Below are 288358 nucleotides of genomic sequence, written 5' to 3' on the forward strand. Positions count from 1 at the left end.
AGGGCCGGTGTCCTGAAACTTTTCCTTGTGTGCCTGTTGCAACACACCTGAATACAATTAGGTCATTCACAAGACTATGAAACTGCATGCTGAGGTGCCATTTCAGCCATTTGATTCATGTTACAGCAGCTCATGAGTGAATGAACATGGTGCAAAAAAATGTACTTTTAGAAGTACTTTTTTTTCAAAACCCTTATTTAAATTTACTTGAGTTGAGTTAGGGGCTGCCACCTCAGCATGCAGTCAAGTTCTAGAGTCTTACTAATGACCTACTGATTTTACTCAGGTGTGTTGGAACAGGGACAAATAGAAGCTCAAGGACTGGAGTTTGAGACCCCATTTTGGACCATTACCATTTAGAGAGGAATCCTCTAACAGCGTCCTGAAATTTTACAGCAAAATCTGTCAGGGAAAAAGATTTCCCTTGAGATAGAGAGAGAGAGAAATAGATATATATATATATATATATATATATATATATATATATATATATATATATATATATATATATATATATATATATATATATATATATATATATATATATATATATATTTTTTTTTTCCATCAGATTCAATTGGTGATTCTGTTTGTTTATATCCTGGTCACCACAGAAATTAGTGAGTTTAGATACAGCTTTAAAGTAAATCCCCAGCTACGTGCCCAGAGGTGTTTTTAAAAATGGATGCCAAGCTGTAAAACCTGCTTCTTTGTCTGAACCATGCATTGATTATGACATGTGCCAAAAATGTATCTTTGATCAAGTGAGCAAGTTCAGTCTACGAAACATTTTAGTTTGAATATTTTAATCAGCTTTTCTGGCTCAACTTCAATGCAGGATGAGGCAGTAGACCAGTGGTTCCTCAAACTGGAAGACATAGGATTATTGCTGGTGGGGTGTAGATAACCAGGGGGAAATATACAGATTGAAAATAAACTGAATAAATAATTTTTGTAGGGCAAATAACTTATTTGCTCTGAAACTCTTGGCTTTTGAACAGAGTCATTATAGTTCTGTTTTCTACTTATTTTGTTTGGAGTTTTCTTTTTTCCTGGTTTAGTTTGAACTTTCAGTGTTATGAGCTATAAGGAGGGTATTTCTCAAATCTAGTAAAATCAGCACCATTTCACAACATAAGGATTTTCTCCAGCTACTCCAGTTTCCTTCCACAGTCTAAAGCCATGCTTGTTAGCTTATTTGACCTTAGGTGTGAATAGTCATCTGGGTTAGCTATGCAATAGACTGGCGACCTGCCCTCAGCGTACCCTTTCCTCCGATGACAAGCTCCGGAGTAAGTTTAATAAAAAGGTGATGTACGAAGGTCATACTCAATGAGTCATACTATTCAGTGAGCCCTTGTGTGCTATGAGTGGGAGCACAGTCATCCTGGAAGAGACCATCAGGACAGAAATGTTTCATCATAAGGTAAAAATGATGACTCAGTAGTGATTGACATTGACAAGATGATCCAAACTATGACAGCAAAATTTCCCACACAGAACCACTGGATCCCTTCACCGTAGCAGGAAAGGCTCCAGGTTAATCAGCCAAAAAGCTTTGCATTTAATCCCATGGCAAGAAGAACAACAGACGCATTTCATAAAAGATCCAACTCTCAAACTAGAGACACCTTTTCAAGTAAAAGATCCAGGCCTTGATTTAACAATATATAATTTATTTACAACAATTTTCGGATTGAATTACTATACATACCTTTCTGAAATGTCATAGATAGATATATATATACATAAGGCCAAGTAAATACTTGAAAGCACTTAGAAACGAATTTCCAAAATTCTACCCACAAATCCATATCATTGTCCAAAAAAGTACAGAAAATCTCCCTTAGCAGAAGTTTTTCCATCGCCACAAAAGTTTCGACAACAATTTACATTAACGATAGGGAACACAAAAAAAGGTTAAAAACAAAGGAACATAAAGGAGGATTATACAATTGCATAAGCGCTGTGGCATGTAATAAATACAGCATTTTTGACTTGCAGAAAGGCAAGGAACATTGAATCAAGGAACTAAAGAGAAAAAACCATTCACAAGTACAGAAGGCTATTGTTCTTACTTCAAAAAGAAAACAGTTTAGTAAGAGTGACGGGGAGGTATGCACACACCCAATCTCTCTCACACACACACTCAAATACATCCTTGACACTGAATAGTAATGAGTGACACAAAAAGTACAGTGCTGAGATGTTACATTTCTCCCCATAACACAGGGGTGAACTGACAGTATAAACCCTTGAACAAAGCTTGTATGTTACTTACACAGAATTATCAGGCCTGGGTTTTCTCTCAAACTGTATTCATCGCACACACACTGAGTCATAGCAGAATTGTTAGATTTGTCGGATGAGCTAGATGTGAAGATAAGATGCTCAACATCCTGGCGGCTGGTGAATTACATTACTGAAATGTGCTTAGGCAACATATCCAAGACGATGACGGAGGGGGATGAAGAAACACACACGTGCTCTGACTGTACAGCTGCCGTGGCTCATCTAAACGTGCCTAACCGACGCCCTCACTCTCCAATTAGCCGCGCGGTGACTCGTTAAGCACAAGTGACAGTTTCCACCTTGGATTTTTAAATGCTTAGTTACAGAAATCATCAGGTGCGCAGAGTTAAGGACGAACAAAACGTCGACAGAAAGCTTTCCTGTGAAACAGTCTCGAAACCCTTAACACTGCAAATAGTCTGCTAGATCGCCAAACAACAGTATATAGGCAAACACGTCACGGTTTTAGACTTGACAAATGCTGCGCCAGTTAAGTGTCTTTTTTGGCTTCATATTAAAATATAATTTACATTTGTTTACAAAGTGATAAGGTGACACAGAGTACTGCGTAAACAAACTGCATTGAGATGCCTTAAAATGAGGGAAAAAGGAAAGACAATGAAAGAGACAACTACTCTAGAAAACAGTGGATTCGTGGACACAGCGTGAGGATGCGGTGGCCCTCGAAATGATATTCAGAAAACTTTGGTTAACAATTCTGCTGATATACAGTATGCAAAGTGACAGCACACGGCTGGTATAGAAAAGTATTTACAAATTATGCACTGCGATCTGATTCAACGTGAAAAGATTTTGAGTTTCTGATCATTTTCACGGCATCTTTATATAAACTGGTAACGGGACTCTGAGGGGAGATGTGGTTTAACGAGATGGGTTAAACGAGCAAGGCGATGGGCGACGGTATAAAAAGAAAGTCAAACTTTCTGCCTGCTACAAGGAAACTAATGTACATTCCAAAAAATCTGACAATCATTTCATCTTAAAGGTTAAAAACCATTCGAGCCCGCAGGATTGGGCCGTCCTCGCTGTTTGAATGAAAAGGGGCGGGGTTTTCATTATAGCTTTGAACAGACAACTTCACATGCAACCCTGAGGCAGACATAGAGAGAACCTATGGCTAGTTTGGGACTGCTCACACCTCACCGAAGGAAAATTGCTAAACGAGAAATTTTTGTGTTTGTTTGACAGATTCGTTACGAGAAAAAGAAAAATACTGTTAGTGAAATACGACAGAATGCAAATGCGCCGCTGCAGTTTATGGATTTTTGCATGAATCTATTGGATAATTGTTGCTGTCTGGATACAGATAGCCAAAAAAAAAATTCCTTTCAAAGCATCTATTTGTGAGCAGAGGGGGTGACATTAAGAAAAAGCTGCTCTTTATTTTATCTGAGAGATGGGCTTCTCTCTGATGTGGAAATACTGTTTGCCACACAGCAAATGCAGAATTCCCACCAACATTGCTTTATGAATAATACAAACAAAGCTGCACAATTACCCTTTCAACATGAGTAATCTTGTGATGATTTTGAAGAATTTGTTGTCAGATTTTTCTGAGGGAAAGTGCTCTACATAATTCATATGGAATAATAACCCTTCGGGCCATGTTTTTAGACTACAAAAATCAATGTAATCAAGAGGAAAATGTCATTTTAGAAATGAGCTTTGACGACATTCAGCGTTTGCACACGTGCAGTCGGCGTGCCTCTCGGCCCTATGGCCTCTTCATTAAGCTGTGGACTTTAAAACAGAGAAACGCCACGATGAACGATTGGGGTAATATAAAATGTGGAAACCTTATGGATCAAAATCAGAAGGCTTTAAATAGAAATTTCCTTTAAAATATGACTTTAAGTCAAGATATTAATCACTTCAAAAAAAAAAAAAAAGAAAAAAAGGGATCCAGAGAACTCAAACCTCACATATTAAAAGGAGGAAAAGCTCCAAAGCGTCTCACTGGATCAAGATGTTAGATTCACAATAGTGATACCGGCTGGACTACAACACACACAAACGCACACACAAACTACATGAGATGGGTTTTTGGGGGGCTCAGACACACAATCTGTTTTTAAACCAGCAAGTCCAGAATCTGCTACAAGCCGTCTGTGTGTTAAACAGATTATGTGACTCACACACGCACACAGTCTCACTAGGTTGCTTTAAAATAAAATAAAAAAGGTAAAGAAAAAAAAAAAAGTGGGCTAATCTTCTGAGTTGATGTCATGTGACGAACCTGCCAATTGCATATGTTGCTGGTTCTCTTTAACCTGAAATGACCTGCACCCTTTTTTGCCACCTTCCTTTTAACTGACTGTTTAAAAACACACGGTTTTTGAATCCAAGTTCAAAAATTAACGACTGAATTTGCAATATTGGCCATTACTAATAGCGTTACATTTGCATATTGCTCCTTGTTAAGCCGTACGCGGCCTGTTTAGAAGAGTTAATTTGATGTTACCTTTGCAGCAGAACTAGGGTATGGACTAATTTAACTTGGGTCTTTGATGGGAAATAAAAGGTACTTTCTCTACTGAGTCTGTGAATACGTTTTCCCCAAACACACACACACCCAAACTCTACCCCCTTGTTCCTCATTTGGTCTGTCATTTAAAGATTTTTACTGTGTTTCATGGGAAATAGGGACTCAATCCTACATAAACACTTTCTTATCTTCTAAAGTGAAGAAAAGGAACGCTGGGACAGCTCTGTTCTTCGATTCCCGCTGCAGTTATTGTTTTTTTATGTGTGTAAGAATGCGTATTAGTGTATCACGTTGTGTACTTTTCCTCGGCACCAGTCTGTCCCTCTTTTCTAGGTTAGCACTCGCCATCGGAGACCAGGAATATCATGGCTTCCTGTTTGCCGATGTCGGCCATGACCGTGGCCAGCTGGTTGATGTTGCCGCTGTGGAAATGTTGCGCCTCCCATAGGTCCAGGATCACAGAGGTTGGGCTTGCTTTGGATGCAAAGAAACTCATGTGTCTGCGGGGTGAGAGAGAGCAGAGAACACAGAAAATTAATTAAATCAAGCAACGCGCACACATCAGAAAGCAGAGCCTCTCATTTTCTCTCCACCTAAAGAGTGTCAGGAAAACCTTTCACCGGGTATTTTATTGTGCTGCCTCTTCTTCTAACTCTGTCAATGTCAGGTTTTATTGTGGGTTATATTGCTACATCCTGATATCTAGTGTCGGCGCACTAAGTAAAAAAATGATAAAAGCTACAAGAACAGTCGGAGCTCTCGAAACTGCCGTTACGTACAGACTCTCTAACAATTCTCATTTGAAGCTTAACTCCACAACCCTCATTCCCTCTTTATTTGATGTTGAAATTGGCCCCAAAATCCCATATAGTAAATCCTATATAGACTTTCACAGTTAAGTCGGAAGTGACCTTTTCTATTTTGGGAGCAGAACCTTTACGATCAAACCCAATCAATGACAACAAAGCAGTGGCCCGAGTCAGCTGGATATTTGATGTTGAGTGGGACCTTATCCCCGCGGTAGCCGAAGATGCTTGTTTGATTAAATGGCATTTCTCTGTTTTTCCAAATGTCCGGGGCTTTAACTCTTATGTAGAACCCACATGACATTAAAAAGGAGAACGATGTAAAGCACAAAGAATCACCGTGCCGTGTGGGTGTTTCGGTGAGGGGGGAAAGGGGAGACAGGAAAATGCCACCGAGCCTTTTTCACCTTGAGAAAGGTCAGACGGAGTCAGACTTCCTCGTGTGTTTCTGTTTGTCTGGTGAAGCATTATGTGGAGGTTATAAACACGTGAGTGCAGCGGTAGGGCACAAGCACCGGGAACACATCGTCACCGTGCTATTTTAAGTCAATTGGATTTTATAGAACGTGAACGGCTCTGGCTCTGCATCAGGACAACGCAACAAAGAGGAGCGTTGGTCAAAAAAAAAAAATCTTTTGGGAATGAACCTCTGTGTCATTATTAAAGTTTAAAAAAAAGAAACAAATGTGTCAACCCTGCTTATTCACCTCGCCGCGTGAAACAAGAGCTTATCTTGTATGGCTCAGACGCAGCCGCTCGTACCGTCCTGGGAAAGAAAGATCAAATAAAAGGTTCTTGGCATTTTAAGTTTTATTGATTGGTCCCGTTCCGCTCGGTCTGAACACTTTACACGCGCAGAAACAAACACAGAAATGCAGCATGACAGAATGCCAAGGAGCTGCAGCCTTTTGAGGAAAACACGTTGTTAAGGACAGATCAAACAACGGAGCAGTTGTTCCTTCCTGAGGTCTAAATGAGAATTGATTATGTTGAGCAAAACATTGCTAATTAAACCTGTAGTGCATCAATTCAATTTGTGATTAATTGGGGTAAATAAAAGTTGATTGGACAAATTAAGTGTACCTATTTGATTTCATTACCAGGTAGAAATTAAATTGGAGGATAAGAGATCAATGCCCGACTACGCTCTTGTTACAGGTGCTTTGGTGATAGAGTACAGTAGCTGTGAGAACGAAGTGGTCGGCACAGATCCAAACCTATTCCAACTTTATCCCCCCCCCCCTCCCCTCCCTGCCGCTGATGGGCAGCTAGCTCGCTGCATTTCCAATTACAGCTGTTAAGCAGAATGTAGCAGGTAGAAGTTTAGCTGCAGACTTTAAGCTTCTTACCTGTTTCTGAGGGAGAAATGAAGAAGGGGGTCATGTTTTCTTGCAGAAATGATAGCTGTATCCATCAAGTCCGCATTAATCCTATAATACTAGCTGTGTCAAAAGAGGATTAGCTTGCTAAAGCATTACTCTGTTTACCTGAACTTTAGGAAAAACACTCCGCTGAGGTGAATCACTCCACACCGATTGTGCTTGATTACTGAAATTTCACTGTTTTTCTGCCAACATCTGTATTAGTACACCTCTTTACTATCATTATTTTGAGTGAGCTGTATTCACATATTGTGCATAACTCTGCTGTGAAACCTCACTTCCAAGAGGTTTGGATAAATAAGGCTCATCAGAATTTCTTCAGAGCTTTCAAAGCTAAGCCGCCGGCTCCGACATGCCTTGACAACGATCAGATCAGCAATCAGATAAGGCGTTATTGTAAAGCTGATCTTTACCTCTCGAGTTTAAGTCTTTGTGCTAGCATTCTCCAGTCGGCTCCGTTGGGACAGGGGGCGTCCAGGCTGCTGCAGATCTTCTGCCTGATGAGGTACGGGATCTGAAAGGCGCTGGGTCCCGCCAGAGCTGTGGCGTTACTGTCCATTAACAGAAACTCAGAGTCCAACGCTCGAGTGTCCTGGAAAGGGGGGACAAAAAGCCACACAGGTTTTCTGAGCTCAGCAGAAAAATCATCTCCTTTACAAATACCCAAAATGATAAATAGTAGCTGCGGCATAATCAACCGCAGCTTTTAAGTGAGCAGAACGAACGTTACCTTGGCAATGTTAAAGTCCAGGCTAAAGCTCTGTCCCTCCCCCTCCACCTGCCACACACACAGCTGGCAGGTGAGCTCGCAGGTGCTGAGGCTGAGCCGCTCCAGAGTGAACGTGCAGTGCAGGTACCGCTGGGAACCGTTCCAGATGTGGTAGAACGGGATCTCCTGCAGTAGAAGAAGAAGGAAAAAAAGAAGCACATGCAGCAGCACAGTCAGAACTGCATGTCTGAAACGCGCCACAACACGACCGCCTGCCTAGAATACACTGAGATTATCATTAATTACACTGACATAAGCTGTCATCATTATGGCTAAGTATATCTGAGGCAGCGGAATGACAACGTTCAATTAAGTTAAAGGGAATAAATGCGCTGTTACTGACAAATAGAATCTTTAATAGGAGTTAAGAGCTGCCAGCCCGACTCTGCTGATAACAGAAGAAATCAAACTTTGGATTTTAATAGATTACACGCGCAATCTGTCACGCTGGCAATGGAAGCATTTTTTTTTTCCTTTTCATCTATTTTCATTAACTTGCTTTAGCTTTGTACTAACTTTCAGGCAGATATATAAATGGTGGCGTTAGTGTAAATGCTGAAATATCACACCACTACTTTAAAGCTAAAGCACATCACGCGGCGAATGCATAAGCATACTCAATAGCTGCTGTATCGGCTTCAGCTTCCGTCTAGCAAACGGATACCAGGGAGTCTTTGGGAGAATGCATTTGAGGCTGCAATTTCTACCCCCTCTCTCGTCTGCTGCATATTCATGACTTGTTTGCATAACCCAGGAGAAGCACTGTTGTAATGCTGGAGAAAGAGGGGGGGAAAAAAGTGCACGCTAACTCCTCGCTTTACCAGAGTTCAACGGCTACCAGGGTTCTCAGTCGAAAAGAAGTGTGGCCTGCAGCACATCCTACTAACCAAATGGGGGCACTGTTACCCAGGCAGACTGGCAACAGAGCAGCCGAGTGAAACACACAGAAGTCTTCATGGGCCCCAGGGAGACTAAAGGCCTTTTTGACTGCACTGCTGAGAAGGGAATAACACTTCCAAATGAACAGGCACAGTCCAGAGGAATAAGCCTCTGTTCTGGGTGCATTGTTGCCGCCTTGCTTGCTTGGCACAGTCTGCATGCTCTCATTGGGGACCCGGTACTCAATGCTCACATAGTTACAGCCAGAACATTTTCTAGTCCTGGAACATCCCTTGTGTGTGCATACGTCGGGCTGCAGTGTAACTGGCCACGCGCAGGTGCGGGGAGTGCAGTAAGGTGGAGCCGATCCAAAATTCAGGTTGCAAAGTTCGAGATATTTACATACTGCTCTATATTTCATACGAGCCCCCTTTGAGAGAGCGACAGCTAGTATAATCAATCAGCTTGCAGCCCTGAGTTAGTGCACGCAATTCAGCTCCTCTATGCACATGTATACACTACGTGCACACTCGCGGTCTAGGCACAGGGGTGCACACACCCCCCCCAAAAAAAGTAAAAAGGTTCCCTCTACTCTGACAAATGACTAAGTTCCAAAGTGTGCCAAGAACAGAAAAGGTTATTGGACAGCAGAGTCCTGCAGTAACAGACTTAGAAACACTCCTTTGTGTGAATCTTTAAAGTGATCAACTGAAGCCAAACCAAAACATGCTTAATTAACAAGTCTGGCCCAACTCTAATGAAAAACAACTTTCCAGAGACATTAGGAGACCACGAAGCCTCATTAACAATAAAAAAAGTTTCTCCCAAATAGCTTCTGAATAGTCAGTAACTTTTTAACTTTTGTTAACATGCGTTCAATTCATTTTTTACTTTTCTGGATGGCTAATTTAAACTAACAAACGGCATAGATTTTAAATTGAGCTCATAAACAAACACATTTGACGGCCTTATTACTGCCGGTAAACAAATTTAACAGATTCGGCCAGGCACTTGTATTAAATCTCCTTACTCCCGCACTGATCCAGAGCGACTCCCTGCCCCTGCAGCCCCTCAAGGGCAGCCCAACGCACCTGGTAGCCGGCTAGCAGCTTGCTCCTCCAGTGCGCCTGGGGCATGTCATGGATGGACAGGCGCAGGTTGTGGTAACTGTCTTTGAAAAGCAGGACGTGAGGCTCGTCAATCAGCCGACCCCCGAGCTGCCGCTCCATCTGCATCACCTCCTGATCAAAGAGAAAGAGGCGAGAAAAGGTGTCAGGGCTCGGGGATGAGAGGGGGAGGTACATTTACCAACACACTCGCAGAGGTAAGTGAAAACGTGTAAAAACAATCCATAACTGTTTGCTGTTTACACTTTGTCTGGTGCATCACTCACGCACACAAAACGGTACCGCTTTGGAATAAAAATGTATCAGCGCGCACACACACACACACACACACACACACACACACACACACACACACACACACACACACACACACACACACACACACACACACACACAAAATGAATTGTAAAAGCACAGCATGAGCATGAGGCAGGGGTACAGTACATCTGAGGAAAAGAAGATAGTGTCTCTGCGTGCGGCCACAAAGGACTGGACCGACTCGTCTCCACGGTGCTTTAATGTCATCGCAAGGTTGATCCTCTGCCTCGGTTTGTATATGCCAGTGTTTTCTGCATCTGCATTAGCATGCAGGAACTGCAGCCATTCCCAGCCTACTGGCTACCTGGGCTGTGATGAAGTAAGTGAACGAGCCATTAGTCAACTGCTCATTGTTCTCGCATGGCGAATCTCCTTAATTTCATTTTTGTTTTTGTGCCAGTAGAGATTTGTAAATGCATGCTTAATATTTTAATCTCTGTGGGACTTGCTCAGTGGACCATTTGTTGCCATCCAAATGACCATCTGGAATGGGATGATAATATCCGGCACATTTGCCTCTGATTTATCAATTCGCTTTGAGCTGGATGCTTTGTGCTGAACATGTCCTCAGAAATCCAGCGCTTTGGTTGCCATTCACATGTGCTGCCTCATACTCCAATCACAGGAGCATACTACAACAGAGAAAACAGGCCTCTGAAATTAGTGGTGTGAAAAGACCTCCAAAATAAGACATGTTCTTTTAATCTGTCTGAGGAGGGGAAACAAGATGGCAGCAGAAGGAAAACAGTCAGCCCGGGCGCTCCTCGGAGTCGTACCTCAAAGACAACAGCTCCGAGAGGGCGAAGTGCGTATAGATGGCTGCCATATGTTGAACGCTGCATGCCAGCATGGTTGCCCATGGTATGAGTTCAGCAAAGACATCCAATTAAGGTGGAGAATGGTGGTAATTTCTATCTGCACAACACTGATTCAATTTTCTGCCCTCTTTCCCAGGAACAGGCTAGACTGATTCCAATTATAATGGAAAGAAAGCTGTTAATTATCCATTTGGAATCTCTACCTGCGTTATTTCATGTGCGCTCCCCTTTGACGAATGAGCAATTTTTGGTTCAGGCCGACAATTGAATTTCACTGTTTGTTCGCCGCATTGTTAATTTCCATGTTTGCTTTGTGCTTATCTTCTTGTTAACATGATTATTATGCCCCTTGTGATTATCTAGATTGATTCCTGAATTTGCATCGGTTTACCTTTTTTTTTATTTTAAACCATTAAAAAAAAAAAAAAATCTAAAATGATCTGAATGTATGCATCTAGCTGGAATATACTCCTCCATGCTCTGCCAGACAAGAGTCTTGTGATGTTACCCAGTCCACTTACTCAGAGAGGGAAGGTCAGACAATGGCGCTGAATCAAAGCGTCGAGGTCTAATGAGTTAATAACAGAGGGCAGCGCGTTCTCCACAGAAAAGCCCTCTGCTATTATGTCTCTTACAGATACAAAAGCCACATTATGTGGGCTTCCAGAGAGGTTCATTTAAACAGTTCTTAAGCACAATTATTTGTTGGGCGGCGATTAGCATTGCAAATTGGGTGTTGGACTTTGATCAGGTTTTGACCTATAGAACAGATCTATAGCCCCGCTAGCAGCAGAACGAGTGCAGAATGCCAATTATCCTATTATCAAATGTGGCGACTAGAATGAATACTAACTCGAGCCGCCTAGCAGCACGTCAGGTTCAAGGCCGGCACACTTGATTACAATCAAAACAGGGTCTGGGACATGATTCTCTTGCTACCTGACAGGGACACTGAGGGGGAGGGGGGGGGGGGGGGGTTGAACAACACGGGATGATGCATTTGCTCCTTTAAAGTGTGCTCATGTCCTCGCTTTCAAAATGACACCGTCTCGCCCGCATGTTGTTTGTGTGCGTCCGAGTGGCTGTGACTGTGTGTATTGCAGAGTGGCTTTTTTCTGCAGGATTTCAGCATATGTTCTGGACTGAGAGAATAATGGCCCTCTTTACGCCCCATTATCCTGTTAACAAATGACAGTGTGAGCGAGCTAATAGATGAGAAGCTAAATTTGACCGTATTATTTACTCTTTCTGGGAGGAAAACAATGCAAGGTTTGGAATTAGTTTATCAAATCACATATTAATCATGATTGCACCAGCTCAGTTTTGTTTCCCCCAATTCAGGGGAATATAATAAGAGCTGTTTTCTCCTAAGGCGCCCTGAACCTGTACAGCTATGGGAACATTAAGATGCATGAGATGGGCAAGAAGTTCAAGTACCGCAGGAGAAAAACCCCTTTTGTTCTGACGGAATTCGAGATAGCCTGGGGTGTGTGTGAAGACTGTGAATTTAGAGTCAGGCAAAGCCAAGACCACCCCCTGACATTCAATGAGGCTGGCTAAAGAGAGTGAGATAGAGCAGGGAGGAGTGAAAAGAGCAGGAACAGGAGAGGAGAGAGACAGAGGCAGCTTAACATTTGTGTCTCCAGGTCACTAGAGTGGCCAGCTTTAGCAAGAGAGATAACAGGATTACTGCAATCATGGCCACAGTTTTCTATGACTTCAACCCCCTTTATACGCTCACTCATGTCCCCCCACCCCACTCTCCACCCATCCCTTCGGCATGGACCAGAGCTGGGACTGTAATGGACTGGGGGCCGGGCTCCACCAGGAAACAAGAGACACTCATACAGCTAATCTCTCCGGGCTGGTGATGACAGAAAGAGGTTAGTGGCTGCACCGAACGCTCTCCTGCGACAGAAAAGAACAGCCAGCCTTGGATGCCGGGTGGAAACACAAACGAAACAAATCAAAGTATTAGCAGAGGCGTATATATTAAGAACCGGACTGGCACGAAGCTGCAGACTTTCCCCTCACAGCAAGGCCAAGCTGCTTCTTGTGGCCTTGTGTTGTGCCGGCTTTGTGTGTAGCAAACTGATTAACACAACCAGCTCTAATGGAGATTATGAGTAGCCTTTGATCAGTTAATTAGTCAAGCTACATGTCATCCGAAACATGGAGCTATACATGCACACGGGCGGTAAGATCCTCATAAACTCGTCCTCAGCCCCTCACTCTCGGCGACACGGTGTCATCGTGTTTAAAAATGTGCATTCATAGTGAATATCCATTTTCAGAGCTGCTCTTTTCAGGCAAATGCATTTGTTTATAGAGAGTAGCCTGGCTATGTGGGCTCCATAAATCTGTGTATTTGTCAGCAGGATGTGACAGGCTTTTCCTCTCTGACTGAGAGTCTATCGGTCTGAGCTCCAGTGACCGTGCCCGCTACAGTCAACTCTGATTAATAACTACAAATAGAAGGGACTTGTCTGCTCAGTTATAAATGGGGACTGTGTTTGCAAGGGAAAAGATGCGCATTCTGCTTAATAAATCACAGAGCAGGACGGGAGAAAAAAAGCACACAGGAACACAGAAATATAATATGGAAACAATTTCTCAGCTGGGCTCAGTGATAAAGCTGACTGTCTTGTTTAACTTAATGCCAGCAATTACTGGGCTATGCTCTTCTGTTTTTCTTCTAGAATTTGTTGCCAGTAACTTTTGTAATGGAGGGATCAGAAAAAAAAAACAGTTTGTATTTCACTCCGTACATGCTGCTTTTCTCTTCTCTGTTACAGAAAAGCTAAAAAGTTTCCGCTCAAACATGGCTCGCTGCTCAGCAGCTAGCAAGGAAACGTCATAGTGGGAGCACATAAACAGTTTATGAGCCCTTTTTAACGCAAATAAGAATCATTGCTCGAGGTCAAACACTGTACAAAAAGAATCCAGGGGCCACTATTTAACCAGCAAGACATCAATTAAACACCCATTTAAATCCTGGAACATACATTTCTACAACAGGGAGACAGAGAAGCTAAATGTATTGGACTCGTAAGGTGTTACTGATGAGGGAGTAAGCCACACAAGATAAGCCACCCCTTGTATCTTGGCAACCGTGCCCTTTTATTGCCAGGCAGCCATTCCTTTTGGCACCAGTTTTAATGGCTGCTACATCTAAGCAAATTTATCCGAGTCAAAAAGTATTTATGATGCTTTGTTTTTTAAGATGATCTTTTATGTTGGTGATCTGTCAACTATTTACTTCAATTATATTTGCACGGTGCCAACAACAGTTGCCTCAAGGCACTTTATATTGTAAGGTTAAGAGAAAACCCCAATAGTCAGATGACCCCCTTTGAGCAAGCACTTGGTGAAAGTGGGAAGTAAAAACTCCCTTTTAACAGGAATAAACCTCCAGCAGAACCAGGCTCATGGAAGGGGAAGTCATCTTCTGTAAACAGTTAGGGGTGACACGCTGTGGACGAGAGCCAGAGATTAATAATTACTAATGATTAAAGTGGTGTATAAACACAGAGTGTGAAAAGAGATAAGAGAAGAAGAGATGCTTAGTGCATCATGTGAATTGCCTAGCAGCATAGGCCTATTATAACAGGCAATTACTACAAAACAATGCAAACTGTTAAGCTCAATATCAGTCTGAATTGATAGCGGTTATGGGAAAAAGTAAGCATCATGCCAGGAGTTAAACTGAGCCAGCCAAGTTACCCTACCATAAGATACTGAAGTTATTTTAAATCTCTTCACTCCATCTTGTATTTCAGTGCAATATTACACAACGTGTTTAGTTTATCACAAATTTATTTTAGCTACTAAGTATTTTTAATAGGGAAAGTGTACAAGTACACCAAAATCATCTCTGATGAGAACCTTGCACTAGATTATAATCATATACACTGCCCTGCTCGAAGAAACAAGTCCCACTAATATTTCCCTGGATCATGTTTAGACTTGATGAGTTATTTACAACATTTATTTCTGTCTAGAGATGCATTACTCTTGTGCCAAGATCTTGTATTAATGCTGCGAGAGTCAGACTGTTGCGTAAAGTCTTCTCTAGCCCACGCCAAAGATTCTCAATGGGGTTAAGGTCTGGACTCTGTGGTGGCCAATCCATGTGTGAAAATGATGTCTCATGCTCCCTGAACAGCCCTCTCAAGATTTCTGTCCGATAAATCCTGTCACTGTCATCTTGCTAAACCTTGAGTGCAATGGAAGGCTGTTGCCTATTTGCTTAAATCCAGGTGGTGACCTTTTTTGTGTAGATATAGGGTAGGTCCCAGTTTTTCATGTGGAAGATGGTCAGTTTAACCGCAGGTGGCATACTCGCTCTACTTTTAAGATTAGGCTTAAATTAAAACTTTCCTATTTGATAAAGCATACAGTTAGGGCAGTATCAAGTGGCCATGAATCCTCCATTACTTACCCTGTAGTAGGTCTAGGTTTATTGCAGAGGGAAGAGATTTTCTTCTTCATTTACATTTTTCATTCTATGCATAGATACACCACTTTGCATTTAATCATTGGTTATTGTTAATCAACTAATAAGCAGTCTCACAGTCAGTGATTATCAAGGCACCTGGGTCCATTTTTTATACTGTCTATTGGCATGCTAACATACACAACCTAAGCAGCATGTTGTCGGCAGGACTGTCCCAATTAACAGCTGCTCCAGCCTTTGTGGTCTTTGAAGGAATTGGGACACACGTATACTTATCGCTTGTTAGCAATGTTAGCTAAAACCCGATAAGCATGTCAGTGGGAGCATATAAAGAGCTCTTTCAAAAGTCGAACACAGAACAAAATTGTACTATTTCTGCTACAACAATAATTAAACAAGAAACCTTTACTATATGCTCTATGAGCCTGCGTTTCACAATGTTTCACCATTAGCATGCTAACAACGGTCACTGGCAATGCTAATGCTATCACTTGCTAATTAGTATTAAAATCAAAGCCACTGAGAATATTAAGTTTAAATTATTGGACAAATTATTTGAATTGTGACAACATTACGGTGCTATCGTACAATCTACCTGAGCATCATGCCTAGCTGTATAAAATGTCATTTAAATCTGTCAAGTAGTCAGAGTGAATTGAAATGGTGGCTCAATCTGACAAGTACTGCCAAAGCAAGCAAATGAATCCAATCCAGATATTTATTAGAAACACTACTGCATCAGTATTTATTATGGTTTCTTTTACAATGTACTGGTTAATACGGGGAAAAAAAAAATCTGTGCTTCAACCTCAGTAAAAAAAAAAAAAAAAAAATCTGACAGGGAGTGGGTGGTTTGTAAATCATTTTTTAAATGTTTTTTTTAACTGTACAAAAAAACACTGGCCTCACAAACACAGACATGTGGGTGTAAAGGAAGCACATTTACTTATCAATAAACACAGATTTTTCATTAATGTTCCGCTATTCAAATTTGGATTATGCTCAGTAGAAAAACATACAGACTTTCAAAAGCTGTCAGATTGTGAAGAATATCACAGCTAAACATATATTAGTTAATTAGATAAAGGCGTTAGGTGTATCTCTCCTCCGAGTTGGAGGCTTGCTTCACTGCAGTTGTGGAATGGCAGAACCTCAGTGATGCTCTCCCACAGGTTTAGCTGGAACAAGCGAGCGCACAGCGAGGGCGCTACCAAACGCTGATTATGTCGCCTCTGCTGCTGTGCCAGCCTTGGCTGGGCCGATCAAGAGTGGGACACACATTAAATATTAACTTAATTGGTCCCAGCAGAGCCGTGCTAACATACGGCAAGCATCAGACGAAAATGTCACTGTTTCCCCAGAGCCCCCGCACACTTAGGATCAAAGACAATAACATTGGTTCTAATCTGCTGTAATTGGGAGATAAGAGATTCAATGGTACAGCATGCATAAGTGTAGCTGAATGCATTTGTGTTTGTGCGTGTGCGTGTCTGTCATTCTCCCTGATGGAGGCTTGTCAGCTCAGAGTGACAGCCAGCAATGGGACTAGTCAGAAAAGCTCAGCATCCCTTCTGCACTTTCCTCTCGCCACTGAACATCCATTTTATCTCTCGTCATTGAGCAGCCTGTTTAATGCATGGAAAGTTAACATCTGCGGTGGATTAGCAGGTTGCAAGTGTGGTCATAAAAGTCACATGTGCTGAAGGTGTACAGTACATACACTCTTCACTGCACCACCTCCCGCTGGTCCACCACTCTCATGCACTACAATTAACTCTAATGGTAGCCATAGTGAAAGTCTAATCATAAATGGTGCATTTTAAAGATAGTGATTAGTGATTAGTCTGAACCTCTCCAGGGAAGTTTAATCTCCACTCAAAGTAGTTAATGTACTTGCTAAATGAACTGCTCCCTCCATAATAGCACCAAGAGCAGTGTGGAGTCGAGATTACTAAGCAGCGTGGGCAACGTTCTAAATCACTCACTAAAAACTACAAAACCCTGGAGACGCCGTGGCTTACCACAGCACCAGGTTGTGTGAGAGACGGGGAGCTAATGCACTCAAGGGCGTCGAGGGAGCTGCAGAGTATGGCAGCACAAGTGCTGGAGTCAACAAGCTCAGATGTCCTTTTCTTGGCTAAGAGAGCCGGAGAATAGCAGAACAAGAGCTAGCCAGAGGGAGAGGGAGAGGGAGAGAGAGAGAGAGAGTTTTTGTGCACCAGCAGCCTTCCTGCATCCAACGCAGACACACAAGGTCATTTCAACAGTCGCACACTACTGGGTCATCGGATGAGCTGAATAAAGAGAGCACGCTACTGTTAGAGCTACTCTAATGTCAAGTAAACATATGGGCTGAAATGCATCTGAGGAAAAACACTCTTTAGCTCCCGTGTCACATTCTTTTATACACAGTTCATGAGATTTTTCGCCAGGACTTTTCCTGAGTGTGCCGGCTATCATGTGATAGCAGCAGGGGCAAAACTGAAGCACAAACGGATAGACGTAAGGCATGAGAGTCTGTACACAGTTTCCATCTCATCTTCAACTCCCTGACTGTGAGAGCGCTAATTTCAGTGCAAGCTCCCATTGACTTTCGTTTGCCGATGTCCCGCAGACGTCCGTAGATTGCGCTTGTGGAGGGGAGGTTAGCCATTAAAGCCAGCGGAAGTGGACTCTAGCGGGAAGTGGCACTTGTGGCTGTGGGTGGTGTCAGAAGAAGAGGAAGAGCTCAGAGGGAGGGGGGGAAAAAAAAGAGGTGTGGAGAGAAAGAGCAAGAGAGAGAAAAGAGCGAGCGCACAGGGGTTGCTGGGAAAAGATTGGGACAGGCTCTCCTTTTAATTTACTAATTAACCATGCAAATGAAATCTTAACAGGCTACTCAGAGGCAGTCCTCAGGGGAGGGAGGAAGGCATTAGTGCTTGATTATACTCTGTCCATGTGGAGGGGGGGAAAAAGCGAAGTTGAAATATGCTGTTGAACAAAGTGATGGGAAACTTCTCGGCCTGTGGCAGCCAAGCAGAACCACAGCTTGGCTGAAGGGAGTGAGATGTCTCCGTTGACATGGATGGAAAAAGAAAAGAAAAAAAAACAAACAAGAAAAACAACCCAAAACACATACAATATATATTATGTGTTTAAGCTGGATGTGTGGATTGTTTCAACTGACTTAGGGTCAGTGTGTGTGTGTGGTGGCGGGGGGGCAACCATCATCTGAACAAATGGCACAATCCCGAACTGTACATGGTGTAATCAGGCCTGCGATATCATTCAATTTATCATGGCTGTGCCTACCTCCTACACGTCTGTGCCAGTTTCTGCTAACCTTTCAATGTGACAGACGAAGCTGTTAGACATAATAGTCCACCTATCGCTCAGCTGATTCGAAACCGGCCAATCTCAGGCCTCACAAACTGCCCGTCACACACAATAACAGGCAGCGCCACAATTTTCACAAGTTTACCTTGAAGACGTCCTGCGTGTCGTCCATGCAGTATACCCTGATGTTGTATTCCAGCGTGGAGCAGTAAGCGTCCGAGAAGAGCACCAACCTCAGGCGCTTGGCGGCGCCCATGTGCAGGGACTCGCCCACCAGGGCGAATGTACCCAGCTGCTCCGAGAAGAGCCGGCACGTCTCGGCCTCGAGCTGGCAGTAATAAGGGTCTGACACCAGCTCCTCTCCCATCAACAGGACGTCCTGGAAGAGGCAGGGGTGGGGGAGGAAGAAAAAACAAAGTGTGGATAGAAGGTCAGGCACCCAATTTATGTAGGAGGCAAGGGCGATGTGTTTGCCTGGATATCTGGTGTGTGTATGTGTGTTTGCAAAAGGCTTTTAGGAAAGCAGACTGGCGCAGTAGAAGGGCATCAAACTCTATTGTTCGTGCTGTGTGACAGAGTAACATCAAAGGTAAAAGGTCTTTAGGTAATGTTTAGATCAGGGGGAAAAAGGTCTTCTTTGATCTTGCTTCAGATTCCTTTTTCGCCGCACTACGACTTACTACATCCTGACATAAAGACACACACCTCCTCATACAAAGACATACATCCTATAGAACACCATCAGTTTCCTTAATAATGCATGAACGAGGTATTCAGTTAACATGAAAGGAGACTCGAACAGATTCCTGGCAAGAACAGACGCTTCTGCAGAAAGGAAAGACTGGAGGTGCACTGAATATTGGATTATCGGGATTGCTGGAATCTCCTACAACGATTGTTTCAGATTTGTTAAGAAAGGTGAAAACAACTTGCCAATTTATCTGCAAAACAACAGTCTTGCCTGATGGTGAAAAGTGCTGAAAAACACTAACAGGCAGTACAAGAATTAATTGGTGCTTTAATTTGCCACGGAGAACAAAAAAAATGACAGGTTTAAAACAAAAACAGAAAAAAACCCCTCAGAAACAACACCTTGCATTTTTCATCGTCGTTACAGAGCTGAAATCCTGCATCGCAAATCCATCCTTAACAAGGATGAGGTACCTATGAAAATATCCCATTCCATCACAGTACGGGATATTTTTCATGAGATAATTCCACTGCTCTCTGAGATAATTTGATGGAGACAAATTGGACCCAAGGTGACAACATTTTCTCTAAAATCCCTTCATGCCAGTTGACTGACTCTACCCATTAGCCAATCAAGCTGAAGAGAGCATTCTGCCTGCCAAATGCCCAGCGAGCCCCTGTAGGATCGATTCAACCAGACACCATCTACATCAATAGAATTAGTATTGACACAATTCATTTGCTATGCAACCACAATGGAGTCTCACTTTTTCATCATCTTAATATTTCTACAGAGTGGAACAGAGACCGAGGTGGCTCAATTACGCCACTAAGCGCTCGCTCTACGAGCAATTCATTCCTCTTTCTCCCTCTGCAAGCCTGTTATCCATTTTCACTCTCTCGCCTTGCGTCGTCCTCGCCTGCATGGCGTTCCTCTAGATCTGCATTACCTGCCTGTCTACTTTTCCTCTCTCTCTCGATCTTATTTCTTTTCCCCCCCTTCCACTTTCCGTCACACTCCGCAGTTATTTCCACCCTCTCGCCTTCTATTCTCTTGTCCACCTGGCACTTTTATCCCCTTTGGTGTCCACGCAAGCCAGGCCGCTGGGCTATATTTGGTCCGGCCGATGATTAAAAGGGCTGGTCTAACCTCTGCCTCAGACAGGCCAATCCATCCCACAGACACCCCACCGCTGCCACACGGGGGGGGGGGGGGAGGGAGGCTGAATAATTTATGCACAATATCGAACATGAAAGAAGACCTAGTAACACTCTGAAGCCCACCAGCACCCTTTCCAATCTCTCTGGATTGTCGAGATGGTTACACTACCTCAAACTGTGCTTGTTTGTGTGCGTGTACCTGTGTGTGTGTGTGTGTGTAGGCAGGTTCTTCCCAACTGCATCCTATTGGAGTCTGGCACTTCTGGTTACTTTCAAATTTCATGGATAGAAAAATGGGGAGGGAACTCTGTAATTGGAAGCCGCGGTCAGAAATGGTCAAGGAGCACTCAGAGGAGTACTTTGAGGATCAGTAATTTGCTTAGAGAATGTCTGTTTTGAGAAACATGTTGCTTAGCAACTCATCAGCTAGAGAGCCAGCGCTTCCAGGCTTTTGTTCAAGCCCCGATGAGAAAACACCTGATGGTCAATAATTTAAACCTGATGGAGTAGATGAGTGCCGGGTCAGAACTATCTCCGCTATATACCACTGAGTGCCTTTCAAGTCACTGCTGAGCAAGTTTGTACTTTTTTGGGGAGAAAAGCTCTGAATAAGTTCAGAAGACTTTACAAATTCACTGGATGGCAACTTTGTCTTTCTCCAAAGGATTTGTGCTGGAATGATAGTGCCGTCTTACCTCCCAAGCGCCCTCATAATTCTGCTTCTTAAGGCGCACGGCCCAGTTATCCAGGCATGCATCAAAGCAGTGGTCCATGCTGAGGATAACTGGCCGGCTCAGGACCACCCCCGGAGGGCCACAACTCACAATGGGGCTGAGAAGGGTCTGGCAGCCAGCCACGGGTAACCTACACCGGGGAGAGGAGCAAGAGAGAGCGATGGATGCTTTTCCTCATTGAGATATAAGTGAGAATTTATCGGTCTCTTGTAAGCAGGATATGATACTGTCACCTCTGCAAATTATCTAGCAGCTGTAACAGAGAATCATAAAAGCCTGCTGGACTCGCTGACTTGTCGCACCAAGCTGTGATGACTGAGTAATAACATGACACTACCGCGGCATGCTGCAGTGGCTGTGCCACGAGAGACTGAAGTGCAGCAAGCCAGATAAACAGTGTTTTCCCAAACAATTCATTTAACTTAAATAGTGCACATCCCGGTAAAAGGCTACGTTATTTATTTACATCCTTTCTCCACAGTACTGGCACAGACTGCTAAGCCGTTCCTAATGGAACAGTAGAGCATCAAAACAAACAGCCTAGTGGCAGGGAAGACTGCCAGTTAGACAGCGTTAAAGAGACCCACCTTAAATCTTCCTTCCTCTGAACAGTGAGATAAATCTCATAGATCTTTCCTCTGGGGATGGCCTCGGGAGGAATGAGCAGACTGATTCCTAATGCAAATAACAACAAAGGGAGAGAAGAGAGGAGGGGGGTGAGCAGGAGGGAGGGAGGGGGACAGGCTCATTTGTTCAGAGTGAACAACGCTTTTGTCATCCCACAAAGGAAGCCAGCCTACTCGACAAAACTGTAAGGCTGCAAAAACAAAAAACAAATCTATTCTGAAGGTCAGAGGCAGCCTCCTTCAGGTACAGTAGATGCAAATCTCTGCACCGGCAGCCGAGGCGGCACACGTCCCCACGGTCAACAATTAGCTGAGACAAAAGCGCACGCTGCATCGCAGTTTAAATGTCCTCCGTCTGCCACCAAGTAGATAATTGAGACCATGGAACAGACTACTCCAGGAAAATTGCACTTCCCCAGGAGAGTGTAGGAATGCACACTGGAGAATAGGCAGAGCTATTGAAATAGCTTGAGTGTTGTGGCATTTGAGCTGTGTTTCCGGTGCCAAAATCATCCACTTAGAATCCCATTTTAAATGTTGTACAAATAGAGACTATGTGACACAATCTCAACAGTCTCTGCATGGTAAAACTGGGCCTCTATTCACCATAAAACATCTGTTTGAATAAGGCGAAGGTGCCTAAATGCTCACAGCCTTGTCTGAATCTATAAACCATGTCTTCCATGTGCCCACTCTGAAACTGTGCTAAATGACAGTATATCTGCTTTGAGTTGAAGCATAAAAGTGGTGAGATTTTTTTTCCCCCCCCTCTGTGTCCCACTGAGAAGATGGGTGCCAATGTGTGGTATAGTCAACATGGCTTTGAGTTAATCCATGCATAAAACATCTTCAAGAGAGTGGAAGAGAGGCACAGAGAGAGAGAGAGTGGTGGCAAGGAAACAGGAAGGAAAAAAAGGCCCCTTTCTTCCACAAGACGTACCAGCATCGGCTAATCTGGACAGTTTACAATGAGCCAAATGAAAACACTGTCTTCCAGTATAATTATATAAGCTCTAGTCGGCTAATGTGAAGAGGGGAAGCAAAATAGGGACTTAATGATGACGCGGTGGACTTTTTATATCTTTTATAAGGCTGATCTTTGCCGTCTTTTTCCCCCTTCTGTCTGTTCTCTTAGCATAAAACTGACACTTGTGGACATTGGCTACAACCCCCAACCAGCTCTGTCATTAGCCAAGGAAATAATTGGAATAATTTGTTATAGATTTTATTCCACATCTCTTTCGGGGCACGGCGTCTTCGGCACACACTCATTATATCTCATCTTGTCATTGCACTGAATGTTCTTTTTAGTTATTCATGCATTGCTGTGTAGATGTGGCTTGTTGACAAATATAAGCAGAATCGCTGTTTTTTTTGTGTGATTTAATGTTGGATTAGTGACTTTTTCGGTGTCCCGTCTTATTTCCCTCATAACTGATGGAAACTAATTTGTATCCCATACAGAAATACAGCCTGTGCACTTCATGGCTGTCCTGGCATGAACCTATTAGGAAACATGAGTTTTAAGGCTGAATAGTCTGCAGTGGGCTTCAACAAGACAGTAATGTTTATGGGACTGAGCCGTTATTGTTCAATTCTCCTTGCAAATGTCCAGTCACAGACACTAAAGCAGGTGTAATAAAACATATAAAGCCAACTCGCTCCCGCAGCATTTCCAAACACAGAGCAGATGTTAAATTGTTTAGATCATGTTTCTTTGTGAGCTTAAAGTATAGCTGTAAACAGAGGAACATCCTACAGAGGATTAAAGATGCCATTGCATGACACAAACTTACAATACAGGGCCCGAATAAAACAACTGTTTTTACAGTCCAAAGTTGTTGTTTTTTTATTCCACTTTTATGAATCACGTTTATAAGTTTGGGAGCAGTAAAGTGGAAATTGCTTTCAAGTTTGAGGTTTCACTTCTTATTACGAAGAAGCCAAGAGCTGTAAACAGAGAAACATACGGAGTGGTGGGTTAGCTGTTCTCTGTGCAGTGTTTGTGACTGTCATTCTGCATCAGCCGCTATATGGACCTCCAGGGCAAAATCAACTTCTCGAGACTGACAGATAGTCTGCTGCACCTTATGTCTGCAGCACAGTTGCCTGTTGTCACAAAGAGCTAACAAAGAAATAATGTATGGAGTGCTATTAGTTCAGCCAGCAACTGCATCTTTGGTAATAAATAATAATAGACGATAGCGTGAGCCTTCATCCATCCAAATGATGTTACCAAAGAGACGTAATAACACAGACTATAGAGAGGCAGCAACCACATCACAACGGGTTTCTGATCAGACCTTCTGATCATTTCCAACACCTGACATTTGATTTTAGGATAAATTCAAAACGTTAATTACTGTTTAAACTGAGCTATTGAAAAATAATAGTAGGTTTGTGAAGGTCCCGTCTCCCGTCATCCCCAACTGGTCACAGCAGATGGCTGCCATTATCTGAGCCTTCTTCTGTTGGACATTTCTTCCTGTTAAAAGGAAATCTTTCCTTCCCACTGTTGCTAAGTGCTTGCTCATAGGGTGATATTTTAATACTGGTGTTTTCTCTGTATTACTGTAGTGTCGTCACCTTACAGTATAAATTGCCTTGAGATGACTGCTGTTGTGACTTGGTGCTATATAAATAACACTGAACTGAGGTGAAGATCAATTTCTAGAGCAACCTTTAAATAAAATGCAAGCTGCATGTCTGTAGAACTTGCAGCTTGCATGCATTTTAAATTCTTCAATGTTACTTTTTGCACTCACTTTTTTTTTCTTGTCATAACTTTCATTTATTTTGATGTAATTCCCCATTTTTTTTGCACTTTTACACTTAAGGAATAAGAAAGTATCAAAGTTCTCAGGGTCCACCATTTGTGTCCTTTTAGCTCCTATTTTAGCCAAGTTCTCACAAGCACATAAGGGGAACCTTTGAGTGACTCAAATGTACATTTATTGGTCTATGCCTTGTATGCCCCTCATGTGGTGAGTGGCACAGCAATTTGGAAATGTATACATAATATTTATATATCTATATATATATAGATATATAAATAAACCAGCATAGAAATTATAGTAGAACTTTGATGTTAGCTTTAAAAATGATAGAAACAGGGAAATTGGTCCAGGCTTTAAGCCTTTATATGCAGCAGAGGAAATATAATGGAATTTTGACTCAGCAAAGCAAAATATAAAAAAATCTTCCCTAGCATTTCCTCTCAGCTACCTAGGGCATCCAAACAAACAGTGCAGCAATGTAGAGAGAAAATGCAGAGAGGCTGGAATAGGATTACAAGAAAGCAAAAGGCCACAACAACCAAAGCGGATCCAAATAGGCCTATTTCACAGCAGCTTTTTTCCATAAAATGTTGGCGAAACACACATACTAATGCTATTAACAGAGGTTCTGTTTTATTCAGGCACAAAGCCTTTATTAATGTGATTAGTAACACCTGTGTTTCCCTGCCATTTTATGTCAAATTGGCTGCAGTGTGGCTATGGTTTACTGAAAACCATTAGCCACAGGCCTGCACGCGCTGGTAATGTGGGCACGAAGGATTTGTTAGTCAGGATAATACATCATGTTCGGTGGTTGGAAAGCAAACAGAAAAAGATCCCCTGAGGGTACGAGGTTCTCAGGGGGACCACCCTAGTTAGCAGCAGAGCCTCAGGTGGGTAGAAAACTGTTTGGTAACCCCACACTACTTGCCCCGGGTAGTAAATACTTCCTCCTGATGTTAACCTTATTATTTCTTCTGAAAACACACATTAAGGCCCAGTAATGTACTGCACTGGTGTTATTTGGTCTCAGAAAAGGGAGCATTATGATGCAATATGACATCAACCAAAGCCTCCAATAAATAGCCAATAAATATGACTTTCTGTTTACAACAATAACAGACATGTAGCAACAGTGAGCTTTTTGTTTACAGGTGATTACAATATGTGAACAAAAGCTTAAGTGGAAGTTTTTTTTGTTTTTGTTTTCTAAGCCAAAACAATTGATCTGAACAGTGTGAGAGTTGGAATGAAACCTAAATAGACCTTAATGAAGAACCTACCTGTGTTGGGGATAGTCAGCCTGCCGCCTAGGAAGTTGAAGGTCCCATAGGAGGTGTTGGCCACATCACGGGGCAGCGTTTTAAAGTAGCTCTGGGTGGAGAGCCTGCTTACAAACTCGGCAGCAGCGTCAGAGTTGAGCTTGCCGTTGTGCAAGGTGTGTGAGCCGTTGGGAAGCGGGTCCAGCAGAGGCCCGTTGGTCATCGAAAACTTCCCGGTGGCATCGTGGCGAGAGCGCAGGGTGCCTTGATAACTGGTGGTGGTGGTGGTTAGATCAGGCTGGATGGTGAGTAAATGGGAGTTCTCTGTTTAGATGATAAAAAAAAAAAAGCAAAAACAGCAAAAGACAAAAGCAAACGTGTGAATCTCAAAGAGTGGTGGGAGGAAGGCTGGGGAGGGGAGGGGAGGGAAGGGGTCCCTACATCACAGAGACAGACCTCGCACTCTCTAAAGCTGTTGCGAGCTGCACAGAAAACCGAAACAAACACAGAAAAGAAGACACATGGCGCAGAAAACAAGAGCACTCGCACGCGCACGCACACTCTCGACAATACACAAACACAAATTCCAGTCAAAGCCAGTCAATTCCCATCTTCTCTCTCTCTCCATTTCTCTATCACGGTCTGTCTCTTTAGCAACCACACAATCAATTCCAAACAGAACTCAGATGCAGCTTAGCATCCAGAATATATAAAGGCTTTTTTCCCCCCTCTCACACTGAATCACAGACACAGCAACCCAGTCCCCCATCTCCATCCAACTCAGACAGTTGTATTTCTATTACTCGCTGTTAAACCTCTGAGGCTCCACACAGGCAGTAAACAGAGTGGGTACATTTCCTGACAATAAGGTGCTGGCGAAACATAATGTGTCAGGCAGGCAAATAAACAGCTCGTGCACCACACACACGCAACATAATAAATCTCGCTTAGACCACAATCCACTGAAAACAAATTCGCGCCACCTCCACAACCACAAACAAACAGCACCGGTGGTACATGTAGATGAGTGCGGCACAGTCACTGTGGCGAAGACGGACAGACGAAAGCGGAACAAAGAACAGTGTCCTACTGCTGTGGGGGGGAGGCCTGCGTGACCGCGGCGCCCACACACCTGGCTTGCTGGGCTTGATGCCCATGGGCTGGAAGCCAGTGGTGAGGATGGAGGAGTCGGCCACGTCGGCATCCAGGCCTTCCTTCTTGCGCCTGTAGACCAGGACGACCACAATAAGCAGCAGGGTCAGACACAGGGCCACGGCCACCATGCCCACGTAGAGCGCCACATCCTCAGCTCCGCTCACGGCTGCAAAGGGGAGGACAAAAAGAGGAAAGAAAGAAGAGGAGGAAAAATTACTAATCAAGACTGGAGGATGCCCTCTGGTGTTCAGTGTTAATGTCATTTTGAGCTGCTGCAACATGTTCTGTGCAAAGGTCTCACTCGAGGACCTGTTTAATGGCATGAAGCATTCCTTCGCTGCCACCTAATGTTGCTTGACGCCTTCATAAAAAGTTAAGGGAGCCAACATTATCAAATACTGCAGGCCAGAATTTCTAAAACTCTGAGGTCTCGATGTCAAGCTGTGGGGAAAAAAAGCTAAACAGGAAAAAGCAGTTTCTGAAGCAGATTTTCACCATTTCACTGTCACATTTTTTCATTTCTGCACCGGATAAATATATCTTAGGCCAGCATGTTCTTTTACCTCTCTTTCTCTAAGCACACAACACCCCAAGAGAAACAGAGAGGGGAAAAAATGAAGCATTTGCTTATGAAATTCTAACTCCTCGTATTGACTGCCTGTCTCACAAATGCACAGGAGTGTCTTTCTCCCAAAAGTACAGTATGAAGCTGACAGCCAAGCTGAGACAAACATCAATGTGTCTGCTTGTTTCTGTCTATGCACTTGTGTGTGTGTGTGTGTGTGTGTTTGTGTGCAAGTATGTGTTTTGCAGCAGAATGGGATTTGCCACGGCTGTCTCCCGGGGCTGGGGGAATTTGGTGGTGGAGGTGGAGGATGCTCCTGGAGCCTTTGTGGAGGGCCATTGTGCTGGTGAGCCACGGGGGCGTAGCGCTGTCAACTGAACACAGTCAAGGAGGGGACGCGCTGAACAGCGCAGCTTTGAGGGATGGAGAACAACAGCAAAGGTTAAAGCACTGCAGGCTGGCATGTGGTGAGTTGACAACAAAAGGAGGAGAACAGGAGCAGGGAGCGCGAGGGGAGCAAGTGTACAAGAAAGAAAACGCAGAATTAAAGAAGACTAAAGCGAAGACAGCGTGTGCCTGCGACTGACAGCATGTGGGATTTGCATTTCAGCAATGAGCAGCAGTAACACGTCCAAAAGGTTTGTGTCAAAATCAACCTGATTACCATTAGGTTTGTCATCTTTTGATAAATATCTCCAGGCTGTCACCACTGTGTAATCCTACTGCATGACAGGAGCCGCGCTCAACCTCAGAAACGCAGATTTGACAAGTTTTAATTGGTGTTTGTAAATCTGTGACACGAGAACGCCACAATTGAATTAGCGGAGCGCTAAAAGTTGACGAGAGAGAGAAAGGGAGAAAAAAATAAGCTCCCTTTCTGTCTGCAGCTCTCATTTCTATTCATCTCTTTACATCAATTTGTCCTTGCCTCTCCTTTTGCCTTGAAAAATCCATCTTTGGACAAAGCTGCCTGACATACCCAAGTGTTTAAGAGAAATGCCAGAATCTATTTCATGGGTGATTATCTCAGTACAATCTGATACTTTAAGTAGCGGATTATATGCAGCCAACCTCTATGGCAGCTCTTCGTAATGCCAGAGATCTCTTGACATGTAATCGATCGCGAATGACTGGCTGAAGATAAACACGAGACTGTGTGTTTTGTTCGTGATGCTACGTAGCACACCTGCACATAACACACTTAAAGCATGAGGACTCTTATCTGATGCATTCAACCTTCCTCCACCTCTCCTCTTGTCCATTTACCTGCCTTTGCCTCGCTCTCCTTAGAGAAGCACCGAGGTGCTTAACTGCAAGAAGCCTGGCTAAACTTTCCCTCCCTTTCACAATGAGCTCCAAAAAAAGAAAAAAGAAAGAAAGAACAAAAGGATGAGAGAGACTCTGGCTGAACTTCTCATTAGAGTTCCCAAATCCAATTGTCTTGGCGAGCCAAAGGCCAGATGATGCCGTGATATTTGAACTTCTTGTGCTGCAGTCCGCTGGGAGATGTGTAGTTTGACTAAAGACAAAGCAACACCCGTCAGTGAGGAGACGAGCCAGCTGGTTTCCGCTGATTGGATAAACATAGCCTTAGATTGGCCGGTTGCTGTTTACTTGCTAAGGACACACCAAAGACAACTGGCTAACCTCAGATGCAAAGATCCAGTATCTCGACTCTTCCCTTTTCCCAGCATCCTCGCGCCCAGACAATAAAGCCAGCCAGTCAATCAAACAGCTCTTCCTTCTTTCCTTTCTCTCTATTCTGGCTGTAATCTCTGGTGGCTTATCAGAGCATCGCTGAGTGAAGTTTTATCTGACCCGCCAGGTGTCCTAGCGAAACGATCCCGATGCTCACAACAACCCTGACCAACAACTGCTCTCAGCTCCTCCTGGCCCCACTCATTGATTTTCATGATGCCAGCCAATAATTGAAAGGACATCCATCACAGTTTAATTGACATAGCTAATCAGGTTTTATAATTGGATGGGCTTTACTTTAGTCCCTCTCTCACACTCTCTCTTTCCAATCGCACTCCACACCAATTTACCTCTCTTCCTCTCCGCCATCAGTCATTCCATCTTTCATTTCCACTTGCCTTAATTGCTGGCAAAAACTTTTGATTCTCTTTGTGTGTGACCTCTCGTCATGAGTGACACCCGCCTGAGGATAATCTGTGGATGAGATGAGCTTTTTTCAGAGTTGACCTCAGGCCAATCTCTCTTTGCGCCCGTCTCCACGAGCTTTTGCTTCAGCTCCTCAGATTCGCTCCGGGGCTGGCTGGTAGGGGATCAGTTTCTGACTCGAGATGGGCCGGTATAATTCATCTCCTCTAAGGCGGTGTATCTGGCTCCTGTTGAAGTTTGGACTCTGGCTGTATTGACAGTCAGCACAATGACCACACCTGATAGTCCTCCACTCTCTCTGCCTGCTTTTTTCCCCCCCTCTCTCCTGCATTGATAAATAAGAGTTTTGGAGCCTCCTGCGCCTCTTTCCCGGGCATTTATCAGGACACCTGAGAATATATTTCATCCCATGGCCAATCCTAGTCACTCGCCCGAAGATGAATAACACAGGAGTTCTTAAGGTCAGGGAAATATGGCTACTAAAACTCTCAACGCGAACGTGACTATTACTATCTCCACAATACAGTCGTCCCATCCCTCAGCAGGCTCTGGTGAAATATGGCCCAAAATAAATGTCCGGCTATTTTTCACAAAGCACCGTGACCCTGCTCTGACAAACAGAGTGGTGACGGAAAATCTCAGCCTCCGCGCCGCCAAATTAGCTCTGAAATAAAAAAAAATAAATGCAAAAAAAACCAAAAAAACAAGAACAGGCTGAAGATAAATTAACAGTTTGATGTGTTTTGCTCAATAATTTGTGACACATCCCAAAATGGGATGCTGCTGCAAATTAAGTTCATTACCTTCATTACACACATTAAGCCGAATAATTGTTTTTATGTTGTCCTAATTCCCTGCGCCTGAGAAAACGAGCACCATTATTTTCCCTCCACTATCCTTTCTCTGCCCTCTAACACCTGTCTCCCATTTTGGTTCTGCCATGCTGCCCGCATATTTATTATTCCCCCTGCGTAGATTTTGCATAGAGTATATGTTTGGGCTTCACTTGTTTGTTTTATGAAAATGATCCTTCCTGGGTCAGATTGCTTTTCCAGCTTTGTGTTGCACATTTATTCTCATGTACATCTAAAAACAATAACCTCATCGAACGCGTTTCATTTCTAGCTTAATGAGGGAGATTAGACGTGTCTGTGAGGTCCTCAGACGCAGAGTGACTGTGGTTCACTGTGCAGTTGTTGTGTTAGATTGCGCTGGGAGAGCAGGGTGCCTTTTGTTTCAAGGAGGGGGAGTTTTCCATCTCAGCTAATAGCCTGCAGACATGGTTGAAGTATGGGAGTTGCTGACAAGCCAAAACCATCTTGCTATTTTGCTTATTATAATACTTCACACAGCAATTGTCTATGGAAACACATCTGCTGGGAACAGATTGGGACAGGCATTCTTCAGAGGCCGGCGCTCCGCTCTGCTCTGTCAGTGTAAATACTGAGTGACTCTGTGTGTGCGTTTGCTCGACTGTGTGTGTGTGTGAAGAACAATGACTGGCATCTTTGTGTATATATCTTGCTTCTCTTGGGAGGAGCTGCTGACCTTTGATGATGGGCTGACTGAACTCCCTGGTTCACTGCACCAGCCAAACCCGGCTATCGGTGGACACTCGCACATACGTGCACTTGCTTGCGTTGCACTAACACATGCAGCACACAATGCAGGATTCGCATGCAATTCCAAACAATCCTCGCCAGCCAAGCATCGGTCTATTTGATCACATCAATCACAGCAAAATACATAATTCAGTTTATTAATTCAGTGGCCCATGTCAACTGAATCCCCATTAAAACTCAGAGTTTACCATGCAGATCAGCCAGAGAGCACACTATTTATAACATTTTCTCTATGAGACGCCACCCAGAGACTCATTGTGGGCAACATGCAGTATCTTTCTGTCTTTGATATCTGTAGGAAGTGACAGAGCTCTCCCTTCATGTCCATCTGTTCTGCAGAGGACCCCGTGGTGTCACTTTTCCACTCAGCTGCCGTCTCCGGCCATATGAGCCTTGCCCTTTCTCATCCTGACAGTATGCACATGCCCTATTAATGACACGCAGGGGAGTGGCACCACAGTATAATCTGGCTTGAATTAAACAGAAAAGTGCACATGCATTCCCCTACGCTTTAATATACGCACAATATGAGATTAATCACAATTTTAAATGCACCAGTGTAATTGATAGGTTGTGTTGTAATCAGAGGAGAGATGCTTTTATTCCTGGTTTTATTAACAGGTCATAGAGCAACACGGCACCAATATGCAAGGTAGGAAAGAAGGTACATTACCCAATGATAATTAGAAATGATCATCTGAAAAGGTCACACAGGTGGGGATGAGCCAGCAGTGGGCTGCAGATTAATCTTTTGTCTGTACGAGTGTTTAATGAGATGGACACCTTTCCTTCACGAACTCTTTGTAAGATGAACTCAACATCTATGACAAAAAGGAGGCTTCAAGCGTTTGATCGGATAAAAGGAAGAGGGTGAGGAAGAGGATCCTTTTTTCCCCCCAAAATGGAAAATGTTTTTTAAAAAATCAAGTAAAAAGCCTTTCCCTCCTATTCCCTTCTAGCATTTACCTGAGGGGCTAATTGATGCTAATGTTGTACACATGTTCTCTTTGTATTGTTTGTGATCTACTTGTTATAGCTGATGAGGTTGTGAGACTGAACCCTGTTTAATATTTACCTTTGAATAAATTTTTCCACTTCAGCCTTGAGTGGCATGCTTCTTTTTTTAAATTAACAGTGTATAATCTAGCAAAAGCTCTCAGATGCTGTTTTGAGTGCATTTATTGGTTTTTAAAATGTTCATTTGCCACTCATCAGCTCAGTTTTAATACACAAATACATAACAAAACAACCATCTACTGATCCTTGTGCCAGAAACTGGCTAAAAAAAACATATCTAAAGTAAATGTTTTGTATTGTTTCACTGAGTTGAAGAGTGAGAGTTATCTTGTGGTGCGTGGGTGGTGGTGCACTCACTCTGTGGACACTGCTCGCTGGTACAGTTGAGAGACTGGAGATCAAGCCCCTGGCAGTCTTTGCCCCCTGTGCCAGGTGAGGGCTGGGTGCACTCTCTGCTCCTCCACATCGAACAGTCTGCGCCACATGCTGACCACTTGCTCCACTCGCTCCAGCCTCCGTCCACTAGAAAAAAACAATATAAAAAAATAAAAATAACAGTGGTGAAACACATGCACAGCAGCTAAAACTCAAACGAATTCTCTTCAAACAATTTATTTCAACAATAAACCGGGCCATAACTCCCCTTTTTTCAGCAACAACATGAACTGGTGGAAACGGTGGCGCCAAACTATCTGTGTATTTGCGTGCAAGACGAGAACAAGTGGTTCAACACTCTGTTGCCATCCTGTGTAAATCTAAAATGGAAACCTGGTAATGAAAACCTTTTAAAGACATGCAAATCCACTTGCACACACTCAAATCCAGCAGCTGCACAGAGAAACCAAAGCGTGTAGAGCTGCTGAGGAGAGCCATATTGTCTCTATTCTGTTTTCTTTGTTTATTTTCAGCATGGAAATCAGATGCAACTAAGTTTAACCCCACTGGTGCAAGTGCGGCCTGGTAAACCAAGCTGCCAACAAACCAAAGGGAAAAAAGTAACCTCTGAGCAAGCGGTCCATACATACGCAAGAATATAAGTTTCAGATTTCTCATACACCCAGCACAACATAATATAACATTTGAGAGAAGGAACCATCTCACCCTTGTTTGATTTCTTTGTCAAGATGCTAATATAGCGCCTGCGGTGTTGCCTGAAGTGCATCCGAATGCATGACAAAATACATGTGGTATTACTCTGAAAAGAAGAGAAAGTACATTACACCTGCAGCCTGACCATAACTTCAAACAGCCCACAATGAGCACAATGGAAATGGGCCCGTAATAGTTCGGAGCACGCTTGGCTGTAAGAAATATCAGCAGCTTTACCACATACAGAGAGGAAGGCCATTTTGCAAAGGTGGGGGTAATTTGGCATTGCGGCTGGTGCGGGCGGTGGCCGGGAGTAATATTGAGAGTGACACAGCGCCAGGTCTGGGGAAGGTTACTATAGGGCTAATGGGAAAAAGAGCAATAATGAGCTCTCATGGGGGAAAAAAAGGAAAAAAAACACCACTGTCTCACTCTTTCTCTCTCTCCCAAATGTAAGGGTGAAGGGGACCAGACGAGAATTACCTGAACACACACACACGCAGTAAATGCACACCTCTATGACAGCAGCAACCCTTCCCCGGCAGACCTAAAGGCAAGGAAACCTTAGTGCTCATTAATCCTAGCAATAAAGAGTGCAGGGGGCATGACCTGCAGAAAGCAGCTCTGACCCACTGCAGGTCATGAAGCTTTGGTTAATAAAACATAAGTGAGATGTTACTGAGGGCGAGGGTACCTGTTACTGCATAACTGTATCAACTAATGATTTTATTTGCTTCGCAAGCAAATCCCCAATTGGAGAAATGAGATAGAAAAACACCGCGAGCGCACAGGGTGAATTAAACCCTGCTCCCACACAAGTCTATGTGTCGGTCCGAGTGCGTGTCCGGAAATGACAACCACAGAATGAGAGACTATTTTTGTGCAAGAGCATATGTGTGTGGTAGGATGCTGACACAGCTTGGGTCCTTTTTTTTTTGCATTCAGATCCATTTGGCAGAGAGCGCAGAACCAATCAGATAATTGTCCTTGTTTGGCATTGAGTGGACCCATCCGTGGGCCAGTGGGCTGATTATCCAGGCTGGGAATGAGAATGATTGAATAGCGAATTACATCCTAATGAATATATTATGTCGCCCCTCAGTTTATCCACACCACGGTGAAATAAAGGGATGAGATCAACATCTGCCCTGATGAGGTGATGAAATTCTACTTCTCTTATCCCCACCACAAAAGCAAGACTAATCGCCATGCAAATGACATTTTCAAACAAGAGGATTGGCGTGGCAACAAAGTGAGAATGTGGATGAGACAGAAGCACTGCGGCCCAAGGCTAAGGCAAATCAAAGAAAAATGAAGATGCATAAACAGTCCTTGATGGCCTGGCTCTGAACGCCGACTCTGTGCACGGTTTTCTCCTAGAACAATGCAACGAGAAACAACAACAAAGTCAAGATTTAACGCTAAAATTAGAGCCACACCTCATACTTCGTTTCTTCTCAGAATCCACATAAGAAAATGGTTCTCCACAGAGACAGTTTTCCTTATCAAATCCCCAGAAAGAGATTGTTAGCACTCCTGCAAAAGGCACCGCAGCCGATTTTCAATCATCTGGCACCGCAGGTTTCAGGTCAGCCAGGTCGCCGAGGAGGGACAGTAATACAATAACCCAGTGGCAAGCGCCCGTTTGGACATGTTGCCAAGGGGAGAAGCAAAAGGAATCTAACCATTTTTTAAAGGTCAGTGGGAGGGCCTGTTTAAAGCGTCGCTGTTCAAAAATGACAATCGCCGCTGATGGACACAGTCCGAGATCATCAAGCACCCACGGTTTCTGTGTCCTTGAGGGAACCCGAGGAGGTAGACAACTATCACCGAGACCAGCAGGCCTCTGCTTCCACTGTCCTGTCAACACACATGTGTGTAAGCACCACTAATCCCAGTGCTCACAAGCTGATGGTGGCGGGGGGGGGACAAAAAAACAACCACAAAACAGCCACAGATGGCTTTGATAGCTCAGCCACAGAAGTGGGTGACGCAACAGAGATTAATCGCCCGCCAGGAGGCCCGTATTTCTGATAAACGTAATAAAAATGAAATCTTAACATTAGATGTTTCTTGCTTGCTTATTTAGGAGTAGTGTGCAATCAATAACTGAGAAAAGCAACATTTACCCCCGATTTTGACGAAACCACCAAAAACTGACGAAAAAGCGACAGAGTGAGATATGAAGAGGGTGCGCCAAAGAACACAAAGAAAGCAAATGGCACCAAGTGATTAAAAATGATGCAAGGCTGTCACCAGATGGCCACCATCTTTTCACACTGAAATAATGTGTTTTTCTGCAACATTTATTTTCCGTTGCCTTTATTTATTCCGCGGATAAAATATGGAGTTGCCTCAACAATCAATGATAAAACACGAAGAAAAACACGACTGTTTACTCCCAGAGTAGAATTAGACTTTTGCCTGCAGTGCAGACAGCAGACATACGGGCGCTAACTCGGATGTCTACGACGCGTACGTGCACGGAAATGCGCACGGATACGCCAGCCCTCCGAGTCTGTTTGTTTTCCATCTCGCTCAATTCTCACGACTCCTGTGGCAAGCCTGAGGGATCTGTGCTATATTTAAATAATTCACAGGAGTTCGAAATCTCTTCAGGTTGTTTGGTGTTCAAACGCAAATCAAGCAACAGTTTAGTTCATTCGTGCGTGGTGGGCGTCACTGAATCGCTTCCAAAACCGGGGACTTAACTATTTGCTGTTGGCTCAGGTTTAATGTTTGTCTTTGCTGGAAATGTTGGCGTGATCTGACATTTTGCCATGACTATTGGCTCTGACCACAAGTCAGCGCAGGGCAGTCGATGAGAGGGAGACGGATGGACTGCAGAATTATGTGGGATACTTCTGCAGGGATATGCTGGGATGGAGACAAAAGAAATGAAGGAGGCAGCGAGAGGAAAGCGAAATGGAGATAAGCCTTTGCATAGCTTGGCTACTCGCTGTCTCAAGTGTTGATATGCTCTGCTCTGAGCCTCAGGCTTTAGCCTCAGCCGCCTCCTCCTCCACAGCTCCCTGTGTCTCTCTCAGCATGGAGCCCATCTGATCTGCCACACAGGCCTCCGCCAACTCTCATTAAACACTTTGGAGACTTAGACAAAAATACAGATGAGCCTCTCGAGCTTCACACTTTCCTGACGAGAGGTGGGAGCTCGGATACAAGAGTCATTGTGAACAGATACGTGGAGGGTTTTATTACTGAAGAGGCCGTCTGTGTCGGTCCGCGGAGGTCGATATAATCCATGGGTGAAATATGCCTCAGCAACTATACTCTGAAGGAGTCGTGCTACTTTTTGAATGTGGAACAATACATGGCCATCAGCATTTTACCAATAAATACATAAAGGCTCGGCTGGAGGATGCAGAGACAAATTAAAGCCTTCGCATACCGTCGGTTCCAAATTAAAACTAATTTGTTTCCAGCCAATATTCATGCGGCTCTTATCCCTAAAGGACGAGTTAAGCAAATTTAAGAAGCCATCTCTGCACTTCATAATAGGCTTTCACAGTATAAGCACCTAAAAACTCAATATATTTTTTCTATAAACCATTTCAAAGACCTAATGCTGAGAGCTAAATGCACTAGAGAGAACTAATGATGAAAAAAAACTTTGTCTAGATAATTAATGAACTCTTGAAACAAGACCAGCATTAAATCATGAAATTTTTAAGTCATAGCTCAAAAACAAAGCCGGTGTAGTAAAAAAAGTTGCCTTTTAAGGCCGACTTTAAAAAAAAAAATCCCACTACTTCTGACTCCAAATGTCAGCTACGTCTAAATAAGTAACATCATGTCTATCTGCAGTGTCACAGCTTCCCATGTAATTCATTTTTCTCAAGTTGCCTTCTCCTAAAACGGACTGAGCTATAAGCACGGGGATGAATAAAGTTCTCATCCGGTAACAAGTGATGCATCTGCCAGGCTGCTCTGTCCTGTCGCCCCTTCCTGAGGCAGGTGTGTTAATCATGCTCTTTATTAATTAAAGAGAGGTAGACACACAAACGCGTACAGGAGCTGTCTGTCGGTTCACCTTCGACTAACTTCAAAGGCACGTCTGTGAGTACACAAAAGTGGCGGTGCCACTTGTGATGGGAAACAACAGCTCATCATTCCCCAAGCTTTGCTACGGTGGACTTCTTGGCCTTGAGTGGGGGGAGAGAGTGAAGGGGGAACCCCTCTCCCCAGCAGACAGCTGGGGGCTTCACTGATGTTCCCCACAGCAGACAGGTAACGAGTGACAAAAGGGGGCAGAGACGAGCATCTGTTGCCAAACAACAGGGCTGATAGGGGTGTGAGCGGGGTCGCGGTGCTCGGATGTCTCCCATCAAAAGGAGAAAAAATTGAGTTCTTTCTCCCTCAAAATCTCTATAAACTGTCTTCACAGAGTACAATGTAATTTTTGTCACAGCACTCCCAATAGTTGAAATGAAACACTTTCTCTTTGTGGAACAAGAGGAAGATGGAGGGAGGGAGGAAGGGGGTGGGTGGGTTGGCCTAACAATAGCCGCTTGGACTGACATTAATTTCTTTAAGCTCATGAAGGTCAGTATCCCGCTTTGCTGTAGAGGAATGTCAAGCATCCCTGGGCACCTCTCTAATTCAATTACTGGTTGCTCCAACTCCAGTAATTCCAAATCCACCCAGGTCCTCACTCTGACTATGAATCCCTGCTTCCCTTTTGTCTTCCTCCCGCCGTATTCAGGCAGGCCATGTTACTTACAGTCGTGCTTGACATCTAGTGATGTCTTTACATGCTAGATGTGTAAGACAACACCCTGATTCACTGAGGAAGATAACCTCTGTTTTAGACAGGGAAAAGCTGCCAGTGCCAGGGGTGTTGTATTTCCCTCCCTGCTATTTACTGCGCGTGGGAGATTTCTCCTGTGGTCAGCATGGCTGCTGTGCCCCAGCTATACGTCTGCACACTGATCTGTTGGCAGACAAACAGCCAGCTCCTGCGCACACAGTCAGGCTTTCTCTACTTCTTTTTCAGCTTTCCCCGTTCTCTCTCTCTCTCACTCCGGGCTTTGTTCTTGCTTTCCTTACACTGTATCTGATTCCACCTGTCTCTATCCCTGCCTACACCTTACACCTCGTTTTTTTTTTTTTTCTCCCAAGCTTGCTCTCTCCCTCGCTATCTCTCCCTTTGTCAGGGGCCTAATGTGGGACTGCAAATGAAGCAGCTTGACTTCCATCTCAGGCTACCAGGGATCAATATGTGTTGCTCACTATCAGGCAGGACACTCTCTACCTCTCCGATGCTCTCACGAGGGAGGATGGCCAAGCAAATGAAACGCCCTCAACTCCTCGCACGCAAACATCGCACAAAGGGCGACATAATTCAGCTTTTTAGTGTCCGTATTTACTACATAATTTGAGCAGCAAACAATAGTGACAAAATAACGTGGCTGTAACCGTGTCTCCTTAAGCAGACGGGTCTCTGAAAGAAAAGCGGTGTCTGCCTACAGTGCAAAAGACAAAGAGGTATGTGAACAAAGTGCGATAATAATAAATCACTTTTAGCATGAAGCCTTACTGTGCAGACTAATAGGCTCTGACGTTGCGGTGTAAGCGGTCTAACTGCAGGAAGCAATAAAGCCTGACATCTAAGAAAAAAAGATACACTGTGTTGGTACAAAAAAGCAGCCAAAATAAAGATGAAGTGATGACTTCTAGATGCAAAAAAATGCAAAAAGGAAGCCACAGGAAGCCAAGCGCCACAGGACAAACAGGGTTGCCTGGGAGTTACCTGGACAGGTGGCCACACAGGCACTTTTCTGGACGTTCTGCCCCTCACAGGATGTGCCTCCATTCAGTGGCGTGGGGTTGGTGCAGCTCCGACTCCTCTTCTGCCAGCCACGCCCACACACGGCACTGCAGGACGACCAGGTGGTCCACGTGGACCAGCCACCGTTGACTGTCAGACCAGTGCCAAGGGAGGAGGGGGGGATATGGAGGGGTGAGGTAAAGGGGGAGGAAGGTTGTGAGGGAGGGAGGGTTGGATGAATGAAGGGACAGAGCAGCCAGGATTACCCGACATGCACTAAGGAAAAATAGGCGCGCTGCACTAGAATAATCAAGACTGCTGTTACGCTCTTTGCAAGGTGAACAAACAGAAGCGCGAGAGCAAAAGGGTCGCTGGAGCTACACGAACTGCAGTGGAAACAAAATGGCTTCAACAGGGAGCAGAAAAATCGGACGGCGCTTTCCCGGTTTCCCCTCTGAGGAAGGCTGCGAAATAACTCGTGGGCACGTTACATATCAGAATCTCCCCTCTGAATTTCACAGAGATAATACGAGGATATAATAACATAATTGTAAAGCCATTCAATTTAAAACCACACTGTCACAGTCATACGTGCGTAAAAGCAACAAAACCATCAACAACGTCTCCTCCTGGGAACAGCCAACACACTGCTGAGATATAAATGCATCACGGTTGTTCCACATATTCGGACTGCGTCCTTCACACGTTCGCCGCTGATTTCACACCACAACATATCATTCAACGAAATCAAGTAGGCTTATCTTTGAATTGGAGAGACCACCACTGTATAATTCATTCCTCTTTTATTTTTTTTAAGACGAGAAACTCAAAAAACTCTGAATTTCTGTTATTATCGCCACTTGTCAGAGCAAACTTTAACCATCCATTGCAACTTAATTGGTACTATGTCTCTCAATCATGCCAGGCGATTACATCAAATCATCCTGTATCTACCGTGTTTCCTCAGACATTCCTGATTTATTGACTTGAACAGCACTGTCGTTCTCTCTCTGTACATACTCCCTTCCTAATTTCCCCCTAACACTCCCCTCTGCTCGTCGTGGCTGAATCATTTCCTTGCCCTCTCTTTGCGATTGATTGCCCGCCACAGCGAGGTAAATTGCCAGGCAACTCGGCCCCTGATTACCTCTTAGAACAGAGTGCAGTCACACCAGCCAGGCCTCGTTAAAATGCATCTCTGGCCCCCTGTTGAACCCCCTTTGAAAAGTAGCAGTTATTATGACTTGCTACATATAGCTAGATTAACTAGCACAGTAGACTGTGGTACCTTCAGCTAACTGATTTTTTTTCTCTTGAACTCAGAGCAACGCAAGTGAAAAGCAGCAAGAGTTTCTTTTGTTTGGTTGAGGTTTTTTGTTTAGCTAAAAACCCTCTATCATCCTAAACCAGTGCTGCGACAGTAATAAACGTCATCAAGCAAACAGTGTGATGGAAACAAATAAAATTGCACATGCAAGCAACTCAGCAATTTGTTCCCAACTTTCTGGGTCTTTGCGTGGAAATCATTGTTTGACAACACAAGAAAGGCAAACAAAAAAAAAAGAGTGCGTATAGTCATGCCTTTACAGTTAATTCAGCCCTAGATTGCTTCTTTACATCTTTTAACAACAAGCTAATCAATTAGGAATAATTGTGCTTCTTTAGTTTTATGCTGGAGGCTTAGAGGAATGTATGATAATGTGTTCTGACTGCATGCTCCAAATTAACACATTTTTTGTGTGAAAATGCACGACTCAATTTGCAGCTGCATTTAAAGCCGTAATGCTCGGACCCCCTTTGGGTTTGTTGAATTACAAAAAAGAAGAGAGAATTAACCTAATAAAACGAAAGCTTTTTGACAAAGATCTGAAACACACTTGGCTCACTTACTGTTTATTATGCTTTTATTGTTAAATATTGATTTGATGATTATGTTCATTAACTAAAATCATGCAAACACTTTTTCTCTCACTCGAATTCATCTAAATTGGTGCACAAAGACTCTAAAACCACATTCAGGTCATGTTTTCTTAATGGGATTTCATCCTAAAAGCCAAAATTCAATGAGGATTTATACAGACGGGCATCTTCCACATATTTTTAAAAGTCCTCATAGTTTTCTTTTGAGACAAATGTTATTTTTCCACCATACAGCAAGTTTACATTATACAACTATTCATCTTAACATAATTTCATGATAAGACATAAAGTCATATGAAAAGATACAGATTCAAAGGACTCCATGAATTCCTGTGAAAAACTAAGTACACCCAATGATTCAGTCACTGAAACACCTTTAGCAGCAGTAACTTTACATAATTGTTTTCTGTACGACTTCATCAGTCTCGCCTACATGTTATAGACTTGCAGCTCTCCTCTGGATCATTGTCCCGTGCCATGATCTAATTCAGGCCAGAGAAGTTCCTGCTTGCCTCAATGACTGCACGGGTTTCAGGTCCTGTGGCTGTAAAGCAAGTGCAAAACATTACCCCTCCACCACCGTGCTCAACAGCTAGTAGGAGGTATTTGTGCTGATAACCTGTGTTTGCTTTTCACTATATGTGGTGTTGTGCATTATGACCAAACATCATTGATCTAAAGAACATTGTTGCAGAGGTCTTGTGGTTTGGTCGTGCTGCCATACTCTTTTTCACTTTTATGAGCCTTTTTTCCCCAGTCTTTCTTTAATTATACTGACTGCAGAATCTGATATGTAGCTCTTGAATTTAAAAAAAGAAGAAGAAGTTTTTCTCTCTTCTCATTACACAATCTGACCTTGGGCTGAATTTATTGGGACGTCCACTCCCAGGAAGACTCTGTGTTAACACACCTGCATGTTCCAGACCAGCAAACTGTCAGAGGTTCTGCTTTTATTGAGGCGCTCACACTTGCTGATGGTCCTTTAATTAAGTGCATTTGATTAGCAGCACCTGGCTGCTAATTACCCTATAACAGCATTAAGGGTGTACTTAGTTTTTCCACAGGACTGAATAGAGTCCTCATTTTGCATTATTATGAGTCAGTGGATTATGTTTAGCGATCACTATTGCCATCCTCGTCTATCCTTCACTACTTAATTTACGAGTATTTATCTATTTACCGCCTTTTATTTTTGATATTGCTTTATTTGAACTGCAACGGCACCATCATGGAGCTGTTACCATGTTTGGCACATTTCATTTGTTGGTTGAATGGTCAAACAGCAAATTCAAAGGCTTTAAAAACCCCACCGTACATCCCAAGTTGCCCATTCTGTGGAATTTATTTGTAAACCTAATCTATATAACTTCCTATTACAATATTACACAGGTATCAAAAAACAAGAACGATTTAAATATAGAAAATGAACAGGTAGTGCCTCTTATTTGTGGCATGCACTGTGTTTTCTGAGCTGATGTGTCAGATAATAAACAAGAACTGCTGCTCTGCCCCTACAGTGCATCGCAGTATCATCTTTCTCTGGCAGCCTTAACTAAAAAAAAAATAAATAAAAAAAAACACACCCCGTGTCAGGCATTGTGTCACATTATCCATTTATTATTCTCAATGTTGTTTTCATCAATCGTTCCCTCGTGATTTCCATCTTCTGTTCGCGTGGAGCTGAGAATTACGCCAGGCTGTAATGTATTCAAAACTTTTGTAGTGCCAGTAGCCGTGGAACCCTCTGTGATAGTAAATATGCTGTTTCTCTGCATTTTAATAAAGGCCAGTCTGCTTATCAAGCCAAGTCATTATTTACAGTTTGCTGTTAATTCAATTTCTCTTCTCATACTGGATCCACTACAGAGGAGGAGGAAGATGGCAGCCTCGACATCAGAGACTGCCAGCTTTGGCAGAATGGCTGCCAGTAACATTTTAAGTTGTGGTAATTAATGTGCAGATACACCACTCTCTCTTTATGTAGTGATTTATGAAAGTGTAATTCTTGCGCTGCTGAAAAACAGAGCTGATGTATGCAATTTGTCACCATATGTCAAATATGTGAAACACAGTGTAATAATAAAAAACTACACTGTAAACTCTGAATGTAACAGTATGAAGAGCTGACGGGAGACTTGCGCCCACACATCTTCCGTGCAGCAGCATGCAAAGGTTAATGTGGAAATGTGGGGCAAGGGAAGCGGCGTGCAAGCTTAAAAGGATTCATCCGAGCAGTTTTCTGCGTTTGTATATTTGGAAGCTCAATCGAGCCCGGACCCCGGCACTAGTCTCTGTGCACAGTTTTGACATCTGCTGAAAGAAGTCGTCACCTACCATAGACAAGGATCGCGGCAGAGGTGCTTTTGCGGCGAGCGACGATGTTTTTGGCCACGCACGTGTAGTTGCCGGTGTCGGCCAGCCGGGCTTTTTTGATGACGAGATTATGGTCGGGCGTGATGACAAAATTGGGGTCACTCGCTGGGTCGATCACATCCTCGTTTCTCTGCCACTCCACCTGAAAACAGATTTCAGCGGTCAAAATCCACTGCAACTCGACAGACAGCAGCTCGCCACCACCCCATACAGCTCTACAGTGGCCAGACATGATGTGGATGAGAGACTTCTACGTCGACGGGTGTATGTGTGTAGGGGGGAAGCAGCGAGGTACTTCTTTTCTGATGCAATCACACAGACAAAAGATGACCAGACGCGGCCTGGTGTAGTACTGAGATACAATTTATTTAACGCCCTGCTGATTTGAATATTTATTCGCTTCTTGTGGGGGAAGAGTGCAGCTTTTATTTTGTAGCTGCTGGACGTCTCTGTAGCTGTCCGCGAACACGACTGATCGTGCTTTGTGTAAGTTTCCGGGCCCTCTTGCAAGAAGCCAAAACTGATGTTATTTCTTTTTTGGTGTTCTCTCAGATTGGCTTGCTTGTTTTCTTGCTCTCACTTGACCTTGTTCTGTCTCGAGAGGAGCAACAGTGCGGCACCATTGTTGTTGGTATTACTGCCAGTTGTGATACCGCATATAATTGGGCCTACTTCCTCTGGTGCACCATCCCCGCTTTCCCCCCGTCGTGACTTCTACTCTGATGTTCTTTTCTGCTGAACTGCGGCTGGCACCTTCCTTCCTATTTCTCTGCAAACTGTCCCTACGCTGTCGATCTGCGATTGGCTAGTCTGCGGTTTCTGGTCTCTGAGCTGTCTGAGCGGCTGGCCTGAGCTCCTCTTGTGCTGTTATTAGAGCAGTTAGTGCCTATCTGGGACCGGGAGGATGCAGCGAATGAGGTGAAACAGCTGGCCCCGGTCTGGTCCTCTAAACACATGCACGGCACGGTGAAACAGAGAGAGAGAGAGCGAGTGTGACTTGAGCAGAACAAGAGATACAGTGCATGGAGAGGCGGGAGAGATACACCGAATGAGATAAGGAAAGAGTGAGGCAAATAGATCCATTAATTATGCATAGGCCTTTAGAGATGCCAAATGGGGAGTGAAGCCTCCAAGCCAATGCTGAGTGATGTGACGAGACGACGTGATATACAGCTTCCCAGAGATGTAAGAGAGATAATAAATCAATAAGGGCAAATAATTAGAGGTGTAATTTATCCGAACAGGGTTGTCTGTTCCCCTGGTGGAATGGAGGGATATGCCAGGGAGCTGATCTTGAGCTACTCTGCGGTCTTTGTCCCCTCGGTGAGGAAAGGGTAAATGGATGGCAGATTCGGGCCTATAAATATCTCCCCTATCCGTGTCTCACCTCGGCTTGTGGCACTCCCTCGGGGGGATGGCAGCGCAGCAACACCTCCTGGTCCAATGCCACCTCTTTACCCTGCGGCTCCTCCTCAAAGTTCTTTCTCAGGTCTTACAAGAAAGAAAAGAAGAAAAAAAAAGTAGAGAAACAACCAATTAGGATGTGAAAGCTTGCAAAGGTTTGAAAGAAACACTTCTCTCTGCAAATAACTTGGCCTGGTGATGTGTCTAAATTTGCAGCTCTTGAAATGTCCGTCAGTGGCCTCGCCGAGCATGTTGCACTCTAGTTGGCCCCTAAGCCACACTGGGATCGGTGGCACCAACCATGTTGCTTATTACAAGCTGCCTGGCTGGTTCAGAGATGCTTGTCTGCTGCCAGAGGGGCCCGGCATCAAGCAAAAGCAATTGCATTACCCCTCACTCCCACCCACTCTCCTCTCCCCGGCATCCGCCAGCCTCCAGCTTCCATCTGTATGACGGCTTGGAGCAGCCACACGAAAACAAAGCCCTGAGGCGCCTGGACAAGAGCTCCTGCAAGCCTGGCTGACTGCATGGGGCTTCACATTACGTCTCATTGAATACTTACTGTTGCACAAAGTCCTAGTATATATTTGTCTGTAAGCCCCAGCTGTGAATTACACAGGTAAAAACTGGGAACAGTCATTTCTTGCAGGGGAAATAAATGTAGATCCATTTGTATCAGATGAGCCAGACAGGCCGCCGATAGCTGGCGGGACTGGCACAAATTTGATGTGCTCACCCCGGGTTTCAACTCGGAGCGAAGCAATGTGTTATTGTGTTGTAAGAGGCTGAGGGTGCAGCTGTGAGAATTCCTTTAAACAGATGTTGAGCCTGTCCCGACCAATCACACTGAGAGAAAACATTAAGAGAGGCAGGGAGAAACTGACGACATTCGATTTAATTAAAGCTGATAAATTTGGACTGGAGGAGACTTGAGATGTAACAGTGTTGGAAGGCTCGAACCTACGCGAGCGAACAGGCGCGTGCGTGGGAACCTCGCCGATGCGATCGCCTGGTTATGCATCGTTATTCAAGCATGTGCGTGTCCTTATCTTACATCTAACTGACTTTGCTGAGCTCTCACACACGGATGGATAATGAATGTGTGTTTTCAAAACGTCTGGTGGTTTGGAGACGGTGCCGTGTTTGGCTCTGTCTGGAATAATACATATTTATGTGGGAATTAATAGGCGGAATGTTTTAAAATACTCAAATGTAAAATGGCTTCTTCTAATAAAGCTTCTGAGGCTGCGGCGAGGGATGTGTCTGCGTTCCCCAGACAGATTTATGATTGCTGCACAGCAATAAATTTCAAATCTGTTTTTATTTCAGTTACTTTCATAGGGATCATTTCTGATATACTGTATCCAGCAGAAAATATGCTCATGAATACTCAAATTTAGAGCTTCACCCTTTTCTTTTTTAAGACCTTCCTCGAGCAGATACATTATTCTCGGGTTCTTCCTGTCGGGGTTGGATGTTTTCTTCTCACAAGTATCATCACAGGAAGATGATTTAACTAAATTGTAATCACAGTAGTGCACTGTGGTGCAACAGATCATAATGTTCTGTGGGCTAATTGTTAAATGAAAGTTAGTCTCCCCCTCCCAACCACCCAAGGTGAAAACACAATATTCTCTTATTACATGCCGACATGCAATACACAAGCACCTTGTTAGGCAGCAGGCTTTGGATTTGTAATGATGCAGTGCTCATTTGACAGTGCACTCACAAGCAATCCTGATGTATGCTTTCTGGCTCTTCTGGGTTCCGGTGGTGCTCCAGGCGACACACTGACACCAGTACTCATCAAGTCCGAAGATCTTCTCCACCTGCTGCCTGGTTATTTCGATTGTCACCTGCATGACTGGCAGCGCTGGAGAGCAAAAACCCAGAAGAGTCAAAATGTTAGACACAAGACAAGCCCGGCTTTGACAGCAGCAACGAGCTAAGAGGCCAGAAATACTTCTCAAAGGAAAAAATAAAAAAAGAACAAAAACAGAAACAAATGAGCTGAACTGATACCTTAAGTGCATTTTGTACCTTGAACTAAACCAGCAAAGTAAAAAAAGGAGAGGAAGAATAAACAAGCAGAGAACTATAATCATACATAAACAGAGTGCTTGTTAAATGAGAAGAGAGCCTCACAGCTATCCTTGGTGTAATTTGGAGGGCATGAATACAGCAACAGTTAGGAAGGAACAAGGAAGTGCTAAACAAGCACTCGACAAACAAAAATGCTCAACATAATCCACGTCTCTATTATTAAAACCAGGAGGAGGGACGAGTTCAGCATTTCCCCACAACCGTGTTGATATAAGTGACGCCGCTGGAACACGGGGCAAAAGTGGCTTTATTGCTTTTCTAGAGGAATGTAAACAGAAGCCTTCTTTAAACAAAGAAAAATTGGGACAAAATCCAACCCGCTAAACCGTCCAAACAACACAGCGTTGTTAGAGTCGTATCTTTTCTTTTTTCTTATATTTGAGAAGCAATCTTTCATTTCATTTTCTTTTGACCTTCTACTTGGGACTTGTAATCCATGGGTAATTCTTATATATTGAGCTGCGACCTTGATCCCTACCATGTGCCTTACTTTGTCTTCGCCCTGATAAAGAGACTGCCGTGTTTTCCTTGAGCTTCCAGCTTTCTCCCTCCCACCCCATCTTATCTGTTCTCTTTGTTGTCTTTTGGAGAGAGGCGTTCATACGAACACATTTTAGAGTCGCAGAGGACACATCCTGGAGACTAACAGGAGCCGCATACAAAGTGCACTATATTCAGATTTCAATGGAAAGCCACTTTCTAACTTCCATTCACACAAAAGCACTCTGACATACTCTTGATTTGACGGTGACAATCATTTCCAGCTCCAGACTGAACCTGACTGAAGTGAGGCGTGCTCCATTACGCCATCACGACTTCACAGCAAAGAGTATCCGAGCAAACCAGCAAAGCATAAATTGGGATTTTTTTTTGCTAAATAATTTGAGGCGTACTGCACATGACTGCACGAGCCCAGGCTGGCCCAATGATGACACGAGCTGTCGGCGAGAGGAGGAGGACGGGCTCCACCGCCGGAGGCCACACAGAGTGATAAGTAGCTGTGAGGGTCACTGGCAGACCGCCATGTATTAGTGTCTAAATGCGGCGGATTTTTTGCTATATGTGATCACAGTAAATGTGAGTCCATGTGCAGTGAATCCAGCCCCGAAGCACCACTCCGAGCATCAACAACACCTCGTGCTGTGTGCAACATTTCACCAACATGCTCGCTCGCAGTTAATTTAAAAAGTAGAGAAAGTGATCCTCTTATGTTTACTCTGCCTTTTTACAAAGCCTGCCAGAGACTGTCAAAAAAAGTTAGACTCAATTCCAACACGAGACTGGATTGAGAAATCCTCGTTTATTCTTTCTCGTTGTCTTTCTGAAGGTCCACTACCTCTATTAAGCATGTGTGTTTGTTCTCCGTGTGTGCAGCAAGAGTGTTCGGCGCAGGCTGAGAGAGCACCTAAAAGCTAAAGAAATGGCTAAAGTAACAAAATGGGCACTGCAGAGCATGAACAAATGGAGCATAAGAAACCTTCCTTCCTTCTGCAAATAAGCGGCATGGGGAAATTTGGCTTTTCCTCTTAAACACGTACACGTGTACGCAACAGCAGTAGCTTTAACTTTACATACATCACTTAAGGATTACGCTTATTTCAGCAGCTACATCTTATAGATTCCAAAGAAAAAAAAAATTAAGCACAGTACTAAATGAAATGTCAAACTCAGGAGAGCAGCGCTTCTTATTGGATGTATATTTACTTTTGCAGTAATGTGCAAATTCTATCTTGTATGCCAGAAAGCGCTTTGAGAGGGAGAAGTTGCACATTTTATTTTTGCTGGTGTACACAGCAAGTGTGTACTTGTTCTTTTGTGCATGTAAGTAATAAAATCTATGAAACGCACATTATATATGGGTGAGTACCTGCTGCAGAGCAAAAACTGGGGAAAAAAAAATTAATGTAAAGCATGCACTAAAACCTGAACATTAAACGAACGTTTATTTTGAGGAATCTGTACAGAAACATCTGATCGTCCTGACTTACATTGAGCTCACAGCAAGCAGTTTATGCCTGCAAGCTAGAAAAATATATTTAAATACATGAATTTGAAATTTGGTATAAAGTGATATTCAGTGCTCGGTATGGCTCAAATTACAGTAGCAATTCGTTTGATTAATGCAAACCTTCCTCCTTCTTTGAGCTAGGGGGTGAAAGGAATAAAGATCAGTATGGAGATGCAAAGCATGAACAATAGCAACCTGAGGTGAGAAATCCTGAGAAGAGCAATTTGAAGCTCTGCTTGCCAGGGTAATTGCATTCTGTTTCCTTATCTTTTCCTGTCTCCATAATTACCTGCTTTCTGTGTCTGACACCTTCCAGTAACACTGCTGTGAGTCACTCTGTCCAATTTCACTCCAATTAATAAGTAGGACAAAATAATCTCATCACTTTGAGGACAAAACGCGTCTGTAATTTTACAGCAGTTTATAACGATCGGACAGGCTGCTATTTACTGTTGTTTTCCCCAAAGTCTGCTCCATCAACACAGCTATGAGTAAAACAAAACTTTATGAAAATGACTCAGAGACGACTGACGGAGAAACCACATTATTGATTCCTAGAAAGCTGTCCTTCTGAAAGTGGAGCACCGCCACATTTATGACTCAATTATATTAATATTGATTTATAATAGTATGCTCGCCGCCTTCAAGGTGTTAGGAACGGAAAAGAGGAAATTTACACTTCCTTGCCTGAAAGTGTGCACTTAACATTCCTGTTAAATGATAATTAAAACATGGCACGATTCCTGCAGCCTTTGGTTTGATCTGCAGCCCATTTTCTAAATGAGCTCACATCCCAAACCTCAGTGAAATAAGTGAGAAAATTTTAAAGGGTGATTATGTGATTGACACAGTGTGAATCCAGTGCTGGATCCTTTCTACATTTTTGTAGAGCAGTGGGATAACTTACTAGGCCACATTTGAATACAATTTCTGGAAAGTACACTTCACTATTGTAACACTGCATGGGAATAAATTGGACTGGGAAAAACAGAAAAATAAAACATGAACACAAATGCCACCAGCAGTGGAGTCCTCTCCTGTGGTAATTAATATCACTTTTCACACCAACTACCCGCCTGACAAGCTTTAAAGCTGCAGAAACAAAGAAAAAGCATATGCACTCACTGGGCACATCATTAGGTGTACCTGTTCAAATACTTGTTATCAGCCAATCACATGGCAGCAACTCATTGCATTTAGGAATCTACTGGGATTTTCCCTGCAAAGATTTACAGAAATGATATCTTATTGGTCGGAGGAGAACGGCCACACAAGGTTATAAGAAGCTAACAGTAACTAAGACAACCACTTGTTACAACCAAAACATGCAGAAGAGCATATGAATCCACACCATGTTGAACCTTGAAGCAGATGGGCTACAGCAGCTGAAGACCACACTGGGGTCCACTCCTGTTAGCTAAGAACAGGAAACAGAGTCTGTAGTTCACACAGGGTCACCAAAATTGGAAAAGCATTGTGTGATCCGATGAGTTGGCAGGGACAGAATTTCTCATAACATCAATACACGGATCCATCCTGCCTTGTATCGAGTTTCAGGTTTGCACTTGTGGAGTAATTGTTCTGGGGACCATTTCTTGGCACACTTTGGGCCCCTTAGCGCCAACTGAGCATTGTTTAAACACCGCAGCCTACCAGAGTACTGTTGCTGATCATGTCCGTGCCTTTATGACCACAGTGTACACATTTTTTGATGACTGCTTCCAGCAGGGTAACGCACAAAGCTGTCACAATGCTCAAATCATCTCAAACTGGTTTCTTGAACATGACAATGAGATCACTGTACTGCAACGGCCTCCACACCTCCATGTCAATAGAGCACCTTTGGGAGATTCACAGCTGACAAATCCAGCATCTTGGTGAATCTATGCCACGAAGAATTAAGGCAGTGCTAAAGGCAAAAGGGGGTCCGACCCAGTAGTAGAAAGGTGCACTAACATATACAGGGTGTATCGTCATAAAGACTCATCCGACTTCAACGTGCTTTATTTCCATGGATGTTCACTAGTAACGATCGAAACACATACTGTCAGAAAGGGGGGATTCGTGAGTTCCACGTGGTTGCCAGTAGGTAGCTTAACAACAGCAGTGACTCCAGACATGCTTGCAAAGTATGGGACGAGTTTGACTATCGTATGGACAGATTTATCTATATCTCTATCGATTGATCAATAGATAGATATAAAAAAGAAGTACAGATAGCTCTTCATCTTAAACTTTTGGCTTCATATAAAATTTGAATTCTGCTAATCTTCTGCTTGATGCATTCACAAATCGTTTCACTACTTGTACTACTTTAAACGGCTCACAAGATATTCTCTGCATGATGAGCTGCATTTTTTTAAGGCGTGCAAATGGAGCCTGGTCTACCAGAAGTCTAGCTTGTTCTTAGAAAGCCTAAATAACAATATCCTTCTTGGAATTTTGTCAAGTGATCCTGAAAACAGACTGACTTGTGCCACCTGAATAAATTCTAAAGTTAATTTTAGCAAACTTGAATTATTAAACACTAAACCGACCCAATCAGAGCATCTTTGATAGCAAAGTGTTGTTCCTTGGTAATTATTTAAATTCAAATTTAAACACATAACAACTGTAAAATAATCATTTGTACATTTGTAGATTTACCTGAAATACATGCAGGGAAGAGTACTGTGCCCTTTTTAGCAGAGTCGCACACACAGGGTGCTTACAAACTCAATTTAAAATAATTTAATAGGGCAATGTAATGCTGCCAGTGAGGCAAAACCCAGAGGGGGAAAAAGTCAGCAAATCATACTGCTGCTGCTGCTTCTGAGCTGTTGAAGGTGCACAGTATTAACTCAAGCCTCAAACAGACAGTTAGCGGTGTTTGAAGAGATTTTAGTGCCCAAATCAAACTTAAACATAAAAATATGAGGAGACAAATTGGATTTTGAAAATTATCCAATTTCCCAAAGAAAATTGCATCCTTATTTCCCCTTGATTTCGTTTACCTGAACACAAACAATTATGGTAATCAACAATTTTTGTGTAAAGCAGAGAGTGGGAGAGAGAGAGAGGATGCTTTTATCCAAAAAGAAGGATTGGGAAAAGTATCAAGGCCACGGGCTCGGGCTCGGAGACAAATAAAGCAAACAAAACCCCCCAACCCCAAACAAAAAACACACATGGCTCTGCCTTGAGAAGGCCTGAGTTTAAAAAAAAAAATGAAATGGAAGAAATAAAAAAGACCGAAGCAAATGCAGAGTGGTTCAGTTCATGAATAAACTGACCTTACTATTGTATGATGGAGTCTTCAGGCAACAGAGTACAATACAAGCTATTACTAGATCCACTGGCACACACACACAGACACGCACACAGGCCACATCCAGAATTACTGTATTGTGTTTTTATTTTAATCTGCAACGAAGACAAGATTATTTACACATGCACTCCATTCAAATGTGCAAGGAGTGTAACGATGAACAAAAGGGACGGGGTCACACTGTGAGAGCACAGACATCTTTCTCTGCGTGTGTGTGTAGGTAGGATGAATCTCCCCCTGAGCCAACAGGGGCTCAACACACACAGGGTAAACATCATTGGACTCAATCCCGGGTGAGTCGATATTGGGCTTGTCTGAGTGCAGGACTTTATTTTTCTCTCCCTCACTCTTGTTTTCGCAGTCTCTGACCTCAATTCCATAGGGGTCATTTGCTTATCAAAGGCAAGGACTGGAACTTGCAGGTCCTGAGTGGGCGCTCATTGTGACCAAGGAAATTCAATTAGGCAGCATCCCTACAGTGTGTGTGGGTGGGATTCATCAGTGGATATAGGAGGATTAGGGTTGGGTGACTCTACATCAGGGGAATGCACCATTTCAAGGGAGAGAGTTCACAATGGTTGATGGGAGGCACCACAGATGAACGCTTTTAAGAATGCACTGTCTGCACATCCCGGCAACCGGTCAAAGCCATACTCTAAGGGTTTTATTTCCTCCTGTGGTTCTTCTTTGTACCAAATGGCATCAGTGTCATCAACGGCACCACAAGTGTCCAAAGCTTCCTTTTACGAAACCAACAATGTGCTCTTCCGCCGGCCAATTTACCTCTCCTACATGAAAGAAGTCCAGACATCAAGCTAGGCTGGCAAAAAAAGACAACTTTGGAGCTCACTAAACAGCCTGTCAAAATCAATCCAAAAGCACAGTCACCTACCAACCTATACAGTATTTACAGCTGCAACCCCATGTCACTGAACCAAGGGCACAACTGCCTTATCCAGTCTTCAAACTTCCATTATCATGTAAAGCAGCCCAGTGATGAGTGGGCCACGTTAGGTGACGACGAGAGCTTAAAATGGCAGGTGGCGCCATAAGTGTGCCTCTCCTGACAAGGATAACGTGGCCTTCCGAATAAAGCATGATTCTATTAAAGAGCAGGACAGACGGGAACAGCTGGGGGAGGGGATAAGGAAGCGGGGAGCTTGGTTCACAAGGAATACACTAGGACCTTCCATTCAGGGATGTTGGTGAGGTTGCGACTCGAGTCAGTGGGACAGTGTTCTGGGTCAAGGCTCTGCCTCCGGTTATGACCAGCTTTTCAAGAGCTTCTTTTGATTGAGCTGTCCATTTTTCACAATGAATGCATGCTGCAAGGCCTCTGCTGATGCTCTGAATGTCGTTACAGATTATTCATGGCTGACAAACAGGCAAGCAGGTAGTGCTCCAATCAATCCGGCCAGGTTGAGTCCAATGCCACTCCAAGGAGACTCAGGTGGAAATCTGACAGCAGAGGGGGAAGAGTACAGGACGCAGGATGAAAGACAGATAATATAATACAAATAATAATAATTGTTATCTGAAGGTTACCTTCATTTATGAAGATAATATTTCCGGATAATTAGTTTAATGATTTTGCAAATCCACGGTTCAAGTCATAACATTTTTTTTTAAATTTTTTTGTTAAAAAAACAAAAGAGAAAAAAAAAGATTTTAGCAAATGATTGGATTACGAAGAAAATAACCTCCATTACTTTGATGTAATTCCAGGTTACTCTTTATCTGAAGGACCTTTAAACACGATGGCTTTCATCAGACTGAAAAGCTTTAACCAAGGATTAACCACAGCGTCACATGGTTAATTAGCAAAGGCAACATGAGTGTATGGCTAATTAGTTACAAAGAAATTTCATATATTTCACAACCTTCATTTACTAAAAGTGTTTTAATAGAGAACAGACTGACGTTTGGTTAAACTGTGAATTTCTCAGTTGTTCTCCTGACTGAAGTTTGGTAGGGTGACCATATTTTGATTTCCAAAAAAAGAGGACACTTGGCCCAGTCATGAAGAACTTTAATAATACTGTTTGCTTAAAGAAATTTTTAACATATTAAACGATGCCTTCTCTGTGCGGTTAACGAATGGTGAAATAAAAAAAAAAAGTCATATAGGCTTTTACAAGTCAACAAGTGCAAAATAATAACTCAAAACCCTCTGAAATTAAATTATGGTAAAGAAATAAGGCCTCATCTGTATAAGAAAAATTACCAGTACCGGGACGGTACGAGGGAAATTTCTTTTGCAGTCCGTCTGAAAGGCTGCACTTGCGCTTTGGCATCTTTTAAACCAGCGGTCCCCAACCTTTTTTGTGCCACGGACCTGTTTATACCCAACAATATTTTCATGGACAGGCCTTTAAGGTGTCGCGGATAAATACAACAAAATAAAACTAGTACCGGTACTGAAAAAAAGCAAATTTATTCATAACACACGTGAAAAGACCCAGGAAAACCGAGTAAACGATAAAAACGATAACAAAATAACGCTGAAAACCGATAAAAACCCTGAAAACTATACATTTCACACCTGAGCCTCAACTCTCGCGGCCCGGTACCAAACGACTCACGGACCGGTACCGGTCCGAGGCCCGGGGGTTGGGGACCGCTGTTTTAAACATCATCAGGTGTGCTGCATCTAGGGTTGCCAACTCCCTGAAAAATAAATAAGGGACACCTCGTGGCCAGGGCCGGGCAACCCAGTTGTCTTCACCCTTCCCAGTGTGGTAGCTCTTTTTTTTGTGTGTGAAATTATTTTTTAACCATTTGACTTGAATTTGATTTAAGCAGATGCATATTCTTTGTGATATGACCATATGGGAAACAAATGATCATTTAGCCATTTATTTTTAGCTCAAAATAACATTAACACAGTAAAAGAGGTCTCTTTCTTAAACAGAAGCCTGTCATGCTTAACTTTTGAGAATACAAGTAAATCTTTCTTTAAAAGAACTCTGTCCTGCTTAACTTAAAATTATATAAATTAATAGAAAACAATAGAACAAAATCATTCTTGTAACTGTGCACATTTAGTACAATTGGCTTCAGTTGAGGTATTATTTCAGCTTTTCTAATGCTAATCAGCTGCTCCTGTTTGTAAACCCGCTTGTTCCCATGAGCTTAACTCATCATCATTATTCATCTATGTATTACTTTTATGTATTAGTCATCTATTTGTTGTAATCATCTATCCTTGCAGTTGTTTATTACACAAAATAAATTATATTATCACACTTCTGGCCACATAGCGCTGATATTCACTGCACATGCCGATATTAACCTTAACCAGAGGGTTTAAAAAAAACAAACCAGTGTTTACATACCATATCTGCTTCTGCCGTGGCCTGGTGGACAAGAAATTGGTTAAGGGTTCCCCGAGCTTTCACGCCCCTCATGTTCTTCATGTGCCCACCATTAGAAGCATGCCTATGGAAAAAGTGCGCCGACACACAGTGCAGTGCGCTTTATAGGTGTTATCGTGCACTTTTCCAGCCAGGTGTTTTCCTTTTCCCATTCCTCCCTGTACTTTTGCAGCCTTTTTTTCTTTCTCTGAGCGAACAAACATTGCTGCTCTAATTCTGGGCTCACACTGTGCGATTTTTGGCCCATTTTGAGCCGATTTTTGAGTCATGCGACCGATTTGGTGATCGGCCCAATTTTGGCCTTCATCGTGCATTGTGTAGTATACGTGGGGTAATGAGAAGCGATTAACACCTCGAGCAGCTCCCGATCATCAATCGCTGGTGAGGGTGTCACCGCAGCTGCTCACACTGCTCACGCGCAAACACGTAAACGTCGGTGAAAAAGACGGCGCAGCACGGCTGTGCAGCGTGTGATCTGGACACAAGCGATGGAGGCACAACTTGTAGAACTTTGGAAAGCTCATCCGAGCCTTTTCGATGTGGCATCACAAAATTATCACGACCACAACAACCGTGAAAATAGTTGGATCTACATTGCTGCTCAATCACAGCTGCCTGATCAATGTTTTTCATTAGCAGTTTAGCAAAGTTGATGGTGGTGGTGTGTCTGTGTGAGTGTAAGACGGAGCGAGAGAGCGACAGAATTTCTGTTATAACCTTCATTTTATGGAGGCACAGTGTGAGCACTCAGGTCGCATCAGAGCATCGGGCGGTATAGTGTGAGACCCTGCATCGTGACCTACAAACTTCTAACCCCTGTGAGTCGATCGTGCAGTTTGAAAATCGCACAGTGTATGTCCAGCTTTAGGTGTACTGTCGTCCGAGACTTGCACCGCAATGTCTGCGTTTGTTTCCCTGTTGGCCATGCTTCTTGTTGTGGTCATCTGTTGTCTTCCGGTATTTTCTCTGTAAGCGACCTTTCCTCGACCAATGCGGTAATCTGAATTGTCATACTCGAATTGTCATAAGTGTGCTGTCAGCTCATTGGTCACAAAGCAGGAGAGGGGCTGGGAATTATGTTTTCCAACAAAGCGTTAATTCCATTAAAAGTTATAGACTACTTTTGATTATCACTGTATTACGGGACAAAGTGCGTCCCTTATTAGCTCAATACCGGACGTGTACTTTTGTTTCTAAATACGGGACGATTCCGTTTTTTAAGGGATGGTTGGCAACCCTAGCTGCATCCCATCTGTGAGGCAGAGCCACAGTCACATGCCGCAGGGGGATGACATCACACATACGGGTGCTCTTGGCCTCTGTAGGCCCATAGAAAAACCCGCACATTTTAATCAATCTCCAAAATCCCCCCGGACAGAACGTGAAAAGTAGGCATGTCCGGGGAAAAGAGGACAGTTGGTCACCCTAAAGTTTGGTCTGTTTACAGCAGCATCCTGCCATGTGATTACATTTGTCCCTAACCATCAGAAACCCTCACATTAACTTTTATCGAGTGGGAAAAAAGTTAGCGTTCATCCTCCAGCTTCACTGTGCTAATGTGTTTTTAATATGCTAACCATAGCTGTGTAGCTAGCCACCACGTCGTAGCACATCATTATATACCAGCTAGCCCAACTTCAGTAACCCTACAAACGTCACTGCTGTTTAGTTTTTTTGTCTTCATTTATGTTGAAAGTGTTAGCAGAGCTGTACATTTTATTTTTTTCAGTCAGAACATGGTATATTATGTTTGGGTGGAAACTAGCGAGCTAACTTCCTGCTAACTTCTAACTCAGTTGAATTATATAAATTCTGTTTTCGAGGATGCCTGGATGTTAAACTTAATTGTTACACCTGGTGGAGCAGCCACACTGACCATTTTATTAAAGATCAAAGAATTTAGACAGTTTGTAACTCTCAGTGATGCCGCAGTGTTCGTTCGACGTTGGGACCTGAAGCATAGCTTGGACCCGGAAACGGCTAATGATGTCAGACTTAAAGACTGGATAGCATGCACAAAAATAATAAGTGGAATGCAGCCATTCTTAATATACATGCTTTCTTTACTTATGTAGAGAGCTTAAGGGATGCCCGTCCCCCATTAAATTGAGGGACCATAATCATGTTGGAGTGGCCCGTTTATTACTGCTGTCTGCATAACATTTAAAGAATCATAAACTTCAACTAAACATGCTAAAAAAAATAAATAGAAAAAAGTGTTTACAAATATAACACAATTTTTCATGAAATGAATATCTGCAATTTCCTCCATCTCATTTTTCCCTTTTCAGACGATCCAATCAAACCTTTCAATAAAATGAAAACAGAATTAAATTCCCTTTCCACACAGTGATATTGACTTCAATCTTTAAATATAGTAGATAGACAAGAAAACAGTGTGATAATGGATTATTTCTTCAAGTTGCCATGTTCCCTCTTTTACCCCCATGTGCAAATCTCCTGCCAGAGAGGGAGGCAGGCACTGCTCCCTTTACAGAAATCAAAAACAGACTGAGTTTAAGTCATTAAATATGTGAAAGTAACTGTGCTTTGTAATGTGTTTTACAGCATCACGGACCGCAAGCTCTAACTTGTGACTGATGCATTGAATGACAGCCAGGTTATGGCTGATCTTTTCACACAGAGCGTGGCTGCTTCTCTCCATCAGCCCGTGACAGCAGCTGTGCCATCCTCTGCAAAGCCAACAACCCTGTTCATAACATTTGTTCACAGAATTGTGCATAGCAACACTTTTTAACTGTACGATGTCACAGACAGCAGCTCCAGTGCATAACTGCAGTTCATCAAGTTAAAATAAGAAGCTTCAGATCTCACCTTTGTGGGTAATTCTGATCTTGGTGATAAGGCTTTGATTATCACTTTTAAATGAATCCTTTTAATTTCTATTTTATTTAGTTAGTGGTAGTTTTCACGTTGAAACAGTTGCTTGGTTGCATGATGGAAAGTTGGATTGGCATGCAATCTATGCAGTGTCATCAACTGTCATGGGATCGGGAGTGCTGAAAGTGAAAGTTAATTTCTGATATTACTGTCGTTTGTTTTGTACATTGAGTCAAGGGGCATTGGAACAGTCCATCCACAAGGGGCATAGAAATAATTTAGCAGAGGAGGGTATAGAGGGGGAAATCATCGCACCCCGATTGAGCTACACCATTACAATTTGCCAAATCCCCTCAGTGTCCCATCACGTTTCCACTAGTAATGTAATAAAAGCTCAACAGCAGTAGCCTAACAGCAGGTCAGGTCCCTTACTATGACACCAGACTGCAGTTATTAGTATTGTGTATTCTGTCTGGTTACAAAACTATTACACCACTTAAGATAATTCTTCCTCATGTGTCCTTTTCCATTGTTAACTTGCAATCAAACACAATAAAAATGATTACTTGGAATGCTAAGGCGAGACGGCTTAATTAGATTCAAACCAATTACTTTTTAAACAAAATTTCACATTTAAAAAAAAAAAAATCCAAAAAAGATCTGCAGAGCAGGCCACAGCACAATGGGAAGAAGATGACATTTTTGAGTGAAAATGATTTGAGCTCACCAGTAATGAATAATCATGTACACACTCTGTATTCCCCAGGAGAGCGAGATCTTCACAATGCAAGAAAAAAACCCCAAAAAATCCCAACGTCCACCGCCATATTCGTCAGTGACACAACACTACGCTAAGTGCACACACATTCTCACAAGAATGCAGAGTGCAGAATAAATGACGCTCAAGTTGTTTTTAGTTGCACAGGTGTTCACGGGTTTAGAACGTGATAATGATTTACAAAAACTTCAGAATAGCTCTTCTCTGCACCCGAGCAAAGACATCAAAAACCAGACATTAAAATCGAGTTTCCATTAATGTATTTCACATTTTTATCTGGTTGCTAGCTACTGTACAAAAGCCAGAACTGATTACATCAAATGGACATTAATTCAAAGCAATGGATTTTCCTATTTACACTGTCCCTCCATAATTAGTTTGCCTAACCTTTCTTAATCGTGTACACACACACTGCACAGAGGCAGTGCCGTGATTTACCACCGTGCCCTTACCAAAGTGCCCTTTTTGTAATTACTCTCCATCCAATATCCTAACCCCCGATGATTGGCAAGAGCAAAATGTTCCTGATGCCACAGTCTTCTGGCTGGGAGTGACTGGGACCTGCTCCTTTATCTCCCACATACACCTTGTCCTACTGCGAATGAGAACACGTCGGAGGTGAAGGCCCTGAGCACTTTGCTTCTGCTTCCATTACATTTTGCAGAGTGGGAGGATCTGATAGAAGCTTACCCACACGAAAGCCGTGATAATTTGCTCGGGCTAACATGTTTCTCTCCCCCTTGTCTGACATGGCCTTGGGCGCTGAAGTAAATAAGGAAAGCTGCTTCAGGTAAAGCCAGCCTAGCTCCCATCTGGTTGCTGAGTGCTCTGCGCCATACAAATTACATTAAGACTTCCTCCTCCCTCCTGACGATCTTTTGGTCCCTCTCGGGCCTTTGGCCAGCAGTGTTGTTTCAGTTAGAAGGCAGGAGTTTTTGGTAATCCAATGAAGGTGTGTAGGCGAATGTAAATACTGAGCACAACATCCAGCGTTCAGTAAACAGCCTGGGGAAAAGCAGAGGCTAAAAGTCTTTCTACCTAATTCCATTTCTTTCTACATTTTATTTTTCCTTGAAAGAACTACCAAGATTATAATTTGTATTAATATCAACTTATAGCTTTTGCAGATGATGACTCAGAATGTAGCTTCATTAAACATAAATATTATTTACAGTTCTATAAAAACTGCAAATGAAAATCTCTATGTGGAAGTCACATTTTACTGACACTCATGATCATCAGAAACAGACACAAAGTTACACACACAGTTTTTCTATAATTACTAGAGACAAAGATAACAGTCAGTCGTGTCTTTCACAGTTTCCTGTTTGTGAGCAAAACTCTTGTGGGAGTCCAAAAGTTTTAGAACACAAAGGGGAGAGCTGTCTGTATAAAAAGCTTATACACACACACTCACCAACCACAGGAAGTACACCTTCCTAGTACTAGGTTGGACCCATTTTTGCCTTCAGTACTGCTGTAAGTCTTCACGGCATTGAACAAGGTGCTGGAAATGTTCCTCAGAGATTTTGGTCAATATTGACATGACAGCATCGCACAGCTGCTGCAGATTTATTGATTTAACATCCATGATGTGACTCTACTGTTCCACCACATCCCAAAGGTACTCTATTGGATTAAGATCTGGTGACTGTCAAGGCCATTTGAGCACAATGAACTCATTGTTTTGTTCAAAACCAGTTTGAGACTATTTGAGCTTTGTGACATGATGTGCTTTCCAGCTGGTAGCATTTATCAGAAATCAGTACTCACCAGGTCAGGCAACTTTTTCCAATTTTCCAATCTGTTTTCTAATTTTGATGAGCCTGTACAAATTGTAGCTTCAGTTTCCTGTTCTTAGCTTACAGGTGTGAGGCCTGATGTGGTCTTCTGCAGCTGTAGCCCATCTGCTTCAAGGTTTGAAGTGTTGTGTGCTCTTTTGCATCAGTTTCCATCAAATGCCTGATTGCTTTCAATCAGCTTGAAGCATTCATCCCTGGTCAATGGATATTTCGTCTTTTTTTAAGCCCTAGAGATGGTTTTGTAGCTCAACAGCCATTCTATATAGCGTTCCTTCCTTATTCTGATCGGTTTGCCCATGTCTACATTCCTAAATGCATGGATGTAATGGATGGATTTGCATTCTCAGGCAAAAAAGACAAATTCAGGACTGAGAAATCTGACAGGAATTATAGGAAAAACTCCTAATAACAACAGTTGCAATTCCACTTAAAATTCACATTATATACTACAGATGTGGCATCAGACATTTAAACAGAACCATATTATTAATTTACACATGACAGTTTCTCTTTATCTTTGTGCCAGTAATGGAGCCAAAAGCTGAATAATGACAGTTTTGGTGACATTAAAAAAAGGCTGTCAGGCAGGAAAATTCTCTGGTGAATACCAAGTAATTTATTCAGTAATTAAAAGTGGTTAATTATTTGGAAAAAAGAAGGGAAAACAGCACTGAATGTGCAACATAATCCTTTAGAAACTGTAAATATCTTAGCAATGACATTTGATTAAAATCACAAACTCAATTCTGGTCCTGGCCAAATGTTCACATATGGCAATCAGCTAAGTCGAGACAAAAGCCAGAGTGCACTGTGCTCTTAAGAAATGATACATTAACCATTTATTATTATATCACATCTGGCATGAAATCCAGGAGTGAAGCACTGGGGAAAACACTGGAGAGTGAGTGTCAACATTGTGCCATGTTGGATATACATAACTGTCACAGAATCAATTTTGCCTCAAGACGTATGGTACAAATAATAGCCTCAACTCTTACTAACCTTTCTCCGTGTTACAAGAGCACCAGAGAACAGCAGCTGAAATAGGATGTGTGAGGGAGCCTCACAGCAATGAAAACAACAGGGGGTAAGGGTTCACCTTCTCTCAAGAGGAATGGGGAAGGAACTGAGAATGCAGAAAACAAAAGTCCACCAAAGGCCTTCTTCTTACGGTTCCTTCAGGGGTCTTCACAGCGGATCACCTGCCTCGATCTCAGTCACACCAACTCTCTGCATATCGTCCACTATATCCACGAATCCATGAGTTCTGGATTGGGGTCTTCAGTAGTCATAAAATATAATACAAAAAAGTAAGAACAATCATATGCATCAAGATATACATCAGTCAATAGGGTTACAACGATGGGCCGTGTGACTTCAGGACAATTCTTGTCTCAGGTTGGAGGCAAATAGAGACAAAGAGACCAAAGGTGTAACCAGGGACTGGTACAGAGTAGGGCTGCCACAAACGATTATTTTGATAGTCGACTAGTCACCGATTATTTTTGCGATTAGTTGACTAATCAGATCATGCATCCATCTGCTCTTATATGACTATCATTAGCTTACAGCTTTAAGTGTTTAAGATATGTGCTAACTAAAAATAAAGACAAGATGACAGTTTATTAAATTTTAATGAAATTTGCAGATTGTTTCGGTGAAGTTTAATAAACTCCTTGCTATCTAAAATATAACGGGACACCGGAGTTTATTCTCGAGCATCTCAGGCTTCTGATAATCAGTTGTCTGCTTGACGTTTATTTAGCTGTGTAAAAACTATAACTTTAATTTCAGCCAAACAGATTTATTCAGGAACAAATAAAATACTAAAAAAAGGCCAAACAATAAAATTTTTAAAGTTATCTAAGTGACTCATATATCATGTTTAACCTGAGTAGCGAAAGACAGCGGTGGGTTTGAAAACGATTTGCTGGGAGTCCGGTGCTCTCACGGGCTCTAGTGAGCCTTGCCCTCAGCTAGCTATCGAGCTAGTGGGTAACAGACGCCTCCGAAAATGTCGGAGCGCTTTTGTGGTGTCTTGATAAACTGAGCAGATATTTGAGGTTTACACAGCTACATTCTCGCCTGAAAATATGTTAAACGTTTATTTTGTGACCCAGAAAGAATAATAAGAGTAACATTAAAACTAACTAGCTGCCGCCATTGTTGGAAACTGAGCTGAGCTACTTCTTCTTTGCGGTTTAACGGCAGCTGGCATCCTTGTACATGCAGTGCTGCCATCTTCTGTTTCAGTCCGTTATTACACTCTTAAATTGTACTGCTTATTCCTGCGTCTTTTGGGATCTTACAAAGCTTCAAACGACGCGTCGACTATTAAATCAGTCGTCGACAATTTTGATAGTTGACGTAATCGTGACTAGTCGACTAATCGTGGCAGCCCTAGTACAGAGCTGTACAGACCTAAATACCAACCCTTCTGCTGCATTACAGCGTGTCCACCACCAGAAGCAGACTTCCACTGGTCTGCTCCACACCTAACCTATTTGAAATTTTATTTATTTAGGTTTTATGCACTTTTAAGAGTTCTTGGTGTTTTGCCCTTTTTTGTGGGGAAAAATGGGGAGGTGGTAAAAAAAAGTCTGAGCATATATTTCCTGTCGTGAGAGAAATGGAAGCTCCGACTTAAACCTGGAAACTGTTCACAGCCTCAGTGTGTAATCTGTTTAAATCCCCTCCAACTACCACAGCGGTCACATGATGCTGAACTTACAAGGCTCTCATTCCAACACGAAGCGCGTTGTTGAGTCCACAATCAAGTATAATGCGACGCATGAGGGGATGAAGCGCTGCAGACCGAGCACGGACTGAGCCTTTAAATATTGATTTCTTTGTTCGAAACCAACTGCTTTAATTATTAATGCTGCGGATGCAAGAAAGAGAATTGTGGACTTTATAAATAACCTGACGCTGAAAAAGAAAAAAAAAAAAAACTGGGGTGAAAACACAGAGTGGACCTCCTGAGCCTTGTTTAATACCAGAGGTAGCAGATGTTATGAAGGTGGTGTTGGGATAATATGCAGACATGAAGCACAGATGCACAAAACAACCGAAGCGAACCAAATGTTAAGGAGGAAGTGATGGGCTGTCTTGCAAGACATTTTTTTCCTCCTCCCAATTTATGAACAAATAATTTAAATAATTCTCTAAATAATAAAGTAATTGGCTTTTGACTGCTCTTTAAATACACGTGGCTCCGAAATCTCTCGAAAGACGCAGGAAGAGAAAAACCATCTTCAGAAGAAAAAACGCTAAAACAACACAAATGAATTATTCATTTGAATCACATAAAATCCTCAAGATTGCTTCCTGATGGCTCCCAGACTGGGACGTCTGCTCCTGTTGTTGTCAGCATGCCTCATTGAACACCTGCTTCAATGCAAAGGTTTCCTCAGGTTCCTCAGACGCTCTTTTTCAGCATTCCCCTTTTTGTCCCGTGTCATGTGGTCAGCACGCTGACCGCAAACACAGAGTCTAGAAGTGTTACACGTGGGCAGGAAAACGCTGACTGCAGACTCCAGTTTTTATTTCCCGAAACGCGAGGGAGAAAACGTTTGCCTGCTTGTTTTTCACTCTGTCACCCACCCGACCCAAAGTCCAACAGCCTCTATAAAAAGTACACAGGCGATGCACTGTAGGTTTACTTAATGCTTTAGAGTAAATAAATTCTTAAAGCACAATACACACTAGACAGATTTAGATGTCTTTGCTTGTAAAAGCACCATCCCACCTCCATTGAAATACCTATTTGTGACACTTTCTTTCTCCTCTCCCACTCATATTTTACGCAGCACTTCATGACAAAATTGAAGCTATTCTTCTTCCCCTCGCTGCACAAAACAGTCCTTTCACTACGGCACCACTATCCCATACCCAGGACACCCCGCAGCTTTTAGTTTAAAAAGGAGAAAAGCTGCGACTTGATGTTTGTTTGAGGACTGTGTAAAATACCTATAGTGAAAGTCTCCTCGGGGCCAAGCACACAAAGCATTAACTTCCCAGCCACCGAGTTTCTCTGCCTATCAAAAATCTCTGAGGACTATTTAGCTGTCAAGCTCCCTCACTACACCTGCAGCTCCACTATTTTTAAATGAATCTGAGCAAAGCAGATGTTGATTGACACTGCAAACTCCCACTCTGTCTCCCTCTGTCAGCATAACACTAGCTCTTTTCCTTTTCCAAAGGATGCAGAGGTAAGTTGAGAGATAAAATTACATTACAGTAGCAAAAATAAATATATAAATGCGAAGCTTTACTGCCGAACACCAAACCACCGGGTCACGGATGGAGTTTACCAGCTCCTCTCTGTCCAGTTCTGAGGTACATTATGGAATCTAAGCACATTTGCAACTTTGGCCTCTATTTGCTTGGCACAAGGGAAGTGCGAGTGGTCTGGGTAATGCATGTGCTGCAGCATACAAAGCACATTTTATCCAGATGTCTTGGTTAGGGCAGGGAAAGCTCAGAAGTAGTTAAGAAGGATCCAAGCCAATATTTCCATTTACCTCTCAGAACCTAGCTGCTTTCCACAAAGGTACTGAGAGCCTTTGAAAATGTATTTTAAATGCCTTTTCTTAAGCATTCAGAAAACTAAAATACTTAACACACACACACCCAGACCAAGAGAAAATATCCAGCAGTGCATTTCCATTTCAAAATGAGGAACTGACCACAACAAGAGATTTCTCTTTTAAAAATAACAAAAAAAACCAAAACAAAAACTCCACGCACAAATGCGAGCTTGAAGGACTGTATTGATAACATGTCTATCTTTACCAGACGGCATAAATTTTGATTGATTGATTGGTAATTTATTTCAACATGTGAACAATATACAAGTACATTTAGAAAAGAAATGAGAGAAAAAAAAATATATACTATACAAATTACATACAAAAAAACATTCTGATTAATTTACATGTTGAAAGGGAGTGGGAAGAAGTATACACTTATTTAATCCCACCCCTGTCCCAAAAATTATCAGTGAATATTTAGTCAGCTTCCTTACTGATATAATTTGTAATAAAAATAGTGAACAGATTTCTGATATACTATATACTATAATATCACATCATGAATTTTTTGTTTGTTTGTTTTTAAATAGAGACATTCACTTAATTTAAATATTTTCCTTTTCTTTATAGATCGAGAAGATCATATTTTTATAACTCTTTTTGAACAGTTTTATGTTTGGACATTGCTTTAATTCCATATTCAGTTTGTTCCATAGTTTCACTCCTTGAACAGAAACACAAAAGCCTTTTCTTGTAGTAAGTACCTTCATTGTTTTGAAGTTACAAAAACCCATTAAATTATAACTTCCTTCTTTCAAAAAAAAACATACTCTGAATATTACCTGGCAGTTCTTTATTTTTTGCTTTGAATAGAATTTGTGCTGTTTGGAATTTCACTATATCGTCAATTTTCAATATTTCAGACTGCAAAAATAGTGAGTTTGTATGTTCCCTATAACCTGCATTGTGGATGATTCGAATTGCTTTCTTTTGAAGAGTAAAAAGTGAATGTAATGTGGTTTTATAGTTATTGCCCCAGACCTCTGCACAATAGCTTAAGTATGGTGAAACCAGTGAACAGTAGAGAATATGAAGTGATGTTCTGTCGAATACCTGTTTTGCCTTGTTTAGTACTGCAATGCTTCGTGATACTTTGGAATGAATATATCTTACGTGAGCTCTCCAGTTAAGTTTTTCATCTATTATTACCCCCAGAAATTTATTTTCACTGACTCTTTCAATATCAACACCATTTATTTGAATCTTTGCATTTGTATTTAAACTACTATTTCCAAATAACATAAGTTTAGATTTATTCAAATTTAATGATAATTTGTTTTTATCAAGCCAGAACTTCACTTTACTTATTTCATTAGTCATATCCTCCAATAAATTCTGCAGATCATCACCAGAGCAAAAAATGTTAGTATCGTCAGCAAAGAGAACCATTTTTAATACTTTGGACACTTTACAGATGTCGTTAATGTACAAGTTGAAGAATTTTGGACCCAAAACTGACCCTTGGGGTACACCACAAGCAATGTCCATACATAAGGAGCAACCACCATTTATTTTCACAAACTGCTTTCTGTCACTTAAATAACTCCGGACCCAATCTAAAACTACCCCTCTGACACCATAACGTTCCAGTTTTCTTATTAATATATCATGATCTATAGTGTCAAATGCCTTTGTCAAGTCTATGAATAACCCAGCCACATATTGCTTTTTGTCTATGGAATTTGTGATGTATTCTATTGAATCTAATAGTGCCGATGATGTTGATCTGCTTGATCTGAATCCGTACTGACTCTCAGTGAGTAGTTTATGTTTATCTATAAATTTTTCCAGTCTGTTTTTAAACAGTTTTTCAAGAACTTTTGAGAATTGAGGTAGTAAAGAGACAGGCCTGTAGTTTGTGAAATGGTGTTTGTTTCCAGATTTGTATAGAGGTATAACTTTTGCTATTTTCATTCTGTCTGGAAATCGACCAGTTTGAAATGATAAATTACAGATGTATGTAAATGGTTTTATAATAGCCTCAATGACTCTTTTAACCACTATCATATCAATATCATTACAATCCAAAGATTTGTGATTTTACATTTTTTGACAATTTCAAGAACTTCATTTTCATCAACGGCTGTGAGAAACATAGAATATGGATTTCTGTCAATCAGTGTAACGGGTTTTTCCTGTGCTTTCCCAGGATGAGTGATTGTTCTTGCTAAATTTGGTCCAGCAGTTACAAAGAATTCATTGAGACTATTTGCCACAACATCCATATTGTATTCTTCATGGTCATTACAAATGAAATACTTGGGATAGTTCTTTTGTCCAGTCCCACATTTTATAACACTGTTCAGGATTTCCCATAATCTTTTATTATTATTTCTATTTATATCTAATTGCTTCTTATAGTATTCCTTTTTACTAAATCTAAGTATATTAGTTAACCTATTTTTATATCTTTTGTATCTGATTTCAGCATCTTTAGTTCTCGTTCTTAAGAACTCTCTGTATAGAGCATTTTTCTTTATACATGCATTTTGCAGACCTTTTGTTATCCATGGACAGTCCATATATTTCTGTTTCCTACTATATTGCTTTATTGGACAGTTGGTATTGTACAGTAATGTAAATATTCTAAGGAATTTATTATAAGCACTATTAACGTCCTGTTCCTGATATACTTCACCCCAGTTTTCCTTCAATAAATCTTTTTTAAATGCATTCATTCTTTCTTCTGTTCTTACTCGTCTGTACTCTTTTTTACTGTCCATTTTATTGATCTTGTAATTCCTATCATAGATTGTAAAAATTGGAAGATGGTCACTTATGTCGTTAATCAGGAGTCCACTTACAGTCTTATTTTCAATGTCATTTGCAAAAATGTTGTCTATGAGAGTTGCACATTGTGATGTAATCCTGGTAGGTCTAGTAATTTTAGGGAATAGATTCATACAGTGCATTGTGTTTATAAATTCCTCAGTGGTTTTATGTTTATTTGGGTTTAGCAAATCAATATTGAAGTCTCCACAAATGAAAACTTTTTTCCGAGCTATTTCAATAAATGTTTCTTCTATCCAGTCTTTAAATGTCTCAATACTACTACCTGGAGCTCTGTATATACAGCTAATGATTATATTTTTACTTTTTTCTTTACAAATTTCAACTGTAATACATTCTAGTACATTATCAATCACCATCGTCATCTTTTCCACCACATTAAATTTCAAGGATTTGTCCACATACAAGGCCACTCCTCCTCCTCCTTTGTTTCGCCTAGTTATAAATGTGAATTCATAACCCTCCAGTTCAAAGTCTGTTCCTTTTTCCATATTGATCCAAGTTTCTGATAAGGCAATGACACTAAATGGATGTGAAAACTGGTTAAGATATTCTTTGATATGACTAAAATTAGCATAGAGACTTCTACAGTTAAAGTGGATAATTGATAATTTATTCTCAGTTTTAATCCTCTGATTGTAGTCTTTATTTGTATAGTAGCAGCAATTGTTATTGTTAGATGAGAAAAAGTTGTTGTCTGGATCTATTTCATATTCCAAGTCGTGTGTATTGTGATCCATATAGTTAAATGTTTTCAGTTCCAATTGATCATATTCTGCAACTGTCTGACTGATGCAGCTGATTCTTCCAGATGTATCTGAGTTCTTCCTTCCAGTGTGTGTCATAAGTGAGTGTGTGGTTGTCTGTTACCTTGTTTGCCGTCCAGATCGTGTTGCTCACTGATATTTTTCGAGATCCGCCATATTTTTAATGGTCAGAACTTTGGCTTCCTCTGGTGATCCGTTTAGTTTAATGAATATTTTGCAGTTCGTCGTCCAAGTGCCTTGGATTTTTCCCAGCTTCTTAAAGTGTCGCGCTTTTTTGGCTATTTCAGCGTTGTGTTTGGTTAGATGTTCATTGATAAAGACATTAGATCCTTTTAATTTTCTTCCTTGTTTCAGCAGCGTAATCTTGTGCTTTCGATTTACAAACCTTAATATAATAGCCGGTATGTTGCCGTTCCTCCTGGGAAGAGGGTGGCATGCTTCGACAGAGTTACAGTCCAGGGCAATCCCTTTGGACCGCAGGAAAGCAGCCACCTGTTGTTCCGTGGAGCTAATGTCAAGCTCTCCAGGTTCCTCGTTGCTGTCAGCGGTCACCGCCTGAGCGTATGACCGGGGTTTAATATGGAGCCCAGTGATGATGACGTCGTTTATCCTGGAGTATTGTTCCAGGTCAGCGACCTTACTTTCCAGGTATGCAATCTTTTTATCTTTTTCGGCATTTTGGATGCGGAGGAGCTTTACCTCCTCCACAATTTCAATGATATTTTTCTGCTGCAACCTGATAGTAGAAATTTCCTCCATTATGAAGTCAAGGGACTTTTTAATGTCCTCGACTTCCTCAGCTGTCGGTGTCCTCTTCGGCCCCATTTTATCTGGTTACCCTGGTAGCAGGTTCGGTCAGCTGATTCCTCAGTCAGCTGTTAGCCTGGTAACGCGTTGGCTAGCCTGCAATTACCTCGTTAACTCCGTTAGTCCAGTCCAATATCCTGTATCAAAGTCGTAATCCAGACAGGGTTGTACCAAAAGTTCCAACAATGTGAGTAGTCTTTGCTCCAGAAATTGATGGCCAAATTTCAAAAATCCACAGGACACGATCAAAACACAACTTCCAAACAAATGGCAAACAGGAAGTGAAGCAACGATCAATGATCATTGCAATGTGGGCGATTCCAAGGTTCCAACAATTGACTGAAGAACAGCAAATAAATAACTTTAACGGCTCTAAAAAGAACGAAGCACTAAGACTGCTGAATGCATTCCAACTTCCACCAAGGGCACAGCTTTTGTGAGACTGACAAATGCAAAATTACTTTAGAGAAAGCATGGCGCTGAGCTGACGTGGGATATGTTTTGGTGGGAGGACAAAGGCTGTGCGTGTGGGAGATTGGAACAGTGGTGTTGTTGTTTGACAAATGGTAATTATCTTTTTTTTTCCCCACTTTTGTTCCACTAATTGCAGTTAATTTTGAAATTTATTATTCCTACATGTCAAGACCAACTTCAAAAGAAACAGACCCAACCAAATTTGAAACTTAAGAACCCCCCTCCACCCCCAACTACTACTTACACAAAGTTGGAGAGTGCGGCCCCTGTATGATTTTATTGGTAGGATCAATCAGCACAGCTGGCTGGTTTTTAATTCAGCCTGCCACACTTTACTCCGACTGCTGCAAACACACTTGCAGTTGTCTCAAGGCCAGACAAACACAGGCTTCAATTAAATCCACTTTGACTCCCCTCTCACTCTGTGCTGTGTTGCTGTGCTTTGAGAAAGGTCTGCTTCCCTGCACATAAACACGTCCGCGCTTGCACTCGCTCAGGCTGACCTGTCTGAGAAGTCTAATAGAACACACTGGCAGATGTGTCACGGGAACAATTCACCTTGCCATCTGTTTTTCAGTGCTTCATTGCCAAATCCTTTCCCCTCCGTCCTGCAATCAAGGGCAGGATGAAATACAAGTCCCATTATGGGGAAGCAGCTAATAATGCATTATCAATTAGTCCCTTTGGCTACTGATCGATGCTTAGCAGGTGGTACAAGGCCATTTTGTTCATTTAGGACTATATTGTCCTCTTCCCCACTGATTCTCTTATTTCCTTCTGTTCATTAGATCCTGGCTCGCGGACCAATCGGGCTTTGCTTAAACTGCAACAGGACTGTTCTTCGATATTCTGCTAAAGATCACGTTTAATCACTTTTGTGTGGCCCCAGCACCACTGGGACACCTCTGTCCTGATTTCACTCGAATTTTGACAACGCTGAAATGACAGCCTGCTCGTTACCGCTTTCAAATAAATGCCATTTGTGTAAAAGGAGCTCGTCTCCTCTAAGGCATCCGTGATGTTGACCTATACAGATGTGAGAGAATAAAGAAAAGAAAATGTGTATTACACAGACATGGAGAATGGGTGAGAGTGGGTGGGAGCTGGTGTTAGGGAGGCGATTGGCTGCTTTAATACCACAGATAAGTATTCAGGTATTAAAATAAAGGTTACAGATCATTTAGGCTTAGCCTAGCTTATCTCCCCCTCAGATCAGAAATTAAATATGTCATCACATCACAATCCAATGGAGTGAGTCAAAAAAACCCAAACAACCCCCCCCCAACATATTTTATACAAATGAATCCTCTCAGGTTTGCAGACATCAGGGCTAGCCCTGTATTGTCATAACATTATTAGTTATTTTCCAAAACTGGTAGATGGCTTTAAAAGATTTACCGACTACGTCATACGCGGTATTTAGACTTCAAAGGATTGACAGAGGACAAGAGCGGATGCTGATAAACCCTCTTAGGGATGGGCTATAGTCCTTTTCTAAAGGCCTTTTAAATGATTTGCGGTGTTATAAAAAGAGAATATTAGTTTATTAATATCATGCGTATGACTCAACGATAAACTATTTCAAAAGGTACAAAGAAAGTGTTTGCTATTTTCTCCATCATGTTCTCTTTTCATTTTCAGGAGCCTTGTCGACATCCGGTTCAATCAACAAAGAAAATATAATCTCCCATCTTTATAAGGCGGTTGCAGAGGTTTATTGAAATAGGAATGTGAAATGCATGTATTTTCCACCTGAGAGGGTCCGCTGCTGGGTGACAACGCGGAGCGTGGATCAAAATCGTTTCCATCAATGCTGGCAGATGAAATGCAAACACAATCAAATCAGCCTGGCCCCATACAACAAGCCTCCGCTCAAATGCCAATCTCCCTTCTCCTCATCATGCATCTGATGAGAAATCATAGAGTGGGAGAATCTCCTAATCTATGCAAACACACTGTCAGCATTGATTTGTTCAGAGGGGATATGTCTTTATTAGGACTCGCCAGACGTCTCCTCTCGCCGACCTGGGAAAGACACAGAGCTGTCCGAGGCTTCGGAAGCAGCCACATCCATAACAATTGAGATAAGTTACTGAGGACAGGTAATGAGAACCCATAGACTTGAGGACGGATCGATACTGGACACTGAAACCAAGAGAGGAAGGACAAATTGTGACATCTCTTCTCTTTTCCATGTTCAAAGGAGTTTCTGAAAGCAGCTCCGTGTACACGTGTGTGTTATGAAACACAAAGGTGCGTGAGGAAGTCTAACTGTAACTAAACAGCACAGCGTCGGGCCGAGCGCTCCTTTTGTCTTTCCTGCTCTGAATCAGATTCAATAAGCAGACCAGTCTGATGAGGGCAGAGGTCACATCTCCCGTAGACAGTTATCCACATGTCATGTTTTCTACAGCCCGAGCCTGGATACTGAGCGGTCTGACTGAAACATGCCGGCACGTCAGACCTGGGTCAGTTATTAATTTAAACCCTTCCAGTTGCTTTGACGTTTGTCTGAGCGCTGGGACCGACCATGTTTGGAGTTTGCTGAATATTACCTCTGCTGCGCTGGGTCAGACCAGCTCATGTCAGAAACAGCCACGTATCCCGTATTCCTTCTGCTGCTCCGTTCGGCTGCGTGAAGGTGAAGGATTCATCGATCACTTCTTGGGCTCGCTTTGATCAGTTTTGTTTTCCCATTTGATATTCTTTAGGAACAACAGCATGACCAAAAGCGATTAGGACTGAGGGAATCCCTTGATGTTCACTCCGCGGTAATCACAGCAGACAACGGCAGGTTGCTTCAATGCTTTGAGTGCCTCGGTGAACAGACATGCTCAGAACAAGCAGTCTGCTTCAACTTAACTTATGTCACACAACCTGGTGCTCACTGTTTTGCCCGTATTCCACAAACGCAGGTCTGTAGTACTAGGATAGGTCTGCGGTATCAATATATGACATAATCTAGTGATACCTTACAATGACATCAAGCGATGACAGTAAATCACAACTTGTTGTAGTCCAATATAGGTATAAAAAATAAAAAAAAGGTTGAGTCAAATTTACATGCTAGTGCACAGAATGTAATCATGTTGCTCCGTCCTGCTTGGCAAATAAGAATTGCTCTCCAGTTTAATAGATTTAGAGCTGTAACGCAAATTGTTTTTGGTGCAATCCAACCTTATCTCTTCTTTCTGCACGCGGCTCCACGTGCCTCAAACCTCCCACAGTTGCTCAAACTTTGGAAAATGTTATCTCTCTCTCCCAGTCTCTGCACGTTCAAATCGCAGCTGCAGAAAGCAGGCACTGTCTCTTCTAGCTTTTAATTTAATGTGCTAGTTTAAAATGCTCAGTTGCTATTGAGAAGATATTGTTTCAGATTTGACTTATTTGTATGGACTTAATGACACCATATAACAAACACTATTATTGCCTATCAACGTGTTATTACTCTATTATTAGTTATATATATAGTCAATTATTCAAGTCTGCATGTCTTAGCCAGAGCATGCTGCAAAAAGGTTTCAGTAGGGCTCTGAGTGAAACTCCAATAATAAGTAAGGTTAAGTTTTAACTCTAATTTCACCCTGATAACGAACATTTTCCAAAATACTCAAACGGGCTCAGAAACATCTGGGGGTGGGGGGTGGAGGTGTTTTTCTTGGTTAATAAATAATAAATTTTTCACACTTTTGCTGACAAACAGCTTAATTATTACCTTTCATTTATTTTTGTACCAATATCACTGGTGGTGGTTTTTCAGGCAGGCAAGTGCTGGAGATTAACGAAAGGTTCTTCAGTGAAAGAAAAAAGGCAGGAAAAAGCCGGCAAAGCCAAAGTAGGAAAAATAATTACCAAATGGAGAATCAAAGGTGTGGAGGAAAATGTGGAGGGAAGGCTCAGAGATGGATGTGCGGTAATTATGAAGCACAGGTAAACTAGAGGGGACAATAAAGCAGCAAGAAATGCAGTAATCCTTCAAAATATAACAGGAAGAGTTGCTGACCACACAAACTCACACCGACACATATGTTTTTTCTCCGCTGATGTGAGAGAATGACATCTTTAACAACTGACATCAGCGGACGATCTCCTCACTCTTATTTTCAGCCGCTTGAGCATCTGTTCCCTTTATGACCAGAATCTCCAGCAGGTAAAGAACTGCTTCACATAAACTACTCAGATCTCACCGAGCCTGCACAGCACAGCAACCAGCTTCTACCAGCTGCAGTCCAAGAGGACTCGCAGGAGAGGCAGCTGATTAAAATGTTCAATTACAGCTCATGATATAAAATGATATGAAATGTTTGCAGAGGAGACCCTTAGAAGCCTGCATGCTTTTTGAGCGTGTACACAGGTGCACACGTGTGCAACCAGGACACAACACTGATGCTAACAAAATAAATACATCAAAGAGTCCAAATCGGTGGTCAACACTGTGCATGCTGTCAAAGTATACAAGGGAGGCACGAAAACATGAGAAAAGAATGGAGAAAAATCGACGGACAGTGCAGACCACGACAGCGGGCCTGCTGCTTCTTTCACAATCAAAACTTCAAACTGCATGTGTGCCTCATTGTTGAACAGCCACTTATCCATCAAAGACTGGAAGAAAAATCCCGTCTGAATAGAGGACAATAAGCAATAAATCTGCACAACATCTCCGACAGTGACTCTTGATTTTGATGTGTTTGTGTGCAATTTCTATTAATTTATTGTTGCAATTAAGAGCATCCTTTTCATTTGCATAAGAAAAGAAAGGAGGACCCTTGACAAGAATGCTAATCAGCTTAAACCGAGGCCGATAACTCAGGAGCTTTCTGACAGCTTTTGGCTGATCATGTGACCATTTACATCTCTGGCCTTCTTAATAGCAAAAGCACTGGGTGCAAAACACGGGCAGGAGAAACTGCAATCACGCAGAAAAATGTGTTATTTTGACAAGGTGATTTTTCCCACTGCTCCACCAGGTATAAATTGTCAATCAATTTTTTTCAAGTTCGATACAAGTCCAAACTCCTCATTCCTCCCACCTTAAGGCAGGATGTTGATATCGGGCAGCTTCTGGTGTGACAGAAGTCCTGGTTGCTTGGCAACAGGTAGGAGTTTAGAGTCCGGTGTGAGTGTGACATCCAGGGTAAGAACAACCTGACAAGCCTGTGCTACATACACACACACACACACACATGCACGCACGCTTTACCACTGTTTGATGTGTGCACCTTACACATTTCTTGCAAGAAGTGGGATTAGACGGAGCCATCAGTAAACTCCTCGGGGCAGGGCTGACATTAAACAGCACAAGTGTTTGAGAGATCGATGCAGGTACCTTGGAGCAGCCTTACCTCTGGACAACCACGCGTCCTTCATAACTGCACAGCTCCACATATGAAACATCCCTCATCAAAGGCAGCGGGACTGCAGACTGATATTCGGAGCTGCGAGGAAGCCTTGGAACTTCACAGGGTTTCTAAAGACCGAGACCCTCGCTTGCTGCGGGGGGTCTGTGGCACCCAGCACGACGGATTTGTTTCATAGACAAATAAATGCCAACTATAACGGCTCATAACGACATGGCAAATGGTCCATCATCATTAAACGTTGGCAGAGCAACATCGCATTAGTAATGTTGTTCCCCATAAAGTCAGCAGTTTATGGGGCACGTCATGTTCTTTTTAGCTATTGACAAAACTATTCATATCCCACAGATCGAAGTTAAGGAGCAGCCTCCACAACGTCACCCGGTGCTCGCTGCATATCAGCGACTGTACATCATCCAGTCAGCGTGTCTATTTAAATAAACAGGTCACTCTCAACTTAAGATGCACTGTTCAAAACGGATCTGAGATCAAGTGTGTTTTTCTAGCTCTTATAAAAGTGGACCGGGGGGGGAGAACAGCCATTATAAATTGGAAGGGAGAAACAGGAGCAAATATTGTGTAAAAACAGTGATAACACATTTTCTGACAACCCATCCAGCCAGACACTGAGTTAAAATAAGCTAAAGAGATATCACTATCAGACGTCTGAGAGGGCTGGCAGGCGGGGGTTTCAGACGGTCTGAAATGCAGTGTGGACAGACCATAAATTAAACAGAGAAACCCAAGGTTATACAGGTAACCAGGAACATTGCTTACATGAATACTTATTTTGACTATGTTGTTTAAAGACGCTGGCCCAGTGGCTTTACAAAAGGTTAAATTAACTGATGATTTGTAATTGGCCGATTGTCTGAGCGCATAGGGCTGTTTGTCCAGCTGGGCTCAACTCCAGCCCCACGCCAACCTCACTCGAAAAGCATTTAGTGGGGTGGACGGATGAATGGAAGGATAGCGACAAAAGACGTGATAACCAGAGAGTGTAACACTTGTGTTAACGGCTTGAACAAGCCAGAATTTCAAAGTGATCAAAAGCTAGAGGCCACTTTAAAAGTTTCTAGAGCGCTCGTGTTAATTTCAATTTCAGTCGCAATTTTCGTGTAATTATTCTAATTAATTATCTCTTCTTCTGCCAGCTGCACTGCTGCCACACTTTTCCGTTTTCTACTTTCTTTTGTCACGAGCACGTGTGCCGGTAAGGAGCTGCAAAGAAACCAGTGCACACGTGAGAGAAATCTGCAGCCAGGTTTCTCTGATATTTTGATTTTCAATAATAATGTTTTTAAAAGGAGATTATTGGACAGTTATTGGCTGCGACATTATGAAGTTTGTTTACAGAATAGCAGTAAAACCGCTGCACGTCACGGCTTGCTAAGTGTGTTTGCATTCACCCGTGGCTAGTAGATGTTGACCATTTATTTGACAAACCAAAAAAAGCACTTCCATTCGTATCACTCCGATTAACAACTGTACCAAACTGTGAGAGCAGAGCTGTTAACACAAGAAGGGAAATCAAATTTTATCACTGTTGACTCGCTGAGAATTTCTTCCTAATGATGCAAATCACACAAGCGCTCCCTTGTGTGCTCATGTTTTCCCCCTCCCATTTTCAGCAAAGAACTACAATCAACTTTTCATACTTTTTGTTTTGTTGCCATTATTTAAAGACCATGATGCCAAAAAGAAAAAACAGAAGAAGCCAAAACAGCCCGCCATCCACAGACGGCGTGTGAGTGACAGCGAGGTTGTGAGACACGACAGGAAGAGCTATAAACAAGCTGTGTACCTGGGAGAATTTGAAGTTTAAAATCACCAAACATTTCTCAAAGATGCTCATTAGAAAACAAAAACAGGAGATTTGTTTTATTAAGAAAAAAAGAAAAGAGCAGAACAGGAAGGGACAAGCCTGCACGTACACCAATCAAAGCCTCGTTGTGGGAAAATTTTGGAGACTAGATCAGACGTCCTCACCTACCGAAGTTTCAGGCTGAATTGATATCTAGACAGTTAAAGTTAGATGAGCATGCCTTTTTTTGTGCCTACATTTGCCGAGGTGCTGAATGTTAATTCCGAACCCTGTAGCCCAGATGGATAAAATGTTAAAACTGTGAGCTCTTCATCTTAAAACAAAGCGGCAGTGTTTGCATATGAATTAATATATTTCTGATTAAATTTCTCTTCAGAGTTTCCTGAATTCCCTTTGTGTCTGTGTGAGGAAGCCGACTGATGTGCCTATCTTTTCATGCATCTCTCAGTTGTTGCACTTCATCCGCTTTTCAAACATGGCTTTGCTATGTACAGCCAGCCACAAGTGCATGTGTGCACGTGTACCCCCGAAAAACCTGTCACGGCCACGTTTCTCATTCCAATCAGTTGTCAGGCTGTAAATGAGTGGTTTGAATTTTGCAGATCGCTGCTGAATCACACCACATCAGTGTCATACATGTTTATGACACTGATGGTGGAGGCGGGGGACTGCAGCACAACGGAGAGAAAAACAAACAGGTCTCCAAGGTGATCGAGAAGATTTCTGAGACTGAAACCAATGTGCTTATTATGAGACTGGCAGGCTAAATAGGCTGGAGGATGAGCCAAGAGCCCGATGGAGCACAGTAATCACTGGCAAATTGCAAATCCAGGTTTCAGCACACAAACACTTTACATAATGATTCTATGAAGTTGCACATGTCATACATCTGTAGCAGACAAAATGCAAAAAAAAGAAAAAAAAAAAGAAAAGAAAACTGGCTCATATCTGGGTTGAAACACTGCACAGAAGGAGTCCAAATAGAGGCATAATTCAGTGAAAATTGGTTATCTATGTGGTTCACAGATTTTGCGTCTGGTGTACCTGTTGCTGGGTCAACAGTCCGTTCAATCAAGTGGTCATCTTGGTGAACCCACTCGCCGTTGCACTTGAAGTAGATCTGCGTGGCCGGGGTGGAGCGGCAGGTCAGAGTCACCGGCTTGTTCTTTACGATGTACTCGTCCTCCGGCTCTACCAGGAAGTGAGGTAACAGGTCCGAGAAGGCGGCGGGAAGCGTCGCTGTGGCAGCGTGCTCAGAACCTTGGAGGATAAAGAGGAGGAGGAAAAAGATATTCAGAGAGATGTCAAATAAAAGTGAAAAAGAAAAGCTTTCTAAGTATTTCAAGTTGTCATGAAAGCAGGAGCTGAACCTTGTCGTACTTCGTTGTTGTGACTGCTTGACTGGTGAGCGAAAACGCAAGAAAATATCTAATGCAGGGATTGGGAGTCCTTGGTGAATTTGAGCTCATACATATGCACACGAGCGAGGCAGAAGAAGACAGAGAGAGACAGATGGACAAAGAGCAAAAAAAAGTGAGACGGAGCTGCGTGGAGCAGAGTTGGCAGTGATGGAGATCAGCCTCGCGTACTCTTGGCTGGGTCGCTGGGATAGCAAAGTCCATGTCTTTACTCCAGCTCTTAATCACAGCCCTTTAACATCACCACTGATGGACCAGCAGCCATAAATCCCCATCTCAACGACTAGGCCACTTCACACTGTGTTATATGGTTCTTCATCCGGGACTCTAACTCTACCCACATTAAACACGACAGGGCACGAGGCAGGGAAGGTTGATGACTGACAGCTAAACAGCCTGTTAACTTAAAATCACTTCCTATATCCAGTAGATGTCTTTTTATTCCTTTAAAATCTCACATGACATATAAATGACATGTAAAGGAAGGAGGCGGGAGGGGGAGAGAAACACCTCGGAGATAGGGAGCTGGCCTTGCTCGGATGATGCCACAATTTACGGCAGACTTCTCGCTGAAAAATGTGCTATCCAAATGCTGAGTGACACAAAAGAGCCTGCAGCGCACACATCCTTCCTCCATGAACACACTTTCTCGCTCTCTCTAAACATATTAGCCTTGCGCGAGAGATAGCGAGAGGACACAGAACGGAGTAGAAAGAGGGAAATAACCTCTTTACATCACCGACACTCAAGGGAGACCGGTAAATCCCAAAATAAAACCCCTCTAAAAGGAGTGCGATATTAATTTACTGCCCTGAATCCAATATGGCTGACAAACCAGGAATTAACAACCTTCTCCATCACTCCCCGTGCGGAGGGAGAGGACGGCAGTCCACATCTCACACAATGAAAACGCCAGCACTCGTGCTGACCTCTCTCCCCCCCCCCACTCCTGTCGTCCTCCCTCGTCCGGCCTTTGTTCATCCTTACAGCTTGCCGATGCCCGGGTCAGGGATAATATTACATTGCATCATAAATACCAATCTTCAGATGAAGACATTATCTGTCAGTTCCTCCCCCACTACACATTATATTATTGTCTCTCTTTCTTCTCCCTTTCTTTCCCTTGTACCCCTGTGTGCTGAGTTGCTAATTTATCAGGATGAGATACAGTGAGGCGCGGCGCTGCTGCTGTCACTGAACCCCATTAATGTTGCGTGTACATGTTTAACTCTTAATGAAAACTAAATGTTCTGTGTCCAATGAACGACATACATCACTTGCTGACACGTTGCCATTTTCCCCGTTTTCCTCATTTTCCGAACACATTTTCCTATTGCATGCATTTGCAGAGGAAAAAAAAAAAAAAAGACAGCTTTCTATTCGAGCGCCTGACATTACTGACTGCGCATGCGAGTGTATGTTTAGGCCACAGTTCATCTTGGATGGAGAATATAATTGCTTTAAAGGAGAGCCAAAAACTTTGCTAATAAACAGCGTGGGCCCGGCAGGTCAGGCTGTTTGAAAATGTGTTGTTCCTAATGATGGCCAGTTCTTCAAGTGGGCCTGATTCCAGCTTTGTGACTACAGCCATTAGCCGGTTGGGCTGACCCCCCTGTACTCCCTGCAGACTGAGGACGACAGCTCACTAAAACAGTAGGCGAGACTCACCTCGCACCTGCCAGGTTAATCATCTCATAGAGGACAGATGATGTTGAAACAGAGTGAAACCCAAGCCACCCGAGAAGGCTGACAAGTTGTGAAATGACTCGACGAACTACCGATGTTAACTCGCCACCGACTTCCCATTTGCAAGGGGTCACATTCAGAGCGAACTCTCAACTTTTGATGATGTTGCCAATTTGTGTTTTTGAGTGTGTCACAAGGGGTGCAAGGCAGGGCGGTTAGCCTCCCGTTTTAGTGCATGTGCTTTAGGTTAATGAGGTTAAACACGTAATTTCTTTTGAGAAGCAAATTGTCATTTTACGGAAGAGAATTCAAGTCACGCACCGCTTTATGTCAAACCCATAATGGAGGGCTGATGCGTACTAAATTGGCTTAGATTATTGTCACGACACAACATACTTCAAAGTCAACGTGCACACGCGCTTGCTCGCTCGCACACATAGGGAGTATCAGCCACTTAACTGACTTCTTGCGGGTCAGTGCACAAATCAAGACGTACAGCCCTGCATTATATTCCGCTGAGTGTGATTGGCTCGGGCCGCTGTTAATTGTGAAATGCATCCGAGCCCATTGCCAGATTATTTTGTACGCGCGCAAACAACAAACAGCGGACGCTAAACGTCTCCCTTGTTGATCATACAGCCATGACACTGTTTTAATTGCTACAATATGGTGAATGAGTTCCTGGGGCCAGGCCACTGTTTGGACTCCTGCAGATTTTCCTGTAAAGAAACCGGGATTCTTTCTTCTTCTTCTTTTTTAAAATTCTTGTCGTTTTTTTAAAAGAAACACACCAAGTTTTGCCCTGATATTTGTCTGCAGCTGCTTTTCTCTTGAGAGACAATTCAGAACACACAACCTCAAATGCACACACACAACAACAAGGGTGCACCAGCTGTCAGTGTGCTGAGCCATGATGTCCAGGGCAGATTTCTTGCTTCACACAGACCCCATGACTCATCTGTCCTGCTGACCACATCAACTCCCAAGTCAGGGGCTGATAAGATGATAAAGTTGTTATGATGCCGTCAGAAAAAAACACTTATAATATATAAATGTTAAAATCTAAAAAATGAAATGATAATAACAACAATTATATTCCTGTAAAGACTGCAACTATATATGCTTGTTTTATATTATCACACAGGATTAGATTTTGCAGCTTTGATGGTAACACAAGACCGTTACAATCTTCAATACTTCGTAATGATTTCTACTCTAGTGTCATTTACTTTGCAGGAGCAGGCTTCTTTTCCCCCTCGTATACACAGAAAGCTCACGTCTCTTTTCTAAACAAAATCCAACATACTGTAGATGTGCTCCGCTTTTTAAATTTTGCTTCCATCTACATGAAAAGCAGAAAGCGACACAGTACGGCGATGTCAGCCGGCGAAAAAAACAAAACAAAACAAAACAAAAAAAGGGAAAAGAAAAACGTAGCTGGAGAGGAAATAACCCTCTTTTGTGTTTCTCCCTCACAGCACCAACACATCATATGCCCTTTGGAGCCAATTACATTTTTTTTCTCCCAACATCATGTCCCTGAAGTAAAGCATCATTGAGCAATCACTGGGCATAATTTACATCAGTGTGATAAACAGCAGCTATAACAAGTGTTTTATGACACCATCAGTGCCTTACGATGTCCTCTGAAATTAATTCAATTAAAATTACAATCCATAATATTATGCAATTTCTTGTTTGGCTATTAACAGCAAAGCTAAGATCAAATGTGTCTCGACCGCTTTGTTGGTTGATGTTTTCCGTCCGAGTGCCTGGGTTTGTATGAGTGGGTTTCCGGACTCTCTTAAACAAGTGAGTGTCTTTATTCAGTGATCGCTCTAAACGTAACGTATGTACATAATGGTTCTGGGAAGAGAAGCGCTGATCAGGTCGAGTTAGAAATGCTATCTATATGCCCGTGACGGCATTTACATCGAGAGTGAAAAATGCAGGAAAACAAAGGGATGAGTGCGGTGATAGGGGGGTGGAGGAAAAAAAAAAGCTTCCTCCACCATCATATATAATCTGCTGCACGGCTGACTGATGTATGTTTGTCCCCAGATGAGAAATATTTACTTCAGAGTACATTTTTCAATGAGACAAACACGCTTCAACAAGCACTCGAACCACAAACACAGGCACATTTGGTATCAGGAGCATGCGTGCTCCCCGTATACTGTACACTTACATGCCATCCTGGAGCCGAGACACATATATGAACGCCCAAAAAGTGCATGTATGCAAAAAAAAAAAAAAAAAAAAGACCACAACAATGCAAAAGAGCAGACGAAAACAAAAAAAGCTGCTCACAAACAGCTTTGTCTTTCAATCAATGAGAGGTGCAGAATTATGCATGCAAAAAAACAGAAATGCTAAAAAGCAAAATCACACTATGCAATATCCCTGGTCATTAAGGTCGGTCTGCAAAACAATCAATTACTGTCAGCAGATATCCACCAGTATAGAAACTGCTTTCATGCATTAAATAAACATGTACTAGCACCGGCACCTACTGCAACCCAAACTTGCATCAGCATCAGATATAAGAGGATGCAGATGCTTTAAAACTATATTAATAAATAAGAGTATGAAGGACAGAAGGAGAATATGAGCCTCGAGGAGGATGAATATGTAAATTGTCCTCACGCATGCCACGTATGACGTTATTACAACCCCCCACCCTTAATTGAATACAAAATTGGATGCTAAGCATATAGCGGTGATGCGGGCCCTTGCACATGTGCTTGCATATATTCATCCTAGATACTAATAACGTGCTGCCCACAGTGCTCCCGAAGAGGACATTTCCATAATAGATGCGCTTCTGAAGCTTCAATCTCATCGTCAACTTTGAGAAGTGCCTTCAAAAGCCGGAGACATAAATCATCATTACTCAAAAAACAGGCGTCTCTTTGTTTATGTGATTAAATGCTTTTGCTTGTTTTGTCATTAAACAGTTTGTCAGTAGAAGGAAAGGGAGGAGGAAGAAAAAACAAGTGTGGAGCTGTTGTGTAAATATAGTGCACAACAACACCATTAATGAGCCTTACACCTTTGAACAGGAGCCTACACATTTACTTATTCCGCTTTGTTGATTCCTATTTATCAATTTTCCTTGTCATTGTTCCTTGAAGTAACACCTCGGCGGGGGTTGTGGTGGTGGCGGCGATGGTGGCGGTGGATCTAGGCAGGGAAGCAACTCTGTGCCGTCTAGCACCGACACCCCGCGTCAGCCCCCCACCTCCCCTCGCTTCAGCTCACCTTTCAAGGCGACGCAGTCATGAAAGGCGCATTTGCCTCGTAACCTATGAGACCATTTTAAGTTTTCTGTCAGGCTAAAAGAGCTGACATTTTGAGAGCGCAGCGTAAGTGAGAGCACGCTGGAAGTTGAGCGACTTGATGCGAGGATTTCTTGTCCTTGCAAATGTGCAGTTTGTGCAAAAGGTGTGTGAATAAATGGCTGAAAGTGATGCTTAAAAAGGAGCAGCACAGCTGGGAGCTGGAAATCTGTGCGCAGAGAGAGTTTGGGATTTTAAACAGGCCCGTGGTGATTCCGAAATCACATTCTTATTGTCGCAAGTGCCGTTGGCGGAGCGGACTGAGAGTCTCCAAATTAGACGAAAACATGCATATTCATTGCTCGAGTGCCACAGCTGATGCTTTGTGGCCATTCATTTCCAGATGTTTCTGCACACAATGCAAACAGTCTTTGGGCTGAATCGGCCTCTCACACATTCACTTCTTATATCAGTGGTTTCATTGCTGGCTGTAACTTCCCAGTAAGATTATTTAGCGACTGCACTTACTTGGGTGTGCTACTCATGTGTGTATGCGATCCTCTTTGATTACAAATTCGAGTACACAGGAAATTAAGCACGAGAGCACTTGGCCATTTTGTAGGAAAATGAGTAAATAAATAAACTTCTGCTCATTACCTTATATTAAGGCCTTTGTTTTTATTAAAAAATATGTAATTCAAAAGCAGAGCATTGCAAATATCAAGTTGCCTCATTACTGTGAGTAGAAATGTGCTCGTCTTGGAGCATTTATGTCGAAAAATTACTTGAGCTCCCACGAAACAGCATAAAAGGCAGGGGGAAAAAAAAAAATCATAATTCAGAAGCATCTAACTGCTTTTCAGTGTTTGGAGTAAAAAGGTCACTTCAACCAAGCAAAACATACAACTGAGAAAACAATGAAAGGCCAAAGATCAAGTACTTTAAAAAGAAAATGAAAAGAAACTACTGAATATTTTTGGAAAATTCAAAAACTAAAAAGCTGAGTGAGGAAAAACGGTTTTTATTGCTCTCCTGTAAAAGTCTTCACAAACACGAGACACGCTTGACAGATTTGGCTCATTTTAGAGGAACATCCAAAACGCCTTGCTGTAGCAAGACTCGCAATGTAAAATGCCTCCCGATTCTTCAAAGCTTCACCTGTTTGGCACTTCGGTGCATGATGTTTCTCAAAAGAGCCACGGAGATTTAAACACATTTGACTTAATAACTGCACACAATCCTCAAAGGAAGTAAAGACATCCACCGCTGGCAGGAGGAGCAGAGCCAGTCGCAGTCTTTGCCATGCGAGCCACGCACTCGCTTGCGGATTTGTCGTCCCCTTGCGCTTAGCCGGAAACGAGGTTATCCAGAAGCAAGTTGATTATAGGACTCGGAGCAGGCATTGGGAGAAACGGAAACGCAGACGGAGAAGTAAAGGAGGCCTTAAATCTTTGAAATGGAAGTTAGGAAATAACGAGAGGGAGGAGGAAGAAAAAGACAAAAGACAATTTAGATTACCAAATTAATCCTTTAATTACCAGGTATGCCTACAGCTAAAATGTTTCATGAAAAGATACGAGCAATATTCTATTGCTCTAACCTATCCTTCTAAGGCAACAAGACCCCCTAAAAATAGTAGAAAAATGCTCCCCTCACTTTAACAGTCAAAAGTTTTTGTTTGTTTATTAGTGATTTATACATACGCTTGGCTAGGATGCTGGAAAAATGGCACTAACTGCTATAATGTCATATGTTTCAATGCTCATACTGCAAATGCCTTTTTACAACTAGATGGAAATGTGCTCTCTTTCCGCTGCCCTTGCACCAGTCCTCACAGAAAACACACAGAAAAATCACTTTAGTGTCTGTCCAAAAAAACATGTTGGCAACGCAACAAACCAAACACTTGCTGATGTCTGCAGAAGCTCCTTAAAGTTTTTCCAAGGGCTTTTTGACACAAACTATATTAAACGCACCCTTGTGACACTTACCAACCACCTTAACCCGCCTATTCATTTCTCTTCCTCCTCATCTCATCATTTACCACCTTCCCAGTAAAGATCCTGTTAGAAACAAATAGAGGGTGACTTCTATCTAATTACCGTGACGGAGCTCGGAGGCTCCTCGGCATTAGACAGAAAATTAGAACACAACACGAAGATATGATCAATAACGAGGCTAAGACAAACCATCACCTGTTCAACTTTAATAACCTTAACACAATGGCAGAGCCAGCTTTCCAATTTGCCATGCCACCAGCACTTGTAGAGGTGACACACTATGCTACTGGATCTGCTAATGACTCACCATTAGGGTGGAGGAAGCACATGCTCAGTGTTTAGACTGTATTTTTGGCAGTACGGGACAGGGTATGCATGTGCACACAGTAGAGGAGTACCCAGACTTTCTTAAACTAAACATTAAAGAAAGAATTCTAAACTAAATACCTGATTGCACATTTTGATCTGCTCTGCATCCTTGGTGAGTTCAGCATAACGAGTAGGGACACATGAAACCGCAATGTTATATACAAATCTCTGTAAAAAGCAGTTGTAGGATGTAGTCAAAGACAGGGTAGCAGGAGTCACTGAGACTGCAGGACAGACAGCTGAGTGACATCAAGGACAACAGTGACTTGGTGAGTATGCCACTACAAATGGGGAGTTTATCTCCCGGATCCAGTCTAGCCAGCAAGAAAGCATTGAATCACAGTTAACACTGTTCACATATGGCAGCGGTTCTCAAACTGTGGCAGCAGGTGATGTGTGGATGTCTAGGGGAAAGTGCCTGCAGTGAAACTAAGTTGAAAGAGTTGGCTGATGGTGTGTAGTAGAAATTCAACTTTCATTTTTAATTAGTAATGAGTGATAAAAAATGTGAGGAAATGGTCATAAAGAGAAAAAGCTTAAGAATCAGAGACATGAGAATGAATGACCTGGCCTAAAGTGAAGATCTAAAGTAGGTGATCAGCAGTGTGGAGCTGATATTGGTCTCAAGTCATACCATTGGCCTGATTCTTTCTTTGCATGCACAAATGGCTAACAGGAATTCAAAGGAACAATATACTTAAATAATAAAAAATAGTGTAGCGGTTTACACATTTACCTAACAAGTGAAAGATTCAGTTTTGTCCTGGGAAGAGATGAATCCCTTTGGGTTTGCGTTAGGAAAGGCAATAGTGCAGAAAGATCAGCCAAATCAAACAGGCTACGCTGTTTGATTCGCTGTGGTCGCTGTGGCGACCCCTTGTGAACAAGAATAATCCCAAGTGCCGATGGCCAGAGGACTGCTGGTCTTGCAGTGTCTTCTGAACACCATTATATCTGAACAAATTTTCATGGTAGTCTGTCCAATAATTGTTATGAGATTTCATTTTGCACCAAAGTGGTGGACAGACAGCAACTGCTGTCCTTTTTAGCCATGCCTCCAGCGTGGCTGTTCACCCCCGATCCCTCAGTTGAAGAGCCAATAAACACAGATACATGAGGAAAGTCAAAGAGGAACATCAAATGCCAACTCCCAGCTTCTATAATCCATGACTATGACGAGATTAACGAATGTTCTAACGGCAAGAAATGCAGACATGCGGCAGAGGCACCGTCAAAAAAAACCCCAAACACATTTACCACAATGTCACATGTTCACAAGCAGCAGAGGCTCAAATCCAGAGGATCTGGACCTGAAAGAGAAATATAACTGGGAATAATGTAGATAAGTGTGAACCTGTATAGAAATGAAAGGCAGAGCTGGTTATCTGATATGACTTTCTCCCCCAAAGCAAACCAAAGCGCATCTGAACTGTACGCGTGTTTAGGGTATCAGTCGAAGGCAGCGGCGGCGTGCAGAGTGGGGAAACTCATTTCAACCTGAACAGCTTTCTGATTATTCTCTAAGTTTTTTTCCCTCCTTCCTCTCCGGCAGCTCCTTCCAGTCCCCCTGGCATGACAACCAAAAGCAAAGACACACTGGCGGCTGTGACTTAGCAATGCATGAATACAAATCTGTTTTGGAAGAAGTACCGCTTTCATTACTCAGAACACACCGTCTATTCCATTTCAGGTTAATCTACCTGAGAAAAAAAATTTGAGTTTTCTTAGCCAATTTGAGGAAGTTATATTACAAATGAAGTGCTAACAATAGTGAACAAAATGAATCCCCGAGTGTGTGACAGCAGCCACATGTAAGAAAAGACAAAAGACAGATAATGTTCAGTCAAAATCCCAGCGAGTGTAGCTGGCTCGACAGCTCAGCTTCCTCACTTAAATGAATATTCTCCTCTTTGAGGTTGACTCATCTTATTTGGCCTTTAACCGTGCATTGGTAATCACTCATGTAATTTGTACATGACTCCCTACCTAGTCATGTACATTAGGAGTGACGGCAATAGTGCCCTAAGAACATGCAGTACGACCCTGTACACTTAGAGGTGACTAATAACAATAATGACGTAGGCTGATGCGCAGTCACCGAAACATTTGCCATCAGTGAGGTGAAAGTAAAAGAAACTGCAAATGGAGGAAATTTAAAAAACGAAAAAAAGAAAAAGAAATCTGATGACCAGCTGCTCAACAACACATTCAAATGAAATCACTGCTTCCTAAAAATGGAGTTTCTACTTGTTTTTCCTCCCAGACAGTCTAATTTGTTTTGCTTTAACAGCATTGAAACTCGAATAAAAGGAGCTAAAAGATGGTAACGCACTTGAGCACAGTGCTTGTTCTGCCTTAACCCTGCAGATCGGATGTGATGTTGTGGGCTTTAAGCTACTTCAGGCTCTGACTGGTGATGCCTACACAATGCAATTTAAACACAAAACTCCCACCTTTGTCTGGAGAAAAATAAAGGTGTGATTTCACCTTATGAAAATTGCTTTAACGATACAAAATGTCAGTAGGTTTGTAATGTTTCATTTGCCTAAACACACGACATTAGACATTATACTGCTCAAAAAAATAAAATAAAGGAAGGCTTTATCAGCACATCAGATCTCAATGGGATATCTACACTGATAAGGACTGGGTAATCTGTTAAGAATGAAAGAGTGCCACATCGTTTGATGGAAATAAAAAGGATCAACCTACAGAGAGCTGAATTCACAGACACCATGTAAATCAAAGTGAAAAACTGATGCGTCAGGCAGGCCTACTTTGATTAAATTTCAGTGCCACAGCTCAAAATGGTCCTCAGCAGTATGTGTGGCATGTCTGACAATACTAGGGCGTGCTCCTAATGAGACGACGGATGGTGTCCAGGGAGATCTCCTGGAGGACGATCAGTTCCTTCATCTCCCAGAACTGTTTGCATTTTTTTTTAGTGCAGGCATTGTCCCACACCCAGAGAAACCCAGAACCCATGCTGGTGCATTGGGTCCTGGTACCTAATTGCAGCCAGGGTGCCGTTGTCTAGCCTGTAGAGGTATGTGCATCCCTTTGTAGATATGCCTCCACAAACCATCACTGTCCCACCACCAAATGGTCATGTTGAACAATGCTACAGGGATACCATTCCCCACGGCTTATGTAGACCCTTTTTGTCACATGTGTTCCGGGTGAACCTGCTCTCACCCGTGAAAATTGTAGGGCACCAGTGCTGAACCTGCCAATTCTGGTATTCGATGGCATATGCTAATTGGGCTCCACGGGCTGAGAAGTGAGCACAGTGCCCACTAGAGGATGTCAGACCCCCAGGGCACCCTCATGAAGTTTGTTTCTGATTGTATACTCAGAGACATTCACACCAGCAGCCTCCTGGAGGTCACTTTGTAGGGCTCTGGTGGTGCTTAGTCCTGCTGATGGGTTAAGGACCTGTTTAGCTCTCCTAGAGTAACTGACTCTGTCCTAGAATGTCCTCCATGCTCTTGAGACTGTGCTGGAAGACACAGCAAAACCTTCTAGCAATGGCACATATTAATACACCAACCTGGAGGGGTTGGACTACCTATGTAACCTTTGTAGCACACATACATTTTGGGTGTTGTCTCATTCTTAATGTCATTAACAACAAAGGATTTGAAACTGATTATCAACTCTAATTTCCCTCGGGATGAATAAAGTATTCTGATTCTGATTATCAACTCTCCCAGCTACCTAACTGACCACAGCAATATCCAAGAAGTTTATTAACCTGATGCTATACTCTATTCAATTTTGTCCCTTTCATTTTTTTGAACAATCTGTACAAAAACAAGCAATAGAAAAGGACAAGAAGCAGAATAATCTTATAAACTATGTGTACTGGTGGATTTAGCTAATTTTATTGAAATAACATTGTCTGGGACTTCATTATATTCCAGACTAATACACATTTGTTGGTACCCAAATCACTTTGGGACAGACTTTTTTGGACAACAATAGAGCTCCACAGGGGAGGAACAAGAATGTCAAGTTCTGGATCAAATAACATGTGACCTTAACAATAACAAAACCAAAGCAGTACTGGATTAAAGTACACCAAGTTCTTTTCCTTATCCGCCAGGACAAGACACACTGGGCCTTGTGCCTGAGCCAGATAAGCAGCACACAGGGCACTTCCTCCTGGGCCGTTACAGCAACTGATGATCTTCTGACAGATGATGTGATGAGGTGGGACAGTGCCGCTACGCTGCTAATAATACCTCACTGCAAATAAGGGCTGAAGACATGCACCATCTGATAACAAGGAAGCAGCTCTCAATGTGCAAAAGGTGCCTGGAATTTTTAGCATTTCCTTTTTTTTCTCCCCCCTTTTTTTTCGTCTCTGCAATCTTCCCTCAAGTTATCAGCGCAATTATTATTTAAATTAATTTTAAAAAGAGAGCAGCGGGTTGAATCAACACGATGGTGTAGAATTTCTACATGTTTACCTTCGGAGACCTTGTTTAAAACGCAATTATTCAATTCTGTAGTAAACTCGAATTGCACTTGAAAAATTTATCATGCTGAACTTGTGCAGTGGCTGTTTTCCAGCACTCTGAAATTGAAAATCATTTACTGTGTGGTATGCTAAAAATGGCAAGATGTAATAACATTTCCAAAATTAATCTACAAATAAACAAACTACAAATACACCGAGGTATAGCAGGTGACAATGGCATCCAGAATTAAAGCGTGCCTTCTGTTTACATTCAACAAAGCCTAAACACTCAGACGAAAAAGCTTAGTGGTGCTATTGTACTAAGTCACTTGCAGGGGCTACAGCAAACGTATCTGAATTTATAGGTGGACCCCCTTCCTCCAACCAGATTTACAACAGGACACAACATAGAAACTCACTGAGATCCTCCGATTGAGAAGTGTGGCTTTCAATCTGTCACCTGTGCATTGTGAATACAAAAGGGGCCTATAAGTAAATACTTTGTTATTGCAGTATACAGGTTCTGCAAAGCAGCCCTCTCTCCAACAATGCCAACAATATATTTTCTGGGTTTTTCTTCCTCTCTGCCTTTTCAAATCCACGAGGAGTCTTGATGGCCACACTCTACTACACAGAGACACAAATTGCTTCCACATCCTACCCAGTAATGTACATGAACAATAGCAAAGCATTAGGTGGCTAGCAATAAATATCTGAAAAGAGGCACTTTGCTCCAGGAAAATATACCAATAGAATTCCAGGTTTGGGGGTAGTGCAGTAATCTTATCGGGACTGTCGACCAATGTGCAGAAAACTGTGAATGAACAGTGCAAAGTGCTTTAACGGCAAGAAAGATCATTATCTAAATTAATAAGAACACTTTTTATAAATTGAGTCAGCACGTCACCTTGTTCCTTCTTGAAAGCAGTATAGAAAGGAGAGTCGTTGTGACTAACTGCAATTAGGGCTTTTCTTGTTTGACTGTAAAACTAGCAGGAAAATGGAAGTCTCAAACTATAGGCTCACTTTGAGAGCATTTGAATGTCATTTGGATAATGGAGTGGTATTCAAGGGGTTTTTTTGAGGGGGGGGGGGGGGAGCTGCTTTGAAATGCAAGGCAGACGAAGACCCCGAGAGGCACCATCAACACGATTTGGTTTTAATGACAATTCAAAATTTGAAAAAAGGGGAAATGTTCTCTGTTCTAAATTTAGCATGACAGAGCTGATTTCACTTTCAGATGATCTTTGGCTAAATAATGAGCCACTTCGTTGTGCAGAGCTGGACGTGCTTTGGCTTCAAGGTAAAATGTGAACCTGCTGCTGCCAGTCCTTTTTAGATGAGCAGGTGGGGGAAAAAAAAAATACAGGTGCTCCAACAAGCTTCAAATCACACATTACATTTTTAAACACACACCACTCCAGCTAATACTTGTTCTAATTGTATCCAATTAATGTTGACATTTTACATGATCTGTCATCAGGTTTCCAGTCAAATTTATATTTTTTTCTTTCCTTTCGCCTTTATCCAGTTAATGAAAAATAGATACTATATGGCTGTTGCAGCTAACAGACAGGAAGTAAGGGGAAACTAACAATCTAGCTATTGAGGTTTGTTGGAAATGATACAGCCACTCCCCAACTGGTTGGCAGTGGTTCTTGAGGTGAAATTGGTTGCAAAGAAAAAAAAAAAAATTTCTTCTTGTGATTGCTCTGGTTGCCGGTACTTTTTCATGCTCGTCTGCAAATACTTGCTAACCAATAGCACTAGCAAGATTATTGACCTCTTTTCTAGTCTGGGCTTTGCTTCTTCTTCTTTTTTTTTTTTTTTCTTTTTTTTTTTTTTTTTTTTAAATGTCTGCAAGACTTGGGGAAACCATTGCTTAGGGGTAATTTTGATTCCTATCTTTCGTTTGATACAAAGGTGTCTACTGTCTTGCAGTCCTGTTTCATTTAGCTTAGACAAACAGCAAAAATTTGTCCATTACTGTCACAGTTCGATTTCGAAAAGGTCATCCATGCTCTCATTTTTATCCAGACTTGATTACTGTAATGCACTTTACTTAGGCATCAGCTGTGATAACACACACAGACTGCAATTAATTAAAAATCCTGCAGCCATGCTTTTAACAGGCCTTCACTGGCTACCTGTTAGCTTTGAATTGATTTTAAGATTTTATCGCTGGGGTTTAAGCCCTACACAGTCTGGCCCCTGCCCACATCTGTGAGATGCTGACTCCATATGAGCTCGGCCACTGCCTGAGAGCTCTTAGCATGCCCTTGTTAGTGGTTCCAAAGGCTCGTTTAGTCGCTAAATGCGGTCAAACCTTTGCTGTCTGGGCGCTGCAACCTTGTAATTCCTTGCCTGATTTGGATACAGAAGTTAATGGTTACAGAATTGCAGGAAAATTCTGTATCCTCCTTTAAATCTCTTCCTAAAACATATTAACATCAACATTTACTACTATTACATTACTACTATTTAGAGCTTTCTATAACTTCTAATGCTTTTAATGTCCTCAGTTTCCAGTTTGCATTGTACTTTTCACTGTTTCACTACAGTAGCTGGATGGTGTTCATATGCTAGTGACCAATCACAAGATGGTTTTTGCCAACCAGAAGGGGTGTACACATTTGTCTCCCATGACTGGCGGTTGCCAGATGATTGCTGACTGGTCTCTTGGCCTGTGTGACTCGGGTCTTATTCACTTGCTCTCACATTGTCACGTTGATTGTCCAAAAAGATGGACAAATTAAAGTCATGTGGACAGCAGTCACATGTCTGCAAAACACTGATACAAAGTAACAACACATGTGACTTGGGTCAACTTAAAAAAGAAAAAGAAAAAAAAAGATTCATGCATTTTTTTCTCCACCTTTTCTGTTCTTAGTTGAAGCTATTACTATCCCATTTGGGAATTTGGTTTGAACTTTGCAACATGGCAAATCAGACATATCAAACAACAGAGAGAATAAATTCAAGCACAAATCAATAGCAAGTGTAGGGAATAGATAAATGCTATTGCAAAAGAAAGAAATAAAATTGCAGAAACCACTGAAACAACCAGAGGCTGTACCTTAGGGCTGCTAAACTAAAGAGAAGGAAAATTAATTGACACCGGGTGGATGAAGGGATTTTGCTATGCACACTGAAGAAATGTTTAAATGCATTTTCCTAGGGTGAGGGAAGGTCTGCATTAAAACTAGGCCAAAACAGGAATAAAGAGTACAAACAGATACACCAGGAACTGTGTAGCGTTATGAGTATTATAAGTACAACTTATGAATCAGTAGCTTGTAGAACCAGATTTAGCAGCAACAATCTGAGACAGTTGTTTTCTCCATGACTTCATCTGTGTCTCAAATTAGATGTTGTGGAGGCCCACTCTTCTTTACAATGTTGCTTCGAGTTCACTGAGGTTTGCAGGCATTTGTTTATGCAAAACTTGTTATGCAACACCTCGATTCTTTTCTTATTCAGTCATTCTGTTGTATATGTGTTGCTTGGGAACATCGTTCTTTTTCATGACCCAATTTCAGCCAAGCTTTAGCTGTCGGGCAGATGGCCTTACATTTGACTCTGGGGGGGCGACCGTGGCTCAGGAGGTTGGGAAGCGCATCTGTAACCGGAAGGTCGCCAGCTCGATCCCCGGGTTCTCTGTCCTGGTCGTTGTGTCCTTGGGCAAGACACTTTACCCTCCCGCCTACTGGTGTTGGCCAGAGGGGCCGATGGCGCGATATGTCCAGATTTGGTGCTTTGGATTTGGTGTCCTCTGTCCAAAAGACAATATTCCATCATTGTGGTGTGTTAAAATGCAGCATTTCCCCTGGCACCCCTTCCAAACAGACCATAAACTTTTAGTTTATTTATAATCGTATTGATGAACTTTAACATTTAACATACTGAGCCACAAGGTTTCATTTTTTTGAGCATTGTATAGTCTGACCTTGGGATGAATTTGTTGGGACGTCCACTCCCTTGACTGGCATTTTGTTAACATACGCTTTAATGCTCCAGGCCTATAAACTGCCAAATCTTCTGCTTTTATAGAGGTGCTCAAACTTGCGATGATCAGCTGATGATCAAGAGCATTTGGTTAGCAGCAATGGCTGCTACTTACTCTTAATTCCTATGTAAGCAGTAAGGGTGTATTTATATTTATTCTACTCCACCCCACCCCAATACACACAGAGATACACATTTTTCTGTTAAATATAACAGGCTGTATTGTTATTTAACTACTTTTCCTGCTGAGTGCCATATTATGTTTTTATATCCTCCTTTTTGAAACCTAAGAATTGAAAGAATGTACTCTTTTTCACATGTCTGTATAGTCTATAGTCTGCATCAGACCAGGCTTTGAATAATTTTTTACATATAAAGCGTACTAATGTCATTAAGACATATTTCTGCCAACACTAGTGTTTGATATAAAAAGAACGAGGTGTGGGAAACAACAAAGTGCAAAATAAAGACATTTCAACTTGAATTACGCTTCGCAGACACCACTGTCATGTTATTTTCACAGTTTCTAAGATCCCCTGAACAAATGATTGTGGTTAAGCATCTCATCAGATAAAAGCCGATTGTATGCGCACTCAGATTTAGTAAGAGGGCCTTTTTTTTTCTCCCACCAAATTTTATGATGAAACCTTAAATTACTACGGTATTACTGTGGCAATGCATCGCCACTCAAGTTCTGTAATTAAATCTACATTTGTAATAAATGTACTGGTTATTATCTTGTCTGCTCTGCATTAATTTAGCTTCCAGGCTAAAATGGCAATGATGTTAGATCTATTGCACCAGTAAAACAGTGCAAATGGTGCAAAAAATACAGAGACCATTATTGCTGTGTTATCATTACAACTGTATTAGTGGTATAAGATATTAGTGACCCATAGCTGAAAAAAAATAAGCCCCTCAGAGGATCTAATGATCACTTTGAAGTCACTTTCATAAAATTCCAAATGATTTCATTTCACCTTCCAATTATCAATTTATCATCGTTTTCCCATTAGAGTGACTAGGACCTGTAATCTGTTGTCATTTGTTCTGTATTATGTTCAATATTACAGAGCTTTAAAAAGATGCACAACACAAAGCTCACTACTTTATTTCATTTTAATCAAATCATAGCCTGTCTCCACATGCAATAATATACAGGGTACACAGGGAAGGTGATGCATAAAACTTGCACTAGAACACATTTCAACAATGAAGCTGTTATTCTACAGTTTACCTACTGTGATCTAAAAACTAACATTCATTATTGGTGCATGGAGTATATGCTTTCACGGGCAAACAACTGATGTGTGCTAAGAACACGCTAAGGTATCAATTCATCCATTTCTTGGTTTTGACCATGTATCACTGCCAAACCTGGGATCTGTCAAGCTGTGATAGAGGATGCGCATGTTTGATCATGCTCACTGTCAGTCATCATTGTTACTGTATCAGTCTCAATTATACACACACACACACACACACACACACACACACACACACACTTTACAAAATGATTTCCTTCCTAAGCACTAAGAAGTGGTGGTAACTGATTAATCATGTACAGGGAGACGCTGTTTAATCACCCCAACTTAAATGTTCACTTTGTCTTGTGGAGCAGCTTTAAATAACTAGAAGGGTAGAGAGAGATCAAATTCACCCGATACAGGTGACACCAGGTGTTTTTATTTCAACACATATAAGAAAAAGTTGGAAAACTTGCAGGATTTGGAAACTTTGCACAGGGTCATGCAAAAACACGATCTGTCAAAAGGTCAGACAAGGGGTGTGCTTGGTCTAAAACTTTTGGTTGCAGAGCTCCAGCTGGCTAAACAGGCTTGGCTAGACATCGAGCAGCACAATGAAAAGTTTCTGAAAACAATTCTTCTGTCAACAAAAGAAACTACACCGAGCTGATCTACTGGCTGATGATGTTTGATTAGAGGTTGGCAATGAAACAAACGGTGTATGTCTAGTCGTACTCAGGATGCCCTAATCTTTCTATCTGGATGGTTATGTTGGACAAGCTTAAGTAACCAGACACCTTTCATCTACGTCCTGTTAGATGAAATGACATGCATGTCTCTCTCAAGAGAGGGTGGCTGATAGTCAGCTCCTCTGATGTTCTGCCTTGGCTTGTCTGCAGCACAGCTCATATATGCCAAGGTCCACCTCACGGGGATAAAGATAACCTGCCATGTGTGATTTTTTTTTTGACATTTGCATGTTTTTTTAATTATTAATCTCTTTCCATTTTGATAAACAAGATGTGCAGTTTAATGAACATAGAGGCATGACAACCAAAACAAAACAGGAGTGTGGATAACACTGTATATTACATATCTGTAATAAAACACGGCATTTTATACAATAAGGACAATTATGTCTTAAGTGTATAAACTGTCTAGTTACATGTTAGTTCTGAATGTGTTGCACACTTGTTAATAGTGGCAAAAAATTCAAAAGCACTTACCACAAACTATATTTACATCTTATCATAACGATTGTAGCATAATTATGCATTTGTTATATAACTCCTCCTAATCAGTCTGGATTAGATTTACTATAAAATTCCAACCAGGATTATCAACATCTTTATAGCATTTGGGAATTATTTTAATAACACTTAAATTATTACAAATTATATACATTATGTGTCATATTATATAATAAACAGTGACATTATGCGCATGTTGTTTGTTTGCTTCACTAAAATTTTAGTGCAGCGACATTTTGGGGTCACTGGAATATGTCGTCATATCTCAAAATATGTGTTCAACAGTGAAGCTTGTGTTTGTAATAGATTACTTTGACTTTTACAATGAATATTTAGCTTGCAAAGAGAAAGAAGAAGAAATGTATGAATTAATAATTTGTTCAGTGTTTATGAACAGCTATTTCTGACTTTATATATAAATAAAATGAAGACAAAAAGAATTATACGATAAATTCATACAAATGTGTTATGTGTGTTCTAATACATGAGCAGCGCAGAAGCACTGCAGACCTGCTTAGTTTAGTTTAAAGAAGTGATCATTCTTTACCCCTCCTAGCCTATGTTTAAGAGACAATGCATGCAGGCGCATTACAATCTTTACAGTATAACCCTGTTAGAAGCTAAAGATTGAAATCATTTATGTTAAAATAAACCCCCCTGCAATGTAATGCAGATGAGATTCTCTGTGTCTTGGTTCACGCACGCACGCACGCACGCACGCCAATCAAAGTCCAAACATAACATGACTGAATAACCACAACAGCACAAATAAGTCATTATTTCAACATGCACATCAGCAGTCCTGTGAGTCTTTGCTCTTCCATAGCTGGAGAAATCACCGCCTTGGATTCTGCACTATTTTAAACAGTTTTATTTTATTTATTTTTAAATGTCGGCTGCGCTAAATGAGGTAATGGGACTTAATGCAAAGTGATATGGCTCTAATGAGTTACACGGACAGACTCGGGCAATAGAGCCCGTCTATCAAATCTGAATAAGAAACAATACAGCATTATATTGCAAGACTGCACAACAGCTTGGTGTTAACATTCGCAGCTCAAAGGCATTAACATTACAGTATCAAAATGTTTAAGTCTGTCAGTATTAATTCGGCTACAATTACAAAGGGCTGAATTAGCATGCTATTTTTTTGTGCAAAGAAAATAAAAGGCAACATAGAACAAAACAGTTAATGAGCAAAGCAGTGCAGATCAACTATCCATCTCATGCCATGACTGATCAACAATGTCAAATACAGTGACCACCCGCAGTGATTTGAGGAAAGTGCTGCTAGTCGAGGATATAAATGTCTGGCATTGTGTAAAAAATGATATTTTGCTCTCCCTTTTTGAAGAATCAGAGTTCTGATGTCCAGTGGCAACCCAACAACCCACCCCCCTCCCTCCACCTAAATGACCCCCATACCTCTGCAGTGGAAAGACAGATTGCCTATTTTCCTATCGCCCGTGCTGGGGCCAGGCCTGTGGCACCTGCTAGACGAGCACAGTTTAGTGCTCTTGCTGTCACCTAACGTATGGGTCTATTGATGTGCTCTGACTGGGCCGGGCTGATGCTACCCAACACGCATTAGAGCCAGCTGTTGTGCCTCATCTGTCTCTGTGTGTGCTCCGATAGCCACAAAAAGACAGTAAACACAGGCTGCTCGAAACATAACGCTTCAACTACCTTCACCCTGCGTCCCGCTGCTCACAACACCATCATCTCCCCGGCCCCTCGCTAAATGAGTGGAGAGTTGTCGGGTCTTAACTGAGTCCAAGAATGTGGCTGATGGGGGGGGGGGGGAAAAAGTTGATTCGCTGCAAGTATGGTAATTGAAGTCTTGATTACACCCGTCTGAGAAGCTAATTCTAGGATTTAGGATTCAGCGAGACTTAATAGAACGGTTCGTGCAATTGCAGTCCAAAGAGTTAACAATGCAGCCTGAACATTACAAATTGCACACTGCTTTATTTGACACTGATGATTAAGGTTAAAGAATTCAATGATGATTACAGTAAGTGGTTGAAAACAAACAAAGGACCCTGATAAATACATGTGCACACCAATCCAGACTCATCAAGTAATCAGCTAAAAAAAGAAAAACAAAACAAAAAGATGAAGAAGAAAATCACACACATTTGCCATTAACCAAATATGATCTACCAGATACAACAATATCAGAGGCATGGGGAGACTCTACCTACCCTGTTGAGAAAGATGAGGGAGACGCCCTTTTCAAAGTTTGAGCCCATGAACCCCTGAAAGGTCTGTTCATGCCCCTGCCGGCATGAATAATCACCCCCAGCTTCCCTGTAATGTGCTGCGGATGATATATTGGGCCACATTTATTACTGCTCCGCTTCCACCTGGCTAGGAGCAGCAAGTCCTCCATTAATATAAAAAAGAAAAAAACCCAAGCCTGCAACAAGATTTCTTCACAGCGTATGACTACAGGCTCAGAACCAGTGTTAAGGTTGTGTGACCTTATTGGTAAAAATTAGAGTTATGGAGTCATTTTGCCTATAACAAAGTATGATATAGAGTTCCCCGTTTCTTATAGTCAGTGTCTTTAATAGTTCAGGACCACAAGCGTTTTTAATCCTTGTCCGCAGTCACATGTCTTTGCAAGTCATAGTGTAAGATTTACGTCATCTCGGCAGGGAGAGAAAGCAGCAGTCCAGTCAAGTCACATCACACGCGAGACATGTTGGTAACGACTGAAGATGAGTTGTGCGGGATAACGCATTCTCATTTGAATAGTAATACAGGATTAAAAGTGTAAGCACTTTGCGGTGGTTTTAGAGGATTAAAACAGTACTACATGGCAACCCTGAGCCGTAAATGAAGAGAACAAATCATCCCTTAAGAAAAACATGTTGGAACATATGTTTCTCCCAAATCTGGGTCCTAGTCACATTGTTTCATAACAAAAGTGATTTAAGAAGCATATTTAAAACTATGTTAGGTCATAGAGTGCTCAGTTAGGAGAAAAGAAATGATAATGAGCAGATTAATATTAGCACAACCGCAATCTGAGGTCTGGCCAGCACACGTGTGGCAGTATGTGTCAATAATGACTTTTATTATTTGAGTGAACTTATGAGATCTAATCAAAACTAGAACAATTGGTGCAAAATAATGTGATTACCTTTCTACTGGCATGAATAATTTACAAAAATGGTGCGCCGTAATAGAAAACCATTCTGGGATTGCTGGCAGATTTACAGCAGCTTTACCACAGCCCACCTTCTCCTACAGTCTCCTTTCTGTCTTCCTCTGACGCTATAAGCTGCAAGTATTCCAAAATGCAGGCCTGCACTTGTTAAAGGTCAACATTGTTAAGTGTCTGTATGTACGCGGGGATAGCCTTTAGTATTGCGCTACGCTACCGCAATGCTTGCAGCCCGACACTAACCACGAACCAAAATGTTGCAGACACAAATGGACCTTCAGAGGCAGTGAGCAAACGTGCGTACACGTCTGGCGTTTGCACATCTGTGCACATGCAGCATGTGTCTAAGAGTGCACGTGTGCTGTGAGGTCGCTACATGCAGCAATTTAAAGCCATCTTCTGGAGAGAAATTACATATTTGTCCAATTTATTAGAGACTGTTCTGTTCTATTGTGAAAGGCAGGAGAATTCGCATGCCTCTTGATTGAAATCATTGCCACTGGGAGAACCTAGCCAACACCCTAAGAGGAGCTGCTATTCTGAAAGTGAGTGAATCATTGATTTTCAGCAGGAAATCATCAAGGCGAATCTATGGTAAATGAGAGAGTTGAGATGGCAAATGGTCCAGTTCAGCAGGATATTCAGTTATCACTGTATTCTGTCATAGACAGGCCACGGTGTCCGGTTATTGTCAGGGTCGTATTTAAGTGAAGACTAGTCGCTCACAGACGGTGTTTTTTTCCTGCACTTTGGGGAAGTGCAAATGGAAAACACCCTCCAGTGAGAGGGGGGCATGTGCGAGTTTGAAAGAAAATGTAATCTTCCTAAAAATAAAAAACCAGACAAGAAAGCAATAACACCCTGAACCAACACTGAAATCCTATTGTGGTTTCTACGCCAAAGGCCTGCTCTATGAAAATGAGGCGCTTTGATGTTTGATTAAAAAAAAATATCCTCCTTCTTTGAATCCCTCTAAGATTTGTTTGCAAATTAATAATGCTTGATTTAGAAGATTTAATAACAAGGGCTAACAGCTCAAAGCCAGTTCACAAAAAACACTGCAATTTTTTTTTTTTAACACCCCAACAGATTTGACATCTTCATTGTGAAATAATCACATATTTTTTTAAAGCATTATCCACACTTCAACAAATACGATGACAGTCCATCCGCTGGAGTCTGGTCAAGTGAAAACATATACGTAAAGTCTTTTTTTTTTTTTGCCAAATAGCAGAAAGGGAAAAAAGTGTCAGCACCTCCAATTAATCAAAACACTTCTTTGTCACTTGTCAAATTATAAACGTTAGCACACCAAAAACACATTAAGCAGCGACGGAAGCAGCAGATTTAACAGTAAGGAGTGTGGCTGTGGTACTGCTGACGGAGAGATTAACGTTATGGCTGAAGGACACCATTGTTGTGAGTCTACAGGTCCTTTTATAAAAATTTGTTCAAGGCTAAGAAAAAAAAAAAATCCAAGATGACAAGAGGTGTTAGCGTAACTTTGGGAGGGTCAAGATCTCTGTCAAAATAAATAAATAAATCTGGGTAAATTCCCAGATGATTAAACATGCAACAATTTTGCTGGTAATAACTGAAATGACTGAAAATTAACAGCCTATTTATGCAAGATAATTCATAATTTTATTGGGCCGTTATATTGGCTGGGTCTGATTATTGGGGGGTCATAACCCCCCTAACCCCCCTTGGAAATTACGCCCCTGGTTAACCTACTTTCTTTGCTATGACTTCCAGCCTATTTTCAACTGCCTACTGCAGGTAAAGTGTTTATGTAAAGCATGTGAGTAAGTAAATAGTGACTTAGAGCTACATAAAGAGCAATGTCGTCCAGCCTTTGAGCGTATTTGAATTCATCTATTTTTTTGAATAAACTGAATCTGAATAAACTCAGTTCAAGCTGTGCTGGTAAAAAGTCTGCAGACGTAACTAATGGCTGAAATTTATAAATGCAATATTTGGACAGCCTGTGCATTGCAGTCTGCTGTAAATCTTCAAACAGCAACTAGTCTGATGAATTATGACTCATCTTAAACATTCATCTCGTTGGGTCACCCTTAACATTTTGAAATTATGCAACTGATTGACTCGATCGGCCCAAGGCTACTGTGGACCTGTGCCAGAACCTGACAGGATAAGGCAGAGAAAACATTACCTCAAATTTCTAAATGCAGGGAGTACATCAGTGAAGAAGGCAATCTTTGTCTTCAAGTACATTTTTCCGGCAGGACGTGGAACCGGATGCTGCGTTGCACTGTGGTTGATCCCATGCTCTGTGAGAACAATAAAAAAGCTGGCACCGTGTTTCGAGGTGTTAGGGGAGCTGTGTGTACCACATCTGAGTGCACGTGACTGAATCTCCTGAGCAGCTTAAGTGAAAGTGATAAGCAGTAGAAACGGGGTTCTGCTTCTCACAGGCAGCTTGCAGTGATCGCTGGGAATTCATTGCTCTTTCTAGCCATCAAGCAGGAAGGAGGAGGAGGAAAGTGTATTTAAAGGATTTTCACAATCCTTAATGCCATTTATTACATCTCACCAGCTGCAGCACAAGAATGGCTGCATGTAATTGCGTCCACAGATCTTTTGGCTTGAAGACAACCAATCGAGATGGATCCCTTTGCCATTGCTGCAACTGATCATGAGTGAATCCTGGCGACTTAGGGACGGGACATTATTTAACATGGACAGAGAGTGACGTTAAGGAGCATTAGGTTCCGGGATTGTTAAAGCGCTTGTCACACTCCGAAGACATCCATCTGCACGACGCAGGCTTCAATCAATAGATAAGTAATCGGCTGCAATGAGAGGCAGCACGTGGTATTACTCACCGACTCTGTCCTGAAACAGCCTCACCGCACAGCAAGCAGAGTGGCACAGAGCACGCAGCTCCATCATGAGGGAACTTATCTTTCAGCTGAGCACGTTGGTATCGACAGGCCAGAACGAAGAGCACCTTTGTATTGGTACAATCAGTCAAAAGGGGGCTGTGCTTTCATGTTACAATCTCTCCCTGCTTACAAAAAAAAAGTCAATTGGATTAAACAAAACGGGAAACAACTCTCCTTCGCTATACCTCATGATCACCACTCCTGTGATATAATCTATGATGTGTGCGTCATTAAAACACTTAACGGTTTTGCAAAAGGAAAAGAAAAAAAAGGAGGGAAAACAAGTGACCACAGCAATAATGGAGCAGCCCAACTGTGGAGCTGTTCCAGTGCAATATCTGACATTGCAGCCATTGCATTTAATTTGCTATAAGAAGCAGTGAATTGTTGCACATGAAATAATGGGATCGCGAATGATGTAGGGGGCAGAAAAGCACATTTACGGGAGTGTGCCGGGGAAAAACACAACCACGGCAGCCGCAAAGTTTGTGGAAAATTACTCCAAATATTGGTCAGTGTTTTGAGCATGATTGACATTTCCTTCAATACATCAGCTCCTAGCTCCACTTTCTCATCAAGCGGAACATTTATAGACACGTTCAACTAAGAGTTATGAGAGGATTCTTGTAGGGAAGCTAAAAGTAGGACAAAAGTAATTCCTTTCCTCTTTTGGGTAACCTATAAAAAAGGTAATTATGTGAGTATGTGATGAAATTCTAATTTAACTGCACCTACTTTATAATTGTACTTCACAACCACCAATACTCCAGTCTCATATATAGTAGAATCCATTTTGAGGTTTGTGGTTTAGCTACATTGTAAGTGCGCACTATACACTGATCAATGTGGGAATGCGTCTTTGCTCAAATTCATCTAAAATGTGCACTCTTAAATTTTTGCAGTATTTTAATCAACCTTAAAGTGTTTGAACAGTAATATATAAGAGGATTAACAACTGCAAAGCAGTAACTCGAGATTCTTAGGCAACACCAAGAGTACTAAAGCAAAAATACATCTCATTTCGATTGAGAAAACAGTTGATACACCCACAAGTGCCTAATGTAGGAGGCAGTGGCGCCTTAAGGGTTTTCAGCTTCCTGTGTAGCTTCAACCAAAGAAAAAGCCGAATCTTACTGAGAGAAAAATGGTCTCATCTATATGAAAAGGGAAAGAAAAAACACTGACATGAATTTAACAATCAAAACAGGGATATCAAGAGTCTCAAAGGGGAAGGCAAAGGTTGTCTAATGTGCTTCACTGCATAAGAATGGATTGAGCCTTCACATGTTCTGCATACTAACGTCTTCCCCGTAGACGTGATTACTGGAGGCTACGATGGTCATACCTTCTGTCTGCAGCATTAAGAAAATAACAGTTTTAACACCTGCTGGTGATTGTTTATGGAACACATTTCTAAACCTAACAAAATAGCTTAATTATCCTGAAATGTGAAAGATGAACCCTTAAAACAATGCATTAACATAAGCCATGCCATAAATTAGTACCAATGATGTTGGTGGAAATCGCCTGCTGTGATATTTCTGAGCAGACGTGGACAGCGACACAGCTGGGAGCTGCACACCAATTTATTTATTTTTTTAAACAACAAATACATGCACAAGATTTTCTCAAAGAAAATGGAATATTTAATTATTCATATGGATTTTCAAACCCCATGTAAAAACTCCCTCGCTGATACATGCCGAGTTTGTGTGCAACAAGTACAGTGGAAAAGTGGAATCTGTACTTTTATAGATACCCTTCAGGATTTTGGCACTTAAAATCGAACAAATGCACAACAACAAAAAGAGGCTCATGCTACTAAGAAAAATCATTTATAATGGAACAATATTAGTGATGCACCAGTTGCACTGTCCTTGTCTGAATACAATTTACAATTTTTTAAAATGCATATTTCATAACCACACATAGTTTTTGCAACTTTTCTCTAATAGAATCTTGATTATATACTTAATAATCAATGCATGTTTACATTTTATCCTAATCTGCAGCAGGTTAGACATCACTCATGCAGGCTTTGTGAATATGTCTCAGGCAGTGACCCCCTGGTAACCACCGAGTACATGCAAGTGGTTGTTGAAGGTCATCAATTATATAATGTTGTAAGACAGCAGCCCCCAACCTTTTTTGCATCACGTACCGGTTTATGACCAACAATATTTTCACGGACTGTCCTTTAAGGTGTTGCAGATAAATACAATAAAATAAAACCAGCACCAGTACCCAAAAAAAGAAGATCTATTCATAACACATGGGAAAAGACCCAGGGAAACCTAGTTAACGATAAAAACAAAGACATAATGCTAAAAACCAACAAAAACCCTGAAAACCATGAATTTCACAACAGAGCCTCAACTCTCGCGGCCCGGTACCAAACGACTCACGGACCCGTGGCCCAGAGGTTGGAGACAGGTGTTATAAGACATATTAAGACATAGACATATAAGGTGCTTCTCTGAAAACCTGCTTGTAGTTGCTTTTAGTTGGCATGAAAGACACCTAATTGTCTGCTCATACTTCCCATCTACTGGAAATGCAGCATGTTCACCTTCAAAGTAAAAGTTGTCCCGTTTGAAGACAAGTTGCCATCCTCCATGCAAACTACAGGAGACCACAGCAATATGCTAATAACATGGAGTTTTTGGAGTACGTGGATGGTACTCCAATCCTTAGCAAACCCCTCAAGCTTACCCACACCAATCTCTAAATAAAGTGATCCACGTTGCTGGACAGATTGTGTTTTTAACAAAAAGTACAACTGAAAACTTCCACACACTGAAAGAGACTAACTTGAGAACTAATAGCTGAGCGCCAAATGACATTACTGTGAAAATGAGGAAATGCCAGATTAGTAAACGGGCAGAGCACTGGCTTCTGCGTTAGCATTATCAGGAAGCTAGAGACAATTACAGCCCATTACACATTACACTGATTCATGGAAGAAATATCATTTTGCAAATCAATATGTAGTGAGTCAACTGATTTATGTGTTACTTTACACGGCATATGGCAACCAAGCAAAGAAGGTTGCAGAGTTGTTGCAGTTGGGATGACGTGCAGCCTAATATCCAGCTCTTATATTGGTGAGGAGGTGGATATTAGGCTACAATGGACCATTATAGACTGACATATTCAAGACTGAGCGGCCACTCACTGGTTACATTCGATTAGCTGAAACCGAGTCGATTCTGGTCACTGATCAATACGTTTGTGAGATAAAATCGATTTAGCTGATTATGGTCAAAAGTCATTTTTATTAAATCACACAAAACACATTTGAAGTGACCTTTTCAAGCACACAGAACTTAATCTCTCTCTGTTAAGATATAAAAAAAACAGTCTCATTGATTAGCTCTCTTAATAGAACAACAATTTGCTACATTTGATAAAGACGTGGTATTCTTGTGTTGACAGATTTTTGATTTTTAGGCCGTCCTGCTCTAAATATCACCCTCGTACAATAGAGTAGGACAAAGGTAATTCTCTGGATAAGCACATTCAATAAATGCTAGGAGCACTTCTCCAGGGATTCAAAAAGCTATTCAAAAGCCCTATTGTTGCTTGTCCAGTGGTACGCATCCTCTAATGGAAGAGCCGCACTTATACTCGGGACACTGTGAAAAGGAATTACGATGTGCTAATGTGAGGTTATGTTTAATACAAGGAAGAAGCTTCAAGGCCTTAAACCAGTCGACTTCTCTCGAGAGCCCTCCAACCACCCTCCCCGTGTCCTATACTCCGTTTAACTGTCCTACCTTAGCTCGTCTTTCCATATGTTGCAGAGATTTGATTACTTGCCATTTTCCAGCTCATTAATGAAGACTTATGCTGCATTTGTAATGAATGTGTCCTAGCTGAAACATGATCAAGTTTCTGGGCTCACTGAGTGCTTTTCAGATGATTGCTTTCACCTCTGCGGTTGGTTTCATTGGTGGTGCAGGAAGAGGCCAATCCAGAAGCCACTGTAAATGGAGAACAAAGAGGGAATTCTAGCACAGGAACCTAATTATAAACTGATTTTTTGGAAGTGCATACGCTGAGCATGTGCTGGAGATGGTTAAAATAAAAAAAATATTAGGGTTAAAATATGCTATTTTGAAATTTCATATTTAAAATGCTTAACATGTCACGCGTCATCATAAACAAGGCATTAGCAAAAGCCTGAAAGGTTTCACTATACTGACTTTTATACTGTGCGTTTAATAAAGTGTTACATATAATTTCTCTCCCTTGAAAGCTACCGTGTGTCAAAACTCCACATAATAAACAACCAGGCCCTTGTAAAATGGGTCCTGATTCTTTATTAGGCTGCAACAAGGGACCTAAACAGCAGAAAAGCCAAACATTCAGCAGTGCCTTTCAAACAAAATCTAGCTGTATTCAGACTCTGCAGATGTGACTGCTGATGCACATAAGCTGTATTCACAAGAGGCAGGATATCAATGCTGCCATCCATTTGCATCCATACTCTCAGTGCCCATCATTCTCAGTTTATTGTCACCAGCGTGTACACTAATTACAGCCTGTGACTTGTGACTCTGTCTTTTTTTGAGAAGGGTTTTTTTTTCTGTGTGAGCTTGTTTTTTAAAATATTGTATTATATACTTGCTGTTATGCTAAATGCACACTTTTGTTAGATGAAAGGACTGAATGAAGGTAGTAAATTTATTAGACCACCTGTCATTAAAACAGGAACACACACATTAGAAATCGGTCAAAAAACCTGTTTTAAAAAAAGTTATATTGTCAGTTATTAGGAAAATAAACTAAATTTGTGTTTTTATATCCAAATTTGAGGCGGCACACTGGACTTCTCTGAGAAGCCAGAAAATAGTCAAGCATAACTATCAACCAGTAGGATCATTTTTTCTGTGCAGGAAAGCAGAACGGACTAATCTGGCATCTTAATAAAACAACAACAACATGCTTTGCTATTTTTATCTTCCTTATTTTTGAAAATTCGTGGATATTAATGATCTAATCTTTATTTTATAAATGCCTTGTAATTTTTTTTTGGTTATTTTCTGAAATTCTAGCATCATAAGAACCCTACCAGTTCATTATTTCGACTACTAGCATATACAAGCTAAGAAATATTAGTACAGATTACACTTCCTGGCAGCATATTAAACTGTAAAATAAGTCAAGTCAAGTCAACTTTATTTGTCAATTCTGCCACATGTACAGGACATACAGAGAATAGAAATTTCGTTACTCTCAAACCCTAGTGATTAAAAAATGCAAATAAAATAATTAAAAAGTAAAAATTTAAATAAATACAATACAATTTTACGTATAACAAAAAAAAAAGCTATGCAATATACAACTCCAGCTGCAACAGACTTGCATAAATCCTTATGCATAAATATTTATCATTCACTAATATAATGTTCCAAACCTGACCTTTCTGCATGAGGATGTTTTTACTTGTGTTATTTAAGTACGACTCGATGCTACTTTACTAAAGATACTGATTGCATTACTTTTAATTTTTCCACATTTCTTTTTTAACTTAACCTTGGATGGATACAAATACTTATTCCACTACAGTTCTAGACAAAAACACAGAGAAAGAACACTTTTAGTTTAGGAAGGGTTCTCTTTATATTTAAACAAAAATAATTTTTCCAGAGAAATCAATTAATACAACCCATCTTCCGATAGCTCCAGTTCCAAATAAGACATCACAATCATTTAATACCACCAACGAGAAGCATTAATATAGTATGTAATGATTATCTGACAGCCCTCTCCTGGTCTACTCCAGAACTGCTCATTTGCAACTTTAATTCCGCAAATGGACTCCAAAGCTGTGTTTACAAGGAGCGAGACAGTCTTAGCTGTGACAGCTCAAAAGCAGTTCCCTAGTAATAAAGACTAATGCTGCATAATCAAGTCACATGTACACTAATGTCTACTTGAGAGCTCTTTAGATGTCCAAGTTGGTGCAAAGTTGTATTAAAAATGTATCTTATGTGGTTTATTTCCTTCTTGCCTATATATATACACTGTGTTTGTAATTTAGATGGAAGCGCAGTAGCTCTCACTTGGAATGGCTCTCGTGGCTGCTAATGATAATAAGCTGTAATAAGAAATGGGTCAAGAACTGACAATGGGGAGTTGATTGCACGTGTTATTTCAATGCCATAACATAATAAAACACCCAGTTAGTACTTGCACTTCCTTTTCCACTCAAAAAGAGAGAGAGAGACACGCACACACACACAGTTATATGCACACATCGTTCCCTATAAGAGTTCTCTGCTTGTGCCAGACATTTATTCTTAAGCTTTTGAGAAAAGTGGTCAAAAGAAGAATTGCTCAGTGAACATCACTGTAAGAAAATACATCAAATGTGTCTGTGGCAGGAGCCAAAATAATACAAGGCTGGTCTGCTATGACTGTCACGTACGGCACCCCTGTTTTCTCACTGCTAAAAGCCCACTGAGGGTGGAGTCGAGTCAGTGTGGAGAATAGTATCTTATGTGAATGTGTGTGTGTGTGCGTGCACGTGTGTGTCGGTGGGTTGGGTGGTGATGCCAGAGTGAAGCATTGGAGAGGTGTTGGCATCCCACGCTGAAAAAAAGTGAGGAAATTTGCAGAGCGGAGAGAATTAGTGACTCCCGCTGGGCCAAAAAACGATGGGTGCAGAGAAAAAGGGGAGGGGAGGACAACGCTCCGTGATGGTGTACAAAATGACCTCTGAGAGGAAGGGAGCGAACGACAGGGGCGGCAGAGAATGGGTGTGTGTGTGGGGGGTGGGTCCTCAGGGAGAAGCACAGGGAGGGATCCAAAGCCAGGTCACCTTCTCCAGAGAGAGCAGCTGTGAAAACTCTGCCCCTGGGAGGAGGGTCACAGTCGAAAGCTCTGTATCTTACACACCAAAGCTCAGATTCTCCCTCTCTGCCTTCACCCTGCACAGGTCTGCAATAACAAAGCCAATTAAGAAGCCCAGGAGAGAAGCTAGCACCGTCTCACAGTCGCCTCTCGCTGACTTGGCAACCAGAATTATGGCTCAAGAGAGTACCTTTCAACATCAAATATAGAGAATATCAGCAATTACCATTCAATACCTCCGTTCTCCACTTCCATTTCTCCAACTCATGAGGTGACTCATAAAGCCACTTAAAATTTCTCCCAGATGCATGCTAACTGAGAACACGGGGAAAAAAGAAAAAAAGGTATGCAACAGCATAACGCCTCACGTTTTGAGTTAAAATGTCGCTAATCTCAGCGGAGTGCTTTATTTTGCAATGATTGGGCCACTGCCAGGGTGATCTTATTTACTCTCCGTGGCATTTTAGGTGGCATTCGTTTCATCTGGATGTCATACTGCATGACATTAATTCAGATTTGGCTGCGAGAATCAATATCGCAGTATTGTTCTGGGAGACATCAAGAGAACAGACAAGTTGAACTCTGTTACACAACCTTCATTATCCAGCAGCACAAAGAATAAAAAGAAAAAAAATGTTACAATTTTCTTCAGATCTGCACAGATGAGGCTGCCACATGTGTGTGATGTACTGTGAAGAATGTTTTGCAGTTTGTTAACTGAACAGCTATTGTCATACGGTGGTTTGGGCCACAATTTCGGTTATCATTCCTCGCTATATTCTCTCTGTTCCAGGTGCTGCTCTCCGATTGTCTGTCTGTATGGTAGCAGACGCGTATAAGAAAAGTGATTGTAAACAGTAGATGCACTCCTAGATCCTTTTCATGGGTGGCCAAGCTTTAGCAATGTGCTCCTCTGTAACTGTCATCTTGTAGATTTGAAATCCCTCCCCGATCGATTGTACTAAAAGCTTTAATCTGATTGTTAAAAGAGCTGATTTGACAAAGCTGTTATCAAACTGATTTAAGTACCAATCAATACTGCATTATGTGTGGGTGTTTTTCCCCCTCTTTCAGGGTTTGGACAACTTTTCCAAGGACAGGTTCAGGAATGTCTGTCATGTCCAAAACGCATCCACAAAAACACAAAGACTCACACCCCTTCACAGGGGTTCACATCGGGCTTGCCGAGATAAAGTAAAAAACAAATAATGCACAACTGCTGGAGTGTGGAAATGAAAAAAAATCATGTCATTCCTTTGTTGATGTTTTAACATTAACTGGGGTGTCTATTGAAATAGGTTCCAAACTCATGTGTGATTGTATTATTCAGGGTGGTGTAATGATCCATGGAGAGTTGTGTAGTTCTCCTGAAAGGAACATTTCTCAGCGAGAAAAGGAACGCACACAGACAGCAACATCAACCTCCTTTTCCTCTTCCATCTTTTCATGTCTTTCAGTATTCATTCCACACACGTATTCAACATTAGAGGGCAAATAAATTGATTGCCAGCAGCTGAAGACACTTATCTCCCAGCGAGTCAGCTTTGCGCTAGAGACCCCAATACCAAAACCGGGAAGCACTTCATTACGTTGATGCTTAACAGTAAGAAAAAAAAGATCAAACACTGGAACAACACCAGCAAACTGCGGTTACAAACACAGCAAACGCAGTGAGACCGAAACGGAGTAAGACGGAGTGGGACACAATGATCAAGACCTCCGGGCTAAACAGTGTTCATTAGTGACAGCAATGCAGAATGAATGGAGCTGCTTACTTATTCTGTAAGCATCCTGGTAAAAGCGAGCAGGCAGGAACAGGGCTAGCCTTAGCCTCATGCTTGCCTGGGTAGTGATGGCCAATTAAGCTCCTCTCTGATGAGCCATACAGAGGCCCAGCAAGCAATTAGAGAACCAGGAGTTTCTGCTCATTATTGCTGCAGACTATCGGGCATTGTCCTGTGTAACACACATCTTAAGCAATGATATTGCAGAGTTGCTTATTAGATTTTGGTTTATATAATTCAGTTTGAATTAAAGAGAAACTCTCCTGCAACTGCTGCTTTCACGCCCGAAGAGGTAACCTCTGCATGCGCACGCCAGAGCTGTTTGCAGATAGAAAGCCTCTTTGATTTGACATTCAGGACTGTCTTTTTATATGTGATTTGTCAATATGATGTTGATACCCAATGAAGGAGACGACAGAAACCAATGCATCACAAGCGATATTGTCTCATGACTGACAGCTCATGGCCTTAAGTATTGATTTAGTTCACAGATTCGGATGCAAAGCTGGTGTAGGCTGGGGAGGGCCGAGCGGGCTGTGTGCGCAAATTCAGCTCTAATGCAGTCATGAAGTCAAGAGAAAGACTGTTATATTAATGTAAAGCTAAGCAAGTCTGATAATGGGACTGTACAATATGGCCAGTGAAATGGAAAACAGTGCTATAAGTATAAAGAAAAACAGCTCCATTTATCATCATTAAAGAACTCGATAGAAAATTTAAACATTAAAATGTATATTCCTTATCTAAAAACTTAACACATCTACTGCTGATTGTTGTTTACAGATAGGAATTCTGTTGTGGCTTCTTTAAAACTAATGGGGAAAAACCTTGTCTAAGTGAAGATTTAATATGGTTAGACAGGAGACGACTTTTATACCAGATGGCACTTGGGCAGAAATAACTGTATGCTAAGAAGCTGAAGTACAAATAAATATGATTCATTTTTAAGTGCTCTGTGTTTATACAGTACTTTAAGGGTATTATAATTGTTTGCTTTTCATGGGGCCAGGGGCATAGATGGAATAAATGAGAGCCAAAGGTACACTAAATAATAGTAGTGTGCAGGGGAAATACAGAAGCACAGCTAACACAGGCCTACTAATGTTCCACTGCTGAAAGGCTTCTGATTCGGCTGAAGCCCTTGTGTGGTACAGCGCCCGTTCTCAAAACCGGGGGGAGTCCATTAAGTCAGTTTGGAGACATTGTGATTTTTCCATTTTCATCGCAGCTGAATCAGCCAAGGTTTCGGTGGCACCGAGTTCTAACCATATGGCTTCGGCCACAAGAATAACAGCGAGGGATCGGCTCCAAAGACTTACACTGTGATGGAGATCAATGACAAGCATTTATCACCTGAGGAAGGGCACGGCGTGGGTGTGTTCGTGATCTTTATGGACACCGGTTTATGACTGAGTGAAGTACAGAGGGAATAGGTCGGAAAAAAATAGAATAATCACAGATCCATGCAGTGGTAAGCTCAGATAAAAACATTGTGAAGCTGCTGGTCTGAATGTGCAAACCCACTTCGATTGGACCGCAGGGAGTAATATGTACACAGAAGCCATATGTGCGAAGAGGAATGTGGCTCTTTCCCTAAGAAATGAAAACTTGCCCCTGGAGGACTATTCACCGATGGCCCAACCTGTGGCAGGTAGCACATGCGAGATCTTGCCAGCGCACGCACATCCGCACATTCAAAGAAAGAAACAGCTCACGTTTACAAGCATCACCATATAGCTTTTAAGACTAATTATACACAACACTATCATAAGCTCTGCTTCTCTTTCTGGGTTTCAAAGCATATTCAGGTCTGTCGGCTCTCAAAAAAAATATCATCATGCCAGAAACTAGCAAGTTGTAAATTTTCCATCACTGCTGTACACAGACGGGTTGGGTTAAACAACCTGGAACATGAAATCCTCAAATATATCAAATCATAATAGCTTTAAATCAGTCAAAGACAATCCAGCTACAATACCTGGCTTCTGTACAGCTCATTTAAAGTTGAGCAGTAGCAAAATTGACATCGAAGTAAGATTATGGATTACCAGATGGTCAGGATTTTTCAGTTTTTACAAGCCAAAAGTGACATTTACAAAAAAAACAACAAAAAAAACCCAAACAAAAAACACGCAGCATCAAAAATGCGTTGAAAGTGAATGATAATCACATTGATAAAAGACAACAGCGCAAATACATTTCCATGCTTTAGATACCCATGCTTTTTCTGTGGCACAATGAATAAACTGCCAATTACACAGTACGTTTTCACTGGACCTCATTATCTTTCTGAGTCTTTAGAACGCATTTTACATAGACTACTACACACATGCAATTAAGCTTGCTAAAATTAGCCCCATGAATGGATGCTGAGCATGTGATGAGAGCGGGACAGTGAGCAAGTGAAAAAAATGGGAGAGATGGAGAGAAACAAAAATATACAACAAAAACCTTTGTGACAGACTGTAATAATTAAAATCAGTTGATTCGAGATGTAGGCTTTGAAGTTAGAAGCCTGAGGATGAGTCTAAATACCTTCAAAGGACGGGCGTGCATATTCTGCGGGGTGCTATCGCAGCCTCAATCGGCCCTGCAAGTTTTGATGGTTATTAAATGACATGACTGAATGGCAGCTAGGCGTCCAGGGGAGCTGGAGCCGAGTGCAGTGGAGAACATATGGACATTAGCATAGGCTGTCGGCAGCCTGCTGTCTCACAGACTGCGCCACTGGGACTGGCCTACCTGATGCTCTGCCCGGTTCTGGTTGGACAACAAGCCCAGTGTGCTGGCGTGTTTCCAGCTTTGACAGGACAGCTAAGAAGCTGGATGCTGGCCAAGGTCATTTGTGGAAACTTCAGTTAACTGACATCATAATGAGGGACAAAACACTTAACTAAAATAAAAGAAATGGCCTAAAAAGGAGCAACATTAAATTTTCAACATTATCACTGCCATTAAGACTGAAAAGCAGCAACATGTTTTTGCTTTTATTGCTCCCCATGTTCGCAAATGAGTCATGGTTTAAGGTGTCAAGGAGCTGGAAGGCATCATTTTATACTAGCACACCTGAGACAGACAGGATACTAATTTGTGCCACTGCAAGGTAATAATGCGGGGAAGCAGCACATATGACTGTGTCATTTTTAATAACACAAATAATTCATTAACAAAAACATACAGTCGAGCTGAATGGATAGCAGACCAGCCCAGGTCAACTTTTCCCTCCTAAGGACGACATCTAACGACCTCCCCTGTACCTTTAATGACGAGTTTTGACCCATATCAATTAAAGATTTGGTTTGATGACCGTAAAAATAGTTTTTTTGCGTTTTCTCAGGGTAGCTACATAGGCAGAGACGACCCTCACCAACTTCTGATCAACACCCAGTTATACTCCTAGTCGGCCTTCAAGGGGTAAAGACTTAAAGGACTAAGTATAAAACCCTGGCAGTGCTTTCTGGAGGTCTCTTCACTCAGATTCTAAGCCTTGAAATATATTTCCCCATGTAAGGTCTGGGAAACAGTCAATCAAATCTCCAATTATTAATCCATTATAAATGGCAGCATTGGAAAGTCTTCACTAAGGAAGTATTAAAAACATGATCTTTGAATGAGATTTCATTTAAATCCTTTAGGAAGAGATGTCATCTGGCTCCTGTCTGCAACTAGTGCCGACTATTTATAGATTATCCACATAACAGAACTCGAGGAATGACTGTGTGATTGTGTGTGTACTGAAATCTGTTCAAGCTGTTCTTTGGTTTCAATTTGTGTAAACTGTCGGCAACTCAGACAGACAGAAAATTAGATTTAAACCAAGCTTAAAATGGATATATTTATAGAATGAGCATATCAAACAGTTTTTTCATTTGTGAAAAGAAAATCCTCTAAAGAAAAAAAAAAAAAAAAAGGCTAGCTGATTAATTTGCTGCAATCAAAATCAACTGACAGCGATCTGAATATACCTTTATAGTTATAGTACATGGGCATGTCAATCATTGCTTCTGCACACTTAACGACTATTTTAACACAACCTTGACTTACTTTCTTAGGACTCCTATGAAAAACCAAGTGCACCTAGGATTCTGGAGCTTTTAGAATAACCTTTAGCAGCAATAACTTGAAATAACTGTCTTCTGCATGACTGTCTGTTGTATTGTTGTTGAGGACGTTTGGCTTCTTTGCAATGTTGCGTTGAGTTCGACAGGCAGCCACAGCATTTCAATCAGGTTGAGGTCTGGACTTTGACTGGGCCATTGCAACACCTTCACTCTTTCCTTTTTCAGACATTCTGTTGTAGATTTGCTGCTGTGCTGGGGATCATCGTTCTGTTGCATGACCCAATTACAGTCAAGCTTTAGCTGTCACACAGATGGCCTCAACATTTGACTCTTGTATGCGGAGGAGTTCATGCTTGGCTCAATGACTGAAAGGTGCCTAGATCCTGTGGCTACAAAAACAAGGCCAAATCATCAGCCCGCCACCATCAACTGGTTTCAGGTGTTTGTGCTGATATGCCACGTTTGGTTTTTGCCAGGCTTCATGCTGTGCATTATGACCAGACATCTCCATTTAGATCTCATCTGACCAAAGGACATTGTTCAAGAAGTCTTGTGGTTTTGTTCAGATGCAACTAAACCACATTATCACATTCTTTTTAGAGAGAATATGCCATCCTTTCCAAACAAGCCATATTTCTTCAGTTTTCTTCTTATTGTACTGTAATCAACTTTAACATTTAACATGCAGCAATCTAGCTCTTGGGTTTTTTGCTGTTTCTCCGAGCATTGCACGATGTAACCATTTGAATTTGCCAAGATGTCCACTCCTGCGAAGCTTATGGCATCAATCACACTTAAACGCTCCAGACCAGCAACTGCCAAAACATCTGCTTTTAGAGAACTGCTCACATATGCTGATGATCAATGAAGTGCATCTGATTAGCAGCACCTGCCTGCTAATCATCCACCTTAATCCCCAAGTAAGCAGTAAGAGTTTACTTTGTTTTTCACGTGACTGCATACAAGCATGAGAACTCTTTTTTCCACATACCTGTACATTAAGAACCACACAATGTATACAAAGTAGCACAGCATTAATATTTATACATTAAATAATAAATGCAGTGTGTGACTGTAAGTTTAATGTTCACAGTCAAACATACAGTACTGTGCAAAGGTTTTAGGCAGTAAATATAAATATAAATGTTTATTTAACACTTCTACTTTTGAAAGCATTCTTTGGTTACAGCATTTTTTTCTCGTCTGCCTAAAACTTTTGCACAGTACTGTACACGTTTAAGCGTATTTATTAATTGGGTAAAGAAATTCAAGTAATGACAGTGTTAAACTCAATATTATGCAGACAACATAAGCATCTAAGGATTGAAAGCATTGTTACTAATAGCGACTGAAAGCACTGTGGTTTGCAGTGGAGTGCATAAAAAGGAAAAAAAATATCAGGTTGCTGGATAACAATGCCTCTCCATCACTTCATTGTTGCCAAGATTTATTCAGAACTAAAGATCTCCCATATAGTGAATCATCCACTTCGAGAAACAGGACAACTCGTGTCAGTATGGTTGTAGAGATGCATAACAACTCTGGCATTCTTCTGACAGAAATGCCACTACGAAACTGTGTGCCGCCTACGTCTTAGGAATGCAGAGTTCTTGTCTGGAATGTAATATTTATCTTGTAAATGTCTTGCAGGCTCAGCTTTCGCCTCTTACACCGCTTGGTATGTGTGCTTTGGTATGCTGCTAAGAAGTCCATCCATTCTACAAAAACACCACCTTAAATTTAGACATTTCAGAGAAGACATTTGAACATGAGAGATACATTCTGTCTTGAACTCTCTTCAATGTTGTGCTATCAGCATTGCAGGATAAACAGATACAACCCTCGGGTATTGAAGTGGGCAGAAATATTCAGTAGCACATTAGGGATGAAGTTGCCAAAGGCCTCCTAGGGGGTGGTGTGCCTGATCCGCATCACACTAGCTTACTGCACCTCTGGATCAGTTGCAGTCTCTCTACCACAGAAAGGATTATTACATTTCACTTGAAAAAACAAAAACAAAAACAATAACTGTAAGAAACCAGAGTTTGGAGGAGGATGTGGGACACTAAAGTGAGAAAGTATTTTTTTCTCCCTTCTCCACCAGCTCATAAGAGTTAAATGAGCCTGACTATGATCTCACCTCCCTTTATTATCCCCATATCAAATGCTTGATTCAGTTGATTGCTCCCATCCCTCCATCACTGAGGTTTCATCTGATGTGCACCTGTGCTTAGCCACCATGTGAAAGACATGACTATATGTGGTCCTCACGCTGTGCTGCCATCATATTTACATTCCATTAGACAATTTCAGAAAATCCCAATTCCTTGTATATGGAAACAAAATATGGTCATAGTACTGCAGCAAGCTAACACATCTGAATGTGTAGAACAGTGTAATTTCCCTTGCATGACATGACACATCCTGCCTTGTGACTACTATACAAATAGTCATTGCAGTGTCGATGCTCAAATTATATACTTACCAGCCACTTCACTAGGTATACCTATCAACTTCTCATTAATGCAAATATCTAATCAGCCAATAACATGGCAGCAACTCATCAAATATATTTAGGCACCCTGATAAAGTTCAAATATAGGATCAGAATGGGGAAGACCGATGATTAAGTGACTCTGATGTGGTGTGATGACCTAATGTGATATTCTTGCATGATAGGTTTACAGAGAATGGTCTGGAAAAGGGAAAATGTCCAATGAGGAGCAGTTCTCTTGGAAAAATACCCAGTTGGTATCAGAGACAATGGCCAGACTGCTTTAAGCTGATACAATGCAACAGTATTTGAAAATAGCCACTTGTTACAGCCAAGGTATGCAGAAGAGCATCTCTAAACATTCAGGACATATGAAGTTTGAAGCAGATGGACTACAGCAGTTGAAGCTCAGAAAACTAAAGCTACACTGCACATGAGCTCCCAAAGAGACAAATGCTGCCTGGTCTGAGAAGTCTCGATTTCTACTGCAACACGTGGACGGTAGATTCAGAACTTGGCATGAACACCATGAAACAACCCATGCAAATACGACCAAAACCCAAATGTCATCTCCCCTGGTCAAAACAGGCTGTGGAATGATGGCAAAATATGAACAGTAGACAGATCGATGCTGATATAGTTTGCATATGAAGTAGAGGTCAGGTTACACCATCTCTTAAAAAGCAAATATAAAGAAAGAAACAAATCAGATTACTGCCAAGAAAGAATTAAATGCATTTACATTTTTCCACACACTCGAGTCTTACGGTCATTACCTCCTTGCATATAATCATCATCATAGGCTCTGATGGAATGCTGCATGCCCACTGTTAAGACAGTTAGCTTAGTATGACAGGTAGAGGATTTAAATTTAAAGTAAGGGGTTGCGGGTTTGAGTCCCCCCGAGGTGACTTTTTAGTCTTCTCATTCTATCAAACTTTTTAAATTTTGTTTACTTAATTTTAATCTAATAGATATGAAGTAGAAAATTTTGGACATGAACTCTCTAAAAAGAACAAAACAATGGCGTGTAGGTGGCTTTGAAAGCATAACTCCAACTTTCATTTTGGAACCATTTTTCAACTAGATGTGTTGATGACACCAACAGTGATGGTTACACAATATTGAAATATTTGCTGGGATAGCTCTATCCTGTCTTTTATTAATAGTTCAGGCTGCTGGTGGTGTAAGGGTGTGGGGGATATTTTCTTGGTACAATTTTGACTCCTTTGTAAGAATCTGAGTGTCACTTAAACCTGTGTATTGTTCCTGACTACCATGAACCCATGGTATCCGTTTCCAACAGGATAACGCACCATGTCACGAAGCTCACATCATCTCAAACTGGTTTCTTGAACATGAAAATGAGTTCACTGTACTCCAGTGGCTTCCACAGTCACCAAGATCTCAATCCAATAGAGCACCTTTGGGATCTGAAATATTCACATCATGAATGTGCAGCTGACAAATCTGCAGCAACTCTGTAATGCTGGCAGAATCTCTGAGGATTGTTTCCAGCACTTGTTGGATCTATGCCACGAAGAATTAAAGCAGTTTTGAAGGAAGAATCTGGTCCAAAGCAGCAACAGTAAGGTGTAACTAATGAAGTGTCCAGTGAGTGTATATCATACATCCCTGAGGTGAATAAAACCCAATTTTCTAATTCACTGTATCTGTTAGTGCACCAAGTGAATGTTTTGAGCTTAGTGTGAATCCCAAAACCAAATTTTCATAACAGTGTAGAGTAAATGATGGCAAAGGTAGCTACATTACTGTTACTGGATCTAACATCAAATGCTGCCATATATCAAATATCTGCACTGACTTGGCAAATGGGATGATATTGGATTATGACAGCTCTCTTCAATCTAAAGGCTTCCAGCAGCTTGTTCATCTAACCCAATTACTGTTATTTCAAAAAGGACTTAAATCCAATTCCTGTTCTCATTTCTTTGAGCAAAAAAAAAAAAAAAAAAAAAAGAAAGAAAGAAAAATCAATGTAATTGTTAATTTTTGCAATACTGTATTAACTTAAGTGAGAAACCCTTGCAGGCATCTAACCACAACTAGATTAACTTATTATTCAAGCAGAAAACATACTTTTCATTTCCAGATGGAAAACCTTGGGGTTGTTAACCCATCTTACAGTGAGAAGTAATAACATCCTCAGAGAGAACTTATTTTTTATTCCATAAGGTAAAGTTTTGTTACAGCCGCAGACTCTCAGGATTGCCCCCTGGCAACATGACTGGATAGCAAAACAACATTTCTGAATGAAATATTCAAATTTTAAATCAATCTTATCTCGATTGGCTGTTCAGCATGACGTGTTAAATGAGGGACATGAGTATTTGTATTTTTAGGTTTAAGCTGTAGCTGTCAACTTGGAGTTTGTACATACACTTGAGTTATGTCAACTCTTACCACACACACACACACACACACACACACACACACACACACACACACACACACACGTCTCTGTGCATAAGTCTTCTTTATGCACTCATACATTGAAAAATGATTTGTCCAAATCTTTTCCCAGCTGTTCCATGAATTGCCATGTACTTCTTTTTGGATCCACTTGTTTAGTTGTATACTTTTTACACACTGAACTATTTGAATTCATTTGATCAAAGTGTTTTAACACATTCGCACGTGTGAATCCATTCACGCCAAATGTTTTCTCACATTCCCATGTGGTGATACACAGCTACAGCTCTTATGACCCTTTTTTGTTACCGTATCTTAGGCGCCCATTCACCCCGGGCAAAGCTCTGCTAAAACCATCTGCAGGGGACATATTGAGGAAAAGTAGACGTGATGACTAAAACGAATGTGTTCTTGGTCTGAGATTCTTGCACCACCCCTGACTTAATATTATGTGATGCATTTATTTTTACCCTTCTCCTCCATTGCGGATCAATGTCTTTAATCTCCCCGTGACAGAACTTGTAGGATATTTCATGTGGGAGGAACCAGATCATAAATAGAATCTCAAAAGTTTACTTATTTGAAGCTGACCTCAGTATGAGAAGCATTTTGTTGATCCCAAACGCTACATTTTATAGGGAGACAATACAGAGCTCAAACAGGTTGATTTTTATATCTGGAGACGTGAATCATAAAAATGTTATGACACAGAATGTCTCCCAGATTATGCAAGATCATCTGAGACCAAATTTGACAAGACAATTTTCCCCATTTTGGAGGTTAAACGGCACCAGTCACCTAAACCAACAACAATGCAGACTACAATTCACAGACACCACATATCCAACTGATTTCCTAAGATAACGCAGTGGAAACAAAGCATTTCATTAGGCGACTTTACAGTGGAATTAAATTAACACCGTGCTGTATTTTTTCAAACAAGAGCACCACAGATGTAATGCTCCTTAAATAAACTCTTATCACCAATACTTAACCACGCAGTGCAGTTAATGTATGATAATGTGATGTAAATGTTAATGTCAAAGTAATGAACACCTTGTTGAAGAACAGTATAATTCACTGGAGGTACAGAGTGACAAAATCATCTGAAAGCATATTTAACCAGACACAGTTTCCTCTCCAAACCCTCAAGAAACAGGTGTAGAACATGCAGGGTCATAACTGGAACAGTCTGGATTCTGCCTGCTGCAAGTGTTGTTTCCTTCCCCGTTTTCTGCATTCTAGTGGATTGAACAGATGGTTATTTTGCGGGTCGACAATTGTTTTGTCTGTTCTGACTGCTCTTCCATGAAATTTGCAGAAAAAGTCAAGTTTTTACCGCCCCACTCACTTCAACCTCCAGAAAAAGGAAAAATCCTTTTTTCCCCCCGCCTTTCTTTAATAACACAGAAAGGTCCCTATTTCCTTTTCTCCTTCCCACTCCAGACAAAATCTAGATATTCTCATGCACTATTTGATAAGAGATCTGAAAGGCTGGTGGTAGGCAACTAAGTTAACCTTTTGAAGCACTGCGCTTTCTCTTTTTAACAGCCTCCAAAGTGAAGCCAGGATGGCACAAATGCACCTGCACCAGCTATATCATCAGCGTCAGTATGATATCATCATCATCATCAACTTTATTTATAAAGCACTTTAAAACAACCACAGCTGACACAAAGTGCTGTACATTGGAACTGTAAAATAAAATTACATGAGATATAAATAAAAAACAAATAAAAGAAGAGTGAAATCATTAATTAAATAACTACTGCATTAAAAAAGAAACAGTCTCACTGAGGTTAAAAGCCAAGGAATAAAAGTGGGTTTTAAGACGTGATTTAAAAGGATATCATCAGTCTTTCGTTCATTGGGGTCTCTCAGTAAGTAGACCAGGACAGCTTGGACATCTGTGGAGTCTGTGGGATCGATCACGGCGGCAACATTCCTGACAGCAATCAGTTAACTTGAGTGAAATTAGTGGGATCTGTGGATTCGCTCCTAGAGGCAGAATTCATTTGCATAACTGTGTTAAGGTGCTTCATTTCCACCAGCTGGACAAAACAGGAAGCACCTTTATCTTTAATCAATTAGGCGATTACTGAATGATAACATCCTCTGAGGCTGTCCATATTTACTGACATTTCTCCATCAGCTCAATTAACGAGCAGCAGATTAGTTCATTAATATGCAGGAATAATTAATATAATAAAATAATACGATGAGGTCATGGCTACTGTGTATTTGCACTTTTTTTTAATGTCTTTGTGTCCGGCACGTGTGTACGCTGTGTCAACAATAGTCTTGAATACAAATGCTAGCTGTTATCAGGAGTTGTAAATCCTGGAATAAATTCTACAAACAGGGCAATATGACTTCCAGAGGCAGCATCCCTCAGGCACAAGTGCAGCTAAGAGGAGATTATGATGCATGGCATTTACCCGAAGGGCCGGAACATAAGATATATTGGAGCAATTTTGATTTATGATGTTTTCTTTTGCATGGTTGACCTATGTGCGTTAGGAGAAATTAGGAAGCCATTCCTCAGTGCAGAAGTTGGACTCGTGCTTGGTTGTTTGTTGAGTCTTTACATCTCTAACAGATGTAAATTAATCATGGTGGCATTTCTCTCGATGCTGAGGATGAATAGCGACAGCACGCAGAAGAGGCGGAACATTGGAAAGTTTGTGATCAAATAACAGCTTTTTGGGGGATTTTTGCTTAAGCTCTTGACATGCATCTCCCTCAACTCTGATGCGACTGCCTTCATTAAGAGGTTAATTAAAAGACTTGGCTTTCTTCTAAAGCAATTAACTTTACTTCTGTTTTATGCCATTTGCTTTCTCCAGCCGACTGAGTGCAATTTGTCTAATTAAAAAAAAAAGGGGAAAAAAAACATAATACAAGCTGGCTACATTATGGGACGGTGGTAGCAATACGTGCATATTTATAAGCGTAAATAAAAGTAAACACATGAAAAGTTAAGCAGCTCCTCAGCCAGTTCAGGCGGGAAAGCCTTTGAACCATTACACTGAATACTGCTCAGCTGCTAATGCTAGTCCAGAAATACCAGCTCGAACAGCTCAGAGCAACCCCGCCGAGGGTCCCGAACTCTTGTTTGTCTCTGCGGGAAAGAAGCTCTACAGTGCACAAGACCTGGGTAAACGCTTGTGTGCAGAGGCCGATACAGGTCATGTACATAACTGCGAAAAGATCGCTGATTTACGAGGCTGAATTTAGCATCCAGTGAGTGCAACTGCATGCAGGAGCCATTTTGGGCTCTAGAAATGTTGAACTACTGTCATCAAAGTGAAAAGAATGATTTCTAAATACACTACATATTACAATGACCTCAAAGATGGCATGCGGAAATGCAGCGCTGTAACGAAAATTATCACAACTGCATCTCTGCTCCCTACTTTCAAGATCATGCAGAGGAGATGGCTCTCTGTAGAGACGTATAGATACATTTGAGGTATATGCAGCGCCATTTCAATAATGCGACTGCCACATTCTGTGGAGACTCGTGCTTCACCGATGATGTATGTTGCTGATCATCTCTGGTTGCGACTGAACAAACAGCAACATTTAATCAGTTTAAAGCTCTGTACGACTACGGCGGTGGAATTTTTGGACCATGAAGCGTTGATCTCCCTTATCATCTAGCGTCGTGCTCTGCAGGTGACAGGACATTTTGTGCATATAGACAAGAATTTAGACACCATTTATTTTTTAATGTTCAAAATTTCCGTTTTAAAAATGTGGCTATGCGAGCTTTTAAAGAAAGAAAATGTAACACCATTTGTGTGATTATTTCAATTAGGGTAGCAGGAAGAGGAGAGAGCCCTGCCTAAGACTGACTGAAATATGCTGCTCATCCATTCACTAAGCTAATGAATCACAGTAAGATAAATGGCAGTTGGCTAACCTGTAAAATGGTCCTTTCTTTTAACAGGCAAATAGCCTCATATTGTACTCGGGGAAAATAGCTCAATTTATTTCCACCTTCATGTGAATGCAAATGAGGTGCAATCAATACGTCCAAAGTCTGACATGTCATTAATAATAAGTGGCCTAAGGAAAAAAAAAAAAAATACACCAACATTAATATAATGCCAGCAATTACAAAGGACATAAATGAACAAATCCCCATGAGATGAAGACAGTTGTAATTAGATAATAAGCAGCTACAGTAAAAAATTTAACACTGCTAGTTAGAAATGTTAGAAAAGGTGTCAAACAAAATGATATCACAATGGCCCGTGCAATTAATTGCTATTCCATTACCAACATCTACACAATACAAGTAATATGAATGACTACAATGAATGAAGTCGCACAGATCACTTTCCCCGCTTGCGTAGCCACTTGGTCGCCAGGAAAAAGGATTTTGCGATTGTGTACTTCAATACAGAGTATGCAAAAATAAATAAATAAATAAATAAATAGAGAGGACAACCACAAAAACAAAAAACAAATAAAACGACCCAACTGCTTTGAAACGGCAACAGACGCGGAGACGGACGCAATCAAACTGTAGTTAAACAACAGGACTGAGTGAATGGGAGATTCAAGGTAGCTGCAGAAAAAGGGAGAAGTGAGAGATTTATACTAAACGTGTGCTGACTGACAAAGCAACATCTTCTCAAGGCTCTGCAGGAGATCAGCCTAAATCCTTCTCATAAATTTTATATTAATGCCAGAGGTAACCAAGGTTGTTTTTCCCAGTATTTCTCCAGGTCCATTAAACACATCTAATATATTTCAGCATTCTCCAATTTCCGCATCTAAGTAGCTAAGCTGAATGGCAAAACTTGTACATAAGAGAATGTTTATTCCTTGCAGAGTCTGATGAGACTTCTGTGGCTGTGCTTCGCTGCTAAGGTTGACTGGTTTAAAGATGGAAAAAAGAAAAAAAAGCTAACAGACTCACCTTCCTCTGCACCTGTAGGTACTGTAACCTTGCCATTTCAGGAGATAATAAGACAAGCCGTCTAAGTGGGGAAGATTGGGGAAGGGGCGGGGAAGCAGAGGGGTGGGGGAGACAATCATTCTCAGATCTCGCTTACCGCTTCTGTTGTAGTTTATTCCTCGGGAATGAGAATTCGACTTGATAACAAATCACAAAACCTTTTATTCCCGGAAAATATGAGAGCTGTCTATCATCAGCTCTGCTGTGAGTAAGAGAAAAAGGTGCAATTTGTTAACTTCTGAGAAGCCGTCAGCAGCAGGTAATGCCAAGTTTCTCCTTTCACACCTTCCTTGGCTGGCCTATTTTAAGGAATGGAGAGCTTTCCCCTCCTAATTCCCAGTACAACAAATCCCAAAGCAACAGACTGCAGTCACTGCCATTAAATACAGTGGCTACCATGGAAACTACCCTGAACTTCAGGATTCATATACCACATAACTAGATGATAGTAAAAAGGACTAAGGTAGTCTATATTCCTGTAACTAATTAACATAATGTGCCACATGAATAATAGTCCTACATACGAGGAGTGAGTTCTCCCTCCCTTAGCGAACAGATATAGTGTGTTCCACTGTTGTTCGCTGACAAACTATATTAGCAGATCACTTAGTCACTGTACGTGCTTGAGATGCATTCGAACGCTGTGCTTTAAACAAAGAGGCACCCGAGCGCGAGACGGTGAACAGTAGTAACTTTGAGCAAAGTGCAAAATGGATTTCGACATCCGGCGCTCTTCTCAGTCAAAATGGTGGCTTACTCTTTTACATCGGGAAAGGAAGAAAACATGTCTCCCAGCTAGACAGGAGCAACAGCGGTGGTTTGATCTCTGCTTGAGCTCCACTTTTCAATTGCTAGTCACAAAGATGTAAGAGCATATGTCTGGCATTTAACAGCCATGGAAGATGCTGGGAAAGGGAGACAGTGACTTTATTCTGGGAAAAAAAAAAAAAGGAAAAGAAAAACAAAAAAAAAAAAAAAACAGCATCTCACTTGTCAAAAAAACACTGATAGACAAACCATTGGAACACACACTCAGACAATTAAAAAAAGCTCTGGAGACGGCGGACTGATTGTTTATCTGCATCGCGGCATAGAGAATTGAAATCCACAGCCACAGATAAGACATCAGTCTTCCTCAGTGGGCTGCGTAAATAAATCTGATTATGGGCAGAATCATTTCCCCTTTAGAATTGTTTTATCTGCTCATTCCATGCCTCAGCACCAGATAGCTCACAAAGTGCTTGGCACAAGGTGACGGTTTGCCTTGTGCTTGTTTCACATCAGGCCTGTTGCCTGCGGAACGATGCCATATCCGATTCAAACTTCAAATTATCTGTAAAAGAAACACATGTCTACTCATCTTGCATTACCACCATATCATATAATTGTTGGAAATGGGGATAATTGGGGCTGGCTAATTAAAGGCTGAAATCCAGAGCTGAATCTAACACAGTTATCTTCATTATGGGTCCATCCTTAAAAAACACGACTGTTTTTATTATTACATTGTTTGAAATGCTAATAAATTATAAAAAAAAAAATACTGGGAACCAGTAGTACAGAATTGTATTTTCTTATCCTCAATTTCAAGTATTTGATCAACATTTCAGCTTTTAGTGGGAAAACTGTTTTTCTGTACTTTCCTGGCTCTCTGGCATCGTAGTAAACAAATTTGCCTAACACGCAAAAGATCTCTGGGTTGAGACTGGGAGGATGCATAAAAACCCAGCCGCAGGAGATGACAAGCTAACGTGCTCTTACCAAGCCCGGCTAAATGGGATGGTTGCATCAGGAAGGGCATCTGGTGTAAAATCTGTGCCAAATCAAGCATGTGGATCCATCCAGTGTGGTGACTCCTTGGAAAATAAGAGAGCAGCTAAAAGTAAGCCCGACAGACACTTCACTTGGCTGCGCAGGTATATTAAAACACCCAACCAAGTGTGTCTGGTGACTCATTTTTCCATATGACTACAGGAGCACTATCAGCTTTTGATGTATTAATGAATAACCCACTTGCTCTTATTTTGAAAAGTTCAGTCATTTCTAACCCGCCGACCGTAGCACTTTACATCTCGTGTTACATGCCGGGCCGCTGTTGTGGCATTTCTTGATTATCATTCAGCTGCTTCTCCAGTCAGGCCAGGCAGACTCCAAGTCCACCGTCTTGGACTCCAGCTGGTAACGGCAATCCTTCTGCTCTGGAGATAACGCTGACCAAGAATGCAGCAAGAGAACGGCTTCATGCGACACTACGCGGAGCTAACAGAGGCTGGAGTGAAAAGTAAGGACTACCATCTGCTGTCCAAGGCCATGGACTTGTTGTCCATCTGTGAGATGATGTGCTCACTGAAGAGGCAGCTGATTTATACTCTGCTACTTCTTCCAAAGTACTCATCTTTAAAAAATATTTACATTTTAAACCCTTTAAAAAGGTATTCAGTCTGTGTGCCCTGCCTTTACCGGACAATTTAGCACTTTAAAATGTTTAAGTACACAACATTTGTTAATTTTTTCTCCAGTACTTGGCAAAATCAATTTTAGGCTTTACAGTCTGGAAAAGGAGATTTGTTTGTGATGGAAGGAGCAGAACTTCTGTATGTACTCGTGCAATTACAGCTCTAATAATAAAGCAGATTAACACTTTTAATCTAAAGCAAATCCATGAAAAACCTGATAATGGGGCGTCTATGTCTAGAATAGCTGTGAAACTTCACATTTCTCAAACAACGATATGTACTGCAAGTCATTCCTGCTTAGAATCATCTTGTAATTTCAGCACACTTAAAGCCTCTGAATATTTGATGCAGTCAAGAAAGACTTTTTTTTTTTTTTTAACAGATGTGGATAAATGAGATAATGTAATACTGGAGTCTGCTAAGCTGTCTGCACAAATCCGAGTGTTCGTTTTAACTGTTTGTAATGTGTTAGAATCCTTTTAAGCCAAAACTGATTTGCAGGAGTTTCTCTGTTAGATCTGATAAAGCATTAAAGGCAATCAGACTGAGGGGTCAGTTCTCTTGGGTGACCTAAATGAGCATTGACAACCACTAAAACGCATTTGGGCAAATCAGACAACCAAGCAGCTGAGCACATCTACATTGGTCGAGCCTGGTGACAAAGCATTCCCTTAAAACACACCAGATAAAAGACTAATTTGGTCCAATTTTGCTGGAGGGACGCTTATCTCGGGATTCAAATAAGGTCAAAAGAGAAAACAGTCAGAGTCTGTGATAAGATCGTGGTGGAAAAGCAAAAGAAACCCTGTAACCCCTGTGAAAATGAGTTATGCTCTGGATCCTTGTAGATGTTGTTCTGCCTCTTATTGCCATTTACCTCCAGTGAGGGCAACATGAGTCACCACAATGAAGGTAAATAAATAACTGATGAGCGCAATAAAAAGGAAATGCAGAAGTTAGGCTTATCGGAACAAAACAACGGCTAAAATTTCTACAACAGAACGACCGCGATAAGAAAACTGGACCTCAGAGGAAATAATAAACATGAATCATAAATCATCCCAGATTAAATGTTAGCATACTGTACTTTAGTGTAATCTTTTCCACAGCAGGCACTTGTTGTTTTCGAAATTTATCAGGAACATTGTGAGTGTGTGTTTGGAGTGGAAGGGAGAGGGAAATGTTTTTTTGTTTTTTTAAAAAGCACCTTTGGTTACATTTCCAGCACAACATGAGGCTATTGTTAAGAAATCAAAACGAAAAAAAAAAAAAAAAGACTTTTAAAAGTTTAGAATTCAAACTATTTGATAAATGATGTCAAGAAAAGGACAAAAACTGCAAAAGCGTGTAAACTAAACGACTCAGATCTTATAGAAGTTGGGTTCATGTCCTGGCAGCAATGAGCCGCGGCAGAGAAAATGCACAACGAGACAGTAATGAAAAAAAGCGTGCTTCCATCAGCTTACTGCTTCACCTGTCTTTGGATGAAGAGAGAAAGATTGCCGCAACAGAACTGTCTATCACTTATGAACTGCAACCCATCAGAGCAGAATTTCTCTCAGAAGACAAAAAGTAGATCACAACACTTTGTCAGCACAGTCCTACGCTTTTCTGATCAATCACCAAAAAGCTGTTTGATTTAGTGACACGGGAAGACGCGAGGTAAAAGAGGTAACCGACAAATCCTTTTTGGAACTTTAACATTAATAACCACTTTTGTTAATTGTAGTTTAAGGGTTCAAAGTATTGCTGCAAACGTGATTTTGGCTCTAACTATTTGAATCGCTCTCTCTTCTGGTCCTTCTAAAGCACTTTTGAGTCTTTTTAAAAATACTTTTTCCCGTAATCAAGCAGCCTTAAACCATGATGTCAGTTAAAGTACCATGATTACCTCCGCCAAGGAGGTCATGTTTTTGGTAGCATTTGACTGCATGCCAACCAGTCTGTAAACACGATAGCTCGTGTTAACTCATTCACTGCCAGCCATTGGCAGTGAATGAGTTAAACCCATTGACTCATTCACTGCAATTGACGGCTATAGACGTCAATGGCAGTGAATGAGTTAATAATCCATTCGAATCTAGTTTACATCCACTAAGGTCTTCAAGGTCAACTTAAAGATGTATTGGTTGAAAATAAAGATTAAAAATATGTCACATCTGACCTCTAATTCAAGGTCAATGGATCAATCTGAAGGTCAAATTGACAATAATACTATAAATAAGTATTTAAAACTAGGTTTCTTACAACCATTGTTCCTATGACAACATATAGACATATATGGAATGATATACCGTGAGGGCATTCCTGTCTTCCTTCTCTCACCCCAACCGGTTGCAGCAGATGGCCCCGCCCCTCCCTGAGCCTGGTTCTGCTGGAGGTTTCTTCCTGTTAAAAGGGAGTTTTTCCTTCCCACTGTCGCCAAGGTGCTTGCTCATAGGGGGTCATATGATTGTTGGGTTTTTTTCTCTGTATGTATTATTGTAGGGTCTACCTTACACTATAAAGCACCTTGAGGCGACTGTTGTTGTGATTTGGTGCTATATACACCTTTGATCACAAACCATTTTCACTTGATATTTATTATTAAACATTTAAACAAATTTACTGAACAATGTCACGAATGCTATGTGTACTATATCCACAAATAAAAAAATAATGTCATGTATATATTACAATGAGTTATTATGGGGGGTACATCCTATTCTAGGAGCTTGTAAGCTTATATATTTAACACAATTATTCATTTACATTACAAACATGCTTTGTTAGATTTTAACATGTCTCTTTTAGGGGGTTTTGTTATGAAATATAATTTAAATGAATAAATAGAAAGGGAAAAAAAAAAAGAAAAAAAAAAAGACCTGGACCTGATGGCGACGAGGTTTTCAGAGTGGGAGTTATGTCTAGACTCCTGGGTGTTTTTAACAACCCAGAAACTTTTTAACTTCTTTTCGGTCAGGCTTGTTGACAAAAGACTTCTTTCCATCACCTTGACTAAATCTGAGCTACACGATGAGTGAGACTGGGCTTTGAGGTAGAGGAGATAAAGGAAAAGGGCACGCTTGATTTATAACACAAAACAAATCAAGAGCCTCACAGTAAAAACAAATGCCAAAAGGACTCATTTTATTCCCATCATCAGGTTTTCATAATCACTAAAAGCCAAAATTGTAATTGAAATTAAAATCCGATTTATCGCTCATCCCTAATAGAGATGCAGAAGATCACAGTGGGGATAGTTGCTGGGAAAAACTCATCTATATTCAAGGATGTCTCCCTATTTGGCAGTTCTTACAGATAATCACACTTGGCTGTGGTTGTTGTTGCTACCTCAGTTAAACCCTGGTGTGCTCAGACATATTTCCAGGCAGGAGGAAGATGGTGATGGGTAAAAACTGAAATCCAAGGATTCAAAAGTCTCAGAAAGTCCTTGTATTTGATGTTGCAAATGCGTCACTTGATGCCTCCAACCCCCAACCCCACCCCACCCCATCTTCCTTGTACAAGAATATAGCAGCAATAAACATTTTTACCCAAAAGATCTGCTTACTTTTACTTTATCTGCAATCACGTTCTGTTAAAAGTTATGTTAATTGACACCATGATTACGATAAACAACTAGACATTTGCTCAACTAGTTGACTAGATGATTACATCTTGCTGCGCTTCCTAGTAGGCATTAGAAAAACACTGGTAGGTTAATTTCATTTTTCATAAACTTTTTTACTTCTGAATCGTTTTCCTTTGATGTAATAAATTCGTCACCAGTAACATCACGAGTAGAAAGAAAAAAGTGCTTGTTCAGTGATTACATTTATATATTTTATTTATTTTTTGCTGTAGGAAACTGATTGCAAGTTATTGCCCAGAGGTTGAGTACGCAACACCCACAAACTCAACCACATTCGATCACAAGGCAACTGCTCAGGTTGCCTGGAGATGGAATGCAATCACTCTCCGTTTGGCAAGGGTTTAAAAACTGCTGTCTAATTTATAAACGCAGACAGATTGCCAACACATTGCAATCAATCGGACTCAGTCTGCACCAATCAGCGCCATAAAAGAAAGGCTGCTGAGTGTCTGTGCCATTTTGCAGCTAAACTGCAGTCCTGAAGCGACATCGTCACTATGACCTATGAGGACATGCCTGGATGCTGCATTTAAGTAGTTAATATGAATTTCTGCGTATGTAGACTACAACAGATTTGTGATTCTCATTGATTTATTACAGTTAATGGCTACATGTCACAAACCGATTGCACGTAATCGCCAACTCACCCCCATTCAGTTGCAAATGGAAAGCAGACTGACTCCATGTTTTTGCCGTTTTCATCTGTCGTGATGGCACCAAAGTCGTTTTGATGATGGTGACCAACCGCCAGTTGCCGCAGACCTGTTCCCTGTCTTCAAAGCAACCATTTCAAAGGCTATGAGATTGCAAGCTCATTGCACATGATTGCACCGCTGTCCCCAATGACTGTTTTCCCCTAGTGTGACTGTAGCTCAAAACGACTAAGTGCACGTTGATCGTTGTGTGGTCTAGATGAAGATGAGAGGGTTCAAAACTTGATTTGAGGAATCAGTGAGGAGAATAAAAATTTAGGTTTCATCACAAACCCCCCCTCCACACTTCCCACTTCCTCTGTACTTTGACAAATTGTTCACTGGAAGGCGTGTCTTTAAAACATCACAATTGTTTTAGTTAGCAAGACGGCCAACTGAATGATTCAATAATTTTGTCCTTAAATTGCTGGACAACAAAGTGTCATGAATGCATTTTCAATCCATCATGTCAGCCAACTGTTTCCTGTAAAAATACAACCTAATTAGCCCACTTCAGTTTTTATGTGAACGAGTCAGAAAAGTACAGTTTGGGAACTTGATCGTTAATCACTGGTTAGATAAACACATACAGCTGCAGAAAGAAAAATTACAATTAAACCTTAAACACAAGTATTGCGCAGATGCACAGCAGAAAAGAACAGGAGGAGTAAATACCAACTCTAAGCTCGACAATTTCTCACAGCTGCTGCTTACTACCACTGACAGCAACGCAGCCAGAGTGGTGGTCCGTAAACTGAGATGTGAGAGTGAGTGCAATTTCCCATTCTTCTGAGGCGCGCACACGTAAACACGAGCCAAACGCTGAGCGATATATTAGCCTGCCACAACACACATAGTAAATGATGATAATGCAAATGACTATATGCGAGGAGTGTGAACCGGTTGCACCTGTAAGGTCTGTGGTCATTTGTTATGTGATTGCCAGGGGCATAATGAGCAATAGGCACCCTGTGAGAGTAAGCTCAATTTGCTTTGCCCTTTGTGTTGCGTTATCTGGTCGACCTGTCACTGTTGTATCACAGGGACGTTTACTGGATTTAGAGATCGGGCCGTCGCGGTTTAAACCCACACCTTGTGCTGTCACGGATGCTGATCAGCATTACACATGTGTAAATTACCACAGTGTACTCTCCGGTGTCTCATTTGAACACACGTGTGCTGTCAGTGCACATGCTAATGTTGCTTTCACACTGAATCTGGGTTGGTGGGCATGTCACCCTAGTATTCAAACAAACAGCGATTACGACATGGCCAAAAAATACGTGGGCTTCAAATACAGACAAATAACAAAAAACCCTGCTAAACGAACTATTCAAAACCGTGCTGCTTGCACTCATGTTTTGGAACACGGCTGCAGACATTTCCTCACATTCATCCACAAGAGTCCACAGAGTGCCCTTTTCTTCTTTTTGCTGGCAGAGCCTATTTTCTATACAAATCCTATAAAATTTAGCGTTGACAGCACTCAGAGCTCCGTGCAACTGTTTTTTTTCTTCCCCCCTCATTCCGCTGCACTCACAGTGCTTTGAGTTGAAAATAGTTAAACTGCTTGTCAATGTCAGTCCTTTCTAACAGACCAGTGAAAGTCAAGAAGGGGCAGGATTTGCAGTACAAACACTGTCAGCGATGGCAGAGGTGAAACTAATCCAGGCTGTCACAGAAAACTCAGTTATTTACAATCTTGTATTAAATACTTTTTTTTCTCCAAACTTAGCAACAGCAAATTCTTGAGAGAAGCGCCTGGAAAATGAGGTCACAGGCACTTCCACTCATCGAACCTGGAAAATCATTTCCTTTCATGGGCCATATTTTATGCATGGAGGCTGTATCATGTTGTAGCAAAGTTTAAGGCATAGTAGTGTCCAAAGCTGCCTTTTACATTTAGGAGATCAGACTTGACAAACTAAGGGGTTAGAAGAGCATAAATGAGATAAAAGCAAGAAAAATACACTACACCAAAATAAACGTATGCTTACACAATGTGACGCTTTACTTTGACTCTGATTTCTCTTCCTCTGGCCAAAATACAGACAGAGACAGAAAGTCCAATAACAATATGAATGTATTATATGTATATACACCGAATATGAATACTGCTATTCCCAGGAGACCCAACTTGATTCCTTGCTGGACTGTGCTCATGTATTTTTCAGGGCTGCAGGTAAGCTGCTTAACTCCACCTCTCAGAATGGGACGAGTGGGGGATAATTCAATAAAGTGCAGCTCTCAGAAAGATCACGCCTTCTGGTCTTTCCCCTTTTGCAAACCCACGACACCGCCTGAAATCTACAATGACAAAACAGACAGCTGTTAACCGGGGACGTGGCATTGAGGAGAATCAGGTCCCAGCGCACACACTCTCATCCTGGTGCTTTCGCATCATCACAGTGACAGTGCTTGCGAGCCGAGGACTGAAAGCGAGGGGGGGGGTGAGGGGGGGGGGGGGGGGTGAGGAGTGCCTCAAACGTTAATGTTTCATTCATCAGACCTCCACACCCTGCCTCGGCTGCAGTATGAAAACATAACTGTAATGAAAATTCTATTGATCGGAGTCGCTTCCTTTTAGACAAATTGCACTGTTTTCTCAGCCTTTCAGTGTTTGGAAGGCAAATGTAAAGAGCAAAGATGAAAGCCCTCCAGACATCATAGTCAATGCTCCATCATGACAGGCGGACCCCTGTCTCAACTTAAGCTAAAACCCTTCTGCAAAGCAGAAAACACATTTTTTCTAAGACATTTACCAACACTGATCAAAAGCTCCTGAATTGCTGTATTTTCTGACATGTCTGGATGCTAAGGTTTCTAATTTTACCACATAATCAATTTAATACACAAAGACATTACAGTAAGTTTCCCGGCCTCGTAATGCCACCATTTAATTAAAAGGGGAATTCTAGTTATGTCAGATATTTTGGCAGCTGTGCATTTGCTGCAAAGCTGTGACAATGTAGACTGTTCAAGCTAACAGCCAATGCCACCCAGAATTAGGAGACCTTCACTTCCACCTCCCCCAAATACACCTAGATAATTCTGGAGGCAGGGCAGGCTTTGTGGTTTGAGTGAGATCATCCCAAGCTTTGATTTACCACCGCCCCTGCAGAAACGTCCTTGATCAGGCTGCAGCTACAGGGGAGCTGCTCCTGGCTGCCCCTGTGTGCTCACCCCCTTTGCTGCAATGCAAACATGCACGTCTCAGAGGGAAAAAGCAAAAAAGGAGAAAAAGAGCTCATTTCAAAGCCATGGTGCTCGTGTTAGTGCGCTGGTTAGTTAGCCTCCCTGTGTCTAGTCTCAGAGGCTTCCAAAGCATCAAGATGGAAATTTATTATTATTTTTTTTTTAGAGATTTCTGACTTCATCACCCCTGCCAGCCGTCATTAGGGAATGAAAAGACAAAGAAAACTATTTTTGAAATACTGTACGTGGTCTCAGAGGAGGCGCTTGCAAGCTAGCATGCATGAGGAAACAAGACAGACAGAGTGTGGATAACCATCTTACCCATGTGAAGTCCTCCTGCATTTCTAAATTAAAGATAGGGAGATAGTGTTGCTGTAATCTCAGTTTGGGATCTCCGTTCTCTGGTGAAGCAAATGGACTTAAAGGAAATAGATCAGGCCAGCATCTCTGGGGTCAAGGGTTTATTTAATGAAGTCATATCAGCGATGCCTACACCTTCCTGTTATCTTCAGCTGACATTCATAACAATGGGGCAGTTGTGAAGTTCAAGTAAATAACCACCGTATTGTTACAGAAGTCAGTTCAGTTTTTTCCTTTCCCCAAAACGATAAAGATCAATGATGTAGATTATAGGAACATTATCATCTTGAAATAAAATCGAATGTGTGTCAGAATTTTCAAGCATCGTTTCCTATTGTTTCTATAAACAGTCAGAGCCATGCTTTTAAACAGAGCCTCTTAAATCTCAATTCTCACATCGAGGAAATTATTACACTTTAACTGAGGATCGGTTGCTATTAAAAAACCCACAAACTATGCCAACTGGGGTGAAACTTTAAACTCAGAAACCTCAATTTCTACCGCTGTGCCACCAACTGTTCATGGTGAATAACAAAATGTGTGGGTGGGGACTGTGCGAACAGTTCTGTTTCTATAAACATATCATGAACATGACTTTCAACAGATTTACAACTGGATTGTTTTTAGTATTTTAGGAGGCATTTGAATCTTTATGAAAAGCCAGATTGAGGGAGAGCCACGAAAGAGCAAATCCAGTGAAGACATGTGCTAAAAATAATAAAAACTTATAGTAACACACACTATTTTGCATCTGTGTGTCATAGAAAAGCATACACTGCAGATTCTCCAGTGTGTTTGCATCTCTCTCTATGGCTGTGGGTAAGTGGGGCATTCACGGTAACTAGGAGCAATAGAGCCATCAGTAAAAATTAAAGAATAAGCCCTAATTTGAGGATAAACTGACACAGGAGCTTTGACAGCAATAACCCGACATGCAGGGGAATTAACCAGGGTATTACTGCTAAACCTGTGGGACTTTGCAGCTTTTGCAGGGGAAACTTAGACATAAAGACCAGTACATGCTGTGACCTTCCCTTTAGGGGGAAAAAAAAGAGGCCGAATCTTGAAGCTGGAAATATCCAAAGTGCTTTTTTTTTGGATGCAATATCATTAAACTCTATCAGAACAATTAGTAGCTCCAGCCCCGGAAAGAGAACTAGCAAATATCTTGACATTTATGTGTGTGTGAGTGTGTGTTTGTGTGTTGCGAGGGGGGTGGGCTTGCATTTCCAGGCTCATGTTTTGACTCCAAGTGTCATGGAGACAGAGATTTACTGTGACAACGCTGATGCCAAGTGTTGTACTCCTGCAATGCTTTGCAGAAACATGGCACATATAGCATTCTGACTTTGCACACAATATTCCCCGGGACTTGAATTAAAAATGCGGGGGGAAAAAAATAACCTTGGTGCTCCAAATAAGAGACGAAATGAGGAAAAGATATTTTTTTCCAAAAAAAGGGGAGCTAAAACCAGAGAACACATTATGTTTCATGAGTCAGCCTCGGACAAAAACGGTGACACGGGCAATAAAAGGATGAGTTTAAGAATATCCTGGAGAGACTGACGGCTAAAACAGTACATTAACGTCAGTCGCTTTCTCTTGTTAGTTTGGGGCTACGTGTGATTTTAAACTATTATGAATTCTGGCCTTGTTATTCAATCCAACTAAGTTCAGCTATTAAAGGGAGCGCAAAGATAAGGAACGGCATGTTTAGATTTAGTTTAAGGATTTGTGATTCCCAACTACAGCGGCACTATTTGGACTATCATCACTATCAAAAGTGTTTCGAAAAACACGCCATTTACTTTGCCTCCTAGTGACTCTTTTACGCCAACCAAACTTTTATAAGGATCACATCATTGCACTCCTGCTGTTTGCCTCATATTTTACTGTTGGCAGCAGTACAAAAAAATATGCCATTTTAGATTGATTACTGGAAGGATAATGCAAATTTGCATATAATAAAAATTAATTCAGAAGCAAGCCATTACCAGGAAAAATATTCAGCTCCGTCAATTGAATTTATCTATTTCCGTAGCCACAGGAAAATTACAAATTATTCTTCATAACATTTCATTTTGTTGTTATTCTGCATTTGGTTATGTTTTGTTAACACCCTCACCTTTTGAATTTAACTTCATGAATAAAACATCACAGAAAAAAGGGGGAAGCGTAACACTAACATTTGATTACTCCCGTATCATTACTTCATTTTAGCAGTTTCCGAGGCCTAACATGCTTTAAAAAACTACAGTTGCATGTATGTGAATGCATCTGTGTGTTGATCGAACACCTTAGTGAGAATAAATGTTATTGCTCTGCTATTCATTCACCACTTTTGTCCCCCTGCTATTGTTAAAGGACTGGACAGCTTAGCTTCAAGCACATCACCCCATAATTGTTCCTCGGTTCATATCTGTCATGACACTTCTATAGGTCTGCAGCCACTGTCACAAACCACAGCCCGCAGCCCCTAATGGGGTCGCTCTATTCCCCCCCCCCTCCCGCCTCTGTATCTCATACAACCAGCCTTTGTTCCTCATAGCACCGTAGCACAATCTGGAGATGCCATTAGTGGGGAGGAAGACAGTGATGTTTAGTGACAGCCAACGACTCCTCTGGTCAAGAAAAGCGCCCTGGAGTCATCAGAGTGTCATACACACCCATCCACTCTGACTGAACCCAGCCTCGGTTCCTCAGAGTTCACCTTTGTTCTCGCTATCTGGAAAGCAGAAAGCTAATTGCGTGACAGGGGTTGGGGTGGGCATCGCCCACGACAGCCTGAATTGTGCCACCGTGTAACACTGCCAGCTCTTCTTGTCAAACACATTGTAGAGGAATCAGGAAAAAATTTAATAAAAAAAATTTAAGCGAGAGGGGGAGGCACTCATTTTGCTGCAAGTGGCAGTTTTTGTCTTTATGTGCTGTTCATGACTATTGTCATCACATTTAGGGCTGAGCTCAAAAAAACATGCAGAAATTGTGCAAGCGGCTGGGTAAGATGATAAGAGAAGCTACATGGCCTGTTTGGAGCTGATAGCTCAGACTCAGCATAAATCAAACACCTTCTGGCGATTCAAATAATTTGTACAGTATGCATCATATGTTTGAGGGCTGAGGTGGGGTGGGGGGATTGAAGTATTCAGAGTAAGAAAGTATCATGCCTCAGTGCCCCAAAATAAAATGCTGCAGACTTGTCAAATTACATCTTCCAAGTGAAATGCTTAGGCTGTGATTTGCCAGCATTACTGCACTTTACACAATGCAACTTTTACACTGGAAATTAAGCACATCTGCAGAGTCCACACATTTATCCCACTACTTTCATCACAAATGTAGCAATAGGCTTCACTCACGTCACTTATCTGCGGAATGACTGAAGTGTTGTTTGACCCCTCTGTGGTTACTTTACTTCGCCAAAGCAAACAGTAAAGTCAGCTTGCGGTTAATTTGTGGATACTATCATGTGGAGACAAATGCACAAACCACTCTATAGGCAGTTAATGGGTTTACTTGGCTGCTTCATACTTGTGGGACTCGAGGCCCTACTGTTTGCTTTAGGCGCTGGCAATTTCCAACAGGCTGTGGAGGCGCTCTGCATCAATGCTGGCTTAACACAAAATGGCAGCCTGTTACAGAGCATGGGCACAGATAATGCTTTAGTTTATGTTTGAGGGAGGAGGGAAAAAAAGTTGACCCATGAATCTTTACCAAACTGTGCTACTTAGCTCAGTGCTGGGAATGTGTTTGACTCATATTTGAAGTCTGATCTGCGGTTTTATATAGATAAAGCTGACACAGAAGAAGACAAAAATTGTATTTCCTAATGATCCTGTCAGCTTCTCAGGATCCTGTAATGAGTGAGAAGACTAAGCTATGCCGCTGATTAATAAAATGAAATCTGAAAGGTAAGAAAAGCTCGATAAAGAGGCAAAGCTGAAGGCTGCTGAGGCAAGAGAAAAGAGTCTTTGTAAGATCTTAGAAATGTTATCCAAGTACGGAGGTCCTTTTTTAAACACGGGACTGGTTTGTTTCACAATTTCATCTTGATCCTTTGAACACGAGTGGGACAAATCCGTTCTTACAAATGTGCACGGGGAGGACTTCAAGACTTCCGTAGCAGAGTGCACAAAGATAAAAGACTTTTTTTTTTCTTGAGCAGCAAATGATCTTCTTAAAATGATTACTCTGCTCTTCTGTGTAAAAGCTTGGGATTTCACAGTAACAATTCTGCAGGAAAATAACTGAAAAATATGTATCTAAGGGGAAAAAGTTTAACAATGACACTTTCAGCAGCAATCTGACTCAGCCAGAAAAGTTAGAGGAAATATCAACACAAAGTCACACGGAGTCCGAGGCCAAAAAAAAAAGTAAAATTAAGGCAAACTGCATTTGGCTTTTTGACAATTTAGCCTGAAACCAATCTGTCTGAGTTATCAGTAAAAAATAAATAAATTAAATAATTAATTTTAAATTGTATTGACGGCAGTTCTGCCACACATTACAGGGATGATTCAGAATGAGGTCTAAAGTCTCCAGGATCTTTTTTCTTTAATAACAAGCATGACGTGATGACACATTGCACCTGCTCGCTGTTTTGCTGTGCATGTAGAGAGTGAAAAAAAATTTAAAAAGATATATCCGCTCAACAAAGGGGAGGTGGCGAAGGCTTATAAATAACAGGTTAGAGGAAAACCTTTTTCTGCTGACTTCCCTCCCCTTGATCTCTTTCTCCTAACATTGCAATCTATTCATTTCCTCCTGCTTGTCTTATAAGACAGTAATGGTGATACAGAAGTGTAATAAGACCTTTAGAAAAATACTTCCCAGTGTCCGGAGACCCCTAAACCCTCCAGAGGGAGACCATTCATGGAGGATTATTGGGCCTTTATTAAGTTGTCATATCAGGTAAAGATTAAGCGGACCTGGTCCTGAACCACTCCCCTTGCAGTGCCAGACCACATTGACTCAGTGGAGCCCCCTGGTGCCACAAGACCCCTGTACGAAAAGACTGAGGGAGTTCATCTAAAGGTCCCGTTGGAAGCTCTGAAACCAAAAGGAATCTATGAACTGCAGCTCTCAATCTGGAAGGTTTATAACTACAACACTGGGAATTTTTTGAAGTCTAAGAAATTGTCCGTGAAATTCTGTGAAACACTTCAGTACAGATGAAGGACTTCTGTGTTACTCACTTATTGTGGCTTTTAACAATACAGAGTAGGGCCGGTGTTTTCTTGCTGACACAAAGGAAGACTTTTGAAATTGAAACTCTGAAATTCAACCTCCAAACTGTCTGAGTCATAAAACATCCTTACTCTAGATGTTTAAATGAAAATTTTCTTGTGTACAATGCAGACACATGGTTATTCCTGACAAGATCGGGAGCCTGGAGTTCATAGATTTCACTCCATGTTGGCACAATCAAAATAGCTACAGGAAACAGATCATAACTCAGCATTACATTACTTCACTTATGATTATTTTTACATTTCACAGACATTTTTATTCACAAAACTGTACAGCAGGTCTGCAAAATAAAATGAACTTTAAGGGATATTTAAAATACATCCTCCATCAATTAAAATGCAAAGCAGAAGCAAATCAAGTGCTCCACAATCAGTGCCTGACCACATGCCTACATCTGCCAGTCACAGCTGTTCCCTGCACTATGCTGCTTGAAATTTCCTGGACTAGTCTAGACAAGTAACACTAAGTTAAAAGACAACAAAAATCAAATGTCTGACACAAGCAGGAGGTGAAAAGCTTGTCCCTTGAAGCAGATCAGCATCCGCTGTTTGGAAAGACTTTGGAATTAGCAGAAGGGATGTTAATCAAGAATAAAATGATATGCAAAGAGCTGTAGAGTTGTGTCTGCACCACAAAGCAACACAACTAAGTTATTAAACCCTCCACAAACTGCAGTATGATGAATGCATGAGGCCACAAAACACACAAAAACAATGTAAATCCATCCAGCGTCAATTCAGACATCCATAAAAGCATGTCACCGTATCCACCTGAAATCAGTCCACTACTCCCAGTGAGCAATAAATGTTTCAGGAAAATGGTCAACGTGCAGGACAAAAGCTTTGTTATCCCCTCATGCTGTTATTTTTTCGAAAGTGGCAATATCAGTGCTGTATGCAAAACGCTGTAGGGGACATGTAGAGGGACCTCACAGCTGTCAAGCACGCCGTTTTATTCATATCCATCGTGCAGGTGAAATGAATGAAGGACTTTCTATTATTTGTCTGCAAAGATTAATTTCTAAAGACTGATTAACAGAAATGTAACAACTTAAAAGAAAAATGTAGCACCTTGTTGATTTCTTTGTGTTTATCTTTTTAAGAGACACACCAAATTCATTATTAATTATAATTATTTAATTGTTATTAATTTTAGGTGAACTGGAAGGACCTATTTTGCGCACAGATGTGAAAGCAGTGTTCTGTTAATGCGACAGAGCAAAAAACACATTTTCTGTCACTTAAATCAATAAATAATTCAAAAAGTAATTGTAACCTCAATATCTAGGTAATGCCATTAACCCTGTCAAGGCAGGCGTTGCAGATTTATAACAAGTAAAAGCTAACAACCTGATTACCCCACATACATATTTTATGAGGTTTTTTTTTTACTAAGAAGTACAACTGCAGGTATTCTTTTGTGCATTAGCAACAAAAACTTAATTTGAGCCTGAGAGGTTAAGTTAGCCTCTAGTAACGCTGAAGAACCTTGGATTCTTTGACCAGGATGTGTCCTTCAATATGCATCATAAACAAATATGTAGGACTGCTTTCTTGGATTTGCACAATATCTCTAAAAATAGAAATATCACGTCTCAGAGTGATGCTGAAAAACTTGTTCATGCATTTTTTACTTCTAACCTGAACTACTGTAATTCATTATTATGAGGTCATTCTAAAATCTCCCTGAAAAACCTTCAGTTTATCCAGAATGCTGCAGTGAGAGTACTGACAGGGACAGGAAAGAGAGAGTATATTTGTCCCACATTAGCTTCTCTTTATTGCCTCCAAAATCAAATGTAAAATTCGTCTCTTCTTCAGTATTCTTCAATAATTAATTTATATTCAATAATCCCCCTTCTTATTTTAAAGACCTCAAAGTACCATATCATCTTTGCTCTTGGACTGCAGGCTTATTTGAGATAGAGATGGACCGATCCGATATTACGTATCGGTATCGGTCCGATACTGACCTAAATTACTGGATCGGATATCGGAGAAAAATAAGAAATGTAATCCGATCCATTAAATATCACGAAAGCAGCTCACAAAACTTGCAACACGCCGTAACTCACCTCAGAACGTTAGCACGTCGGAGCAGTATGCATCACCTGATAGAGCGGCTGTGGCATGCGGGACCTGTAGGTGGTCTGGATAGCATTTGGAGCTTCGCTAGCAACCCGGCATTTCATCTCCGACAAAGTTATCCCGAGAGAAGTAAAGCAAGTGTGTAAGTCCATCTCTGAATGTTTGTAAAGCATTCCTGCGTTAAGCTTAACAAGCGACTGCCTCTCCTGCTGCTACTTCAATCATGAAACTGCTTAACGATCAGCTGATCGGCTTTTCTGTCGCGAGTCCGTGACTCTAGTTTGCTTTTGGCCCACTTTGCACCAGAAAGAGGAAACCAGCGGCTGAACAACAGCAGCACGTTTAAGCTTGATCAGCTATTGTTAGAATGTATTTAATATTACTTTCTACTCGAGGATCTTTTTCTACGTAGCTGACGCTGGTAACTGTGCAGGGGCGGATCTAGCAAAGTTTAGCCAGGGGGGCCGATAGGGCATTAACAGGGAAAAGGGGGCACAAAGACATACTTTTCTTTCTTATTCTCATTTAAAATGTCGAGCTTTTAATAAATAATTATCTGACACCCAAAGTTTTAATTTGATGTAAAATGAATAGAAGTCAATTACTGTATATAGTAACTATTAAGTCTAATATATATACCCTAGTAAGCTATAGTACTTTTTCCTTTGGGAAGGTACCATCTGTGCAGTCTGCAATTTTGTTGAAGAAAGATGTTGAATCTATTTAATATTTCTTGAAAAATAATTGATTTCTGTGCATTTTTTTTCACACTGCATCAAATTAAGGTTGATTACGTCGATTAAGCATCATGAGGTGGAGCGTGAGGGGTGGTTCCCTATTTTTTATTTATTTATTTTTGTTGTTGCTGGGAGTTGGAACCCTATTAGTTAGGTTGCTTAATATTTATGCTAAGTACTCTTTAAAATACCAGAATAGGGAGGATGGTGTAGGTTTAAGTTTATTAGATTGATCAGTATTGCTGAACTATGAAATATATTTTTTTGCATACAGGTATAACAGAATAGCTTTAGTGTAGTTGTTGTTTTAAACTTGAGTATGAACTTATACAAAATGCAGCAAGATATTTAAAAAACAGTTTTGTTGATTAAAAAACACTATATCGGATTCATATCGGTATCGGCAGATATCCAAATTTATGATATCGGTATCGGACATAAAAAAGTGGTATCGTGCCATCTCTAATTTGAGATTCCTAGAGTGTTTAAAAGTCTTCAGCTTTTGGGCCCCTCCGGAGGTTTCTTCCTGTTAAAAGGGAGTTTTTCCTTCCTGCTGTTGCCAAGTGCTTGTTCATAGGGCATAGAGTCTTATTATTGGGGTTTTCTCTGTATTATTGTAGGATCTTTATCTTATAATAAAATGTTCCTTGAGGTGGCTGCTGGTGTGATGTGGTGCTATGTAAATAAAACTGAGTTGAGTATTAATGAAAATAATTCTTATTGTAATTTTGGGCGTAATCGTGCAGCCCTACTACACGGCACTTTAAACACATATAAGACATTTGGCAACATTTTGTGACCAATTCCTGTGTGTTTACATGCCTGAGCAAGCCAGAAAAAGGTGGAGATTTAGGCTTTTAAAACCAGCTGCACAAGCCCCTTCTCAAAATCACTGTGCTTCAGAACTGTTATGTTTCCAACTGACTTGTCATCTCCAATTAGATTGTCAAATCTTGGATAACTAAGATGAATAAGACTCTAAAGTGTCTTCTGCTTATGAGTGATGAGATGTTCTGAATTAGGAGGGAAAATTTGCTACTGTGGCACATAAATAAAGGCTGGATGAAGTCATTAGAGAAGCTGTTAACAACATCGTACAAGCCGAGCTTGATCAGAGGCCAGCATACATTCAATCAACCCATAAAATTGGACACCAACTCACATTCATTAAATGACAGCCCCATACAACAAATAACTTTGCATATCCTTGTTTATTGGTCACCAGATGTCTTCCTGCCTCAACTCCATGTAGGCAAATTAATTAAATGAGCAAACTGAACCGAGCTTTGTTGTTTTGACTAAATGTGTTGAACAGTGCCAGCAGTGCCCAAAAGAAGCAACGGCAAAATTACAATCAATAATCTGTAAAAGCACTTTCAAGTCCATAAAAAGCATACTAGAAAATACACATTATTCAGTGTCCAATTAAGCTAAAGTAGCATCTGTTAGGCTGGAGTGGAGGCTGTATGGTGAGATCATGCTGTCTTTGACAAAGGAGGCTGGAGAACCCAATTTCAATAAATCCGCCCACATGAAAATGTAATGCTTATGTCAGCATATACAGTAGTTCCCAAACTTACAGCAACAGTTGGACTTAACTGGCAACCTGTGAGCCAAACAAAGGTACATAAACCTACTGAACAAAAGCTTCTATCACCACATATTGAATCTGTATGGCAACATTTACAGCCTTACGTTTTGAAACTCCTTCCACTGCAGAAGACGGCCCCATTAAAATAGGCAAGGATTACAATCCCCAGCCAAACAAAGACAAACTAAACAATACCCGTTTAGTTTAGTTTATTGCACTTTTACAACTTCTCTCAAACATCCTACTGATTCCTCTATTAGTAACATAATGAGCCCTCAATAGGTGTGCCACTGAAATGTGTTTGGGGAGGGGTGAGGTGAGGTGCAAAGACAGCTTTGGGTGGGAGCAAAGAATGATAATGGATGGGAGATAGGTGTGAGTGAATAGCCCTGAGCTGTTTTTCTTTTAGTTGCCTGTCTAATTGAAAGAGCATGTGCTTCACATTGTGTTTGTGATCGTTCGATTTGTGTCCATTCTTTTACCAGCATCCACATATTGAGCTATTTTCAGTGTTTTGTTTTTTCCCAGAAAATGTTATATTGCTACATGGGCAACATCATATATTTGCAGGTAGCCACTGGGAATCTGGGCATACCAGTAATTCTCAGAGCAGTGTTTAATTTCGAGACCTTTTTCTTTTCTTTTTTTTAATTTAGCACTTGTTTCCTTAGGCTTGATCAAACATTTACCAGTGTCAGTTTTTAAAATGGATTGTAGTTAGATGTTCGTTCCAAGAGATATTGGATCTAATTGCCTGCCAACTTGTAGCTGAGAAAATCCAATACGGGCACGTAATGATAAAGTAAATAGTGCTTACAGTAGCCCAATAATTGAGCAAATGTAGCCAACCAAACGCCATAAGGAGACGAGAACTTCACATGATTACAAGGGTTTGTACCGTGTAAGCTTTTAATATAAAAAGCTGCTTTACACGGGACTCCACTGAACAGAAAAACCATTGACTGATCATCCATTAATCTCTTATTTTAATGGCACCAGTAGGTGATGACCACAGAGTGCTCCAATTCATTACAAGATACTTAATTGATGAAGTGACCCAATATTCTTAAAATATAATTTTTTCTATAAAGTTCTCAGTCCGACATGTTTTACCATAACACCATGCAGCACTGCATCAATGTCAGGCCTACCCGAAATGATTACTTTACATTATAAGAGCCTACTTGACTAACACTACTAAACCTTCAGCATCCACTCTGCCTGACACACAAGACTGGAAAGCAGTAGGCAATTAACAACAATGCCGGAGGAGAGCTGCTCTGTATTCAGTTTTTGAAATTCAAGTGTCAGTGACAAGAAACTCCAGGTGTGGAAAAAAAAACAAAAAACAAAAACCACACTTTGATTCGACGTGAATGCCTTGTCAGCGGACATTTTAATCCACAGAAGCCGTAATCAAGTGCAATACGTGCCGTAAAAAGGAAGGATCTAGCCTCAATGGAAGCTGTGTTGTTATGATTAATTCTATTGGAGTGAGGAGTTGAATGTGTTTTCCGTGAGCCTAGCGTTCCTGATGGCCTTGCCAAGAAAATCTGCTGCTTAGCTTTAAGCTTTGAATCTGTAATGTTCAGACCTCATTTCACATCGGGAAATGGTTTGTTTGGAAAAAAGAAAAAGAAAAAAATAGGGGGACCTACATAGATCAGAGAGGTTGTTCGCTCGCTGCTACGCTTTTAGGGTGGATAATAAATGGTTCATGTTTTGTGGGGCTCAACTTGCAAAGAGTAACATCAGAATGATTTTTCAGGTACAAGTGTAAGGGGAAAGGCAACAAAAATGAGGGGATCTGACCTTATCCTTGTGTTTGTTTCTTTACGTTTCTATAAGCAATGTAAGAACCCCCAGAAAATGACACAAGTGACATTTGTAATGTCATATCAATGCTGAATTATTAACAAGTTTACTGCTAAGTCCAGTAAAGCGTAACCTTACTACACAACATGCTGTCTGGGCCTGAATGTGTGCCCAAAGTCAGCGCACTGTTGACTCAGTTGAATTGCTTGCCTGAGGCATTGGTGCCTGGACACATACATATAATTAGGAAAGGTCACTGTGCCTCCTGTCTTGTCAACAAAATCACTTCAAGATGACAAATTCTGGCTCAGGCTGAGCCAGACCTCCCTCAGATACCTTTGTCAATCAAGCGCCAGCAGGGCTGTCTGGGTAGCCTTAGGTGATTTCTAATTAGGTCTTTTACATGCCATGCTAAATAGGGGAAAGCATAACAATGAGCCATACATTTGGCTGTAGGTGTGAAGTGAGCTTAAAGTGTTATCTTGTATAATTAAGAGGAAGCTGCTGAAAATTCACAAATAGCAATGGAACAGACACGAAAAAATATATACATAATTTCCTGTGGAATTTAAAATCTTATAATTTATTTGTTTTTTTCAATAATAATTTAAGTGAAAATGGCAGCTTTTAACACAAGACATTAAAGAGCAAATGTAGCATATGTGAAACTTCAGACGCCATAATAAGCCAGAGCTTATTAAAATAAATATCAGAAAGATTTTTGGCTGCCTTACATGCACATACGGTAGTGTTTTTTTAATCTCTCCTGTTCAGGCTTGGGGACTGTGAGAACTATTCCAAAAGCTTCAGTTTGGGTTTGTTTTTTTTTTAAAATATAGTTTATGGTGAATTTTAAAAACGGCTTTTAAGTTATTTCCTCTTATAGAAGCCAGCCTAGTTTTAGTTTCTGCTTCTTGACTATAGAAGTTTCTCGCATCTTGGGATCTCACTACATCCAATTCTTGTGATACCCTTTTGATACCAAAATTCTGAAAACAATAAAGTATTATAGTTTATCCTTACATACTGAAGAATCCCCACAAGCACAGCAAATGAAATATGGCAACTGGTGCTTACCTCCATGATAACTCCGCCCCAACTCATTGATAAGGTAGTAAGGGTTGGGTATTGAAGCAGTTTGCAGTTATCACGACTTGGCGAGTGACCAAGGGGTGACGACTAATTTTACAAAACACAATATGTAAAAAAATACTATCAAACTTTGCAGAACAAGGAAGGAAATGCTTCTAATTTAGCAAAGCACCTAAAAGAGTGGCATTGAGATCTGTTTGAAGAATTCAAGTTTAGTAAGTTTCAGTTTAACACACAAAACATCAAATTATTGACCTTGTCTAACATTAATACACATTACCATTTTTTAAGACATAGCTACACTTTACAATAGCGGGATTTACATAAATGTTTAAGCTAACGTACTGTAGCTAACTTTATGCTAAGTAATAACGTTAGCATAAGATTAGCAGGCTACTCGGCAACAACCGTAACATTTCACCCCGTTTCCTGCCAATATAATGTTAACATTTTAAATAAACAGTCTGCTTTACTTTTTGATAAAGTAGTTTATGCTTAAATATATCAGTATTTAGTTTTGGTAACAAATTGAGTATTGAGAATTGGGTAAGTCAACTACATTGTACATGCAGAATATTCTGATGTTTAGTTGAATACATTCTTCCCTCCATGCAGTATCTGACAGCCACACAACACAAACGCAGAAAATGTACATTTCTGTCGTTAATGTTGTTCTCATCAATTACTGCTCCTTTGTTCTTCAAACGTACCTTTGGTAACTGTGGCCAAAGATCTCCATTTCAACTCCATCTGTTCGCAGAACATGTTTCTAAAACAACGCTGGCTTTTCCATATGTTACTTTGTATACTTAACATTCTGCCTTTAGTCATAAGGTTGTAAGTATGCTTTTCCATAGGAGCCTTTTCTGCTTGTGCTAGACTGCCTTTCAGCAAAAAAAAAAAAAAAAAAAAAAAAAAAAAAAGAACAGCCCTATTGGCATTTGTGCAAGCAGTTACATTTTTTTAAAAATGTGGCCTCTAGCAGCAATGTGAATAAATGTATAGGAATTCCTCACCGTGATTACATAGAAAATTGAGCTATTTAATATGTGAAAACATTTTTTAAAAGACAGAAAAAAAAGGAGCCATTTTAACCCCAAACAGATATTTTTTCTGGGCCCTAACAAGGCACCTTGGAAATGCAAACAATGTCATTACTCAGATTAAACAGTGCAGCTTAATTTATACTAGTGCTGAAATGAACTTGCTTATGCTGAGATTTCTGTTCTTTTTAGCAGAGAATAGTGTTAAGTTTTAGCTACAAATAAAGGCCACCATTACTACACTCCTGTGGCAATGAATTAATCACTTCAAGATAATGTTCATGTTCAGAGCTGATATTCAAATCTTAATTACAGCTGTGTTCTAGTTGCTGTCTAGTGTAAAGAGCAATGGGGCATGGGGAACATGCCAAAACGTGGACCTTTGCCTTCTGACAATACAACATCTTCAAGTTCTCCTAACTAAGAAAAAAAAAACAAAAACCCAAAAACAAACCACAAAACTCAGCTTTTCATAATCTTTTGAGTAAATTCATTTTTAAACCAACTAAACAAAAAGTAAAATTGGTACATTTTAATTGAACTTAAGAAGAAATGTTCCTTTGGAAAGCAAGTAGTAAGTTAACTACTTAAATTCTTTTTTTTAATAATGCAACTGCACAAGGCACAAACACTCTTTAACATTATTTCAGTAACACATGGGTCGTGTCAGATTGTATGAAAAACTGACAAATATTATAATATGGTTGGAGGCCTTTCCTGCAAAGGTTCAGTTTTACTTGAAAGTTTTTTTTAATAGATGCTGTTTTTGGACCAAATAACACTTCCCCCCCCCTCTAAACCTTTAGTAGCTTTTAGATGCACAGCATTTGCTTGGAGGAACCTGTCATTGCTCAATGTTACCATCAGCTATTATTTCTAATGAGTCCTACTGAGTCAATTAAAGCCTTTAAGACTTAAAAAGCTTAATGAAATTCTGTGACTTCACAGGTACAAAGCTACCCAAACCCAATTATTATTTTTTTAGTTCATTAAATAAAAACAGCAGCATTTGAAGAAGTGCAAAGTGCTAATTTTTTATTACACTGTTGCAGCACAGATTTCCTTTAGTTCCGTTCAAAACAAACCAAAAAACCCAACAACAAACACCGAAACATGTAATTTCCCTGGGTTGCCACAAACGTGCATATGACTGTACCTGCCACACAGACAAGAGAATTTGAAAAAAATGAAACATTTACACAATAAATTTGATTAAATCTGGTCAAACCTTTTCAACGTGTGACCACGTCAAATGACCTTCACACTGCTTTAAGCTTCCTTTCCTACTGCAAGCTTTACACTCTTTCCATCCAGTCAACTGTGTGATGAAGTGGAAGTGGCTTTCACATCGCTCCCTGGTGGCCTTAGTAAGAAACTATTAATCTACAGCTCTCCATATTGCATTCAGATCTGCTTTCCCCAGCCACCACCTGGCCTGAAGTAAAGGCCAAGAGAGGACCCAGAGGACTGGACAGGCTCTTATTATGAGCTGCACCAAGACACCTCTGGGTTTCTACGCACTTCCTCTGACAGTGACTGATGGCCAATTAACCATTTGGAGAAGAGTATTGATCACCCGGAGAACAGGAAAGACCTGAAAACGTCTCCTAACACACTGCTATTCTCACTGTGCAGTGTTAGCAACCAGACAGTACATCATGTATAGTAAAAACAAATACAGGAAAGCCTTATCACACAAGATTGCATCTCAAGGCCAATCCCCAAAGAGAGTGTTTTCAGATGGGTTTTTCCCATGTATCACTCACACCCGCCCACACAGACTCCGAGACGTCATGTTGGTACCCCTACATTTATTTTCCCGCTAATAGTAATGAAGTGTATTCTCCACAGACAGCTGTTTAAAAATCACACAAATCTGTTGTTGTTCTCCGATTATTAATGGTATCCGTGATGATCAAGCCTCCTAGTGTTACTATAAATACATAAAAACTATTTGATTTCCTCACGCTGAGGCTACATGAAAACCATTTTTCTGAATTTTACTATTACTGTAAATTCCTGCTGTAAATCAGCCCGGCGAAGATTGTCCAACAGCTCTGCTCAGAGCTCCTCTGTGCTACTGACTGGGACACAGCTGCCTCTGACGATGCCTAAACGGGGGTCAGTCAAATCAGTGTGGATAGAAGAGCCTCAGTGGTACTCATGTTCTACTCACATTTAATTTTTCTTACTGCAGATTTGCAGTAAGGGTGCACAGCTCTGGATGGCCCCATCTGTAGTCTGGTTAAATAAAAGTCACCAAAGTCATGGTCAAGAAACTGGAGAATGCAACTACAGAATACACTGGCAGCACTAAAAATGTCGTACTGTGAATAATTTCTGGGATATAAATATTCACGGGTCTTCACATTTATTTTTATTTTATTTTTTATAAACAGCAAGAGAACAGATCAGCATCAAAGGTTAAAGCTCTGTGTTACATCTCCTTCCCCCTCATGATGCAGGAAGTGAGAGACAAAAGTTCCAGGGAAAATAACATTTGATTAGAACGTCCAGGGAAAGACCCGGGATTCAACTTAACAGCCTCTTAACCTTTTCCACCAGCACAGCACCAGCTGCACTCCTTTCCTCATTTCCACCGACCTCAGAGGCGGTGCTCAAACGTTGACACTGGCAAAACACCACAAAACTGATGGGTGCAAAGTTAGAATCTGATGTTAAAGGATATGGGAGTGGTAACCACAGGAAATTAACTGATGACTGGCAGATGTAGCCCACAGATTTCGACCACCGTGATTTTCTTCCCACAGAAATTACCACAAATTCTTCTAGCAATAAAACATAACAAGGGGTTATCAAATCTGCCAAAACGTTGGCTGGTTCTTAATAAAGAGGCAATTTCTGCCCCCATAGACTGCTGTTACAGGACAATTAGCAGGAGAAACAACAGTAGAAACTGAGCGCACTCTACAAACTGCTGATACAGTACACTGTCAGATGCTGTGACCTTCTGTGAATTATTGTCCAGGTTTCCATTGAGGACACAGGGTAATCTCATCCCACATCAGGGGTGAAAGGTCAGTTTTATGCTACCTAGATAGAAAACCACAGATACTAACTATGGCGTGCTAAATTTCAAGGAGGGAAAAAGCCCAACTTCAACCCCTAAGTGCTCTCACATACACCTGAATCATAGAAATGGGGTAATTGAAACAAAAGGGCAGAGTTTGACAGAGATGTAGTGCCTTCACTGGGCCTCTGCACAGACTGCAGAAAATAAACCCAAACTCCTCCCCCTCTGTCAGGTTCATCCTCCATGTGTCCTTCCTTTACTCCTCAAGATAGCCATTTGCAAATGATAAGTGTAGGGACACAGCCTGTTGAAAGATAAGGCGCTTGGGAATTTGTCACCAAATGGAGCGTGCTCCTCCGCTGTTCAAAGCTGACCCTTGTTGACGTGCACTGTTTACCTTTTATTCATTCATTCTGAACTATTATCTCAGCCTTCATTAATCACGGTAACTCAAACTGAGAAAATGACTTTTGCGAGACTTGGACAGGAAAGGGATTAACTCATTTCATCCGTTTCTGCCGTGCAAACAAATGATTAAAAGTGAATAATAATGCAATACATTTGATCCGCTCGTTCTCGGAAACAAGCAATCCAGCTTGCTCCGTCATTTTGATATCATCCAATTCAAATTTTGCGAGCTAAATTCATCGCACGCATGTGTACTCCTCAAGAGAGAATTCGTTTTAATTCCTTACCGTTCCCTTGGTGTAATTGCCTCCTCGCTTGATATGTTCTGCATCTGTACATCATGCTAATTTACCGTGTATCAGCAGTTGAGAAAATAATTTTAAACAAAAATTTCCCTCCCACCACTGTTCAAGTCTCCCCCCTTTGTCTGTGTCATTTGTATTCATCTCCCACGACTGCAGGGAACGAAAACTCTTTCTGGTTGTAAATTATCGCTTCCCCGTAAAAGACCATATCCCTGCAAATACATGGTGATCATTTGCCATGCATTAGCTACGGGACAAAAACGAAGTGGTTTTAAATTCCTCTGACCAGAAGGCAATTTCCCCCAATAAATTATGTTAATTTCTGCTTTCGCTCTCCTTATCGCATTCTTTAGTGAGTCAATGAGGAGAGACAAAAACTGGCTGTGAGAAAGACAACTCTGGGATGATTCACATTAGAATGATGAGAGACATCTGGCAAGAGAATCCCTTACAATACTGTACTAAGAAACGGGGACTCACAAATTGCTGTATTATGCAACAGACTTGTGGTTGTTGTCGTTTAATGGCCATCCCCTTGCATCAGCACAAGGTTTACACCCCGTGGAAATTGCTCTGAGGTGACTGTTCGCACAACTAGGAAGGTGTTTGATACCAAATCCCATGCTCCCTCGCTGAACCAGACAACTATCGCTTGGCAACGTTCTCACTGAGTAGATGAAAAACAAACAAATAATTCTGATTCTTGCTGCATGCAGGAACTAACAGGACATTAATAACAGGCAACAGACCAAAGTTTGAATACAGGGTAAAACACAGAAGGAACAGGAATTGGACTAATCTGCAGGCATCCACCTTAGACACACACACACACACACACACACACAGCAGAAATGCATGTATGCAAATCCTTGTGGAAACACCCTCCCACATACACAAAAACAACACACATGCACCTTGCATACTGAAAACATCAAGTGCTGTGCACACACACGCACACACATACACACACACAAACTGGCAAATCAGAACGGTTCTTTGTTCCTGAGGCTGAAAGCGTACCTACCCCCTCTGTCCGGCCCGTCAGATCACTCACAACACAGTGAAAGGGAAAGTGCTCAGCTAGCTCAAACTTAGATTGACAGGCCTACCTTTATTACTGAGTGAGTTATGTTTCCCTGCAAAAAAGACAAGCCGGCTTTGATACTGACGAATGCCTAGTCAGCTCTTTGCCTCGCTACAGAGGACAGCTCGACTGAACTCGGCCGAGTCTGTCCCAGTCCTGATGTCGAAAGAATTGGCTTCCAAATTACCTTCCGATTCATTTCTGGATCTCACTTTAGCCTTAAAAAAAAAGAAAAAAAAAAGTGGCCACTAAGCTGTGATAGGTGCCTGGAGGGCTGCCTGTACTGACCTGATGTAGTGACAAGACTGAAACATGGAGAGGAGCGGTCTGGAAGGAAATGTGATATAAAAGAAAGACAGAAGAACGGGGAAGTGAGAAGAAATTTCACAATTAACCCCACATCCATCTCCCTCTATACATAATATATTCTCTTCAGGGGTCATGAGAAAGCTGTGAGCCTTATCCAGAAAGCAGTGAGTGACAGGCAGGGAAACACCCTGGTTAGAGCTCCAGTCCATCACCGAGCAAACAAAGAAACTGCAAACACCTTTGGGAATTCAGAGTCTTGAAAATCGACCTACAACCGCCAGTCTTTAGATTGTGGGAGGAAACCAGGGCACGCACAGGAAACCAAATGAACACGGCAGGAACACGTAACCTCCACACCAAAACAGTTTACTGCAAGGCAATGGCGCTAAGCCGCTGAACCACCACGCCACCCATATAGAACCCAGGAACCCCATCAAAACACATCACTTCCAACATGAATCACAAACTGACTTGTAAATGCCAGCACACTGCTACTTACTTAGCTTGATATATGGAGGTCCCTCGAGCATGACTGTTTATTTAATCCTAATATATTCATAATTATACCCTAATTAATGCAAGGGAGGAAAAAAAAAAGCCCGCTGAATTCATCATCTCGGTGTCCTGAAGCACAAGACACAAATACAGCAACTTTAACATGTTTTGCCTTCCGTCCAAAGCAAGGTTAACAGTTTGGATACGAGCGCGAGGCAAATGGTGTGCGGAAACTCTTGGGTTTTGGATACTCACCAGCAGCTTCCAGCTGTGTGGCACAGTCAGGGTGATATTTAGCATCAGAGGGAATGTTTAAATAAAGTGCTTTAAACAGTCCAAGTGCTGAACTGTGAAATAATGCGTTATGAGCAACAGTGAAATTGACTGCATTGGCTGAATAACTAATGTGGACATTAGATGGCTGGTTTGATTGTGCACCATGGTGAATATTAGGGGTCAGTGAACAGCACTCGGTTGAGTTGGATTTGTCCAAAACTGAAAGAGGCATTTGCACAGCTGGTTGTGATCATGAGAACATTTTTCCTTTAAAAAAAAAAATCAATATTAAAAGAGTAAGAGTATCTTATAGCTCATTTTTCAAAAAAGGATTTTGCTGCTGTGAGAAACTTCCATCCTCGGTGCTTTAGTCCACCTATCTTGTTGATGATTGTTTAGTGCATTTGCATGCAATCGGGGAACGTCTGGCCAAGCTACACCATAAAATCTAACTCATCAGTGCGAGTAGGTCGTCTACCAACTCAGTAAAGCTGTCAGCATACTGCAAATGCAGCAGGAATGACTCCTGGCCGGAGAGAAACGTGGAGTTGAACGATGCTGTCTGCAGCCAGCCGGAGAGGCTGTGACTACACTACGGTGTCCTCCACACACACACACACACACAGAGCTCGGAGATTTAATAAGACAATCACGAGGGTGGCGTTACTGAAGGTTGTTTATGTGGCAGGAGGAAAGGAGCGCGACGTTACTGGGCACGAGCTTTTATTGTCCGCGGGCCCCGTGTCTGCCCCAATCATCTTTTTTATTATAGTTCTGATTTCCCCCTCTCTCGGGCAGGTGTAAGCCCCAAGTTACACGACAGCAGGAATAAAAACGCGTGCCATAAACTTCTCGTTGCTGCTTCGAATTTTAAAAAGAAGAAGAAGAAAAAGAAGAAGAAGAAAGCTGGACGAGGTTATTTGGCATTTGTCTGTAAGTTTTAACCTTGGTAGTCACGTCTGAACCCCCCCGTAACCTTGAAGGTGTAGGCTAATTGACGAGTGCTGGTGCTAGCAAATTAGGGAATAATAACGACCGCCAACAACGTGCGCACCGGAATTTCGACAAAAACACCAGCAAACAACTTGTCACGTGCAAGCCTTCTAGGTTTTCCAACACACAAACTGTTTACCAGTAAAATAAATCAAATAAAATACAAATAATAAAAAGCCGAAACAGTTTAATTGCAGCCCAACTCACCACCAGTGCAGGTGAAGCCAGAGAGGACGAGCCAGAGCGCAAGGAGCGTGGCGCTGAGCCTACAGCGGACAAAGGGGCCCAGAAGTAAGGGCATCTTCGTGGGGTTTTTTTTTTCTATCACCTAAGTTTTACAAAAAGGCAGAGAGCAGAGACGAAACACGGGCACACTGAGCTTTTTAAAGGTCCGGAGAGTGTCCTCTGTAGCACTTCACGCCTGTTCTGTTTTTTCCCCTCACGCCCAAGTCCTTTCCTCAGCACATATCCTCCTGCCGTAGCGTGGCCATCAGTATCCCGGTCGTGCGTCTTCGTTGCTCAGAACAACGCATCACAGGTGTGGTAAATAAACTGCTGCCTCGCTCTCGCCTCCGCGGGTCTTACTGTAGTCTACTGTATTTCTCCAAAAGCAGCTATCCGTTCACAACTCTCCCTCCGTCTCGGAGCCGAGGAAGGTGTTTCTTTGCTTTCTTTCTTCTCACTTTGCTGCCTTCGCGCGAAAAAATACCTTCTCCAAATGCGAAAAGGGAGAGAACTGGCATCGGAGAAAGAACATCTGCTTGCACAGCAATGCTGAAGTGCTTAGAGTCAGGGGAAGGTATAAGCTGCGATGGACGGAGGCGCAAAACCAGGAACGGATTTTGCCTGCACGCTGGGATCGGAGCGCCCTGAGCGCGCCCTACTGCTTTCTCTTAGACAAACAATACATATCTTATAATACGCAAAACTAACCACGCGCTGGGAAAATGCGCATAAAAATGGAAATGATTTCATTCACATCCACGCAATTTGTGTTTTTTTTTTTCTTCTTTTTTTTCCACATCTTCTGCCTTACATGAAAATGATGGATATGACATTCAGCTATGCAGGATAGGAATCACATGAGTGCTTTGCATACAGATTCACACAAATCACATCTGCATGTCGTTGAGGTTCAGTTACATATGCCTCTGGATTGTCCGTGTGCGTCTGCGTGTGCATCAGTGATGGACAAACATGGGCGAAGAAGCACGAGGATTAGCACTCCCGTGAGAGCGTACACCTGTCAGCAAACTCACACCAGGATGTGACTTATGTTCCAGATAGCTTTTCCTCATTTTCTGGGGGTGTCAGTGGAGTGATTATCAGACTCTTCAGCCGTGCCTTTTACAACGCTGCCAAAAATCGACAGCAGATTATTAATACACTTCAGAAGGGGAGGGGGTGGTGATGGAAGTGGTGGTGGGGATCGTATCTTTGTTTATCCATTTCTCCACTCCCACATACTAGTCAGCAGAATGATAAGTGAAAGCACAGGACTTGGACCACTGTCTTACCAGCTAATTATGGGGCTCATGCAGATGGATGATTTCTTAGATAGCTCAGCTATTATGCAAACTCATTAAGACCTTCTCTCTATCCAGCATCTCTCGCTAAAGGTCAGAGTCACAGTCGGAATGGCAGAACAAAGCACAGACACATGCACGCACATGCTGAAATAAAGAAAGGCCCTATGGTTCACTATCCACTGCTGACAGGCAGCGTGAATGTGGCGGGCCAGGGAAGGCAGATGTACAGCAGCTGAATGGAAGGGGAATGACTCAGCTTTGGTCACTTGTGAGGTTGTTCGTAATGAACTTTCTCATTCTGCTAATCTGCTCTGAGTCCTATCAGACGCTGCAAGCTGGAGACTGCCTCTTCCAGTCACTGTATATAAATGCACAGTCGGTCATATTATTTTCTTAAAAAGAAGCAGGGCTTGCTACATGTGCTTAAACGAATTATTAGTGTGTTTTCTTGCCGTGGTGAGCAGCTTGCCGAGTCAAGGCAGGTCATAACCTCTTCCACAGTCTTCTGGATCCAGCGTCTCTCTCTTTTGCTCCCTCGATCAGACTACAATGAGCAATCACAGCTCTTTGGAGAGTTGACACATTCAGTTGTTCATCGATCTGTGGTGTTGTAATTAATTTTCTCTCCACCACTGGCTTGACTTAGAATATCCCCAGACTCGATGCAGCTTGTTCTCCTGCAGTCAATTGCAAAACCAAGACGGAGCCATCGTTTCTTTTGTATCACCTCGACTGCTTCAGAGCAGCTAGCTTTTGATGGCTTGATAAGAAATAAGGAAACTTGGGCGTGACGTGCTGCTGTTTACAGATTAATAAACTGTTGGGCATCCTTCCCTAAAATTGCACAATTGCACTCCCCAGGATATGCACCCTATTAAGACGGAATCACCAAGTCAATAAATATTGATCCGAAGAAGGTGTCCAGTGTGAAATTAATATTATTTATTGTTTGCAAACAACGCAGGAAGTCCCGGGAGGAGGATGCAACGCAGGACCCAGTCTCCCTTTCAGCACCGACTTGTGGAGAGTGAGGGAGGGTGTATCAGCTTCCATCATGACCACAGCTTCACAGCCTGTTGTTTTGTTTATATCAAATTAAACTGCAATGCTACTCTAGAGAGATATAATTGACCACAGTCTCAGATTAAATGACTGTAAAGATCTTAATAAGCCATCAGTGGATTGCATATTACATTGCAAACCACTTATAAGGATGCAGTCCAATGAGAATTAAACTGGGGTTCATATTTGCATGCCACAGCACTTTAACCATTCATTACCATGCAAAAATGACTGTATGGTGATCAATAGTGTATCACTTTAATTAAATATTATTGATATGGGGTTAGGGAAATTAATTTGGAGCCAAATAAGACCTAGTAGTGTCGGAACAACATGTAAGGCCTTCACATCATAACATCTCGAGTGTTTTTCTTTCTTCTTTTTTAAAATATTCACTATAATAAATAAATGACCAACTCCCCCGACCTTAATGAAATCACAGTGAATGCGGCTATACTTAGGGTTCACATTAAAGACGTTAAAGCGCAGGTTATCTACGAGTTCTCTAAAAGCCATCATCGCCGCTGCATTAGAAACACGACTCCTTATTACTGTATCTACTGCAGCTCTCAATACACTAGTAAAAATGTTATGATCTGGATATGCTAGGCATAGCTGTGACTTTGTTTAATTAAATTATTTCACACAAGTGGAGATAAAATAGCCTCCGTGTGATCTCACCACATCTTGTGCAGTTGAGTGAGGAGCAAAACCAAATGAGAGCGAGAAATGGGGAGTTTAAAAAACAGAAGGGAAGAAAGTGAAGTGAAGGGAGAGCGGTGTGGGGGTGGGATGAAGGAGCCCACTGAAGGTCTCTCATTTCAGCAGCACAGACTGCTGATGAAGCTGAACTTCCAATATCCCACCACTTCAGCTCTGATGATTTCTCAATTTTACAGATATGGCCTGAGAATATGATTTGATGAAAATGTAAAATGGGATAACCACCAAATCATATGAAATGGGCCACATTTTATTCCATGACTATAAATCAAACGCAGACACTCCAAAAATTAAAGTTGATTTTGTGTTTTTGATTCAAAGTACACCTCTCCCGACTCGGAGGAATCGAGATATGTGCCTCAAATTAAGATTATCTGTCATGGAGATTCCCCGCACACTTTGTAAGTGGAAGGACTCGATTGTTAAGAGAAAGCCCGGCAATTTTGACCGTAGAGTTGTTCCAAAAGAGAATTTATTCATTGAATGTGTTTCCATCCCAAATAGATTCTGCCTAATCTAAAACAGTGCACGAGCGTTTGGAAATATATGATGATTTCATTTTCTTTCAGTCTCAGGGTCATAAATAAATTTGCATTCTGTCAGCAAAATGGGCTAACTGACTTGTAATTCATCAAACCCACTGCTCAGAGCTTAAACAGTTCAACACATGGTAACCTATTTTTGTGGGTTTCTTTTTTTCGCAGAGTTGCCTCGCAGCTGTGTGCTCTCGTAGGTGAAAAAGAGGGAAAAAAGGCACACTTACATTTTAAAAACCTCATGCAAAATAAAATAAAGAAGAGAAATTAACACCGACAGTGACACACTTCAGGGGGCAGACTTTCATTCTGAAAGATGCATCTGTATAAGGAGCTGATTGCAAATGTTAACAAAGCCTACGGTATCTAATCACGTCCGAATGAACGCGATTTGCCCAACAACGCCCAAAAACAGGATGTGCGTTCATTCTTTCCACTTAAAATAGTTTATACCAATACAAAATTCTTTACGCTTGACAAAGTATGAGATTACAGCTTTACTGGAACGACTTCAGCAGACAATGGGTGACAGTAAAAAGTGTCAGACGGAACGTTTTTTCCCACAAGTTTTTTTTTCCACCCATCTACATTTCATTATTCTCAAAAAAGCAAAGGAAAAAAAAAAGATTTCCTGAAGTGTGCTTCCTGGACCGACACTCTTGTTGTCACAATGTCTAAGCGTGCATGGGAGAGGAGACTTTGAATGATGTTGAATGTTTTATGACTCCCTGCTTTTGTGTCAGTCCTTTGGAAAGCTGCTCTGAGACTCTGATAGGAGAACCTTGCCTAACACAGCTGAGTGTGACAGCGTAATGTGGGAATAACACACAGACCAGCCACACTTCCTTTCAATGTGACTGGTCTCAAGACTAAGAAAATGTAATCTGAAAACATATTAGGGTAAAAAATTGTGGATCTAATTTAATTATTATTTTTTTGTTAGTGTAAATTTCAAAGAGTGGTGCTGTTAATAGTAACGGTAACCGTGGCAGCAAGTACAAAAAACATTGACAATCTCATTTTAATAATACTGCTGTTTTAGAAGCTGTATTATTAAAAGCAAATGTACAATTCACTCCACAGCAAGCACTCACCGGACACTTTGTTAGGCACACCTTGCAGTTGTTAGGTTGGCATCCGTTTTGCCTTCAGAGCTGCCTTAATTATTTGTGACACAGATTCAACTCAGAGATTTTGATCCATATTGACATGATGGCATCACACAGTTATTGCATATTTTCCGTGATGTTATCTTCCATTCTACAACATCCAAAAGGTGAGATCTGCAGACTGTAGAGGCTATTTCAGTACAGCTAACTCTAACTAACCCTCATGTTCAAGAAGCCAATTTGAGATGATTTTGTGACATGCTGGGAGCAACCTTCAGAAGATGGGTGCAGTGTGGTCTTAAAATGATGGACGAGGTCAGAAATAATATTCAGGTGGGTTGAGGTGTTTAATTAATGCTCAGTTGGCTCTAAGGGGCCAAGAAAATATCTCCCACACCATTACACCACCACAAGCTGCCTGAACTGCTGAGACAAGATAGGATGGGTCACTGTTTTCACGTTATTCATTTTCCCATTATTCTAATGTGTGATTTGGTGAGCCCACGTCAATGAGCATGATAAGAACGGCAACCGGTGTGGTCTTCTGCTGCTGTAGCCTAGCTGCTTCAAGGTTTCACTTGTGCATTCAGAGATGCTCATCTGCATACCTTGGTTATAGCGAGTGGTTATTTGAGTTTCCTATTAGCTCAACGCTGATATGTAATCATTCTCCTTTGACCTCTGGCGTCAACAAAGCATTTTTGCCTAGAGAACTGCTGCTCAGTGGATACTATTCTCTGTAAACTCTGGAGATGGATGTGCAGGAAAATCCCAGTAGATCAAAATGCACAACCCAGCAAGTCTTTCTTTCCCAGTCTGATGCTTGGTTTGAACTTCAGCAGTGGACATCATTAACAGTTACTGTCTGTTATTGTGCAGAGTCTCACCAATCATTTGGTAAATGAAAGATCAGAAATAGCAAATAAATAAATAACCATTGTGATTTCCAGACACAGAAATGTACATCTCCAAATATTGAATTCTGAGAAACAGAAGCAACAGCTTGAAAGGTTCAATCAGAGGACAACAGAGTTAATCAGCTTGCAGTGGAAGTTAAATATTTCTTTTGTCCACGTCTTTTACTGCTATCTTTCAAAGATCACGGTTTTACATAAATCGCTAAAAAGCACATAACCAGCTGCAGCTTTAAAGCACGGATGCGATATAAAAATATATCAACACTATCAGAAGCCTTTTACTTTTACATCTGAAACTTGAATTGCTTTCTCAGGGTGTTACAGTTATAAAATAATTTTCAGTGAACCACTTAATTAACATGTAAGATATATACACACACATCTGCTGTCATTAGTACATGTTCAACCTTCCCAAAAATATCCAGTGAGGATATCTTTTGTTCAAGATCTGATGATCCCACTCGTGCAAATAACACTTAAAAAGATGCAAAGACATGTGCAAGCTTATGTAAAACATCCAGTTTCAAATTAAAGAGCAATGATCTACAGTGGCTCAGTCTAATAATTTTACTCTGGTAAAAGTCATATAGCAAGAATAATTGAGACATGCATTTGTCAAATCACAACTCAATACTCTCTTTGACATTTGACATGCAAATAGATACAGTTACTGGGTTAATGGAATGGATGGATCTCTTTCTGTCACACAACCCAGTCGGCTCAATGACATTTTAATTAGCTAATATCTTTTGAACGTGCAGGTATAAGCGGGCTCTCGGTTAGATTTATGCAGCAATTAGAGTATATTCCAGCACATAGGCATTTCTTGGAAACCTTGTTCAACATTCCCGAGATCACCTTAATGTGATCCATTTCTGCCTCCGACTGCATTCATCTGAAGGGAGTTAGAAAATAAACAGGAGCCAGTGGACGACGCCTGTATACGTTTAAATCTTTATTTTGCCTCTCAGCGTCTGTTTGTGAGATGTCCGATCTATTTGTCTGAACACATTCTTGGAGAGATGTCAGAACGCTATTGACAGAGACCAATCGGGAGGCGAGCGCACATATTGTTCACTCCTTACACATCCTGCTCATTCAATTCTGGGAAATTGCTCTGCCTCAAAAAAGGCTGTCATTATTTTGTCACTCAGCATCCCAGGTGACATTTACAGCAAATAACCTCACTGGGTGAAGGAAACGCCACTGAGAAAATATGAAGTCATGTTTCCAGCTTGAAAACAAAGTGATTGTGCGTCAAGTACTAACAATATTGACCCTGGTAGGATAAATGTAGGATAATAGATACACTTAAATGGAAATTGAAAAAGCCACTGCAATATCATAAACTTCACTTAGGTTGACAAAATCATTCGGACTATACTTAAATTTTGACTGAGATGTTTTAAACTTTATAAAAGTGTTATATTTCTTTAAGTCAGCTTGACTAAAAATTAAAATCATATTTTTTAAATTTTTTTTTTTTTTTTTTACACAATCGTCCCCATTTCCAAAGCTTTGCTCTGGCGTTTAATTAAACAGGATGTTTTAGTATGTTCCCAACACCATGTGATTATTTGAGTCCTGTGTGGCTTGTGTTAATGGAGCTATTAACTATGTATGGATGATGGGTTTCATAAAACAGCCACAGATACTTTTTTGAGTGCTGCGCTCATGCGTCCTGTACTGTACCTGCCAGAATGACAGATGGCTGTATTACTGATGAAGCCAATTCAAAAATGCAGCTTTCAATTTGATACAGGGCAGCGGTGAAGGCAAGCAGAGAGCCCACCTGATGTTTTCTTATGCTGTGCGCACACGCACACATATACACATACAGAGACATGTACATGATCACAGATTCCTAGATAGTTTGGCCTTTTAAGGCACTTTTTTCTGCTTGTAAATGCACTGAACAAAAATTCAGTTATTTTTAAATTAAGGAATTTTAATTTTTTAATCACACGATTAATTTTCAATGTCCTTAATCTTTTGAAAAAAAAAAAAAATGTCAGGAAAAACTATAATTTTTCCGTTGTTTGATTCACAGTATATCCAAGAACTCAATCATCATCAGTACAAACCACAACTTGCACAGATCACATAGATTCAAAAGTTTAAAAATGCCTCACATCCACTTAATATTGACATTGGCAAATGTCTAACTGAGATAATGGGTTTCCCACAGCTACTATAAACTGAATACAGCACTCACAACTCTTAAAATGCATATATTATCGTGGAATATTAATGGAAATTGAAAACACTGACCCTGGCTGAAGAGCTTAAATCACATGACCCAGGTGGACAGGCATCAGTATTACAGGCCTTATTCATTAAAGGAAACACTTAAGTCTCCTCTTGGGGCGAGTCTCTTCAAGTGTTAAAACCCGCGAGTCCTGTGCATGTCACTGTAATAGATGGCAGCTCAGCAGTTAAGCCTTTTCCAATAGCAGGAGTTAGATAATGGACAACATTATTGCTCTTTTACATGCCTGCTTAGACAGGAAGAGTGGTTTAAATAACACTTTAAATTTCTATTGCACTGATATACAGAAAGAGGTGTCATTTATTTTATATAATTCTAATTTATGAAAAAAATTAATATAGTTTAGAACTATTAAGCCAAAACAAGAGGATAAAGTTTTGGAAATCAATGAAAGAATGCGTTAAAAGCAAACATTCACTGCATTACTTTAGTATACATTTGACAGTAGAGTTTCAGAGTAAATATGGTACAAACAAGACAATAAATTCATCTCTTCATCACAACGCCATAACACACTGACAATGAAATGTAAACAAACCACACAGGTTTTGTAAAGCTGTGCCGAAAGGTTGTCTTAGAAGAGCTGGACCTTCCAGCAATCATGGAAAATAAGGCAGTAAAAATAGTTCAAAGAGCCATAACAGCGGTTCTCTGAAAATCCCTTTCATCATTTATCTGCTGAACCTCTCTATCAGCAGAAAGTGCTTTGCTGGTACTGTACCATCATCACAAACAGAGACAGATTTCGCTTTAAAAAAAAAAAGACGAAAATATAGAAAAAAAATCATATGCCTTTGTCAGTGGGGTTACATGCTCGATAGTCAGGAACGGTAACGACAATTCGGCAACGCTCACCACTGATAGATGTTGATTAATTGCTGTCATGGTAACAATAGCATGTGAGCAGCTTTGCTCTGTGCCTTTAGCATTTTATGTTGTCAACACCTGAAGCAGTGGATTAGTAAAAGCCTAAAGTGTAGGCTGTCTGAGCGTGCCTGTGTGACATATCGTTAAATGTCTGCCAGCTCCTGAGCTTGTGGGGTATCATCTGCAGCCCACAAACAGGTTTGAAATTGATAAATGATGCAGCTTGAAAGGACTTGTTTAGAGTTCAGTCAGACAAGCTGTCCCAAATAGATTCAGAAGATCACATGTCAGCAGGATACAGAGATATTCTTACTGGACCAAGGTTGTGTGTGTCAGAGAAACTGTATCCAGCTTCCTGATGGAGTTCATTTTTCTCCCTCATGCCTCGGCTCCATACCCCTTTATAGGATGGAGAATTTATGAGCATGGATGAGACACCGGGACAAAAGTTACAGTGGTATTTTATATTACATGCGAGCCAGTGCAGGTTAGAAAACGACTTACTCTTCGTACCTATTTTTGTGCGTATTTTGCGTTAATAGCAAAGAAATGAAGCCAGCTAATTAACGATCCCATTAAATTCAAAATATTGTGTAGACCATCCTTTCAAGTGCGCCATGCCTTTATACCCGTGTCAGTGTCTTTGTCAGTGCTCACGTCCCCCTCCAGAAGAGTGAAAAGAAGGCTGCTTGTGTACTGCGACACTAGGTTTTATAGCCACAGCTCTTTAAGACCCCAAGAGTTTAGGTATAAAAGTAAGAAAAAAGAATAACACTCAGTCTGCGGCACGTTTAAAACTGTTTTCCGAGGGAGGAATAATAGAGCCTGCTGCTGTTGGTAACTGTATGAAGTTTCAGTGATTGAATAGACTGATGGGAATGAATCTTAATAAGAAATGAAAGAAACAAACACAAATTGAGCTCTCATATATTCTAGTGAGTCTAATTAGTATCCTGTTATAGACAGGTGTTTGTGGGCCCCTTTGGCAACTTACAGTTAGCACGTAAACTGTGCCTGTGCTCACTGCGATGATTTTGTTTCTGACAGCAGGCTTTGTCTTGTTCCAGTTTTTCCATAAAAAAAGGGCTTTTTCTCTTATTTGGTTTGAGATTTGTATGGACAGCGTAGATTGTATGCATGCTGTCAGTGGAGTGGTTACATGTATCACATTACAATACTGGGCTCTCATGCGCTCCCAGCGCTGTGGATTTTTTCATGCCTTCTGTGACTTTTTCACTTCCCTGACCCGCTGGAACTACACCCTCGCTATGATCCAGGACCTTGTGATTTACAAATTAAACACTGGGTTAGAATATGAATAATAGGAATAAGAAAACAGATGAAAAGTTGCTGCTGTGCGCAGCACCATGGAGACACGGCGAAAACGAGGCTAGAGGAACATTGTTTATTCATATGAGTGAATGCTACACTTTATTACGGATTTTAACATAATGAAAAATAGAAATGTATGAAAAGTGATGATAAATAAGGATTTTTAGAGTCATGTTTTCAAAGCAGCTCTCCATGTAGAAACGCTTAATCTCATGCATCCAAAATAACTATGACAGAAATTAATCAAAAGTCTAAAAACAGATTTGTTAAATATTTCTTTAGGCTAAAATTTTGTTGGAACATGTATATAGACGATTATATCAGTTATGTTACCTGTTTTTTCAGTGTAATATGCATCATACAAACTATACCGATGAGCTAACGTTGCAAATGTAGTATGAATCTACAGCTCATTAGCTCTTGCACACCAAAGGGTTACACTGCCTATACTGGAAGCCCAGAGAGATCATTGCTTGGCACAGGGATAATCCAGAGTACCATACAAATAAACCCAGCATGTGACACACCGAGGCAGGAATATAATTTACATATAGATACCCAATTGGCAAAAACGTTTTTATTATATTAATATAATACCAGCTAATGCTGCTATGAGCGTTTTTAGATTAATCAAATACATTTCCAGTTCCATTTAATTGTATTCTTTTTATCCATCAATGAAAATAATTAATTCTTAATGAATAATTGAGTCTCATTTGGCTTCGAATCTCCCTGTCTGGCTCTTTAAAAATGTATATTTTCATATTATATATGTATATGTATACATTTGTAATTGTTTTGGTGATACTAATATGTCATCATGGCTGGACATAAAGTGAGCTATATCCATCTTGTTCCATCTAGAAATGCAAATCTAGAGTATTTTAGCAGGATAAATGTAGTTCTGTTTCCATATTCACAGTTGTTAATGTGACTTACAGATTATGCAGTAAAGAATCAAACTACTTGAGCTACAACTTAGCTTTTTAGTGCTAAATGGAAGGGATGACGTACTGCAGTGTTTTAATCGGTTCCAGTGTTCACTTTGCCATTGCAATAGGGTAACCAAACCTGAATTTGATTAGAAGAAGAGATCAAATAGAAAGAAAATGTAGATTTTGTGATAATAAACAAAGTAAAATAGATTTTCAGCATCAGTGCATTTTACCCCGAAACAGTAAAATAAGAAATAAAGGTCTAATTCATCCTATTAATGTTGACTGTGAGCAAAGCACCTGAGACCTGGGGCAGTAAAAGGATCTAAATCAAAGGAGTCTACAGTCACAGACAGTTTTCAGTCTATTAAAGCCAATATACGCCACTTAGCGTCTAAGTTACAGCCCATCTGTGCGGTATTCCTGTTGCCTGCATTAACTTTGGATCTCATAAATCACAGTTCAGAGTTTAATGCAACTGACAAACTTTAGAGCTGATTCTGTCTTTATTGTGCAGGCTACACATCACTGATTTACTGGAGTGATTCTGAGTCACGCATGTCTGAAGATGTCCCGCATTAATGTCAACACATTTTCATTGCGTCATCCTTTTATATTAATGTGTAGTTATGGTGTCACAAATATAAAATGAGTGGATGCTTGTGCTAGTCGGAGTGGTATGTTGCAAATACCGTAGCGAGGATTTTTTTCAGAGAGAAAGCGAATTATCGCATACTGTACTTTAAGTTTGTTAGTCAGGCTGTAAGGATTGAGTTGTTTTAACACTTGAAGACGTTCGAGACACCCAGGCTTAGGGCTACATAGTCTGAAAACATGAAATTTTAATATATGTGCTTAAAGGTGTAAAAGTCAGTGGCCACTGGCAGTAAATCATCTGTGTGGTATAAAAGAGTTAGTGTCATTTAAAAGGCTGTGACCTGTCCTGTGTGAGGAGGAGAGCTGCAGTGATTGTACTTTTTCAGATTTTTATGGGGAAATGTGTTTTGGAGAAAAAAGACATCATTCTTTCATCACATTAACCAAGAGCATGAAATTATAGTTTCGAAAAATTTAAGTTTGGAATATGGCAATATTATAAGATTAAGGGCTTTGGACAGCATCATCTATTATCCAGAGAGTGAGAGAGAGTTAAGTGAACAGAAAAAAAATAAGTGCTGTTTCAAGCCTGTCTGAGCCAAGCCCAAATTAACCACTAACAGTTTGACCTACTTCATACCCAGAGGGACCGATTTTTCTTTATTTTTTTTTTTTTTCATATTTGCTGATGAGGCCAAAGAAGAAAGTTGCATTAAGTGCAGGGGGAAAAAAGCCAGCCTTTGAAAAACAAATAGGGAAAAAAATGAATAAAAAGAGCTGGGAACAAGATGCTTGGCAAATATAGATAGAAGAAAATGTTAAATGGCCTTCTGACCTTTTACTTAATTCTCTTTAACTGATTGGCCAGCATCTTCCAATATGAGTGATTAACTGATCCGAAATACAAACTAGCTTCCAAAAAAAGTTGGGACACCCTGTAAAATGCAACAAGAAAAGCAGATTCAATTGCAAAGAGTTTAGGGATAGATGGAAAAAGTGAGAAGTTGTGTAATTACAAAAAAAAAGAAAAAAAGAAAAAAAAAGAAGAACAAAACAAAAAACCATCCCCCTAAAAAAAAGTAAAAAAAAGTGATGGAACATCTGAGAACTAATTAAGTTAATTTCCAACACGTTAGTAACACAATTAGGTTTAAAAAGAACAATTAGGCCCTTTATGATGACATACAGTCAGGCAGTTAAAATTCAGAATAAGAAGCCAGTAAGGCTGCACCACTGCAGTGTTCTTAACAAATTAACCATATTAAGTTTTGATAATTTCATTACATTTGCTAATCTAAAATTATTATGCGTACATAATCAGGCTCCCCAGGTGCTCACTGACCTCGTGGTTCTTCTTAAAGCTATGGGTTTAGTGCCGCAGGGAGGATCTATTGGAAAATGCAAGGTACTGTTATGGAAATTCTCATTTCTCTTCAGGGTATCAACATGTGGAATTCTCCACCTACAGAACTCAAACTGGACCCTGATAGGACCATTTTTACGTTAAACTGAAGCGGTTTTTAAAGCGCAATCAATCGTGTAATCAATCAGAGATGAATAATCTGCTGCCTCTTGTTTTATATTTGTTTATTTTATCAAATTATACTGCAGTCTGTGCTTTCCAATGTGCGTATAGATTGTGTTTTTAAAACCTCAGCTAGGGATGGGCACTGCAAACTAGCTTCAGCTAAAAATGCTGCAGTGTGGGCAGCATGGTGGTGTGATGGTTAGCACTAGCAAGAAATTTGAATCCACCGGCTGGCCGGAGAATTCCTGTGTGGAGTTTGCATGTTCTCCGCATGCCTGCGTAGGTGTTTTCTCCAGGCACTCTGGCTTCCTCCCACGTTCCAAAGATGTGTATGTTGGGTTAATTGGTGATTCTACATGAGTCCAAATTGGAAGGTGTGAATGTGAGAGTGGATCTGTCTCCATAAGTTAGCTGGGACAGACTCCAGCCCTACTGTGAAAAAAAACATACATAAAATAAACAGTAAAAAAGAGAAGTGTGTGTTAAGAAAAACATTGCTCAATATAAAACTGCAAAAAAGTTGGATTTTGTTATCTACATTTCATAATATCATTAAAAGATGTAGTGACCAAGAGTTCAGAGCTATACAAACTTGAGTCCTCAAACAACAGTCATTCAAAAACAGATTCAAGAACACTTGAACACACGCACAAAGCCTACTTCCAGTATAGACAGCTTTTTGGCTACACCCATAAATAAAATCAAAAATAAAATGCAAAATAATAAAAATAAAAAATAAAAAAATGGCAAAGTGGCAAAGTGGAAAACTGTCCTGTGGACAGAGCAATCAATCTGAAATTCTCATGGAAAACACTGATAAATATTTTATAAAGAAGAGAAATTGTTTTATTACAATTTAATGGCCTGCATCAATGTTGCCATGAAGGTTGGTTAGTGTGTATGGCATAGGTAACATCTGTGAAGGCACTGTTAATGCTGAATAATATATACAGGCTTTCCAGCAACGTATACAACAACTTTTTCCAGCACAGGCTTTTTAAAATTTAAGCAAGACAATGCAAACTACATTCTGCATATATTCCAACAGCATTGCTCTGGAGCAAAAGACTCCACATGACAACTAGCCTGCCTGCAGTCCAGCCCTGTCACCTTCTGACCACATGGCAACCTAAGAAACAAAAACACATGAGAGGAGGCCCTGAAAATCCTGAAATTCTAAACCAAGCAAACATCTCCTGGACCGCCTCTCCTCAGCTTCCAGGCACTCTTGCTAAAAGAAGCAGTCGTGCAAGATGATGCAGATGTCCCAGCTTTTTTAATGAAAGGGGTAACAGGCATTAAAAATAATTCTCGGTCTCAACATGTGACGCCTTGTCTTTCTCAATTCAGTAAGATTTGCACATTGCTGCATTATCATTCCACTTTGGTTTGAGGTTATAATGGATCAGCTGTGGTACAGTATAGTGAATTATGTAGAAGGATTGGTCTTGGCATTCATAATGCTTATAGTAGACACTGAGAGATGAGTCACTGCAAACATTACCTGAAATAAAAAGACCTGAAACAAACTTTGTCAGTTAGCCTCTGTGAGGATAATCTATTTTTCATGGCACGACAGTCAACGGGGATTTAATTTTTATTACTGCTAGGCATCCAATTTTAGTGTCAGATCTATGAAAAACTAATATAAACACAAATGTGCACACATACCCCAGAAAGTAAACAGTGTTTAGGAAAAACAAACACCATCGCGAGCCCTGAGAGGAAATTGAGGCTCAGTACTAAATTGTTGGATGTGGCGGTGCTTTCCCTAACGGCAGCCCAATCTGCTGGAACCTATCCCTATGGAGGATTTCTTATGAGCCATGTGAGCACACACACACTATTACTGGATGTGTATTCATCAGAGCATGGTGCCATTAGGACAAACTCAGGTTAGCTTTTTTTCATGCCATCTGGAAAGGCAGGCATCCATCAGCTGGTTGTTATGCTCATCTCACTGAAAGTTCCCGGCGGTAAACCACTTTTTGGAATTCAACGCAACGTCTCGCGATGACGGATTTGTTTTACGTATCACCAGAGTGGAAACTTTACAATAAATAACATCATAATGCCCGGATGTCAAACCTGATGACAGAGCTGGTCAGATACTTGATCCTTTCAGCTTATTGTGTGATATTTCACAAGAAAAACTAATTTTCCCCTTCGGGACGTGAGCTGTGACATCCTGCATTATCCCCCCCTTAAACCAGCTAGGAATAGCAAAGCTGCACAGTGTGCATAATAGGATAGTTCCGTTTTAGCATCTGTCATACATCACGCAGCAGCTTAATTTAAACATTACTTGACTGAGCGATAGAGTTTGAGTGTGACTGATAGCCTGTGTCACCTAACTAAGGTTTGCAACTGCTCAGAGCTCCAGTTCACTGAAAGACACCCGAGATTTACATGCATGTTCATCATAAACAACTACAGCTCATTTAGCTTTGCTGATGTGTAGGATGCAAATAGTGGCACATCTGCAGACCTCTTCTGATGAAGGCAAGCCAGAGACGTGTCCATCTTAATGTGGTTTGCAACAGAGAACATCTCTGTGCAGCCACAGTTTTGGATTTTCATGGTTATTAAATAACGTGGCAATAAATCTGACTCCAACCTGTTAATTATGGCACAAATTAGATAAAGTGCAGGCAATTTCAGAGATTTGCTGAATTACCTGCGGGTAAGTGCACATTTTGTGTTCTAGAACATTCTGATTGCATCTTTTTATATTCCAAACACACCTGGTAGCAAGCAAAAAGAAGCAAAAACATCCCCCTGAATAAAATAAAATAAAATAAAATAGAACTCAGTGTTAATTTTGAAATCCTTAGAGCCATAGAGAGAGATCATAGATCGATATGTCCATCAGCCAACTTTCTTTACTTTGACTAAATCTTCTCTTAATTAGTTTGCAAATAAATTCAAATTGCTGTGTTTTTATTGAAGTCACAGCAAGCAACTAAAAATAAGAGTTCATGTCCCTGTGTAAACAGAACAAATTAAAAGAACATAATGAGTTCTTTCTTTGGAATAAAAAAAGTTCTAACTAGAAAAGAAAAATATTATAATGTGATATACAATAAAAGCATTTATGACATGTTTACTTCATTTCATAAGATTAGTTCTTTTATTAACCTTGTGGAGCTGCTTACAGTTTGTGATAAAGAATTGAGCTTAGTGTGTATTAAACAGTGTTTATATTAAATTTATGGGGGTGAGGGTGGCGGTCTTATTGGGACACTCGCTGAAACTGAGCAATCATTACTTCCTCCTGTGTTTTTCCTGCTGTGACAAGTCAAAATAGATGCATTGAAAAATGTCCATTGATTAGCAGTACATGATGATGAATTAAGATATTTTCCATGGATCTTTCCTCTTTCCAATTCATATTGTTTTGGGGTTTTTTCTTTATTTGCAGAACTACATTTTGGTGATCAATCTCAGGAAGCCACTTTATTAGCTACACCTTTCTAGTACCGAGCTGGACCCAGAACAGCTCAGCACTTTGCAAAATGCTATATTGACATGACAGCATCACACAGTTGCAGATTTGTGGGCTGCACATCTGACAGCTGCACATGTGAATCTCCTGTTTCACTGCATCCAAAAGGACCTTGAAATCTTACGTGAACTCATTGTCGCGTTCATGAAACTAGTTTGAGGTAATAAACGATGCTCTGTTGGTACTAAGGGGCTCAAAGTTTGCTAAGAAAATATCTCTTACATTGTTACACCTTGAACAGTAAACCACTGACACGAGGCAGGATGCATCAGCTAAATCTGACTCTAAGGTCCAAATGTTGCACCAAGACCAAGATCCGTTCAGGCAACATTATTCCAGTCTTCTTTTGTCTAATTTTGGTGAGCTCGTGTGAATTTTGGTCACATTTACCTGTTCTTAGCTGACAGCAGTGGAATCCAGTGTGGTCTTAAGCTGCTGTAGCCCATCAGCTTCAAGGCTTCACATGTATTACATTAAGAGATTGCCTACTTCATACCTTGGTTGTAACAAGTAGCAATCAGAGTTACTGTTATCTTCCTATTAACTCCTCGAGTCATTCTCCTCTGATCTGTACTGAGTTGCATTTGAATTAAACAAGTGTACCTAATAAAGTGGCCACATGTCTGAGCCTAATCTCTGACACTGTACTAGCTGTTCTAGCCTCAACTCTTGGTTAATACTTGAAAATCGCAGGACTCTGAAAGCAGGCGGCTTGTTCCGACATATTTATTTGGACAACAAATATTCATCCAAGCCCTTCATTTTGAGGATTCATACATAACTGTGCTTCAATAAGCCCGAGCAAAGATATGATCCTCGGAAACTCAGTAATAACAGGTCTCTCATCCATTTCTGGTTCATAGAAATTCATATCTTTTCCATGGTCTGTCAAACATTAAGTGTAAATTCCGACTGCAGATTTCTGACTGTCGAATGTTTCTACTTTTATAATACACCGCAGCTGCACTACAAATATAATAAAGTGCACGGCCAATTTTCATTTCCAGTCCATCCCTGATGTCATCTGTCTCATCTATTCCGGTCGTTGTTATGCTTGGCTTTCCCCCTTCCCTTCTCTTTTGAAGCACTGAAATTGAATTGGGCTCAATGTGTCATAATTGCCAAACTGCTGAGCTTTACATACCTCCAGTTTAGTGGCAGACGTACTGTCCAATACACATGTAAAGGAGCCAGCACACACAACAGCAGAACACAAACTGAAAACTGCAAATGTATCCTCTCAAGTCGATTACTCCATAGCAACACTCTAAAAATGTTTTGACGCTTTTTATTGTGTTTCTTTGGGTTATAGCTATAAATACATTTAAAATCAGCCGTAAACAAAAATCAGCCATAAAGTAACTGAAGCAGCTTATCGTACAGCCTATTTACATTTTTAATCTCCTTTCATCAGGGGATTCCCTCTTACTCATGCTGACACACATAGCAAAAATAGCAGCATTAAAATCATGTAGGAAATAAATAATCTGTCAGAAAGCCAAATTCACACAGTCCTCAGGCAAAATAACTAATAAGGAGATGGCATAGGAAAATTGCATGCATTGTTTATGCTTTTTCTTTTTTTTCACCCAGAGACATTTTTATCACAACAAATGAAAACATATACGAACATAAACAGCTGCTGAAATTTTACAGGGAAGCTGGCGTGTATATGTGCTTGTTATCGTGACATGACAGATTTGAACTTGGCTGTCATTTCAAAAAAATCAAGCATATATAAGCAAAAAGTATTACTGAAGTAACTGTCAAGCAGATTTTAAAGTAAAACACAGAGGCTGGAGATGTGTCAGTGATGCCTAACACTGGCTAAGAGATCCAGATGTGTGAGAATTCAAGGGCTAGAGCATACAGCATGCGATCCATCAGCTTACTGGGACGTGGTTAAGACATTTTTCACACCAAGTTATATTGCTGTACACAAACTCATGGGATTTTGTTGTTAATCTGACTTCAATGTGTGTGTTGCAGCAGTTTGGAGCTTCTGGTTTTTATTGGTGGGTCTGGTCATTTCTGGATGAGTTTAGCAGCACAGCTAAGAAAACTCTCTGTAATGCATCTTATACTAATCAGGTCTGCTCTGCTTCATATTTTCACTGAATGAGAATAAAGTCAAGTGACTTTGCCAACAAACAAGATGAATTTTTGGCTCTGTTGGTTTTGTTACGAGTTATATAAAGGGTTGACCCACAAACTTGACCCAATGTGAAAAGCAAGTAATGATTCTGGCTTGATTTAATGTTATTGTGTTGTTTAAGTATCATCGTTACACAAGCGCCACGCTCAGATTCAGATTAAGTACCTGCAGTAAATGGGTCCTTGTTGGCTTGCCTTGTGACTGGGAGTCACTGGAAGTGCAGCAGAACACTGCAAAGCACATCAATGTATCTAAGAACACAGTTTAATATCTCTACACTCTAATTGGAATTTATGGCACACTTACAAAATGTAAAATTTTAAACATTTGGAAACACAGCCTACTCCCTCTACACACATATGTGATCACTGCAGATCATATATAGGTCTGTGTATGTTAGAGACAAGGAAAATACTTAGTGTAGCTCAGTCTATATCAAATTTGAAGGTCATTTAGCAAGGGCCAGTCCCTTTTTATATCATTTACAAAGAGGCGATCCTAAAATTTAATTGAAGGACATAATGGGAAATAGCAGTGTAGAAGGTGCTACAGCTCCCCCTGGTGAATCACAAAGGACCTGCATATCCGTCAACTGAAAAATTAATAATTAAAAACAACTTTTAAATTTTATCAGTTTCTTTTCAAATTATATACATTTTAAAAAATCATAAATAGTTGATTTCATAGTTGTTTAGGTTCAGTCTATTTAAAGCAAATTAAATAAGTACATAAATGTAGCTTAAGTGAAGCTAATGTGGAAGTACCTTACTTGCATTCTTTTTAGTGGCCACCAGGGGGTAAGATGTGTGGTTGCAAAAATCTTTGGTCCAATCCGGTTGTTCAGTCTGACGTCACTACGGCTAGTGACTGACGTCACTAGCCGTGTCTGGACCTAAACGCCGCTGCAGGTCCATATATCAAACGATCACTATGGCATTACTGAGAGTTGAAAAACTGTCTAAAGTCTTTCATCTTTAATAAAATGATCAGCGTTCTGCTCTACCAGGTGTAACAATTGAGTTTAACATCCAGGCATCCATGAAAACGGAACTTATGACATTTAACGGAGTTAGAAGTTAGCAGGGAGTTAGCTCGCTAGCTTATATCTAAATACAATATAGCATGTCCTGACTGCGGGGTTTTGGAAACAAATTAAAACGTACAGCTTTCTTATCACTTCCAACATAAATGAAGACAGAAAACTAAACAGCAGTGACGTTTGTAGGGTAACTGAAGTTTGGCTAGCTGGTATATAATGATGTGCTACGTGACCGCTAGCGACACAGCTATGTTAGCATAATATAAACAAGCTAACTTTTTTTCCACTCGATAAAAGTTAACGTGAGTGTTTTCGGTGGTCAGGAACAAATGTAATCGCATGGCAGGATGCTGTAAAAGGACCAAACTTCAGCCAGGAGAACAACTGAGATAATCCATCCACAATACGAGGTTAGTCATTCATATACTGCTGCATGGGCTGGGCTGTAGTTACATCCTTAAAAACTGAGCTTAAATAAATGATTAGCGGTAATAAAAGCCGAGGGAGGTCAACAGTGATCACTGACTGTTTTAGGAGCTTTTTGAGATAAATTAGAAGAAAATACAAAACATTAAACATGTTAACAACAGCGCTGCCCAGGTTGCCTAGCAACCATGATACTATCAGCTAGAAATGTTTCATACAGCATTGTGTGACAGAAAGGAAGGAAAAAATCTTTTGTTCATTTGTTTGTTTGTTTCTATATAGGAAATAGGTCAGCTATTGAGCGGCGTATATTTTAAAGTAAAGGCTTTAAGTTAGTACAAACGTCACTAATGTCACATAACTTTGCCGACATGTGGGCAACAGTAATGTTTTAATGTTCTTCCTTATTAAACATTTGCACATAAATAAGTGACATAATATTCAGTACTTAAAGTTTACTCTTCGGGCGCCCCTCATCCGCCGTTTTTTTTTTCGGCAAAATTATCCACACCCACCGCCGCGCTATGCATTCTGGGATACACCGCCACATCCTTAAAATTCAGGGAAATGAAGGACGCATTTGAGGGCCGCATTTCGAGCAGCCTTTGAATTGGGACAGCCTTCGTCGCATCGCTGTGACGTAATTGGCCTTAAAATGCGGCCTTTCAGGCTGCAGACCCTGAATTGGGATACAGCCTGTGTGTGATGTGTGAGGTACCAAAATAACACCTATATGAGACACATGTTTAGCTTCTAATGTAGAGATTCTGCAACTGGCTTTGGGCTGTGCAGGGCTCTCTGCCTTCCGGAAGATGATTGAATAAAGAATTATAAACGTTTTGACCACTCCTGAGTCGAGTTTTCTCTGTTCTATCATGGGGATAAAAGAACTGGATTTAATACAGGAAGGAGAATTATTCAAGGTATGCTTAGCGGATAACAACTTGTAATTGGCAAATTGTCAGCCAAGGAGTGCCAGGCCTCATGGTCAGATCTTCCCCTCAATCATTACAATCATTACAACTTGCAAAACAGATGATCGCCAGTGTTAATTTTGCTCACCAACAATTTTCAACACTGACCTTTTTGTTTTTGATGAAAATAAGACCATAACAAAATTAAAAGTAATGCACAATAAGAAAAACTATGATGAGATAAACTGGTGAACAGGTAAAAAAAAATGAGAGATGAGATCCAAGAAGAACTAATTAATATGTGTAGAAAGGTGATGATGTAATGTAATGTGTAATATACAGTATGAAATTCTAACTCTAATATGGAGATTATTACTATTATTATTGGAAAAAACAAATATAAATAACAATTTATCATGTACTACTAGAGATATCTTAGTCTGGGACAATGTGACAGAACAACCAATGAGGAAAGCCAACAATATCATGTGAAGATGCTAATATGGCAAAAGTTCTTCCCTGATTAAAAACACAAGAATACACACATATCCAAACCAAAAAAAAAAAATGAAAAAAAAGAGGCACCGAACTTTTATTGCACCATGAAATCTGCAACATTTAGAGAGCAATAAGACAGTAAAGACACAATAAAGAAGCCATAGAATGAATGTGAATTATACCATGATGAAACTACATACACTGTATATATAAGCACTTCTAATTTGTCTGACTTCCAAAAACAGGTGTGCTCAAAATGTTTGAGTTTTCACTGTGTAAAAAATAGACTATGTTGAGTCTGTTCTTTTCACTGTGCTCTGATAAAATAAAGTAGATCTGCAGTTTTTGAGTGAAGAGAAAAAAAGAAAGAAAAAGCAAACAATGATCACTGCAACAGCATCTCTGTCAAAGCTTTCAGATATTTTTTAAGTTGACGAGATGGCTAAACATGGTTATTAGACCCATGCTGAGAGTGAGAATTTAAGCGCTTGGGAGCCCAGAGCAACCAACACACATGAATTCATGTACTCTGGATGTGGTATTATTCCTTTGCCTCTTTGCAGCCAGCCACCTGTTCCTTTGTTTACTTGCCAAACTCTTCATACATTGAAAAATCTTTGGAGACAAGAGGGCTTGTATTACACCAGACATGATACTCTAGCTGGTGCCTGATGAAAATCAATCCGCAGCCAGAATATTGCACCAAAGAGTCGAGGAAAGCAAACAAATACTAATTTCCATAATTAATCAAGTGCACATAAAAATTGCTTCACTTTTTTTCCATGTAGACAAAGATAAGCTAGTGGTTGTTGCAGAATTTCAACTCTGGCTTGTACAACAACAACAACAACGACTGTTATTGTGGTTTAATGAAATTGAGTGTTTATCTTCTTCTAGACTATATTTACATTCATTTATTATAAATGTTTAGTTGGAATTCTAATTAATTGTTATTAGTGTAGTTTTTATAGATTACGCTCCTTTCGGTTCTCGTCAGGATTGTTCTGTTGTATTTGGTTTCATTTCAAACTTGTCACAGTTATTACTCCCTCATCATCTCTTTTTCCTGGCGTTTCATTCAGTTTTCACCTGTCGTGCCCGTGTGGCTTTTGGCACTGAATAGTTGGACTGTAATTTTCTGCCAGGCATGCATCAACACATCTCCATCTTTAGCTTTCCAACAATTGAGTCTCATGAATGGTGTGCTGGAGAGTACCTCGCAAGAAAACAGCAGCAACACAAGCAGGAGAAGGCCCAAATCTTGTCAGCTTTGAGTGGGTCTTCCTGTTTTTCTTTAGCCTGCTTGGCTCAAACATCATAAAAGCATTCAGCTTTTAGAGGAATACAACTGTATAACATGTCAACAGACTAGACTAGACTCTAGTTGTCTTGACATTGCTTCCTTTTATATGATCTTGACCGTGCAGAACAGCAAGAAAAGGTATTGCAGTACAATAACAAGTGAGCCAACACAAATAAAAACAATGATTCATCTGAAAGTAGGGAAAAAATATGGAACTCAGATGGCTAAAGTGCAGGAGAAACATCAAACTCAAGGCAAGTCAAACTGGTAGGACTGGACATGGGCAGGACTTGGACAAGGGTAGGAGACAAACAACCAGTCTATATAAGAATCAGTCCATTTACCATTTTATCATTTACCCCTCTGGTGGCTGAATGTGTAGAGAAAGTGAAAATCCTTCATGACTCATGCCGCAGTTAAAGGGAAGAGGAGACCCTTCAGAGGTTGTCAGGACAATGTTGACACAGTGCACTGAAATCAGTGCACCATACTGTAAGACCAACCTGAGCACAGCCTGGAATTTCTTCAAGAAAGTGCATGACTCAGGGTGCCATACAAGGATGCTTGTGTGGGGCACTGAGTCACTGATACTATACTAGGAATTATACAGCTCAGTGTGGCTGTGGAAAGCAACACAGGACGCCAGCTTCAAGGTCATTGCACAAGTCACCGTCAAATGTAGCATTTACCAAGGTGTTTTATGTAGGCTTGACTCCCTCAGCTAACTTATTACAAAGAACAGATACAGATAGAACTAGTGCAGCCTGAAACTCTATGAGCAATGAAAAGAGGGAGGTCACCAGTTTGAGTGTCAAAGCCATGATTCAAGATGAAATTGTGACAATCTATGAATTTACCAGCAACATGCAACCTCACAGGGTGAACTGCTTTAAGTGTACTTCAGATAGGTGAATACAGATGATCAGGAAGAAGAGGAAATATCATACAAGACCAAGTCCAAAATGGTAAGCTACTTCCAATAATGGAAGTAGGTGGCATGAAGTTCCAGTACCAGGGGTGTAATTTCCAGGGGGGTTAGGGGGGTTATGACCCCCCCAAATAATCAGGCCCAACCAATATAAACCCATCGATATAAAATTATGAATTATCTTGCATAAATAGGCTGTTGATTTTATTTACTCATTTTAGGTATTACCAGCGAAAGTTGCATGTTTAATCATCTGGGAATTCACCCAGATTTATTTATTTTTTAGACAGAGATCTTGACCCCACGAATGTTCAGCACAAAGTTACGCCGATGGGCAGTACAGCACATGTAGCATGTTGCAAGATGCAATTTCTGACAGCATAAACTTAGAGAAACAGCCGAGCAGTTGGGATAGTCTACATCAGGGGTGGGCAACCCTGGGCACGCGTGCCACAGTTGGCACGCGAAGGGTTAAGTGTTAGCACGACCATAGCTGAGAGGGGACGCAGTTTGTCCCGGACTTCAGCTAGAATGGAAAAAGACACAAAGGTGGAGTTATTCTGTTACACTGCACAGCTGCCTCTTCTCTCATTCTCTCCCCTCTCTCTCCTGTTGCTATTTCAATCATGAAACTGATCAATCATAAGCTGATCGGCTTTTCTCTCTTGTTTGTTTATCGCCCACTTTGCGCCAGAAAGAGGAAACCGCCGGATGTCGCTGTCAACAACAGCAGCACGTTTAACGTTGATCAGCTGTTGTTAGAATTTATTTAATATTTCTTTCTAGTAGCTGATGTTTGCTGGAGCCACAGCTGTAAAACCTTCTGGTCATGATATCAGTTTGTATATCTGGTGAGAGGGAAACATGCAGATGAAACCAGGAGATGTTCTTACTGAATCATCAGAGCTGAACAGGTGATGGAGAAACAGGTTTACCTTTTAGGTGACATGAATGAGTTGAAGGGTTGGGTTGAATATTAACAAACATGCCATATTGGCCCAGTTTATTTCTCTTATCATTGTTGTGAGGAGACCATAAATAGCATTTGTATTTTCTGTTGTACAGTTCATTTGCTGTTGTGGAGTTCTTGTTATGGATAAAAAGTGTCTTTTTTGTTTAATAACAGCTGATAACTATTCACTGATAGCTGCCAACATCTGCGAACAAATATAATTCTATAAAGTGGTTCTATATATTGTGTAACTGTTCATATAGAGCGTTATTAAATTTATTGCTAATGCAATCATATGGCACACTGACTTCTGAGGAAATTTTAAATGGCACTCGTAATCAGAAAGGTTGCTGACCCCTGGTCTACAGGTCTGTCTGTGCCACCAAATTCCAGTCGGAGAAACCTTAGAAAGCTGTTGCGAACACCAGGGTTAAGATCCTGTGGGACTTCAAGTTCCAGACAGACAAGCAGCAGCTTATACCAGCCAACCAGAAAGTGCTTACATTAGTCTCTTCTATATATTGAAGACTTTGTTGAAGACTGTGTTAGTACTGGTGTCACTGTGCGGCGATGTTATCATCTTGTACAGAATTTCCTGCCTGATATGATTGTTTTCAAGAAGAAAAGCAGCAACAGTCTATGTGAGGAGAAAACGTGCCATAGAAAAACCAGTATGTAACATTACTAAAATAAGCCCTATATGCCCATTTATGGTGGATTTAATTAGTGTAAGATCTGTGGCACCTTGGATTTTTTTTAATGTTCTTGACACACAGGGCTCTTTTACAGCCCTGTGGGAAAAGACCTACACTTTTTCTTTAGGCAACAGCAGTTTGATCTTCTCCTGAGTGTCACTAACATATCACAATAGCCTCGCACAATCCCTAACTTCAAAAATTCAAGTCTTTCGCGCTGTCTAATTTGATCATTAGGGATTATTCATGTTTGTAGTCAGGTTTGCTTGAATTCTCTTTAAACTGTGGCGTAGGTGTACGGATGTGACTCTTGAGTAATAGGGGTGTAGAACAAGTTTAAATCATGAACATAAACAAACTAAAAGCAGTGCTGAGTTGCAAAAGCCTGACAAATGCTCACTGTGGATGGCACCATTTGCATGAATTCAGTGCAGAGAAGACGTGCTGATAGAATTTCAGAAAGTCCCGGGAAAATTGCTCTGTACATCCTTGACTTATATTTGGACCCAGGCAATCAATAGGAACAGAATTATGAGGCACTGAAGCGAGTGATTTTAATCTGGGACTAAATATCCAGTAGTGGATTCGTTTCAGACAATTTCATACCTCCAGAGCTCTTCATGAAATATGGATAAGGCAGAAGAGAGAGAGGGGGGATTATGAAAAATAAAGGCATTTTCCCAAACCTCCTCCTTCGATGGAAGCCAGATGAAAAGTTTTGCAGATGGGCAGCTGGAGGATTCAAGCCACTTTGCATAGCAGATGCCAAAACTCCCACAGCCTTGGTCTGGGCACCAGTTTAATTAGAAAGACCCCCTAGTAAGATACCTTTCAGCACTGACAGCGGTGTTCCTAAACATGCCCACATTTTTTCTCTCAGTGAGAAGTCGTATGGTCAATATTACTGATGAGCATGGGTTGCACACACAAAGAAAAAGATTGATGCAAAAATGGGTCATTTACATAGATTGTTGTAGGCAAGTTTGATCCCTTTACATATTCTAATTATTCCTGTGCATACTATGTGACTATACATTCTGCAAGTCAAGTGAAGTTTGTCCTCCAAAGGTAATTTTAACTAGAATGCAAATGTAAATCCATCTTTATATTGGACTATAATCCAGTGTAAGTACTGAGTGTCTATGGGTCACAGCCTCAAATGGAGAGGAGATGGCTAGTTTCATAACGACAGCTGAACTGAGGGTCTTCATTAAGGCCCAGTATAAGGTAAATAAACTAGTCTGTTAGAATTAAACAGACCATGCAAAAACTAAACCAGCTGGCAAAAGTACAGACATTCTGCACTTAAGCAGAAGTACAAACACTACTGTTAAAACATACTCCAGTAAAGTTGAAGCACTGATTCAACTTATTTACTCAAGTAAAAGTAAAAAAGTACAGACTCTGAAATCTACTCAAGTAAGAAAGTGAAAAGTAGCTCTTTGGAGGAGGTTTCTATTTTTGTGCAACACTAACTGACCTTTGTTCTATATTAAGATAATGATTAAATAATATCAGTAGATGGGAATACAAACTTTAGTCTAACTTTTTAAAATTCTAATTGTGTTCAGCTTGAATCTGAAGAAAAAGAAGGAAAATCAAACTGGGTTAAAGTGGGATTCAGAAGGTGGGGGAACCCTAAAATTGGTTGTAATGGCTCGGTGCGGGGAAAAGAATCATAACTCAGTTCAATAATTTCTATCGAGAGCTCCAGTAGATTTTCTTAGTGTACAGGCTGTGATCAGCTGCCCTGCTGCATTTTGTGGCTGCACACAACTGAATTCAACCAGATGTCAGCAGTTGTTTCATGAGTACCCTGGCTGATTTCCATCCTCTACACTGACAGTGCACTGTTTATGCTGTCTGTTTTCTAGATGGTATAAAGTTGGTATGAAGGTGGAATTCAGTCAATGGATCTAAGCATCATCAGCTAAACGTGATATAACCTAACTGTGGCCATGAAACCGTGGCCATGAAAGCACAGCCACTGTGCACCAATCACACACACTGTTCTTTACTTTAAATTCATCACAGCACAGCAAACTAACCTGTTTCATTCAAATTTTAAATAACACCATTAGCCCTCCTCAGTTTACAGCATGTTTTACAAAATTAAAAAAAATATGTGTCAAGAACCGAAGTTCAACACACAAGCTGGACCCAGGAGCAGAACACACACACAGCGGTACGAGAGAAAAAATAAACTTTATTATAACTGAGAGTGTCCCGGGAGAGTAGAAGGGAGAAAACGCACGGAACCAGAGAAACCGAGGGACCGGGAGAAGAATCGCGCAGGAAACGCCGAGAGCGGGACCGTGGGAGGCTGAAACAGAAAAAGAAAAAAGGATTATTGGGGTGCGGGTAAACCGGCAGCATACGAGGGGAGGTAGTGTATGCGTCTTACGATGATAGCGGGGCCAAGGGAACCGGAGGGAGGGGTGAGGGTCCGTGGGGTCCAGAAAGGGCGAGGCGGCTGGGGTTGATCGTGATCCAAATTCTGGACAGGCAGGTGGACAGGCTGGTGACTCAAAACACGCCGAGCAGTGATCTGGGTATACAAGGCAGAGTTAGTACTAGTTCACACGGATAGGATTGCCTAAGGACTTTCCCGTAGGTGTGCGTTACCGCTGACGGACGATTACGGACTGGCGTGGAGCAGCAGGCTGGGCAGGATTAAATGGTCCACCTGGTGATCGCCTGGGATGGGATGCAGGTGTGGAGTCAGCGGCCACGCCCACGGGAGTGGGCATCCCATCAGCACCTCAGACGCCGGGCCGCGGACCATGACAATATGTGTACAGATTGAATATCTGATTTAAAAACAACTTACATGTAAGCTTTAAATCTGCACTCTACTAAATCCTACTGAGAAGTCCTTACCTTTCAATCTAACCCAGGGGTATCAAACTCCAGTCCTCCAGGGTCGGTGACCTGAAACTTTTCCTTGTGTCCCTGTTGCAACACACCTGAATACAATTAGTAGGTCATTAGCAAGAGTATAGAACTTGACTGCAGTGGTGGCAGCTCCTAACCCTACTCAAGTAAATTAAAGTAAATGATTGGGAAAATGTACTTCTAAAAGTACTTTTACTTCACCATGTTAATTCACTCATGAGCTGCTATAACATGAATCAAATGGCTGAAATGCCACCTCAGCATGCAGTCAAGTTCTATACTCTTGCTAATGACCTACTAATTGTATTCAGGTGTGTTGCAACAGGGACACATGAAAAAGTTTTAGGTAACCGTCCCTCGAGGACTGGAGTTTGAGACCCCTGATCTATACCCTCTTCCTCTCCTGTCCTGTCTTTTTTATCTTTCTCCATCTGTGGGTGAAGCTAGCTCTCTTTCATTTTCTCCCTGTGAAATTCAGCAGCTGGACCTTTTTCTAGCAAGACACTGTAAGACAAACTGCACATAAACAGTTTGTGTGTTTGCTGATGTTTGTTGAGCTCAATGAAATGCTGCATTTGAAATTACCAGACACTTAAAAAAAAGTCACTTTCTTTATGCTCACTCCTAAAGTAACTTATGGACACTGGTGTTGTGGCAAAAAACCACCATCCCTCTTTTAACCCCTGACTTCGGCACAAATCATCTCTTTTTATGTGACATCCTCTGGTGATTAATACGGGAACAGCCCTCCTTTGTGTGTTTAGGCTCAAATAGGTTTGATGTGGCTTGCAGTGACGAAATAATAATTCAAATATGTTAAAGCAAGTGTAACAAGTCTGTTTTGAAAATGTAAGAAGTAGAAAGTACAGATATGTATTTAAAAATGCAGGGAGTAAAGGTACAAAGTAGTCAGGAAAAAGATTTTTTTCTTTTTTACATCGTTATCATATGTTAAGCTTTTGTAGTCACAATACCACAAACCATCTTTGTCATTTTGGATGCGTGACAATCACGGTGACAGTGTAGAATCAACAGAATAGGCTCTAGTCACAAAAGCCTTGAGACTGGTGTGCAATCATCTGGCAACCACTGGTCGTAAGGGGATAAATGCATATCCCCGACAGCTGTGAATGGCTCCTGGAGATTTATGACAGGTGGTATGAAGACTATTGTTAAAGTTCCAGTCAAAGAGGCAGTGATTCCCAGGCAAGCACCTGTTGTTAAAGAAAAACATGTATGCCACAACTTTGGCTGCAAGCATATTGCTGCAGTTTCTCCTTCAGCTTCTCGCTGAGCTGCAGGGAAATGATAAAAAGTCTGACACAAACCAGATGTGGAGAAGGTTTGCCTTCAAAGTAAAAGACATACCTTTTGAAGCATGTAGGCTGCAGTGCTGAGGCGCAACTTTTACTTTGAAGTTGAACTCTCTCCATTTTTTAATTTTAAACTTTAGTTGGAACTTTGTATTATTGGGTTTCACATTATTTTCTATAAGCAACATGGGCATTAAAAGACAAACATATGCAATGTGAAGCAAAGGAATATGTAGTGTTTTGTAAGAAAGTAAATACATAAATGTATGAAAACCACACACATGAACAAACATTGTATTTTTTTCCACAAATCAAGAGTGTTGAAAATTCAGTTCATGAGATCTGTTTGTTTAATGCTGAATAAGAAGGTAATGCTTTTATATGTGTAACCTTTGACATATTGTTCATTACTGGAGTAACTGAGATCGTCTTTATTTCTGACTTGGGTTGCACTTTTTCAAGATTTACAACAGCTGGGCTAGTAGTTAGCGAGTATTTGCAAGCAAACATGAAAAACTACAGTCAACTGTGACAAGAAACCAAAGCAATCACAAGGAGGTTTTGATGCTGCGCCTTCTTTGCAACTGATTTCACCCAGTGACTGCCAGCAACTGCCACTATTAAATTATCAGTGTACAAACGTGGACATTGAAGCACTATATGCATGTAAAATAAATATATCTTTGTGTTTCTGAACACAATAACCCAACACAGATTCATGCTAAATTTTGTTTATCAAATGGGCCACATCGTCTATTTGCCAGATCATTTATTAGCAAAATGTAATTTGAAAAAGTGGCATCATTACAGCGCACACAGTGCAGTGTTACTGCACCTCTGCTTGTGTTATTTTTTTCTTCTTCTTTTGGTTGGCAATAATAGATTGTACTGGCTCTGAGCAGTTCCTGAAAAAACTTGCAAACCACCAGACTTGCAACAAAATCGAGAGTTTACATTGTATTTGTCAAATTAACATGCATTAAAGTATGCTATCGGAATTTCATGTTCTAAATGAAGAGATTTAGGGACCTGATAGGAGGTTGGGCAAGAATACTAATAGAATAACATTACGGAATAATAATATTTACGAGGAAAAGTATTGGTAGCATCCCCTCTTTGGGTCTAGACAGTGCCAGTATGCTTCTGCAGAGTGAGCTGAGTTTACTTCCATACAGAAAACACATTTTTATGTTCACACGTGGCTGTTTAGTGGTGCAGTGTACATTTATATTACACATGTAAAACTCAACCTAAAGACCTTGGAGAACTTTATACAACTTTTTATCATAAAAATTACTAATGACACTTCACATACTTCATTAAATTCCAGCACCACAAGGTGTTGACATGCACAACCAAGCAGCGATCTACAGCACTGAAAATTGCAACCAGCACAAAGGTGCCAAAAGTGGTCACTTGAGACTGGCTCCAAAAGCAAGTCAGTTCCTTGAAACTTCCTTTTTAAAATGCCCCAAATTACACCATTATAACACATTTTTACAGCCTGGTACAAAAATACTGATTTGGCCTCTGTGGATAATTTCCCCCCTCATGACAACTCTACATGGGGTGATTTAAAGGAAAATAAAAAATAAAAAACGTATTCATTTGTACACAGGTGTCCCAACAGGAAATTAGAGCCTATCAGCTAGGCTTCACCTCCACTAATTGGAGTCACTGAACTGGATCTTTCCCCCACGTTTGTGCTGTCGGAGCCTTTTGGAGAATTTTTAATGCAACGATCTGACAAAATATTATAGCTTACTGCTTGGTACAGCAAAAAGTCCAAGAAGTTTGTGTCCAACTTTTGTTGAGGGACATTCTAGTGTTTCCTTAGTCTGTTACTTTGCAAGTAATTATCCGTTCTTTGTGTCTGTATGTTGAAACCCCACAGCTGTGGGCCAACCTGCTACTGTTACTTTAACATCTTGTCTTATGGTAATTTCTGCCTCTATAACGGCTAACAAAACCCTGATGTTGAGGCATAAAAATGTGCAGGAAATGTAAGAATTTAACTGTTTGGGCTCCATTAAAATAATAATGTAAGCAGGCTACTTTGCTATGTGCATTGTTGTTGGAAGATTGCAACTTAAGTTACAGAGTTTCAAATGAACTTTGAAAGTTTTCTCCAGAAGTTAAAATGCCAGTGTGCTCTTACTCCAGCCGTCTCGTTAGCTGTAACCTTGGAGCCGTGATGAGGGGGAGGACTAGAAGGAGGCTGTCATAACACTGCATGAACTGGGCCTTTATTTCCTTTTTTATATGGCAGCGAACACTATGCACAACAACTTCTGTTACACTGAAACTTATCCATATCTAGACATTATATGATTTATTACAATAGCTTAATCACCGCTGGCCTTATGCACTCCACAGTGGCTGCAGCTGCTTCTCACACCCTCTCACTTGTGGTGTGCCATTTTTTTTCGACTAGATGTACTTAAATTGATGCACACGTACAGAGAAACACACATACATATTACAAATTACTGTATTTACTAAAGGTTTTGTTCATTCCATATCTTTTCTCACTCTCTCAGCTGCCTCCTCTTTTCTATTTTTGCTGAACTGTTAGGAGAAAGTTTATTTTTGCAGAGTCTGTCGGCATCCCTTCATCTATTTAATCTAAACTGCTGGGTACCACTGCATTATATTACACACTGATTACACCCTGTCTGTTCATCTTTTTATTGTCGCAGAGGCTTCAAAGCACAGTGTGTTCTGTTAGAGCCCAAGTCACAAACCTATTAAAAATCCTATTATATCATTTCATATTACGAACACGAACAACTGTGTGACAAAGCTGAACTCCACGTGATCGTCAAACCCTGGAATTGATTCACAATAAGTTAATCTTAACCACACGTTTTCCCTGAATTATTGATTATTTGTCCTCGTGTTGTCATCTATTTGCGTTAGAATAATTTATGAAATTACACTGGGAAAACAATGTGACAACGTGTTATTATCTAACTCTTCAGCTCTCTTCCTGGCTCAGAGATATGGTAAGATTCCGATTGCAGCTTTCCTGATATGGATGCATTCAGTGCTTTCATAGTAATTTTGAATTATCGACTTAATCCTAATAAACAGACTATTTTCTTCATAATTGTTTCAGATAGTTCAAAAGAACGTGCTTTTGCAAAGATGTTTGAAACAAGGTTGTGCAATATCTCCTTAACGATTCTTTTGAGCTAAAGAAAAAATTTGAGATCAAACGGTGGAAAACAACAGTCACATAAAAGCACTTTTAATGAGTATTGTATGAGTATTATATATACATAGCTCACAGTTTCATAACTGTGCAGTACTGTGCAGAAGTCTTGAGACATTCATTTCTTAAAGTTTAAATGGGTGCAATGATTTATTGAAAAGTGCAGACCTAAATTAAAATGCGGTGTATAAGGCAAAAAGTTTGTGCATTTCTAATGAAATTTGTATTTGTACAGTATTTGTTGTGACCATCTTTACAGTTCAGCACAACCTGTGCCATAGTCCTGGCAGGCTTGCTTTTATTCAACTGTCCTTCCTGTTCTCTTTCTCTTTCCCTCTCCCATCTTGGCTTTTGTCTTGTTCTCCCAGGTGGAGCGCTGGGCTGGCTTTTGCTCATCATCCTGCCTGCGGGCGGAGCCCTTCTGGGTTCTCGGGCTTCAGCCGTCACACCTGTTTTCCATCTGCTCATTCTCTTGCAGTATTTAAAGACCCGCTTGAGCCTCAATTCTTTGCCAGATTGTTGTTGCCACCCCCGTGGTGTGAAATGCCCTGTTCGAAAGGCGGCTGGGGCTTATTCTGTGGAACCTTCAAGCCCGCCAAAATAAATGCCAGCAATCACTCGACTGAACCCTGAAGCCGATCATCTCCTGCAAGAAAACGTTAACATTACTTGCCTCTTGCTTAAGTGCTTGCCCACTTTTCACTGCTCATCTTCTCGAGTTCTCTAAACTTTCTCTGCCTGCCTGCTCACTCCCCTCATTGCTGGGTAAAGAGATAAACAGGCAACCACTTGCTAACTTTTACCTGTTATTAAACTCAAACTCTGAATTTTCTAGTTTCTGTAATAAAACTAGTTTCAGGGTCATGTGCCATGTTAAGTTATGGCATTACGGCAGTCTGAACTTCTTATATTTCATGGAGGTCCATTGTGCGTTTTTTTTTTCATCATTGCAGGCTTTTACTGCACTGGCAGTGCCTTTGGAATCATTGTCACTATGAAAAATTAAGTTATTGTCAATCATAGACTTTCCAGATGGTGTTATATGGTGAATCAAACCATTTTGTGTCTATAGTTCTACCAATTTCTGACAAGCTCCCCAGCAACACTGGCTGAAATTCCTGCTTTTTTCCTGCTTTTTAATAATTCAGTGAAAAGATGTAATTACTGGTGTCCTTGTCGGTTTGGACATTCCAGCGATAGTGATAGTAGCAGTAAGGAAAAGATGCATCAACATCTTTCAAGGTTTATGGCAATAGTTAAAGGAGCTACTATTTGCTTTTTGTGTTGCATGCATTAAGAGGACAGCAACCAAAATTATTTTTAAATCACAGTCTTAATATCACTGGGTGCCCGATTCCGTCAGACACAATCTGACGGAATCGGGCAAAAAGTGTCATGTGAGTTTCTGCACAACTGCTACCACACTGCCAGGATGATAATGTATTTTCCACATTACAACTTCTCTAAGAACTACACAAAGAACTGCACTGCTTTTCCTGCCTCTGTCCCTCTGCGCACAGCCTAGCATTAAAATCAGAAGTGAATGACATTCAAAGGATTACCAAACACAGAGATCTTAATGGTTGATTCAAAAACAGGCTGGGAGTGAAAATCTCCCAGATCTTCATCTAGCTTTGCTCCTTAGAGCGTGAGATTAGACAGTAATGCGATCCTTGAATGTGAACATGAAAATAAGTCACTCTGATGCTTATCACCTAGAGACTGAAAATTTAAAAAAATAACACAAATATATATTTATTTACTAAAGTACAAATCTGTGGCGTGCTAAACTATTGTATGAGCTATTGTTTCATATCTGCCTTTAATGTTTGTGTCTGAATGTAACAAGTCAATGGGCTTAACTGTTTGATGAAACAAAGGGTTTATCCTGCTCAGCAGCTGCCCTGCAGAAGTCTGTTTACTGCTGTCATTCAAAGTAATTAGCTTCATTTAACTAGAAATATATAATGAGTGATTATGAATAATGTGATCACAAGATGATCTAAAATAAAAGCTACCTTTGTGGAAAAGTTCAGAATCCAAATTCACCTTAAAATATCGATTAAAACAGATAATAATGCCTTGTATTAAAATAAAGGTTAATTCCGCAGATGAGAGGATTTGTGACTGGAGCCAAAACATTTAGTCTAAGCAACCTGCAGCCAAGTACTTGGAAATTTCTGTGTTGGCTTGACTATGCAATTACTATGGTTTATGTACAAATTATGCACAGGTGATTTACTTACTGCATACCTTTTATATGGAGACAACACCACCATTAATGGCAAATTTTAAGAGGCGCAGTTTATGTTTCTTTATTGTGTTGTCACAATTATTTATTTACATCAGCCATTTTCAGTTATTAAAGGCAAGTAAAAGAAATAAATCTCAGAATCGGCTTTAACGTTAGCCTCTCATTTCCCCTGCAAACTAATATTTATTTAAGGATGGCAATGTTGTGATGAGTCCAAATTTTTAATCGCCTCTGCAGCAATCTCCCAGGTCTTATGGTCTCATCTATCTGTCATGGCAAGCAGTGATACACGTGATAGATGTGTGACCTAATGCTTGTTAGTGTGCATGATCACCTGGACTATTATGCATTTTATAGGAGCTTTTACCTAAATGACCAGTGGGCTGTTTGTTGAACTAATTGATACAGCATCATTACACATGTTACAGATAAGCACACGAGGTTAACCGGGGACAGTAGAATCGAAATAGCCTTGTCCAGATGTTTGTTCTCTTACTTTTTACACTATATTTGGCAATGAAGTGATTTCATCATGTATCATTAACTTTTAGCCAGCCCAGGAAAGCCAAAACAACATTTTGAGAAGTTTGGTAATAGTGTGAGAGTGATAATAATTATTCTTCCTTGCTTCACTCTGGTGAAGCAAGACAGCCCAGCCCTTGATAAAAACATACACAACGGTAGGACTGCTTGTGATGAGAACTCCCCTGACCTTAATTAGCTGCGTTCACGGCATTGCATGAACCCATTACCGAGACTTTAAAGCATATCCATTTCATTTCTCACCATTTGTCTACACCTCTGGTCTGGCTAATGAGAGCCAGAAAGGACTGGAGGGAGGCTGTTTGGGTGTTGGAAGACTGTCGCCAACCACAGAGATTTATAAAAATAAAAAAAAAAAGGAAAAAAAGTAGAATAAACTGGGGTTGCTTGCTGGCTTTATAGCCTAGGGGCACCTCAACTGAGTCTGAAAATTTAAAAACTGTCTCATTTCTTCAGAATTTTACTTCCCCTGCAAATTTTACTGCTTTAATTATGTGAATTAAACAGCACGACGCCCAAATATTTCTTGAACATCGCTGTTTGTTTTCGTGTGCACTAATGTTACAACTTCAATATGTCCAAGACAGACACATGTGTTATAATCATTTCATTTGTCCTTTTCTTCCCCATCTATCTTTGCAGACAGTTGTCTTGTGTTGGTGAAAAAAAAAAAAAGCACAAGCTCTACAACCATCCCAATATCAAAGCAGGTGATACTTCAGCTGGAGATTTCTCCCCTAGGGCAGAGTGAGCAGAGTTGACCCTAGAGTGGCCATCCATTGCATTCCTTTGAGTACACTCCAGCCATAATAACACTTCACCACCTCTTTCATCTATCAGCACCAAGCTGCGAGGCAGCTAACTTTGTTTCCTGGCGAACACTTTTGCCGGTGACAGTAATATTCACAAATAATTTGCAATTCAAATGCTTGTCTGTCGAAAAAGGAAAAAGCTGGACCTGCAATGTGATTGAACACAAAATCATATTAATCATATTTTTTTCCTTCCTTGTCATCGCCATAGGACTGCAACACCAGTCCTGGAGGTCTGGAAGCTGTTCAGTCTGTTCACACAGGGAAACCAACATCAAACATTCAAAAAGCCACGTCTTGGTTAAAACTGAGCTGACTGTAATGGAATATGACTGACAGCAGATGATTTTCTGATTATATGCCTGACAGCTTGAACTTATTGAAAATGATGAGGACAGCTGTTTGCTCTGACTCACATGCAATTAGGTTTTGACTTCATCAAAACCAGAAATTAATTAATAGTGAAATAAGGAAAGAAGATTGTTTTCTTTTTATAAGGAGTGTGCGTATATGTGTTCATAACGTGAGGCAGGCACGGCTGACTCTTTTACACTCGTTCACATGGGTACATTTTGCTTAAAAAGTTTCCTTTTTATATGATGGTGCTTGCTTTGAGTGCACCAAGATGCACAATCTATAATTACTGCAAACAGATCCGTTTGCATATTGAACCTGCGATTCATGCTCCTAGAATGAGCAAATTTCATGTTTGGTTTATTAAGACATTGAAATGCCTACGTCCCAAAGAAAAAGTCTCTGTTTAACTTAACTGGATCTGCAAAGTCCCACCTGCAAAACACTTAACAATGTTCAAGGATCTCCTCCTAGCGAGATGACAAAGGGTTTTTAGTTTTTATTTGATTTCAAACAGAGCTTTTTGAAAAGCAGATACATTTGAAAACAACGTATTTTGGTGATATGATGCAGTCATGTGACCAGTTAAACTAACTGCTATACAGCAGTTTTTTTGTTTGCTTTCAATTTTGACAGCCCTATTAAAGATTAATATCAGTTTGTACATGCTCCTGATAGCTTTTCTTTAATTCTCACTCGCTTTTGCAACTTTGTACTTTTGTGTTACTCGCAGCAACAACTCCACCTCATTGTCAGTCCATTTAAAAAACTCCTTTTCTTGACATTTTGCCGTGGTGTTTCAAAGAGCCGGGAAGTAAATAAACGGCAGACCGAAATGATGCAGGTCGAATCGGCTTACATTTCACGCATGTGCAATAAGCGTACGTAAGCGTTTTCACTCGTTTCAGTGTGGATGAACAACTGTTCGGAAACGATTGAAAACAATAGCGTGGACAAGAAATCGCAGTTTTCAAATGTATCCGGATTAGTGTAGACGTAGTCACAACGGTTTTGGCTTTGGCTGATTGTGACCCACATCTGTTTTCACACCTTGGCTCGTGTGATTAGGTAGAGGATCAATAGGTGGTCCATGACCCTATTGGGGACACTTCCATAGCGCTTAAAATTTGGGACTCTACACCAGTTCCTCTTAGAATTGAAGAAGCTTCTCAGATGAGAGGTGAAACGTCTTCAAGGAAACTTGAAGAAGTCCAGATGCTTTTCTTTCCAACCTCCTTCGACTCCTTGTGTAAAAGGCTGAATGAGGCATATTGTTTAAAGTGCTTTCAGTGCTCAAATATAGAGTAGCAAAGAGCTATACAAGAACCAGTCCATTTGCCATATTTTTAGTAAGTTACAAGTAACCAAACCAAAATGTTTAGCAACCTGAGATAAATTCAGGTTAGGTATCTCTAACGCCGGCTGATGTTGCTTGATAAGCTTGAGAGTTTATGTGCTTCAATACTATGCTGTAACTTCATTAAATAAAACATTCCCAAACCACTAAGACTATATATAAAATCCTATAACTGTAAGATCATTAATGCTGTGACAAGACGTAAACACAATAACAGTAAAAAAAAGAAAGAAAAAAAGGTTTTAATAACAAATAAAAGTAAACATTACCCGGGATTCATTTGAAGCTGCGCACCATTAAAACAAATGGCGGCTATAATTGGCCTCCCTTATTTTTAAATGTCTGTAATAAATGGCAATTTGTGTCACTTGTTTTGACATCTAATACTGCCTTTAGACAGGAGCTATATTTATCTAACGTCTCTCTGACTTGGAAAAACAACTTCTTTTTTTTTTCCAAATTAAAGCAGATTTTCATTATGCTTACTGAAATTGCCTCTGAAACTTTTGTCATTAACTCTACACACATAAGCAAGCAGAGGAGTACCTGAGGGGTGCTGACGGCTAAAGGGCTTTGGAGATAAAACAGCTGCAAAACATGCAACACCTTCAGCACGGCAACTTTTGGGAGCCTTCGCGTCACGAAAGGCTCACAGGCCCAGAGCAGTGAAAAGCTCAGACAATCAACGAGGATGGGGAAATAAGGTGGTTGGTGTCAGCTGGGTAATTTTGTTTACCTAAGAACTTTGCGAGTGTGAAGTGCTGCTGTGATTATTATGGCGGTTATGATTGCTGTTATCCACAGAGTCATTGTGCTCAACCCGCTGTCATCTTCAATTACCGCCGTCTGGTGGGGCCCCCCCACCCCTCCAATCCTCGCGCAGCCTGTACAGCTCCACCCTCGACACCCTTACGACTGTTAAAAAGAAAATCCATACACATCAGGTTATCTTTGTGTCTCCGCTTTCTAAACAGACCATGACAGCGAGGGGGAGGGCGAATTCGTGTTATGCCTCGCAGGTCATCAAGGAGCCCATGTGTGGATTGACTCGCTTCCCTTCGGGTTTTGAAAGACACAAATGTCTCTCGGGGTTGAGGATGGGCAATTCAAGTTTTCAAGTTCAAGTAGTGTACCTTTTGATGTGCAGCTTCGGCTCTGGCGAGGTAGCGTGGGCCTGGAGTGGCAGGTGTGTAGGTGAGCTTACTGACCTCTCAACAGACACAAGATCTGCCAGCTGTAATTGGTCTCTGTTCCATCTGCTTTCTTATCTAGTTTTCTGACAGTCTCTTGACAGCAAAAGACAAATTATTGATCTGTGCTTTAAGGATATAAAGGACATGTAATTTAGCCACAGAAATTCAGCACACACAGTACGAGCACGATACACAGGATACACTCTAAGAAGTACAGTTGACTCTTGTTAAGCACCTCAGTCGGGTTATTCCTCAGAGGAAATCGAAGGACGGCCTGCATGCTAATACTGTCTTAAAATGAAATGAGAATCAAGGTGGCCAAACGTCTCCATATGCTGCTGACGAGCATTTGACGCACAACAATTCTCAGCTGTCATATAAGCCCTTCAGGACACTAGAAGGTATAAAACAAGTTCCTCCTAATTAGTAAAACAAACTGTTTTTCTGCTCATTATTTGTTATAAAACGAACCCCACTTCCTATCCCCTTTTTCTTTGTTTGTTCTTTCTCCCAAAAACTATGAGAAAAAGGGTGAATTTTTTTCTCTTGTTTTTTTTCCTCCACTGAAATTAATTTAATTGCATTTGTATATTTTGCCCCCAGGCAAGGTTCGCCCACAACGGTTTAATCTTCACACAGAGTGGAATGAAACATACATATATAATGCATGCGCTTCACATTGCACTTCATGTGAATGGTAATTAAAAAGAAATCATTTTAATTCAGTGCGCTTATCACAGGGGATGATGGAAGGGGAAGGTGTGTGGAAAAAGGGGGAGTGTGTGTGTGTGTGTGTGTGTGTGTGTGTGTGTGTGTGTGTGTGTGTGTGTGTGTGTGGAGATGAAGGGGGTGGGGTGGGGGGGCAAAGAGGACAGATAAGGTGGGGATGGCGCTGTCAGAGTGTCACGTAGAAGGCAGGTTGAAATTCCCCTCCTTCAAAACCGAGACAGCCTCATCCCGAGGCTGTGGACAGTTTGATCATGACACAGAGAAGGCATCAAACCCGCCTTGTTTCCCTTACTGTCTTTAACCCTCTCAAAGAGATGATTCTCTATTTATAAACACAATAAATATTCCTTGCTTCACCTTGGCACCGGAATTTCAAATAGAGACACACATATGAAAGGTCCCCGACTCATTTGTGGCTTTCTGAACGTGGCACTTTGCACAAATAAATGTGTTTAGTTCCCCCAAGCATCTCTTAACCACGCCATTATTTCTTCATCCATTCACAGATGGCTGCCCTTAGCTTCCTTGAGAGGATTGCAATTATCAAGAGGTGTTTGGCTTTATATTCACATGCTTTAGAAGAATTAACACCGAGGCAATAACTCCAACATGTGTAAGATAAGCACCGACAATATGCCTGCTCCCCAGCACACACCTAAGAAAAGGGTTTAACACTGGATCGAGTAGCTTCAGTGGAGCACTTTTGAAACACATCAGGAAGTGAAAACTATAAATATATTGCCCAGTGCATGACTTACCAGTAAATAGCCTCAAGCTGCAACACACAAGTGATACTAAGTGGATCTGACATTATTTCAGTCCAATTTCACTAGTTCTTGGTAATATCACTGGCCCTGCCTGCAAGAGCTCAAGTACTTTTTACATTCACATCTCAATACGGTGATACAGTAGCCTTTCTAATCCTGTTAATGGCTATCTTTAGCAGAGCCGTGGTGTTTTCTGGCAAAAAAGAAGCCAGTATGCCTGACGATGAGTCAAGTAGCGGACAGGGATTACAAGTCCAGATCTCCTGGCAGTGCACCTTGGCCCTGTTAGGAGAGAACATGCTCCACTCTGCTGCCCATTTACTCCACAGATATGGGCTGCTCAGCTTTTACTGAATGTTTACTCCTCAGGGAATTGGCTCCATCCTGTTAAAGTTCAGGTCACTTCCCACCCCAAACCCCCACCCGCACCCTCCTCGGCTGCTGCTCCCCTGCTCTTCCACCACTTTAGTCACCTTCCTTTTCCACACAGTGCATTTCAAACCTGGATAGCATCAGCAATATCCCTCAGGTTTGGTTCAGAAGTGGGGCAAACGATCAAAGCCCCCCCCTCCCCGAACACTCCTCCAATTCGATTTAAAGTGTCTTTGTGAGCTGGTTTTGTATGTCAGGGGTGTGTTTACGATAAAAAAAAGGGTACAAAAAGCCACTTGCAGTCTTCACTGTAACTTTATCCTCAGTGGTTTTTGCACCCCCGTTTTTCCCTTCAGAATCCAGGTTGCAATGCTTTCTCTCTTCACAACAACTTGATGCTTTATTTGACACTGATGAAGCTGTAAAATCCTCACAAAATCGTTGTGCAGTTTATCTAATTACAATGGTTTATCTATTCCTCCGTTACAACAGGTGCACAGAGCCGAGTGAACGCTGAAAAAACATTTTCCAGAGTGGCAACTCAGAGTGCCACTTCTACTGGGTCTCGAAGTCCCAATTTTTATCCCTCGCTCTTGTCTTTAAACAGTATCCTCTTGTCCAGCTGCCATAATCCATCTAAAAATTATGGTTAGGTTGTTTTCAGATAATTTAATTTAGAGATAATTAGACCCCGAGTTCAGCATCTCAGGCTGTACTGTTTAGACCCCACCTTGGTGTTTTGATACCGCTTGCTTGCCAAAGACAACCTAAGGAAGACATTACTCATTACTTGTGATATCCTGTACATAATCCTTAAGAGCTGTCTGCCATATTGGATTGGCTGTGATGGCGAGTTGTCTTTAAACAGTCAGCTACAACTAGCTGAGGGGAAGTAAAACTTGAAAAAGTGCCATGCAAAGCAGAGAGGGAGAATGTTTGCTTTCAAAGTAAAAGTCGTGCCTCAGAAGTGCAGCTGTTTCAAACACTTTGAGACTAAATTGTGAAACAAGTCCATTAACTCTGTTTTCAAATACAATTTCAATGTATTTTTGCATTGCTTGGTCATTTTTAACCTACAAACCTCCACTGCATTTCAGCAAACAAGCTTTAATCGTAGAGTCAAAGAGAGTTCATAAAAAAACTGCATCTTTTTTAGTGACATTCCACTTAGTAGACATCTTCCACTGATGGGAAGCTCCACCCTTGGAAAAGAATGGAATATCCCACCAGTCAAACTCCACCAATGTCAGAAATTTTAAAAATCTGGACAGGTTTTGATCAACCTTATTTCCTTTTGGAGATGACTTCATGATGTGGTTGTTGCTGTTGTACGTTACTTTTTTGATTGTTATTTGAATTTGGCGACAACTGTGGGCTTTGTGTCGAAATGCGCTGGGCTCCTGCATCTGTCCAGGTTAGGAAGATTCCTCCTACTGGTGGAGCTTCACTGGTTTGTGTGCCAAAAACATACTGGAGTTTTCCACCTTAAACATGACAATGCCACGAGAATAAAGGCTTTTGATTTGAACAGAGAGTGCCTTGGAGTGCATGTGTATACAGTACCTTCTGAAGAGTACTTGAAGGAGAAATAGTCTGAATTCAGGAAGCACTCCTTCTCAAAAACTATATATACCTTTGGAACCAAACAAACTATGAGCAATTGCAGTAATATGTTGGTGATCAAACTAACTGCAAGGAGGTTTTTGTTAACCAGTTCGAGAATGCATAGTTTTCCTTGTGAGACCACATGATAGCAGACCAGTCTCTAGGCTTGTGTAGGGATGGGTACCGGTATCCGGTGCCATTTTGACATAAACGGTATAACCAGACCGAAAAGCAGCACACATTTCGATGCTTTATTTTGGTGCTTTTTTTTTCCTGAGCTGTGATACACTTTGGATTCTAGCCAATCATTTTACCTTTCCAAGCGTAGTAGGCGGGCCCAGGTACGTACGTTCTTTTAGAGCAGAGCTACAGATTAAAAATGCCCAAGGCAAAGCGGTCAAAAGTTTGTCTGTACTTCACAGCAAAAGATGCAAACTCAGCAGCCTGAAACAAGTGCTTTAACCCTCTTGAGGCAGGCTTTGCCGATTTGCAACAGTTAAAAACTAACAACCTGATTACCCCACATACATATTTTATGAGTTTTTTTTACTCAGAAGTACCACTGCAGGACTGCAGGAAAAAGTTTAATTTGAGCCTGAGAGGGTTAAGGCGATAATGTGCAAAGGAGGTAACACCTCCAATCTGATGAAACACCTGGCGACGCATAGCGTTTTTTTTTGTTTTTTTTTTAAAGCCTAGAAATGCACCGTATTTGATAGCTTGCTGCGAGAGCTCACACCGAGCACATCTACTGCGGGTGTGGTGCCTGTTATCGGACCCGGAGTTAGCAACATACCCCAAGAACAAGAGGAGAGGAGAGTCCTGGCCCCTAGTGTAGCAGAAATGATGACGGTTGATGATGGCAGCAGCCGCCGTTCTTCTCTGTGTCAGCAGCTTAATATTGTTCATGTGTAATTTATGTTGAGTAGGCTAACCACGTTATTAAATGAATGCACGTAAGGTGAACTAGCAAACACCGTTGTAGTTACTGTACATGCGGCTGTCTTCTTGTTTGATAGAGTGATACCATATATGCCCTATAGCTACAGAAAAGGCTAACATTGTTATCGTTTTAGAAAAAAAACAGCTAAACATGAGAGGTTTTTGGACAAACTTTGTGTTTTCCCTTGTTTAAGCACCGGTTCCAACCAAAGGAGGTATGTTGTATCTACAGAAAAGGCTAAATTGGTTATCATTTTGCAGAAAAAAAGAGACTGCTAAAAATAAAAACATGAGAGGTTTTTGGACAAAGTTTGTGTTCTCCTTTCTTTAAGCACCGGTTCGCGCACCGTTTAAGCACCGGCACTGTTTCAAAAGTACCGGTTTGGCACCGGTATCGGATAAAACCTAAACGATACCCATCCCTAGGCTTGTGTGACTCAACTTTATTCACTTGACCTTACATTGTCACCTTGATTGCCACTTGCCCCAAACAAGAATAGAATAGAACAATCCTTTAATTGTCCCACAAGGGGAAGTGCGTGTCACGTAGTTAACAGTCACATGTCTCATTTAGATTTCTCAGGAATTTGAATGTGTTCATTTTTCATTTTCTCTTTTAATTTTTTTGTTTAAACGTCTACAAACACACAGCTTTGAGAGCTACCACAATTTTAATTGGTGTTATGTGAAATAGTGAGAGTAGGCAAAAGGGATTAGCTATACATAGAGCAGGGGTGTCAAACATAAGACCTAGGGACCAAAATCGGCCCAGCAAAGACCCCAATCTGGCCTGCTGGACAGCTTTGGGCAGGCCTAAATGTTGTACTTCTAGCAGTAGTTTTATAAATTTTAAAGTTTTATCTTTACTGATGGAGATTCTCTACATGGTCATTCATGCTGTGCTAAAGTAATAGAGGTTTTTTTTTAATTGTTATGGATACAAAGGCTATACTCTGTATCCCTAACACACTATCCATTATACACTTGGATACTTTTTTTTCCTGTAATTTTACATGTTAAACGTTCTTATCATTTAAACCTTACAGATTATTTGTATGAGCCATGCTGACAGATTTCATTCACTTCTTTTTCACGTAGAAAAAATTGACACACACTGTTGAAATTTGACTTCTTTTCCTGATATTCAGCTATTGCAGGGATTAAATGCATAGATAAATTCCTTTACACTGACATAAAAGGGACTTTCACTGGTCTTTGTTTTGATTAAGGTCAAAGCAGACTGTGTGTGACCCACCAAGTAAAATGAGTTTGACATCCCTGCATTAGAAAAAGAAACCACAAAACCAAAAAATCTTTGTGTCATAAGCTTATTTTTTTCTTAACTTTGATTTTGAAGTGTTGTATTAATAGAAAGACTCTAGTCATCGCTCCAGCTGATGATTGAGAAAACCATGATGAGATTCAAGAATTTCACACCACTCTGGCATTACAGATTTCACAGGTTCAGTCAGTCTGCAGGTTCAGGGTGAGGTGTGATGTTGGCCTGCTTGCGACCACATGTACTTTAACAGCCCCAGCCCTTAAAGAATTCATGATTAACAGTATCAAACGAAACAGAGAGGAACAGCAACAAACAATCAGCTGCTTTCCGACAGCAAAACTAGCAGCGGTGGTGACGAGCGGCGGCGGCAGCAACAGTAGCAATAGGATCCCGGCTTTGTTCCTGACACTGAGCATGTGTGTGAACATAAATTCATGGTGAATTCAAAGCCTTCCCTCTTGCCCCCATCAGGGAGCACATGCCACATACAGGCTTTTCACACAGTCTGCCGGACAGGACAGTCAGGCACACAGCAATTCTGCTTAGTTATTTTATCATGAAGCGTTACTCGTGGGACAGCAACACTTGTCAAAGTGAATATTGTAAAGAAACTCAGCCCTGCAAGGCCATGCTCCTATGATTTTGTGACCTTTGTAGAATGTGCCTCATTTAAGTCAAGGGATCTCTTTAAAGTGACTGCAAAGCTCCTTCTTACATGAACAGAAGACCAGCCAGAAGATATTGCCATCCCTGCCCTGCAATACTATTCCTATTTAGTTGCAGCTGTACAGCTGGACATCTTAATTCAATTCAATTCAATTCAATTTTATTTATATAGCGCCAAATCACAACAAAAGTCGCCTCAAGGCGCTTCATAGATACAGAGAAAAACCCAACAATCATATGACCCCCTATGAGCAAGCACTTTGGCGACAGTGGGAAGGAAAAACTCCCTTTTAACAGGAAGAAACCTCCGGCAGAACCAGGCTCAGGGAGGGGCGGCCATCTGCTGCGACCGGTTGGGGTGAGAGAAGGAAGACAGGATAAAGACATGCTGTGGAAGAGAGACAGAGGTTAATAACAGATATGATTCAATGCAGAGAGGTCTATTAATACATAGTGAGTGAGAAAGGTGACTGGAAAGGAAAAACTCAATGCATCATGGGAATCCCCCGGCAGCCTACATCTATTGCAGCATAACAAAGGGAGGATTCAGGGTCACCTGGTCCAGCCCTAACTATATGCTTTAGAAAAAAGGAAAGTTTTAAGCCTAATCTTAAAAGTAGAGATAGTGTCTGTCTCCCGAATCCAAACTGGAAGCTGGTTCCACAGAAGAGGGGCCTGAAAACTGAAGGCTCTCCCTCCCATTCTACTTTTAAATACTCTAGGAACAACAAGTAGGCCTGCAGAGCGAGAGCGGAGCGCTCTAATAGGGTGATATGGTACTACAAGGTCATTAAGATAAGATGGGGCCTGATTATTTAAGACCTTGTATGTGAGGAGCAGGATTTTGAATTCAATTCTGGATTTAACAGGAAGCCAATGAAGGGAAGCCAAAACAGGAGAAATATGCTCTCTCTTTCTAGTCCCTGTCAGGACTCTTGCTGCAGCATTTTGGATTAGCTGAAGGCTTTTCAGTGAGTTTTTTGGACATCCTGATAATAATGAATTACAGTAGTCCAGCCTGGAAGTAATAAATGCATGAACTAGTTTTTCAGCGTCACTCTGAGACAGGATATTTCTAATTTTAGAGATGTTGCGCAAATGGAAGAAAGCAGTCTTACATATTTGTTTAATATGTGCGTTGAAGGACATGTCCTGGTCAAAAATGACTCCAAGGTTCCTGACAGCGTTACTGGAGGCCAAGGTAATGCCATCCAGAGTAAGAATCTGATTAGATACCATATTTCGAAGATTTTCAGGGCCGAGTACAATAACCTCAGTTTTATCTGAATTAAGAAGCAGAAAGTTAGCGGCCATCCAGGTCTTTATGTCTTTAAGACATTCCTGCAGTTTAACTAATTGGTGTGTGTTATCTGGCTTCATGGACAGATAGAGCTGGGTGTCATCTGCATAGCAGTGAAAATGTATGCTATGTCTTCTAATGATACTGCCTAAGGGAAGCATGTATAATGTAAACAGAATTGGTCCTAGCACTGAACCCTGTGGAACTCCATAATTAACCTCAGTGTGTGAAGAAGACTCTCCATTTACATGCACAAATTGGAGTCTATTAGATAGATATGATACAAACCACTGCAGTGCAGTACCTGTAATACCTACAGCATGTTCTAATCGCTCTAATAGGATATTATGATCAACAGTATCGAACGCTGCACTGAGGTCTAGCAGGACAAGCACAGAGATGAGTCCACTGTCAGAGGCCATAAGAAGATCATTTGTAACCTTCACTAAAGCTGTTTCTGTGCTGTGCTGAGCTCTGAAACCTGACTGAAACTCTTCAAATAAACCATTCCTCTGCAGATGATCTGTTAGCTGTTTGACAACTACTCTTTCAAGGATTTTTGATATGAAAGGAAGGTTGGAGATTGGCCTATAATTAGCTAAGACTGCTGGGTCTAGAGATGGCTTTTTGAGTAAAGGTTTAACTACAGCCAGCTTGAAGGCCTGTGGTACATAGCCGATTATTAGAGATAGGTTGATCATATTTAAGATCGAAGAATTAATTAATGGCAGGACTTCTTTGAGCAGTTTTGTAGGAATGGGGTCTAAAAGACACGTTGATGGTTTGGAGGAAGTAATTATTGAAGTTAACTCAGAAAGATCATCTTAATTTGTTTAGAGAGTGTTTCTGTGTGTGTTTGTGACATGAGTTCTTGAGGGGGTTCTAAATCCAAAATCCTTTATTCTCACACTTTAAAGAGAATAAACAGACACACAGGCCCCCAAGTACATTTGGATGGCTACATTAAAGGCCAGTGTTAGCTGACATTTTACTATGCCTACACTTTTCCCTGCCTCCCACGAGCTATGAATCAATTAGCCAGTGTGGTTAGATCACATGATCAGTCCCAGAGGGAGCACTCTGAAGTCATCAGAGTTATGAATATCTCCGAAGGCAAGACAGTGTGAAGGTGGTGGGTCAAAAGTGTAAAACATGACGTAAGTATCATTTACGTAGCACACGGGTCAATTTTTCTGGTCAGGGGCCAGAGACCTGTGAAGCCAACATTCACCTAATTAATGATAATCATATAAAAGCAGTTGTTTCTGAGGCCCAACAAGTGCCAGTTTGGTACCTATAATCAAATGTGGGCTGTAGCAAATGCTAAAATCCATTTCTAGTGGAGGTGAAATGACCTCTCAAGGACACAAAGACTCCCTGTTAATGGCACTCTGATGTTATAACAGTGGCTGCACACAATGAAAACATGGTGAGGGCTGTGCAGCTGCAATCAAGACTTGAAAGGTAGCCTATTCTGCTGTCCACCTAGCCATTTATAGGTGATACAGTCAAAAAGCCTTGTCTCTTTCACTGAATGAGCCCATTCAGGGCTACCATTACAAATGTTCTATAGGAGAGATCTATAGGGTAGGAGAGACAACAAATAGAAACTGCAAGGGTAAAAAGTTGAGAGAAATATTGGGATAATTTAATATGAGGTCACAGTGAATGTTCATGTCAAAAACAAATATCTGGTTGCAAAACTTTTCTTTTTTTTTCTCCACCAAACAAAAATATCACATGTCCAGAAAGTTTTGCAAGAATGTACAGAAGTTACTTAGTGGAAGTGAGATTTTAAATTATTTTGAATAAAGATCGGCTTCTCCTTTACCCAAATTTCGAATAAAAAAAAGTCTTCATGGATGTCTTTATCCATACCTTTTCTATTTGCAGGTAAATTGTGCAGCTTCTGTCGCCAGCTTTATCTGAATGCCTGCAGGTTTCCTGAATTTAAATTTGCTGTTTGTATCTCTCTGTTGTGTTGGTCTATGTCAGGGTTATGTTAATTGACTTTCAGCAGGTGGTTTTGTGCCACTTTCAGATGGGGAAAAACAGACTTTCAGCTTTCCGTTGCTCTTGCTCTTTTTTTTTCATTTCACGTTTCTCAGGTTTTTCTTACACCTCTGAAGTAAATCTGCTTGGAGATAACTTCCAACTTGAAGGCACGAGGCATCATTAAAGTGAAAGGCTTTGCAATTTCATTTTAAATTTCTGTGCAGTTCTGCAGACTAATCATCAAACAAAACCATGTCAAGCATAATTATAGTATGTAAAACACGGGTTAAACTGATCTTAACCTTGCCAATGAGTATGGTTATTTTAGGTCATTCAATTAAACAGAGGGGCTTTTTGGACAGAGTGAGCCAGAGGAATGGAATAATTAATTCGAGGGCAAATAACATGTGAATGTGGCTCATGAGGAATGCTTGAAACCAATTACCGTTTGGAGACTCATGCAAATAAAACAACACGAGAGGTAACCTAAGCGGCGTGATTCAGATGAGTCTTGAAACGTGCGTCCTTTGCACTGTGACACAGCTGCCCGTGATCATAAGCCCGGTGAATACTGAGAGCACAAAGCTGTCCTTCTCTATTCTGCCACAACAGCACATACAGTAAAATCTACAGTATTCATGAAAGGAAGTGTCCACTGCTCGGTTGCTCTGCCACATCCAATGCATTATCTCAGCGCAGAGATGAAAAGGCAGGGGCATGGGGTTAGGAATATTATAGAGACAGATTGGGCACCAAGATCATCTGGACTGGATGCGGGACTTGGCCTGTACACAGCTGTGAAACTGATCAGTGATACTGACAGAGGAGAGAGGGGCACGAAAGCAAGCTGCGAAAGGTCAGGAAATAAAGTAGCTCTCACTCTTATTGTACCACCAATCAGCTTAGCTCAGCTGCCCTTTCCCACCTGTCAGCCATGGATCCGGGCTTGTTTTGATACTACACCCTTTAATGTCATCAATTTACATGAACACCTCTAGTAACGGTGGATGCAGAAGCAATTAGCATCAAATTACAATCGCTGTTTGAGTTAATGGAGCTCAACAAAATTTGGAATTACCTGTGATTAAATACCATCCTGCCTCTGATTCGTCATACGGCAGAGCATAAAGATAAAGGTGGTATTTGTGATATCAAATGCCCAGTATGATGGATTAAATCCAGTAAAATGACAATTACAGAGCACCAGTGACATTTGGTGGGGTTGTTGGGAACCATTCCTCCAGAGGTATTATCTTGAATTGAATTTACATGCAGGGTTTCCAGTAATTACCTCCTGAACGGGAAAGAGAGAGAGAAAGAGAGAGAGAGGGGAGTGATAGACTGTTTTAATTGGATATTTGGCCCCTCTGGATGTGGACTGAACCATGGAGCAGCATCATTATAATCTCTCATCAGGTTCTAATTTGAACCCTGAATGCCCACTCCCCACTGTGCTCCACACACTTGAAAGTGCAGGCAGTCTGCTTAAATCTTTCTTTATTTTTTTAGAGATAATAATAAAACCGATATTTGAGCATACTTCATATTCAAATGATAAAACCCATCCTATTCAATCCTAATCCAGTTTGCATGCATTCCTCCTCACACCATGATCCTGCTCGGTGTCCTGTTTCTGCCATAATTCTGCTTCCTGAATTCGATCATTTTGTCACATTAAGCTTCACTGCAGACAGAATGAGCAGATTTGTGATCTGATGCACACGCTGAACTTTGTCAGTGGCAAACCTCGCATCGGCACCGCACCGACACCCTTTGTCCCGGTGTGCATAAAGAATTGCAGAATTCGCCCAGCAGTCATCCTGCTTATCACCGAACCACTGAGCTGTGAGGTTGTTTTTGGTTGCTGATTGCAGACAATGTGGACTCACTCAGGGCCCTTCAGGCTGTAAGAACACCGCGCTCAGATGAACCCTGTCAACTCCATTACCTGCTGATGTGAAACGACCTAATGACCTTTGAATGAGCAGATGGGTATAAATCCAGCATTTCACTGTAAACCCTGTCAAGAATGGCAATGGAGGGTGGGAGGAGGGGGGGTGGAGAAACGGCAGGAGTGATCCCATACTGAAAATAACAGATGAGAATCTAATAAGAGTCTGAACATTCTGGACGTGTCCTAGGTTTAATGTTTCCACTGATTGTTTTCTGTATGCATCTCTAAATTTCAGATTTATTTTACAAGCTTATTGAAAGATCAGTTTTATCAAGTTAGAGACGAGGCAGAATGCAGACAGCCTTCTGGAATCAATATGCTATAGGTCAGGTGAGAGCCTTGTATCTTTAAAATTGATACTTGCACATCAAAGGAGTATGCCATTGTACTCACTTAACTCCAAAAAGGCTGAACCCTGAAGGATCAACCCAATAAGTAGGTCAAAAACAGACCAATTGTGTTAACTGATAATGTGCCTCTGGATGAGATTTCTCCAAGAAATCCAATACTTTTTGTGTGAACTTGTGGTCGTGCATGTATTCATTTATATTTCACAATGTGCTTGTTTTGATCAATGGTTGTATGCGCTTTTAGCATTACTATTGATTGAAACCAAGTTGGAACCGCACCTCTTCTTGGCGTACAAAAGCCCCTTTACTTTTTACCGTTCAGCATTTCTTTACAGGAATCTACATGTAAATTAATCTGCACAGCTGAGTAAGTGCCATATTAGAAACCTGCAAGTGTCTTTGCTAGCAAAGCAAGTTAACATAACTGATGCAAGAGCAGTCATTTCATTGCCTATAAAGAAGCAAGTTGGTTTGCTAAATGTGAGAGGCTGTGATGGAGCCAGCAGCTCGAGAAGCCATTATGTGCGATTTGTCTGCTTGGACAGCCCAAACAGCTGATCATCAGTGACTGATAGGAGGCAATCGCACCGCAATCTTATCAGCGCGCCGCGGATTGAAGCCTGCTTGGTTATCTGGACATTGTATAAGGAAAGCAGTGCGTTTGTTCCCCTGCATGCTCCCCCCCTCTCTCGCTCTCTCTCTGCACCCTGGGCACTGAGATAATTTTGCTTCCTTTTCAGGAATTGTAAGCATCCAAGTTTTAGACCTGTGTAGGTGTATATGTTAACATGTGAACATAGATTGTGAGTGAGGGTCTTCATGCCTGAGAGGCAGAGTGAGATAAGGATGCTCTTGTTTCTCAATGAGGGCAGCTACATCGATCTGTTCATATCAAACACCAAATAAGATTAATAAGATTAAACAAGCTCTGTGGGCTGGGGCTTCAAAGCGTGGTGTGAAGTTGTAATGGTGAACTGCGTAAAAACATAGGGCCTAGCTGCCAGAAATTATTTATCAGGGGCAGAAAATAAACTACATGATTAATTAACTACATCTTCTATAATAGGCAACACAAGAAAGGGATTTTTTCTAAAGCAATATATTGTTTGAGTATTTTTCAGGTCTTTATCACATGCAGACTTTCTCCTGCTATTACAAAGGTTAATTACATTTAGGTTAAAAAAAAGTTAGTAAGTACCTTGAGATTTAGAGAAAGCCACATTACACAGTGCTGTTGACCAGAGACTGTGCTGGAAAAGCACAATGCACAGAAAATAAATATATAACTGTAAAATATTTTATAAGAATACTGTGAGAGTGGACTAAGAGACGTTATTCACAGCAATTTGACCACTTTTGCCTGTATGAGCATGTCTGTGTTCCAGTTGCTTATCTAATCTTGCCTTCACTTTCTTATTTTTTCCTGCTGTATGACTTTGACAGCAGGCGCCTTCACTATGGAATTTCTCACCCACAAAGTCTTTACATTGACTTTACATTAAAGTAGCAACCTTTGAGGTTAAAAATAAAGTCAATGACAAAGTGCCAAAAACTGCAGTTCTTATCATGACCGCTTAAGACTGGCTTAAAATTAGGGGCGGGTCTGCTATATGTATATATATAGGGCTTCGGAACGTGACGTCGAGGGAGGGGGCGTGGCTAGGATTTTTGGTTGAGGCGCCATTTGTGTAGGCCCAAACAAAGCGCTAACAATTGAGAGAAGCGAAAGCTCACAAATAACATCAGCTATGGTTCCTACTTGCTAGGTGTTCAATTGTAATGTTAGATTGCACGACCAGCAAGGGAATGAGCTTGAAAATGGGCTATCTTTTTATTTTTATTTTTCTACTGTTTCTACTCCACTGCTGTATTTCATACGGGTCCACATTTCCAATGCACCCTATTTTTTGCAAGTACCGTCTCTTTGCATCCGGACGCAATCTGTCTCTATACCGTCCTTTTTCTTTTGATCTGCTTTTAAGCATGGTTCGTAGCAATATTCCTTCCAACACACAGTTTGTTTTGATTCTTGGACTTCCAAAGTCCTATAGCCATTAATTGTCTGCTAAGCTTTACCTCTGCTAAGCACCTGGACTCACTGACCTGTACCTCTGTCCTGTATTTACACTGTTAGTGTCTCTGGAAGCATTTTCAACCGAATAATATGTCAAATAATATGGCCCGCTATGAAGTACAGACCATCCAAGAAGTTTGTCCTCCAAAATTGGTGAGTGAAATGAAATCATTTTTCTTAGTCTGTTATTTAGCACATAAAAGAGGTCTGTGTCTTTTATTGTACTCACAGTTTTGAGTTTTTTGATACAACTTGCTAAACTAGCTCGCAAGCATTTGCTTATAACTCCGCACCAGAGATGGGCAGTAATGCGTTACAAGTAACACTTTACTGTAATCCGATTACTTTTTTCAAGTAACGAGTAATGTAAGGGATTACTATTGCAAAAAAGGTAATTAGATTACTGTTACTTTCCCGTAAGCACGCTGCGTTACTTTGCTACTAAACCGTTGTGATTTTGTTTGTGAGAGTGTCTCATGACAATGACGTACGAGCGTGCAGCAACAGATGTGTGTATATCAACAATGGATAATATGGAGTGCGGGAGCGAGTACGGCCATACAGCATTTGAAGTGTGGAAGTACTTACATGACTTTAAGTTTTAGTCTGTAAAGAGTGACAAAAACATTAGCGTCTGCTGTACACTCTGCGTGGGAAGAAAACGTCTTTCTACAGTGAAAAATTAAACTTCAAATCTGAGCAAGGACCTAGCAGGCTGCCTGGTAGGAATGTGAAATTCACAGAAAAAGCCTCGGATCCTCCCACTGACATGACCGCTGCAGCACCAGGCAAACCTCCATCGCTCCTGATAAACAGGTGAAAATAGATTTAAGAGCGACAGGACTTAGTGCCACTGATGATGATTGATTTTATTTATTTTCTGTTGTATTTTACTTGCATCTATTTGAAAGAGTGAGTGTAAATAGAAAAAATGATTTTATTTTATATGGTGGAATATGCAGAAAATAGTTTTAAATGTTAAAGAATAGTCAAGTCAAGTCAAAGAATGTTGCATACAATTTAATTTTTGCTTAAATCAATGTGCATTAAAACAATTTTTTAAAAGAGGCTTTCCATTTGATTCAATTTTATATGATGGATTATGCATAAAAACTAGAATTGGGCAGAAAGGTCGATTGCTTTATCACGTATTCCGGTTGTGTATCATGTTTTGAAAAAGAAACTAAGTAACTAATTACTTTTGAAATTCAGTAATCAGTTACTTTTCAAGTAACTTGACCAACACATCTCAGCATACCACATTCTCTCATCTATTGAACAAAGCAATGTGGCAGCTTCCTAAATGCTGAATGGGTTATACCACAGTAGCTATCTTCTATGCAATGCATCTAATCTAATTTAATCTAATCTAGTTTAATCTGTTCTAAATTTTCAGTGTTTGTATTTCTTCTCATGTAGCATTCCACTGATGACAGTTGTGCTTAAAAGGGTTTTACATTTTACTCAGTGCAGTGCAAACCTACATGTAAATTCATAATAATTCATAAATGTGAATGCACACTTTGCAAAAAATGCCTGAAAATTCAGGTTATTAATCACAGTTACAAACTTTTTATTTTTACAGTCTCCAAAATTAGAGTTTAGTTCATTTCTTTCTTTCTTTTAAAAAAAATAACTACTGCAACTTAATTCTTTTCCGTAGGAAAGGTAGAAACTCCCCACCTATTGAATATCAATGCAGCCCACAGCCATTGCCACATCTAAATAGATTACTGTACTACAACAGAATTAAAGAGTACACAGAAACAAAAACCAACACGAACAAAGCAGGCATTTGTTCTAACACCTAATGTGTTAAAAGAAACTGAAAACTGATTGGTTTGAAATATAATTAAGCTCTTCAAGACTTACGCACCTGTTGGTTCATGGTCTTACAAATTGGTGATGATTGCTTGTTATCATCTATCACTCTCATCTGCCAGAACCGGCTGGATGCTTCCGTTCAATGTGATGTTTCAAATTTGCTGCAGATGTTGCTGATGTTCGGACTTGTCCTTTCAGACCTTTTGCACAATTTGCATAAAAGCAGCAGAGTCTATACTACTCAGTCATTAAACTCCTTCAGATGTCCATATGGAGTGTATTCAGCAGTACCGGTAGTAGCTGCTTTGTCTGTTCTAATCATGCTGACAAGCTGTATTGCTGTGCATCACTTGCAGTGCACCCACTTCATGGAGCTCATTCATGAGAGTGAGAATGAGCGATGCAAACCGTATGTGTTCGATTGGCCATTCATAATCAGCTTCGAACAAAATACTGATGGCAGTTAAGCAAACCTATCAAGTTAATACTTACAAGGAACAACAAAAGCCAACTGGAATGTTATTATTTGTATTTGAAGTATGTTATTATTATAAAAAGTCAGAGGGATAAAAGCAACATTATTACTTCTAAATTCTGATGAGGAAATTAAGGATTAAAGCTATTATAGAAAAATTAAGGTGTAAAATGGCCTGGCCTGCATTTGTACAGCGCTTTTCTAGTCCCTAAGGACCCCAAAGCGCTTCACACTACATTCAGTCATTCACACACTGGCGATAGCAAGCTACATTGTAGCCACAGCTGCCCTGGGGCGCACTGACAGAAGCCAGGCTGCCAGACACTGGCGCCACCGGGCCCTCTGACCACCACCAATATCCTTGCCCAAGGATATTTGGCATGCAGCCAGGAGGTAGCCTGGGATTGAACCACCGACCTTCTGATTAGTGGCTGACCTGCTCTGCCACCTGAGCTACAGCCACCCACTAGTATTGTTACATTACAATACTAGTGGTTAAATTTTTCAGATTTGCATTTCTAAGAGATGAAAGTTTGGAAGTTTTCACTGAGTTCAACTTCCATTTCTTTGCTAATATTCTTTTTAAAATCAGGGTTAGGCTTTGGTTTCTGAGCCAACAGCTCTTTTTCAGAGATATGTGTAATATAATATAGTAAAAAGAACTATGTATTTTCTAGAATATAATACTAGAGATTAAACAATGTCAAGTATGTAAAGTATTTAAAAATGAGCTCAAGCTTAATCCACTCATGGGGAACATTCTTCTTTATCTTTAAAACTTTGTGTACAACTTGCTAATAATAGTATAATGTCCAATGAGTTGTTTTCAAAGTGATTTGTTGCCTGTTTTGCTTGTCTTTGTCCAATAAAAATTTGGTAATATACTAAATATTTATTTAACTAAAATATATATTGAACTAGCAACAGTATTCTATAGTTCTTCAGCCAGGAATAAGAGCAGAAGGTCAAGACATCCAGGAAGAGTGCAACAAGCTGCAGGAGGCTGTCAGCATAAAACAGTAAAGGACATGCACCACAAAAGGTTATGTTTTAATCTGGCCGAGTTTGTTAAACAGTGAAGGAAGTGTGGCGTCATCACCTCTGTTTGCCTTTCAGTAAAAGTCACAGCACACTACTGCTGTACATATGTAAATATATAAGCAAGCTGATGGTGCTAAATGAAAAGCGAGATGATGACTCGTCACTCAGGTTCATCCTCTGTGGATCAGATATGTTTATACTAAATTTTGACCCAACACCCCACACCACTGGTCACCTAAATCCCTAAGATTCATCTTCAACCATGAAGATCTGTATCTGATTTCACAGCAATCCATCTTGGTGGACAGAAAAAAAGTAATTCAGCAAACATCTTGGTAAAAATGAATTACAGCGGAAAAGAAAAAACATGCACTGCATGATAAAAGACCAGCATATTGTTTATACGTCTTGTCTTGCTTTCATCTGTGATTGTGAAGTTAACCGTCCTCGGATCTCTTTGCTTAAAGGATCCAAGTGGTTATGCAGGGCTGCTTTTAGCACACACTCCATCAAGTACGATCAATCACGGTGCTCAAACATTCTGAGCAGGCAGGAAGGATGGAGTTTCAAAATGATAGGGTTGCGCCTGATCCACAGCAGATGACAAAATCCAATAAATTGGGCTTAAATCCAGCAGCTCTGTGTGCAGGCCTATATTATATCTACTTTATTAGGCTTCTGGCTATTGTAACTATATGACTTTTTTTGTATCAAGCTGAAATGTCAATCATTCAATGCACCTCCTGGACTTGAGCTTTGTAAGCCTCTATGGCAACTAAGCATACAGTTGCCATGGTGTTGCATCTATAGCCATGGCAATGGCATGTGGCCCTTATGCCAGAAGAAATTTTATAATTAGGGTATCCAGACAAAAATGTGGATTCAGTAGCACCTGACATATGGCTGGCAGTGTTACCTGTTAGAGCTCTGCAGAGGCTCTATAATGGACTCCCATCGCTCCTGAAGCTGCCCTGCAGCCTGTCTCCTTTCTTTATGGTCTCTCTCCCTGCTAGTTTCACACATGTTAAACCTCATAAAAAACACACACATCATTAGATAAAGTGCATGTTGGACACACTGTTACAGCTTCGTAGTAATCAAAGCTAGAACATCCTTTGTGTTAATATGTATATTTACTTTTGCAGTTTCATTCATTTAAAACCGCTAAATTGGAAAAATAAGGTCCTTGAGTGAATATACAGTGTAAGAAGAGATGTCCTGACAGCCAGAGATGATCATTATCCTGCATTGTTTGATTGGCCCCTTAAAATGTTATGTGAAAGGAAAAAAAAATATGGCAGTTTTAGAAGCACCTTAATAATCTGGTGTATGAGGCCCCAAGGATAACCCTTCTTCCTTAATGGTGTTGTTAGCAGTCTGTTGAAATCCTCGGCCAATACTCAAGGTTGCAAAGGCTAAGGAATGTGTAATTTAATAGAGTATATTTCTATTCTAATGCCGTGCAGCTCCTTTGGTTACACAACACTTTTATACATCTACTACACTAGCACTGCAACAAGACTCTGGGGAATCACTGGTTCCTAAACCAACACAAAGATAACTGAAAATTAACATATGTAGCTAATTACCTTAATCAGTGAGCACTCATTTATCATCCTAATGTCTAAATTACTTTTTGTCAAGGTAAATTAATTTGAATTGCACTTTGACCTTTCATGTCTGCACTTTTTTCAGGACTTCATGGCTTCATATGAATAAAGCTGTTGGAACTTTTCAGAATAAAATCATTTAGCCCATGCTTCACTGTATTAAACTTCTCCTTCTTTTTGGGTTCTTCTCATACTTTCCTACTTTGGGTTTTATATATGAGAAGATAATTACTTTTTAACACACTGTGCTTTCAGTGTGTTCCTACCCACATGCCCAGCAGCAGTCTTGCCCGGCTGTTTCTGGATGCTTCTCCTCTGAGCCCTCACGTGCCAAAGCATGAAGAAGGTCCGGAAGAAGACTAATTAGCCGATGAGTGGCACTGCAGGCTCAAGAGAATTTTAGTGTATGGAAGAAATGTTTTTTCTCGTTTTTAGATAAAATAAAGATTTTAGCCTTTCATTTACTGTTAAACGTACGACAGAATAAAATAAGATTATTGTGTTCTCTCGTCTCTGGTTGTCAGATGAATTGATTCCATCAGTCTTTTGAATTTTCAGAGAAAATGGGTGAAGATCAATGTAACTTAAAACACTTGGAGATGACAGTTAAGAAGCAGATGGGCTTTTTTTTTTAAATGAACAGATATGTGTCAGTTACTCAGCCATGATGTTCACAGCTATGAAATGCATATTTTGTGACCCACAGTACATCACATCACATTTAAAAAGAGAGTCGTTCCAGACCAGGCATGAAATGAAGCTGCTATCTGACATTCACATGACACTGTATCGCTTTTAGATTTAAGGAGCATTAATGGAGATACGCAATGTGGAGCCATTTTGTTCTAAATGAAATACATGTAAAATAGGATCATCTGATGAATATATATATATTTTGCTGATTTAACGTTTAATATCAATCTCACACTCTGGATTTGTTAAAATAAAGATAGACTGAAAACGACTTTTCCATAAGAACAAACCTCCAAGATAATCCAACACTTATCTGTATCTGTATTTGTTATTGTCAGAAAATCTTAATTGGCTGTGTGCAGGGTTATCACCAAAGCCCTATAGAACTCAAAAACTAAAAGATTCTTGTCAAAAAGAAATCATGAATTCTTTTCTTCCTTCCTTGCTGTTTTCATGTGAAAGTATGCGCTGTAATTAACAGAGCTTTGTTTGACATAAAGGCTAAATGCATCGCGTTGTCATTACAGCTATTACCGCTACTGCAATCGAAGTGGAATGTTGTGGACACCAAAGCCTTTCGAGAAAAATCATCATGACCTCATACACTCCAGCAGCAGTTTGTTTGTGTGTTGGAGTAGATGTGCACGAGCCAAACTGTCACTACTCGGTGCAGATTGGGGAGATGTTTGAGTGCAGCACAGTCATGTTGGCAAAAAGAGGGCAGCATCTTTCCTATTGAGAAGGATTATTTCTGTCAAGTGCAGCACTCATGGGCCTATCTAAAAGCCATGCTAATAAATGTCCATCACTGTGGCTATCCATCACCACTACCCAGAAACAAAGTGCTCACCGCACCATTGTTGAATTAAAGCAAACAAGCTCATCTGCCGGGGAGATGCATGTGAATGAACTGCAGTCGACTGTGTGTGTGTGTGCACGGAAAGGCATTTAATGAAAAGAGGAAGGGAGAAGGACCCAAAATGCCCCCCACCCCACCCCACGCCCCGCCACCTAACACACATACACGCACTGGCATAAAAAATGCACACAGTTTAATAGCTGTGCCTGCTCGCATGTGCGCAATCATAGACTTCCATGTAAATTTGCCGAACTTGCGCATCATTACAGCTATTTTTCCGCGAGTACTTTGATTGCGTTAATTATAGTTAATTGGCTGCCTCGCTCAGTTGATCCATCATTACCGGTTATTTGTTTGTAACCAGATTCAAAGTTCTCTCTGAAGTTAGTGTGGCTTGCCGGAGTTTGTGCTCTCTCAGCAGGTTATCTGAAAAGGCTTTCGAAAGTTTCAGCATTGTTCCAGCAGCAGCAGAGTGGCTCCATGTAATCACAAATGGCTGGGTTATTGTTTTACTGACAGAAACGCTCAGATTTCGAGAATTGTGCATTAAACATGCAGCCTAATAAAATATTAAGGTGCAGTGCAGATGGCATTGCGAACCTAAAAAAATAGATGATTTGTTTTTTCTTTCTCTCCTTGCTGTGTAACACTAGCATAAGCTATAAAGGCATCTTTGTGTTTGTTTTTCTGGTAGAGAAAGTTTACAGTGAGCTAAAGCTGGTAATATTTGCGCTTAAGTGGCCAGAGTCATCTGTGGAAACTCACGGATGATAAGAAGTGCAATTCATTTAACCGAGCACCATTCTTCCTCTGCGATATGTTAAAAGATAGCGGGATACATTAGCAGAATGTACCCCCAAGTGACATCCGAGATAGAGCACCTTGCCCTATTTCACTCAATCAGTCCGCTAACACATCCCAGTAGCAGATCAGAGAGCCTAACTCTTGAAGCCTAAATCTAAGCTAGCTCATGGATTTGCAAGCTAACAGCACGTATTCAAAAATCAACAGCTTTTCCTGCACCGAGGAGGTGTGACAGCTGCCTACTCTACACTGAAACTGACAGTGAAACACAAAACCAGCCCACTGAGAGCCTTTTGTTTCGAATTGCAGATTTCACTGGAAAGAATCACAGTTATTGTTTTCCACAGTGAAGTCCAGCATGACTGCTCTGTCTCACAGTCCAACCAAATAAACGTCAGCGGGCACGTTCCACGTCTGAGTAGTCTTCAGGGCAGGTTAGCAGGAGCAGCTCGTCTGCTGGCAAAGGAGCAGATCTCTACCAAGTCCAGCCCCATTCTGGATGAATGATCTGCGCTCCCAACTGCCTGGCTCCCTCCATCAAACCTGGCCAACACTCATAATAAATGATAGTGTGGGACAATGCCCTATTTTCACCGCAGAGTCATCTGTCATGCCGGGCCAGACAAAGCCCCCAGAGTTTCATCATTTTCAACCATTGCTCACACCGAAGTTATAGAAAAGAAACCTTTATCTGTTCTGTAATGGTGGTGCAATGCCTCCAAAACACACTCAGACGTGTTTACGGAACCCAAACACGTTTTCTCTTTTGGGGTCTACCAGGAGCTTGATATATGATCTCACGCAACCGTCTGTGTTTTTTATTTATGAGCAAATGTGTCTCGGTTCCTGGTCAACACTTTATTACATGGTTGTTCCATTCAATTTTATGTGTTAAGTGCTTAATTAACCCCCGAATTATATTGGGTGGCATGGAAATGCAGAGAGTTAATGGGTAATGTCAATTTGCAGGTTAATCAGGTCACCTTCTATCGTGTGCAAAGCAGCAGAGGCCCTGTGGTCTTGTAGTAATTGTACACCCGAGACTGCTTTGACATTCATTCTGAAATCCATCTCATCTCTGGTCATACTGTGAAAGCTGTGCTAGAGTTCCATGTCAGTGTACGGGAAGTTAACATGAACGTACCAGTTCCTGAATCTTTTCTTCCTTCTCCATCAAACAGCACAGCAGTCTAAGAATTAATTTCAGATTCAGAAGCAAATCCGTCACCTTTCTGGCAATAATGATTTATCATCTATTACAATTTAATGATAACGTTTATCTTAATAATTCTCTTCAGGATCACAGGATTGTCTCCTGAAAAAAAAAATGTTTCCAGTCATCTCATTTACTCCAATAATACAGCTTTTCAATCACTTTGCATGCTGAGAAGATGCTGTAGGGTCGTATATCATCTAGATTAGGTATGCAGTGGCGTGTGTAAGAGCACTAAACATGAACTACCCACCTGGTTAAAGAAGGAGGGATCCGATATGCAGACCTGCAGAGTCAGTGCAGAATGTGACCCTGACTTTAAAACATAGCGTTCAAGAACAATGCCCCCATTTTTCAAACTGCAGAATGTATGTATGTGATGGATATTTCTTACACGCCACTACACATGTGACCTCAGGTCAACGCTATATGCTCAGGTGTTCACATATAATCAGGTGGAACGGGGGCAGGCTCTGCTGAAATACAGGGTCAAGTGGTCCTGTGTGGTTAGTATCGTGCTTTGATTATAAGAAGCATATGATGTAGGCAGAACAATGTGCATTTTCTGCTTAAAATTGTACGTTCTAATTAAGACAGATTGCACAGATGCCGGAAAATTGCTGATTTTGAGTGTAAACCATAAGTTTCCTATCACAGAATAACTTGAAATGCTAGTTTTGTTTGCAGTTGTGCTCTGACAAGTTGACTGAACAGGTGTCTCGCAGCAGATACTGGATATCTCTTGTAAGCTGTTTTCCTTCTTGAGAAAATAAAGGATTTAATGGCTGACCAGTTGGAGACTGACGCAAGCCTAATGCATTTCACGGTCCATTTCACCGCCATGAGTACGCCCATTGACAATAGCAAGCCATATTTTATCAATATAATATTTCACAACAAGCGAGACAGTTGATCTCAGAGCGCACGTGCGCTCAAATACGCGCGTGCACGCTCTAAAAATCCTTTTCACACAACATAATGCAAAACATGAATAATCACACCAGCTAACATTTGACAAAACACGTGGGTGTGATCTTTATGCGCAATCTGCCATAAGTCTGGCTCTCTCCTGACTTGAGCCGCCACCGCTACCCTCAACCTCCTCCGGTCTCGGCTTCAAACTCTTCTCCAGGTGATAGATACTATTTACATGGCAGAGGAAGTGCTGTGAATGCTGTGAGTAAAGCACCTGGGCGCTGGCAGGCAAAGACAAAGTGCCTTGAGAAAGAAATGTAACAGCACTATCTATCTGGGTTATTAGAGTCGCCCCTCAGGATCCTTTTCAACAGAACACTGGCTATTATGTAGGCCACAGTGAAACAATGCAAGGAAAAAGTCTGGCTTGGGTAACACAGCAGAGGAATTAACTGTGAAGCCCCGAACCCTCTGCTTCCCATCCTACACCCCTAGCCTCACTAGTAGGATAATGAGAGAGTGTGCAAAATGGTAAAGTGTTTGTTAGAGAACACGAAATGAGAAGACAAATCTGTATATATATAAATATATACACACACACACATTTTGTTCCACACCATCATGACAAACAAATTCTAAGTCATTATTATTCTGTCTTTTACTGGTTAAAAAGTACAGATGACTGGGCTCAGTTTTCTGCAAGCCAAGGTGGATTTCAAATCAGTGTTTTCTTTTTCTGCCTGAGAAATATCACAAGACATTCCACGGACAAGATACACAGGTGAAAGTTTTTCATGCAAAAGTGTATCGAGTGGTGCAGAATTATAATGTGCTATCGATGTAAAGAAACAGGTTGGCACGTACTGAAAAGAGACAGCAGGAAAAATGGCAAAAAAACCCGGCGCCAACAAAATGAATGCGTGTTTGCACCGATGTTTGCAAGACGCCGTGGACTGAGACAGCAGATGAAAGTCTGTAATTGATCATGCTGCAACCTTCCCGGCTCTTGCTTTGAATGTTTGAAATGATTAGTCTCCTGGCTGATGGATTAAAGCTAGGTGGGAGGGATAGGAGGGGCCTGCGAGTAGAAGAAAGAAATGAAACATGTGCACGCTAATTCTCAGTTGCTTCGGTGGTGCAGAATAATGGCACGGTGCTAATGTAAGAGTGATTGCATGCGCGCTCCTATGCTAGCTGGCTACGCCCCCAGTGTTCCTGTCGTTCCCCAGCTCCTTACTGTTTACTTTTTGACTATTGAATTAGTGGGTTAAAAATCTCATTAAGTAGCCTCCCTCTACCCTGCACTCCCAGGCTTCCACTCCTCCTTTTAATCAGCTGGTTTTGGTGGTTCATATAAAGTCTCCACAATAACTTCAGCAGCCTTAACTCATCCGCAATGCAATTAGAGACATGTGGGTTAATGAAATAAGAATGTAAAACAAGCAAATATGTGGCTGGGACTTTCACGCAGAGCACACACACATGCTGCAGTCGCACATAATGCTTTATATCATCTACCTCCCACATGCACACGTACTACAACCTTCCTTTGCCTATACGGTATGAACAAAGTACCAAAAAAACTAAAAATGGTGTGGGGGCACACGCATGTGCCAGCAACAACAAGTCAGCAAAGCTATGCTTAGACAGGGAAGTCATTAAGGGAGTATTTAATTAAGGCCGGGAATAAGGTCAATGTTGGAAGGACAAAAATATTCTAATAAAGAGTGGGTGTGGGTTACATCCACAGGATCCCACAGCACTCTCATACATCAGGAAGACTACAGCTCAGTCTCGTAACCAAGCTATTTCTATGCAGATTAAAAGCTCATTCATCAATTCGACTCTTCTTTTGATTACCTCTTCTCTTCTCTTCTCTTCTCTTCTTTCCCATGGTAGTCACTTTGGCCTTTCATGATATCACAAGAACAAATGTGCACCCATATTCTTAATTAAATCAATCTGTGAGGGCCAGCAGGTGCATCCGCTTACCTTTGCTGCAACTCACTCAGATCAACACACTCAGACTGACCTTGGCCATGCTAATTTGTGCCACCTGTACCTGCTGGCCCAACAGACACGGAGCGAATGGAGTCAGGTGTCAGATGATGACAAAGAGAATCGCAGAGGACCTCTGCACTGGCGATGGGAGAGTGACGCTGACCAGACACCCTCCACTACACCAGAGTGTGTATTACACACTTTTAACTGGTTCAAAGACAAAATATGATCCTTCAAAATCATTATTTCACTTTAAAATGAGAGTAATCAATAAACCTAACATGGGCTCAGTTAGTTTCTTATCTCTTTAACCACTTAGACATCTCAGCTATGCACAAAAGTATTATTCCATCCAATATTTTTAACCTGCTCCTATTAAGGTGTTAAAAGGTTTGGTCTGTGCAGAAAACTGCAGCTGCTGTCAGCGAGAGTTTATAACAGTTACACCGGGATGCTTTTTTTCGGGTCTTATTATTACAGTGAACAAAGACAACTCAAAGCTTGAAGGAGCTTCTTAAACAGGTAGGGTTCTGGAAATATATGCTTCATAATAGTGCTTGCAAAAACATGTGATAATGAGCTTGTGGATCAACCGCTGAGATTTTGGTTTCAGTAATGAGTCCAATGAGAGGCTGAGCTTATAAGGTGCGTAGGCAGTTAAAGCAGTATACAGCTGATATAAAACAGTGTTATCACACTGCCAGTCAGCTATGAAAAATTTGTGAATTTGTAACTTAGTAAACTGAACTTATGAACATGTAGGACATCTTCCACTGAAGGTGGGCAGATCGATTCAAACATCGACAGCATCGATACCAGAGCTAGTATCGGTATAACTTTGTGTTGGCTGTCAGATCTATTTTATTTATATCTTATAGCACATTTAACAACAAAGGTTGACCCAAAGTTCTTTAGAAACAGGCACATTTACATTCCAAGTCTCCAGATAACCCAGTTTCAAAATGCATGAAAAGCTGAAAGGTGCGCTTTGTTGTATTAACTAATTATTGTGAGAAATAAAACTGATTTAGCAGTCATTTTAATGATCGTGGAATTTGAAAATTCATTATAATTCATCTCATAAGTCATGACAGGCAGGTTTCCCCGATATAGTTAAAAATATTGTTATTGGTATTGGCATTATTTGCCTTGTATCGGATCGATACCACAATTTGCAATATCTCACAGCACTGTCTTCCATCTTAATGATTCTGAGGGTTTTAATAACTCAGTTAACAACAAGCACACAAGGACCAAATTTCAGTTTCTGGTTAATTTCACTAACTCTGTGTCTCTTATTCTGTCTTTCTTTTTTCTCATGCGCCAATGTCTTTAGTGTGGCGTAGACCAATAAACAAAGGGAAAGCGTGTGTCTGACATTTTTGCCCTGTACCTGCTAACAATGTGAATAATGTAATGCGCAGCCCTATTAGTGTAAGATAAATAAATGTCACGGTAGATCTCCTGCCATGAAATTAACAATTAAAAAGGCAGTTTCTATAATGCGGCTGACAGCAGTGTTGGGTTGACTAATATGATTCTTTGTGTAACAGCAGCACAGAGTGTATGTTTGTCATCGTCTTTAGAGAAGCACTGGGCCTGCAGGCCAAGTGCATACTGCAAGTTAAAGCAATTCACATGATTTCTGTTTAGTCTTAGAGCACAGCCTTCACGAAGAATCTCAAAGTAGGATAAATTCATTCTCAGGTCACCTCCTTGACCACTCACACTATAAATAAAGAAAAACACACACACACACACACACACACACACACACTATAAATAAAGAAACACACACACACACACACACACACACACACACACACACACACACACACACACACACACACACACACACCCATATACTGTAGCTACTGTAAAGATTATGAAACAGGTGTTATGAAACAGCATTTTGGGTGCAAGTTTCTCTCAGTTTTACTCTTACTCTCATACAACCAGTCATTAATACTAATAAATCTGAAGGTCACAAAGGCTAAATCAAATCCGATATTTTTGACCCATATCCGATCATGGTATGACAATGTGAACGGCACAAATCCGATATTTTCAAATCCGATCTGGGTCACTTTCGTATGTGGTACTGAATCCGATACATATAATAATAATAATAATGGATTGGATTTATATAGCACTTTTCAAGGCACCCAAAGCGCTTTACAATACCACTATCCTATGTTTTAGAAAGCGACTGCTGTTTGAACGGTCATGTCGCATTAAATCTGTCTTTTACGTCACTGACACAAGACAGACGGCAATTATCAGCGCCGGAGAAGCGCCCGAGAAGACATCGCGAAGGCTTCCCGGCCATCCAGTGTAGAAATCTGACAGAAATCTGCAACTATCCTTTGAAGCACCGCTACTCTCTAAAACAGCAATAAGGATAATTATTAGGTTATTTACATTGTTATGTAAATAACAAAATAACTTAAAGCAAAAATTGGGAAACGTAAAGTCCGAAGTCTTTATATTAAGGGTCATTAGTCAAACAATATTGTTTGCTCTGGGTCTAAACAGAGCGCGTTGTGTGTGATGTCTTCTTTTGCGCATGCGGGCCGCTTTGAGCGTTCACACTAGAGCGCGTTTGCTGTCGCATTTTATTTGTAGTGTGAACAAGCAGACAAAAAAATTGGATTTGATCAAAAAATCAGAATTGAGCATCAAGACCTGCAGTGTGAACGTAGCCTAACACTGCTTCTATGCAGCTTTAATTCTATTGATTTGGATCTTTGGTCTATAGATTTTAGTTTCCTCAATCCAACTATCCCCTCAGGAAGAAACACAACTGTAGCTTTAGACAAGCCAAAGTGTCAGAGAGCCAAAACCAATAAATGGAACAAGAAAGTGTGGGACCGGAGGAGAAACCTGTCGATCAGGCGATGCACTTAGGTCTGGGAAATTTCTGGACATTGAAACAGTTTTCACAATTTAGTCTCAGTAGTTCACCATATAGACATGAATATAGAGTAAAGTGCAGACTTTTAGATTAAGGTTAAACAGAACTAAGCGCCAAAGAGTGGATTTCCTCCTTTGTGGTGTTTTTTTTCTTTTTATGCGTTTACCTCATCTCTCTGTGGCTGCTGCTTTTAAAACCAAGCGAACAATATATTCATGATAAGCTGTGAGGAAATAATTTGAGTACATCCAGGCTAATTATAAACTGTCTAATCACACAAGGTGAAAACATAGAACAACAGCACTGATGCGACAGGGTCCAAAAAAAATGTGGGAATGGAAAATCTGAACTAAGTGGCATGCACTACCACAGCGTCTTTTAACTTGAAAAAGCACTTTAGAGTGTTTCTCATTCACACATGCATTCACAACCTAACGGCAGCGGAGCTGGCATGCAAGCTTAGACTTGTCTTTCAGTATCACGACTGAGGACTCTGACACTTGGACAGGTTATCCAGAGTTACTGGATTAGTATTCGCAGGGAAATGAAGCGAACACATTTAAAAAGCTACACTGTATCTGACAAGCGTTCTGCTCCTATATGCTGTAAAAAAGCATGTGTGAAATTTGCAGTGTACACAACACTGAAGTTATGTTTAACATGTTTAAGTGGCCTCTCTTCTTTGGATCATTGGAGGCGGGTGGCACAAGTACAGTCTTAACAAAGGTTAAACCTACAGATTTTAATTAACAGTGGCATAAGGAAGGTTTTTGGGTTTTTTTTTTAGCAGAGCTGTCAGACAAGGCACAGCGTGTAGTCGAACGAGGATCGTGACATGGTTGAAGTCTAAAATTTGATGTGAGATGTTTTCAGCTATTAAAAGTGAAAAGACCATTCTTCTGCTAGTTCGGTTCGATCAGTGGAACAACAAAAAGCCCGTCTCGCTTTGATGCTTGCAATCTGACTTTAGTTTTGAGTAAAAGTTAGAAAGTTCAGCATTTTAATGACGCGTCTGGATGCCTTACCTTTTTTCATTAAAGGAAACTATACATTCTCTCACATGTAGGAATTTTAAAAGTGTGGGTTTTGGGTTAGGTAATGGAGACAAACTATTTTAATACTTTCATACGTCTTTGAGCACAACTCTTCAAGTGACTAGAATAAATTAAAACAATTCAATTTAATACACGTTCATTCCTCAATCCTTGCAAATCCCTTTTTACAGTTAAGATTGCGCCACCCCTATATAGTATTCTACCTTCAATATAGCCTGGTTTAGTCTCCTCATAATTTCTGCAGATACAAATTGGCTTCTGGTACCCAGCGCAGTAGAACAGCATTCGAATAAACACGGCTGGCTCTGTATGAAGACTACAGGGTGCATTTTTTTTGCTCGTTTCCAGCTTGTTTGCGTCTTACCTTGGTGGTGACATTTGTTTGATAAAGACGTTTTCCCGACTAGGCTTAATCACACTCTGATCTTACTCATTCAACTAATCATATAAATCCCTGACTGCACATGAAGTGTACTCACATATCCCTCAAGCCTATATTACACAAACACTTGTGAGTCAGTGTGTTTGCCTGACACACTACAGATCCAAGTAGATATGTTATGTAGGGATTTCATTAAAATTTCACCTGGGTATGTGGCTCGGCGTATTTATCTGATGCGCGGTTTTATGTGCCTCACGTTTCTACAGTACTCCGTCGACAGATCGAGCTGGACTTCAAGGTTATCGTTGCTTAACAGCTTTCATATGAGCTACTTGAAGCAGGCTAGGGACACTGCATCTGGTCAGTTTACCCAACAAAACCCCAGAAGTGCTTGCACTTATAGAGATCATATATGACACCGGTCACTGGGAGCTTTTTTTCTTCTTCTTCTTCTTTTTAATAAAACGATATATCGGAATCCGCCTGATCTGTGGTGCCGCATAAAGTATTCAGCATCTTCACTCGTTGTGCCTTTAACCGCTCTCCTTCTTACTTCTCGTTCAAAAATCATGGCAAAGTTTCCCGTGGCACGCTGGAAAGAATAAAGAAGAACCACTTTGATCGTAAAACAAGGAGACAAGTATTTGTAGTGCTGGTGAGGCTTCGAGGCTTGATGGGTGTGCAGTTGCATGGTGGAGTTTGCCTGCAGAGAATGTGCGGGATGTGAATGGCCTAGCAGGAGCCTGGACAAAGACACACTATTACAGTTAATATGCACCCTCTGCTGCTACTTGAAAAGAGACATTTGGAAAACTGCAGACTGCTGTGATAAGGGTGGATATGACAGTTCTTTCTCTCTTCCCTTCCTTCCCTCCTTTGCTTCAATCTCTCCAGCTCACTCAGTGTCTCTTAGTTCTTTCTCTGTGTCTCTTTCAACATTCTCCTTCCTTTTTTTTCCCCTTTTCTCTTTTCTTTTTGTTTTTTTCTTTGCTTCTTCTATCTCCCCATTCGTTCATCCGCCCTCCCCATCTCCTCTGCTGGTGATGACTGTCCCCGGCACCTCTGTTCAGTCAGCCAAATGTCACATAACAGAACCTGAAATACCAACTTGGCAGTCGATATGGCAGAGAAATGATGGTGAGGGGGAAGGTGCTTCTGTCCTGTTGTCCCCAAAGGTGAGTGCTGGACTCTGGCACCCTGTGTATTGACGACAGCAAACCAGAAGCAGAAAAGACCAGAATGAGTCAATTTTAATAATGTTTTGCTTCCTTTGCTTTGCAGCAATACTACATTCCAATGCACCAGCTGCAAGTGAAGATGATTTTGACACTAATTGAGATTACTGTGGGAAAGGAAAAGTCAGAAAAAGCCAGCATGCTTTTTGCTGCTGTATTTCTTTTTTTTTTCTTTTGAGTGCAGTTAGTCAAACTGAATATATTTTTCAGAAGAGCATTTGATATATAAAAAAACAGGATCAGACAGTGACAAATGATGGTTCGCTGCAGGTTGTAATGGCGCCTGTTTTGATATGCAAAAGAAAAACATATGTCTCTTTTTTGGTGCTTACACTTTTTCCACTGCAGTCATTTAGCTACTGACTGCAGCTTGTCACAAATTTTTAATAGTCCCTGATCAGCTCCATGGTTGTGTTTCCACTAATAATGTATTTTCCTAATGCTGAAGAGAGCGCTCGCATCATTAATATTAATCTGCAAGTGGACCATATTTCCTCAGTGGTTGCATGTGGCTAATATTAAAAACTGAAAAATAAAGTTTCTGTCCTCCAGGAGTTGACGAACAGTGGGCATCACTGTTGTGAAAAATGTGAAATGCACAATTCCCTATATAGTATATGTACTGTTTTTAAACAGGCACATAGCTCACCCTAGAAAAATAATGCTTGCCAGTGCTATATGCAGCAGTTCCACATACAGTACTATATTACACCACTAGGTACACGTAATGCAAATATTTAATCAGCTATGGCAACAAATTGATGGTTTTCAGCATGTAGACATGGTCAAGATGACCAATAGGTTCAAAGTGAGCAACAGAATGAGCAAGAAACAGTGCTGAGGCCAAACGGACTGGTCTAAGTGTTACAGAGGCTGCTGATTTACTGGGATTTTCTCACACAACCATCTCTAGAGGTCTGAAAAAGAGAAACTACCCTGTGAGCAGCAGGTGTCTGGGCACAAATGCCAGAGGTCAGAGGAAAATGGCCAGACTGCTTCGAGCTGATAGGAAGGAAACAGCTCCCAAGGTGCGCAGAAGACCATCTTTGAACCTTGAAGCAGATGGGCTAAAGCAGCACAAGACCACAAATAGTAGCAGTTCTGTCAGCCAAGAACAGAAGACTGATGCTATAATTCAATTCAATTCAATTCAATTTTATTTATATAGCGCCAAATCACAACAAAAGTCGCCTCAAGGCGCTTCATAGATACAGAGAAAAACCCAACAATCATATGACCCCCTATGAGCAAGCACTTTGGCGACAGTGGGAAGGAAAAACTCCCTTTTAACAGGAAGAAACCTCCGGCAGAACCAGGCTCAGGGAGGGGCGGCCATCTGCTGCGACCGGTTGGGGTGAGAGAAGGAAGACAGGATAAAGACATGCTGTGGAAGAGAGACAGAGGTTAATAACAGATATGATTCAATGCAGAGAGGTCTATTAATACATAGTGAGTGAGAAAGGTGACTGGAAAGGAAAAACTCAATGCATCATGGGAATCCCCCGGCAGCCTACATCTATTGCAGCATAACAAAGGGAGGATTCAGGGTCACCTGGTCCAGCCCTAACTATATGCTTTAGAAAAAAGGAAAGTTTTAAGCCTAATCTTAAAAGTAGAGATAGTGTCTGTCTCCCGAATCCAAACTGGAAGCTGGTTCCACAGAAGAGGGGCCTGAAAACTGAAGGCTCTCCCTCCCATTCTACTTTTAAATACTCTAGGAACAACAAGTAGGCCTGCAGAGCGAGAGCGGAGCGCTCTAATAGGGTGATATGGTACTACAAGGTCATTAAGATAAGATGGGGCCTGATTATTTAAGACCTTGTATGTGAGGAGCAGGATTTTGAATTCAATTCTGGATTTAACAGGAAGCCAATGAAGGGAAGCCAAAACAGGAGAAATATGCTCTCTCTTTCTAGTCCCTGTCAGGACTCTTGCTGCAGCATTTTGGATTAGCTGAAGGCTTTTCAGTGAGTTTTTTGGACATCCTGATAATAATGAATTACAGTAGTCCAGCCTGGAAGTAATAAATGCATGAACTAGTTTTTCAGCGTCACTCTGAGACAGGATATTTCTAATTTTAGAGATGTTGCGCAAATGGAAGAAAGCAGTCTTACATATTTGTTTAATATGTGCGTTGAAGGACATGTCCTGGTCAAAAATGACTCCAAGGTTCCTCACCGCGTTACTGGAGGCCAAGGTAATGCCATCCAGAGTAGGAATCTGATTAGATACCATATTTCTAAGATTTTCAGGGCCGAGTACAATAACCTCAGTTTTATCTGAATTAAGAAGCAGAAAGTTAGCGGCCATCCAGGTCTTTATGTCTTTAAGACATTCCTGCAGTTTAACTAATTGGTGTGTGTTATCTGGCTTCATGGACAGATAGAGCTGGGTGTCATCTGCATAGCAGTGAAAATGTATGCTATGTCTTCTAATGATACTGCCTAAGGGAAGCATGTATAATGTAAACAGAATTGGTCCTAGCACTGAACCCTGTGGAACTCCATAATTAACCTCAGTGTGTGAAGAGGACTCTCCATTTACATGCACGAATTGGAGTCTATTGTCATGGTCTGCGGCCCGGCGTCCGGGGTGCTGCTGGGATGTCCACGCCCACGAGCGTGGCTGCTAACCCCACACCTGCATCCCATCCCAGGCGATCACCAGGTGGACTATTTAATCCTGCCCTACCTGCTGCTCCACGCCAGTCCGTAGTCGCCTCTCAGCGGTAACGTACGCCTGCGGAAAAGAACTCGTGTGACAAACTCTCCATCGGACCTAACCCTGTTTTTCTTTCCCTGTGTGCCCAGATCACAACTCGGCGTGTTTTTTTTTGAGCCACCTGCCTGTCCACCTGTCCGCCTGGGATTCGGTTCACATTCAGCTTCGCCGTCTCGACCCCTTTTGGAGCTCCACCCCCCCTCTGGTTCACTCGGCCCGGCTATCACCGTGAGACGCACACTCCACCTTCCCTCATATGCTGCCTTTTTTCCGCACCCCAGTAATCTGTCTCTCTTTTTGTTTTACAGCCTCTCACAGCCCCGCTCTCGGCGTTCCCTGTGCGGTCCCTCGGTTTCGTCTGGTTTCACCCGTTGTTTTTCTGGCTACCCTCACGGGACACCTTTAGTTTCAATAAAAATTACTTTCTTTATTCGCTCATACCCTCGTGTGTGTGTTCTGCTACTGGGTCCTGCCTGCGCTCGGAACTTCGGTTCATGACAGTACGGACTGGCCAGTATGGACCCAGCAGATCCACTCCGCTCCGCTATTAATAAACAGGGCGCTATCCTCGGTCGCCACGATCAGCAGCTCCAGTCTCTCCAAGACCGTTGTCAAGAGCTCAGTGACACTCAGAATAAATTACAAACTAGGCCGTCCGACCCCGTGCACCGCGGCGTGTCGCCTCCGCCGCTGGAACCCTTCCACGGGGAGCTAGACCTGTGTGGGGGGTTCCTTTTCCAGTGCTCCTTGTTTTTCAGTCGCACGCCTGACGCGTTCCCCACGGATACTGCTAAGATCTCCCACTTCGTGGGATTGTTACGGGGGCGTGCTCTAGCATGGGCTGAAGCCTACTTAAGTTCTCACCCCATTCGTGATTGCGATTACGATGACTTCCTGGAGGAGTTCCAGGCTACGTTTTCCCCTCCGGTATCGGAGGACGATGCCGCGCAGAAGTTGCTGGGGCTCCGTCAGGGGCGGCGCAGTATTGCGGAGTACCTAGTTGAATTCCGTACTCGAGCGGTCGCCGTGGGTTGGCCCGATTCGGCTCTTCGTGGGGTTTTTTTACGGTCGTTAAATGACCAGATGAAGGACCAACTGGCTTTTCACGAGGAGACCAGATCCTTTGATGAATTGGCCTCCCTCTCCCGTAGGATTGACAGACGCTTGCGGGAGAGGGATGCCGAGCGGCGATCTAAACCTATGGGCTCCGTATTGCGCCCCGGGTTTCGCGTTTCTCCGCCCCCGCCCCCAGCTGCGTGTGCGCGCTCTCCGTCGCCGCCCCCGCCTGAACCCATGCAGATCGGACGCTCTCGGCTTTCTCCGGAGGAGAGGGAACGCCGATTTCGGGCTGGAGAATGTCTGTACTGTGGGAGGCCCGGTCACCGCATCGCTGTTTGCCCGGTCCGCCCAAACGACCCGGCCCACCGGTGAGTCCGGGGATACGGGTGGGCAGCACTCTAAGCACTACTAGACCCCGATTGTTACTGTCCGTTACTATCGTGACTTCTAATCAGACGTTTACATGCCCCGCGTTAGTGGACTCCGGGGCGGAACAGAACCTTATGGATGAGAAGCTGGCTAAGAGGCTAGCTGTGTCTCTTACTCCACTCGAACCGCCCATCCCTGCGTCTACATTAAACAACCAAGTGTTTGCATACATAACTCACCAAACCGCGCCTGTACGGTTAATCACATCAGGTAACCACCAAGAGCAGCTGTCCTTTTTCACTTTTCCTGCTCCTGACACCCCGCTTATCCTAGGCTACCCCTGGTTACAGAGACATAACCCACACATAGATTGGGCCGGAAAAAGTATCGCGAGCTGGAGTGTGTTTTGTCTGGCGAACTGCCTGAGGTCAGCCGTTCCCTCCGCCTCAACGGAACGGAGGCCCGCCCCGCCACCCGCGCCGGACCTCTCTTCCGTGCCCCCCGACTATCACGATCTCCAGCAGGTGTTCAGTAAAGATGAGGCGCTCTCACTCCCGCCTCACCGTCCATATGACTGTGCTATCGATCTGCTCCCGGGAGCTTCGCTGCCCTCTAGCAGATTATACAACCTGTCTCGCCCCGAAAGAGAAACCATGGAGAATTACATCCAGGAGTCACTAACTGCAGGACGTATTAGGCCGTCATCCTCTCCCGTGGCTGCGGGTTTTTTCTTCGTGGGAAAGAAAGACGGGACGCTCCGCCCGTGCATCGATTACAGGGGGCTGAATGACGTCACCGTCAAAAACAAATATCCCCTCCCACTCATTAGTTCTATTTTTAACTCACTCCAGGGAGCTACGGTCTTCACCAAACTAGATCTGCGGAACGCCTACCACCTGGTACGGATACGTGAAGGCGACGAGTGGAAGACCGCCTTCAATACCCCGCTAGGGCATTTTGAATATCTAGTGATGCCGTTCGGGTTAACGAACGCCCCGGCGGTTTTTCAAGCCCTAGTCAACGACGTGTTACGGGATTTCCTGAACGTGTTTGTTTTTGTTTACCTGGATGATATTCTGATTTTCTCCAAGACGCTCGAGGACCATCGCATCCATGTGAGGAGCGTGCTACAACGGCTGCTCGAAAATAGACTGTACGTAAAAGCGGAAAAGTGTGAGTTCCACGCCTCATCCATTTCCTTCTTGGGCTACATCCTCGCTGGTGGGCAGGTGAAGACCGACCCGGTGAAGATCAAAGCAATATTGGAATGGCCGGTTCCGGAGACACGAAAGAAGCTTCAGAGCTTCTTGGGGTTTGCGAATTTTTATCGCCGTTTCATTCGAAACTACAGCCAGGTGGCCGCGCCTCTCACCCAACTCACCTCACCCAAGGTGTCTTTCACATGGTCCCCTGAGGCCCACGCAGCCTTCGCTAAATTGAAGCGATTATTCACGTCCACACCCATTCTGACCCATCCTGACTCTTCTAAACAGTTTGTTGTTGAGGTCGACGCATCTGATGCGGGAGTCGGGGCGGTTCTTTCCCAGCGGTCTGGGCCCCTGAACAAACTCCGGCCGTGCGCCTTTTTCTCACGCCGACTCACCCCCGCAGAAAGGAATTACGACATCGGCGACAGGGAACTCCTAGCGGTAAAACTCGCATTGGAGGAATGGCGTCACTGGCTGGAGGGGACCGAACAGCCCTTCGTTATATGGACAGATCATAAAAATCTACTGTACCTTAGAACCGCCAAGAGGTTAAATCCCCGTCAAGCTCGCTGGTCCCTATTCTTCGCCCGTTTCAACTTCACACTCTCCTATCGTCCCGGGTCACGAAACATCAAACCCGATGCGCTCTCCCGTCTGTATTCCCCCGACAGCGAGGCGCCCCTCCCCGCCACCATCCTGCCTGCCTCCTGCGTGGTGGGTGCTCTCACCTGGGAGATTGAGGAGACCATTCGCCAAGCGCTCCCGGGGGACCCTGACCCAGGGACCGGACCGCCGGGACGGCGCTTCGTTCCCGCCGCCGCCCGGGGAGCAGTCATCCACTGGATCCACACAGCACGATTCGCGTGCCACCCGGGCGTGAGCAGAACGGCGCGCCTCCTCAGCAGACACTTCTGGTGGAAATCGCTACTACGGGACGTGAGGGACTACGTGTCTGCCTGTGCCGTCTGCGCTCGTAATAAGCCATCCACGAAACATCCCATGGGCCAGCTCCACCCACTCACTACTCCCCACCGGCCCTGGTCTCACATCTCGCTCGACTTTGTTACCGGTCTCCCCACCTCTTCTGGAAAATGTGTCATCCTCACCGTTGTGGATCGGTTTTCTAAGGCCGCCCACTTCGTCCCGCTAGCCAAGCTGCCCTCGGCTGCTGAGACTGCCCAAGCGTTAGTCACGGAAGTCTTCAGGCTCCACGGAATTCCCCTAGACATTGTCTCCGATCGCGGTCCCCAGTTCACCTCACAAGTGTGGAGGACCTTCTGCTCCATTCTCGGCGCCAAGGTCAGTTTGAGTTCCGGTTTCCACCCGCAATCCAATGGGCAAACTGAACGCCTTAATCAGGAGCTGGAGACTATGCTGAGGTGCGTAGCCAGTCAAAACCCCTCCTCCTGGGTTACTTACCTGCCCTGGGTGGAGTACGCCCACAATACTCACACCTCGTCCTCCACCGGCTTCTCTCCTTTCGAAGCGTCCCTCGGGTATCAGCCTCCGCTCTTCCCGGAAGAGGACCTGTCCCTCTCCGTCCCGTCGGCCCCTCATCACCTCCGGCGCTGCCAACGTGTGTGGCGCTGCGCTCGCCGCGCCCTCCTGCGCGCAAAGGAACGACAGGCGCACTACGCCGATCGTCGCCGCACCCCAGCCCCTGACTACCAGCCGGGACAGAAGGTTTGGTTGGCTGCTGGGAACATCCCGCTCCGGGGCACGTCCCGCAAACTGGCTCCCCGTTTCATCGGGCCGTACGAAGTGGACCGAGTCATCAACCCGGTGGCAGTCAGGCTCCGGCTTCCGGCCTCTCGGCGTGTGCATCCCACGTTCCATGTATCTCAACTTAAGCCGGTCCGCCTCAGCCCCCTGTGCCCTCCTTCCGAGCCCCCTCCTCCCGCCCGGCTCGTCGGCGGCCATCCGGCCTATGCGGTCCGGCGGATCCTGGATGCGCGCCGGCGCGGGCGCGGCTGGCAGTATCTTGTGGATTGGGAGGGGTACGGCCCCGAGGACCGCCTCTGGGTCCCGCGCTCCTTCATTCTGGACCCTCGTCTCATCTCTGCTTTCCGTGCTTCTCTCCGCAGGCGGGGTCCCGGCCGGTCGCCTGGGGGCGACCCTTGAGGGGGGGGTACTGTCATGGTCTGCGGCCCGGCGTCCGGGGTGCTGCTGGGATGTCCACGCCCACGAGCGTGGCTGCTAACCCCACACCTGCATCCCATCCCAGGCGATCACCAGGTGGACTATTTAATCCTGCCCTACCTGCTGCTCCACGCCAGTCCGTAGTCGCCTCTCAGCGGTAACGTACGCCTGCGGAAAAGAACTCGTGTGACAAACTCTCCATCGGACCTAACCCTGTTTTTCTTTCCCTGTGTGCCCAGATCACAACTCGGCGTGTTTTTTTTTGAGCCACCTGCCTGTCCACCTGTCCGCCTGGGATTCGGTTCACATTCAGCTTCGCCGTCTCGACCCCTTTTGGAGCTCCACCCCCCCTCTGGTTCACTCGGCCCGGCTATCACCGTGAGACGCACACTCCACCTTCCCTCATATGCTGCCTTTTTTCCGCACCCCAGTAATCTGTCTCTCTTTTTGTTTTACAGCCTCTCACAGCCCCGCTCTCGGCGTTCCCTGTGCGGTCCCTCGGTTTCGTCTGGTTTCACCCGTTGTTTTTCTGGCTACCCTCACGGGACACCTTTAGTTTCAATAAAAATTACTTTCTTTATTCGCTCATACCCTCGTGTGTGTGTTCTGCTACTGGGTCCTGCCTGCGCTCGGAACTTCGGTTCATGACATCTATTAGATAGATATGATACAAACCACTGCAGCGCAGTACTTGTAATACCTACAGCATGTTCTAATCGCTCTAATAGGATATTATGATCAACAGTATCGAACGCTGCACTGAGGTCTAGCAGGACAAGCACAGAGATGAGTCCACTGTCAGAGGCCATAAGAAGATCATTTGTAACCTTCACTAAAGCTGTTTCTGTGCTGTGATGAGCTCTGAAACCTGACTGAAACTCTTCAAATAAACCATTCCTCTGCAGATGATCTGTTAGCTGTTTGACAACTACTCTTTCAAGGATTTTTGATATGAAAGGAAGGTTGGAGATTGGCCTATAATTAGCTAAGACTGCTGGGTCTAGAGATGGCTTTTTGAGTAAAGGTTTAACTACAGCCAGCTTGAAGGCCTGTGGTACATAGCCGATTATTAGAGATAGGTTGATCATATTTAAGATCGAAGAATTAATTAATGGCAGGACTTCTTTGAGCAGTTTTGTAGGAATGGGGTCTAAAAGACACGTTGATGGTTTGGAGGAAGTAATTATTGAAGTTAACTCAGAAAGATCAATTGGAGAAAAAGAGTCTAACTTAATATCAATGGTACTAAGAGTAACTGTAGATAATATTACATCTGTGGGATGATTATTGGTAATTTTTTCTCTAATGATAAAAATTTTATTTGTGAAGAAGTTCATGAAGTCATTACTAGTTAACGTTAAAGGGATGGTTGGCTCAAAAGAGCTCTGACTTTTTGTCAGCCTGGCTACAGTGCTGAAGAGAAACCTAGGGTTGTTCTTATTTTCTTCAATCAGTGATGAATAGTAAGATGTTCTGGCTTTGCGGAGGGCTTTCTTATAAAGCAGCAAACTATTTCTCCAGGCTAAATGATGATCCTCTAGATTTGTGACACGCCATTTCCTCTCCAGATTACGAGTCATCTGCTTTAGGGTACGTGTTTCAGAATTATACCACGGAGTCAGGTACTTCTGATTTGAGGCCTTAGTTTTCACAGGAGCTACAGTATCCAGAGTCGTACGTAGTGAGGAGGTGAAATTATTAACAAGATAATCGACCTCTGTTGGGGTAGCGTTCAGATAGCTGCTTTGCTCTGTGTTGGTACAGGGCATTGGAGATGATAACAGTGGGTGGATTATATTCTTAAACTTAGTTACAGTGCTTTCAGAAAGACATCTACTTTGATAAAGTCTACTCTTCACCGCTGTGTAATCAATTATTGTAAAAGTAAATGTTATCAGGAAATGATCAGACAGGAGAGGGTTTTCAGGAAACACTGTTAAATGTTCAGGTTCGATGCCATATGTTAAAACAAGATCTAGAGTGTGATTAAAGTGGTGGGTGGGTTCTTTTACATTTTGAGAGAAACCAATTGAGTCTAATAACAGATTAAATGCCATGTTGAGGCTGTCATTTTTAGCATCTACATGGATGTTAAAATCACCCACAATAATTATTTTATCTGAGCTCAGAACTAAATTAGATATAAAGTCTGAGAAATCAGACAGAAACTCTGTGTAAGGCCCAGGCGGACGATAGATGATAACAAGTAAGACTGGTTTCTGAGTTTCACAGCTGGGGTGGACAATGTTAAGCATCAGGCTTTCAAATGAATTAAAAGTCTGTCTTGGTCTTTCATTAATTAATAGGCTGGTGTGAAAAATTGCTGCCACACCGCCCCCTCGGCCTGTGCTTCGAGATTTCTGGTAGTTAGAATGGCTCGGGGGTGTTGATTCATTTAAACTAACATAATCATCCTGCTGCAACCAGGTTTCTGTAAGGCAGAGTAAATCAATTTGTTGATCAATTATTAAGTCATGTACTAACAGAGACTTGGAGGAGAGAGACCTAATATTTAATAATCCACATTTCACTGTTTTACTCTTTGGTTCAGATGTGGATACTGTATTGTTCTTTCTTTGTGATTGTTTATGTTTAAGTTGTTTGTTGCTGGTTTTTAGTTTGTTTTTGTCTGTTTGGGAGCTGACACAGTCTCTATGGAGATGGGTTTTTGGGGGGGTAGCAGGAGGAGAGAAGCTGCAGAGAAGCGTGTAAGACTGCAACTCTGCTTCCTGGTCCCAACTCTGCTATAGTTTACACCGGCTCACCAAAATTGGAAAAAGGTCACCTAGTCTGATGTGTCTTGATTTCTGCTGTGACATTCACCTGCCGGAGTGTTACGGTGTGCGGGATATTACCTTGGCACAGTTTCTGCCCCTTACTACCAACTGAGCATCATTTATGCGCCACAGCCTACCTCAGTCTTGTTGCTGATCATATCCATCCCTTTACAACCACTTCTTCTGCCAGGATAACACATCATGTCACAAAACTCAAATCATGTCAAACTGGTTAGTTGAATGTGACAATGATTTCACTGTACTCAAATGGCCTCCACAGTGCCAGAGTTCAATCCAATAGAGCACCTTTGGGGATGTGGTGGAATGAGAGATTGGTAAATGGTAAATGAACTGGTTCTTACATAGCACTTTTCTACTCTACCTGAGCAGTCCAAGGGCTTCATACACCATGCCTTATTCACACCAGCACTTTTTTTCCCCGTTGCTTAAGTGCTTTCTATCTAACATTCACACTCTGATGGATGCATTAGAGTGTGAGCTTGGTGTTAGTATCTTGCCCAAGGATATTTGGCATGCAGACTGGAGCAGCCAAGGATCAAACCACCAACCTTCCGCTTAGTAGATGACCTGCGCTACCTTCTGAGCTAAGCCACCCCAACAACATGTGTGATGCTATCATGCCAATACGGACAAAAACCTCAGAGAAAGGTTTCCAGCACCTTTTTGAATCTTTGCCACAAATATTTAAGGCAAGTTTGAAAGCAAAAGGGAGTCCAACCTGGTAAAAGCTAGACGTACTTAATAAAGCGACTGTGAGTGTATACTCTGTATATTATAAAAGAAAGTGGAAAAAAACATAAAGTAGTGCCTGGCTGTTTCAGAGTACTTTGTATTTATAGTTTAACTGTGGGAGATCACCCAAGACGTCAACAACAAGACAGGGCCAAATCAATATGGAGAAAAATCATTAAAAATAATCAGAGCATTTATTGGCATCCCTATGCCAGCTATTAAGGAATCCTGCTTTTTTTCCACACTGTCTTCATTTGAGGATCCAATTTGTTCTGACCTTTAATGACACAGCATGTAACTCCTGGCTCTGGAGAGAGACATTAATAGACAGGAAAAAACTATTACCAGCCTGCTCTACCTAACTGTTAATAGCAGGGAATTGAAAAACTCCCTGGCTGCATGTCACACTGCACTCCTTCTGTTACATACTAACTCTCGTGCTTATTATCTACACATTTTGCTTTTTTCTTCTTCATCTAAGATGCTTTTACTGTCATTTTAAGAAAGCCTTATCAAGAGACTGTGGACATCTAAGATCTTTGGCGCAGGAAATTGAACACATTCTTCTTCTGGTATAATTTAGGCTGGGTAGTATTACAAGGATGAGTTATTGTACGTTAGGTCCATTATGAGATATTATGAATATCTTTGTAAATATCAAATGTGCAAGAGAAATGCACAAGTCCATTTATAGATCGAGCATTAATCAGACGGTGGAAAAGAACGGATTTCGAGTCTGTGTAATCTAACGTGAAGAGTTTCGATTATAAGAATTAAACAAGGTGCTTTTACTGCACACCGGACTGAAGGTTTATTTGTCCTGACCCCTATCAGGGGCTTTGTCTACTGCAAGATCCTCTACATGCTAATTATGGCCGACTTGTTTGTCGCGGAGCAGCTCTTTCTCTTGTTTACTAATGAATACCATGTGTGTTGCTGCTGTAGCCTTGATTAGAATGGATTAGGTGACCTCTCTTCTCTCCTGCTTGCATCCACGTGAAGAGACCCAAATGCTCATCCTTTCTTGCAACCAAAAAGTCACACCTTTAAAGTGCATGTGTCATATCCAGTGGGATCTGGCTGCTTCATCTGGTTTACAAGATTGTTTTTTTATTTACCTGCTGAAACGCAGCTGTGATCACCAGGAGTTTGTCGGCCTGATCAGGGAGGTGAAGAGTGTCCAAAAATGGATCAAGGCTCTTTAAAGTGCACCTCAGTGGGGCACCTGAGGGGAGCGTGTGACCTCCAGGGTCCTCCAATCCATGCACTATTGTTTTGTTCTGCTAATTAAGAAGCAGTGTTCAGGCTGATTGCTTTCCAGTGTGTAATTACTAAACCGTCTGCTGAGAGTGCTTTCCATCTGAGTGCCAGCCTCTCCCCCTCGACCATGAGGAAACTATGTGAGAGCCTGCCGATGCAGAAAGCCAGGGTCGTGAACCTCATTTGCCCAAAAAAAGGTCCAAGGATTCTAAACGAAAATGAAGGACAAGGACGGGTAAAGGATTTACACCAGCCAAGACAGAGCACTAGGCAAGTGTAAGCACCCTCTTTTTTTTATCTAAAGGAAGAACATGACAGCCTCAGCCCACCATTTAATGCAGGTATTGCTGTTATATCTCAGAGAAAAATACTGAATAAAGGTTCATTTTTTCAAAATCTGGATGTTATTCAAAACATAGAAGAAAAAAAAAACTCTGACAGAGTGACTCAGGAATCAGGCTGAGAATATCATTTCCAAAGATGCCAAAAAAAACAAGTGGCACAGTTGGCCCAATTCTAATATAGCAGCACATTTACACACATGACGGATCAAATAAAGAAGTTTGCTTTCACATCGAACTGTAAATGTGAGCACAAGTATTACAAAATGTCTAACTACAGTAAATACCTCGTGGCAAATTTTCATTTCAATAAACATTTCCCCGCAACCATCACTCCGCAGTAATAACAATACAATTGCAGGTGTCAAAGTGTCTACAGTACTGCTCTCCAGCATGCACGCTGGAACACCACGTTTGTTCTGTTTGATCTTTGCAATGTATTCAGTATTCATGAACCCGCTAAGCTGAGCAGAATATCTTTTCCGAGGATGCTCGCCATGAGCCGCTTCCACAATATCACTGCTTAGAGGGACAAGCCAGCAAAGTCTGCCTTCCAAATGAACAGTGAACAAAGGGATGCTTGATTTCCAGTTCCGGGTTTTAAAGTCACAGATGAAACAGAAATGGGGAAATTTGGAAATGCACTTACCGGTCCTCGGGAATAATGAACATAATAAATGATGAAGCTGCAATAAAGAGCTAGCTACCTGTAAGAATAGCCATTACGTTACAAGGATGATTAAGGCACATCAGCTGGTGTTTAATCTTCAAAGGCCACGATGCTCTAATTTTCAGTTTCTAAATCATATAATAACAGCGCCTTGGTAACAGTAACATTGTTTGGGAAGAAAAACTGCGTTTGTTATTCAAAACTAATTAGTTTATTCTGAACATTTTTGAAAACCTTTATAGGAGAAAACCACATTAGTTTTTAAAGAAAAAAAATGTCCTTGGAGAGAAATTTGCAGTGAGAAGAAATACGGCTAATTGTAAGGTTTTGTTGTAACAACTGGAATGACGAAAATATCCTTTGGAAAGTTGTCACAATAATGAGGACATTGTTGTGTAAAAAGAGGGGCTGATGCCTAAAATGGGTGCAGTTTATCGATCCAATGCCAAGTAAATACAGTATAGCTGATACCAATTCTTTTAACCTGTAAAAGCAGCTTATACAGGCTTTTATTCTGAAACTGTTCTTTTTCTGTTTTTTTGGAGACCTGGAATGTAAATGTGCCTGCCTCGAAAACACTTTGGGTCAGCTTCTATTGTTTAAATGTGCTATAGGCTATAAATAAAATAGATCTGACAGTCAACACAAAAAGGTTCACACATTTGCTACAGTATATACTTGAGGTATAGTTCCATAAAACCTTAAAAAATAAAAAGTAACATAATATAGTGGGCTACGTACTTTGTTTCTAGTCTCTGTATTCAGTATTGATCCAATACCAATACTAGCGCTTGATCCCCTTACCTCTAGTGCACTCCTGAGATTAGGGATGGGTATCGTTTAGGTTTTATCCGATACCGGTGCCAAATCGGTACTTTTGAAACGGTGCCGGTGCTCAAACGGTGCTCAAACCGGTGCTTAAAGAATGGAGAACACAAAATTGGTCCAAAAACCTCTCATGTTCAGCTGGTTTTTTGTAAAAAGATAACAATGTTAGCCTTTTCTGCAGCTATGGGGCATATATGGTATCACTCTTGGCTGGAAGCAGTGCTTAAACAATGGAAAAAACACAAACTTTGTCCAAAACCTCTCATGTTTAACTGTTTTCCACTTTTTCTTTGGTCATTTTAGCCTTTTTGGCCAGGGTGAAGGGAGTATCTGCCATCAAACAAGAAGACAGCCGCATGTAGCTATGATGGTGTTTGCTAGTTCACCTTACATGCATTAATGTAATAACGTGGTTAGCCTACTCAACGTAAATTACACACGAACAACATTAAGCTACTCACGCAGAGAAGAACGGCTGCTGCTGCATCATCATCCGTCATCATTTCTGCTACACTGGCAGGGCTAGGGGCCAGGACTCTCCTCTTCGTGTTTTTGGGGATGTTGCTAACTCCGGGTCTGATAACTGGCACCACACCTGCAGTAGATGCGCTCGGTGTGAGGTCTCGCAGCAAGCTATCAAATACGGCGCATTTCTGGGCTTTAAAAAAAAAACGCTATGCGTCGCCAGGTGTTTCATCGGATTTGAGGTGTTACCTCCTTTGACAGTATCAGCTTAAAGCACTTGTTACAGGCTGCTGAGTTTGCATCTTTTGCTGTGAAGTACAGCCAGACTTTTGACCGCTTTGCCTTGGACATTTTTAATCTGTGGCTCTGCTCTAAAAGAACTACGTACCTGGGCCCGCCTACTATCCTCGGAAACGTAAAATGATTGGCTAGAAGTGTATCACAGCTCAGGAAAAAAAAGCACCGAAATAAAGCACCGAAATGTGCGCTGCTTTTCGGTCTGGTTACTACCGTTTATGTCAGAACCGGTGCCATCATGGCACCGGACACCGGTACCCATCCCTACCTGAGATTGAAAACACTGTGTACTCATTCAAAACATCTCAAAGTTGGACCTAATGCTTATCTTTCAGTGCTGTTATATTACCACCCCTGGAAAAAAAAGCCCTGATGGAAAGAAAAGCTTAGAAAAGTAGAAAATAATGTCTGTGAGCTAGCATCAGAATTGCTGTTTGAATACATCTACGGCCCTTTCGGTCGGGGGCAGAGTGCTCACCAGATGTTTACCTTCCCTGCCATGCATGAATGATGATGTCATCACCTGCCATCATCGTCCGCGGTGTGAAAGGCCTTGAAAATTAGGCGAAAATATAGATGGCCGTGATGCATGGAGCCTGGCGACAAGCAGTGCCAGATCCTAAATGAGTCAACACGAGGCTGTTAGAGATATCTCTCACACAGCAGTGCGGCATACATGAGAGCGAGAGGAGGAAAGAGCGAACACGTGAGGTAAAATTTCACATCAGCGTCTTCACTCAAAAATGTGTTGTAATACTCAAAGAGCCCCAGGTGCATTTCCCATTTCTGAGTTGTAAAACTTTAGTTACCAAAGGTCAACTATTCCAAAGATTTCTTCCCCCCTCCCGTGCTCTAAGACACTTTCCAATTACATGACCCATAATTCCAGATATATTACAGCAGATGGCCACTCACCATATATTGTCTCAAGCATGAAATGGATGATGGTGATAATTGACCAAGGCATGGGCTCTATATGACAGGTTCATCTAATGATGAATGTGAGGGAAGACAGCAGGTGGACAGAAGAGTGGGATACTGTAACTCGTTTCTCCCCTTTTATCACAGCGTGAGTCCCCACAACAACATCCTTCTAGTGCTCAAGGGACTGAGAAACATGGAAATCTTTTCTGTCTCTCGACTCAGCCCCTCTCCTTCCATCCTCCCTTTGTGTGTGCGCGCTTATGCTCAACACAACTGTTCCATTTCATCAGGTTTTAGTCTCTGCTACCCATTTAAAAAAAAAAAAAAGACACTCAAAACAGGATTTGGGCTACCATTGTCCAGGAGAGACACTGTGTTGACAGCAGACATTTTTCATGCAAGCTGCTCAAAAGCTCGAGACGCAATCTGCAGTGCAACAGGAGAAGAGTAGGCAACTCATTGTGCTATGAAAACAAAAAAAGAGTAAGAGCATCCAGAAATGAAGTAAGCGGCTTCAATTTCAGGATATGTTGCAGCACTAATGCGTGCGGCATTGTGTGTCATCTCCATTTCACCAATTACTCTCACTTCAGTCATGCCACAATGCTCCCAGTGCCATCTGTAATTCAAATGGAGCATTTTCAACCAACACAGGGAAATCTCACTATTTACTCCACAGATTCCTAAGCCAGTATATCATGCTAATTCAAAGCTAACATGTCAAGTGAGATAATTTAGACTGCAGTGCTTGGGGAAAACCCCTCTGGAACATTTGTGAGTTGTAAAGAAGAAGTATAATGAAAATACAAAGAAGGATTGTTAGTATGCATTAATGGCAGAAATTAATGTATTTTAATGGTCTGTTTTGTTGCATCAAAGTAGCTGCAGGATTAAAAAAAATGATGCCACACTAAATCAGCCAGGACAATTGGTCCCTGAGCTGAGCTCTATCAAATCGGATCCATTTTGGTCTGCATCAACCCAACTAACAGTGACAGCAAAGAGGTGTAGCTGCGACAGAGGGAGCTGGGACGAAGCAGGTTTAATGTGATTTGGATTGAAAGAAAAAAAGAGTAACTGAGTTTAAAACATTTCCTCCCTGGGCCCTCCGATTTCTTTGTCTAACCAAAAATAAAACTAGTCATCAAAAGTCGTGTGTAGTTAACTTCTCGAATGCAATGTTCACATTAGAAAATGTAAAGTTCCTGTTAATAATAATGGGGATAAGAGTGAAGCGTCTGTTAGCATAGCATCAGTTGCTGGGATATTTATATGCATTGAGGGGCTAAAGCTAGCTAGCAAAAAGGCTAGGACTGTTACCGGTTGATGCGTTGTTATTGGAATTTTATTTTAATTTTACTTGACTTTTTCTCCTACCAAAGGAGCAGTGAGCATGAAATTTACACAGCAGTACCATGCTGGGATTTTCAGCTGAAGAAAAAGTAAATGCGCATAATGTACCTAAGGCTGAGAGACATGGAGCGAGAGGGAGTGCAAAGGAGGAATAAAGAATGTGAGAAAAGGACAGAGATGCCAACTGGTTGCTCCCTGACTTTTTCGGATGTTGTAGCTGCAGTAGCTGTCATTTTTCCATCAGGAGGGAACAAAGTCACCTTGGCCTGCGTGAGGACAGGTGACAGGAGGAGAGGGAGGCTGCGGCGCTGGCGCCGGCCCCTGCTGACGAGGGCCGGTGTGAGTAGAGGTGACAGGAGCGAGAAGCTGCTCACCGGGGGCCCCTGACACCATACAGCACCTGCCCCGGGGAGATGCAGCATCAGCACATTTTCTACAGGAACCTGGAATAGAAAAGCGGGGAGGGGAAGAAGTTATCAGTTTCCTTTCTTTCCCACTTTACTGCTACTTTATTGTGTTACTCCACTAACCCCTGTCTGAGAGAAAGACAGTGGCAAGGCCGCCTCTTATAGGATCACACTGTGAGCTCTGTCAAAATGTTGATTTTCTGATCTGTGAATAATCTGCTCAGTAGTCATTGCAGTACAGTGCAGTAGTCTTGAATCACCCCTCATTTCTTTATTTTTTGCTTCCATGGAGCCATACTTTATTGCACTTTTGAGGTGTTCTTGAGCAATAGTTCTCCAAGCTTTCTGAAAGTTGTGCCAAGTTCTTCTTTGCACACTGGCTGCTTTATCTCTCATTATCAATCCAAGGATTTTTTTTTCATTCTTAAGTCACTTAATACCAAGTTATGCATAATTGAACCATAGAAAGGCATCTGACTCAAGGGATGAATCAGTGTTGCCTTAAGTTACAGTATATCTCTGGACGCTTTGTTACGAGGAGTCTGTTGCAAAAACACTGGCTTCTGAGAAAGCCAGTGCATGGTTTAAGAATGGGTGGAATATGATCATATTTCAGTGTACCTGTCAGAAGTCTGGTGAATTACACAAGAACTGGACTGAAAATCAGTGGCTCAGAGGAGGTCAGGAGAGAGAAACAACAGCGTGTGTCTACAGCCATCTGAACAACATGGTGGAGCCTCTGTCATGGTTTGGGGTTGCTTTTCAGTCAGTAGTGTTGAAATCTTGTCCAAATTAATGGAATTATGCATGCAGAAAAGTACATTTTGATCCACTGTGAAATACGTGTGATCGGCAAAGGCTTAGTTTTTCAGCTTAACAATGATCCCAAACACACCGCTAGTTCAGAAAAACACAAAATAGAACTCTTTCAGTCGGAGCCTGGACCGCAAAATTATTGAAGCTGTTTGGGTTCATTTTGACAGCCAATGGAACAAAAGTGAAGAAGAGCTTTGAACGTCCTTCAAGAAGCCCGCAGAACTATTCCTGAAAACTAATTGTAAGAAATTACAAGAAAGCTGCCTGAGAGTTCAGACTGTGTTGGAGAATAAAGGTGGCCATTACAAATATCGACCTTTGAGTTCTTTAGAACTTCACAAACTCTGTTTTAGTCTTATATAAAAGTGCATGTTTGCATGTTTTGATTAACTGCTGCACCTATTTCCTAAGTTCCAAGAAAAAGATACAAAAAAGTGCTTTTTCACAGTACTTCACATCGTTACTATACAACATGAGAACTCAAGGTTCAAACCACACCCATACTGAAACTTTCTTTAAAAATTATATATATAAGTATTCACATGTAAAGGGACTGCACTTATGTGGTAACTTTTGCTACCACAGGTGTTTCCTGGACAACATTTTGCCATAATAATCACACACAGAGAGACACAAACACACACCATCATAGTATTATGCCTGGAAAAAAAAATTATACAACCTAGCACTGATGACACTGTTTGACATACACACAGGTCTGTGTAGCAGTTTTGGGTTCATTTTGAATTCCATCTCTTATGCAAAGTGGAAATCTCCACATTGTACTGCTAAATATCTCATCCCTGCGGGTGCTCAATATTTTTCCAGTACTGCAGAACAAAAAATCATATATATGCATTTGATTTTTTTTGTGTGTGTTAATTTCCTTAATTTTCTTTCTCCTCTCCTCTTCTCTTGTTTTCCCTCTTCTCTTTCTCTCTCACTTCTTCCTCCCAGGTCAGCATCCATCACCATGCAGGAGGCCACCTCTCCTCTGACAGCTTTGTCAATGTAAATTACTGCAGTCTGTCTGGAGTAGTCTCGGCCCATGGAGAGCAGTACCTGCAGGGCTGCCCATCTCCTACACGTATGTGCAAGAACCCAGAACAACCAGCCTATAGGTTCACCTTTTTTTTGGACTTGCCCCTCTTCTCTTGCATCTCTTTACTCTTGAATTCTCTGGATACTCCTGTGCACGTTGTTATTTTATTGATCCTAATCCCCTCCGTTTAACTCAGAACGACGTGTTTTGAAGAAAAGCGGGAGAGATGTTGTCTGGTTATGTTTCTGTCTGACCAAAGATTGCAACCACCCTTGGTATAAACAAGGTTGTGCGCCGCTTTGATTTCCTCCATTACATGAATGATTTGGTTACATATTTCCCCTATGGAACTTTGTTCACACGGTGGTTTCTCCACTTAGAAATATGGCCTATTTCCTGCTTCAAATGAGCTCCCTCAGGATTTATTTACTAAATTGCAAAGGACGAAAGATAATTCATATCTCCGTAATTAGGCATGCAAGAAATACATCACAGAACCCAATACGCCTTGTTATTAAAAAAGAAAAAGCTGCAGTTTGATATTATGTAGATTTAAAAGCCCTCCCTGAGGGTTTTTATTCATTAATTATTTCAGTTTTTTTTCTTTATTTTGACTCGAATAGAACATCAGCGTGAGCTGGTTTACACCCACAATGCTGAGCAAATTAAGAACAAAGATGACAGAGGAAAGAGGTGACTCCATTGTTCTTCTCATCTATGTTCCTTTGAAGAAATACAATACTCAAGGACTCATTTGTACAATATTAGCACACAACAAAGAAAAGCGGTTATGTGCTTGTTGGCAGCCTCACATGACCTGGTAGGAAGGATGATAGCGGTGAAACATTTTGCATGCAGTGTGCATGGCAACCTGGATGCAGAGTCAAACTCCTGAACAAAACAAGAGTCGCTCTCGGCGCGCTGTTTATGCATGTGTGCGGCTGTAAGGTGTGTGCTTGTATCTGTTCGCACGTTTCCCTTCACACACACATTCCCGTGTGCATGAATACTCCAGTGTGTCTCTGATGTTTCAGCGATGCACAGCTCCGCAGAGATGAATTTCAAATGACGGAGAACACGACGACAACAGTTTCCTGAATTATTTTCCTGGAAACGGTGCACATTTTCTACTTTGAATGTTATAGCGCTATTATTATTAATCTCAGTTGGATGCAAAACTTCAGGCAAACATAGTGTGAGTACACAATTTCAGTCTTCCATCCATGGTCAGTGAAGGTGCTCGAAGCTGTACAGCAGCTTGTCATCCCAGATTAGAGTTTCTGTTCTTTGGTTTTCTAAGCAAAAGCACAAAAAAGACAGACAGAGATAAATGCTCCGTGGAAGACTTTCCACTTCACAACCTGTGTGTTCTAAACTGATCAAATTTTAGAGGCAAGGTAAGTAACTGGCGGAAAAAGAGCAGAAGCACAACCAAAGCCTGGAAGCAAAGCATCCGTGACATATTAGAGCTCTGATGATAAATATGTTTACACTTTTAAAAAAAAAATAGAGCAATCCAGTGCATATATTGAAACATCTTAAATATCCAGTGAGATTGGAAAATAGCTCTTCATATCTGGCCATTAATAAGTGATGATGTTGTGAGATGTTTCCTGATGACAGCACAGCAAGAGGGCACGGGACTAGATAGCAGGAGTCAGGGACTGGATTGAGTAAACCAGCTCTCCTTCAGGCTTGGGAGCACAGCCACCTGTCCCTCCTCTTCAGCCCCAGCAAGAAATCATCCAATTTCATCCGCATGCAAGCAGAAGGTCACTGTGCTGGTGGTTCATACTTTGAGAGAGCAGAGAGAATCGCTCTTACTTAGAGCTCCTTCCCCCGGGACTCTTGTTCCTCTCAATCACTTCCCAGACTTTGAGCACGCTAAGCCACTTGGCTTAGATTGTGGCCATTGCAATGTTTGCTGCATCCATTGCAGAGAATCACTCACAATCTGATTTTATTCTTAATAGTAAATTAATTGCAATTTAAAGTGCAATTTAAAGAAAGTTAAAAGATTTTGCAGCAGTATTTCTTCTGCTCATGCTACAACTCTCATCTACAGTGCTGTGCAGAAGTCTCGAGCCACCCATCATCCCTATATATTTTGCTTCAGAGGAGCCAGACTCTCTTATAATTTTTTTTAAAGTAGCTAGTAAAAAACTAAAGCAGGAATAAAATAGATCTCCTTTTTTCCTTGTCATTTTCAGTCTAGTCCTTGTTCCTGCACATTATTAGAGGTATTTCTTTTTGTTTGTTAAGCCACTTACCACTGACCTACGGTACGAGTCATGGATCGTCTCGAAGTACACTGGAACAAAAGGCAGCAAACATCCGAAAAACTGTTTTTAAAACGTCCTTCAAGAAGCCTGGAGAAGTATTCCTAAACACTACTTCAAGAAATTACAAGAAAGCTTGGCTAAAAGAGTTCAGGCTATGTCGAAGAATAAAGACGTTCATACCAAATGTTGGCTGTCATGCTTTTTCTTGCCTTATATACTGCATATATGTTTGCCCATGTTTCAATGAATTGCTGCACCTGTTTCCCATTTTCCAAGCAAAATCACATGCCTCAACAAAGACAGAGCTCAAATAAGAGACGGTCGAACCTCACAGTACACGTGGTTTCATATGAAGAAAAACAATTAAAAGTGACATTGAAACGCTTGAATATAATGGTGTAAAATATTCAAAAGAGAATGGAGATTTGAAAATCTTTTCAGCCAACTTGTACGCAGTGTAGTATTTTAAAGGTGCATTTTAAATGCCTTCTTTGTCCTTCTATTGCAATTACTATATCCAGATATGCCCACGGGGTACGCGCAGTATCACCAAAATCAAGCAACAAATAATAGATGATGGTCTACAGACCAAACAGAACGCCGGTAAAATGCAAATGCGAGTTCTGCCAACTTGTCGGATGCCCCCACGTGCATGTACATGGCACAGAAAAACACATTCATTTCAAATGACAAGCATTTCTCTTACATAGCTCTAAATGTGAAACCAATTTAATAACACTACCAAGTCTACTTTGTGTGTATACTTTGCTGTGTTCTTTTTCTTTGTTCCACAACCAAATTAATGGATTAATTAAGTTGTATTAATTATTCAGAAAGCCGGGTACTGCTTGGGGATTTGAGACCTCAGAAATGGTAAATTCTTGCCTAAATCTGTGCATGCAACAGTTATCCGAGTATGACCATTAAGTCTGCATTGCAAGGCTTTCTTTAATCCCACTGCAAACATCATTAAATGCATTTCTTTTATTTGAAACATATGTTTTTAGAACTCAAGGTCTCTCAGTTGTGTGCCAATGTCGCAGAAGAATGCCTAAAACCCGCCAGAAAGTCTTTTTACACAAACGTAAAAGGCAAGCTATTTCACGTTCAAAGAGTTATTTTTTGCAGCACCTGTGTCATTTAAATCCTGTCTGATTCTCACTCCGAGAAAAAAAACAAGAGCTCTGTAAGAACAGCCTGCCTCGCAATGCATGGCTTAATTTGTCGGCGTGCAGTCGCCTGTCTGTGTTGGTTCACCGACGAGCGTCGAAAATCAGAGCTCGTGTCCCGGCGCTGACACGAGCGCACCAGTGGTTCCACTTCAGAGTGACACACAGCATGAGGCGGGCTAATAAATAAATTAATGAGGTCCGTGCAGCACCCTGAATTTAAAGGAGTCATCATTGTTGCAGATAAGCAGAACAAGGCGAATGCGAGTTCTGGGTGAAACCCTGGCCTGAAACACATGTTGCTGTAGGCTTTGATCTGGCCTGACAGCACAGGAGAGCTGCCGAAGACAGGCAAGACCAACAGTGATCAAAGTCAACACCAACATACCTCTGCTTTCAATATTTCATGGATCAGCACTGGATTACTAAAACATGTCATCATAAAACAGCTGACTTTCTTTTTTTGATTGATATCTGTTGAACAGGCATCACCCAAAACTCTTATGTGCTACTGAATCTCTGAAAGCACATCTACACAAATTGGATTCCCCCCCCCCACCAGTGCTTTATCTCACAAAACGCTGAAGAGACAGTGATGAGAAGTCATGTTTGCACTCGCTCTAAAGTGCTGCAATGAACTCTATGATCAGTACTTTACAGCAGGGTGAACACTCCACCACAGTGTTTTATTTACTGCCGCTGCTTCTCCTGCGAAACAAAGCAGCAGTGGCAGACGCGTAGAACAAAATGCCGAATGCCTGAATCAGAGAGGATCTGACGCGATGACACTATAGGACACACTTCCCCGCTTTGCATTTACGCTAAACTCAACACCTGCAGTGTCACGACCTTGATATTACAGCAAAACCCCTCAAAAATGGCTCAAAAATATACCCAAACGGCAAGTATCAGACGGACTGATGTGCATTATCTTATCTTGCTCAAATATTATCGAGTAGCTGTTGTTTTCTTTTAAATATTAATATTCCCATCATCCTCAGTGGCACTTTGTATTTTGTCCTAATTAACACGAGTTGTTGCTTCTTATCATGATTTATTAAAACTGTATGTCAGCATCTGCAGCCATTTATACTGCAGCACACTCATGGTGTTGCTTAAGCAAATATTGAAGCTGCCAGCGTACTGAACTCTAAGCTAATTTCATGGCAGGTTGTACTTTTGCAAATGAAAAAGAAAAAAGAAAACGGCAACACTGGCTGCCAAGTAATTTCCCTCTCCTCTGTCTATCTGTTCACCTGCTATGCTTTGTGTACCAAACCTGCAGTGCATTTAATGACTAACACTTGTTCAGATTCCACCTGGCCGGGTAGAATCTGTTTTTTTTTTTTTTTTTTACATGATGCTGACTTTCCTGAAAGCCTCCACTTTCATCTAAATCTCCCAGTCATGACTGAGGCAGAGGAAAAACTAAAAACAAAAAACAAGCAATGCCAATAAAGACCTTCACTTTCATCTAATCTTTGTGTTTCAAACACACACAGCAAAAAGCGTGACATTTTCTTTGTTCTAAGCCCAGAGGGAAGACGCACATCAGTTTTTTGATGTTTACTACATTTTTTTTTAAAGTCCACGCCAAATGTAATGTTGGTTTTTGACCTTTGAGGTTGTTAGCAGTAGTAACACCACAGCAGTTAATTAATTTGACTTTCTATATCACTTCTCCAAAGAAGGAGACACGCTATTTCGTGGCAAAGCAACAGACTGCAGAGGACGAGGCCCTCTATGTTTCTATTGTATCTGCAAAAGCAGACGCATAGAGACATCCCCCCACTAAATGAAATGATATGCAAAAACTAGCAAGTTAAAGATTGTTGCAGTCTTCGCTGTACCACTGGGCATTAGTTTCCAAATGTACTTCTAATTAACACCAAAAACCAAGGTCATATTCTTTCGAAGTATAACAGACTTACTCATTTACACAACAAGAGTTGATTTAAATGCAAAATTACAGTTTTGCTTAATTAACTTCCGTCTCCTTAACCATCGGAGATTTAACTTTGCTACTGTAAAAAAAACAGGCGAGGCAGCGAGATGCAGCTTCACAGCATGCCCGACTCACAATAAATTCCCACGTAATATGCCACTCGGATGTTTTAGCTTTTAAATGTGAATTGAACGCTTGATTTGCGGTGCCGTTTATTAAACAAAAACACACCAACAACATTTTCATTAGATTCTACCAACCTACAAATCATCCTACCATCCACATATAATATTTGGGGAATGTCAAAGAGCAACAAAGAATCCGGAAAAGACATCGGTTGAAGCAAGTGATAATATTCCCTTTTTTTAACCTTCCATCCTGATTGACAGAGTCGTGATAATGTTTACCAAAGGTCATCTGGGGAACACGGCCAAGTCCGCATCGACAGTTTGTCACGTGTAATTGCTGTAATCTGCCCATTGTCTTAATGACACTGTCAGTGGCCCCTAATGACCCGGCTCAGACGTCACCTGCTGCACTGTATTAATTTGAACTGGCCCCACATTGGGAAGGTTATTTTTTATTGTGTCTGTCAGTGCCTGATAAACCCCTGCACATCATCCATCCTTGTGAGGGAAAAGAGAGTGGGAGGATGGAGAGACTGAAGCATGTTACAATTCTCCTCATCCCACTCTGTTTTCTTCCTTCTCTCTGTCTCACCGCCCTGTATTTATTCTCCTTGTCTTTATTCCTTATTTCTCTCCCTGTCTCCCATTAGCTTACCTCCTTTTTTTTTCTCACCCACCCATTGCATTTTCTTTTTTTCTGTTTTCTGCTCCACATGGAGGCCCTAATATTTTCCCGTGGGGCGCCCACTTCTCTCAAACGGTGATGAATGGCTCTGGCTTCTGTATCGATTTCCAAACTGAAACAATTTAGGGACAAAACAAGTAGCAGTTTATCATATTGATTTTCTTCTGACTTCGGTTTCTCCCTTTAAGGTGACACTGTGTACCTGAATGAATACATGAGTGAAAAGGGTAGATGAATGCTTAACGCTTCCTTGTTGAGCAGTGACTGAGATTTAAGGCCAGCTTTGCAAACGCCAATCTTCTCAAAGTGCTTTTTTTACCCGATGTAGCAGCGGGGATGTGTGTAAAAACAGGTTTCCCAATTCATGACCGACCACCTTTAAAGATATCTGTCATTGACGGAAGTATGCATTGCATTGGATTTTAGTCACGTCCGACCAACAGTGGAAATTGCACATCAACAATTCACACGGTGCGGCTCACCATGCTGTGATGCAGATCAAAGGATTATTATCGACTCCATTCAAAACGGTTTAATTTAGCATGCGATCCATATTAAGTTTTATAAGGTGACCAGAGGCGGGAAGATCATCGAGGACCCCGTCTACAATCACGTTATACGGACTAACTTTCCCTGTTTTCTTTTGACGGAGTCAAGTGTCAAGATCGTCTTTTAATACCAGATTGGATTTGATTACAATCTGCTGACGCCGCACACCGCGACACACCTGAAAAAGCATGTAGCTCTGCCCTGAATGCATTAGTGCTGACAGTAAAGTCACAGGCGAGCGGACGTGCCCTTGGCCACAGCGATCTTTCGCCTCACCCCAAACGGTGACCAACACCGACAGCACAGCCGAGGGCGGAAATTGGCCGGGAGTGGAAAGGCCTATTAGAAAACTTAAAGCAAACAAACAAAGGAACAACCGTGGCGACACAAGGGATGACAGCTTGGTATAGCAAGCACATTATCTGCTTAACCTTATGTCCTTTCCTCATGCTGCTTCTTCTCTCCCCGGCTGGCTAAATTAGCTTGACTCATAGGGATGCCTGAAACAGAAATTGCTTTTACAAGAAACATCTGCAGGATGGTGACAACAGCAGGGAGCGCAGGCAGTCAGACGCACATGCAGCTTAGGAAAATCTATTTTCTTAAGAAATTTTCTTAATGGCAAAAACACATTACCAGCCTCATGATAAAATCGCTGGGAAATCAATATGAAGGAAATGGAAAAGGGGCACTGCTCAAAGAGGCCAAAGAAACAGAAAGAAAGTAAATGTTAATGTTTTATAAAACCTTTATTTGTCATACTAATATTTAGAGATGGCACGATACCACTTTTTTATGTCCGATACCGATACCGATATCATAAATTTGGATATCTGCCGATACCGATATGAATCCGATATAGTGTTTTTTAATCAACAAAACTGTTTTTTAAAATATCTTGCTGCATTTTGCAAGTCTGCAAGTTCATACTCAAGTTTAAAACAACAGCTACACTAAAGCTATTCTGTTATACCTGTATACAAAAAAAAATTTCATAGTTCAGCAATACTGATCAATCTAATAAACTTAAACCTACACCATCCTCCCTATTCTGGTATTTTAAAGAGTACTTAGCATAAATATTAAGCAACCTAACTAATAGGGTTCCAACTCCCAGCAACAACAAAAATAAATAAATAAAAAATAGGGAACCACCCCTCACGCTCCACCTCATGATGCTTAATCGACGTAATCAACCTTAATTTGATGCAGTGTGAAAAAAAATGCACAGAAATCAATTATTTTTCAAGAAATATTAAATAGATTCAACATCTTTCTTCAACAAAATTGCAGACTGCACAGATGGTACCTTCCCAAAGGAAAAAGTACTATAGCTTACTAGGGTATATATATTAGACTTAATAGTCACTATATACAGTAATTGACTTCTATTCATTTTACATCAAATTGAAACTTTGGGTGTCAGATAATTATTTATTAAAAGCTAGACATTTTAAATGAGAATAAGAAAGAAAAGTATGTCTTTGTGCCCCCTTTTCCCAGTTAATGCCCTATCGGCCCCCCTGGCTAAACTTTGCTAGATCCGCCCCTGCACAGTTACCAGCGTCAGCTACGTAGAAAAAGATCCTGGTGTAGAAAGTAATATTAAATAAATTCTAACAACAGCTTATCAAGCTTAAACGTGCTGCTGTTGTTCAGCCGCTGGTTTCCTCTTTCTGGTGCAAAGTGGGCCAAAAACAAAGACGGACTCGCGACAGAAAAGCCGATCAGCTGATCATTTAAGCAGTTTCACGATTGAAGTAGCAGCCGGAGAGCGAGAGGCAGTCGCTCGTTAAGCTTAAGCAGGAATGCTTTACAAACATTCAGAGATGGACTTACACACTTGCTTTACTTCTCTCGGGGATAACTTTGTCGGAGATGAAATGCCAGGTTGCTAGCGAAGCTCCAAATGCTATCCAGACCACAGGTCCCGCATGCCACAGCCGCTCTATCACGTGATGCATACTGCTCCGACATGCTAACGTTCTGAGGTGAGTTACGGCGTGTTGCAAGTTTTGTGAGGTGCTTTCGTGATATTTAATGGATCGGATTACATTTTTTATTTTTCTCCGATATCCGATCCAGTCATTTAGGTCAGTATCGGACCGATACCGATACGTAATATCGGATCGGTCCATCTCTACTAATATTTACCTACTTTATTGATGAAATGGGTTCCTATGCATGGACCTTCATGAGCACGTTATAGCATTAGAAATGAGTCTTTAGCTCAATTTGGAAGAAATTCTATTTTTCCTGTTCCCAACTTTTTTCTTTATATCTCTGTCTTGTACATGTGGGTTTCATTCAAGACTACTAATTTACAGCTGGACAAAAAGCACCCTCACTCATCATTAATAAAATCAACAAAGGACTTACTGTATTTTAAGTAACCCAGAGTGAAAATTTCCAGTTTTTCTTTGAGCAACACAATAGACTCTTTTGTTCCAGATGCTGTTTTGTTTGACCTTTTACAATCAAATGAATCTCACGCAGGTATAATGGAGGTAATAATCTCTTGCCACAAGGCAGCTCTATTTTGGTGATTAAAAATATTACACCCACTACTGTTATCAATAGGAGTGTTTTTTTCGCAGTGCAGCAAAAGTTCAGCGGTGAGTGATAAAGCAAGAACTGAGTCACTGTGCTTAATTTCGGTTTGTATTCACACTTTGCTTTAAGAGTGCAAAGAGGATTCCCTCTGTTGTGCACTTGCTAACATTTTAACAGAGAGAAAATGTCACAGGATTAACAGTTGCATTCATCTGCTGAACATTTTGTCAGCACAGGAAAGTAAGTAAACAACAACTGACTGGCAAGCTTATAATGAATATTTATGGTGGCCAGGAGATTAGTAAATTTGACCTTTGGTATTATGCTAGTGGTGTAGTTCAGGGATAAGGTATCTTCATGTATCCTAAAACTAATGAGCCGATTCCACTGGAAGCTGCCGTGGATCATTTTAGTTAGTCGTTGTCCTCAGAGAATGAATTTTAATGCCATCTCTGCCATCATCATCATTACTGCTATGTTATTATCATTGTGCAGGTTGCATGACTGGGACATGACATCTTTCCGTGTGGCGTTTGCATGTTCGTCCTCTGTCTGTGTAAGTTTTACCCATGCACTCTACATGTCTTCCTCCTATAAGTCAAGCATGCTAAGTTAACTGGTGATTCAAAAGTATTCAGAGGTGTGAATGTGTTTGCACTGCATCAGACTGGTGATATGCCCAGGTTGTACCCGTCGCCTGATCAAATACAAGCTACTATTTAGTTAAATTAGTGCTATTAAATGTGCTATCTCTGTTTCAGAAAACAGTACCACCCATTAAAAATCTGCTACAGCATGTTTAAAGAGGGTGGCAGATTCTGGGAAATATTTGGACAGTTTTATAATTTTATTACAAGATGTCACTTAATGGAAATGCTAATTCCTCCTCAAATATCTTATTTGAAAGCTATCGTGCTTAGTTTTCTGTCTCCTGCAATAAGTTTGATGCATTTTTGCCTTAATTTCATCTTTACAAAATGTGTGGGTGGGGTATGGGAGGGAGCAGTTTCCCTGTAACTGCCATGCTATTTGAAAAAGAGCCTTATTTTTTGAATTCTTCTTACCCAACGCAATCTTCCACAGATATTTATTTTTAGCTCTGTATTGTTCTCAAAATGCTTTTGGACATTCAGTAGAAAATGCTGTCTTTGGTGTATTCTGCATGTGCAGCTGAGAATCTAATTTTGCTATAATTTAGAATAAAGCAATAATGCTCTGCTGTGCAAACAGCCGACAAAAGGAAAAAAAAAAAGCTGTGGTGGAAGCAGAGGCTGGAAGTAGGTGGAAGTAGTGGCTGCTGTGTATTTTGACCCGTGTGGCTATTGGTGGGGAGAAAATTGGTATCAACTACTCTTCCATTTCTTCCATTATGTATTTCTCCCTGCAGGGCTGCTGAATAGAACTGCAAAAATGGTGGTCAAGAAAAGGTTTTGCTTAAGAGAGCGATGTTCCAAACATAAATCCAAAAAGTTCAAAAAAGAAAAACATTTCTGAAAGCATAAACTTCTCTAAAAGTTCACAAAATTTCTTGCTACTAGCTTCCAGGTCTAAGTTAAGAGTCTCACTCACACAAAAAAGCTTAGCAAAACTTGACCTTCAAAATAAAAGCTCAATAGCCAGATTAAAATATTTATAAAATCTATTTTCTTAATTAAGAAATAGACATTAAAACATACACCAAGTTTATTTAAATCACGTTAACGTTATACTGATAAGAGTCACACAAAGCATATTTGCAACAAAGTGTGAGATATTTAAGTGTTTTAAATAAAATGTCAAAGTGGGTAAAAGGTACAAAGTCTGATTTATAGAGAAAAAAGGGCAACATCACATGTCAGTTTTTTTGGCAGAGCAGTCAGTGATGGACTTTGCAGGAGGATGTGTGGTCACACCAGGGTGACCTTTAGTTAAGTGCCTACAGCTGTGCCCATAGGATGTTGTCAGGCTAGCATTGGCCCCGAATGACCTCTCTGAGCTCAGCAGCACACTCCCACACCAATATCTCAAGGCCATCACACCTTGCAATTCAAAATCAACAAGATTTATTGTAGTCAAGATATCGAACTCCAGAGAATGCATAAGGTGTGACAGAATAGCAGGTGATTAAATTGGTGCACTCTGAGCAGTGAGTGGTGCTTTTTGTGAACACAAGCTTCGAGTGAGTGCTTGTTTCCAGATACAAGTTTTCTTGTTTTTTTCCCAAAGCAGCTGAATGTCACTGAGGTGGTTCGTCAAGTGTGTCTCTGGCTCTGCATTTTAGATCAGTATTAATGCGAGCGTGGACAGGTACATGAGAAAATGGCACATTTTAGATTTCACTGGCAAATCTCTGAAGTGAAAAGCAGGAAAAACTGTTTTATGTCGTAGAAGGACAAATATGACACATTACATAAAAATACAGTACTGTATTCACTCATGTTTTTTTTATACTTTTTATATTTGGCAGATATAATACGTTAGAACACAAATCCAGCAAGAGTGGTTTTTGGTTTAGTCAGATATTATATTCTGCTTCATCCACGTGAGAGGAAAAAAATATAATATGTAACACTGTATGTCCATTAGTGACAAAACTATTGTTTTCATCAATATTACATATTTAATAGGCTTTTTAATGTGATGATACATGAAACAAATATGAATCAAAGTAGGGGCAGCTATCCTACAACATTCACACATTACTATAAGAGTGCAGTGGATTTTCTCAGCTTAATATTTATAAAAAATATGTATCTAATGGAGGGCAATGAGTATACAGTACATTCATCTGTTCAACATTTTGGTCCAGACCAAAACATTTCAAAAACTAGCTTCACTGTAAATGGATTTGTGTAGTTCGTAGGAGAGGGACATCAAATTCATTTCTCATATCGTGGGCCACATACGGCACACTTTGATCCTAAGTGGGCCAGACCAATGAAACTTCCTTTTCTATCAGACATTTAACTACGCATTTAATCCCCGAGAAGTCTTAATACCAGGAAAAGAAGTACAATTTCAACGTGATAGTCTCGCATGATAAATGTGTAAAATTACAGAAAAGGTTGTGGTAGCTCATTCCCTTGACAAATCTTTCAGCAGAGAGAAACGCTCCTTTCTGTAGTAGATGGATAGAAACTGGAGCTTTTCTGTTAATTAATTTTTATATACTACTTTACTTTATTATTATTATTATTATTATTAATGGGAAAGCTGTAAAACGGTTAAAAGTTTAAAATCTATGCACTCCTTCAAATTTTCCGCAGCTTTCCGTGGGCTGGACTGAAGTCTTTGTTGGGCCAATTCTTGCAGACTGGTTCGGAAGAAATGAAACCATTGTGGAAGTGCCTTAAACCTGCATTCTGTCTGAAGGCCAAGAGATGGCAACAGCTGTGGTTGAAATAACTCTTCTGGTCGTATAGAGGTCTATCAGAAAAAAGCGTCCTGCCTTGAGCTCTGTAAACACACCTGATGAGTTTATGCACTCAGCCGCTCCTTCAGGATCATATGGAATAAAAAATGAACCGAAAAGATGATAATTCATGGTATGTGCAAAGACTAATAGCCTACTAATGACAAGTTGTTAGAGGACGAGCAAGCAGTTTCATATTCAAATTAGCTCAACACCTTCTATGGCTTTGACTGCAGCCCGCGGTTTACAGAAGCTTTAAATTATAGAATTACATCTTCTGTTTCACTTCGCTATCCCCAGAGGATGTTTCAGTGACATAAGATCAAAATTGTATTATATATTACTATTTTATCAATCTGTCATGTGTAACGATCCCAGGGTAATCTCTGATGTCTAACGAGCTGCTTCACTGGTCCACCAAAGTCCACCGGACAGTTGCGATCGATCTGGAGTGTGAGTGTAACTCAGCTGCAAACAACTAAGCTAAAAAAAAAAGGACTTTTACAGTTTTTCTGTTGGTTTTTCACCCATGTCACAGTCTATAACACACTCCCCCCCAAGAGTTTCTAACTAAACTTTCTGATACAGGCAATTAAACTGAAATGAATGAAATCTCCTATTGCTTAGATGGATGCCCTCACAACACATGTGCATGACTAAAATCCTATCTTTTTAAAGGTGTGTGCACATAATATGACTGTAAGAAATTCATAACCCATTTAGTTTTACACACAAAACAGAGGAAAAATCTTAATTAGAGAGTTTTTCCTTCTCCGGCATACCTGACCTTTTGTTGAAAATGAGCAGTTTGTACCAGGCTCTGTTTGGTTTTTAATAACTAGAAGAGGACATTTTTATTACCAGCTTTCTACATGTTGGCACATGAGTTGCATTTTGATTCATGCAGTACCTTTTGATGAACCAAAATGGAAAATAAATTATAATCTAACCAAACAGATACCTCGGGGAACGTTTAAAGAACAGAGAAGTGGCACATTATGTTTCTGTTAAATAGTTTTCAATTTCAGTCCACACTCGAGGAAATCACTTTTCTTCCAACACAAGCCCGCGCACTTTCATTTGGGATTGAATTTTCCCTTAACATCTTCCTACAAGTTTTTTTGAACTTCATTTAGATGAAATCAAAGTATTTTAAGTAGTCAAGTGACGAAGGGTTCACCAGCATGTTCTAAATTTCTGCTACAGTATGCATACCTCTCAGAAAGACAAAGATAGATTTCCTGTGTTGCAGAGATCAACCCGTCTTTCTGCCACTGCTCAGTAGTCCCTGCACCCACCCTCACCCTGGCTTCCTGCAGGCAGCACATACATCCTGATGCCCTCAGCGGCCATGGGTCTGGGGTGCAGCACTGAGCTTTAAACTGAAACAATAGATTATTGTCACCTCGGCCATGTTAGAGCCAACAGTGAAGAGGGCCTTCTGAAAAGGACAATAGGGTATGAATTGATTTATGAGGGTTCGGGGGGCCATAATGTGCAGTAGTAACAAGGAATCAATGGGCTAGAAAAATGCTAACAGCAGCCCTTTATGTTCTAAGCCTTTGTCTCACCCAGAATTTAATTAATTTCTCTCCTTTTTGGGAGAGGGTGGAGTGGTGATGGAGAGGCGCATCAGTCTTCTCCCATGCTGCTGCTTCATTGCAGTTTATAAACTAGCTCAAAATGGCCTTTATGAAAAGTGAACATGACAGATGTGATGGCGTTCTTTTAAAAATAGCTCATCCCATTAGGACTGTAATGTATTTTTTTTAATTCTTATTATTTTAACTGAGAGACCAAAGCAAATAGATAAGAAAGACTTCTGATGTGTTTTTTTTGTTGTTGTTGTTGTTTTTTTAAATCTGTAGGTTGCTAATGTAAAACGAGGGACAAAGCAAAGAAAATCTTGCTCCAGATGGCACTGATTGCTGTGTTTACCTGAAATCATATCTCAGATCATCTTGACTCATTTTTATGTATGTTATGTTAATCAGCTACCTTATGTCAAGCATTTCTGAGAGGTTTAAACTTTGGCAATAAAAAAGAAAAGAAAAAACAGCCCTTTTTTAAATTGTAGAAAGGATGTTATAGAAACAAACTGTAGCACCATATTAAATGTACAGGTAAACAAGCATAAACAGTGACCTACAGCGAACAGAAAATTATCAATCCTGTCATCTTTTTGCCGTCACTTGTTTAACTTAATGGGCGCGCAGCTATGTGAGAACTGCTATTACATTTAGCAAAATAAAACTCTATCCTCAGGCTTTACCCAGAACTGTGCCTGATGTATTGGCTTTCTGTCAGGAAGTGTTAGATGGAATATGATGTGCTATACGGTACATTAAATGATGGCCTGTATATCAAATTAGTCACTGAACTGTCGATGAATATTACACTCAAACACACTTTAGTTTGAAGTGGCGTGATTTTGTTGGCAAAGATCGTTTGATAGCAGTTTCTTTACCAGTTAACTGGCGGTGGCACAACAGCCAGTGACTCAGCTAAACCCAGTGTCATGGCGTTAAGTGTGGTAGTTTATAGGAAGGTGTTTTTTTTCCTATTAATCTGTGGAAAAGAAAAGAAAAAGAAATAACTGTTAAATCTCTGAAGTGGAAGTGCTCAAAACTGCAGCTTAATGGATGTCATTACATATTTCTCTTCATCAGCTTGCATAAAAGTAAACTGCTTCTGTGTAACAGCATAAACAGTATGCTTGCAAATACAGTTGAGGTCTCAAGTTTACATGAACTCAACAGGCATGAATGTCATGGTAATTTGGGGCTTTTAGTGATTTCTTTGAACTCTTTGAATTTGGCGCAGAAGTTTGAATTTATTTGGACTTTTCTCTAATCCACACAGAGTCAAAAGTGTACACACAAGCTTAGATACATACATACGCTCTCTGTTAATAAGTCGTGCTGAAGAACAATATCTTCGACAATAGCAAAAGGCCCGTTAGCTTCTCGTTAGTTATCACAATGAACCACATCTGTTACTTTCTTTGCCAGCATAAAAAGTTTTTGTTTGACAGTATGCACTGAACTGACTGAATACTGAATACTCTGAAAAATGGGAAAGTCCAAGAAACTCAGTAAACATCAAAGAAGCAGAATTGTAGATTTAGACAGCTTGAGAGGGTCTCTTGGAGGCATTTCTAAACAACTCGAGGATCATGAGTTCAAACAACTGTACGCAAGTGCAAGTTATTCAGATGTGTCACCACTTTGCCAAAGTGTGGAGCAGGACCAAAACTGTCACCCTCAGATTACAGGAAATTTGGTATGATGTTCAGGAAACACTGAGGCTCAAGCCTGCCATGAAATGAAAACTGCTGGAACACCAGTTTCTCTGTCCAGCAAAGTTAAATCACCAAGGACTGAGAGAGTGCTGACCAACAAAGAAGCTCCTTCACCAAAATAGCCATTATTAACCTTGAATTAAATTTGCAACTGTCATCATGGACAAACCAAATGCCTTCTAAAGAAAGGTTTTTACAATCACAGGAGGCAAAGATTGAGCGTGTTTGGAGGAGTAAAGGTGAGACTTTCAAACCTGAGAACACTGTACCAGCTGTCAAGCATGGTGGTGGTAGCATCATGCTGTGGGGCTGTTTTGCTGTCAGTGGTATTGGTCTATTGCACAATGAAAAAGGAGGACTGCCTCCAAATTCTTCAACTTCACCCTTACATAAACAGCTGCATGGTTGAAACTTGGACACAACTGGCTCTTTTGACAAGCCAATGATCCCAAACACACATCAAAGCTGGTTTTGGAATGGATGGCTAAGGCAGACTAACATTAAGCTTCTGGAATGGCCTTCCCAAAGACTCGAGCTCAGTCCTATTGAAAATTTATGGATATGTTAAAAATGAAGTCTTCAGAAGTTTTTGACGGCTACCAAAAGCATCTAAGTTAAGCCACAACTCACTAAGGGACATTTAACTAAATATTAGTGGGTGTGTGTATATATTTAAGCCTGTATGCACGATTTTACTCCTCTGTAGATAACAGAAAAATACAATTCTTGCTTTATAAGGTCATTAAACATGCATGCTGCACAATCATTCCACCCTGGAAAAAGAACATTTTTAAAGAAATCATTAAAACCAAAATACTCCTTCTTAGATGTTCTCTGAGTTTCTTGCACTTTCTCATTGTTATGAGTATTGGTTAATCCAGTGAATGCTGTCAAACAATTAATTTTTATGCTAGCAAACTACCAGTTGTGCCAAATCTTGATTACTAATGAGACGTTAATAGAGCTTGGCCTTGTCAAGTTAAGACAAATTGTTGAGCCTTCAGCACGACTTAATTAAAACATTTAAGTGTTTGCATATATTTGAGACTGTACGTATAATTTCAGATGTGTGGATTAAAGAAAATCCTAAATAAATTCAAACTTCTGCACCCAGTTCTTGTTTTCCTAAAGCCATTAAAGATGTATGCTTTACAATCATTCAATCTAGAAAAATAACAGTTCTAATAAATTATTAAAAGCTTAAATTGACCACGATATTCATGCTCATGCATGTATGCAAACTTCTGAACTTCTGACCACAGCTGTACAGTAAGTATCCAGGGTATGTTGTATGTGTGTGGGTAAAGTCATCTGTTAAATTTTTTTTCCTACTTTCAAAACTTTACTTATGTCTTTTGCACGGTCGATTCCCCACAAGAGAAAACAGCCCTCCCTTACTACGGCTAGCCAATGTCCTTGGTGCTGATGTGGGTAACTCATACAATATTCTCAAACCCTCGTGGAGAAATAGTTGCAGCAAACCAGAAATCTATATGAGTGTTTTCTTTTTTCTTTTCGACTTTTTGGAAGTGCAACCAGAAATCAGATGCCTGTGGTATTCTGGATGATTACAAGTGGGCTTCAAGTGTGTATCATGGCAGTGAGCTGTAAACAGGGTGCTTTGGGATGATCAGATCACAGTCCTACAACAGCTCAAGGTTAAAGACATTTAAATCTCTAGAAAATACGTCAAATAGTGAAGACAAGAAAATCAATAATCCTGCGTCACATCACTGCTTTAGTGTTACTTACTTTACATGCATACAGTAGCAGAATCAGGTTTTCCTTATAGGGCTGCCAGGCTGAGACAATTCTGCAGCATATGTTTCACATAATTTCATATCGGTTTCATCTAAACCCAGAAGCTACAAGTTTTACACCATTCATAGCTCTGGCGCATAGCAATAACAACCAGTCACTCACAAGGTTAGCTAGTAAAGCTTGATTAGCAATTAGCATGAGCTAAACTTTAGCTGCTGGCGACTAAAATTGTTCATAAATAACATGGTCATTACTCACTGCAATGACCAGCTTTTTATGTCCAACAGAACAGACAAGTGAGCGAAGCCTTATATAACATTTAACACCAGATAAACTGCCTGAATCTCTGAATCTGATGTCTCATTGCTCTTCTGTCCGCGCGGCAAATCGCTTTAGGCCAAACGGTCAGTTTCTTTAGCTACTCAGTTTTTTTTTCTTACCCAGGCTTGAATGCCAATTAAATTATTACATGTTTTTCAATTCTTGACAAACTTGCTGTGAAAATGTATCCACATGAAAAAACATATGGTAGTTGCTGGATGTAAATTCAGTTTTAAGAATATAAGTGGTTTCACCGTTAGTTTTGTCAGGTGGTTACCAAAGATAAAAATCTTACTGCGATAAAACTGCCATCACTATCATGTCGTTGTCCTGAATTATTATCGCTTATGATTTCAATTTGACAATTTTCACACATAGTGATATTACAGTTATGAAACACAGACTTGACGAGTGATTTTGGATTAATCTAAACAAAATGTGGAATATTTTAGGAATATATATGCCAGCATTCTTATACCATTAGCAGTTCGCAAAAAAAATCCAGTGGAGATCATACTTAAAACTTTCCTGCACTCATTTCATGTGAAGTTATTATTTAAACACACATGAATAGCGTGAATAGTACAAATCTATTCAGTGGATTGTCAAGTTTAATGTGTAATAAAAGCCCCATACTTCCTTTGTGATGTATGCCAATGCTATAGCCACACATTGATTCTGAATGCACCTCACTATATTGTATATACTTTTTTCTTTATTACAGTTTCCATGGAAATACTTAAGAGTATTTTGTGGATTTAAGAAAAGAAGCACATGCTTAATACCTCATCTTTCTCCCAAGATCAGAACGTGAATATGTGTGCATATTTGTAATATATGCAAATCAATCTGATGTTGGCACACGCTTTAAATCAACGAGGAATTCTAAATTGGGTGCCTGTTCCAACATTAGAGATTAAAGGAGAGATTTTTTTTTGTAGTCGTGTTCAATTTGCATCTTTAAAAGCATTAATTTATCATTTGACCAAGTGTCATTATTTTCCATCACGTCTTCTATATTCAGAGCTCCATCACTCACATCTCAGGATGTGTTAATTACATGATCACTGCTTGTCAACCCAGCACACGGCTAAGTTACGGACGACGTGGCTGCCCTACAAAGAAAAGGTAGATGGGCAATTAAGAGAGGGCATTTCTGTAAATAAGCTATGTGTGGTGAATATAGAACAACAATAACGACTTCATGTGCTTTCACCAAGAAAACAATCTATGAATCAGCCATGATTTGTACAAAATGATTCTCTCAAGAGTGTAATAAATCATGATGAAGTGCAGAGGTGCCATGAAATATCTGACACTTAACTGACAGATCTGAATTGAAAATATATTGACTGCTGCTGTCTGATATCCGCTATGTCAGTATGTGTATAGGTGTCTAGGAGGTTATATGAACATTGATTTGTTGGCTGTTTGTGTGTGCTGATGTTCACCGCTTGGCCTCAATATTGCCAAGAGCAATACCTCCCAGCAACTCAGATATTTGCTGAAGGCTGTCTGTGGTGCTATTAAACCAGTATAAAACTACTGTAACGGGAAACAATTGGCATACTGGCCAATGTAATGATAGCACTAGTTTAATGAACCAAATAACTGGATGGGACCCATGACACACTAACACTTACTAATATGATTATTTTGCAAATTAAAATTCATTTAAAACTGTTATCTGCCCCATGCTGGGTATTTTAGTAAATTCTCACATGACTGAGACAATGCTTGAACGATTAGGTGGAGAAAAATACCTAAAACAACAAAAACAACATCCAACTAACCCAACAGCAAAAGCACGAGTGTAGCGCTACTAACCAGAAAGGATTTATTGTGACTGGGAGGCGGAGAGGCAGACCTTGAGCCCTGACTTTCGCTTCAGGTCTCCTGCACTCACTTCTCCTGGGAGATAGCCAGGGAGCGGGTCGCCAAATGAAAACGTGTTAAGATAAACAATGCATCCAAGCCTCATCTTAGGACACGACAGAGATCAGCCACAGGTTCAGACTCGTCGCGCACACGGAGCTATGTAAACCCTACACTCTAGGTACCAGGTAAGCCTGCGCCAGCAGCCAGGCAGCTAAACCAGCCAGGCGTGCGGATAGGGGCGGTGCAGTGAGACAAGATATTTCTCCTCTATTTTAGGCAGCTTCCTAACAAGCGCGCTCAGACAGGGCTGTAGGGGAGCTGGGTAGCTGCTGAGCCTGGCACAGCACAAAGCCCAGAACAGAGCAGCCAGCGGGGCTAACAACCATCAGCAGCCCAACCAGCTGCTGCCGAGTGCCCCAGTCCAGGCACCAAGACTCCAGGGACAACAGCGATCAATAAAACCCACAGCCCTGGAAGATATGCGGGAAGAAATGTGTTGAGGCAAAACAGGCTCGTTTAAAGCTAAATTGTCCTATCAGTAGGGTTAGAGGAGCATGCTGAATATCTCTCCAGAGAGCAGGGAAGGAGGGGATGTTACATTCACTCTAAGAGGCTTTTGGATGGTCTGCAATTTGGAAGGTCAGAGTAATTGGCCAAATGAGGGTTAGTTCTGAACCGAGAGCATGTCTGTGTGTGTGTGTGTGTGTGTGTGTGTGTGTGTGTGTGTGTGTGTGTGTGTGTGTGTGTGTAAGAGAAAGAAAAACCGAGAAGAAAAAAGTGAAGAAGAATTGAAGAAGGTGCCAACATCTGTTCAGTCACATGGGTGATTTGACAGCCAGAATGATAAGTCTCACTCCGTGGTGCCAAACCATGATGGAGGTTTTGAATATTTTAACATGAATTGGCCTTTTATTCTGGAGATTTGAATGTTTCACCTGGAATTCTTTTCATTATTCATATGTTTTTCAGAAAAAAGAAAAAAGAATACCTGGTCTTCGGTACCAAATAGATCTGCTGACATTATATAGTATAGCTTGTCTCAGTGCACCTGCAGTTATCTGCTCTGACTTATTACAGTGTGAACTTTGCATGCTTTACCAATTCTTAAACTAAAATTATGGTTTAATATCATCCTGCATATCTGCTATAAATGTGGCCTGATGGCTTGTGCTTCTTTGCACGTACCACCTCCTCAGTTTAGAGCCAGGAAAATGAGGACTCATGTAAAAACAATGAATATTGAGGCAAGATTTACATTTCTGCAGCTTTCCAAACAAACATTATTTTTCCATGAATTGTCTTGAACGCTTATCTTCAAGTCTGGCCCAAAGTAAACACAGCAAGTAGCCTCCCTGTAATAGCCAGTGCAGCTAACAGCATAAAGATATAATTTCAGATCAGTGTGCCAGCTGAACTAATCACCCTGCATATTAATCTGTTTACATGTGTGAGGCTGACTTCCCCCACGGTTACGCTATTATCCTGTGGGTGGATCACAAGCCATTTCGCTGATGGTCAGCCATATTCATTCGAACTGGCATAAAGAAATAAGGAGCTAAATCAAAGTAAAAAAGGAGACAAGAAGAAGGAGGAAGAAACGAGAGGGCAGCAGGACGACCCCCAAAAGTCAACTGTGCTTATGAGACTGCTGTTTCTTCCTCTGAACAGCCAACAGAGGAAGAGCATTTTTGCTGCAAACAGAGAACTGTTGATGCCAGATTTGAAAATATTTGTCTCAGAGGAAAAAGAACGGGGCAAAGGCCCGCTGGGTCAAATGGTCAGCTCTCTGCGTGGTAAGGAAAACAGCTGAGACAATGATAATGCGCTGCTGTGCAAGGGAGAATTGCACAACCCAATATCTACGGCGCTACCTGAGTATTAATATTAAAGTAACAATAATAATAGCATTATAAACAATTGAAAAGACACATAGAGGACATTTAAAGCACATTTACTGCAAAAGTACAAAGAAGAGTACACATACAATTAAAAGGCAGCATTAGAGGGCAGTCCTGCACGCAAATAGACAGTAAACAAATTGAAGCCTGCGTTAAGTAGCGATACAAAATGCAAAGTGCGATATGCCCCGTGGCCCTTGTGCAAGCAAGTAACACAAGGGCCACGGGGCATGTTGGCAGAGGTCTAACAGTATACAGTATATCTCTATGAGTGTATTTGTGTGCCTGTGTCCGTGTTTTAGTGAGTGTGTAGGGAGCTCTGGAGGGTGGGGTGGGGTAGGGGTGTGTGTCAGACCATTCTCAACAGTTTGACAGCTTTGGGAATGAAAGAGGCTGCTTTTCAAACCTTGTGGTGCGTGCATGCAGATGACACGGCCATCATGGGGTGTATCTGGGATGATCAGGAAGAGGAGTACAGAAGTCTGGTGAGGAACTTTGTCGCATGGAGTCACACAAACCACCTGCAACTCAACACCTCAAAGACTAAGGAACTGGTTGTGGACTTCGGGAGGTCTAGAGCAGGTCCACTGCCGGTTCAGATAGAGGGGGAGGAGGTGGAGGTGGTCAACAAGTACAAGTACCTCGGGCTGTGGGTGGACAATAAACTGGACTGGTCATGCAACACAGAGCACCTGTATAAAAAAGCCCAAAGCCGACTGTACTTCCTCAGGAGGCTGAGGTCTTTTAACATCTGCAGGAAGCTCCTGAGGATGTTTTACCAGTCGGTGGTTGCTGGAGTACTTTTCTATGCTGTGGTGTGCTGGGGGAGCAGCACAGCAAAGAAGGACTCATCCAGGCTGGAGAAACTGATCAGGAGGGCTAGCTCTGTGGTCGGCATGAAGCTGGACACTCTGGTGACAGTGGCAGAGAAAAGGACATTAAAGAAACTGATGGACATTATGGACAATGCTGGGCATCCTCTGCACACGGCCATTAACAACCAGAAGAGTCTGTTCAGTGACAGGTTGCTTCTCCCAAAGACAAGAACTAACAGACTTAAAAACTCCTTTGTCCCACACGCCATCAGACTGTTTAACTCCTCTCTGGAGGGGAGAGGGAGGGGAAACAGGAGGACAAAGGAGGGAACAACTAAGCTGTAGTGCCTCTTCACCTCACTGTACAATACCTTGTGCAATACTTTTGTAAATAGTCAACGGTGCAATAGACTCAATACTTGAAATGTGCAATTCACTTGTATTTTTATTTTTATTCCTATTTATTCTATTTATCCCCTTCGTATATTTTATTTATATTGTCTCTGTATTTATATATATGTGTGTGTGTATAACTCTGTAACTTCTGTCGGTGCTGTGCTTTTTTGGAAATCGAATTTCCCAGAGGAACCCACCCGAGGGATTAATAAAGTTCTATCTTATCTTATCTTATCTTATCTTATGTATTGCCTTACCAGAAGGGAGTAGTTTGAGGAGGTGCTGGACAGGGTGCATCGGGTCACAGATGATGTTTACAACATGTAAAAATGCTATGGTCCAGCAAAAAAAACTACTACTGGGTTATAGATTTCCACTGCACCCACTGGGATTTGATATAAAAGCTGCAGATTAAAGAAAAAGCTACAGTCAGATTACTCGCCGCAGGTAAAGGATGAATGGATGGGGCGTCTTTGAGTTTGTGTCAGTTGATGTACAGAGCAATTAGCCGCAAGTGGAGTCTCTATAGTCTGGATTTAGTCAATAAAGACCAAACAGTGTGAATCTTGCAGTTTTCTTGCAATTCAGAAACTTTGCCGCGACTCCTCGAGCAAAAACACATGGTAAATGACAGCGATCCCGATGTATTTAGCCATAATGGCTTCTTTGTGTGCTTACTTACAGACTGAGATGCAACTGTTTGAAGTGATTCGTCCATAAATCACGTTTAATTGGACAGCCATAACAGAGGTTTGTACTGCTTCCCCCAATATACATTTGAGTTCTCATTTTCATGAATTACCACTGAAGAGATTGCGAGTGCAAAGTCAGCACAACCATTAAACCCACAAGTGCCACATTTATGGGAAATCCATGATGCTGAAATGAAACTGAACAGTGCTTCAGATCTTTAGATCTTTCGCGTCTTATGATTCACAAAACAGGTATTTGGCCTCACAGATCTGAAATATATGTTCACATATTGAGATCTGTCTTCAAGAGTTTTCTGATATGTATGAAAGAAAAACTCTATAGAGAAATATAGCCTCAAAGCTGATCAATCCACATATATTCACACTATTTCTACAGAGGTAGCTGAAGATTTTTCAACTAAACTTGCTTCTAATCATCAGTTTTTCTGCAGAAGTTTGAGTCCAATTTCAAAATTCTAGGATTGCATTTGTGGCAGATTTAAAGAGAAATATCCGAGTCACTTGTAATTGAAGATGATTATGCAATTAGAAGAACTCTTAGATGCTTGATTTATGCCATTCTCCTGCAGGCACGCTTAAGACTACTTGATTCTTTGGTAAACCAAAGCGGTCTTTAACCTTCTGCTTTTGATATTAGTAGATTTATCACAGTCCAGATGGCTAGTTTGGTGTACATGTTGCAGCTTTTTTAAACAGGCCTTAATACTGCAGCCAAAGGAGCCAGGCCCTAAGGCAAAAATGCACTCAAGCAGTGAAGGTAAATAAATCCAGTGAAAAATGCTGACGGTGTGTTCTGTGGCTCATCCACTCCTCGATTTCTCTAAAAAAAAAAAAAAAAAAAGAGAGAGGAAGATGTTTGCTTGTTTCAGATGACAGACAAGAACGTCAATACACTTTCACGATCAGCGACAACACGAGCCAGAGCCTTTCTTTGTGCCGCATCAACACTTTAAACAGCAGCAGTCATGGATGTGGCTAATCTAGCTGCAGATCTGCTGGGATGCAATCATCTGTGTCCTACGTAACAGCGGTTTACTTCCGGCGTTGTGTCTCGAAGGCAGTTCTGTGCAAGTTCACACTTCGCAGGAGCTCAGTCACTTCACACAGATCAAAGTTAAGTAGCTCACATTTCACAAAAATGCACAATTTTAAATGTTGAACTAAGTTTCCAGTTCTAAGTTTCCCCTAAATGAATGCCTTTTACTGTTTGAGCTGAGGATGAATGGTTTGTGAGAGTTAAGGGATGAAAAAATTAGACTCCTTCTATATTCCTATTATATTCCCTTTCAGAATATTAACCACATTTTTGTGTTTGCCAAGTCAGTACAATGCCTTTTAGCCTCCATCCACCCTTCACAGACTCAAACAGATACATTTAGCAGCTTCACAATGCTGCTTTAAGAAGAAAATTACTTCCTCTGTGGCACTCAACAGTTACACTAGACCCAAAGAGTAGAATCATCTAATATGGACATAACGCTTTGGAATACTGGGCTTGAACTATACAGTTATATTAAATTCACCTTCATAAAGCCAGCATAGAGGCAGACCTCTCAGCAGCGCCATGTAAAAGTTTGAGGACATAAATGCATAAAAGAAAGTTATCCGAATGTCTGCGTAACTGAAATAGGAAGTAAGAAAAACGGGGCTGTTTTGTAAGCTGGGTGAGCTAACTTTAGTTTTAACGCAGATACTTTTCAGTGTCTGTGCAGGAAAGTTGAGCGCCTTACTGGAACAAAGCCAAAGGAGTCAAGCGTCCCATGTGTTGTGAATATAATACGAGGACACATATGGCTCACTTTGGATGAAATCTGTATATCTGCGAGTGTGCGAAGAGACTCTGAGCGTGTGCGTGAGAAGAGCGCACGCGTGAGATCTGGCACTCGTGGCAGACCACAGACCTCGCGCTGTCATCCTCTGTTGAGGAGGCGCGACTGAGGTGACATTCACGTCCCCGGTAATTATCAGGACTATGATGTGGGAACATTAATGATGTATGAGGGCCCAGCGAGGGGTGAGAGCCGTGGCTTCACAGGGCCTCATTACTAAGAGATACCACCAGCGAGAGAGACTGCACTGCCACACCCAGCCTGGACTCTGCTGAGCATTCTCCAACACTTCACTTGCAGTTTTGCTCTGTTTTGTAAGTGCCGCTGTCACACAATAAATTATCCTCGAAACCGACTTGTTTATATGAACACAGCTCACTGGGTCCTTCCGTGGTGGCAAGGGAGCGAGGCAAAAATCTTGAATTAACAATGTCAGATTTAGAGAACTCAGTCAGAATGTCAAATCGAGAACTTTGATCCTCGCAGACCTCAATTTTGCCCTCTTGTAACTAGAATGGACAAGATGTCTGATTATCTCTAATTAAAAATGATTAAGCACCTACTTACTGCAGTCAATGACCATTGACTTAGGGGAATGCTGATGTGGTGAGTGTGGTCCTGTTTTTGGGTTAATTCCAGCAAGCCTTCAAATTTCTCATTTTAAATCAGAGAAGGTGCTCATTGACCAGATTTAAATCATTAAAGTCATCCACTTCTCTCCTGTAGGGGGATTATAGATCTCTGGGCTCCCCGTGCTGTCCGCTTCATGCATGCTGAGCAGAGGGAATGGGGAATGGAGCCAGTGAATGTGAAAAACGAATAAAGGGTTCAAATAGAAAATAAAGACAGAGGGAATAAAGTCGATTACATCTCTGGATTGTCAAACATTTGATCATGAGCCAAAATGGGAGATCAACACGGAAGGAGGAAGAGTCAACATCTCTGTGCATCGCACAGTTAAACACAGGATAAAAGGTGATAGCGGGTTTTTTTTTTTTTTTTGGGGGGGGGGGGGGGGGGGGGTGCGAAAGTTCCACTGTGGTGGTTTTCTCCTTCTTCTTGTTTTTTTTTTACCTCTTTCCTTTTTCTGAGTTGTAGTACAGGTTCTTGGAGAGATGTCAGCCAACTAGCTGTCACAATCCAGAGGGCACGTGCATGACTTTGTGTCTAATCAGGTGTGGTATCCATGGAAACTGAGGTAGCGGAATGTCATGTACTGCATCTCGTCTCGCAGTGCTCTTGGCAAACACTGATGCTCCGGGATTCGTGGCCCACATAGAGCACGTTAGCTATGTTCAGCACAACACAGCCGTCACAAACACGCCACCAAACTCAGCTTCTCATAATGGAGGCTCCTAACCTGCTTTAGACATCATTAAATTAGGATCCCCTAGGCTGTATTCCAGCTACAGAAAAATGAAAAAAAAAAAAATCAACTTCCTCATGACTGAATGAAAACAACACAGAGGACCAATAATAGACATGGTTATACAGGGGAGTAGTCTTAATATTTCTCAGTACCTCAGCCAACATAGCTGGATAACTTCTATTATAGTATTTCAACATATTACTGGGAGATTTACCATGTTCATCATCTTTAGCATGTTAGCAATATAGCATTTATAAATTGGCTCAAAGCTGAATGGGAAATGCTGGGACTCCCCCCCCCAAAAAAGAAAAAAAGTCTGTGCCATTGTGTGAAAATTGAGAAAGATCCACCCAGGAGCTAATAAAAACATGTTTGCAAGGTAACCCTCTAGAGACCATGGCCCTGTGCTACCAAGGGAGCTCAACATACCCAGGGCTTCCTTTATCTGGATTCACTCAACCTAACAGGATAAAGTATAAGTTATGGTTCCAGAAGTGTGTCCATCTGCATACCTGTTTTTGTTTGGACAGTGAGTAGAAAGGGGTATTTACCCAACACAGCAGTGCTCCTGTGCAGTGCTTCAAAATCAGAACTGCACGTCACTTGACATGCATGATGTATACATCTGCTGAAAGCTGATTGGCTGACAAGTGAGCTTGAATGGGGAAGGGAGCAACAGCAGAGGTCAGCGTACGTATGTTAGATCTTTGCTCTGGCTGGCTGATCGAACAACAACAGAACGAGCTAGAGGAGCCCGCAGACCAGTTTTTGCAGGACAACAGATGCTCTCTGCAGGTAGACGAGCCATCTCCCGGACTGCCAGCAGACTGCTAATGTGCTACCCCTGCTGAAACATAAATTCCACTTCCACTGGGAGGCTGGAGTCTATCCCAGCTGTCATAGGACGGGAGGTGGAATGCACCCTGGACAGGTCGCCAGACTATCGCAGGGCCAACACAGAGGGGCAGTCACTCTCACATTCACACCTATGGGCAATTTAGAATCACCAGTTAACTGAAGGCAAGTGTTAAAGGAAGCCAGAGTACCCGGAGAGAACCCACACAGAGATGGGGAGAAGTTGCAAAGGCCCATCGCCAGATAGTGGATTCAAACCCAGGACCTTCTTTCTGTGAGGCAATAGTGCTACCCAAAATATGAAGTGGTTGAACAGACAACACAGACCGAAAGCAACACAGTTGCTGCAGATAAAGCAAAGGTACAGTATCTATCACTGATGCTCATCAGGGACTTTTGTTTAATTTGCCTCAGAAACCAGATATCGGAGTGATGTGTCTCAAGTGTTCCAGTAGTAAAATTGGAAAAGCAACAGAAAGCAGGATTTGTTTTGCTCCTTAGCATGGTAGAGTAGAGCCATTCATGCATCACCATCAAAACAGTGCAATGCTTAAAACACTGTGGCAGCACGGTGATAGATAGAGCCGGGTCAGTCCTCTGTGTATGGTTCATTGAGCAAATCACAGATACACAACACTAGAAGTACAGACTGCCAGTTTTACAGTTTTACTAATCTTTACGTGCACTGCCGCCATCTTGGCTTTTCAAGTTGGGGTTGGCGGGCCAGCCTTGACTTTCAAAGTGAAGGCCTTTAAACACCGGATGTGTAAAATGCAAATATTTCCTGTGTTAAAAATATTCTTTGGAGCATTTTGCAGATTTTTCAAATGCGAATAAACAGATCTGACCATTGAGACCACTGCACTTAGCAACAAGTGTGTTCATAGCTCAAAATGCACACCAGTGCTGTATATACAAATCCTAAAATAATACAGTGTTATCTCAGACATAGAGCGAAACGCTCTAGGTCAGTTGTCTCTCTTAAATTATTTCTCTGTCTCCTCAGATGTGATCTTCACTCTGCCAACAAGAGCTCAACCGAAAGAACCGAGACAGAAACCAGAAAACCCAGAATCTCTGTTTCTTTCTTTTGTTGTGTAGAAACATCAGGACCAGCTCAGCATTGCTTGATGTTGATTTGTTGACCCCCTTTTTTTTTTTCCACAGTGCATTTTTTGAGGATTACTTTTTCTGAAATAATGTCGATATCATTTTTTGTTGTTACACAGCAAATTCAGATCCAGAAAAATCTGAATTTCATGTCTCTTTTTTGCAATGCCATCGATGTGTAATGGTCTTTAGAAGTCTGACTTGAGGGCGTGTTCCACTTGAAAATTCGGACTCATGACTTCAAATGGAAAACTCCATTTAGAAGAGGGGTGGGCAACTCGAGGCCCAGTGCCCTGCAGGTTTTAGATATTACCCTGGGTAATCACATTACCAAGCCTCTGGAGAACTTCAGGACATGTTGATGAGGTCATTTAGCCATTTGAATCAGCTGTGTTGGATTAAGGACTCATCTAAAACCTTAGGACACTCGCCCTTGAGGCCTAGAGTTGCCCACCCCTGATTTAGAAGATTTTTTTTTTTTTTTAAATGTGACCCTCTCACTATCTATAAACAAAGATCTGACGGATCTTCCAGGAATGGTGACCTCATTTTTCAGAGAATTCATTGGATAATCTGTGGTGATTTTATACCTGTTGATCTGTAATGCTCTGAACGGATAATTGGAGGTGAGCTTCCCTCCCTCCAAGACATCTACAGGAAGCGGTGCCTGAGGAAAGCGGGGAGGATCATCAAGGACTCCAGTCACCCCAGCCATAAACTGTTCAGACTGCTTCCATCAGGAAGGAGGTTCTGCAGCATCCGGTCCCGTACCAGCAGACTGAGAGACAGCTTTTTCCATCAGGCCATCAGACTGCTGAACACGTCATAGACACCTCAGCTTCACTACTGGAACTTCAACATTATGCACTCCACACTGTATATAAATGCCACTTGTTTTGCACATATTCAACTCTGTATATTTTATATATTTTATTATTATTATTATTATTTTATTTTATTTTTTTACTATTTAATTTGTAAAAATGTGTATACACACACACACACACACACACACACACACACACACACAGGAAAATATTTAGTATACACATCCAGAAATGCATACACTATTATATATTGTACATATATTTATTAGTTTCAGGTTGGCCATTCTTGTATTTTGCTCGTTTGTGTTGTTGTGTTTGCACATCTCTGTTGCTTGTGGGGCTCGCACACAAGAATTTCACTCGCATGTGCTGTGCCAGTGTGCCTGCACATGTGATGTGACAATAAAAAAGTGATTTGAGTGATTGATTTGATCTAGAGCTGTACCGATTTGCAGCACAAGTTACCATGGTGATATACCACCATGGTAACCTTTGTGTTACAGAAAACCCAGGGTTTACCCTGAATTTACCTGGATGAGAAAATATCCTGCTTCACACTACTGGCCTCAGGATATTGGTGTAAAAGTACCAGCATAATTAATCCAAAAGCTTCTGAAAGAACACAAGAGCAGAATAGTGCGGCAGATTGAGGCGCAAGAGTTAACAGTGTATTTTACTTTAGATGGTGGTAGCAGATTAGCTGAGATGGAGGCTGAAGTAGGCTGACAGCAAGACTTGTGATGGACCGTGACCCTGAAACAGAGAGAACAAAGCTGCTACAGGATCAGGTAAATTCACTACAGACTAGCGACTTTAGCTGGCGTTGAATGTGTGTTACCAGACTAGCAGATACAGCACACAGCGGAGGAGACGCCGGGGCTGAAATGCTGCAGAGCCTGATTACGGATTACTTTCAGGTGCGCAGACTGATTGCAAGGCAGGTGATGATTAAGTGCCACGCCCAGTCAGATACAAAAACAGACACCCACACACCCACAGGACAAAATGGGAATCGTAAGAGAAAGGAGACAGGGAAGAAAATACCACACAATCTCAACGATTTAGTAACACAAACACTATGACAAAAAAAAAAGCCAGGGTGATGGAGTGACCAGTTAACTGACTCAGAAAATAAGATCTCCGAACAATGACAACATCTTTTAGATACTATGACAATTGCAAAGCCATTTCCACTGAAATGTTTCTGTCCACCGCTGTAGGTGTACAGTAGTGGATAAAAATTTGTCAGCAAGATTGTGAACATAGAGCTTTAATCAAACAGCCGTGGAGACGAGTTAAAAAAAAGGTTCTTTATATATTTGTGTTCAGATAACACGTAAGAGGACAAGGCCGTTGTCTAACACACGATATTACTACTTAGGTGAAATACTTTGGATCTGAATGTTGTGAAAATGTCCACAACAAATTTACTCCCAGCAAGCTTCAATTGTTCCACTCCATAACCGAGTACAATTGCTTTCCGATTGTCCTCGTGTGCTCAAATGAGTCAAACTAAGGTGAAAACCACTGCAGGGTTTCATTCGTAAACAAACTAATTCACTCTAAACACAAAACACTCCACAGTTCCTCCGGATACTGCTAACACATTACCATTTAGTAACACAAAGAGTGTGCATTGCTAGCAGAGAAAATGGTTTTAACATTGTCAACAAGGTTATAATCATTTTAATCTCTGCCGACGCGTGTGACCGTAAATTTAAAAAACACCAGCCTCAACAGTGAAATCGGGGGAAACAAAGGCCCATGAAAGACTAACGAGGATTGAGGGCTATTCTGTACTAGTTTTCATCACACTTGCTCCAGTTTCATCAGAAATTGATCTTAGCAAACATACAGAACACGTCTCCAAGTGACATTGCCCAAACGAGGAGGAAAAGATTCTGTAAAGTTAATTGAAATGCACTGCATGCTGGGAAGTACGCCAGCGAGCATAATTAAGATGTTCTCTCAACTTACAAGTTAAACTCACAGGAGTTCTGAAGCTGATTAGAGGCAAGATGAAACTGACAAAAGTATGAATACGAGGTTACTCGCTGATTAAGAATTAATCATTTCCATGATATTGTTTTTACATGTGATGTGTAGAGCAGCAACTCATGTTTTTTTTAGACGGCATTAGAAATTGAAATTCAGTCATTACACTTACTAATGTTAGTGACACTTGACAACTTCAGAATTTAGGGCTTGTTTGCTACTTTACAAAGAGATGGGAGAAGCATAACAACATGTAACTCCAAAGATGTCTCATTTACATAGTGTGTTGTCTTAACCATTATTCAGCTGCTTTGTATTGTACAGGATATGAAACTCAAGACTGGTGCTGCTGCGTGCTGTCAGCAAGGCTAATTAGTTGTTTATAATGAGTAAATATCTTGAAACCTCAGGCCAGCTGCTTAGTAACTGCAGCATCTTTTTTAGTGCTACTTTTCCCCTGTGTTACCTTTGCAAGAGTATATACTCTGCAACAATTACATACAATTAAAGTTGTGATACAACACAGTCAAAAAAATGAAAAAGAAAGTGCACGCAGTCTTTAAACGCCAAGGTTTTACATATCAGGACAAAATAATAAAAAAATCATCTGGTCCTTAACAGATCTATTTGTTTCATAAAAATTAAGTCAAAATGCAGGAGAAGAATGCAGTGAGAAAAACCAAGTACACCCTTACTGCATTTATAGGAATTAAGTAAAGCAGACCAGTTTGCTACTCTGGAGCATTCGGGTATGTGTTAACACAATACCAGTGAGGAAAGACCTCAGTAATGACCTTAAAGAAGCAATTGTTGCTCAATCTGGGAAGGGTTATAAGGCCATTTCCAAACAACTTGAAGTCATCATTCAACAGCGAGAAAGATTATTCACAAGTGGAAAACATTCTGGATAATTGTTAATTTTCCCAGGAGTGGACGTCCCAACAAATTCAGCCTTAGGTCAGTCCATGCAATGCTCAGTGAAACTGCAAAACACACCTCAGATTATACAAGCCTCAGTAAGCATGGTAAATGTAAAGGTTCATGACAGTATCGTTAAAAATAGACTGAAGAAATATGGCCTGTTTGGAAAGGTTGCCTCTTCTCTCTAAAAAGAACATGGCAACATGGATTAGGTTTGCAGAGTTGCATCTGAACAAACAAGACTCCTGGAAAAATGTCGAGACTAAAGGACAGACGAGACTAAAGAGGTGATGTTTGGCTGTAATGGACAGCACCACATTTGGCAAACACAGCATATCAGGACAAACACCTCACACTAACTGTCGAGCACGGTGGTGGAGGGCTGATGATTTGGGCTTGTTTGAGCCCAACAATGAACCTCTCTTTACACTAAAGTATTGGTGTACCCAAACGTGAAGCTGTCTGTCTGTCAGCTAAACCTTGGCCCAAATTAGGTCATGCAAGAAGACAATAATCCCAAGAACAGCAGCAAAATAAGAGTCAAGTTGAAACAATGGCCAGTCAAAGATTCCTTCACAATGACGTGAGTGAGACTGATAAAGTCACACACACAAATGATTAATTCAACCCATTTCAGGTGGTTACTAAATCATGCTTCTGCTTCTGTGCTTTGGTTTTGTTTCTGTTGAATAAATCATGACATAGTGTAATATGTAGTTCATCTGAAGTTGTATTAAATAATTTAGAGACGTGGTGAGGACTAGTTATACTAGTTTATGTCCTGATTCCTAAAACCTTAGACCTGACAGACAGTATACTTTCTTTTTACCATTACTATATATACTAAACACATATGTATATACAGCATCAGGAGCATTAGAAGGAACTAATTTCAGCAAATATATTAAATTAGGGTGACCATATTTTGACTGCCAAAAAAAAGAACACTTGGCCCAGTCATGATGAACTTTAATAATACTGTTTGTTTAAAGGAAATGTTAACATATTTAAACGATGTCTTCTCTGTGCAGTTAATGAATGGTGAAATAAAAAATATCATATAGGCTTTTACAAGTCAACAAGTGCAAAAAAAAGAGGACGGTTGGTCACCCTACTTACTCTAACAAAGAGAGCTGTTGCTTTGCATCCTAGAAAAGCTTTTATCTCTTAGTCAGGCTTTCTCTCCTTTTTATGGCACATGGGCTTTAAGCATTGCAGAGTCTCAGCTTGTTGCAGAGACCAGGCTTCACTGCAACAAGGACATTGCCTTATTCTGTTGGCTGGGGGAGGGGGGTGTGGGCAAAAGATGGCAAGAGTAATCGTTGTGGTTACTGTTTTATTCATTGAGTCACTGTCCTTCAACATGACTGACAAGAGGTCAGATTCAAAGACTGTATGTGAAAAAGAATATGATCAGCGGGCTACGTCACCTCGTCTCCTGCTTTTTTTTGTGTCACCAAACCATCTTCAGGTACAAACTGGTCATAGGTGGTGCCAACTAGTTAGCAAATATCTCTACAACACAGGATACTTCCTTTATACAAAATTGTTTAAAAGCCGCTAAACCGAATTGGGGAGGGGGTGTCTTTTTTTCATTTGTAAATTTCATTATTTGTATTCATCTGTTTTTATTGGGATTTTAATTTTGTTCTCTTGCTGTTTTGTAGTTTTGTTTTCGTTTTATTGATCATTGTGCAGCACTTAAGCACAACATGTTTTGTGTTTAAATATGCTATTGTACGGTGGCCCTAAGAGGCCAAACGGACTGCAACTTAAGAAAACACCAGCAATAAGAAAAACTTGCAAAAGCACACAAAACACAAACAGATTTCCAAAAGCACAAGGGAAGCGTTTCTGGGGAGACAATAACCCGACGGACCAGCTGCAGGAACCCAAAACATGGTAGGCGTGTTTTATCATGATTCATATAATACTGATGACAGATTTTTAGGCTAATATTTAGGCTCACACTTACCTCTCGTGTTTTCTTTCCTCACCAATCCGATAGATCCTCCACTTCTTTTAAGTGTCTCCCAGCGCAATTCGTAACATATTTTGGGTTCCTGCAGCTGGTCCGTCGTGTTATTGTCTCCACAGAAATACTTCCCTTGTGCTTTCGGAAATCTGTTTGTGTTTTGTGTGCTTTTGCAAGTTTTTCTTATTGCTGGTGTTTTCTTAAGTTGCAGTTCATTTGTCCTCTCAGGGTCACCGTACTTGACTACATCTAAATCATCTAAATACATCTAAACTCACATTTTTTTAACCTTCAGTTCAACAAAACATTTTCTTGCAATGGCACATGTTATGTCATGCTGAAGTGATACCAATTAAAATGATGCTGTTTGCAGATAATGATAATTTTTATTGTTGATGATCTCAAAGTTGATGTGTTCATGTGTAAAAGATTAAAATGTCATAATTCAAGTTAAAACATAATTAACAAGCTAATTATGAAATCTCTGACAAGTAGTTGGATGTGTAACGTGAGATATTTCCAACTGTACTTTTATTCTTTACCATTGATTGTCTGCTGATAAAATAATTACTGTAGTGCAACAATGATCTATTGATAGAAAGAACGCCAATTAGTATTTCACACCTCATGAGACCTGAAACCATCTGATAATTGCATTGTTTTGTTAACAAATAGCATATCCATCAGAAACATCTTTTTGTAGATTCATTAAGTATGTTGAGTCTTTGTGTTAGAATATACACTCGGCTGAGCTGGGTTAGACCCCCTTTTGCCTTCAGAGCTGCCTTAATTCTTGATGGCACGGACAGCACAGAATTCTGACCCTACCATCCAAATACTGCCACAGAAATTTTTACTTTCTTCAATTGTCCAATTTTGGTGACTTTGTGTGAATTGTAGTCTCGTTTTCCTGTTCATAGCTGAGTGGAGGGGCACCCATTGTGGTCTTCTGCTTTTGTTGCCCATCTGCTTCAAGGTTCGATGTGTTGTATTTTCAGAGATGCTCCTCTATATAGCTTGGTTATAGCGAGTGAAATGAGTTATTGAGTTACTGTTGCCATCTTATCAGCTCAGTTTCACCCAAAGAACTGTCGCTCACTGGATATTTTCTTATTTTCAGACCATTCCCTGGAAACCCTAGAGATGTCTTTGTTGGAAAATCTCAGTAGATCTGCAGTTCTTGAAATAATCACACCAGCACCCACACCACATTCAAAGTCACTTAAATCCCCTTTCGTTTCTATTCTGATGCTCAGTTTGAATTTCTGCAGATCATCTTGATCATATCTGCATGCTTAAATTCATCTAATTAGCCATGTGATTGACTGATTAGCAATTTGCTTTCATGTTGAACAGTTGAAGAGGTGAACGTGGTCGGTGAACATGTGTCATCAATGGTACAGTATTGTTGTTGGAGGAAATATTCAACAAAACCTTAAAAGTTTTGGGAGTTTTATTTTATTTTGTTGCCCTCTGTAGCCTAAAACTTCTCTGACTCATTGCTTTCTCTGTGTTTCTTTTTCTCAGCTGTTGTGCGATGGTGCTGTGCTCTAGACTCTGAATATTAAATGTAAATCCAAGACATAACCATGAAAAGAAAGGAAGATTGGAGTAAATGAGCTTCTCTTAATTGTATATATGTGCACAGTATATAAAACCTAAAACTGGTAGTGTGCCCAGCGCTAATATCAATTAGCATGCAATATCAATTAGCTACCAATCTCACGGCACATTAGTAGGGATAATGGGTTGACCCCTAATACGACCCCGTCCACGTCACTTCAGTGGATCCTTCCAAAGTACTTTAGCTTTCCACGCTTGAAAAGCTAAGACTGTTTGCAAACACAATGAAGTAAAGGACATCAATTATTTAAATCATCTTCTCCTGAGGTGAGAATGTTCAAATTCAGGTATCAGAGAGCAGCACCACAATGAGGCATATTGCTCTTCTTTTATCCTGCATTCACTGCAGAAGAAGGCCTCAGCTTGTATAGTGGCTGCAGGGTCTATAAATGTTCTATGCTCTGCGTCCCGTGAGTTACAATGCTCAGGGCAGGCAATAACTCACACCATTAAACATAACGAGGGCTTAGACGGGGCTAAGGCATTGGCAACAACGAAAAATAATGTCTGATCCTGCGATGATGGCGTAATATTCCTTTCCTCTGATTTGTCAACCAGCGACAGAACCAGACAAACCCAGAAGATGCTTGTGTCATGGACTGACAGACAAGTAGCAAGGAAGATCCATCATTCAAGGTCAGTTAATCTGACTGATTCTGAATCTGGTTCTTTTCTTTAGGGAAATTTTAGAAAGGGGGGAAAAATCTGAACTGCAGAAGAAACAGTTTAAAAAAAAAAGTGTTTGTTGGCCTATCGGATGTACCAGTCCTTGGAAAAGAGAAAGTCTAGAAGTACTAAAAGAGATGAAGGATCAGGTTGAAAATACCAGGAGATATTCTCTAAGCTCTTTTATGAGTAAAAACATGAGGCTCAGTCTTAGATATTTGTTGAGCCTCAAAGGTTGTAAAGGTCAGTCTTTGATGTATTGGAACATAGAGTATGAGCGTGTTATTTAAATCCTTGAGTCATATTTTAGAGTGGGTGCTCTAATCCCAGTAGCTCCAGGATACGGGAACTGGTTTAAAGTTGATCATGAGATAAGAATCGTGCGGTTCGTTGACATATACAGTACATGCAGAGAGTGTGTTCAGCTGGAAGGAGTTCATCTATTATTTTTACTCATCCATGATATGTAGATTTATGTCATTACATAGCTCTGTGATTAAAATTTCTGACACTGCTATGCCACACCAGAGTGCTGCGAGCATGAGATAGTAATCTGTTATCTCTGTTTTAACGCCATACTTTTTCCTCCATATTCATGTGTTACAGCATGGCAATCAAAAACCCAGCGGTTAACCTGTTCTGCCACCTCACAGTGAGAAGGGCTGCTGGACTGAAGCTGAACTTAAGATGAGGCAAATGAATGAATTTAAAAGGGACCACGGGTGGCAGTGAGCTTGAAAATCAAAGCTGACATCCGGCGCTCAGCAGAGGAGGAAAAGACATGTTCAAAGTTGCTTTTAGATCACAAACTCATGCAAACATTCACTGCATGCATCAGGTTTTAACATAATAATTACAGTGCCTTCTACACGATTTCTTACACTTGCACATTTCAGATCACCAAACACATTTTACTTCTAGACAAAGATGACCTGAGTAAATACAAAATACAGTTTTTCAAAATGGTGATTTCCTTTATTAAGCGATCAGAGTTATCCAAACCTACCTGGCCCTCTGTGCAGATAAATTCACAAAGCTGAGAGAGTGAAGCAAGCTAAAAGATCTCAAAAAGCAACACATCATGTCATGATCTAAAGTAACATAAGATCGCCTGAGAAACAAAGTCATGTTGGAAGGGGTTACAAAGCCATTTCTAAGGCACCAGCAAACCACAGTCAGAGCCATTATTAACAAATAAAGAAAACTTGGAACAGTGGTGAACCTTCCCAGGAGTGGCCGGCCTAGCAAAATTACTCCAAGAGCGCATCGATGACTCACCCGCCATCACAAAAGAACCCAGAACAGCATGTAAAGAACTGCAGGCCTCACTTGCCTCGGTTTAATGTCAGAGTTCATGATTCAACAGTAAGAAACAGAGTGGGCAAGAACGGCATCCATGGGAGAGAAGATTTCCAAGACTTCTGGGAAAACTACCTGTGGACTGACGAGACAAAAGCTGAACTTTTTGGATGTTTGAGTCATAAAACTAAGGCAGCATTTCATAAAAAGAGCAGTCAAACATGGTGGTGGTATTGTGGTCTGGGGGTGTTTTGCTGCTTGAGGACGCCTTACTGCTGTAATTGATGGAGCCATGAATTGTGCTCCTGAAGGAGAATGTCCGACCATCAGTTTGTGTCATCGTGAACTTGGGTTATGCAGAGGGACAGTGATCCAAAACAAGTCCAACTAAAAAGAGGCAAAAATGAAGGTTTTGAAGAGTCTTGGTCAAATTTCAGCCTAAAATCAGATTGAGATACTTTGGCTTAAATGATCTTAAGTAGATCATTGGTGATCAGAAATCTTCCATTGTGGCTGAATTAAAACAATTTTGCAAAAAAGAGTGGACCAAAATTTCTCCACAGCAATCTGGAGGACTCGTTACACTTGATTGCAGTTCTCGTTGCCAAGGGTGACACAACCAGTTATTAGGTTTAGGGCCAGATAGGTTTGTAGAGTTTTTCCTCCTTGAATAAATGAAATCATCCTTTCCTTTAAAAAATGAATTTTGTATTTACCCAGGTTATCTTTGTCAAATATTAAAATTTTCTTGATGATCTGAAACATGTAAGAATGACAAATATGCAAAAAAACTGAAAAATCAGGAAGGGGGCAATTTAATAAGAAAGCAAGATTTTTCTTTTTTTCTAATATTTAACTTAATGTGACACAGCATTTTATTAACAAGGCAAAGTTAGTGTTCTTAATCCTAACTATAAAGCAGCAGTAGTTGGTCTTTGGAATTCAAGTTGGAGTGAAACAATATGGTTGTTAGATCTATTGAAGTGAGTTCAAAGAGCCAAAATTCTGTTTGTTGTTAATAAAAAACACTTTTTGTACACCACAATTCTCCCTTAATAGCAATGTTGTTAATGCCGGTCGTTTTATCTCATATCTGCCTACAAATACAACAGGTTAACCCCTGACTTGATCCAGCTGCTGCATCTCTGCTGAATGTTACAAGCAGCTAAACTAATACAGCACAGCTCTGGTGCAGAAGCAGCTCCTGCTCTGTCACAGCAGGGTTGGCTGTGGCCTCTTCATAACCCTGCCGGGTGCAGAGAAGTCAAAGAGGGACCAGAGACCACGGCTTGTTCTCCAAGCAGCGTTTGAATTACATAATGTGGACAAAATCCAATTGTTTCCAATCATCTCAGGCTCCCATGTTATCCATCATTTTTATTAGTGCGGCAGTGAGATAAGACTTTGGTATGTTTCTCAGGGAATCCATCTTCACGTGATAGAGAATGCCGATTAACTATGTTTTACAGGGAGGCTGGCCAAATTGCAAAGCTGCTGGACCTCTGTCCAGGTTGGTGCTGCAGAAGAAGACGCCGAAATAAAACAGAAAAGAAGATAATGCAGATTTTCTAAAGTTGGTGTATTAAAGTACCAAATCTCCTTGCAAAAGAGGAATTGTGATGACATAAAGTGAAAAGCAGTCCTGGCAAAGAGGCTGTTGTACTGCACAGGGATTTATGAAATTGAATTTCAATGGCACATTGAGCAGTTCATTGAGAGCGTGCCAAAAGTGAGAATCCTATGACGGATTGAGACAAATCACTGCCCAAATGAGCTGACAACAAGATGCCTGAGGCATTGCATTACTATTCAATTAGCATTTAAGAGGGCTTTGGGGAGAATTGTTTTGTTCTATTTTGCAGATAAAATATGAGCATCTCCCACAGATTTCTCATTAGGGCCACTTTGAGGGTAACTCTCACCCCATTTATCTTCTCCAATGTGGACCCCTGGGGAATTGAAAGCTTCAGATTAGGAAGAGAGGAGACACAGTATTGAGTTATGCTCATTGAACTGCAGTGTGATGAGTAGTTAACTACTCTCCTTTCAGTTCCTATCTGGATTTGTTGAAGTTGAAAGCGCTGCAGACGCCTGTAAACATGGAACTTCCTTCCATATTCAATTTGTTTAGGTTTTGATGAGTCTGTCTCTTATCTCTTAGTCTCCACTAAAACTCTGTCTCTGACATCCCCGGCTCCACTGTACCATCACTTTCAATTTAAAATGCTGCCTGTCATCTGTTATTGAATAACATCGTTTCCTCCTAGTACTGTGTGGCAATGAAAACAAGAAGTGCAAACTGCGAAAATATGCACTTTTACTTTATAAATCCTGGCTTACCTCAGCCATCAGCTCATGCCGTTTTAATTTTGTTTTTCATAAATCCATCATGAAGGCTAATATTCGTGAGAAACACTTTTCTTTTTTTCCTTTTTTTCAATCTTATGGCACATTAATCACAGGAGCTCCAATATGCTTTTGTTCTGGTTAAGGCAAAGGTTTGCCTAGAGCTGATAAACACCTACGAGGTCCAGTTAGTGGCCAAGAATCCAACCAACAAAAGAAAATCAACACAGAAAAGGCCAGGTAAAAACCCACAACAGAAACACGACTACAAGGACCACACAACCCTATTCAGACCGTACCTTTATGCACCTTTTTCCCCACAATCAATTTGATTTTCTCTTTTTAATTATGGCAGGATGATGATGTATGCTCCACTAATAAGACATGAATGGGAAATGAAAGGTCGGTGAGACCTAGATAAATGACTCCCATTATTTCACCAATCGGATTGAAGACCCTCTATATGTTCTAAT

At 41.2% G+C, this 288358-nt stretch overlaps 1 protein-coding gene and 1 long non-coding RNA gene across 5 annotated transcripts; one reads left to right on the forward strand and one right to left on the reverse strand.

Moving 5' to 3' along the window:
- Nucleotides 1–1659: 1659 nt before the first annotated feature.
- Nucleotides 1660–157860, reverse strand: unc5a (unc-5 netrin receptor A). 4 transcript variants are annotated; one of them, XM_085290857.1, is made up of 16 exons: nucleotides 157253–157860; nucleotides 78842–79057; nucleotides 46702–46845; nucleotides 44956–45059; nucleotides 43530–43710; nucleotides 39258–39425; nucleotides 32759–32923; nucleotides 27009–27239; nucleotides 25940–26242; nucleotides 21841–21928; nucleotides 21215–21383; nucleotides 18814–19047; nucleotides 9726–9875; nucleotides 7717–7881; nucleotides 7400–7578; nucleotides 1660–5298 (listed from the first exon to the last, which is right to left on the reverse strand). In XM_085290857.1, exons 1-16 carry the CDS (start codon nucleotides 157344–157346, stop codon nucleotides 5133–5135), a joined length of 2757 nt encoding a protein of 918 aa, XP_085146983.1. In that variant the 5' UTR covers nucleotides 157347–157860; the 3' UTR covers nucleotides 1660–5132. The 4 variants fall into 4 exon arrangements, with proteins under 4 accessions (XP_085146983.1, XP_085146990.1, XP_085147007.1 ...); XM_085290864.1 differs by having other exon boundaries at nucleotides 27051–27239; nucleotides 157253–157859; XM_085290881.1 differs by lacking the exon at nucleotides 39258–39425 and having other exon boundaries at nucleotides 27051–27239; nucleotides 157253–157859.
- Nucleotides 157861–277568: 119708 nt separating this feature from the next.
- Nucleotides 277569–284984, forward strand: LOC146582079 (uncharacterized). Its single transcript, XR_014888746.1, has 3 exons — nucleotides 277569–277848; nucleotides 284133–284210; nucleotides 284847–284984. It is a non-coding gene; the product is annotated as an uncharacterized LOC146582079 (long non-coding RNA).
- The last annotated feature ends 3374 nt before the right edge of the window (nucleotides 284985–288358 follow it).

The sequence above is a fragment of the Mchenga conophoros genome, linkage group LG2 (assembly GCF_057382185.1).
Source record: "Mchenga conophoros isolate Kocher_MC1m ecotype Shallow Benthic linkage group LG2, M_conophoros_male_GT1.1, whole genome shotgun sequence".
NCBI classification, from domain to species: Eukaryota; Metazoa; Chordata; class Actinopteri; order Cichliformes; family Cichlidae; genus Mchenga; species Mchenga conophoros.

Bases quoted from the DNA above. Each gene is read 5' to 3' on its own strand.
- unc5a (XM_085290857.1), bottom strand. From the start codon at position 157,346: ATGCCCTTACTTCTGGGCCCCTTTGTCCGCTGTAGGCTCAGCGCCACG. The intron at 43,711-44,955 runs GTGAGACACGGA...ATCTGTTTTCAG, and splicing joins AGGGAGTGCCACAAGCCGAG to GTGGAGTGGCAGAGAAACGA. The intron at 19,048-21,214 runs GTAAGACGGCAC...TGCCTCTTCCAG, and splicing joins ATTATGAGGGCGCTTGGGAG to GACGTCCTGTTGATGGGAGA.